This window comes from Melanotaenia boesemani, chromosome 18 (genome assembly GCF_017639745.1).
Source record: "Melanotaenia boesemani isolate fMelBoe1 chromosome 18, fMelBoe1.pri, whole genome shotgun sequence".
Lineage (NCBI taxonomy): Eukaryota > Metazoa > Chordata > Actinopteri > Atheriniformes > Melanotaeniidae > Melanotaenia > Melanotaenia boesemani.
The window spans coordinates 17,189,880-17,478,237 of NC_055699.1; the positions used below are offsets into that span (position 1 = coordinate 17,189,880).

Here is a 288,358-nt window from a genome sequence, read left to right on the forward strand (position 1 = left end):
CTGAAAGGGAAGAAAGTTTAGCTGATTTCCAAAATGTTTACATTAAAAACAATTACACTGAATTCTTTTTGTTAGTTATAAACTATTATGCAATGACAGAGATGCGTGAGTTTGGTGTATACTGGGTATGGATGATGTGAATGAAATAAACACTGAAAACTTATATTTTTTTGCCATCCCAGCACCAAAAAAGATGGACGATGTCAGTTTTAAAGGGTAATAACTACAAGTAATTCTGAAGCGATGGTCTATAACTTATGGAGACAGATGAAAAACAGCCAACAATCACAGAGCAAGTGATCCTGTTTGAACATTAAAACTGTGGAAATAATGAGGCGAAAAATAACCATAATCTAAACACACAAAGCCACGGGTAAAGCTGTGATACAACATTGTCTGGAATTTTGAGAGCACAATTTCACGGTCCTTACTCCTCATGGCGACTGCAGCTAAAGTGCTTTCCAAGAGTGTGTGTCTAATATGCATGGTGATGAGTTGCTAAGGGGTTACAAGGGCTCTGCACAACCAAATGGTTTCTTCAAATAAACTTCACTGACTTCAGAGTGGCAGGGTGCTTAGACACTGCCTGAAGGAAACCATCTGAATGTGACAAAAGAAGAGAAGACTGCACATTTATTTGAATATATATATATGTATATACATATATAGTTATATATTGTGCAGGATGTGTACAAGTTAATTGGAGGTATCCAGGTTTTACTGACCATGAATAAAAACTATATTAATTTGCAGCTAACTTGTGTGTCATTTTACTGTCAGTAAGATTGTTTTCAGTTTTACTTTCACTACATCAGAATGCACTTAATAAACTGCATGATTATGTTGTTTGAGTCAAGGAGTGAAACAAAAACCTATTTGCCCCTGAATGCATCAGATGATATTTAGGTCATTGTGGCTCAAACAACTGTTGGCTTAGATTGCAACTTGGGATTATGAAGCTCCACAGGCTTGGTCAGCTTTTCCCAGATCCCCCCTTCCCCCTCCCCACCCATCGACCCAGATCTCTCACAGAAATTTAGAAGTAGCCAAATAAACAAGGTGCCATGCGCTGATAGTGTGTCAGCTATTACATCATGGTGCGATGCCACAAGCTGGAATTGACCCGATTATACTGTAGATCAGCTTTGACGGAGTGCTTATGTCAAACCCTAAACCTGAGAGGGAATCCTAAACTGGGGCCCTCTGCTGGTCAGTTTTGGTAAAACATGCAACACTTTCAATTGAATGGCAATAACTCTTGTATTCTTGTCAACTTTAGTCCTGATTTATCTGTCCAGCAATGTCAAGAAACTTGATTACTGTAAATAAAACAATCACAAAGAACAATATTGTATATAGTAGAAGCTTTAAAACTCATATTAAATAACTGTAACTCTTTTAACTAAACATGTTTGTCAAATGAAAATAATTGAGGGTAAAATAAAAAAGATCTTCATCCATTTTTTTAGATACACAACTACCACTGATAAAAAAAAAAAAACGAGTAATAATAATTCAACTTTATATCCTGTATAATTGAATATGTCAAATTTAATATAAGTGACTGAATTAATTTAATTATGCCTGAGACATTTTCATTTATCCCACAGGCCACACATCATAATAAATAATAGAGGGTTAATTACATTATCCTTAAGGTCACAATTTCACAACTAAGCTATATAATTACAATTATGGGGTTGCAATCAAAGACAAAAATCGGTCTGTCTCAATGATCTCCAGTGTGCATAAAATGATCAGGTGTCTTTTTTTAAGTTATGGTGGCCTTAATCATAAAAGTGAACAGCACTAAAGAAAATCTTCTCCTGGGAGTTTCACATAACATTTCCAACACAACTTCTTGTTTATGTACTGATCCATGCAGACCAAAGATAGTGGCCGTGTGATGATGGGAAAATAAGGAATTTAATAAAGATTTAGGAGTCAAAATGTGACTGTAACTTTGTCACTTTAGCCCAACTGTCTTATCAAACTGACCAGAGTGTTTTTCCCTGTACTGCTGCCAGCTGACTGAGTAAACCAAAGCATCTGGAGAGTTTCCAGGCAGTTTGGTCGTAGATATGACCAGCTTCAACTAGCTGAAGCCAGTTTGAGTGTTCTTAACTGGTGATGTATACTCTGGACTAAAGAAACAAAGTGTAATCATTCTTTTACTTGTAAAAGAATGATTACACTTGTAGTTATTGTATGAATAATATGATTAATTGCCATATGTATTTAAAATTACTTCCACAGCTGCAAGTTAAAAATCAACATTATTACCATATTACATGTTATTTTATCTCAAATTGTTCCAATTTACAGCCTCTATTCCCCAACTCTATAGTTAGATTCCAGAGATGGCAAGCAGGGAAACTTTTAGGTACCGTCTCACTCTCATTTTGTTCTTCAGCATGGTGTAAATAAGGCATGGCAGGGAAAGGGAGTCCAGGAGATTGTGTCTTCTTTAATTGGGGAGTTTCAGCTTGCTGACCGAAGCTCGATACCAACTAAGCTTGCACCGGCTGCTTTATTGGACTAACATAAACTGACAGAACACCTGGCCGCAGATGCTTGTGTAACGATGGATTACATACACCAACACCTGATTCACACTGCGCTCAAGTGTCTGTGTATGTTGAAGGAAAAACAGAGGACAGCTCCAGGAGAGATGCTTCTGTTTCATTTCGGAGTGCCACCTGAGCTCTAATCCTGCAGCGTGAAGTGCTAATTCACAGTGGGATGCTCAGAAGGTTGAGGTAAGAAATTGGAGACAATCCATCAAGTAGGACTAGTTGTACTAAATATTTCATCTTCCTTGTTGCCTACGTTGAAATCTTTATTCTCTTAAACTACACAGGTTTTCTGTAAAATAAAGACAAGCCGAAGATGATAATCAACATCTTTATTTATTATGACAATTACAGCTAATACTCAAGTCCACTTCATGACTAAAAACTTAGAATTTCAACGATTTAATCAAGAAAAAGAAAAGAAAGAACAAAAATGAAACCCTCATCAAATGAATGACTAACACAGGAAACAGTTCATTCTTGGTAAGACCTTTCCTTCTCTCCTGGATAACTTGATCATTAGTGTTACAGCTGAGTTGGGCGTAAGGAAACGGGTGATTAAGGAAAAGGGTGCTGTGTGTATTCTGTATGTAATTTCTAAGGTGAGATCTGGAGTTTGGGGCTCCGTACAGATTCATGACATGCTACAAACCGTATCTGGCAGCACAAGTAAACGTGTTGCACTTTGGTTGACGTCTTTATGTTGTATGGAATGTTGTGCTGTTGTCCACACTTTACCTTCATTGGAGAGTTAATCGCCTCCCACTTTCTTTAATGTTTGCACTAATGTGAATGCAAACACACACAAAAAATCCTACAGCTGCTTCCCAGAAAGAGGTTTTCATGATGTCTTTGGCTGAACTTTCACGGTGTAGCAAAAAAAAAAAAAAAAAAAAAAAAAAAAAAAAGAAATTAAAAATTGGAAGGAGCTGACTCAGTCAAAAAATGTTAGGATTAAAGCAGCGAGACACAACTAGTCAACGGAACTGTGAGAGAAGGTGGTTTCCAGTAAAAGTGGTCACTGTTTCCAGGAACGGGTATTTATTACAATCAAGGCAAACAATGGTAAGACTATCTTGAATAAACCAGTAACTGTAGTAAACTGGGTAACCTGGGTAAAAGCTGCATGAGCTTCAACTTGATATTTTCATACATCAGCTCAAAAATTTCTTGTCCGGTGGAATACATTTAACAATGTATAATAATTTCTTCTGGTGTTAAAAGGAATGCTTTTGGAAATCTCTACACATCTCTAATGACTGGTAAACTGGCTTGTTAAACGTCTATGATTCATAAAAAAACTGATGATATAACGACAGGAGGAAGGGTGGAGGCAGGGCTCATCCCTGCATGTGATTGGCTGAATGGGGTTTAAGCTCCCCTAACAGAACCTGATCAGTGACGAGTTTCTCTGCTTACGTTTATCGTTTGAAAAAGAACCATTTTAAAAGGCTTGACCCGTTTATGCCAACTTAATACTTATACAACTGCCAAACAATTCCTATAATAAGGACAGTGCAGAACTAGAAGTTCAGCAGCAATGAGGCAGGGTGTCAACAGTGAGACTTCTACAAAAAGATTGTGTCGGCATTTAGTATCTGTTGCTGATATTTCTTGAACATGAAAAGCAAGAAGCGAACAAAAATTACTGATATTTAGCGTAGATCTGTGCCTGGTGGGGAACCATCTTCATTCTATGTATTCCATTGGAAAGGCCGGCTGGTGGAGTTAGCATAGCCACTGGAGCCTGCTGGCTGGCTGGCTTGCTCACTTGCGGGGCTGGTGGATGTGCTGGTTAATGTGCTGGGTAGGGGGCAGCTTGGGGACACCTGGCTGGGGCTTATGGTGGGCCACCTGGGCAGCTGCTGGTGTGAAGTCCTTATCACCCTGAACAGAGCAAAGTAAGTCAATATCATCAGCATCGAAGCCAAAGCAACAAAATCTTGCATAATGATGCATTTATAACACTGAAAAGGCTGGCTGGGAGGGGGCAGGAATAATAGTGTTGACAGGGATTCCCTCTTCTCAATACCTAACACCAAACGATTAAATATCACAAAACAACATTTTCATTTTTTCAGTTCATAATCTCATAAAAACAAAAAAAAATTCTACAGTACTCTAAAGTTTGTGAATCCCTTTGAAGTTATATTTAACTACAAATTACCTAAAACGTCAGCTTTTTATACATAACAAAGTACTATAACTGGATGTGCATTTGAGACCATTGTCTTCCTCCCAAAGAGAGGCTGATCAACGTACCATGTCAGTCCAAGATCAAGGTCTGTAATACAATAACTAAATTCTTCTGGCATAATGGTTTGGGCCTGTTTTGTCCCATCAGGACCAGGACAGCTTCATTCATGGAACATTTTTTTTTATTATACAGGTGAACTCCAAGACATCCATCTGTGAGCTGAATCTCAAGAAAAACTGGGAATGCAACAAATTAACACAAATTATTTTACCATTTAATTTACTGGAGTCTATCTCCGCATGTGCAACTGCACAGAATAAATGTGGGTGGTGAGTTTGATTAAAGTGTTAAAGTGGGAAATGAAACACTTAAGACTGTATGAAAGCACACTTTGCATTTCTGTATGCATGACTGAGTGGATTACTAATCATTTGTAATTCTTACAAAGTGAAATTCTAGATGCCACTATTTAGTAAAGTTGTTAATTTTAATTTTCCCCTAAAGATGTCTCACCATTTGTGAGTTATTTTACCATATTTTTATTTTTTTTAGACGTCAACATGTGCGAAGCTATACAGGCACTAACAAACACAGATATATACAATCTCTCAGAGCCTCTAGCTGAACTTTACTCGCCCACCCCATCTTTGCTTGACCCTAATCCTTTCTGTAAGTGTGTTGGTTTTATACTGTGTGTGCTGCTATGCAATACTTTTCCAGCCTGTGCATGTGTGTGTGTAGGTGGGCACATAACATTTGCAGTATGTGCGCGTCTCTCTCTTTAATTTAAAGCCAATTCCACAGCTAACTGCAAAAGATGTGGACTGAATTAACCCCCTGTTCCCCCTTTTATTTCCCCTCTTCTGAAGCTCAAAGCTTCTCCTTCAACAAGCTCTGTCCTACCAATGCACATCTGTGGGTGGTAACGCAACAAAGTAACACAAATTCTTTTACCATTTAATTTACTGGAGTCTATATTAGAATTCTTAAAGAAGATATTAATAGAAAAAATAGCTCAAACGTTTCAGAATCACATTATCCCAGTTAAGGAGAACCAGAAAGTACCATCCAAGAGATGTTTTTACTAATATCTAATAAAAAAATAAAATAAAAAAAAAACTCCTAGCATGCAAAACACTCAACACAGAGGCACCTTCCCACACATACACACTCTAAAGTGTTTCACTCAGCTCCTAAAAGGCTTTTCTGAGGCTTTCCGCACTGCTAGCCTGTGGGTTTGATGCCAGTGATAGGAGGGGTGAATTGGAAGGCGAGAGGAGGATCGAAGCATAAATGGGATGCCTCTACCTTCTGATATCATTTCAATCTTTTGAAAACAATCTGCCAGGTCCGTGGCATGCAGAAAGCAGGGAATGAAGCCATCTGGACAACTGAAGACACTTTCACACAAAAAATTAAGTAATTATCTAAAACCTTCTTTTATTGTGTAAGCTTACCTTAGTAACTACTCCAGAAACAATCACAGGGGCCTTTGGTGGGCTGAAATTAAAAAAGAAGAGAGAAAAAAGATAATTTTAATAATAAATAAATAAATCATAGAATTTAAAGTGTGTGTCCAGTGTCAAAGTTGCAGGTACATCTTATTTAAACTTGTGTTGACCGATCTAGAAAACCCCATAGTGACACTGTCCCAAAATACAGAAATCCCAAGCTGTCAAAACACCCACAGTCAACTCTCTCTGGCAGCACACACATGCACATACACACACTCACACACACATGCACACTGGATGGACCTGCCAACAGCTTTAATAGCTCCCATTTATTCTGCCCAAACACTGATTCCTACAGCCTCTGGATGGAGAGCATGAGAAGAAAAAGGAAAGAAGGGGGGAAACTACAGCTATTGGAGAAAAGGACAATGATGAAGAAGGAAAATGTTTAAAGTGGAGAGTAAAACAAATGCAAACAGGGGAGAAAGATAGGACATGAGAGGTAGAAGCAGGTCTGGGCATGTAGTGGAGGTAGAGGAGGGAATGGGGGAGGTGGGCAGGCAGAGAGAACAAAGCAAATACCTCAATAACAGACAGAGGAAAAAGAATGAAGGAGAGATGGAAGTAAGCACTCACTCCCACACTGAAGAAAGGGATGGGAAAGCAGCAAGAAAAGGAAAAAAAGGAGGAGAGAGAACGCAGAACCTGAAGTGAGTATCGACCTTGGTGTGACAAACGAGTGCTGTCTAATTTTACGGCATCGCCACCCCCGGCAAAAGAGTACAGTTAGCCACCTTCAAAACTCCACTCAAAGACATTAGCTATAGTAAGAAGAACGTTCAACTTACAGCTTACCTCATTAAATGGCCTAAACATGTTAAAAGACTTAAAGTTTATCACAGACTGAAATCTCAGTGGCAAGCATCTAACCACCCCTGAATCTCCAGAATATCTGAAGCATCTGCTACTTACTTTCAGATATTTGACCATCCATGCACAACTTATCTGCATCACAGTCCATTTCCAGCCAGGGCTTTCCTGCACATCTGTCTAAACTCAATCTCTGCAATCAAAACCTTGGCACCACATAGCCTCCTGCTACTCATTTTAATAATATTTACATTTCTCAGTGCTTGGATAAGTTAAATTTTATATGTCAGGCACTTATGAAAAATGTAGGGTTGAGAGCTTCTATTAGCGATTAGGCTAAAACATGCAATATTAGTGGTGAATGTGCTGGGTGTGAATGGGATTTTAAATATGTTAAGCTAAGGGGAAAAAAATGGACCAGTGCAAGCAAACAATGAAAGAACTGATAAATATGTTAAAAAGTAGTTTCATCTTTTTAATTATACAGCTAAACTGTAAACTGCAGCATAAAAAGTAAAATCTGCTAACAATACATTCATGACTAAAATAAAAGATGCATGCAATACAAAATGCTTTATTTATTCTAACAGGCCTTTCTAGCTCTTCATTCAGTAACATTCAGTAAAAGAAATAAAAGACAAACAATCAATGAGCCTCTGAGACTAAGTGTCTTCATAAGAGGTTCATTTACATATCAACTGTGTATGTTGCACAGACATGCAGCACATGAAGTGTTGCTTTATTTTCATTTCTATCTGAAGCTACAGTGAGGTGCAAAATAGAGGGATGAAGATGCTTGGTGAGATGCAAGTCCACATACTGAGACAGCATGGGCCGTTATGTCCCTCATGCTGGGCTGTCACATGTCTCCGTTCTGCTGAATGTCTGTCTCCACTGTGTGGTCTGTGGCACATTGAAAATGAACTTGGAAAGAAGATGAGGTGTTACAGAGTAAACTTGGAGAAACATTTTAGCATCAAACTTTGATCCCTGTTACTTTGACTGGGCATGAAAGGACACAAGGACAGGATATATCACCACAGAGAGGCAGGTGGTTTTAAAAAGTTCCTGATTTCGATACAACGCAGAAGTGTTCTGTCTATATGTATGGTAAGTGTAAAGGAGATAAATAAAGGAGGGGTGGTAAAAGCTGAAGAGAGCTCTAGTGGAGCGTAGCAGTGGACGTCTGCAGGGGGCAGCAGTGAGCTATGCAACATCCAGGAGAGTTGTCGCTTTGTGCCAGGAGGACAAGACTTACATGAAAGACAGAGAAAATGCTTAGAAAAAGAATTAGGAAGATAGAAAGAAAAAGTCTAAATTAATGAGACAAAGGGTGAAGTGAGAATCAGTCCTTCTGCTCTGCCTTTTCCTCTTTGTCAAAAGCTTTAAAGCCACAGCTTCTGCTACCCCACCCATCTCTCATTGCTTCAGCAGAGCAGGAAGTTTGTTGCCGTGGGCGAGGTGGTGGTTGCCGTGGAAACAGATGCCTGTTGCCTGTCTCCCTCCTCGCAACTTTTCCACCATGAGCTGTCAGCTTACTGCACATTTAACTATAGTTTCTGCTTAAAGCGTATACATGGCGCTACCTCATTTTAACACATTTAATCATCAGTCTCATCCATGTGAGCAGATTACAAACTATTAATGTTCTTAAACCTCTTTTTCTAAACCAAATATTGCAATTTTACACAGACTTTACCTGAATGTTCAGCAGATTTAAACATTTTTGTGACAGTAGGTTGGCACAATACCTCTGCTAGCTTGTGTTTCCTTTTGCCTCACACTTCTCCTGCCCGTTTCCTTGTCTCCATATTGCCATGACACCCATCCACAATAATCCTCTCCCTCCCACCATAATCCCCCTATCTTCCCCTCTTTGCCTTATCTGTCCATCTCAGCTAGATTGGCTACGGCAGGTGTTCCCCTGACTACAACGCTTCGCTGGCTGTTACTAATGCAGAATTTACCCAGCAGCCACCTGCTAGACGTCCATCAGTGTGACACTGAGGGGGACAGACAGGAGTGTGTGTGTGAGTAAGTGAGTGAGTGATTTTTCTCTTGACTGTATTTTCGGATGGAGTGCCGTGTTTTTGGAAATTCAAGAGGCTGGAATAGCAGCCATGTCCTCATTGCCCAGGCTACTTTTGATATTAAAGGTAAAAGCCAAGCCTCCATGTTGTTTCTGTACTTTTATCATCCACTTGACCTCACACTTCTTTGTGATGTCTGATTACTTCCTGCCCAAAAGGGAAAATTAAACAAAAAGATGTGATTTATTGGCACTGACAGGCTTGCTACTATTCCTGCTCAAAATTACAGAAAAGTACTCAAAAGAAGGAGAAAGGTGAATGAGGAACGTGCAATATATAATCAGTAAGGCCAGCTGTATAAAGTACAGGCACAGAAAATTTCCTGACACATGGAAATGTTCTTGAACTCTGCTCACTGCTGTGTAGTGCTTGTCGCTTTTCATTTATCACCTCTTATTAACACACACGCGCACGCACATAGACAAACTGATCTGTGGTGTGAATATAGCACCTGTACCAATATGCACATAGCTGACGGGTGCTCATGAATATTGAGCCGGCACACATACAAATATTAACATATACACACAATTACTCACCAACTGCTGACACCCCCACTACAGCACAGAGCGACCACACAACAAATGACTTATTCAAAGCAACAAAAGCTGAAACATGCTAATGCAGGAACACAACAAGTAGCTGTAGATGGAGAACAGCGTCAGTGTTAAGTTTGATGTAAAACATGCTAACCAAGGATGCTTGTGAACACTGACGGCTGAATGGGCTGTTCAAGTTAATGCTCAAATTATGCAGTAATTATGCTGTTTACTGAAATAGCTGACACACACACAAACAAACAAAAAACTTAACAGTATACTGCCTACAATGCAGCCTTATAGAAATGTGAAATTGCTTGGTTGCAATGAGCGGATTGTCTGATTATCAGCGAAAACAAAGAAAAACAAAAAAACAAACAAAAAAATAAAAAAATAAAAAAAAAACAAAAAAAAAATAAAACAGTTTTATATTGTACTAAATAGCAATGTTTGCTCATAGACTCAAAAACTCTTCAGGACGATTTGCCTTCTGGAGGTTTTGCATTTTTACTTTTCATATGTCGTCCCTGTGGTTTTCTTCCATATATCTCCTGTTAAGTCCCTCTTTCTTCACTCCTTAAGTCGGGGATCTCAAAATCTGGTCATTGAGAGCTACTGGCTAACCCTAACCCCAGGAAATATCTAAAAACCTACAGGACAATGGCGCTCAAGGACCTTAAGTAGAGGCTTCAGTATAAAGGACTGCTTGGTTTTTTTCCTTCCAATGAAAACTTGACTTTGTGGGAGGGTCCTCGAGATGCACATTGTGAAGTTGCATGGTAAACAATGTTGACACAAAGAAGACAGAGACATGGAGAAACAAAATTCCTTTCGGGGGGGGGGGGGACAAAACAAAAAAAAAGGCTTTTGCCTTTTACGAAAGAACAGTTGATGCACTTAAGGGCAAATAGAAAAGCCTCATGTTCTGATGTAGTGAACACGTCACTCACATGACAGGTCACATGGACCATCAGTTGAATTTGTTTCTCAAAAATAAACACAGCTAATACTCACTGACATTCAATGAATAAGAACATATTCTTCTTTCCTCTATATGACCTAGGTACCTGCTTTTGTTTGTGTCTTTTCAACTCATAGTTTTGTATTTACCCATTTATTACGGCCATAAAACTCCCTGGTTATGGTTGGATTAATGTGGATATACTGCATTTACCATCTCAGTTTATGAGCCTGACATTTCTCTTTTGCACAGCCAACAACATCACCCTTCAGTTCACTTCACGGTTACCAGATTAACAACATCATCATCCATTTCTGACTTTGGAGACTCCTTTGATGACTATTTTTTTAGAGTGCCTAGCCATGCATCAATAGACTTCTTGAACAAGCAGTGGCCATTGTTCAATAAAAATGCTCTCCAACCACATGCACATGTTTCTGCTTTTCCTCTGTTCAGCCAGAAGTTAAAAAAAAGAGCAAACAGCACCCCCCTTAAATGAACTGTTTGGACATGCAGTGTTATTCAAACAGACAGTGTGTTGCCTTAAAGAAACAATAAGTAGGGCTGTTTGTGACTTCTTCTCTGACACACAACTATTATCTTTACCTTTCATGTACTGAGCTCTAAAAATGCTTTACGGTACAGCCTTGGAGTGTTACCTGCTGCTGACATACTCCTCTTCATCCTCTTTCTGCGGTGGTTCAGGGGTAGCAGATGGCTGGTGTTTCTGCACTATTCTCATACCTCCTGCTTTCACTGGAACACACAGAGGTACACACACATTCATGTGATTTCCAAACCTGTTTCTTCAACACCTCACAAACACATTCAAGCTCTTCTGGAACGCTAGCAACAGGATAATACTTTGAGACTTGAGCTGAATGATCAGGGACATCAGTGCATTTGATTTGGATGAAATCACGGTGGAATGGCTTCCTTTATAAGAAACACCAAGGTTCAAATGACTTAACCCTACATTCTGCAGGGCTGCTGGTGTGGCTTTGAACTTAACTAACGAGTTTCTGTTCATAGAGAGAAGCACGGTACAGTAACATTAACACAACTGGATATTTGTAAAAGGCTGACATAGTGCTGCTTGCATGTGCAATTATTCTCCCAAAGATCACAGGTTGGGTGCGAGGGGCATTTGTTATCTCACTGTGCTATCAGTCCTGCAGCTGCTGTGGCCCAGTGACCTGCCACACTGCTCTTGTCCACGTACACCTTATCGTGTTTTTCTTCAGCCCCTGTCCTCCACGTCAACGCCACCCTGCAGCCATTAACTGCATCTAAATCTTTTTTTTATCGGAATGTAAAGACTACCACTGGCTACATCTGACCACTTTAAAGTATGACGATGATCTCAGGGCAATCAGGAAGTAAGGAAATGTGCAAAACGAGGAAATTGGCAGATTGTATCAAACGCAGTCTGGATCGCTTGGAGGTGTTATACATGCTGCAATCTGCCAGTTTCAGGATTGTATGAGTAATAATCATTAGTATGTGTTTTTTGGTTGACAGCAGTTCAGAAACAAAGGCCCTCGGATTTGTGTGAAGCATTCCAAATCAACATAGCAGCACAGGGAGCTTTTACCTGCAGGTAGATGTCCACCTTTGGTTTCGATTTTCTCCTTCGGCGGGGACGACATGTCTGCTGTCCGGAGGAACCGAGACGTAAAAAAATCTAATCTCTGCTATATTCTGCCTCAAACTATGGACTTCTCTTCAGTCTGGATCGTCAACGTGGCTTTTTCCTGAGCATTGTTTAGAAATGGTGCGTAATGACGACAGACTCCACCGTAAATAGCGTGGTGACGTCAGACGCACGGATTTGTTATCTTTTTTCTGACGTTGAAGTGGAAATATTTTGACAATAATAATAATAATAATAATAATAATAATAATAATAATAATAATTCATTAGCCTTTTAACTCCTTGTTATTCAAATTTTGAAAATAAAAGTATGTTCAAGCAACAAATTCCTGCAATAACAACACATGACTTGAACAGTTGTTCAAATTTCCTGAGAGAGAAAAAAGAGAATGAGAAGCAGAGTGCAGACCTCCGCCAAGCCATTGTATTGTTTGTTTTTTGTTTTTTTTTAGCAAGTATTGTTGGCATTATTTTTTAGTTAAAAGCTCTAGAGGCAATAAATAAATAAATAAATAAATGATATCCCTATTTCCCCATAGTACAGAATCTTTTAAAAGATTCCTGGATCCAGCCGCCGATCTGGATCACCCCCAAAATCCAATCACTTTTCTCCTTATTGGATTTCTGAGATTTCCTGAAATGTATTTAAAATCTCTCCATAATATTCTGAGTTATGTTGCTAACAGACAGACGAACAAACCAACACCGCCTAATACATGACATCAGCCTTGGTGGAGGTAATACTCTTCATATGAGGATTGTAGATCTCAGGAAGATAGGAACATTTGATAGCACTGTTCGATTTCAGACATTTATATCTTTGTGACACAAAATGACAAAAAGATGTAACTGAGCTTATGAGCTGATGTTTAACTTAATTACTGTGTAAATGTTAATTGTTGAAATAAACATTGAAGCTTTCGGACTCATAAATTGTTTAGAAATCACTAAAAACACAGACAACATGAAACATGTCTATAGAAGCTTTACACCTACACAACCACTAAAACAACAATTTATTTAGAAATGAACTCTTCTAATAAAGCAGCCTGTTTCTATCTCTCACCAGTAAAATACAATAAAATCTCTGCCAAAGCAAGAGCAGCAAGATGAGCAGTAAAAGGCAAAATGGAAACTGTACTGTGTGTGTGTGTGTGTGTGTAAGAGAGACAACGGCACTGACCCCAGTGACCACACTTTTTCTGTTTTCACATCGTTACACCACACTTGCTCATTAACTGGCTGTCATGACAAGTTTGTAGGCAAAGCTGGTGTTACATTTAATTGAGAAAAGAAATTGTAATTCATTTAGGACAGTATTTTAATCTCTGCCAGATTCTGTTCATACTTAGAAAAGAGGACATACACTATATGCATGGACAAATTTGCAAATTTGGCTAATAAACAGTTACAAAGTAATAGGCTGTGTGTATATATGTGGTAAGCCGACTGTCAATTTATTGTTGGAAGCAAGAAGAATAAATAGAAATTCATAAACACTGCAATATGTCAGAGGAACAGTTTTTTCTACTAAATGTGCATAAATTTACATGCATTGTCATATGATTGCGTGGTCACAGTGATACAACTAAATACGTTTTTAGCTCAGTAATAACACAATTGGTGTGTGAAGTGCCAGCTGCATGCTTCAATGTACACCACTACACTCCACACACACACACACACACACACACACACACACATGAATTTGAATTACTCATTGAAAGACACAGAAAACAAATTAAGAATACAAATGGAGTCACATAATACACATTTCAGGTTGCTCCTGATATCACATCACAAGTTTCACTACACACACTGCTAATTAGCAATGGATTTTGGCAGTGGAGAGGTGGCCTACATGACATTTGTCCGCACAGAGGAAGAATCTGTTGCCAGGACACCAGTCTCTGGGGGAGGGAGGGTGGGTGTTGACAGCCAATCAAAAGGCCAGAAGTTCACTCGCAGGTCACAATGTATTGTGCTGATTAAAAGATTAAATGTCTTGTGAGATTCAATGTAATTTGAATTTTTTTCTTACTTAAAAAAAGGAAAATGGTTGTGATGACATTTTTGTTGACATCATCAGCCTTGAAGACAATTTCTTAGTTTCTCAATTTCTCTTATTTGTGATGACATCTTAATGACATCTACTGACAAAACAAACTTCATGATACAATACTTTCATATGGATTTGTATGTAGTAATTGAATTTAGTGTATTATAAAGTCAGGTTAAAAAAAAAAAAAAAAAAAAAGAATTATTCTGCATTACCCCTAAACTGTATTTCAGTGATCTTAATAGTGATGACAGGCCCATGCTGTGTTATCATTTTTCAATGTTTTGAATGATATTTATATGCAACTAAGCTCAATTGCTTAGTACAATCCAGGACAAGCCAGACCGTTGTGTTTCTACATTACTACATGAGTGTGTGCACACATTTGGCCACTAGATGGAAGGATGCAGCGTCATTACATCAGAATTGAATGTGTGGGAGTATGTGTCCTGCAGGATTCATCCTTGCTGTTGCTCAGAGTGTGACGTCTCAAAAAAAATGAGGAGTCACAGAAAGAAACTGCACATCAGTAAAACAAAAGAGCAAATAACAGCACTCCAAATCCAGCTCATTTTCTATCCTTCTCACACTTTCATGACTCCCTCCCTCCATCCTACTTTCTGTTCCTTGCATTTTCCACACTCTGGTGTACACGCTCACACACTTGCAAGACTGAGAGTGACAGGGAGCGTTTATTACCATGCCATGAAAAAAGATGGCACACGTTCAAACAGCCATAGTTGAAATCCTCTTCAGAAGTCAGTGATCTCAACACCTGCCCATGGCTGATATGAAGGTGTGTGTGTGTGCTGTTTGAGCCTGTGAGAGGAGCACTCTCAGTGACGGCTTACAGAGAGACAGAATGAGGACGTCACAGGTGACTGAATTTGTTCAAACTGACAGGTGTGCACACACATATTCTCTCTGATACACATGCAGTTAAGTCTTTGACATACAAACTGTATTCTCCACCTCTCTTTCCCACACACACACACACATACTGATGTGGTTCAGTGGGAGCTAGCAGGGTCCTCTGTAGTTGCACTATCACACATGAATAACCAAGGCCTTTGCTCTGCAGCATTTGCTTTTCAGTACCCAACAGGGTGCCTTATGGGGTGTGTGTGTGTATGTTGGTGCATGTGTCTATGAGCTTACACTTGCAAGTGTCCATATCAGTCACTGTCCGAATAAAAACAGGTATAAATTCAGGAAAGGAAGGAGAGTAGAGCCAAGCCAACATGGAGACTCATCAGCACATGCACATGACACCAACTTTATCCAAGGAGGAGGAGCAGTTAAGTGAACGATACTTACCCATCTGTGTGTAGGAGATAACGATGGACTCTTACGTCCCACAACAAAATCCACACTCAATGAAAAGCTGTGCTTTGTTCTGCTTACTGGATTTAATCAAAGATTTGCAGAGTTTATAAATTAAAATATTACTACCGTGTGTGAACAGGTCAATGTTGACACTTATTAAGCCATGATCAGAAGAAGCATGTAAGCTACATGCTTCTCTGTGAAATGGACACCGCCTATCTAAGTTATTGATTTTTAGCCAGTGGTAATCTGCAGACAGATCAGTTCAACACTTCCGAGCAGACCCAACCAATATTGGGTGGATTACTGTACAATTTGCTGCAGACATTCAGGAAACTGTGGGATATTTTCAAAGAACCTCTCCTAAGTGTTTGAATGCTAACAAGGGTCATTTCTGTGAACAGTACTAACCAGTCAAAGCAGGTTTGTGTGGTTGACCCTTTACTTGAAGACTTTTCACTGCTACCTTTGTATGCAAGTACACACTGGTCACATGCTCTTTTAAATTTAGCTGCATTCGGAAAAAGGAGCAGATAGCCATAGACAGCAGTCCTGGATCAATCCTTCTTGATAATGTATATTTATCTTTGGAAAAGACACAATAATATCCATTTATCACATTTCTTTTCTAGACCATAAAGGTTTACCACAGATCGCTGGCTCAGATTTTCCTGGCATGACTGCATGCTGACCTTAACAAATGCTTATAACAAATAATAATAATATATCATACCCATTTCTGATACTTTCTTAATCACATAACCAAACCATCTGTGTTTATCACTTTCACACATTCTCAGTCTTACATGCAGACGCTGTTCACAGATATTTCTGCACGGCAGCTTTGAAATTCAATTAGCAAGCTCAGTAAATTTGGCTTAATCCATCAATATGAGGCAGTTGGCAGCAATTTTTGCAACGCCACAAGTGATGATAAATTTGAAAAGTGATAAACAAGCATAAAATGTGTATGTCAGAAGGGTTTGCTGCACTGCATTTTAGCTGCTTGTAGTTCTCATGAATACAGAAGGCCACGTAGGTCTTCACTTGGGAGAGATATGGATGCAATGAAAATTAGCACATGTGCATTGGTCCATAGGGAAGCTCTTACCTAATGAAGGTTATACAACTGAGATCACCATTTAAAACAATCACAAATTAAATATTTAACCCCTTCATTCAGTTTTGTTTTCTTTGCCTTATCAAACCCTGCCATCTTCAATCAGCCCAGATTATCTAAAGCACCCTGGGAAAACATTCTTGGCAAGGATCAAATTGAAACATCTTGCCACTTCTCACAGGTGTAAATGAACCATGATAACAACCATGTCAAACGGTAGAGAGCATCTTGCTGTGAAGAGGCTTCTGGACATTTTTTTTCTTTCTTCGGCTCAGCTGGTGGATGCAACAGTTTATGACAACAGGGAAAATAAAAAATGAGAGCTACACACTTTTGATTCAAATAAGAGGGGATTTTGGAATATCCTCATTTGAGCTTGTTTTTCTGTTTTCTCCTCTATTCTGCCAGATTCAGTGCATTCAGTCATATATTTTTAATAAAAAGCATATTACATACAATAAACAGCAAAATAAAACAAAGCCAGTATTTCACCAGTCTGAGTACCCATGTGGTGTTAGCGACAATGTAGTTTATGCTATTTCAGTAAAAGCTTTTTCTAGTTCACTTTAACTTTTATTCAGTGTTGCACACTTGTTCGGAGCATGACTTAAGTTTCTCAGTGCTTAATGTTGAAGCTTGACCTTGCAGTAGAGGAGGTTGTGACTAATAACTTTCCGAAAAGGATACCAAGCTGGAAAACGAGTGACCCAGTAGAAAATGTAGTCTTAAATAGATGCGCCAACAGCTGTTCACTATTTAGAAATTTTGTATTTTTTTGGAGATAACAGGATGATTATGGAAGATTACATATCTGACACTTCACAGATTCTTGATGTGATTCATATCTAGAAAGACTACTTCTTTGTTAGCTATTGTAGCTTTTTCTGATCATTGTCTTGTTTGAAGGTCCAGTGCTACCCAAACAGTTTTTCTGCAGACTGACATGTTTTTTTCTGCAGAATTATAATGCAGCCCTCCTTTCTTGTAATTCCCATCAGCAAAAAAATAAATAAATAAAGAAAAAAAAAAAGAAAAAAAAAGAAAAAACTGTACTTGAATGCTTCCCACACACCCCTGTGTTCAAAAACACCTCAATTTCAATCTTATCTGTTGATCACATTAATAAACATGAGATGTATTCTTTGTAAAATGTCCTTATTAATTGTTGCATTGACTTTGGAAGCATTTCTGTGACTGGGTTGGTGAAGTAGAAAAATGCTTGCTAATCTTCCATGCAGTCGCTGCTTAAGTGTTTGCCATGGGATGTTTGTACCAGAATGCCTTAGATTCATCAGGATTATCTTGAAGGTGATCCCTACATGATCCTCAGATTACAATAAGATTCTAAGGGACAACATTAGGCAGTATGCAAAAAAGCTTGATCTTGATCAACACTGGATTGTGCAACAAGACAGTGTCCTTAAATGTTAAACCAATGTGGTCAAGAAATGGTTATTATAGGAAAAAAAAAAAAAAACTCCAGCTGGAGTCCAGAACTGAAGACACTGGCAAAGACGGTAGCAAAGAAAGGTTTGATCATAAGATCCAAAATGTGGAGATTATTGCAAAAAAGGACAGAAATAAAGGTTATGTATAAGTTAGAAGTAAAAACCACACAAAAATGAATCAAATGTAGACATCCAAAACATTAACTGTCAGAGCAGATGAAAGCAGCCAAATAAAAATACACTAAGAAAATAAAATTGGCTGTATTTCCTTTGAGAAATTAAATGAAAAATTCCTTAATAACCCAGAGGGAAATTGTAATGTAGTAGTAGTTTTTTTCTTAAATAAAGAAAATAATTAATTAAAAGAAGATAATGACTTGTTCCTGAGGGCGATGGCTGTTGGTAGGAATGCTCTCTGGTACATTCCTGTCTGGCGTTGGACTTGACAAAGCCTCTCATTGAACACACTGTTTGTGTATTGTGTAGAAGAAGTGAAGGATCATCCATTCTTTTCAGCAGCTTTTGCAGTATTCTTCTTTGGACAATCCAGCAGCTCCAGAGTTATCTCCTCAACAGAACCTGCCTTCTTGATCAGTTTGTTCAGTCTCTTTAAGTCTGACTCTGATGCTGCTGCTTTCAACTTGTTATAATAACTCAACCTATTGCACCAGCATGTTTCTCTGGAAGTGATTCATCTCTTTTGATCTCCTGATTTTCCCACTTTATGCATTTAATTGGTAGACCCTGGCATGCCTGCAATATGCAAATAGAAAGCTTTTAAATGAGCTTACTGACTGATTTATATGACTTCAACTTCAGTTTGTAGACATGGGCATTATTTTAAAAACCTTCTCAGACTGCAGGCACCTCTAACATACTGTATAATGCCTGTAATTTGTTCATTGTTTCCATTTCATCTTTCTGTCATCATCCTAACACTTTCTATCTCCTTGAGGCTCCACCCATCCTTATCCTTTAGATGAGGACATTCATTTGTCAAGGTCTATCTGTGGCAAACAGGGGCTTAGTGTAGCCTCACTTTTCCTTAAACACAAATTGATTTCATGCTTCCTCAAAGTATAAATCACAGCCCATCCACCTGCTCCCCACTATGTGTCTGATTCCTTCCTTTTCCCTTACATCTCACTTAGTGTCTAACCTCCTACCCCCTTCATGTCCTCCCTGGCTCTCTGCTGACATGCACCTGCTTGTGTAGACACACATCCACACACCCTAGACTTGGAATTTTGCCACGACTGAATGGGCATGGATGCTCTGAGTAGGAAGAGAAGCTGGCAAAGATAAAGTAAAACAGTGAAGGCCGGAGGCATCTGCAGGGAGGAACAGGGCAGTTTCTAGAAAGGCTGTGCGTTGGAAAATTGAAGAGCTATTTTCACGCCACATTAAGTTACACCAGCCTTCCACTATGGGACTACGCTCAGACAGAGGAGCAGTGCCTCTATTGTGAAGGCTAATAATCAACGCAATGGACTTATTACCAAGCACTACATTTCACAGGCTTGAGCTAGACAGCATCAAAGAAGTGAAAAAGGGAGGAGAGGCAGACATGAATACCAATGGATTGTAACAAATGCAGCTACTCCCAGTTCAGCTTCATTCGTTTTATTTGCTTCAACTTTAATTCAATCTGAATGGATATTTGGTTGAATGGGATCAAAGCTGTAGGGGCACTACAGAAAAGGAACTAAATGAATGGAAAAATGGGAATTTCCATTACTGCATCTTTATTGTCTGTCCATTTTCAATATTGTGACAGTGGAGGCTAGTGTTTGAGCCTCTGTATCTTCATCTTTACATCTTAACACTCCAACCACTTTCCAGTGCTGTCACTCGGGGCTACATCATAGTAAAATATAAAGCTTCCTGTCAAGCCTGTCACTTCTACGATGGGTAAGTACATTAATTATACAGCATCTGGAAGGGACTGTTATCAGCACAAGTGTGAACAAGACTGATATCCAAAGCATAATCAAACAACATGCTCCCATATGCCTGCAGTCAGGCATCCATCCAATATATTTTATGAATTGATGATTTTATCAATATATTAACATCGTTAATACACTGATAGTGAAATTAGTTAAATTTTAACATATCCTGTCATAAATCCAACACTTCCCTCTTACAGTTAAATAAACATGACTATCTCCCTTAAATTTTTTACATTATTGAATAATGTTAGCACATCTGTAATATTGCATTAAAGATGGGAAAAAAGCCTCCCTTACACATTTAAGCCAAAAAGTTTGCTAATGTCACCGTTAACTAATTCATTCACAAATTTTATTTCTTCAGAAAGCCGTAAAGAGCTGCTTTTGCAAACACACACTGCTTTTCTTCACTTGTCTCTTAAACAGAAGGGACAAGTTGAAGGTTAGCACAACCCACAGAAGTCATTATAACCCTGTCTGGAAAATAAAACAGGTTGAAATTTTCTGGATTTGCTTTAAAACTTCAGTTTTTTAACACATCCACTTTTACCTTTAGAAATTTGCAGTATTATCTTCTCTTTACAAAGTCTCCATGGTGATTTTAAATCTGCTGATACCTCAAGTATATTAAATAGTTTACTTATGTATGTAATACCTGCCAATGTACACAATATAAAACCAGCTGTTTTCTCCTATAGAAAATCCTTTCTGAACCACCTTTTTTATGGTTTTTGCTTCCCTCACTCGTTTACATCAGCTTTGTTGAGCATCAACGTCATGAATGAAAGCACAAAGGTGGGCAAAGGGGGGGTGGGGTGATTTGCTGGTGATAAGCCAGTGACAGCAAGGCAGGGAGAGACAGAGGTGAAACATTCAGTGTTATAGAGCTGAACAAACCATTCTAGCCAGGGATATGTCATCACCAAGCTGATTCCACATTACTGCTATTTGTGTTTAGCCATTTCCTTTTGGGATGTGCAAATTGCCAAAGAAGGAGAAAAGACAGGTTAGTGAGGATGGATTTTATATGCCGATAAGGAACAACCTTTTAGTCTTGAATACCTGACACGTTCTTCAGCATTTTTGTTCATATGATCAATCACTGCCTTGTGGACAGCTGTAATAAAGTGTTTCAGACAGTTTTAAAACATTCAAATTTGTAAGCATCAGGTGTATGTAATATTTACCCAGCTTGACTACTTATTGACTATATTTCAGAAGCATCTTTAACCTTCTCAAACCTGTGGTCCCCAATTGGGAGTTTTTGGGACCAGATGGTGCCAAACTGTGCCAAAAATAGCCAATTGTGGAAACCTTGCCTGAACTGTGTTTACTGAAGCCTCTCTAATTTTGTTCTGCTTCACTTTATCAGAGTTGGCCTTTGCAGAGATAAAGTTCACATACTATACCATGACTTGAGCACAGAGCACAAATAAATCATTTTTCATATGTGCTCTGTGCCATCTTTGTTTATTTTTCATCAGTAACCCATATGATGATAATTACACATCTTAACAAATCTCAATAAAGAATCTTCTTTTAATTAATCCAAAAACATTCAGAGACCTTGTGGGTGCAGAGATTTTCTTATTCTCAATTCATTATGAATATGCAGTTTTCAAGAAAATGCCTAAATAAATAGGCACACAGTTAAAAAAAAAAAAAAAAGAAGAAGAAGACAGGCTCAGAAGCTGCAGTAAATGATAGCTGTGGGGGGAAAAAAAAGAAAAAAATGCTTCAACATTTTATGTTTAGTTGCTTTAGCTCTTCAAAGGTTTTTGAAGCCCATTTGAGCAAATTTGAGCAGTGCAGACTAGAAAAGAGATCAAAGGTGTGAATCAATCTAAAACAAATCAAGGTGTATTAAATTAACCATTTATAACACCAGACATTGCATAATCAGTTTAAGAAAAGACTTAGACGTCTAAATGAAAATGATCAAGTGAAAGAACATAAAGTTTGATTGCAAAGAGTTTTTTATTTTTTTTTCTTGTGTTCAAGTACGGTCCTCTCTCAGCAGGGTCATCTAAGAAGCATGGACACACAATAACACACAACTCGCACCAGAGCCTGAGCATTTTCAGGTGGGACTTCTGTTTTGTCTTGATTGTGGTGGTGGTGAGGGGGGGGGGGATCCCAATCAACAGTTTCAATGTTTGAATCAAGTGAACAAGAGTCCTGTTATACACCACATAATCATTTTTTTTTCTCTGAAACATTTGTTGCATTTAGTGACACTGACATCAGCACATAAAAATTATATATGTATATATTTATATATATAATTATATATTCATATTTATATTAATGTATTTATAATTTGTTGCTCTATATCAACAATTCATTCTAGTTATTTTTACTTACGTACTTATTTATTTTCATGTTGTAAAACCGGACAAACTGTCAGTAGGAATGCCTTTTTTGGACATTGATTTAGCAGTCACGCACATACACGCAACAGAGGCATACACACAAATACTCACATGCATGCAAAGATACACTCACTCAAATTTATGCGCACACACACAGGCCACACATTCTATCACATACATGCACATACACGCAAACACACGTCCACACACACACATCCACAAATGCTCGGCCAACACAGAGAGGCAGGTCTGTACATCTATATGGGGGGTAGGGAGGGTACCAGTGATCCCCAGCATTACATACGGCTTCACCTGATTAAAACACAATAAAATAAACATTACAAACAGCAGAGGGAGTCATCAGGTCATTGTCTGTAAACTTCGACAAAAAGTTCCCCTTAAAGTCCTCTAGGACTGGTCCTTGATGTGTCAAAGTTTGGCACAATGTCTTTGTCTTTATCTCTACTGTACAATGTACAATATTCATGGTGGATTTTGCTGAATAGACAAGTTACGATGCAAAAGTAATCATGGCAAACCACTGAATGTTGACACTGTCAAACACATCAGATCCCCAGAAGTATCTTGATAACCCTTTCCAAAGACAGAGAGTGTGCTTTAAACATACATGTATATCCTTTAGGCAGTGAAAAAGCACTTTCCTTGACTTGGGGCTCAGGAGTGATGCTGCTCTGGCAACCTGATGCTCTTGCAGCTTTATGCTACTCTTGGCATCTGATTTATAACAACCCCGAAATTCACTTGATGGACAAGGAAAAAACACAAATATTGTCGGGCTTCCTCTCTGGCTGGGAAAGGGGGCAAAAACAAAAGTGTCCACTGACATCTAGTCAGTCTGATTATGTCTGTGTTTTTTTTCTGACTTTTATATTCATGTTTGACTTTTTTATGGTTTTGTTTTTTCCATCAGTAGTCAGTAATGAAAAATAAATCAGGGTTTTTATAAGCAGCCCATCAAAAACGTGTAATATACACACTATATCACCCTTTAACTAGATACAGAAAAAAAAAGGTTTAAAAGTGAACATTTAGAAAAAGTACAAATAAAAAAATGGTAAAGAATGACTTAAAGAAGTCTCTTGAAGATGACATTCCTTGAAAACAAATTCGGAAGCCTCTTGAGGCAGCAAAGTCGTTGCAACAAAAAAATGTGGGATAAAAGCAGTGCTACGTTTGTCACTTTGGTGAAATGGTAAACATCCACTTCTAGCCTTGTGCCTGGTGTGCTTTCATCTTTCTCTGTGCTTCTTTTCTTCCTGACCTCCTCAAGAACTTTAATGCCATCTTGATCTCTCATCTCTTCTTCTCTCTGTCTGCAACATAAGGTCAGGCCACTTTCTGCTTTTACAAAGTGAGGGCTTTCCCTCATCTGCTCCCCATTATTTTATTTTGGCCCTTTTTCTTTTCTCCACTCAAGGCATCTGCATACACTCCCTCCTTAAAATTGCCTTTCCCACTCCTTGAGCACCCTGTCAAAGAAATTTCCAAGTATCTACTCCCACAAGCTCCACTTAGAAATGAAATGGAGCTAACTTTAAAGAAATAAGGTGGTCTTTAAAAAAAGGGAAAGTTCGCATGCACATGCACAGTCTCTGTCACTCTACCTGACATCACTTCTTCACCCCATCTGGCTCCGCCCCCAATTTCCTTGAAGAACACAAATCTTAAGCTCCCTTTTCTAAATGCCACTTACAGTCACAGTTTATCTGCTATTAATCTCTTGCAAAAAATAATCCCTTTCACACAAGCACACACAGACCCGCTTTTGGCCCCTCCCCCCATCAGTATAGTCAGGCTAGACCCAGGAATCAGGTGAGGCTGGGTAGTGGCTGGTCTCGTAGTTTAGTTCGCTATATGGCCGAGAGGCTGAGTAGAAGTCTACGTAGTTGCCAGTGGACTTGAGGCCCAGATGCATTCGTAGGTCTTCCCGTGGATCCCTAGGTGGTCCGGTAGAGCTAGGAGGCTGCTGGGGTTGGGCCTGAGGCTGGGACTGCACCTGGACCTGTGGCTGGGACTGGGATGATGGAGGCTGTGGTCCCTGGTCCTCGTAGTATACTTCATCGAAGCTCCGGCTCTGGCTATGAGGTGGAGGCTGTGGCGGCTGAGGCTGGGGGAAGGAAGGAGGGGGAGGGTAGAGGTCGTAGTCTTTTAGCACGGCTGCTGATGGGCTGTCCTGCTGGGGCTGAGGGGGCACAATGCAGGGCTGGGCTGGATTCTGCTGGGAAGAGTGATGGGTTGGGCAGAGTGGAGAAAGGTGTGCAGCAAGCAAGGACAAGAAATGTGGGTAGTTGGTGCAAAAGAGAAAAAGAGGATGAAAATGAAGATGGACAGATGGAAAGAAAAAGCAGCAAGTAAAGAGTGAACATCACAGGAAAAAGGGCTTGAAAGGAAGGCAGTGTGAAAAAAAGAACTCAGATAGGAATCAGTTGGGCAGGAGGAGGAACTCATGCTGTGAATTCTCTATTACATGCAGGCATTGAGGGACCAATTTGTATCAAACACCATCACTTACACAGGCTACTTATGAGTGTGTGTAAGTACGCAGATGCAAGGTGGAATCATATGAGTAAAAACCCTTTGTCTACGCTCTCATTCCAGCTGAGTTCAACTGCTGGCAGTGAAAGTTGAATGAACTCAGACTTTAATTAGAATAAAGCAGTTTAACAGATCCAACTAAATTCTCACTTCTAATCTTTCAAGTCAAAGGCTGTGATGCTTTTTGTTGTTTCTCCCTCTTCACCAGCACAGACATTAAACAGAGGCAAATAATTAGTGCAATCATCCAGGGTAACAGTTTTAATTGCTAGTGGAGTGTGGTTCCAGGTTGCAGTGGTTTGATGATGCCTGAGCTGAGGGTGTGCTTTTAGTACACACTGTGCCTATGCATCTCTTATCACAGCGAGGCACCTTTTGTTTGCGTCTGGTGTGCCTCTTCCATCCTGCTGCTATCTTTCCTAATAACCACCTTGTTATGACAGCATATTCCAATTTATAATAGCCATACTGACACACATGCATTCCTACAACATTGTTGGTGTGTGAATATATGTACACAAGTAAAAGTGTGGATCACTAACCCACCTGGTTTTGCTTGATATCATCGCTGGCGGTCAGGTAAGAGTTTCGAAACAACGTAGAGGTCCCGCATGACACTTGAACTTAATGGATGAAATAAAAGATGAGAATTACATTTTTTTTGTGGTTGACAGATAACTACTCAGCCCCACTGCTAATCATTTAAAAATTAACAGCAAAGTAAGAAACTCATTTATTGAACAAATCTGTTAAAAATCGACCATGTTTTCACACAGCTGGTCTTAAGTCGTGCATTTATTCAATGTAAGAGAGACAAGAAAGAATAGAGCAACTGTGAAAAGTAAGAAAATAGAGCAATATATTATAACTAGTATTATAGATAATGGAGGAAAAGAAAGATGAGAGGGGTTAGTTAAAAGGTAAATGCAGATACTGAAGAAAAAAACTTGTCAAGATAGAGAAAAATCAAAGTGTGAGCAAGAAGTACAGTGACATGGGATTGAAAAAAAAGTTGACTGATAAGTAAAAGTAACAATAGAATGAAAAGAGTAGAAAGATGAAAAACTAGGTAAAATAGAATAAATAAAAATTTAACCCCCCCAAATCAAACCACCCACCCACCCACACTAACACACACACACACACGCAACACACACCTGCCATGCCGTCTTTCCGGGATGTATGCTCTCCCTTGTTGCTATGGAAACCTGGGTTCGTTGCCGTGGAATCATAGTCCATCTTGCGTTCCTTCAGACTCATCATCTCTCTGGGGGAGGCTGGAGCGCTTGCTACACGTGAATGCATGCACGCATGCAGGCACACACACACACGCACGCATGCACACACACACACACACACACACACACACACACACACACACACACACACACACACACACACACACACACACGCACACAATAATGAGTAATAAAACCCAGAACAGCATGAGCCTTCACACTCTGCCTGCTTATGTTTGTGTGTCTGCATCTTGGTCTTTCAAGGTGCACAGTCATTATTCATCATTTAGCTTGTCAGCAGAAAGGGTCACCTCCAGCATGTTAAAGAACGTCTGGGAATTCAAGCACATGCACACGCACACAAGCACATACCCTGTTTGACACATTATTTGAATATCAAATTTTACATCTGGTGTATGTTTCCTCAGTTCACAAGTGTTTCCCGATTTTTTCTTTATGTATTTCAAGCTGATGTCGGATGTCCAGATATGAATCTGGCAAGCTACAGATAAAAAACAAAACAAACAAACCAAAAAAAAAAAAAAAAAAACCCACAGACATAAAAAGAGTCAACTGAACTTTTGAACTGTACAGCAGCAACAATAAATGTTTTAGTAAAAGCGACTTTTTTCGTCAATATTACAACAGGATACAAACAGGCTGCCAGAGCTTTCAGGCAACAACATACAACTAAAACACACATGGATCATTTAGGGAGGGCAAAGTAACTTTTGAAACTGGAGTGAAAGCTCAGTGCAACACATATCAATGCACTTCTGTGACCAGAAGTTAGATGCTTCAGTATATTTTTAACTACATTAAAAGGTGTCAAAGTAGATATTTTTCTACCAATGCAACCTACCAACTGTATCATTGTACACTTCACGTCTGTTTTTTCCTTCTTCAGGAGTTTTCTTTCAATCTTAGCTGTGTTAAAATGTTATGTATATTTAAAAACCTAATCTTAATTAACGTCTGTTTAGCATCTTCACTCTTGATACTGACAGTTATGCCTAATGCAGTCCTACATAAACTCATATGCACTGTACATACTGTACATACAGTATAGTGCACACTTCCTAATCTCCCTGTTTCCCCACACATACACACTTTAAGTATATCGTAATGTAATCCCCTTATAGCATACTTTCAGTGCTTACTCAGGGCCTCTTATCTTGACACAGTGAATTGCCAGAATCCCACGTACCTTTCTATCAGCCCCTTTAGTCTGCTTAGCTAAACATTCCTGTAACTAACCACTGCAAGTATAGCATATATTGTACATACAATACATTAAGTACATAATCTGTATTCTTAAAAGTGAAGGGAATTTTAAATGTGTTCAAACTAAACTTATGGGAACTTTGGATATTAGGGAGTTACTCAATATAATTGGGATAAATGCAAATAATGTGCTAAGTTTCCCAAATTTTGTGGAAAAAAACAATTACATATTTGAATAGTTAATTTTTCTACTGGAGTACTGGAAGTTCAGGTTTATGTGTTTGAATACCAAAGGATTTTTAATCTTTTTATTTTACTCTTTAATATCAGATATTAAAATAAAAAAAAGCATTTTAACTTCTTTTCTATGGAGCATTCAAAATTTCTGTTGATACTTGAAAAATGTATTGAGACTTAAGAAAGTTGCACTGAAAGACTAAAATACGTTAAACAGCCTCTGACAGTGGTGTCAGAACAGTGACAAAGAGCTGAAACTCAGAAGCATATACAAAAATAAAGTGTAAATAAAACAGAACAAAACATGTTATTTACATATAAATACACTGTCACCATGAACTATTAAAATTTTGCAGTAAGTGGTTTTTTCTTAAAATGCACTTCAGGACTTTTGCAGATTTTCTAAGTGACGTGCCTCGTTTGATGACTAATTCAGGATCCATCTTGCATCCTACCTGTACTGGGAGCTCTCTCCAGACAATAAAAGACAGTTTTATCTTGATTCTGGTCTTATCTTTTGCTCTGTCCCTGTCTCTCTCTTTTTTTTTTCTTTTTTCCCCAAATAATAAATTATTACTGAATCCACCATGGTGTGCGTTAAAAATGGCTGATGTGTTTATATCTACTTGCAAGCATGTGACAGTGCATAAAGCAAAACTCAGCTGCAACTTCATGTGGCGTCCCATAAAAAAAGTTGTTTTCTCATCCTTGGACACCGCTGGGCAGCGGCGGCTCCAGACGTGTGCATCATAAATGTCACTTTGCCATCAAAAGAGTCAGGGATACAGAGTTTTAAGATTGGAGAGTTATGTAATGTGCCTGTTTCAATTTTTCAGTGGAACTTTTTTAGTCTCAATACATTTTTTCAGTGTCAATGAAAATTTTCAATACTAATTATTCAATAAAATTTCTTTTTTTAAGATGAAGTTTGATTATTTCAGAGCCAAATCTTAGCCCTTCAATTTCCCAGTCTTTTCAGTATTTAACAAGACATTATAATACACAAATGCCTGTAAAAATAAACACACACACAGACACACACACATACGATTATGGATTATTTTGTAGTGGTAAGCGAGTCTTTTCTGATGTTACTTTTTTCGATTCAATTCTATTATTTCACACTCCTGCAGCAGATTTAATAAAAGTGGAATTTCAAACATGCCACATTCCTCTAGAGTCAAGGCTATCACCACTGGTTACGGTTACCGGGGGGACCTGGCTTGTAGCTGCTGGGTTTGACAGCCTGGGAGACTCTTTCTATCAGTGCAAAACACTGCCGGACCCCTGGAGGCCATGCTGGTTGCAAAGGTCTCTCTTTCTTGCTCTCTCCCTCTAAATTTCTCTCTGTATTCTCTTTTAACCACTGAACTCAGCTTCTCTTACACAGTTTTATCATTCTCTCCTCACCAACTCTTTCACTCCTTCCCTCCCAATGTGCTTACACGCCATCATTACTCCTTGTGCTTTGATCCATCTCTAAGGAGTCGGATTGCAGTCTGGAGCATATGCAGAGAGGAGATAGAAATGCATGTGGGTGTGTGCATGTGTTAGAGTGAGTGTGTGCACTAGGGTGGTCTGTAAAGAGTGAGAGATCAGAGGCAGAGGTGAGAAAGAAGTAGGATTACTGCAAACAGGAGGAGGTGGAGGAAAATGAGACGAGTAAGTGGGAAGCGCAAAGGCAAAGGAGAGAGTGAGTGCATCGAAGAGATGAAGCAGGTGACGGAGTCATTTTCAGTCATTTCCCATCTTACCTCCACCCCTCCAGTGTACTACGTACACACACATATTTCTCTACACACTATGGTCTCCAAACTACTTATTTTCAATGTCGCTTGCCAAAGTCAAATCCTTGGCCTTCACGTCCTCCTCCCTGCATTAAGCATCCCTCAATCCCTAATTCTTCGTGCCTCCTTGCTTTTACTCTTTATCTCCCTCCCTGTTTATCTCATCCCTCCCTCTGTCTGCTTTTCTTCACACACACACACGTACACACACGCACACACACAAACACACTCTTTTTCTCCCCTCACTTAACTCTGTCTCTTTCTTAGCAGGGTCCTTGAAGACCTCTCTAAGCTGGGAGGAAGGAAAAGTACTTTTCTGCCTCATCAGCTTGCTAAGCCCAGTGTGGAGAAAGAATAGCTAAAAGCTCTTCAGCTAGAGATGCTAACAGCTAATGCTAATGCATCTTTTGCAAAGCATGAAGGCCAGTGGGCTCAGGCTAAAGGCTAATGATAATCATACTTTACGGCATGAAAGCCAGTGGGTGCCAAGCACTCATGCTAAGAGTCATTTAGCCCCAGTGTAAAGACTGATGGACTGGTAAATGTTGATGCTTATGGCTAAACTGGGAATCTATTCATCTTGTGGCTACTCACTGTACATAAGCCAGCTTTAGATATTTGTAGGGGACCTTTGTATCACAGGTAAAATGAGAGGGATTCATTTGTGAAACAATTGTAGAAATGAATAAAACCTTTCACTTGAATATAAATGATATGCATTACAAACCAGCTTCTGTCTTATATTGAAAATAATCCTCCTACTTAATGGGATATTTAGACAATTTGGAAAATATGCTTATTGCTTTCTTACCAAGAGATTTGCTTGTTTAATTCTAAGCTGGAGCCAGGAGCCTTTAGCGTAAAAACAGTAAGCAGGGGTAAACAAACAAAGCATATTAAAAAGTCCTAATATACAATTACCATTTGCTCCAACTTTAAACAATCTTAATATTATTTATCCAGACCTTCAAATACCCAGCTCACTTCTGATCTTTCCCTTATCTAAGTTTAACAACAATTCACCATTTCTCTGCTTTTAAAGTCAATTTTTGAATATCTTGGGAGCTTAATAAAGCAGTCTTTGGCCAACATGCCGAAATTTAGCCAAAATGATCTAAAGAATTACAATCTGACAATGACCACATTTTTTTCCATGTTTTTGTCCATGTTTTTGTATGCATGAACAGTAGGCACCATGTGTTTCTCACCAGAGCGGTTATTTGGAGATGTCCTGACAGGAGAAACAGAGGGAGTTCGTGAGGATGAGTAGGGCCTCTGTCTGTCTCTCTCTATTGTCGAGGCAGAACCCACAAAGTGATACTGGGAGTAACCATCCTGCAAAACAAACACATAAAAACAAAATGATGAAGTAAGAGTGCACACACAAATAATTCAATATCAATTAGACAAAATTATAATTAGATATTTAAAAAAAAACAACTGACAGCATGACAGGGTAATATTTACGAGAGGAATGGTGGACTACAATTACTCACCTTTGTATTTAAATCAAAATAAAGAGTCACACACACATATGATGAATGATGAGTTGTCATCATGCATGTTAGCTTTGAAACACTCAAGTAGATTTGTAACTGCCACTGGACAGAAAAACAAACTATTCTTAACTAGTTCAAACACCACTTTGATTTGCATGAAGTAGGAGGCGGCACTTCAACAATGACTTCAGCACTGATTCAGTAATGATGATTCACAGATTTTTATATTTATAGTGCAGTGCTGCAGATATAAAGTCATCAATCCCCCTGTCACTGCACCACAAAAGTGGAAGTAATTTAGATTTAAGTGCTGGATGGTGCACACTTTTAGGAAGCACACAAATTTTGCAAACATAAAATGAAATGATTGGACTTCAGAGACATCTCAAGTAGATCAAAATTGAGTTCTTTCATATTTATTCTCTGTCAAATGTCAAATAAAACTTGTTTTGAATGAAATAATTGGCTAGAAACGTATTGGAGAACATTAACAAATATACAATGCTGGCATATGCCTACAAAGCACCATAAATTCCCACACATCAAATCTGAGCTTAGTAAACATCCCATAATCTTTGCAAAAAAAAAAAACAAAACAAAAAAAAAAAAACTCTACAAGCATAATTACTGCCAAGCCAATGACTTTGTATTGGTTTAGCTGTGATTGGAGCAAAGCCCTTTTCATAAAAATGGATTATGAGAGTCAACAACAATCACAGTGCTGGAACCAAATTCAATTTAGCATTACGATAATTGGGTACCTCAGAAAGCAAAGCACAAGCAGATGATAAAAGATAATAGGGAAATATTCCATCACAGCTTTACTGTCTAGAGGCCTCAGCTGAGCAGTGGGAAAGTGGTGAATGTGAGAACATCGGAGAGGCGAATCACTTCAGTATGATGAGGCTGGAGAGCAGGATGCAGAGAGGAGGAGAATGATACGATAAAGCGATGGAGGAGATGAGGCAGAAAGAATGAGGGGTGGAGGTAGAGTAGTAGCTCAGAAAGACAAAAAAAGTACACAGTAATGAGAAGGAGAACATAAGGAGGAGAACAGATATATGGAGAGAAAGTAAGGATAGGTGAGAAGAATATAGCTAGCAAGAGGGTAAGAGTTGATAAGAAGATGTGATGCAGAATGAGTGTCAGAGAAAGATTCAGGAGTGGGCTGGAGTGAGAACAGCCCAGTGACATAGCACTGACAACTTATTGAAAATTAGATCCTCTGACATACAGTAGTCTTCACCATTTTCCCCTCATTTTCACCTGTTCTATTTATCCAGCTCTCCTCCAGTTTTCTCACTCACCTCGTTTCACTACCTGGTTCTCCTTTTCACCCCCAACAAATCTCATTACAGTATAACCTCCTGATGGTACACTGAACTGCTGTGGATTTGGACATTGTTAAACTGTCATGCTGCAAAAACGAATGTAGCCACTGAGTACTGAATGACAAATGTATTTTGCAGTTATACACGTTGTGCCTACAGATGTAGCTCAGAAATGAGTCCCATGAATGAGCCACAAGGTCCCTGAAAGGCCTCCCCGAGCAAACTGAGCAAGAGCTGAACTTGAACTCAACAATTGCATTCTTTAGAATATTCATAACCAGGTCAACGTAAACAGAAACGATTAAATTGAAAATAATCTACAAAAATATATTTTGTGAAAAATTAACTTTCTCATACATTGTGTCAACTAAATTGGACACTCATTTAAAAGCTGTTTATATATATATATATATATATATATATATATATATATATATATATATATATATATATATAGCCCAGTGTAGTATATAGGCCATATACATACATACATAGGCCTGTCACGATAACAAATTTAGCTGTACGATAAATTTTCTCAGAAATTATCGCGATAAACGATAATATTGCGCAGAGCGCTAATGTGTCATTTTGAGACCATTCTCAACTAATATAGTGACATATGCCGTAATAATGCAAGTACACATTTTCAAAGGTCAATAAACTAAATAAATAAAAGCGCCTTTTTCACTGTTGCATCTTCAAATAAACTCCAGACAAGTAGACAAGCATGCCGGTTTTAATGACGAACCAAACTTCAGCACTTTACATCGAACAAAAACCCGTGTTCTTCTTCTGCTCTTCAAAATCTACTGCTTGTGAAACAAAGTCATTCTGCCCTCTGTTGGCCTTATAAGTAACTACAACCCAGCAGTTAGCTGGGATACCACATTCACATACGCCGGGACACCGGCCCAAAAGTTATGCGGCCCACTGGGAATCCTCCCAAACCTCTCGATTAGCCGGCATTGCTCTTAATGTGTATTTTGTCATATACGCTAGTATATAGGCTGATTCTATTTGCGTAATGTGCCTGCGGATTACAGGGGTTATTACGGTAGACCAGGAAGTGGGGGCTTTGTACTGACGTCGTAAGCTAGAATGTGTGTGTTCTGCTTACATGTGGGAAGCAGCGAAACAATAAAAGAGGAGATGCTTGCATCTATTATTTACATATTTCAGCATGAGAATCGGAGGTTTAGCGCGAGAGCGTGAGAAGCCACTTAAATACGCAAGTCTCACGGCCATTGCGTGTTGGCAGCCGTGCAAAACAAATGCGGCTTACCGGCTCGTGCTGCAACATGCTGCAGTCAAGTGTGACACTAGAGAGATCACTCCGCAAGAAACCAGAGCGTTTAGTCGAAATACTCCATAGTGAAACCTATTGTCATACACAGTCTATGGTAAAGGGGGGACGAAAAAAAATTATCGCGGCCGGCAAACTTATCGTGCTCTTATTTTCTTATCGTTCAATTAATTGACTTATTGCTTATCGCGACAGGCCTATACATACATACATACATACATACATACAGACATACATACATACATACATATAGCATTATGCACTAGCACAACATGACAGCACCTAGAATTTGAAGTTACTTCACTTTATTCTGTACAGTATCAATCTAACTCAAATATAAGATAATATATAAGATACCTATAGTTTGAGCAGTTTACGCCTCCAAATGGACTGATTTAAAATGTATGGAAGTAAAACTAAAACTAAGTTATATGTTGATGACAAATAACGTTATTTAAAACAAAGTAAAGAAAAAAAGTTTAATATTGAATATTTTGATCACTACAAAACTATGTTAAAGGCGAGAAACATTCTACATGATTATAGTCAATAGTTGGATCTGAGCATAGTGAAATTGTTATGTTCCACAACATCTGACAGAATGACAGCATGTCATTGATTGTATGATGTCATCTGTGAGCAAAATTGAAACATACAATTTTCCTCATGTCAGCCTGTCAAACTCTTTTTTGGAAAGTGGGAGACAAATCAGTTTCTGTCAGTTAAAAACTGTGCACGGATATAGATCTGCAATGAGTTAAACACATATTACATACTTTGTGCATCAACCTTCCACATGAGAAAATGATTAAATATCTTTGAAAGCTTTGAAACCTTCCACTGTACGCAAACAACATCCCAGTTCTCACCATGCCCTGACATCTACTGGCCCAAACTGCAGCTCATTCTAAGGTATGCATGACTCACTGATTGTCATCATTTTTTTCCTCTCTTTTCACCCACCTCCTCTTGGTGCTTTCACATCCTGCTGTAAGAATGAGAGGACACAAAGAGAGGGGTCTCTAGGCAACCAGTTTGGTTGTTGCTCTCACCGTCACTAAATAGTTAGTTGAAGGTCAGGACTCAGAGGTAAAAAAGAAACTACCGCTCCAACAAATGAAGTGTGCATATGTGTGTGTTTGTGTGAGTTTGGCAGCACTCAAGCCAGAAAGCAATTATAGCACAAATTATAAAAGGTTACAAACTCTGAGTGGTGGGTCCCCTCTGGGTCTCACTGACCACTGAACATCATCATTGTTCACTCCTTCAGTTCACGTGTTTTTCTCTCCCATTTCCCATTCACAATTTGAGATTTACAGTTGTGAGCACTTCACTCACATACTGTACGATCCATTTGTCTCCACAAGGTTTATGTGCCTCTAATCTTTACATCCTTCATTTTTGTAGCTTGTGGTTTAGCTGATTACTGCTGTTTATTTTTTTTACTTTTTATAAGGAGACCTGAATACTTTGTGCTGCAGCTGTGCCCTTCTCTCTAACCTAAAACAACTGGTTTTAGCCTGTACCCTGACAGAGGCCATCTCAACAAACCTCCATCTCCCCTGACTGTCTCGTTGGCTGATGCAGGATGAACATCAGAGAGAAACCAAGCGAAACAGAAAGCTAGCTTCAGAGAACTGAGGCTGGTTTAATGTCTGCAGAGGATTTCATTGTGCCTCTCCTAGATGTATTTTCCATTTTATAGTGCCTAGCAGTAAGTGATAGACTTATTTTAGCTAACACAAAGAAAATCCCACAATTTTTCTGCAGCAAGGAAGCAAATCTTAAAGACGTGTGTGCTTAAGCTCAACTTTGGTGCAAAGTTTGTGTCTATGCACAAAAAAAAACAAATAAAACAAAACAAAACAAAAAAAAAACAAACACCTGTGATTATGACATTGGAAGCACAGACTTGAACTGCTTTGTCTGTCCCAAATAATCACATCTGCAACTAAACTTTACAGCACCACTCTTTTTAAATAGATTATTTGCAGGAACATCCTGGGAGAAATAATCCTGCCAAGGAGTAGGCAGTGCAATCCATGACCTCACACACAGACATCAAACACAAATTTGTCACTCACATCACATTGCACAAACACACCCACATGGTGAATTACAAATCCCTTGAACATATTGTAAATCTGTCACATGTGTGACAAACACAGCATCTCTCTGACCCTGAACCCCATCTGTCATATGTGTGTATCTGATTTGTGTTTGTGATGTATATGTGTGAGGTTTGTACATGTATTTGTGTTTGTGCTTGTGTGTATATGAGAGAGGGAATGTGTCTGATTAAGTGCAAAAGACACATCATTTATCAAGAAATGAGGCAGAGCAGCTCGACAGAAGTTATACACTGAACAGGAACATGACAAAGTGTAATCGTGGGAATATGAAATTTAGTGCTCTGCTTGTATTTGTACAAGAAAGGGAGGGTGCATATGTTTGTTTTACAAGCGAGTCAAAGAACTTGGTCATTCTGGTCCTATTAAGAATAGATTTATTTACAAAGTAACCATGCTTCAGTTCCTTGTTTTAGGTAGAAATCCCCAGTTGAGCAGCATTGCCCATTTGTTGTTTATTTAAAAGATGACCGATGGCAACACTCCTCTGAGCTGGAAATAAAATACTACATCCACAGCCACACAAACACACACTGACTCAGGATGCATCCTGCCAAGGAGACCAAATTAACTCTAGTAAAAGCTTAATTTTAATGCACTCAAGAGACTGTTAGACATGATTCATCCTAAAGTCAGTGCTGGTGTTGGTACAAACAGATTTTGGCTTTGGTTTATTAATGATTCCTACATCACGGATCTTTTAAGTCATCTGAGGTGCTACTTTCTCACAGAGTTAGTCTTTATTCATGTGGTTGAAACTTTTCCTTTTAGTTTGCTCAGCAGCGATTTTATTAATTCACATGCTTTTTTTCTCCATTTTCTTTCTCTTCTGTTGCCATTGCACCCTCTTTCTCTCCCCCCTTCATACTTTTGCTTAGAAACCCTTTGCAGAGACACCACACTCCAGTCTTGTCTAAACTGCACGCTAATCCATGTTTGGATTGGAGGCTAACAGGATTTTTGCTGAAGCTAACACCCATGACCTAATATGTCATGCAGGGACCCTGGCAGTAAAGTCACTAATTTTAAGCTCTGGACTCTGGTGATACAAGTCAAAAAGTGAATCCTCTTGCACAATTTCCACAGTTAGAAAATGAGACTGCTCTGTCCAATAACGGTGTAGTTTAGGCAGTAAATAGTAGCAGTAGTAGTAGTAAATGGATTAACTTTTGCATATGCCAATATGATAAATACATACATAAATGAAGAATACCCCTCAGTTAACAAGGAATCTGTGCAGGCCATGGCTGCTGTAAAAAGTTAGTGTCCTTCATGTCAGATTATTAAAGTGTTATGCCATCCAGTCAACTGTAATGCTATCCAGTGGCAATGATTAGAGGAGTGTGAAGCAGATGAGGCTCAGATGGACCACATGGGGAAACTGCTCTAAGTAATGGTGGGTGATGAGAAGGTGACGAATGACAAGAGCAATCCAGTCTTCAGGATGAGGTCACACTGATGCCTTGAGGAAGCCTGTTCTGAAGTGGCTGCAGCAACAATCAGACATGTTGGATTTAAACGTTCAAGAAAATCTGTGGGTTTATACCAAATTAAACATCCTCTGCTCTTAAAAATGTCCTCACACCTTTCAATTAACTTAAGCTGCTTTAAAAACAACATCTTGGACTTATGTCAGGGTTTGCTTAAAGAACAAAAAACAAACATCTTTGAACACAGATGTTGAGGTACTTGAAATTGAAAAAAGAATTATGGTGCAACGCTCAATCTTTTTTGATGAGTTGTAAAAAGGATTTTTATTAAAGATCTCAAAATTAAATCTGAAGGAACTGATCATAAATAATTGCCTATAAAACTGAATAAATGGGTGAGACGCTAAACCTAAAGGTTATATTTGCTGCAGGGCTGTTACATGTGGCCATATACTGCTCTTTCTGTTGTTATGGAAATAAACTGTAAAGCCAACACAGTGTAGAGTTTTTTTATTCCTACAAAAGATCTACTGCTGACATTGCCTACAATACCTCATCTGTAGTCTTTGCTTTGCTCCACTTGCTTGTCTACACCACCATGTGACACATCGGTATAAAGCCTGCCTTGTAGGTAGTTCGGCACACCCAAAACAAAGAATTAGCAGCTGGCTTGAACTCTTTCGACCAGAATGGTAATCATTGGAGCAAACTCGCCCTCTGGAAAGTGGGACTTTAAAGATATATGAGAAAAATGTGTATTTTAATCATTAACGCATGCAAGATTATAATTGTGGATTTCCAAAATGAAATGATAAAAATGAGCACAATATGAGCTCTTTGGTGCGTCCATGTCTAGTACATTCACTCTCTCTGTAGCAAATGAGTCATCGACTTGTTTTGTCTTAAATGTGAAAACCGGCATTCAAAGCCAAGGACACATCCTTGATTGTATACTTCACCTTTGTGATCATACCTCTAACGTTTTAATGAATTTAAGGGTGGAAAACCTTCATTCAGAAAGTGAACACCACCTAATCTCTGCTTTTCCTTTTACTCGAGTAGTAAATGTTTGTAGCAATTAGCTGTCTGAAAAGAAACAAAGATTCACACATCCAGATAGGAAAATGTATTTGTGTGTACATGTATTTGTTACAAAAAGAAATAAGTGCTGTCTCAAGAAAAATGCAAATATATAACATCATTATGCTGGACAGCATTTATTTAGTTCACTTTTTGTTTGTCTGGATTATTCTTTATACGTTCCAGTTTACATACTGTGTTTATGAGCCAGCAGTTTCTTCTTTCCATTCGAACCACATAACGGGCTGAAAAACCATCAGCACTGATGTTGCATATATGTGTATAAGTGAGGGCGTATGCATGTGTGTGTAGACTGAAAGAAAAAGCAGAAAAAAAACCAAACAACACAAAAACACACATAGCCTAAAGAGACTAACACAGCTATTGATCTTCTTGCCTCTGTAGCCACAGCTGCTCGGTTGTAATGGTGCCCAGCAGAGGTCTATTATTCTTTTGTTTCCATGTGGGCATGACTGACCTCAAGGCAAAGGCGTGCATACAGGTGAACATACACACACTTAGCACAGATATATGCAATCAACACAATAAAAGTCCAATAGCAAAAGACCATGGATAGAATTGTACATCACATCTATTTGATTCTGCTGGCTTCTTCTTCCCCGACAGTCCAAATGATATAATGGACAATCTGACTAATCAGACCAAGTAGCCTTCTGTTTGTGCTATAGGCTGTGGAGTCAGCACTGGCAAATTTATTCTCAGCAAGCTGTGATGCAAGGTGTGTTCTGTCACCTTTCCATCATAGCCAGCATTAAAGCCCTTCCTACTAGCCACTGCCTCCCAAATAACACCTGCTATTCAGCAGATGTATCACAACTGATTCCACCAATGCAAATGCCTCCAATCTATGACCTTCAGAGTAATAAAAAAAAGAAAAAAAAAAAAGGCTGTTCACTTACTTCCTATGGAACAAGTTAATCGATGTCAATTCACATGTCAGCAGTTCTAATAATTTGGCTGATTGGTGTGTATTTATGAAGACACAGCTGCATGTATCACAGTGGACAGTCTCCAATATGTTATGAATAAAATAACCTTGAGTTTTAAAATATATTTATAAAAAAATAAAATAAATGAAGAATATAATCATTTATTTTTTTAATTATGAAAAAACTGAACAAGATATTAATTTAATACTTTTATTTGTATTTCCCACTATGTAGTGCCAACCTTCAGAAGGCTCATATAATTGAGAAAATGCAACTACGATGACTTTTATACCCAATAACAAAATACTTTTTAATTACCTTTAAATATCACAATAAAACCAGTTATTACAAAAAAAAATTATATATTGAATGTTTAACATTTTAACTGATAATGATGACTTTAAGAAAGGATGGGGCCACTAAAGCTTAGCAAGCACAGAACCAAAGATTGGTCTTGACCAGAAGACAATTCATCCACAAGTTCATCTTTTACCAAAATCTTTAGCAGCCTATGTACAAAATACAAGTTTTTTTTTTTTTTTTTGCTTCATTTAAAGTGTCTCCATAGAAAATCAGCTTCCCCCATCTGCTCCAGTGAAAGCAAAAACCCCTCATCCTAACACAGTTCAAGGCCATCTTACTAAAAATAGCAATGACCTGTCTAATTATGCTGTTTCACAAAACCTAATATAATTATTACAAGTGCTGCCTCCACCTAATTAGATATCTGGCACGTTCTTCTCTCTGCTTGTTAGTTTTCTTGCTCTTTCATGACACAGTCTCTGTGGGCTGGGGTGTAAGAGTCCTTTGAGAGATTGGTGTCTGGCGAGATTTTAAATTTTATATGAACTATCACATAATTTCCTGCTTTTTGTAAACAGGGTGCAAATTGTGCAGCATTCACTAAAAGCAGCAGTACGTGTTTTTGTACACTTACCTTCTTATAGAGCGAGCGCAGGTCTCTGTACTGCCACATACTGCTGAGGACCTGCGATGCTGCCTTTACCACTTTTGCCGAATGTCTGGAGAGAGATGGAGAAAAAGATGGAGAGTTATTTTTCCTGCACTCCATTTATTTTCATGTTGCCATATTACTCTGCCTCCTGTCCTTACCAGCTGCACAAGATATGTGCAGGCCAGTGAAACATGTAATGGCTTTAAGAATAAGATGGCCAACGCTCTTTTCAGAAGAGAAAAATTTTTGTTGAGCAAAAGCAGTGTTTCAGATGAGTTTGAAATGACCCACTCTGCCATGTTAATGGTTCCCTCTCTGCTACTCAGATGAAAAACGATTCTGGCAGGAGTCACTTCATGAGCTCTGCCCTTCTAACATTTACAACTGTAGCATAGGGGGATTTCTCTTTTTCTACTAGTCCAGAGCAAAAACACTTCTTAAAATCTTGCTTTGCAGTAAAGTTGACAATTTGAATGCTTGAAAGTTTGAAAAATGAAAAATGGCGACAAAAGTAAATTACTATATAAACTTATATCATAACAAGAGTAGCACAGGTCTACTGACTGCTGAAATCCAACTCAAATCAGGACTTGTTGTTGTGCATGTTCTTTCACTGGATGGCTGAGTAGGACTGAGCTGTTAATGTCATTAATTCCACCTGGAAATTTTTCTGCTTTAGCAAATGCAAATGACTCTCTTTGACAGCAGTATGCATTTCAGTCAGACTGTAAGACACAAATTTTATGTGCTGCCTAAACTATGCTCATGTTTGTGTAGTTGTGATAGGGATACAACTCAAAAAGTGCTCATCTTTTATCCTTTTTTTTTTATAATTCATTATATGGCTGTAACATAACTGGATAGGCTCTATCTAAAAGTGTGTTATTGTCTGAACAATCCATTTGTCTACAGCAAAGGTGTCAATCTCTGGTCCTTGAGGGCCACTATCCTGCAGGTTTTTGTTTTTTTACTTTACCAGTGTCTTTCCAAAGAAAATTAAGATGTGTGGGTTTTTGGCTGATGACTTCAGTCTCTGAAATTTGCATTTATGGAGGTTTCTTTCGCCACCTCATCTCTCTCTGTAATGGTGCCCTTGAGCGCACTTCCCTAAATAGGCCGAGTCTCACTCCATAACAATAAATCAACATTTGACCTCCATCTGATAACATTCTGGTGTCATGGCAACCCCTGACCTGCTGGTTGCCATGGCAGCTAGGCAGAACACCCTGCTCAGTCTCCCATGGTGACAGGAGTTACATTTTGTCTGCGTTTTCCTTGTTGTTCTCTGGCTGTCTTTGGCAGATGAATGGTCACCAGGAACGCAGATGCCGCTATGGATGATGGATGTGAGGCTGCATGAAGGCATGGTTCACTACTGACCATGTGGGATGGGGTGGGTTTAATCATGATGTGAGAGGCAGCATGGAATAAAGAAACTAAAATATCCTTAGCCATGTGCAAGGACTTGGGACTGATGCAAGCACATTTCAAGATAAGAAGTGGTCAGTTGATCTCTGTGATGCTAATGAATGACGCAAATATTGCAAGTGTTGTGATTTGTTAAAATTTAATGTATAGTTTGATAATAAATGGAAAAGCACTTTATATAACCCAAGATTTTTACAGACTTCTGCAGAGCCTGATGGCTGCTAGTTTAGAATCTTCTTCAGGTTATTCATTGGACTAAATTATGTATTTTGCACCAGAATTCAACCTAAAATCAAACCTTTCTGATATGCAAAAAGAACTTATTTAAAAAAAAAAAAACTTATTTAGAAGTTAGTATTTCATACATCAAAAGTACTCTGTTCTTTTAAGGAATGTGTTGCATAAGTTGCAAAAGCAGCATAAAAATCTTTGGAACTCCATTTTAATGGTGCCGATCTTACAGTCTGGTTAAATTAGTTTTTTCTTTTCTATCTCTTTCTTCTTCTTTTTGCATAACTTCAATTGCAGAAATAAGTTTTCATTTTGAAACACTAAAGAAAAATAGAGCTAATTTACACTACTCACTTGTCTCCTTTGCTGCGGGCAATGCCGATTAGCTTTTCTATGCCACCAGCATCACGTAGAGCTTTTGCATTCTCCATATTCTTGGTGATTACTTCATGTAGCGCACAGCAGATGGCAGTTACTGTATCATCTGACATGGCCTTGCTAGGAGGGCCTGCAGTGCCAGAAGTCCCAGTACTGGTGGTATTGTTGTTGCTGCTGCTACTACTGCCTGGTAGCCGGTGAATCAGATCTCTCATGGCATATTTACCTGCATTTTGTAGAGAGAAGAAAGAAATCAATAACAAAATCTTCTCATTCTTTAGTTGCATACATCCTAAGAGAGTTGTGATAACTCATATACCTATTCAAAGAGATGATCACAGTTGTTTTTACTGAGTATGACAGTGAATGACAGGTGAAATCTATAACAGTCTAAGAGTAATAAATGCCTCAGCAGTCCATAAAGATGTGGTTTTTGAGGGTACACTGCAAATCAGCTGATGTACATATGGAGATATCCAATTCGACTCTGACTATTTTAGTGAGAAGGAATTAATCTCTGAAAAAAATAAAAGAGGAAAAGAGAACGATATCTTTTACAGAAAGGTAAGTTGAAGAGATCTAGATGAAAATGAAATAGGGCTAATTAAGAGTGAAATAGGATAATTTTAAACATGAAAGGCTGTGAATCTTGCTGCAAAATGACCAAATAATATCTAAAGTTGAGAGGAGCATTGTATTACAAAGGAAAATGTTAAAAGGCCCAGGACAAAACCACTTGATGCATGAACAACATGCTGCTTTTAGATTATAAACAGGTTAAAAATGTCCCTCAAATTGTGTTCCTCTTAGTTAACATGAGTGGTTTGCTGACATACATTCAGATGATAATGCATGTGTATTCAGAAGAAAATAAATCCCACAGTGTCACACCAAATCATCAAATTAGCAAGTACATATGGACTAATGCAACAAGTGACTGCTATTTCCTAAGGTGTCTGATTCATCAACAAGCTACTCACTGAGGAGTTTCCCAGCGGAAGGGGTCAGACTGATCTGAGCAAATAGGTAGCAAGAACAGAAGAGAGCCTAAGAACTGAAAGGATAAAAGATTGTGCTGACTAAGGTGATGAGCAGAGATGAATCAAACATGAGCTGCAGCCAAAGGATAAGAAATGTCTTGACCATCATAAAGCCTGCCAATTACACTTGTGACAAAACCCACAAGTCATGTTTCAGGTACAGAACAATCAATTATGACAGAGAGGTGAATGTTAAATAATGAACCATAGCTGTGCATGGAACCATTCCAAGCACATGAAAGGCTGCACGTCCAACAGTTATCGCCACAAGAACGAATCATCCCGCCTGCAACATGTGTTGCTGGAAGTGACAAAGGAAGCTATGCAAAACAGTGCTGTGCCAGTTTTGTGTATATGCAACACAGAAAAGCTTCTCAGTGCGAGTCATTTTTCTCACTAACCCTTATAAAAATGCATGGAGCAAAATCGGATGAAAAATAAGACCTTTCCTGTTTTATATCATCTTCAAGCAGACTATTACTTCTCCTCCTGAAGCAGAAAAAACTAAAGCAAAAACAACCAGTTTAGAATAAAAGGCTTTAGGATTCACTGAGTGTTGTTTTTTTTCCCATTGGATGTGAAATAACACCTTCAAACAACTCTTTTAACACAGTACAAAACTACCACTTGTTTATTTAACTGCCACTTTGCATAATATGACCAATCTTCCGCAGCTCATCGTGCTACTTTAAATATATGAAATCTTGAAGAAAGTACAAGTTAGAACAAAAGCAGCTTTGCAGCATTGAGATTTGTTCCTTTGCAAGTAGAATACAGAATATCCTTATCCCATCTTCCCTACTGCCTTTACTTATGATTTAAAACAGAATTTCCTTTTCTACATTATACTGGATGTTTCTCCCAAACCAAATTCATATTTGTTATATCAAAGGTCTTATAACCTAGAAGTAAATCCCCAACTCATCATGATGACTCTAATTAGTCTATGTGTAAACAGCGGTAAGATGCCCTTGTTCCATTGCTTGTTAACACAACACAGCTAATCAACCAGCCAATGGCAGCAACTCAGTGCATTTAGGCACGTAGATATAGTCAGGTTGCTGAAGTTCAAACCAAGCATAAAAATGAGTAGAAAAGAGGGTTTAAGTAACTTTGAATGTGGCATGGTTGGTGGTACCAGGCGGGCTGGTCTGAGTATTTCAAAAACTGATGATCTGCTGGGATTTTAATGCATAAACAGGTTGCAGATCATGAAACCCTGGGGTTTCATGCAACTTAGGGTTCACCAAGGATGGTCTGGATCAAAATACCTTGTTGATGTCAGAGGTCAGAGGAGAATGTCTAAATGACAGAACAGTAACTCAAATAAAAACTGGTTTTAGCTTAAGCATGCAGAATATCTCTGTATGCACAACATGGGGAACCTTGAGGCAGATGGGCTACAAAAGGAGAAGGTCATACCAGGTCCCACTCCTGTCAACTAAGAAGAGAAAAATGAGGCTACAATTCACACAGGATCACCAAAATTGAATAACAGAAGATTGGAAAAATGTTGTCTGGTCTGTTGAGTCTCCATTTTAGCTGTTACATTCATAGGGTAGGGTCAGAATTTGGCACAAAAAACAGAAAAACATGGTTCCATCCTGCCTTGCATCAAAGGTTCAGGTTGTTGGTTGAGGTGGTAATGATGTTATGGATATTTTCTTGGCACTCTTTGGTCTCTTTGTACCAACTGAGCATAATTTAAAAGCAACCTGACTATTGTTGCTGACCACATCCATCCTTTTATGACCACAGCCCTTTATGAGCTTTTATATCACAAAGCTCACATTGTCTCCAACTGGTTTGGCGAACATGAGAATAAGTTTACTGTACTCCAATGGCCTCCACAATCACAAGATCGCTATCCAATAGAGCACCTTTGGGATGTGGTGGAAGGGTAGATTCTCATCATGGTGTCAAGTCAATACGGAGCAAAATCTTTGAGGAATGTTTCTAACACCTCACTGAATTTATGTCAGGAAGAATTAAGCCAGTTCTGAAAGCAAAGAGGGGTGTACCGATGCCAGTAAGGTGTACCTAGTACATACATACTTAACAAATACATATACATATATATATATATATATATATATATATATATATATATATATATATATATATATATATATATATATATACATATATACATACATATACACACATATATATATATATATATATATATATATATATATATATATATATATATATATATATATGTATATACAGACACACATATATATGTATATATATATATATATATATATATATAGTAAATGTCCTTAAATAATTTTGTCATATTCTTTAAAACTCACTTGTGAATACTCACAAAGACATATGCTAATGCTTCAAATACACACCCACAAGAAACCAACTGCATGCACACATTCAACCTCCATCCATAAAACGCAGTTAATTGGCCAAGTGTTATCAGAGGGCGGCAGGCTGAATAGAGGTTAAGCAACCATTGTCTTTTGGCTGCGAAGAGACAAAGTTAAGCTGAATCCTAAGAGGAAGCCTCATTATTTGACTGACTTGAATTAAGTGACTAATTTCCTGACTGATTTGTTGGCTGAAGGCTAACTCATTTACTTGCTTTCTTTAAAGATCTGACCAATTTCTGAGTGAGTGACTGAATTATTTACCGACTGAGAGCACAAATGATTTACTGACTTGTTAATTTACAGACAGACTGACAGATCATTTTCTCAAAGAATGACTGACTTACTGATAAAGTTACTGATAATTTATCAGCCAATCCACTGCAGGTAACAGCAATAACAAATATACAGAGACGTCTTGAAAAATGATTAGAGCCATAAATATTTTCTGCTTATCGACAGAATTCGCTGATAAGTTGCCGTCAGCATATCCAATAAATATGCTTGCACAAATGTGTGGGTACACCTCTATGTCCAGGCATATCTCTGAGCCACTGTAACATCACCACATTTATGCCACAGTGGGCAAGTTTGGAAAGGAAAGAATGATATGAAGAGAGACGGGAAGATTCAGCACTGTAGTCACCAATGAGAGAGGAAAGAAGATGAATGGGAAACTCTGGAAAGAAAGCATTTAGCCAGCACAGACATTAGCATATGCTGAGGCGAATGCAATGTGAAATGCTTTCCTAGCTGCAAAATCAAACGGAGCGGCCCTCGATTTTTTTCTAATCCCTTTAATAACAATCTTGTTAGAAGACGCTGTCTTCTCAAAGTTTTTCCACACATGCACTTTACCTTAATGATCCACACACATAAAGCTGTGCATGTGCACCAATACGTATCACACCTCAACAGAGACGTTGCTCATTATCTGCCTCTGTATTCGGTTGCCTCAGTTTTCACTTGTTTGCTCTGTTTTTCAGGGTAAATTTCACAACTTGTTTTGATGTGAAAGGCATATTTTCTTTTAACCCAGTTTCAGAATGTTGTTGTTTGCTTCTATATATTCACAGCATTACTGATAAATATGAGCAAATATCAAAACTGACATGGAAATAAAAGACAAAATAAATAAATAAGGTAAATAAAATCTGACCTCTCCAATAAAACATTGAAAGCCTGCATGAATCTCACTGAACAATTATAAATCATTGTTAACCAGAGGAAGATGCTGCCCTTTTACTAATATGGGTGCAAAACTCAAGATACTTTACAGCTTCATTTTCCAGCTGAAAATATTATCTACTCAAATACAACCAAATACAGCCGCTCTCTCTTTGAGACATTAGTTATTTAGTTAAAGCTAGAAATGTGGAAGCCAGAAACTTTATGTAACAATTATTCTTGCACAGCAGTCAAAAGTAGTTACACACAGAGGAAAAAAATAAAAGAGTTAGGGACTGAATTGAAACAGATTTTTATAAGTGGGAGGCGCCTCATTCTGTTTTAAGTCTCACTGTGACACAGACAATACCTCTACATGCTTAGTTGGACCCCCCATTTCTTCTAACAGCTACTTTCTCTGTCGCTGAAATGTGAACTACACCTGGAACATGTCCTAGAGGAGAGAAACAAGCCCTGTGCTGATCACTGCACAGCCTAATAAACCTGTATTACACAACTCCTCCAATATAGCTATCCTCACCTGCGGGGCAGAGCCGGTTAATGTATTCCTGTGCTGCATTCCCTCATGTTTCACAAACTCGCGCTGAGCGGGCTGTGCTTCATCACGGCCATAATGGCTGATTTGATTTAAAGAGATCCAATTACCCTCAACAATGGAGAGATTTGATTGTTTACTGATGGAGAATGGAGAGCATTATTGAAGTAAAATTGGCGGTAATTGTCTCAGGGATGTGGGAAAAGATGAAACAGCTTGATTGGTTGTGGCGTCTGACTGTCTGAGAATAAAAAAATGGTTAATGTGCAGTTATCATTAATCGCAATGGGGTCCCTGAGGTGGGCTACTGTATGCATCAAAATTCCTTTTTTATTTATTTTTCTTCAGGTTTTTTAAGAATTGTTCTGTCATATTTTGGGTTTAATCAAAGCCCAGGAACTTTAACATCTGAAAAAAAAAAAAAAAAAAAAAAAATGACTAATATTAGTTAAGATGTTCTAATTAAAGATTAAGATAAGATATTTACAGAATTCAGTATTTAAATGAAGTTCTTTTGCTTTATTATCCTGCAATCTAAACTGGAGAGGCTCTGTTCATTTTGATACAACCGATGTGTTCATTTGAAGGCAGACAGCCAATAAGAATTTGATCTATATTTTAAAGGTGGTATCATTTATTCTGTGACAGAACAAATGCTTCCGAGCCTGAATCAGTTCCTCCCTCCGGTGATTCAATCTGCAGATCATCACATCACTGACAGGTGGCGCCAGATTCAAAGCAACAGGGTGTCATTCCTTCACGTCCAACATGAAAGTGATGTGGGTGACATCCTCAAATGTCAGTCAATAAGATCTCAAAGTGAATATGACTTTACCAAGACACGCAAAACCTGAATACATTCTCAAATATTCTGTCATTCATAAAAGGAAAAACATGCGCCAAAGGTATTTATTTCCTACATATTTATATAATGAGCTCATTATATGAAACAAACACACAGACCGACATATCCAGAGTCAATGATAAACATCTTCATCATGCCAAAGTATATATTAATAACTTCAAAAGACAGTCTGACTCCCCACCAAGAAGTTAAAGTAATTCCCTTTGGTTTTCAAATAAATAAATAAGATGGAGGGGAGACATGAAACACAGCCAGTCTAAAGAGGTCAGAATCAGAAGAAAATTGGAAAGTGGCATGCTATTGCTTCCCACTTAGAAAATATTCTGCCCTCCTGAGTTTGGTCTTTTTTCACACTGGTTATATCCCACACTCTGTCTTTGATGTCTGCAGGTGATGGGTTTACAGCAGAAACTGCATGGCAGGGATGGAACAGAGGGAGGGAAGGCAGGGATGTTTATTCACTTGTAAAGAACCTGTGGCTTCATTAAAGTCGCTCTCAATGAAAGTGCCTGCTTAGGGAGATGTATGCACACATAAACATATTTGAATAGACAATGACAGAAACAGAAAATAAAGAATTCACTTTCATGGTGGGTGGAAAAGGTTTTTGCTGTTAAGATACACAGCAATAATCAGCAGGCTTAAAAAAAGAAAATCATAAATGCCAAACTATGAAAATCCCATTCAAAAATGTTGATCAAACTGTGTCCATGTACCTTCAAAGACAACCTGAAAATGAGTCAGATCCTGGAGGAACAGCTGCAAGAAAAATCTCATAATCGCACGACAGCACTTTCTGTCCTTTTCTCCATTTCACTTTATTGTTCACTATTCTTATTTCTCTCTGCCTGTCGTGCTCCCTGTCTGGCAGGGAGGCACAGTGGATGAGGAATGCCAGGGAGAACAAAGTGTGCTGATAAAAGACGTGCCAAACCCTCACACACACAAAACAATTTATCCCAAAGGGGACGGAGAAATTTCATAAAGTACTACTGCAAAAGGGGCAGAGAATTGTGTGTCAACTTTGTGCAAGTCGATAGATGTGGACATACTGTCTTTCAGCCTGCTTGCAAAGTTGTTTATGCCTACAATCATGCAGCCTTTTGACAGAAGGGATTGCAAAATATGTGGAAACTGCGATGGGTAAGGACAGCACAAAATGGACCTTGTTTGGTGTTCTAAAAATATTTGCTTGAGTTGGGAATGCACAAAGTGGACAGCAGCTTGTAAAGCAGATTTCTGCCAAGATTAGTCCGGTGTTGCAACAATACAAGGCTGAGAATGAGAGTAGATGGTTCAGATCAAAAGCGTGAAAAAGATGAGTTTTCTTCACCTTCTTCTATATTTGAGCATTATGGTAACTGACCTCTAACAGAAACACACTGTGACGCACAATCACACACTTAATCATGCAATTAGTGACATCCCCGTGGCGCACTGCTTTGGTTTCCACAGTAACACTCCTCGGCACTGATGTCATCAACGCGAGACACAAAGAAAGAGAGAAGGCAATGGGTGGAAGGTGAGCCGCTATGAGCTCATGTCTGAGAGAACACTGGAGGGAGACGGAGATGGAGGGAGGTGTGGGAGTGGGACAGACAAATGAAAGGAGATTCAAGAAGGAGCAAACTGAGGTGGAGGGAAAGCTCTAATATTCATGTCAAAAGGCAAAAAGGTGGACATCATAATATTATAATGAAGATGAATGAAGGAGAATAGAGGTAAAGCTAATAAGAGATGAATAAGAAGAGGCAAAAAAACAACACATTTTTTGTGACCTCTGCATAGTTTTCTTTATTTATATCTTTTTTCCTCTGTTGCTTTTATTGAAGAGCTGCTTTGAGTTTTTAATATTTGACATTTGAATTTCTGCAAGAAAGTGTTATTTATTAATCAATTCAGAGACGACGAGCACTGATTCTGTTTCTGCAATCAGTCAGGTATAACATATCCCCTGCAAACTTTTTCTCTAAGCAATCAGAAAAATGAGTAATGAGTGTTCTGAAGGTGTTTTTAAAGTGATTCAAACAGATGTGAGGGGCTTCACCACCTATCATGAAAAAGTTCATACTGATTAAGCCAGGATGTGCAACAGAATGAGCACGCCGCTTGACTTGCATGAAAGAGATGGTCTTGAGCCACTTTTAAGTGGAAAGTTTTGTTTGATGTTGACGGATAATTAATGTAGCCCTGTAACAGGATGTTTAGCAGCAAATCTGGTATCTAAGAGCCTTAAAAAATCTGTATTAAATGTTGGTATATTTTGGGGCCATCTGTGCTTTCTGTGAATTGTTTAAAGCACAAGCGATGCTTTATGTTTTACACAAAACCTTTCACATCCAATTCTCTACTTTCATAAGTCACAAACTGTATTGTGATTCCAGTAATGGGACATTATATTAAGAATTCATGTTTGGTATTAAATTGAATTAACCCTGATGCACACGCATAAATAAATATACACCCACATAATTGAGGGACTCAATTAAATTTAGCAGTTGGAGCAAGTCACGTTGTACGAAAACACATTATCTCATTAAATGCCTTAAATTAATACAAATTTCTGCATTAATCACTTTTTCATTAAACACTAACCTTAGTATGGATTTGAGTGCAAGCACAGCATGAACAAGTAAATGGCTCCATTTGAAAACAAACAAAAAACAAACAAAAAAAAAAACAACAAACAACGACAACAAAAAACAAAAAGCTGTGTGTTTTGGCATTCAGGTGCTTTTTCCAATTCATGTGTGTCAAATTACCATCTGTGAGTAAATGGGGAAGAATTTTACTGACAGACAGTGTAGCTGTGAATGGGACTCATTTATTGCTACATGGCCACGAAGTATATTATGCAAATCAAAACTGTGAAGGAGGTGAAATCAGGAGGTAGACAAAGCATTGACAGATGAGAAGAATGATTCTTAGAGACATCAATATGGCAGTAAATCACATTACATAGACTGGAGTGTAAGCATATATACGCAGTTAAGTCTTAGCCATCAAAGCTCTCCCCATCTTTTTCATCTTCCATCGTTCTGTGTTCAGGTTTCTTAGCCTGACTCAGTCTTTTTTTTTTTCTTGTTTTGTGCCTCTCCTTGTGCAATTCCTCTTGTTTCTCTCGCTGTGATCCAATCACACCGGGCTTTCCAAAAGATTTGACACAAAGGTTGTTACGTGCAAAAGATGATTCTCAATGCAATCTGCAGAGCTCTCATCCAAGCTACAATTCTTCCACGGTAATGATGCCAAGCCTGTACTTGAGTTTTAATGGATAAAGGTTTGTTTTTTTAATTTTTCTGGAAAGAGGTGATTTTCTGCACATTAACTATGCAAAATGATATTACAATCAGGTGAAACGTTGATCCTACAACACACCAAATGCTCTGTAAAATCATTTTGTGGTTTGGGGGGTTAAACCATTTTTTTGTGTGGTGTAAAGATGAATGGTATTAGAGTCAGAGTTTAGATTCACAGTGTTGAATAAAGTTTATGAAGATGGGCCAAATGGGGCTTATCTCTCAGGAGTGCTTGGCTTCTGTCTCTTCTGTCGACATAGATCAGCACACAGCTTGTCAGGAGCAAAGGCTCAACCCTGACTGATCCCCTCTCACCTCTTTCTTCCTTCCTATGTATTTTCTCTGTGTAGTTTGGACATTTTCTTTCTGTGTGCCACTGAGTCCCATCGTTTGTAGCTGTCACTTTCTACCTAAAATACAATTTTGGTGTTAAAAGGACTTAAAACATATTAATAAAAACACTAGTTGATGAACTTTGAGTAATCACCTTTATATGATTTTAAATGTTGATAATTAAATATTTAAAGCTGTCTTTTCGTGAGTAGAAGAAAGTATCTAATTAAGATCCTAGATTAATTGTTTCATTTGACAGCCTATAAATCAAAATATTAGTTTTTCTTCTTTTAAGCCAAAACTTTAAGTATCTGATACACTTTAAACCTTAAAGCAGCAGCCTCCACTCTCATTGTCTCCTCTGAGAAACTTAAGTTAAAAGGTGGAAAATTGAACACAACTCTTACTAAAATTTTACTTATATTTATTTTAATTTATTTTTTGTTGTGAATCCTTTGCAAGCACTTATTGTCTGAAGTCTGGAACCCAGAGACCTGGGAAAAATGCAATTATAGTTTGGAAATTTGTGTTTGGTTGATTATTTAACAATACCATTTTATTTCTATTATGCATTATTGGAAAGCCTGATGAAGTTAGCTTTCCAACAAGGTATATAACGTGTAAGGATCATGCTTTTGTGGAATTGAGCTATATAGCTAAATGTGTCGGTAGTGCCACCCTCCCCCCCAAAAAGTGTGGCAAAATTCCTGGCAGTATTCACTCTTTTTGTTGTGATTCAAGTGCTTCCAGGTATGTGCACCTGATTGACAGACAGACATATTGGAATGGGATTTTGAAGCCAGAGGCGATCCCATATCTGCAGAATCTGGTAGCTAACAGGATGACAATGCTCTCCTCCACAGAGCCAGGATCATCACAGAGAACCTCCAGAATTTGGAGTGGAGAACATGAAATGGCCATGAGTCCAGACCTTAAAGGCAAAATAAGTAGCATTGACACCTAGTGTTTCAAATCAGAACTGCAGTCGAAAGAGAAAAACATGGAGAGCGTTCTTACCCCCTCCCCCCTTCCCCCTCGGAGAGTTTCACGTAGGTTTTTGAGAGGACGGTTCTTTTATACGGTCTATGGAGGGCGGAGAACATAGCGCCAGCAAACATGAAGATGATTCACACACACAGTAAGTTGCTATGCTTTGCAATGCTAGCGCTAATTTCACGCGCTAATTTACATTAGCATAAAATAGAGTGTAACGCTATATTAATCAACAAATGCCACGCAGCGGCAGTTTTCCAGTTTTCCCTTAGTCTCACTCAATAAATTAATTTGATAGTAATTTCATACATTTATAAGGACAAACACAGTATTCACTTGGCCCAAACATCATTACATTTGTTGTTGTAAACTAACGGACCACCAATTTACTCCACTAATACATCCATACAGTCACACATTAATTGAATGAGTGCCGAGAAATAAATTAGACTAAAATCTTTGTAAATTAAGATAAACTTTTCGGTTAATTTAAGCAAAATTCCTGTGCTTACCTGCCAAGGACAAACTTTGCCAGCTCAGACTTCTCCACCTTGCAAAAGATTCTCTAATATTGATCCTCGTTTTATTCCGTTTTTGGTCGTTTGCTTTTTTAGCAGGATGCAGAGGCTTTTTATGTTTTTCTGAATCTATTTCTGGTCTGCTTCTTTTACAAGCTTCAATAACTGCACGCTGCTGCTCTTTTGCCGACATAAAATACCAAACGCTGCCTTGTTGTTGTTAGGCAACCGTGGGGAGTCGCATATGATTGGATAAGGAACCAGGAAGTAGGAAAGAGCAACACAGTGGACCGAAGTTATTCCTGCACGGAACTCTTATTTTGAAGGAGAAAAACTTGACAAAGATATTGTTGATGTAGGAGACAGATTGTTTATAGGGAAGCTTCCTTTTGTCCCTCGCAGCAAATGAGAACATTTAACATTATTTTTAAGGAAAAAAATCCTATTTATTCAGCCTTTAACCCAGTTGAGCAGCTGTGGAATCAGTTTAGGCATACTGGTCATGCTAAAGTGACCACGATTTCTGACCATTAACAACTCCTGGTGGAGGAATGGGATGGCAACCCACAGCAACATGTAACCAGGCTGGTCACCAGCATGAAGAGGTGGTGCCAAGCTCTTGTGGCTTCGTATGGACCTTCCACCATCTACTGAAGTCCCTGACTGCAATGACAAAAAGTATAAAATGGCTAAAATGCGTTGCTTTTTCCTTATTAATGTGAGAGAGTGATCATCCAGTCCACGAAGCAACACAAAGCAAGACTGAATACCAATAGGAATATTGCAGTACTTGTTTTGTGGGCACTACTTTTGTTTAGATGTGTTGCACATTCAACAAAAGCACAGGCCTCACAATTACGCATGTAAGGGTCCGGAGTTGGTTTGCAGGTTTAATATGTGCATTTAAGAGCTGTTGCTATAAGCTCACAACATAAAAGGAGCTCTCGGTACAAAACAGGCTGCGAGAACAACTTTTGTACAATCAGAGAAAAATAAGAACCTATTGTTGAACTGAGCAACATAAAAAGGCTTGTACAGTACAACACATAGAAGATATATTGGTGGTTAATTTCAGAATCGTTTTCTATAGTAACAATGATTTGTTTATTTATTTTTGTTCTTTTTAACAACAACCATCACAATGAGGAACATTCTTCAGGATGTAGTTATATTTTTATCCAGGTACCATAAATAGAAGACTTCACAAAAGCAAAGAATAATGGATCATTACAAGGTCCAAAGCATTGTTGTTTAAAAAAAATAATTTGAAAAAGAAATATTCTATGTGGTGCCAACATCAACCTAAAGCAGAATCAAAAGAAGGAAAAGACTACAGCATGGAGAAGGTATGTCTCACATAAGCTGAAAAGATGTGCAAATATGGAAATTAAGATTCTAAATACAAAAAGCTTTTAGTATATATTAATGATCTGACAGAAGAACAGAAGCAGTTTGGGGAATTGTGACATGTACAGGGATACACTGTCTGTGCAGATAAAGTAAAGAAGTTAGTTATTCTGCATTGATCAGGCACTTGAATTGCTGAACACAACATTGACAGTGAAGGCCTGGAAAAGCATCACAGAGCAAAAGCACATGTCCATGGGTTCCTGACTTCAGGAAGTTACTGCCTGTTGAAAATCCTTATAAATGTGTTAGAATTTAAAATGCAATTACACCAAGCTCTAGAATAGTTTCTACATCTAAATTAGACTACTGGTCAAAAGTCTGGACACAGGTTCACATTACATGTAATAGGAAAGTATGTTGAAACCTTTGATAGTTAGTGTATGCATCTATGTTTTTGTAAACAGCTTAAATTAACACTGTATCACTAGGTAGACTTTTATAAGTTGTCTGTTGTGCTCTTAGATCATAAGATTTAATGTGAGGTTATAATAAAATTATGAGCAGATGTGCAGCTGCTCCATATGTCATATTCAATTGACGGTATAATATGATGGCACAGAAGCAACTGTGGTTCATTTTCTTAAATATCTCATGCCTCGACTATTTTCCTCTCTCTTCTTGCTTTCCCCCACTCACGTCTCAGGTGGAAGGGAATGAAGCGAGAACAGAGGAAGCAAGGAAAAGAATGCACGATGAGCAAATTAGAAGAGGACGTGATATACCTGCAAATGTTTTCCAGCAACAGCTGTTAAGAAATGAGGGACCTCTCCATGTAAGTGTTGGGTTTGTACTTCAAACTTTCTTTGACCAAGGTATCGGTTAAGTGCTGGTTCCCAGGTGCACATAGTGGCTGAGCAATACTCTAATTGTTTAGAATTGATAAATGCAAGGGATAGATTTCCCTTAGAGGATCAATATACGATAGTATCATTATAACTGCTGTAGCATCCCAGCTATCCTGGTTGGGAAGTTTTGCAGCAGTAAAGTGACTGACTTCAGCTAAAATGCTATGCAACGTCTTTCATAACAAGTTACATTTGTACAAATTTGTTTACAGTTCATTTGCTCATACTGTGCTTTATTTACTTTTATGGAAGATTAGAGAAGCTGTGACACCGTGACTGCAGCAGGTTTCCAGTTTGATGACAATCCCTGTGTTTGCACAAATACAAGTTTTGGTGTGATGCTCTGCTTGTTCTTAATATAAACAGCTCTGGCTGTCACACTGATTTCTATCAAGGATGAGACACTGCTCTCAACTGTGTTAGCAGCATAATGCATTATCTTTAACTGGAAAAACCACTGTGGATCTTACTAAGACTAGCTCTCTTCTGCAGATAAGTGTATAAAGGACACCAGTATTAAAAGCTGATGGTAACAGTCTTTAAATGATTAGAAGATGCTTTAATATACTCATATTGGAAGATGTGAAACAGAATGATTAAATAAAGTGTTGACCTAACGGTACTCCATTAGCATTTACTTTTCTCAATAATGACTTTTTTAAATTAATTTTTATTTATAAGGGATCATGTATAATTTAGAACATAAATGTTTATTCGATGCATTGTATCAGCGATAGCCTTAGGCTAATTTACCTCTGCAGTCCTCTGGCAGGGCACACTAAAAACCACACAAATACCAAATATGGTTCAGCTGAGATTTAAAACAGTTTATATAGCTGCAGCTTTTTATATTGTCACTTAGTGCATTTTACTGTATGGTGGCTTTTAAAGAAAAGGCAGATTGTCCAAGTTGTGTGGCAGAAAAGAACATTACTGTTGAAGGTGGAAGTTATTCTGTTGGATCTTACAGAAGTAGTAGGGCAATAACAGACAAAATCCAGTAAACATGCAGGGGCCAGGCCATTCAGGATCGTAAATTCTAGACTCAAGTTTGAAAATAGTCCATAATTTTCAAAACTCAGGAGGTTATATTTCTGAAGAATCTTTTAATGATGGTACTGGGATGGCTTTTAACTAACTCAATGGATTGCTTTGTTTTAAATGTCTTATTTTTGACTAATATGAACATGTCATCCCTGATAGCTAAATAAGTAAAGCTACAGTTAAAATCAAAATCCTAAACAAATGCAAATCTAGTTTCTCAATGCATTTACAGGTAATCCAATTACAGTCTATGTAAAAAACTAAACATATGCTGTGGAAAATAACAATAATAATTAAGAGGGAAACAAAGTTTACTAAACAAAATCTTATTTATTTATGTCTTGCAAATTTATTTAAGATTTCACATTTACTTTTAAAATGTAAGAGGAACTGCCTCATTTAGACAGAATGAAAGTCTTGTGAATTGTTATCCTAAACTAATAATATTTCACATTTTTTAAACTTTGTTTGTCTGTTGGACAAGACTGTCATATGTCTATGCAAAGTTTTTGGAAAATATTGGTTTTATAAAATAACCAAACTCCATTCATTCTTCTGTATGTTTGCATATTTTATCTAATAGCTGTACATGTTCTAAAAGTCATCTTGCCATTATTATTATCCTGACATATATTTTACATATTCTTTATGAAGAATGTAGTAGCCTGTTTTGGTCTGGCCAAAGCATCTGCATGCATATTGAATAACAACAACAAAACATAAAACAAATATCATTCAGAGCTAATGAAGTGCTTGCGCAAAAAAACACTAATTAGCCCTTTAATTCTCCGCTGTGCACCAGCCAGACCAACGTAGGGGGTGTGTTGAGCTTTGGATGCAGAATTGCTTGTTGTTCCACAAGGAACAACAACAAGAACTCTCTGCGAAACCCAGATATGCTCCAAAAACCCTTAGCCTGAAACAGAGGGTTCCAGAGTTGCTATGGAAACCACTGAGCCCACAAAGAAGCTGTAATTATCAGAGATTTTGGAGATAGAGTTGCTCTTACACACAGAAACACACAGTGATTTGTGCATGTGTTGTGTATTTAGAAAGATAAAAAATATCCCTGTTAATTATTTGACCCATCAGTGCTGCATTGTGATGCAGCAACAATGAGGGGACAAAAAAGAAAAAGATAAAAAAAAAGGATGAAAAGGGTGCCTCTTACAACACTCAGGTTAACTAATGATTCCTAGTCCCTGGATGAGTTGATGCTACCAGACTGACTGAGGCTCACTCATTACCGAGTATCTTTCTCAAAGCCCAATGCAAGCCTTTGATGTGCTACTCCCTCTCCTAGTTTCCTGCTCCATTCAGCCTTTCTATAATTACACATTATCTGCTAAGTTATTTCCTTAACTCACAGCCAGCACCGTACTGTCTTTATTAATCCAATTCCCTCACACAGCAACAAACAAACCTTAGCTTCAGTTAAATAAGTAATTATGTAAATTGATCACACTCCATCGCTGAAATTGAAAACAACAATAACAACAACGTCAGCAACAAAAAAGGACAAAAGCAACCAGACTAATGTACGCTTCACAGCTTGGAGTCTTGCTCATGACTGTTTTGATCAATATATGATGGCTAGAAAACACTATAATTTCAAATCTCATAAAACTCAATAAAAATGATCACCAATTAATTGTTTTAGTTGATAAAAGTATTTAACAGGTTAAAATATAGCAGCAGACCCAAATTTCTCTACTCGGCTATAATGATCCAAACAAGATTAGTCAGAAGTGATTACATGTTTGCATAAGTTGTAAATTACATCTAATTGAAGGGAAGACAGCACAGTGGAAGAGCAATGAGTGAATGTAATTAGAGGTGGCATGATTGAAGGGCTTTCAGTAAAAAAAAAAAAAAAAAAAAAACAGAGACCAAAACTAAGAATTAGACCACAGGTATCCAAAATCCATTTTGCTGGACAGAAATGTTAATGATTGATGACAGGTAAAGAGATATTACCTCTCAAGAAAGTCATTATCACTACTCACCAATAAGCTCCTTGTTCCTGATGTCCAGGGCCATATTTCTGAGAGCAGTGGCAACAGCACACACCACTTTGTCGTTGTCTATCCTCAGCAACTCTACCAGGATAGGAAGACCTTTCTCCTTACGTACAGCGACCCGAATGTACACCGACCACTGACAAGAAGGAAATTGTTTTACATACAACTGATTACAGACATAATTGTGCAGTTATATTGTCAATCAAGCTGCTACACATGAAAATTTAAATGGGTGTGTAGCCAAAATTCAATAAAACACAAATAAATAAATTACTTTAATTAATATTTAATTAATAAATAAAATTAAAAAAAGAAGAAAATCCAAGCTTTCATAATAAGGTTATGGGAGCTTTATAGGACAATTAACATAGACTGTAACCTATGATAGTACTCATCACATAATTCACCCTGTGTGGTTATTTGCACTTGATTTTCTTTCCAGGGACTTTCTGTTAGTTGTAAAAAACAGGTATAGGGAAAAGGCTGACAAAGTTCAATCTGTGAGGTTGATTGGAAGATGGTGCAATAAGGGGCAATATGAGAACAGCTAAGGGATTACAGTGATTTGTCCATATGAACTAAAGTGAGGAGCTTTCAGCTTGGAGACCACTCTGCACTCCCTCAGTAACTATCAAGGTAAAGCATAAGTGGACCACTCGACCCAGGATGGCTCAAATGGTGCTTGCCTTATGTGTGAGCTGAAGATGGTAGGAGAAATAAGTGCTTTACTGTAACCAAGAAAGAAAATTAGCGTGGTGCTGATGATTTGTGACATATGAAACATTTACTTTTGCAGGCTGTGAAGCTTTGTTAGATTCACACTATTGTTTATCTTTCAGGCCAAAAATGGGAAAATTATGTTTCATATCATCATTTAAGGAAATCATTCATCCTTGGAGAGAAATTATCCTGCATCTTAGCCAAGATTTAAATGTGCAGACTGCAGAGTCTGCCAACATTGTTAGCAACTCTGCTCATAAAGCAGACAGAGGGAGCTGGCTTAGAGAAGACATGTTGAGTGACACCAAAATAGAAAATGCGATATCCTTAAGACCACTTGCCCCCACAGTTTCCTCCTCTTCCATTGATTTTTCTAGAACATTCCTCTTTCTCGCTCTGGCTCTCTGTCTACTTTCCCATCAATAGAAATATTATCAAATCAAAATCAGCCACACACACATCCCATAAACATCTATGTTTTTAAGGTCATCTTGAGGTGATACCATCACACTCTGCCTTTTACCCTTATATAAACCTCCCTCAAGGCAAAAGCTGTCTTCACAATCCATTATCTTGACCGCTTATTCCATTTCGGGTCGCGGGTGAGCTGGAGCCTATCCCAGCATTTTAACAGGTGAGAGGCAGGGTACACCCTGGACAGGTCACCAGTCTGTCGCAGGGCCAACACAGATAGAGACAAACAACCATTCACACACACACTCACTCCTACGGAGAATTTAGAGTGTCCAATTGACCTAACATGCATGTCTTTGTCTAATAAAACCGCATGAGTCATACATTATTACTACCTAGCTGCCTCCATCAGTCAGCGGCTGTTGAACCGTATCTGCTCCCTTGAGTATTGAGTTTTAGAGCATTTAAATCATAAGTAATTGCATTGCTTAAGTATATTCTGTATTACAAATAAAACAGGACTAAGCTGAAATGTAAGCCAGGAAGTCATTGTCAGCAAATGCAATGTTGCTTCATCTGACTGCATCTTAAGTGAGACTGAATAGAATTTAGTCAAACTAAATAAGCCACCGAATTATAATCAAGAACACATCCAAACTTCTCTAATGTCCATGTCTACTTGACCACTTTGAAACAGTTTAATGGATACAAGCCCGCCATAAAAAATAGATTCAATTTACAGCATCCCAATTCTATTCCCACATTATGTTTAATACTAAATTAAATTTTGGGGATTGATAATGACTTATACTGGTATGGAAGCAGAAGGCTGCACAAGTATTGCTTGATTTGACAGAGCTCTTGGCTACAGGCACACATAATCACACACTTGGTTAGACACATTCACTCAGACAAACACACTTAAATCATTTGCGCTACATGTGCAGAAACAGCATACCTGCTCAAAATATATGTGTATATATACTCTGTTACAGACAGATTTTATGTGCCATGTTAGCCACTAATAAACTGTTCTAAACACATAAATAGAAAGTAAAAATGTAAATTTTTTGGGTGATATCTTTAAACCTTATAGTTACCTTCCAGCTGCCTGCAGCCAGGTTCTGCAGAGCCCCAGCTGCCCCCTCCAGAGTGTCGGGATTTGAGCATTCTGAAAGCAGGGTAAGGTAAGGCTTGACAATGGTGGGATGCCACAACATCTGAACCCCTTTTGGAGGCTCTGCCGTCTCTGGAAAGGGGCCCACCCCATCCCACTGTAAAACAGGACACAGATTAGAAGACATTTTTTATACTATAAAGAGATAACTGAGGCACTCAAGATGATAGGGAATAAAAAGTCTTTATTGAATCATGGCTTATCTAATTAAAAATATATATACATGCCTACGTGTTTCAGCCAACAGGGCCTTTGTCAGGGCAAATGACAAAATGTTTTTATGTCAAATTCTGTTTGTGAAGATACAGCTGATCCAACAATTTCATTTTTTTAAGCATTAACAGAACTTGTTTTGATTACAAGATGCATGTGCAGGGTCCTGTGTTGGGCATACAGATATATGTAACTCTCAATGCTTGGAAACATTCATGTATATGCTGTCCACACATAACCTGGGATGGACTGGAAATGTGGCATACAGGGCTGACACAATTTATTTATTGGTCTGACTGATCCATAAAACTCAATTTACACTGGGCTGGCCCACTCAATTTTTTTAAAACAGCATGCCCTTTTGCTGTGGTCCCTGTACCTGACTAATTCATTTGTTCAAATACTCAGTATAGAACTTTCTTTCCTGACCAATACCCCATGAAACACGTTGATCTGAGACCCATTGGGTCTCTTCTTAACTGACATCAGTCTGATCCAGACCAAAACTGAGAGGAGGCAAAATAATATAATATAATATAATATAATATAATATAATATAATATAATATAATATAATATAATATAATATAATATAATATAATATAATATAATATTAAATAATAGTAAATAATAGTTAATATTAAATAATAGTAAATAATAGTTAATAATATAATAAAAGTAAATAAAGCTGGCAAATTTCCCAAAATAACTGACAGCTCAGCAGGACCTTCATCAGCTGCCATGGAACATGATGATGATGATGATGATGATGATAGAAGTTGTGGTAAGTTCTTTTACATCACTAAGTTTCTGTTCTGAATAAAGAGACCACCCCTGAGGAGAACTAAGGTGGTCACTAAAACATGAAGGTTATTAAATGTCCGCTGCTGGTGTTTTCTTTAGTCTGTTCTGGGTAGATGCATGGCAGTTCAACGTTGTACACTACAACAAAGAAGATCAAATTGAAAATATAAATAGCTTTTTTGAAAAAAAAAACAAAACAAAAGAAAGCTTATTAATAATATATTTTACTCTTGGTGATAAATTTTGCCAAATGCTACACAATGAAATTTTAAAGAATCATTCAGCAACAGCCAAGAAAACTGTTCTCTAATGGCTTCCCTGCAGGGTCTTAGAGTACATCTGCATATTGCTGCAGAAAGGTAAGGGTGGTGGTACTAGGCTACTTGAACATACCATTCATTTACTGTCCCTATGTTTCCTAGGTATTCTAAAATCCTGTTTCATCCTTTGTAACATTTCTTTTCCCAGTTTGTTAATGTATAGATTGCAGTCAAACTACATACATGAAATTAATTACTTTATATTATCGTATGCATGTGCAACAGTTTGTTTTCTAAAGTAAAGAAGAAAAAAAAAAAAACACAGAAAAATGTTTTTATGTAATTTCTTGTCTAACTGTAGAGAGGAATGAGGGAAGGCAAAATACAAAAAAATAAATAAATAAAAAAAAGATGTGACGGTAAATAAACACACAAGTTGAGGGAAGCATTGTCATTTTTCTCCAATATTCTCTACTACAATACAAAAGATGCACGGATCTCTGTGTCAGAAGGCATGTCCATATCGTTTCAGTTTTGACAAAAACTCACAAATATCTCTTTCTGTCTCCTCTTTAACTTATATTCTTTCCTTTTTCTTGTCCCTCTTGTTCCTTTTTCTCTACTTGCATCCTGTTTTTGCCCCATCTTTTTTCTATGCTTAGCTGTCTCTCTTTCCCAGCTTTCTCGTTCTATTTCCATCCCTTTCTCAAGCCAGGTCTGTTTCTCCATCTCTTTATCGACCCTCTCGGCTTCGCTCTGCTGATTCCCCTTCTCCCCTTGTCTCAAGACAAACTGGGCTGTTGCTGTAGAGTATGTAAGACAGAATTTTCATGGTTTTCATCTATACATAGATTCTCTGATCATAAAAATCAAAAGCATTTTACAGTTCTGAAGTGTGGAGAAGCATTAAAACAAGAAGCATCTACTTCTGTTCACAGTCTTGAACAAACAATACAAATAGAATCTGAATAAAGTTAATTTGTATATCTAAAATTCTGTAAAGTCATCAACTATATTAAACTATTAAAAACACATTCCACTCGTTCTATTTATTAATTTAAAGGTCACATGCACATTTGAGTAGCAAGAAAAGGAAATGCTTGGTTGTTTTTACTGTAGTTCTACAGGAACAATAAATCAGAGCTTCCAGAATTATAACTTCCTCTATTATCTGATTAACATCAAAATTTTTTAGAAAATTTCAAATAGTAAGAAACCCAGTGCAGAGTGCTTCCAGTAGTCCATTAAGAATGTTTAGATCCATTCCAGGCTTCTACACTGATCCCTAGCCTTGCTGTCCTAACCTCCAATGAATGATTAAAGAGACTACATTACAGTCTGTCTCCCAAGACCACTCTTTCTCTCCCCTTGCCTGGTGTCTCTTTCTCAGATCAGATTCAGTCTCTTGGTTCCTTTTCCTCACGTTCAGCATCTCTCCCCTATGTGTCTGTCACTACTAATCCTCATGAAGCAAATGTATTCCCCTGAGTTCTGTTCAGGAGCAATTTGTCTGGATCTATGATAATATATCATCCACTGTGTCAAAAAAAAAAAAAAAAAATGGGGGGAAAAAAGGTTAACATGCGTTCACTAAAAGCAATCAATATACTGTTAAATCTCTATAACACAGAGCCACAGTGTTGACAACGTGTTATATTCTAATGGGTTGTGCGTTTATCTTTAACCAAATATCCTAAAAGTATGATCATATTTTGACTTTCTGCAAACATATTTAATCTGGAAAACTTTGCCAAGAGATCCATAAACAGGACCAAAAAAATCTAAGAAAAAAGCACCAAAGGAGGGGTCTCTCTTCCAGTTATAGATTATCAACAAGTTATTATGATATAACAAATATCTCTTCTTTTGCACATCCCTGTTAAAACAAGGCTGCTTCAGTCATACGAAGGTTATTCCTCATTCAGCGCCTTTATTATACTCTAAATTTAGAACTTTATTACATTTAAAATTTAAAATAAATGAATGTTCTCTTATATTATATGTGGTTTTCTTACAGTGCTTTGTTAAAGCTCTGCTCAAAACATAGCAGGTCAAATAAAAAAACCTACAAAAAAACCCTAAAGTTCCCACTCTTGAAATTCAGTTAAAACTAACCAGCCGCAGTTGAGTATTGTGTGAGGTAAAGTTAAGACTTTTGCCAGAGTTTGAACAATCCTTTATAATATAAGGTCTTGTAGTTGTAATTAAAATAAAGATTTATTTATTGAATAGCATATCTTTTGCTCCAGACTGGTCTATCCCTGAGGACAAGCGCCTCTCTTCTCAGCCTGTAGACACCATGCGTTGCAGCAATTCTCCTCGTCAAGGCGTCTTCCTCTTCACTCCTCTTACAGATAAATGGGCCTGGACTAAATGATCATGCAAATGTTCAAGAGTTTCACAAATTTTGTTAAATTTAATCAATCAAATTTTCATAATAAAGCCATTAAGCTGCTTTGTTTGTATTGCTCCAAAACTTAACTTTCCAATTTGTCAGTGATTATGTAGCCTTTAGGTTAAAAATGGCTTTTTGGATTAATGTGCATCATAATATCATATGATAGATAGTAGAAACATAGACTGGCCACAACTATGAAACTACCGCAAAGCCCTAAATGTTCCTGGGGCCTGAGTTCATTATCTATTGATGATTCTGTATTAATAATGATTTCTGTCTCCAGACTTAAGACTGAACATGGAGAGCCTGCTTTAAATTTTTATGAGTCATATAAGAGAACTGCAAGTCTGAAGCAACTCTTGCTTGTTTTAAATAAAGAAGTTTCTGTTTATCACTGCGTTTAATTTACTAAATTAATTTCTGGGTCTTGATTAAAAGCCCTCACTGCACTAAACCTTTTACCCTGTTTAATTTCTTTCATATATTTTTATTTATTTAATTATTTTTTTTTAACAGTTTTATTGTTTCATTTTGACGTTTTATGCAAATACCAAATTTACAAATAGTTTCTTCCTATTAGCGGTAATCTCTCCGAACAAAGATAATTCTCCGTGCAGTTTTAACTACTTTTTATTAATTTTTTCTTTTACATTTCATTCACTGCATCCTTCTTTTTCATGCATTATTTTATTCATACTTTTTCTTGTGTATTGTACTTTTTGTTTTTATAAATGTTTATAGTATGTTATGTTGAAATGTATTCACCATGCAGGAGCTATGCGCTAATCTTGTTGCTTGCCTTGATTTTCCAGGTATTCTATAATGTGGCATTAGTCTGTAGTAAGTCAGATCATGCATTTTTTTTTTAAGGCAACCGAACGTCAACACAATTTTAGAGGCTGTGCTGCTCAAGTGTTTTCTACACATCTCTAAAGATTTGTATAATGTGTATCCATGGCAAAGGAAAAGCTGTTAAACAGCAGTATCAACAGCTTAAGCTCATCAAAACCAAATTAATAAGTGAAATAACATCAAATCCTACATAAACTGAAGAGGAAATGAAGAGGATGTAAGGTAAGAGCAAGGCAGAGAGAAAAGCGCAGGAAATTTAAACCCTTTTCCACTTTAATAACAGGAACATTGAACTATTAGCAGTGAGTTTCCATCAATGTTATCTGCTCAGAGAGTTTGTATGTGTTACTCTGGTAGGAGTGTAAAACAACAATGTGTTCAGTTAGAGCAGCCATTGCCCTCCAGAATAAGACTTAACTGTAAACGAACTATCAATCATTTCTATTATAAAAACAAAAAAAAATGTCAACATTATAATTTCCCTCAGGGGATAAATCTTTTTTCATTTAATTTCATTTTAGCATTACCCAGCACCATGAACTAGACATTAAATGAAGGAATATCACCTTTGAAGTGAATTGTATTGTGCTAGATTGGATTAGATAAAATGGCTTGCATGTAATTGAACTTTCTTTGCTAAGTACTTTGAGATGACATCTGTTTTTTAATATGGTGCCACTATAAATAAAACTGAACTGAAATGAAATGAATTAAAGAGTGCACTTAAAACATTTAACAGATTTATGCAATCCATGCCAATGTAGACCAAATGTCAAAGATATTTTAATGGAATGACTGTGAGCACAGTTTTTTTTTTATTTATTATACATCCTTTCATTAAACTACCTGCTCAGCTCCCTTCTTTTTCTTCTTCTTCTTGCCCCAGCAGCCAGAGCTCTCTCCCTCATGGCCGTTGGCATCACAAAGTAGGCCGTCAAGCTCTTCCAAACCCCCTTGTTGGCCTTGGGATGTCTCGGCAGCCAGTCGGTATGACAGGTTCCTCAGGATACAAACACAGTTCTCCACAGTCTAGAGATGAAGGGAGATGAAGAGAGAGGGGCGAGGGTGGGGAAAAGGGAGATGAGATAAAAAAAAAAAAAAAAGAATAGGAAAAGTGAGGAAGTTGAGATGAAAGATTTGTGTTTGATGTCACCTAATGAAAAAGCTTTTTTTCAAAAGAAAGAGGTAACTCAAAGTCATAGCATTCTAAATAAAAACAACCCACTTTTAAACTTTTATACCACGCACAGGCCTCCTGGTGGTACCCATGAGCAAGACTCAAAACAACCATATTCTCACAGATAACATACACCTGCATTTTTTCTAGCTTTGACTTTGAAATAAGATTAAAATAAACTAAATGAGAAACATTATTCATTATCTCACACCTCATTAAACATCCATTTAGAGACAAACCTCTGAACATGAGCAATCCATGTCTTCCTATGTATATTGTCTATTCTTTGGTGTGTACTACTTCTGAATTTGATAAATCACATTCATATGTTTGCATGTGTGTGTTTGTATTACTGAGAAATGGAAGCCTACAAGTTAACAGACTGGAAATTAAAGACAAATCATCAATCTTCTCTTAGTCTGACCGTTGGTTTACACAAAAAACAACAAAGGAGTGTAATTGAACACCCTCTAGAGAGGCACCAAACAAAACAATGTCTCACTCCAATGAGCCGGAGTCATATCTGAATTTCTATTCACATTCTATTATGGAATCATGTTGGAGAAGTTATGTTTGATTTACAATTTACCATGACATTTTGCATTTCGATCGGTTACTTCACATTTATCCACAGTCCTATTACCAGCTCCATGATTAAGGGTATAAAATCCCACTTGCTCTTGTTTGTGTGTTATGCGCAGGACTTCTAGTCAGCTCTGCAAGGTCAGAGGTCAAGACGAGATAGAGAGCAGCCATTTAATAGTTCCTCCTGAACAGAAGAGCTAATGCAAGGTTACAGCCATTGCTGCTCCTATTTTATCTGTTTGACCCAGTGCTGGTTTCCGGTTTTCCTCTGGGACACAGCTTTACATACAGTACATTAATGGGCTGGTAATAAAATTCCTGTGGAGTAGTACCACTCTTAATACAAGCTGTAAAATATCAATACCACATAATTAATGTAATGTTAGCTTTCACTTGGCTGTGTATGTAAAATGATGTGCATAACCTTTTGAGAATTTCAAGCATGTCCTTGCATCTGTACACCCCCCAAAATAACCATTACAATTTGGAGATTATGTTTTCTTGTATTATGCTCCAGGCTTGCTGCTGGTGTACAACCTCAGATGACCTCTGCCCTCCTCCCTCCTCTGGTGCAAACATGGGGAAGATTTTTGTGTATTTCTAACATGATTTTTGTAAGGGAGCGACAAGGTCAGTGGAGTTTATAAGGATGCTGAAACAAATAGATTAAAAGTATAAAACACCACACAACAAATATTTGTAGATATTTTTTCTCCCCATTTTGTTGCACACTGTTTAATTCTGGGACATTTCATTTGAATCTTTCTGAGAGCAATGAGGGCTACACATATATTTACACATTTGTGAATTGTCCATAACATAGAACAACATCTAGATTATTAATTTTTTCATTAAAAAAAGCCAACCCAAACATGACCTGAAGGCACTGAGAGGTTGATATACTCACAACTTTTTGACTAATTGAGTTAAACAAACCTTGGTTTGAAAAGGTGAAGCCAATGACCACCTTACTCTCATGTGCCCCTTAATTCTAAATAAAAACATACAGGAACTAGGTCTGAAGAAGCTCTGGAAAGCTGCTATATTACAGACATGAATTCTTTTTCTGTAATGGTTTGTGCACAGAAGGGGAATAACTATACTCTCTTGACACACATCCTAAAGAGGTCAAAAGATTTAATAGTGAGGGTGAAATTTTGCTTACAACACTAACAAAGAAATGATTGATTCTGGAAGTTCAGTATACAATTATCAGCAAATCTTTAACAAAAATCTTCAAAACTTTAGCCAGTTCATGAGAAAACGTGTTGGGACCTTATGTTATAAAAAAAATAATAAAACACTATATTCATCATCTTTCAATGTTGACATTATTTTCTTACATTATTACATACCTATCATGTTATTTTAAAAACCTTTCAAGTTTTTAGTGTATGATTTTCATCTTTATATTATGTAATAATATATATTTCAAACACAAAACATCTTGCATTAAAATGTGATCAGTTGTACTGTTAAAATATATAAACATGAAACTTAAATTTTCAATTTTTAAATGTGATCATTTTTGAATGAGAAAACAAGAGAGAAGACCCCCAGACCGTCTTAACAATGTCTCATTCCAAGTATAAAGTAGAGCTCAAGTTTTGTTAACCAGCCATTTCACAGATCTGACAGCTATGTGCATTTTTATCTTTTTTTATTATTGATATTATTTTAGCTTGGTGTACAAACAATATTGGTGAATGTGTGTGCTAGATGTTTATTGTACAGTTTATATTTAAATGAAAAACTTGGTGTTGACACACGTCATAATGTTTGGATGGTTATGCATGTGGGTGGCACCATATGTTGCTAAAGAACCTGCATGTCCTTTAGTATAAATGTTGACTATAAATAAGGATTTGATTCATGTCATGGTATTTTCTGGAATTGTTAAAATACTTGTTGCTATCTATACATGATCATGTCGTAACTACACATAGTGACAATCTGGAATCTGAGTAAGTTGCTGATAACCTTAAAGTGTTCATTCCCCCCCCAAAAAATAAATAAAAAAAATATTAAACAAATAAATAAATGATTTCTGAATTTTAAAATTTAAGAATGTAATGTTTCTTCATTTCCTTTTTGATTATTGGAGTGTTACAATTACAAGTATTCTAAGAAGAAGAAGAAAAAAAAAAGACAATTATGCAGCCAAATGTGCTGAAAGTGAGAGAAAAGGTTCAAAGTGAGAAGCAAAACCAAGGAAAAGGAATGCATAGAGCCGAATGAGCACCGAGCTAATGCGCATCACTTTTGCAACAGCGACCGTTTGGTGGATTATTTGCTAATCAATCTTTGTTACTGGTGTGACAACAGGCCTCTGGTGACTACAGTCAAATAGTGATGAGGAGAGGATGGTTAAACAGTGATTAAGGACGGCCCTTTTTTAGAAAGCCTGGCAGACAGAGAGACCTTGAGAAGTCAGCCATCCACAACACTGTTTATGTAGTATTGACTATTCCACACATACTGTGACAAGAGCCCACTTACCACTTGCACACCAACGTGAACATGTTCTCATACAGAAAAATGCACAGTGTGCACAAACCCACTCGACTTGGACTACTAGGGAAGCTGAATTAGATGCAAGAAATGATGAAATCCTTGAGTGTGAGTTTGAAATTAAACATGTTGATGAGCTGAGTGCTCCAACCGTATGGTTTGCAGTGAAAGGAGGTTCAGCCATTTTTGTCTCCCATTTTTGTTTGTGTGTTAAGAGAGAGAGTAGAAGTTCCACGTTTCAACTTTATGTTTAGACTGGTTTAAAAATATACATTTAATGGATAAACACAAGCAAAGATATTGGGAGTGACAGGGGTGCACACCTTGCTGTCGATCTCGCTGCTGCCCAGAGAGGTCTGGATAACGTAGAGAAGAGCATCTGTCAGGCCGTCACACTCCCTCATCCTTCGTCTCGCCTCCTCACCTGCTGAGCTTACATTCCTGCAACACAGAGAAAACAAATGTTGTGTGAGTGTCTCTATGTGTTTGCCAAACAGAAATAGCAGAACAAATTGGAAAAGAAAGAAAACCGGCTGAAGATAAGACATGAAGACAGATGAGAGATTGAAGAAAGCTGGTTATAAAAGGTGTAGAAAGACCAAAAAGGGGAGAGGAAAAGTGGCATTAAAATTCCTGAAACATCTCAATCTATGCCCTGAAGGCTCACTTTATATTTGACACACTTGATGCAAGTCCAAAACAACTTTAGACTTGACAGCCAACACTTACACCAGTGCTGCTTGGATAGGCAGCTCTACCATTTTTGCAGTCATAATGAATTATATTCAGCCTGAATTGGAGGTACAGGTGGGTGGCGTTGGGGTTGGATTTGTTTGGGTTCTAGCATAATGCTGCTTGTGAAACAGATATGCTCAGTACCAGACAGTGACTCATTTGACTGTGTTAAAAATATATTTGAAACTGAGGTGTTAAGCATATGCCAGAATAAATACCACACTGTTTTCCAAACATTAAATAATGTCTGTAGATTATGAAAAACACAAAAATCAAAAGAATTTAGCTATTGTACAGTATGTGATCATAGACTGGCTTACTTGGTGGGACTTTAACACATTAATGATTAATAATAAATTTTAAAAACACATTTAAAGTGTAACTACACACCCTACTTTCATTTTTGAAAAATGCCTGAAACTGCAAGGCTTGGAGGTTGAGGTGTGGGGTGATCAGGGAGCGGAGAGTGGGCGGGTCGGGATGCACAGGGCAAATATTTTTATGCGATTAATCAAGATTCATTAATTAAAAAGCCTGTAATTAAATAGATTTTTTTTAATCCCACCACTCTATATATATATATATATATATATATATATATATATATATATATATATATATATATATGGGCCCTGTGGACTTTTGTTGTGATTTTTTTTTTATTTCATTAGTCTTCATTTATGTATTCTTAATATTTTGTGATGTGTGTAATATATGTGCAAAAGCATGCAATAGGTACAGGGGTATGATTGTGTGTATAATGTGTATAGAGAAAGCTCTATTCACTTCTAGTTGTTTAGTTGACTGACTGTTGTTGTATTATGAAGGCATTAATGCAGTAAAAAGAACAAAAAATACTTCTAAACTTTGACCTTGGCCAGATTTAATGGTCCATTTTGAGAACAAAGTGTAACACACAGCAGGTTAAAAGGCATATAATAACTGCACTGTAAAAATAATTGAGCTGAATCCATTATTTTATGATTCATGTAAATCTATCTTATACATTATTTCCAACACAATGAAAATGATGGTTAACAGTGACTATGCTAATAATGTTAAACTAAATTATACAAAAATGTACAAATTAACTGAAATATCAAAGTCAGAAATGTATCTGAGTGAGTATATTGTATGTGTGATTCCAAGTGTGTGTTGCTGTGCATCATGCTCCACAAAACCTTTAGGGAAATCGATATTAAAGCCTTAATAAGCATATTGTACCGTGTGCGGTTGTCTGTGTACAATTCCCCAAGAGACAAATGTCTCTGTGAAGTATTAAAACTTCATGGCCACAGCAGCTCAATAAACTTCCTCAGTATAGTCATATGCAGCACAGTCAATTTGTCAATTTAGCTGAAGCATCAGTGGAGTAGGACATTGTTGTCTTCTAAAATGAAAATAAATGGACAGGCACAACAACACTGCATCCTCACAGCTTTTTTTTCTGGGGTGCTTTTGCCAGAAAATTGTTCAAAATTGTAGCTAAAATATGTGTAAATGTATTGTTCTTTATGTTTTTCTTTATTCTTCAGCCATTTGTTTACATGGTAAAGTTTCATTTGAAAGTATTACCCCCATAAACTTCCATTTATGCTGCCGCACTGAAAAAAAATTGTGTGGGCGCAAACGACTGGCAGAGAGCAAGCAATGAAAAGAATGAACAAAGCAATTATTAAAGTTTTGTAGCATGAGTTTAAATGTCATTCTTCAAAAGTACAATTGCAAGAACAGATGAGGCAGACTATTGTGGTGTGAACAAGGAGCCAAATCCATCACATTGGTGTAATAAAGAAACCACAGCTGTTTTCAACAGTCTATGAGAGGAGGTTATCCATAAATTGTAGTGATGAGAAGGAGAGCGAAAGAACTCAATTAAAACTTCATGTTCATGGTACCAAGCATCCAAAAGAAGGTCAAGTAATTTTCAACCACTTTGAATGCTAATGGGCAAACAAGAGTTTGATGGAAATGCCGCTTAGCAGAGACACAAGTCTCCGTCAAGTCCGTATTAAACAACAGAAGAGTGCCAACATTTCACCTTGACTAATGTTTAAGCACAGAATACAGGATGTGGGTGGGTGAAAGAGAGAGAAGGTGAATTATTTACAGCATAAATGTGGCCTTGAAAATGCTGACTCCTGTTGACATTTTCACCAAGTTGTTTATCTGATGCCTTATTATAGATAGAGGGGAGAGAACTCTGCTATGCAACATAAATGTTTAACTGTGAGAACATTCACAAGGATATTTACTAACAAAAAGTATACTATGAAGCACAAAAACAGCCTTAAAGTTAAAGGGAACCAGTGGGATAAAGTGTTGCAAATTTAATGTGAATTGGTGTTTTACACCTTCACTAAAAACAACTATCTGCCCCGTATATAAAACTGTTTTTTTTTTTACTGCTGGACCAAAAGTTCAAATTCCACCTCTTTTAAAAACTTTCCTTCAAACTATTGCATAGATTGGCAGAATTAAGAGGCAAGAAGAAGAAGAAGAAGAAGAAGAAGAAGAAGAAGAAGAATGTGGGAATATTTTCAGGTTTCTGTTTCAGCAAGAAATTCTTAAAGATCCTTAATTTAAAATCCACTAAAGAGTTTCCTTCATGTGACGGCAGCTATGAGAATTGTAATGCCTATAACAACCTCTTTTCACAGAAGATAACTCAGCATCAGTGTGACGTCCCACTCAAATTTGCTTTTTTTTTGTCAACACAAATCCAAACTCAGCACCAAGTTCATGTGGATCCATCTTTATGATCAGTTTATTCTTTACTGTTCTGTCTATATAGTATGTATAATTAGTGTTACTATGTTGATGTTATTTTATTCTATGTAATTTTGATTAACTTAAACTGTTGTAGCTGATCAAAAAAATAAATAAATAAATAAAAAGAAGAAAGTTTCATCATGATTTTTATTTCACTCTATGATTGAATAATCTTCTTACACCAACAGCTTTCACCAGACTATGATGCTTCTAGCTCCACTTGGCTAATTAATTAGCATACGCAATACAGAGCACAAGGTTCATTAACATATTATATTTGCACATTAAGCAGTTATTTTCCATTTCTCTGGCATAGATTCCGTTTTTGTTTGTGTTGCGATTTCAGTTTACTTGTGCAACTTCCCCCTAACCTGCAGCTGAATATTGCTACTGTATGCATGTTCAGTCGCCTGCATTTGAGTGTAGGATATTTGTGGATACTGTATGCACTTGTTAGTTTTATGGTTCTGTACAGACATAACATATTGTGTCCATCTACAACACACCTTCTACACAGTCAGTAACAAATATGAGGCCAGCATATTTTGTGCAGAAAAAAGGAAAAAGATTGCTGACATTTATTTCCCAGTTCTAGCATGTCCCCCACACCTTGCTGTGATACTTAGATAATGCATGATTGTTTGTTTGAGAATTCAGTAAATCTTGATCATATAATCTTTGCATAAGGATGTCATTTAAGATTAGGTACATGTATCCACAGATTTGTAAATATAGCCTTTGTTATATATATTTTATCATCCACAAGGGTCCACAAGGGTCCACAGGGCCCATTTGTGAGCAGCCCAAAATGTATAGTATACATGCATCTGGATGTTTGTCAAACACTGGGCACAGGTGATGGTGAGCAAAAGCATAAAAATGACATGCATGCTTGCTCAGAGAAGAGAGCCTGCAATGCGTTGTGCAATTATTTATGTCTCCACAATTCTTCATTAAAAAGTAAAACACAGATGGCATTAAATTTTTGGTGAGAAATGACATGTTTTGCAAACCAGCTTGCTGACACATTACCACCATTTACTCTACTTAGTTGTAAAATGGTACATCTATTATTTCACATGCATGAAAAGCTTTGGGGTATGTGACACAGATTGTGGTTTGAGTAGAGTCGCGTTTGAATTTGCATAGTGCCAATTAGTTTGCCCCCATGAATGCAGAAACCACCAACTGGCCTTGAGAGAGCTCTTTGGTTGGATATTTCAAAGTCGGAGGATCAGTGTGGAGGTGAAAACTTAAAGAAATGTGAACACTTGAGCTAAAAAAAATAAATAAAACACTGCTCAGAGATGGCAAATGAGGGCTTTTGACTGATTTGCGTATGCGTGTGAGATTGATAATGTCTGTGAATGTCCTTAAGTTTAATTGGTAATCATTAGTACCTAAGAAGGCTGTTAACATTAGGCTAACATTTCATCCCATCTGATGTCACTTTTCAGTAATTTAAATTCACACTCATAAGTCTGTATGGTTTTAAAAAAAAAAGCCTACTGAATGAAAGGACACAGAGCTTCTTGAAATTCTAGGGATCACAACGTCAGCACTCTGGGAATAGAGACATCACTGGTCAATAGGGAGCAATAAGATTATGAATATAAGATTGGGCTAAACTGTTAAGGGGTTTGTAAGTAATAAGAAAAAATAAACCACAATCTACCTTTAATTTTACTGAGAGCTTGAAGGGAGGTCATTTATATTTCCTGCAAAGTAATATCCACAATTATGGGAGAAAAAGTTTACAAACAAACTTCATGTGTCTGAGAGGCTGGGTTGGTAGCCATTAAATATCGCACCAGGTTATACATTTTTCATTTGGTATTGATTTTTCTTTCCGGGTTGCAACATTAAGTCAGGAAATGAACCCAGAGCCTTTGCACAAATTAAAATTTATTTGTTTTTCTATAGTTTTAGTTTTCATAAGAGTTCTGCAAGATTCAAGGAAAAATGTCAGGAGTGACTCTCAGACAGATGGCTCTCAGACAATGTTGCAAAAGGAACAAATGACTACTGAGTGACTTTGTCTCAAACAGCTGGTATATGATGGCCCTTCACAAACGTCCATGTGTATTTCTGTGTGTGTGAATAAGGGCACAGGCAGCAGAGGGTAATCACCAGATGGCACCCACATGCTTAAAACCCTATCATTATCAGTAAAATAAATATGGAATCTAAACTGTTCCTGACTGAACTCTGGTCTAAAACATTCAGAAATTATTTCTAATGTTCACTTGCATGTGGGTTTCTACAGTAAATACAATCATAGTTTTCATGAGTGTGAGATTGCTTATAGAAACAGACATAAAGTTTAAGCAGTGTGTGCAAGTTTTGACAACAGGTAGGGATTTCTCTCATTTAGCTACAAACCAACTCACTGCAGTGAGTTAAACAGCTTTTTTTTTAAACAGGTGATATGAAAACCCCTGAGTAGAAGACCTTGTGCTTGCCCCCACAAAACTAAAGGTGATGTCTTACCCTCTGATTGGTCAGTTTCTAGCCTCTTTCTCTCAGTCTCTCGCACCATCTTTCTAATAGCTTTGAGCTTATTTTGGTAGAAAACTTGTTTTTGGAGAAAACAGAGGTAAATTAAGACATAGCTTCTTCTAATGGTATCTTCATGATGTATCATGCAATACAGCAACGATTATAGAAAAACATAATTCTCATAATAATGGCAAAAAAAGCATAATAATGATTCTCGTGAAAAATGCCTAAGTCTAGGTCAGTGCTAGCGTTTGTAACTGACCAATGTAGGCAAGAGAAGGTTTCTTTGCTCCCAATATTGTTTTGTTTGTTAATTGTGCAGAAATTCCTCCTTGCAATGCTTACACATTCTGCTACATGTGTGGTGAAGTACATGCACAGCAAACAGATTTGGTGGTGCAACAGTGGAAAATAAAAACAGCAAGGGGCAAGATCAAAGAAATATGAGAAATGTCTAAATTTGGAACATTTTCAAACAAAATTCCTAAGAAGTTTGTCCACATTGTAAAAATACATTGTTTTACTACAATAGCACAATGTCAGTGATTCATCATCTCTGCAGAAAGCAGCAATGCCTGCATCCAGCCCAACACAAGGAAATGTTTCATTTTAGTATTTTAAGAAGAATCACTACAGTGGTAATGCTAGATTGATGCTAGTATAGAAGGTACAATAATAGATCTTTTTTTTCATCAAATTAGCAAGAAAACTTCACACTGTTAATTTCCCTGCAAAGCTCATCCTCAGAACATTTTCTCTTCATCTACAGTGCAACCCCAGCTCTGCACTTACTGACAATGTCCTTGCAACACTGCCAACTACTTATTGAAAGAAACAATGAGTGTGTGTTGCACACAATTGTGGGTAAATTCACTCAAGCATCACCACAATTGCTCTGTGACCACAACCACTTTCTTCTCCCCATGTCTTTCTTCCCAGCAGAGCAGCTTTAGCCTGTAAGCTATGTATGTAAACAAACATTGTCAGAGACACTTTTATATGAAAGTAGAGCTGAAATCAAAACAGGAATTTTCATCACATTTGTAAAATCCATTGCTACTAATTAAAGCGTAGTCCTAATATTTATGACACATTGTCATTCTGCTCTGAAGAAAAACAGAAAGGTAAATAAAAGGCTTTATTAGGAATTCAGCTGGCATAAAAAATGTGTTTAACCAGAGAAAGTAGGATCTGTAGTGAGTAAGTAAAAGTAGAGAACCTTGGCTGCTTAGTATTCTATAGTACTGTTATAAATATTACAATAGAAAATACTCAGAAAGTACAGATGTTACTTTATATCACTTTCATTTTTGAAAATATGGCACTCAAATACACTAATGGCTTTTGTTGTTTCTGCAGTTTTTTAAGTTCTTTATTGTTCAACTGCAGATTTATACAGTTTAACAATTAAACTAGTTGCTTTTTGGAAAAGGGAAATAAGTTAAAAGATTCATCTTAAAAGAGTTCAGATCCACTAATGAATAAATATGTCCATTTTTGTCCCAACACACATAAATCTACTTTTTAAATCACATGGTAACTATTACTACTTTAGCACTGATTTATTCTTGCATCCGTCATGTGAGTATAATCACATATGTGTGGAAAAAAATAGTGCAGTACATGCACAGAATTTTATTTAATTACATTTAGATCCATCTGCCATATTCAAAATAATGCATAAACTAAGACAAAAAAAAACAAAACAAAAAAAAAAAAAACAAGAAAATGTACATTTTTCACACATACAGTAACATACACCCATGTTACTAATTAATTCCAAATATCAAACACTCCCATATCCCAGCTGTTATTTTTGAGAATGATTTGGTTTAATCTTTACTTTTGTCTTGAGATCTAGCATATGTGCACAAACCGACAATAATATTAAGACAAATTTTAAGTAAAGACAAGCTCAAACACTCAGACACATGAGCACAGAAGCATGAAGAAAGAAGCTGACACTCTTTCATGCAATACAAAGCCACACAAACACACACAGCAAAGACATAATGAGAGGTGAGAGGTCTGAAATTGAGCTGAGGTACACAGAGACCTGAACATTGTGGCCTTGTGTCACTTTAACCCTCAGAAAGGCAGAGAGATGAGAGAAAAAAATGCTGGAGAACAAAAGAAACATCTTCATCACTCCATGTTAGTCTCTCCTTCTCAGTGTTTACCACTTCTACATTCTCACTCTTCTAATCTTCCCAACTTCTCCTCCTCTGCTCCCTGTCCGCCCTCTTCTTTCCCAGTTTCTACAATTTGATCTGTAACTTCAGAGTGCTGAACAGTGCCGTGACAGCATCATCTATCTTCCCCCGCATCTTTCAGTTCCTACACACACATGCACTATACTCCTATAAACAGTTTTGTGAGTCACCAAAATATAAACTTGACAAAAAAAAGTAAAAGATGTCACAAAAAGCTAATGACGACTTAGCCTTTAAAGTTGATGGCGATAAATCTTTTTGTTTTCTCCACAAACAAAAACATAAAGGAATAGACCAAGCACCAGTAATGAGATGATTCCTGAGTTAAATAAAAAATATTGGGACGACTAACAAACACACACACAAAAAAGAAAAAAAAAGCACATGCCCTTAAACTCCAAATGGTATAATGTCAAGCAGAAGTCAGACTGACTTACTCTATGCTGACTGCTGGTAAAAGTCTGCAAATTAGTTGCTCGTTTTAAGTGGCATTTGTCTCCTTTTCTGCTCTCAGTGTGTTACAGCTTTCTCAAACTGTTTCTCATTAAGAAACAGCCACAGTAAGCAATCTAAACACTAACAGTTAAATGTTTTGATAAAGATTTAGATTAAGCAATGGGCCAATAAGCCTTAAAGCAATAAGGCTGCTTAGTTCTGTCCATATAACAATGACAATGGGAAAATTTTCTCACCGTTTGCAGTCTAACATTTACAGAATGTTCAGCTGCACATTTTCTTTAACTTCAACTATAACAAGATCCCCTCTGACCATATTTTGCAGGAACTGTCTTGATGCATTCTGAACTTCTATTAAACAACACTGTACAACTCATTATGGCTTTCCCTCGCTTTGTTTACACTTAAAGAGAGACAGAACTTACATTCATTTACATTCACAAGTGAGGAGTACAGAGGGGTTACAGTACTAAATGAGTTTGTTACTGACTTTTACTTCAAAGGAATTTGAATTTGTATTCGGAGTGATGGGAACGACTGAGTGCTGAAAAGCGCCGGTCTGTCAGCAGAATAAACAAAACTTGATCTGTAAATCCAAACTTGTGGTCAATAAACATGCTCATGTTTTCCTTTGTTTTACACAGTATGCAATATTCGTAAGTTATGATGTGAATTCTCCATCAAACTTTCAAATAACTTCATGCAACAAAGATGTGTGTTGGTGTGTGTGGAGTCGTAGAGAGGTGCTCACACTCACAGGTGATGACTCTCTGACCAATCAATGCTCTGTAGTGTTTAAACATCATTATATGGTATTGATTTGGCATGCTTAGAATCATTACTGAAGTAATTAAAAAAAAAAAAGAAAAGCATGGCAAAGGGTTTCATGGTACTATGTACAAAGGAAAACCAAAATTCAAAAATCTTTGGATATTGTGCTGTTTGGATATAATGTTATGGGAAAGCACCATTTGTGCCTTTTAAGGCAGTTGTGATTGCTTTAAAGAATTTTAAAGAACATCTCCTTTTTAACAATAGTGTTAATTCTTTTTAATCATAATTTGAGCTCATCAATAGGTTGACATAGCAGGTACACTTCCTGTTTCAAATGTAAAGACAATCTTTAAAATTTACTGAATACCTAAAAGTACTTGTTATATAAGCAACATGCTTGGTATGTAATGAAAAATTATTTAAGATCATCTGACCTTAGACTCACCTCAAGAAAATTTTAATTATTGTGCCTATTTTAGATGTTTCCCAGCTGTAGCCTAGGGAACAAGGCTCATTATCTGGGTATGCATCATCTGCAAGCTACATAGATATTATATATTATTATATACTGTAGAATGACCTCAAATTTATAAAAAACCTACAGCCTGTATCCCTGCAAGACATTGTTGCTTTGGTAGAAGTTCCCTTTAAACATTACATAATATTAACAAAACTGGCTGTAATATTGTTATGTTCTTCTGTTTACATGCAAATAAATAAAAGCGTGCAAACATAAAAGTGTGCAAACCACAATACAGGCGTAATGATGCCACAGTCAACCCATTAAGGCCTGATTCAACCTCAGCTTCCTGTGCACATATCACAGATTACACCCAAAAATATGTTTCCTCATTATTTCTACTGCAAATACAAACTACCTCACACATGCTCATAGCAGAACTGATGTGATTACAAAGCTGCAAAGGACAGCAGAGGTGTGTAAACTGTATTTTACCTTGAGCATGTTCATGCTACCCTGACTCTGTGTTGTAGCGACACGCAGACTCTGGGGTAAGGGGGGAAAGTAGCAAGAGATGAAGTTATATACCACTTTATTTGACTAAATTGCTGCCTTATTTTGACAATTTGCAGAGGTTCAACAGCTGGGAGTTGGACCTCAGTGGTGTGCCCCTCAACTCCAAGGTTACCTGTGTGCCAATTATGGTGCACTTGTTACATGTGATATATTTTACAAATGACATCTGACACTTCAAGATATTTGGCATCATATCCTGAGAGCCAGGAATCAGGCTGGGCTTAGTTAATGCCTGATCAGTGACAAATAAGACTTTTATTTTTAATGATTTATTCTCCTCTTGTGGTCTGAATTTTCTCTGCCTGACTGATGTCCCTCAGTGAGTCAAGTGCGTTTTCCGAACTGTTGCTGGGCAACTGTGCATATTTTAATTCCTTGAGGTCTAGCTATTGTTTATTGATCACACCTTAACTGTAAGCAGCTTGCCCCGCCGGTCCACTACACCAGTTTTGAGTTCTGTTCTTTTGGGCTGGGTTACTCTCCTCTGCACGGTGGTGTGGTGGTTAGCACCGCAGCCATAGCAAGAAGGTCAAGCCTTGGCTGGGGGGAGGTTTGAACTTGGGGGTGGTGGCCTCTCTGTGTGGAGTTTGCATGTTCTCCCCGTGTATGCGTCTGTTCTCTCCGGGTTCTCCGGCTTCCTCCCACTGTCCAAAGATATGCATGTTAGGTAAATTGGTTATTCTAAATTCTCCCTAGGAGTAAGTGTGTGTGTGTGTGAATGGTTGTTTGTCCATATCTGTGTTGGCCCTGCGACAGATTGGTGACCTGTCCAGGGTGTACCCTGCCTCTCACCTGCTAAAATGCTGGGATAGGCTCCAGTTTACTACGACCCAAAATGGACTAAGTGGTTAAGATAATGAATGAATGAATGAATACTCTCCTCTGCTCCTCTGTGCAGTGAGTTACTAGCCTCTAAAGTACAGTAAGACCATTTTAACTGATTTTTTAAGCTGATTTTACATCAAGATATGACCAGGTTTTATTGGTGGGGATTTTAATATTCATGTCTATTGTCCCGAGAGGCTGCTGGTCAAGGACTTTTCGGATCTAGTAGAGTCTTTTACTTTTATTCAATCTGTTCTGAGTAAAATACTGGAAAAGATTGTTTACACTCAACTGAAGGACTTCCTGGATGAGCATAAAGTATTTTCAGAAAATATTTCAGTCTAGTTTTATAGCATTTCACAGCACTGAATCAGCTCTTTAAAGTATTTTTAATTACGTTTTTTTAGGAACTGACTTTGGAAGCTATGTACTCCTTTTACTTTTAGATCTTACAGCTGCTTTTGACACAGTAGACTATGATATTTTGATTTCTCGACTGAAGCAATGGGTGGGAATTATGGGCTCAGCTTTCCAGTGAATGAAGTCTTACCTCTCTGACAGGAGCTTTTGTGTGAAGATTGGTGCCTCTACCTCCTCCAGTGCTGACTTGCCATGGGGGGGTGCCACAAGACTCTGTTCATGGGCCTCTTTTGTTTTCACTGTAACCTTTGCCACTGGGAGCTATTTTATGCAAACACAGAATTTCGTTCCATTTATACGCTGATGACTGGCAGATCTATTTCTCCCTTAAGCAGTCAGATGGTCACTCTATTCAACCCTTTCTTGACTGTCTTAATAATATTAAGTCATGGATAGATCTGAACTTTTTGAATTTTAATGAATGTAAAACTGAAGTGGCTTTATTTGGTCCCAGCTGCTCCACCAGTGCCCATTGTGCTGATCTTTCAGTTCTGACTCCACACTTGAAGTCTGTTGTCACCAACTTAAGTGTAAAAATAGTTTGATAACCATGTTAATGGGGTGGTTAAATCATCCTTTTTTCACCTTTAGCAGCTTGATAGCTAAGGTGGCAGAGCATCCGTCTCCTATGCAGGACATCAGAGTTTGATTCCCCCAGGGGAAGTATATTAAGACCTTCCAGTTGGGTCCTGAGGCAAGACCCTTACTGCTACTGCCTACAACGTAAGTCGCTTTGGATAAAAGCGTCTGTTAAAATGATTGTAATGTAATCTTAGATGTCTTTCAAAGGTCAAACCCTTTTTTTCAGAAATCCATGCTTTTATAACCTCCCTCTAACTCTCTTTTTCTGGAATTAACCGGGGCACTCTATCATGCCTTCAGTTGATGCAAAATGCGGCAGCACGATTTTTAACAAGTACAAGGAAACAAGAGCAGATCACTCCAATATTGGCTTCATTGCATTGGCTTCTTATTCATTTTAGGGTCAATTTTAAGGTTCTTTTACTTATTTTTAGGTCTCTAAATGGTCTTGCGCCAGCTTATTTGTCCAACTTGCTTCACCCCTATGCCCCTTCTTGATCCCTCTGGTCAGCTGACCAGGTGATGATGGTGGTTCCTAAATCACAAAAGAAAATGAGAGGTGATTGAGCTTTTTCTGTTGTGGCCCTGAAGCTCCCTCAGTTGATGTTTTTAAATCTTCTTTGAAAACTTTTATTCTTTGGCTTTTAACCCAGTGTGAGTTAGCTTTTATTGTCTTCTGATTACATTGTTTCCTCTTTGTTTTCAGTGTTTATACTAATTATTTCTGTCCTGTGTTTTATTTGTTGTGCAGCACTTTGGTCAATCATGTGTTGTATTTTTAAAGTGCTATATAGATAAATGTGGTATGGTATGGTATGGTATGGTATCGTGTGGTATTTATTCCCCATCACAAATCCAGCAGATGTGAATCTGAGTTACTCAGATTGATATTCTAAAAAATGCAATAGTAAGAAAAACAAAACAAAATTATTTGTCCTTCATATTCCACAGCTTTAGCTGAAAGGGATTTTATCAGCAGTGCATAAAAAAGTCATAACACAAAAGGCTTGTACAAGTGAAAAAGTTGTTTCTATGGTAACCAGCACAAAAAGTTATAAATAAAAAATAAATAAAATAAAAAGAGTATGCATATCATTGTTTATGTTTGGAAATATATGCAGTACATCCACCATATGATAAAGCAATGCAGGTTCAGCAAAGACAACATCCACTTTCACACACTGACTGTCTCATTACTTTCATATGAGAGGTAATCAAAAAACAAATTAAGCTTTATAAATATTCATTTACACACTCACGTGCACAAAAATGTTAATGGAACAAAATTGGATGATGCGAATAACTCCAGTAAACATTGATTTTCTGAAGAATAAAACAAGTATGTGGAAACATTTACAGTATAATAAGTATAAATAGTGTTTTGTTTTCAGACCAGAAGATGAGTGAGGTGAAGAAAAATTATGCAAATGCCTTAACAGGATGGTCTATTATAAGACCCTGTGTCTCAAATGTAAATGCTGCTTTTACCTGAGACATCCTGTAGCGTTGCGCAACACCTGGGAGGTGTGGAGGTGGAGCTTGCGGTCATCGTGGTGATTGGGAGAGGAGTCCCAGTTAGAGTGGGGTATGATGACGCTGTTAGTCAGAACAGCCAGGGCATCCTGGATTATCGGCATCTTTAGTGCATCGCATGATGACAGGTTCCAAAGCACACCTGCAAGTGAAAATCAGAAAAAGTTCATCACTTTATCATTTTGTAATGAATCAATTATTTTTTACAAAAGTAACAAAGTCAAACATTTTCCAAACAGAGCTCATTTCTATTGAGCATGTAAAACATGGAAAAGTCTGCAGTGCACTACATTACACGGCCAAGAAGGTTTCACTGTGTAGCACATAGAATTATTGAGTGTATCATATACGAATAATAATTATTAATGTCATTATTAAAGCTGTACTCCTTTAACGAGTCAGTGTGTCTGAGAAGAAAAAATCTATAATGATGCATTTCTAATTACAAAGAGACTTCACATGATGTGTGCATGCAGAAATGATGTGTTTATAGATTATCCTTATGACTTAAATGGTTTGTATTCTTAAAATAAATGATTTATTAGAGTAAATTACTGGGTTAAAATCCCAAATAAACATTTATCTCTTCAAGATTTCTTGTAGTGATCAGCGTTATTCATTTGTTTTTTAGTGAAAATCAAAGCACATGCTGATTGCTTAGTGAAGATAGAAAAACAAAACAGCCCACAACAGAGAGAAAAAAAAATCAGTTTACAATGTTCACAAATTCTCTTAGATTTTCCTCATGTTTATGAGTCCAAAACTGAGAAATAATATAATATAATATAATATAATATAATATAATATAATATAATATAATATAATATAATATAATATAATACAATATAATATAATATAATATAATATAATATAATATAATATAATATAATGTAAATATAAAATATTTTTGGATGTGTTTAGGTTAATGTTAAAACTTGAATCACATGGCCCCCTCCACCAGTTGAGTATACCTCAAATCCTTTGATAGATAGATGTAGTGGCTAAATTGCATTTAGCGATTTACAACACTCAATGGTAAAAAGTCTAAGATGAGTCTAAAAAGTGCTAGAAATTTAATTTTGCAAATCTATGCGATTTCATGCCATGATCATCGTGAACACAAAGCAGCATAATATTGGTTACAAAAGGCAGATTTAAATAAATTTCTCTAGTGTTATAAGATTAATATAATCCAGAATCTATAAAAATCTGTCAATGATGATTTTATTATAGCTTTCTTAGGATTCCTTTGGACAAAGCCAGTGCTTATAATTAATCACGTCGACCTACATTGAATACATTTGCTCTGGGCGAAAATGTCAGAATCTGGGAAGGTGAAATTCCTATTCACAATCAGAAATAAACTACACTGCAGAACATGTTCAGCAGTATCTAGAATTAAAAACTTCCCATCACCGTACTAAGTACAGTACTAATCTAAAGAGTGCCGGCCCTCCTTATTGGATCTGGGGATTGTTGCTGAGAGCAAAGTGACAAAGCTCTCCACCCTTGGTCTGAGTAACACACTGGGGAACTGGGTCCTGGACTTTCTGACCAACAGACCTCAGACTGTCAGGATCCATAACTCCACCTCCTCCTCCATCACCCTCAGCACTGGCTCTCCTCAGGGCTGTGTGCTGAGCCCCCTCCTGTTCACTCTGCTGACATATGACTGCTCGGCGAGACATCCCAGCTGTCATATAGTGAAGTTTGCAGATGATACAGCGGTTGTGGGACGCATCAACAACAACGATGAGTCGGAATACAGAGAGGAGGTGGAACACCTGGTGCAGTGGTGCAGAGAAAACAACCTCTGCATCAATGTGAAGAAGACCAAGGAGATGGTGGTGGACTTCAGGAAGGATAAGCGCCCTACTCCTCCCCTGCACATCGGAGGAGTAGCTGTGGAGGTGGTCTCCAGCTACAGGTACCTGGGTGTGCACATAACCGAGGACCTCACCTGGAACACCAACACTTCCCAGCTGGTCAGGAAAGCACACCAGCGCCTCTACTTCCTTAGGAAGCTGCGGCGAGCCGGACTAGGGAGCGCTGTCCTGAGGAGCTTCTACCGCTGCGCGGTGGAGAGCGTCCTCTGCACCTGCATCACTGTGTGGCACGGCAACTGCACCGCCGCTGAGAGGAGGGCTCTGCAGAGGGTGGTAAAGGCTGCACAGAGGACTATGGGGAGCAGCCTTCCCACCACCTCAGACCTCTACACAGCACGATGCAGGGGGAGGGCCCTCCGCATCATGAAGGACTCCACCCATCCAGCACATGGACTTTTCCAACCCCTCCCCTCAGGCAGGCGGCTGAGATGCATAAGGAGCAAGACCACCAGGTTCAGGAACAGCTTCTTCCCTGAAGCTGTCAGACTGCTGAACTCTTGCCATGCCCTGTAGACCCCACCCTACTTCCCCACCTCTGAACACCAGCCCAAACCCTGCTGCCCTGCCCCCACCCCCCCATCCCCACCCCAACTGAATCCACCCCCCCCCCCCCCCACCCCACCCCCCCTCCGACAAACAGACCTGCACTGCAAACACTTTACTCCCCCCAGGGGAGTTCCTGTCCACATGTTTACATGTTTACCTGCTGTCCATATAAGTGCAATATCATTAATATTAATATCAGAAATGTTATACTTTGGACTATCACTACCTCATGCACATACATACTTGCACATATTTATCTAGGCTGCACATGCAAACTGGGCTCTTTAGTGTTTACTGTTATTTTTATTTAAAAAATTTTGCTGTTTATATTCTATTGTATTTAGCTTATATTCTATTTATATTTAGCCTATATTTCTATTTTTCTTCATGTCTTATTTTATTTCACTTATTGCCCTCCTTCTTATGGCTCAAACCGGGACCTCAGTTCTAATTTCGTACCATAAACATGTAAATGTGAGCTGGTATGACAATAAAGTTCCTTGAATCCTTGAATCCTTGAATCCTTGAAGAGTTGGGAGTTGTACACACCCCCTGCATTCGTCAAGGACATGGTTTGTTTTAGACCATGAACAGAGATTTCACACTCTCCAATACTGTTGTTTTCAACCAGTGTTGGCTGCATTTATGGAGTCAGTGGAGGTCAAGTCTGCTTTATAAGACTAAACTCTTCCTATTTTCTTTAATGTAATGCTTAATATTACTGATACCAGTCTCATCTTTTAAAACACCAGAGAATCACAGCTATGGCTCTGAGCTAATTCAGGTCTTGGTCCTGACCGAAAGCTAATTTACTAAAGTACACCCATACATTCAAATACCTCTTCCAAAATACATGTTGTATATGCATACGTGAGTTGGAAGGAAACTTGCAAGCTTGTAGGTACAACAGCACTGCAAGAGAACACAAGTTCCCAAAACAGTCATGCATGCTTTTGTAACATTTAATCACACACAGTATGGGTACACACGTGTGCAGACTCACACACATTTTCTCATCCATTTGTCAGATGGAATACCAGATGTCTCTCCTCAGACGGGTGACAGAACTGAGCCTTGTCGGTCATTTGTGACGCACTCATACACATGCGAACCACAAGCACATGAAGGTTTCTTCAGCATTTTTGCATTCTAAATATGTTAGTCAGTCCCTGCTGCCTGCACTGATTGTTCCTGCACAGGAAGCAAGCTGCAAGAGATACAAAAATAAACATAGGAACAAAGTAAAACATGTGAAACAGAGTGGCAGCGATAAAAGAAAAAATAATATGATATGGAGGGTTGAGTTCTGGAGGAGCTGATTGATGGTAAAGAAACAGAAAGATCGGGAGAACAAAGACCTAGAACACGTTTTATAACAAAGAACACTATAAATAGCTGTGGAGCTGAAGGTCACCATCATCACGCATTTGATGTAAGACTCCAGATGCTGCCGGGGCCAGTGTGACAGATATCACTCAGCTGTACAGTTAGCACACAAATAATTCATGAGCACAACTCCTACAGTGCTGTGCTCCATACTCAACAAGGCACAGCACTTGCATGTTTCCATGAAAGGGTCTGATACATGTGCTCATTTAGTGATTCATTAATCCAGTATTCTATTAGGTTCCATCAAACTGAATTTAAAGTAAAACATAATGTTATAGAAACTGTCTGAAATCCGAAATGCCAAAAAAGATTAAAAAGGTCCATGTAGGCTTCGCTGTAGTTAGATCTCTGACCTCTCTGTGCTGAAGGACAAACATAGACAAACAATAAAATCCCAAGCCCTTCACTCTAATGAGTTTGATCAAGGTATGTTAGGAATATATAAGGTCTAAAAGGAGTCATTTTTCTAAAACGATGGATATGGTAAAAAGGGTCAGCAGAGACTGTCAGTAATGGAGATAAATTAAATTTCACTTTCTGAAAAATTGCTTTGGAGGCTTGGGCTGTTGACTAGCAGCCAGTTTTGCAATGCCAGATGTGATGCCTTACACCGTTATTGGGCTAGTGTCAGTCATGATGATGATTTAAGACAAAGGAATGAGAAGAAAATCAGGCCAAGAAAAAAAGGAAAGGACAGACTGAATAAATTTCAGGGACAGTAGAAAACATTATCCACAAAGAGTTTTCTGAAGTTTTCAACACCATCACTGGTTTCAGACCAATTAAAAACATAGACTTAATTCCCTTTTTTCTTCATTAGTCCAGTTCTCTAAGATACAAAGAGATGCAAACATCAAATTTAAATAAATCTCCAGACTCTTTGATATGATTATTACAACTGAGCTCTGGTGTATCCTACTTTTACAAGTGGTCCTTCGGATGCCTCTTCCACTTGAATGTGGGCCATCTGTATCTAACTGAATTCACACACCTGTCCCTATCAGGTCTCACAGTTGATAGTGTAAGTCAGAGTACAAAAAAGTACCTATCCACGAGCCATGAATCATCCTAAAATGGAAATTTGGCTGCTTCACTGAGTAAGTGGAGACGATTTTCTGTGACAGGAGCTGTGAGAAAAGTCGGGGTAGAGGAGAGGTGGATGCAGGAAAATATAGAGCAATCTGAATGGAAACCCCCTCCTCTGAGTGCTCAGACTCGGGTGAATTTATACATTTCAACAAGACATTAACCCAAAAGAAAACTGCCAGGAAAACACAAGAGGTGCCTCTGTGAAATTCCTGCACTGACCTAGTCAGAACCCAAACCCAAACTCTGTAAAGCGTAAGAGGAGAGGGGCACATTTGCGTGCCCTGGCACTTCTCATCCAAGCTTTATTGTTTCTGCCCACAAAAACAAGAGAGGGAAGAAAAAAAAAAAAAAAAAAAAAGAAGAAGCTGTGCCAAGCTGGTCTGATCATTCCCAGGAAGAGTTATGACTCATTGCTACCAAAGGTGCTTAAATCAACTAACTGAATGTTCTGAATACTAAATACTGAGATCCTTTTTTCTCTCTTCTTTCACCCTAAAATTATTACTAACAATTATTATTAACACTTGTTTTTGCTCAGTTATTACTTGTTGATTGAAGAGAAAAAGAATTATGCAGTGGGACAAGTCACAAAATAAAACTATGCTTATGTGGAAAAAAAAGTACATAAACCTGCAAGAAAGGAGAAAGATGAAAATTTGAGTGTGAGAAATCGAAAAAGATGAAAGCCAGATAGAGAGACTGAAAGTGGATGTGTGTGTGAGATAGACAGCTTGAGAAGACAAGAAGAGGAGGGTGATAATAACTCAGTGACCTTGTCTGCTGTTTGGCAGCAATCAAGTACTTGTACTGAGGCTGTATCTGCATTAGATGAGTGTGGCAACATTTGCCTTTATCTAATCAGCCTGTTGTTTCACAACGTGTCTCTCTCTCTCTCCTCTCGTCTCCCTGCAACAACACGCTCTTTTTAAACAAAGGCACAGCATAGAAGCACACACACATCCACACATATTTGGCAATGCTTCACTTATAAACGTCAGTGCTTTTTATTTCTCTCTGTCCATCCTCTACTTCTCTGTTGCTTTCCTGTCTGTCAAGTGCTGCTTGTTGTCAGCGTATGATTGCAATCAAGTTAAAACTGTGTGGTCTCTGATGAGCCAACGAGAACCTGTCTGCTGGCTGGTAGTAAGCAAAAAGGCTTAAACCTTTCTTTCCATACCCGAGCTGGCAAGCAAAAATTAACAAAACCTAATATATTTAGTTATGATGTCATTTTTTAAGACTGAAAAGAAGAAAAGAAAGAAAGATAAACTGTTCAGTTTTCTTTTACGGGCAAGGACGATGTGTCTGCCACTGTCCAATATTCAACACACTCTAGGCTGACATGTATACACACCCACACTCACACTTGTCTGCTCTATATATATAGAGATCTGTAATGCTTCACTAAACCCAGTATCCTTAAGGGTTTCAAATCTGGTGACCAGAAGACAATGACATCATACTGAAGCCTCTGTCTGTGTGCCTGCCTGTATTTCCCTCCTCTTTCCCTTTGTCTTCATCTTTTTCTCCCCGCCTCCTCTTAACGGTTCTCTTCAGAAGCCTGACCGACAGTTTCCTATGAGCTGGGTGGTTTGGGGGAAAGAGGAGATGATTGCATGAATTCATGAATAAATGAAAGTGTGACTTGTAAAGGGAGAGTGAGACCTGTTAGGCCTCAAGTGGCGATGTTTTATTAAACAGTTTTCATCTTTGCAGCTCAGTGTGAATTAGTTAGCTGTCGGGTCAGAACCTGGTGATGAGTAAAGCCAGAGAAGATGAATTACAGAGCCAATGTATCTATAAAAACCTGTGAATTGAAAAAAAAGAAAACTAATATTTTAGAAAATTTTAGGTGACGACAGGTTACCAATTGCCGACTTAACCTCAAGATTATACAGTTTTTATTTCGGGAGCAGGTTGGTGAAAAAAACCTGTCGGCATGATGACTGTTGCTGCCAGGTAGTGGTCCTATCAGGGACCAACTTCTGCAGGAAGCTATTATACACCAGAGTATGGAGCATGGACATTTGCTGGCATTCCTGCTATCTTGCTGAAACACCCAAAACATCCTGACCATGACCCACTACCAAAGAGTTTAGAGAGATGATTTTCATTCTTTAAAGATACTCAAAAATGATATTTTCTATGTTTAATTTGTTTTGTGAAAGGCTGGAAGTGTGATTGACATCTGTACAGAATCATTGTGAAGTTCTTGTGAAATGCTTTAAGATTTGATCCTCTGCTCACAATTTACAGTAATTCAGTCAACTCTTCAAGTATGAAATTAATTTTGGTAGCTTTGGTTGAATCTTGCCAACAGACAAACCGCGATTATCACATACCTCCACCTTTATCATATTGCCTTTAACTAATATTATGTGATTATTACCATTCAGGATTATGGGTTTGAGTTCTACCTAAGAAGAAGAAGAAAAAGAAAACAACAATAATAATAATAATAATAATAATAATAATAATAATAATAATAATAATAATAAAAGTATTATTGCTGTTCCATCTGCCTGGAATAAACTGCGAAATCTAAATATCAAGGAACTGGTTTCACTTCTGTAAATGAATTTAAACTAATTTTAGAAATATTAGAAGCAGCTATATCCATTCTGGGGGTCTAGACTAGCGATCTGGGTACCTCCTGATAGACCCACCTCTCTTGGGTCTGCATGGGCCGCGGCAGTGAATAGAAGGAGACGAGGTTCCAAATGGCCTTGCCTCAATATTGCCTCCAACTCCACGGCCCACATCCCCAGTGTCGCCTCCAGCTTCATGGTCCACGTCCCCAGTATCACCTCTAGCTCCACGGTCCACGTCCCCAGTGTCGCAGTCCACATCTCCAGTGTTGCCTTTAGCTCCACGGTCCCTGTCCCCAGTATCATCTTCAGCTATCATCTTCAGCTCCATGGTCCATGTCCCCAGTGTTACCACCAGCTCTGCAGCATCCCACGCCAGCACCCAGGTCCTGCCCAGCGCTTCAGCATCCAATGCCAGCACCCTGGTCCTGGCTGTTTCATGAGGGGGTCCTAGGATTGGACACTCCTCATCCAGCTCGAGTCCACATTTCTGAGCGGGTCCCGGGTCGGGGCGCTCTTCAGTTTTCTTTACCAGAGGTCAAGCTTCTGTCGTCGCAGCCTCCTGGCCGCCCTCCAGAGATTAGTCTCCTGTCATCGTGTCTTCCCAGCCATCCTCCAGAGCCAAGTCTGCTATTGGCATAGCCTCTGGGACGCCCTCCTGAACTCGGTCTGAAGTCAGCACGGCCTCCTGGACATCCTCTGGAGCCTGATCTTCTGTTTACGCAGCCTCCCAATCGTCCTTCAGAACCCTGTTGCCTGGACTATTTCCTTGGACTTGGGTCCTCACCACCACCGCATCATTACAATATCTTCTTACATAATTTTTTTTTTTTTTTTTTTTTTTTTTTTTAGATTAGGATGTTTTAGCCTTTTAATGTCTTTTAACTTATTTGACCTTTTTGTGTTTCCTGTATATGGCTTGTTGTACTTATTACTGCTGACCTAAACTACTACTCACATCAGCCAGGGATTATTAATTATAAAAACTGAGAAAGCTTTTTAGATGGAGGAAAGTCTCTCTTTGGCAGATGGTTCGCTGCACAAAAAAAAAAAATAAAAAAAAAAAAATCAGAGTATACAACTGCAGCAACTGCTGCCATGGTCCACTGCATCAAGGTAAGTCCATGAGTAAGGATAGCATCTCATATTGACACTCAAAGCCTCTCAAAGTCATCAAGCAGACTTTGACTGACAGGCCCGGAAGCCTTGGCTTCATGCTATCTATTTTATGCTGAGACCTGGGAAGCCAATAAAGCTTGTCTAAATTTAAACTTAAAGAGAAGATAAAGAGATACAGCAAATTGTTGAGTGGTTTTTCCAGTCACCAAAGGAAAAAAGACATGAGCCCTGTCTCAGATTCTTAAGGACAGAGAAAAATAGTCTGAAGAGGGAAATAGTCTGATGTTGTTGAGAAAGCTGATATGTTTGATTCAAGTACAACCACTTATAAGAGTCCTGCAGTTAATGACCATGTTTGTTGGAGCCAATGAACCTCTTAGAGCAAGGGTGTCAAACTCTGGTCCTTGAGGGCTGCCATCCTGCATGGTTTTTGTTGTTTCCCTGCTCCAACAAACCTGATTCAAATCAAATGGATCAAACACACTGTTGTCAAGCTCTTCACAATGATCCAATCTTTTTAGCCAGGTGTGGTGGAGCAGGGAAGCAACAGGGAAGCAACAAAAACCTGCAGTCAATGCAATTGCTTCCTTTTAGATAATTTTACTAACAATTAGTATTGAAGGTCAGGGGATTAAGTAGAATATAATTGGGCAGAGCAATAAATCCCCTACTTTCCTGCTATACCATTACAAAGAAAGAAACACAAGCCATTATTTATTGCATTCATGATGTTTTTTGTCACTTTTGAGTCAGATAAGAGGTTTGCACATCAACTAAAATTACCTACCTTATAGTACATAATGTAGGTTTTGTTGTGTGGCACTGCAAATAATTACATTTCCTTTAACCAGTTGGATGCAGCATAAAGCATTACTTTATGAAATTACAATACTTCTTTTCTTAATCTGTGCCAGAAAATACTTAAAAACTAAATATGGTTTTAGTTACTAATTACACAACAGTTTTGAGTTGTGAAGTGCAACACCAGCAGGGTGTTTCATATAGCAAATGAAAGCAGATTTTATGTTGGCATGAAAGCATTTAAAATGTGGAGTTCAATGCGAGGCACCAGAAAAAACAAAACAAAACAGATAACATGGCAGACTCGTGCATGAGACTAATTCACCCTGCCCAAAGCAGGGGAGAGCCAGACAGATAAGGACAAAGACAGGAAGAGCCAGGAAAGGGGAGAGGGGAAGATCAAATTTCACAGTGTGTGTTTGTTTATGCACGATGACTATTTATAATAAAGTCAATGCACAAAATAAGACTTGCGGTGCATTTAATTCCTTTGGTAATTTGCTTTCCAACCACAATACACATACACTCCATCTCCGAGTGCTCATTATCTACTTGTCTGTTCACTTGATATTCTGCAAAATCCTATATTTTCGCTTCCTTATTTTTTTCTTATTTTATTTTAAGCCTCACTTTAGGGATCAACGTGGATGAATGAAAAGCCAAAACTTCATTAAACCCAGTGGGGAGTCATAGCATAGTATAGAGCAGACATAGATTATGGGAATTATTTAGTAAACAGAATAGCTAACACACAAACAAACATTTGTCTGCATTATAACGTTTTCTCATCCATTAAAATAGAACAGATTCATTTTTATTTTCCAACATGCTTGTGGAAGCACAGAAATGTGACCTCTGCATTTAACCCATCTGAACACATCACAGGCACTGAGCAATTTAAGCACAGAATAGAAAGTGAACACACCCAGAGCTATTTGAAGTTATATTACAGCACCCAGGGGAGCTATAGGGGTGGGCTGGTGCCTTGCTTAAGGGCACCTCAGCCCCAACTGAGAATGGAACCTGACTACATTGATCAGTCACTGCCCTAGCCTACATTTTCCTTACAGTTAGGGAGGCAAACCAGTAACCTTCAGGTCTCAAACTGCCTCTTTAAACCCAAAGCTGTCTATGTTATGATATTTGACACACACTGTGGCCAGACTTACCCCAGGGGATCAGCCAGTGGAGCACCTTGTGTTGTTTAGTGATGAATTACTGGACACAAAACTCTCTTAGTCTCTGATGGCAGAGGCAAAGGTTCAGCAGAAAAAGCAGCAGTGACAGACACTACTTTTGTAACATTGGAGAAAAATGTCAAGGAAGAAGTTAACATAACAGAAAAGTCTATTTTCTCTTCACTATGTGATTATTTTGCCATATTTGAGTCCTTGATAAAGTTTTAGTCATATTTAGAATAATGCTTTAATGATGGTAAGCATTTCCATTTTGTAAATGTTTGGAAACAAAACTTTTCCTTTCATCCTCTTTCCTTCTTCCATGTCTTCAAAAGAGTAAAAGTCAAATCAAAATAGAAGAGCAGTATATTGTTGACTTTATTTTTGTATTACCTGTGAAGATGTTCATTTGCTTTATTTGTACCAGTGTGTTTGAATCTTTGACTGAATATGCTTTTTCTTTCCCTGTATATGCTCCTGTAGGAGAAACACATCCCTTTAATGTCACTGGGCCACAAAGAGAAACAAATCAGGCAAAAAAGAGAAACAACTGTGGTACAAACACAGAAACTGCCATGCTTGCTAAGGAGGCATGACCACCAGCACACCTGTTGAGGAGGACCACCTGAGTCTCATCGTCATCATCCCCCAGCAGCTGCTATTTAAGGATTAGGCCTCCTCCTACACAGCGCCAGATTGTTGTGTAGCCAACTGTGGTAATTCACTCAGGCCAAGTTTGCATATTCCTGAATCTGTTTGGCCAAGTTATTAATCTACCTACCTGACCTGGATTTCCTGGACCTGCTTACCTGTCTGATCTGTTTCACCTGCAGACCTTACCAATAAAGGCCTTTCTGTTCCTTCAGCTGCTCAGTCTCGGAATCCTCCTAGCCTGGTGTGTGACAGAAACACTGAAAAACTATCTTCATCCATGCTTTTTCGCCCTTATTATAGTCTCACTTTTGTTTTAATCCAACATTTTGCTTTTTAGAGACAAAATCTGTTCTAACACTCTATCCAAATTTGTGAAAAAAGCATTCTGTTTTGTTGAATACAAGGATGCAGTACTAGGTTAGCATTTGCTACTTCTATGAAGTATTTCTTATTTGTAAGGATTACAAATAAATAAATATATTTTTAGGAGATGGAAGATGTGGAGATCAAATTATGAGCTCATATGAATGGGTGTGTGTGCAAGCTTCTGTGGGTGTTTGAATTCATCTATGCATATTTGTATAGACATATTTGTGTTTGAATGTGTGTAAGTCTGTGGTGCATCTAGAAGTTTGTGTGTGTGGGTGGGTACACTGTGGATGTTGCACTACAGTGTGTGTAGTTGGACCATCCTGAATAGCTGTTACTTTTCATGCCCTCAAGATTAAAACTAAATTGACCAGCAGATGTAAAATATCACACTCGCTGGTACAGACATAAACATGAAGCTGCATTCCCTGGTTTAAAAAAGAAAAAGGAGAAATAATAATAATAAAACCTTGTAGTACAAGTTAACTATCAAAAGAGAAGAGAAGAAGAACGCTTTGGAGAATCTGAGTTCAAAACATTTTTTTATAGTTGCTGGCTTTGCTGCATTCTTGCTGGAAGTCATAATTCAGCATCTCCTGGACAACTGACTGATTTAAATAGAAAGTAGATGGAATGTTAAATTGTTTGGCAGATGAATGAGCTTAACACGAACAACCTTGGAGATTTTTTAATCAATTGTACATATTTCAAAAGAAAAAAAAAAATATCTGTAAAAGTTGAGTGTACAAATTCCATGAGAAGTGAAGTCACTCAGCTCAAACAGCTACAAAAGAAGAACGGCCGAGGCCAAACATGACAATAAACTGTGCTTATTTACGTTTGATAACAGTATAGACTAGTCATGTGGCTGGATTACCTCTCCTAATAAAGAAATGGTGCACAGGGTTTGCACACAGGTTGTCAGATTTTTGTGCACATGCAAAAGCATCACGTATTACCTGGATTATTAAAGGCTCCTACCTGACATTACTGTTTCAGACAGAGGTGGGTCGGTTCATAGAGCGTTTTTGTGTTTTACTGAATTGCAGGAAATAAATGAGTTCTTAAAAGAACACATCTACAACTCTACAAACAGCCCAATAACCTGTTTTCGATTAAAACAGCACACCTTGAGGGCAAATTCACTTCTCACAATAAGACTAAAACGCAGATGCAGGTGCTTCAAACGACCTGCTACACAAGGACACTCTATTCCAAATCTAATGCAGAGCTGAAAAAAATGTTGAACAGGAAAATTATAAAAATTGTCAACAGCAGATCAAACAGCTTGGTGACACCGGGTGTGCATCTTTATGCAGAGATTTAGACGTCTAAACATGCTTCAGGAGGAAACTCAGTCTTTATCAATGTTGAGGTTTTAAACTTTTAACTTCAAAATTCAGTTTTGAAGATAAGCTCAACATTAAGCTGAATCAGTATCAGAAAAATATGTCTGTGAAAACATAAAAAAAAAGGTGAAGAGGTGAAGCTGTTGCACTCAAGCTGGCCAAACATGTAGTTTCGGGTTATTTAGGTAATTCTTCCACTCAACACCATGTTTCTGTCAAATAGCCTTCAGCACCTTGTAAGAAAAGACTGTATCAGGCTGTCATAAACACAACTCCTGACATGCTCCCAATTATGAGGCCATTAGTTTTCCATAAAAGGAAAAATGCAACTGATGTTTTGGAGAGCCTCTTACACAATTAAAATAAAATAAAATGAAAGTGTAATACAGTATATGGCACAGTAAACTGGAAAAAATTAAGACTATTTAACACTACATACTGGTACCAGAGGGCTATAATCCTCTTTGAAGCCTGCTACTGATCTGACCAATGATAAGCCACACACATACATATCACACACAGTATTACATTCTCTCCTCAGGCCAGGGGTTATGAGGGTGAAAACATAACATTTGTGATAGGCAGTGTACCTGTGACCAGCTCTCTGATTTCCACATCTCCAGTCTTCCTCAGCAGGCGGACCAAAGCAGGAATCCCACCACAGTTCTTCAGGGTCACCTTGTTTTCATCGTTGGCCTTGCCATAAACCAGATTTCTCAGGGCTCCACAGGCACTACGATGAACTTCACTCATCCTGTGGTCCAGCAGATCAACCAGCAGCTGGATGCCTCCCTGTCTGCGGATCTGAGTATCAAAGAGCATAAGTCAATTAAACATAGCATGACAAAGGTAATGTCTGGTTTTGCAAAAATAAGACTCAACTGCAATAAAAAGGTAAAGAAAATAGTTTAAAATAAAATATGAAAATATCTTTTTGCAGGCTCTGTAGTTAAAACTACAGATGATCAGTTTGCAATCTTTGTGTTGTCGTCAAGAACAAATGAAAAAATATTATTAAAATATTTAGTATTGGATGGTTGTCATGACTATTCAGAAAGCCACAAAGGTGGTGGGGTGTTAATGTTCTGTATGGTTGCAACTTTAGTGACTGTTGACTCTTACATGAGGTGTCCTCTGACATGTTTATAGTATGTTAAATGCTGTACAACCATTTTATTCAAAAAGTTGAGCCACTACTTACATACAACCCTAGCTCATCTTTTTCCACCTGCATGAGACAGTTGCTGTAGCAGCCACTAATCTTAACCAGTGAGCTACTAATCCTTAACACTGGGTCTGTCGCATTTATGGCCGGGGTGACCTGGCAGCGAGCCGGTTGGGAGGAGTTTTCACTCTATTTAAACCAGGCGATCAGCTGGGGTATCAGCCGGTTGTCCCGCTCTGATCAGACAGCTTGTTCAGTGAGAACACCCCTTTTAAGCACTTGGGTGGATCAAACAAATCGGAAATGGTTTTCCAATAAACTTGTTGAAACTTAAATGTTCGAAGCTGATAAATAGAGTTGATGTGTGGGCTTCATTTCTTCAGTAGATAACTTTACATTAATGTGGTTCCTCAAGCAACTTCTGCCGATTTTACTATTCTTTTCAACTGCTTGAGGCAGCAAAGTTATGTTCCAATCCAACTAATTGTCCTTATATATTAAGAGACTTCCAATGGACACTGTTGCACTTTGCAGACTACAACCTGAAATTAAAATGATGGCTTTATTATTAACTTATTATTTTAATTATCAATTTCTCCTTGAAAAATCCATGTCTCTTTTGTTTTGATCAAGCCTCTTTCCACCAGCAAAAGCTTTCCTCTTCATTTAAATGGCAAACTCCTCCTCTGACACTCATCATCCCTTCTTCCTGGGTCATTGCCTGGTTGACGGTAAAGGAGCGGACTGACTTCAGCTTATAATTAAATAATTCCACACCTAAATGAGCACAATGTTCTTGAGATGTATAAATCCAGTTTTAAAGCAATGCACAGCTGCCCCTGGACTCAATTCTCGGGAGACATGGCATCTCCTTTCATTGTTATGCAGATGACTGTCGGATCTATCTTTCACTTGAAAAGAAGGACTGCTTTTTATGAACAAATATTTTTTTTAATGACATTAAATCTTGGATGGAACTGAACTTTCTTTTTTTTTAAATGATTCCAAAACTGAGGTGATGGTGTTTGGACTGCTGGTGTTCCTTGTATCATTTTAAATAATTTTGCAAGCTAGAGATTATAAACCTGGTTTTAAAAATGGATTCTGAACTAAAGCTCAAAAGACAGATTTAGTCATTGTTAGATCCAATTTCTTTGACCTGAGGCAGCTGGCCAAAATTAAGCACTTTTTAGTACCACAGCACATTGACACAGTAATCCATGCCTTTGTAACCACCCGGCCGGATTACTTCATGCATTTTATTTTGGGATAAGTTATTCCTTTATTTCTTGACTGCAGCTTGTACAAAATGCAGCTACACGTCTTTTAACTGGCACACGTAAGAACTGGCACATCACCCCAGTTTTGCCTTCTATTCACTGGCTGCCCGTGTACTTCAGGATCCATTTTAAATTGCTTTTATTTGTTTTTAAGTGTTTGAATGATGCTGCCCCATTACACCTCTCTGAGCTCTGCTGTCCCTATACACCTTCTCGGGATATCAGGTTAGCTGACCAATTCTGACCAGGACTTGCCAAAAGCTCAGCGGGCTAAACTGGGGGATGTGCTGCCTTTATACATTAGACAGGCCTCCACTTTATCTGTTTTTAAATCTCTTCTTAAAATGTGTTATAAATAATTTTTTTTTGCTTTTTTTTTTGCTTTTTTTTCTAACCTGTCCTGTCCAGCCTCATAGCAAGCAGAATGATAGTCTGGTTGCTGTACCGTACTGAACAAATTTGCTTTGCCAAGGGGAGGCTTATGGGTATAAGGCTCCTCTTGATAATCTGACTCATTTATTTATTTATTTACTTTGAATCATGGAATCTATGTAATCTTGTTGGACCTGACTGGAGGGGAAAGAAAAAGAAGGAAGACAGCAAAAAGAAGAAAGGAGACAAACACACGATAAACAGAAGGCAATGACCCTTCAATTCACACCATCACCAGACAACAAACTGTTACACCTGTACATGAACACACCAGAAAATTTCCTACGGCTTTTCAGAAAAACAGAGCTGCTAGTCATTATGAGTTCTTAAATAATAACCAAATCAAAAAGACATATCACAAAAGTAGCACAACAACAACCAGATACAAACTCACAGGAAAAAAAGAAAAATGATCTCTTAGTGTATAAACCCACTGGATAACTCAGTGACTGTGTCAGCATGTGGAGGATGAGGAATAAGGAGGGATCAGTGATGAAGAGTGGTGAGTGAGATCGTGCAAATGCGACCACACCTCTACAGAGGCTAGAGGCAGACCGGGGCAGCCCAGAGACTTGGGCCCTCAGCAGCAACCCCTGAGCACTAACCCAAGCTACCCCACTCCGAAGACAACGCCAGCCCACACCATGCCTAGGAGATACCCATCGACCCCCCTCCCCCACCCTCCACCTACTCCAATCTCCACCCCATGTAACCCCACACTCACACCCTCCCCTGCGAGGTACCAATATGTTATAAATAAAGTTGCAGTTCAGCTCCACCCATCTGAACTACAGTCAAGGATCGATCACACCAGAATCTGCAGCAGGTGGGAAACTATTGCCTGTGTTGCCATGGTAAAGCTGCAGAACAGAACAAGGTCTATTGCCAAATGGAGTCCAAGAAGGTGGAGCTCCAGCCTATCAGCCAGATGAGTGAATGATGTCAAGGGCTAAAACTATTGCAATTAGGCCTCTCCGAGTGTTCTGAAACACAAAACAGGATAGTTTGCCGGTTAGCAAAAACTGAAGTTTTTAAGTAAAAAACAAAGTGTAGACTTTCCACCAAAAAGTAGGCACACTTACCAAAGCTAAAAAAAAAAAAAACAAAAAAAAGTTTTCCTCCAATTTTCAGAATTGCATGTCTGTCCTATGTCATAGCTGCATTTGCTTAGTATATACACACAAAGACATGCATGCTCTAAATGAGAAAAAAGATAAACAAGGAAATTGGTGTAAATATATGATAGTGTCTTAATTTTGTATGAGGACGAAACAAGACTATTAGCCCTGCAGGGATCACAATGAAGGCAATCTGGCATTACAGATTATGTCCTCCACCCATGGTGTTTCACATTTTGGCTTCTCCCTATGCTGGTGGTTTTTAAACCCTCCCAGATCCCTTTTCCACTGCAGGGATCTTCATCAGCCTTGGGGAGCCAGCTAGCTTAAATCAGCCTGTGTTTGGTTCAGCTGACAGGGGTGCAGTACTAATCACTGGAAACAGGCCGCTGTGATCACCAGGGGACCAGAAGGAACATGGATAGAGCAACTAGTGCATGGAACACAAAGAGAGCATGAAAATGAGCTTTCACACCTCCTCTTTAATCTCTCTGGAGGACTGCAACAGGTAGTCTTTACTTAGTCAGAAAACACCAAAGTTTTGCCCAGTTAACTAAAATAATCAGACTCCTTCAGTTGTATTTCTCTCCCTGTCATGACAAAGTAGACTGCCATACTTGACCATGCAGACAAATTGACAAGAGCAATAATGTACTATAAATGGAGTGACGTCTGCGAGCTAATTACGGTAGTCGACTCGAGTTGTTTTGGTGCATCTCATGTGATCTGCTTCACATTTTGCATTCGACGTGTTAAATGTACCTCTCCAATCTGGCTGGTCAATTTAAGCCTTCAAAGTCTGTACTCACCTGGTTCATTTTTGCTATTGTTGTTGCATCTTACCCCCAGATCATGCCCTTTTCGGCCCCTCAACTACCTCGGCATCCACTTGTATGCTCTGGGCAATAATTCACTATAACAAGTTGAGAAAATCTGTTTACAGGGAGTGAGTTAGCTATAGCCAGGACACCAAATTTCAACCATATTCTTTAGATTTATAAACTTTTACACATGAGTTGTCTGACTGAAATGTGTTTCTTCTTTTAATGTCTCTGCCACTGATTGTTTGATGGTCCGTGGAATCCCTTCAGGCATGACTAACATTTTACAGATCACTTTTGCAATTGCAAAGTAAATGTGATTTATTGTTAAATACTTAAATGGTGCATGAAGAAGATATAGAGAGAATGACTGCAAAAGAAAATGTTAGGATCAACAGAAAGTACTGAAAAGCCATGAGTACAGGGGCGGAATGGACGTGTTTCATGACACAGCAGGAGTTTATCGAGCAAAATTACTTCTTATCTATTTAATTTAAATAGATTAGGAAATGCAGTAAATAGTAGAGTAACCTTTTGGTTTGGCCACGCAATTTTCTCAACCTGATTAGCTGTCCATCTTTTGCCCTCTACTTCTCACTTTTGCTCCTCCTCTCCTCCTCCTATCACTTCCCATTCCCTCCCCTGTGCTAATCTCTGCACCTCTTCATCTTCATGTTTGTGTCACAGTTAATCTACTATTGCTTGAAAACCATAGTGCCGTTACTTCGTATTGCAGACTTAAAAGGCTTGTCAATACCTCTGTGCCTGTTCCTCTGTTCCATGTCAAGAAGATAAGAAGTGTGGATTGATTTATCTTTGTATCCTGCTGTTCAGCAGTGGCCACAGCTACTGGTAACCCATAGCGACAGTATTGCCTGGTAACAGTTAGCTGCGCTGACAGCTGGGATTGTGAAAATCAGAGGGGCTGCCGGCATAAAATGTGGCAACAAGACACACATGAGGCACCTGGGATTGTGGCATGTGAAGTTTAACAAGCCTGTTTGAGTCACCACATATGGAACACCAACACAAATCAGTGGCCCACTGGAGATGGTTAACTGCCTTCATGTGGGGAGACAGAGAAAACATATGTCACACCTTTTAACAATTTTATATATTCTATGCCACCAAATGACTGCTTTTAAAGTTTATTTTCCTTTTTAGTGCTGACGAGAAGAGTATCAGAAATGCTTCTATCGCAAAAATACCAATTTCGGGGGTTACATGTTATTCACCAAATATATTTAAGTTAAGGTTTAAATGATTGTCAAGAGGGTTAGAAATGTAAACACCTTCCGGAGGAGAAACTCAGAAAAAAGACAGGTAAGTTTGAGGCCCAACCAGTAATGCACCTGACAGTAAAAATGATAAGCTGTCAGTCTCTAATAAAAGCTTGAAATATCAGCCCATGTCCACAGTTTTTAAAGACATGTATGTGTATCTGTTAAGGTTTTGTGAACAACTCTGAACTCTTTTTGAACTTTGGAAGCAATATGAGATGGGAAAAAAAATTCTATGTTACTGCTATAAAAGGTGAACACTGCTTATCTATGGACAAGAAATGTTAAAAGATCCGTACAGCCAACAAACATTAGACAATCTATTTATTGTCGTTAAAGAGGAACTTAAGGGTGAGATCTGACACAACCACATACATATTTCATTAAAGAAAAATGGTATATATACCAAGCCTCACTGAATTACTGTATTTGTTTAATTTCCAATCAACTTGGAGAATTGCACCTTCTACCTCACTGTCTTCTTGTTTCGCTGTGTTTTAGATTTCAATGCATATTGTAGCACTTTGTTCAGCTTTGTTGTTTTTAAAGTGCATTATAAATAAAGTTGCTGTTGCTTCTTTGAGTGGAGTTTTTCACCAACTCCAATTAAATTCTACCTGACACCTTATTTCATGCTCAGAATCAGGTAGGACTCAATCGGCAAAGGCCACAAGTAAAACCACAAGATAAGTTCCCTTCTTCGTAGGATAATGTTCACAGAAGAAATCAAATTCAAGTTAAAACCACAATGGAGGCTCAGTCATGACATGGAGCTACTATGCAGCCCCCGGGTGCGTTTGATTGAATGAATCAAGAGGATTGATAAAATCATAACGTAACCAGGACATGACAACTCTTTGAGAAGGATCTAAGTAATTACATCTAGGATAAAGACTGTGACTGTATTCTTTACTTCAACTCTTTTTTTTATTTAATTTGTTTGGTCAGTTGCTTTGAACATTTAATTAAAATCATTTATTTCATGGCATGGGGCAATTTGGACTTATTTCTTAAAGAACCAGGAAAAAAAATCTAAAAGAAAACACACTCCAGGATGCTACTAATTCTTACCACCTCTGTAGTCACACAGTTTCACATCCACACAGGCATTAACTTTTGTTTTTCCTTGACATTCTGGGGCTAACTGCATTTTACAGCTTTTCAACCATCGGCTAATTGGGTTTATGGCCCTTGGCTATCATTTCCTCTTGGGTATTCTAAAATTGTCAGAAAAAGGCATTAACCTATGGCTACCTAATAATGTTCTCAAGTAGGGACATAGCTAAGTCTCAGATTTATCAAAAGTAAAATTCACAGCTCTGAAAAGCTACACCAGAGGCTTCCCTTTGTTGGAGGGAAATTACGGAAACAGGAAAAAAATCCAATTTTCTTCTCAGTGACTTATTAACAGTTTAACCCTAAGAACGTTTTCGTATTGGTTCTGTTAATAGATAGTTTATAATAGTTCAATTAAAAATTTTAAATAAAAATTGAAAACTACTTTAATAATCAGAGGGAGGTATTGTAATTTAGATATTTATATTGTATGAAAATAGTAACATATTTAGATTAATTGTAAAGGATATTTCTCATTTCGTCATATGGCTATGTTTTTTAAACCTTTTCGATCACAAACCATCTCAGCAGCCCTCTAAGTACCACATTTAGGACTGACTTTAAGATACACCTGCTCGCCCAAAATAAAAGTGTCCCCCTGGATTTAACTAATCAAATAGCTACGAGCCTCCTATTGGATAATTAAGGCATCAGCATTTATCTTATGGCTGGGAACAAGTTATTGAACCCAACTGTTGCAGTGAAGAGCTTCTCATTTCTTAAACAACCAACAACCACATGCTGTGGTCATGGAAAAGATGTTATTTTTTTTTCCAACTGGAGACAAAGGCTTCCGTTTGCTAGGATGCATGAAGATTGGACTCTGGAGCAATGGAATAAGGTCTTGTGGTCTGATGAGTCCAGATTTACCCTGTTCCAAGAAAGAAAAAAAAAAAAAAAAATAGGAAGCATCGATGTAAGAAGAGATGCAGATGAAGTGATACAGCCATCATGCCTAGTGCCTGCTTTTCAAGCCTGTGGGGGGAGTTTATGATCTGGGGTTTGGTTCAGCACCATTATGTGCTCAAAGAATGAAGTCAGCTCCGTGCATGAATATACTGAATGAGCAGATTATTTCATCAATGGATTTCTTCTTCCCTAATGGCACGGCATATTCCAGAAAGACAATGCTAAGATTCATCGGGTTCATATCCTCTTGAGACCCAGGGAAAAAAAGTTTTAATTTTTATTATTTTTCTTTGATAAATAAGGTGTTGGTATTGTAAAAAAGAAAGAAAAAAGCCCACTGGAGTGGACTGGAGTGGGATTTCCTTGTTCTCAAATACAAAACATTTAGTGAATGAATAAATGATCCCAAAAAAATCTGATAAAACATCTAGTTAAATACAAAAAAATCAAACAGTTCATTAAAACTTGAATATTTAAAGTTCAATATGAACCTTTTGATATTCTATAACTATACATATCACAGTAGCTGCTATTTCTTGAAGCAATCAGGTTTTTTTATAGATTCAGATTTATCCTCTTTAAGGATCAACAGGACTTGATGAAGTTACATGGGAAGTGTCAGAGAAAGGAGCAAAATTTCAATGACCTTTAAAGTGGACAAATATCAATTGCTGGGTCTTAGGAAGATATAAAATTATAAAATCTGAATTAAAAAAAATGACTATTTATTGTAATAAAAACCCACAAATGCTACTTTTTCCATTTTGTAAAAAAAAAAAAAATCACCTGATCTATTATCTGTTATCTGGAAAGTTTAGCTTTGAAACTTACTTCTACTTTTGTTTGAAACTGATAGACCATCTGAAGCAAGAGGTATGAATGTTTTATTTGATAATATAATAATATTTATCTGCAATTTACAGATTACGCTGTGAATTGGTTGATATCTGAAAATTCACTAAAGGGAGCCCAAGTGGTACATGTGCCACAGTTTGAGAACTATGAAACTAAATCACTAGCAGAAAAAGCAAGTACCTGGGTCCTCATGTATAAAAGAGTGTGCGGAGGGAGGCTCCCTGCTATTTTACAAGTACAAAGTGTAATTCATGCATACAAAGCAGACTGTAAACACTAAAAAGACTGAAATACTGAAAACCTTTTCTTCCAGAACTCACAAACATCTCTCTCCCTGACAGTCACACTCATTGACAAACTCTCATCAATATCTGACTACTCTATTAACTGGTCTAAGATCACACTTCTGCCCATTAACTGTGACTTACAAAACATACCCAATACCACAAAACTGTCTGGAAACATTAAATATTTAGGCATAAACATTATCAGAACTAACAAGGTTAAATTATGTTCAGCCATTAAAAACAAGGAGATGATCTCTCACAGTGGAGGTGCTTACCCATTTCACTAATGAGGAGGGTTGCCACCATTAAAATGATGGTTTTATTTAAAGTTAACTATTTATTTTCAGTGATACCCACCAAACCATCTTTCAGTTGGTTTAAGTCACTAAACTCACACCTAATTTTCTATGGAAAAACAAGCCATCACATATCAGTTTAAAAACTTTATAACAGCCTAAAGATAGAGGTGGATTGGACCTACCCAACTTCAACCACTATTTCTTAGCTAACAAGCTGCAATATATCTCCAAATGGATTGAATCTAGTGGTCTAGATGAGCCATGGCTAGATGTAGAACAAGCGTTGTGTCAGGATTTAGTCGTCTCTGACCTGCCATTCATCAGCTCAACCATCAAAACTTCATTATTTTTTTAGAAACATTAATATCAGTTCCTCTTTGATGGCTTTGTGGGAATTTCTAAAAATAACTATGTCTTCACCTATTCTATGTAAGCTTACACCCATCTGGAACAACCCTGACATCCTGCAGCAAAAAAAGAAAAATAGATAAACTTCTCTCAATGAAATAATTAAGAAATAAACCAGAACATATAAAGAAAAATGGAAACTTCTTGTCATTTGATACACTTGCATCACAATATGGAATCACCAGCACTAATCTTTTAGAATATCACCATAAATATATTATAAGTAAAAAAAAGAAAAAAAAAAAAAAACTCTGCCAATTAAACTTGCAGCTTCCAATCAGTGTAGGAGAATTCTTGAATCTTCATCCCCCAAAGCTGCTATCAAAATATAAACTGTTATCGAAGTTAGATGATTCTATATTGCTTTCAACTTCAAAATGGAAAGCTAACTTATCTGGTAACTTTAATTAAAATGAATGGTCACAAATTTGTTTAAACAACTTTAAAATGACTTACAATTCAAATGTGCAACTAATACAATTCAAAATTCCTCATTGAACTCATACAGGACAAGGGATGTTCAGGATGGGTCTGGTACAATTAAATACCGGTCAACATGGCTTGGATGTAATATTTCCACACTGTGCCTATACGTGGTAATTAACTCTTATTACTGTCTTATGTATCACAAAGAAAACTATTAAGTTAAGTGTCTTTTGGGGGATGACCTGGGTGGGCCCGGGGGTGGTGGACATTAGGTTTGCCCCCTATGGAGTTCATTCCTCATTCTGCATGCTGACACAGTCACTGTGCTAGATGCTCCTGATGGTTGTCAGCTTCAATTTCCTGCAAAGGCCGTAAGATGTTCTCTGTTGTTTTTCTGTACAGATGTAGCATTTAGTTGTCAGTGTTTCTGTTTTCATTGAAGAGCTGTTGCTTTCTCCCTTTATCTGTATCTTTATCCCCTCTTTCTTCTGTTCACTCTGCTTTTCTTTTTTGTTCACTCTTTGTCCTTTTTTGCACCCTTCTGTCAGGTCCAGCATTATTATTATGTAAATTTAGTAATAAAAAAAACAAAACAAAACCAAAAAGAACAAAATCTGTTTATCAAGAGGAGCTGTATACCCATAAAGCTTCCCTTGGCAAAACAAATTTCTTGGCACAACACAGCAGCCAGCTCATCATTCTGTTTGCAACGATGCTGGACAGGACAACTAGAGAAAAAAAAACAAAAAACAAAAAAAATAACACTGAAATGAATATATCCATAGATTATGAAATGGAAACTCAGGGAGCAAAGAGACCCACGAGTCCCTCTGAGTCAAGCAGACTTGGAGAGGAGAAGGTCATAGTGTGTGTTCATTGTGTCCATGGCTACTGGGTATTAGATGCTGCACGTACCAGCAGAGCCCCAAAACCTGACTGTGGACTGGAGTCATACAAAATGAGCAAGACAAAAAAAAAAGACATTTGCAGTCATAAAGGAATCGTGCATTTTAATGCATGAACTTCTCATTAAAGTTACTGGTTAAGAAAACAAGGCAAGATTAGGCCAAAATCTTTTTGATTTTCTTTAGCATTTTTTAAAACTCTTTCCGCAGCATCTTCCCGGTGTATGACATTTGCATTAGCATGTAAAGGGGTTTCCTCTTACAAATGCAAAGACAAAGTTATGCATTTTTACTCAATCATGGCTCTGTACCTCAGCAGTCATGAACACATTGACATAACACTGCATGTTCACAAGGACAAAAAAGCTATCCATTTTATTGCTGATAGAGATTGTGGCATAGTGAAAAGGCAGCAGAGCTGTGGGGAATTGTATTAAGCAGGTTACAGAAATTTTAGGTAGAAACTGACAAGTGTAACTTTAAGCTGAAAAAAAATTATGCTAGATGGGTATTAACTTTCTGATGATAAACTAAACCTTCATAGATTATCAAACTAATTGTACATTATTATATACATAATAAAGATTTTTTACAGACATGTCACAGGAACTGGAGTGGAAATATATTGAGGACTTCTGTTAAAGAAAACTGATGTAATTTGCTGCTTTAAGCCGAAAGGAGCCTCCCAGGAGTTTGCAGGATGGACAGCCTGAGATTTTGTAGCTTATGACTGCACACATTCTCCTGCCACATTCATTTCTATACATAGCAAGCTGTGCATGGAAACAGGTATATGCAGTGTAAGAAAAATGGCAGGGCTGTGACTCCTACAGAGTGAATAGAGCTAAAAACCATGTTGCATAGGATGAACATAACGCATTCCTCCCTATCTTTAGATCTGTACATACTAGTGCCATTTAAAGTTAAACATAGCCATCTGAAAAAAAAAAAAAAAAAACATAAGCAAAGTCAGCAAGAACAAGGTTATCTTTAAAAAATAAGCAAAGACCACAGTTTTTGCTGCTGTTTTCTGTTGATTTACTTGTTGATGAAGAGAAGAAAGAACTAAATAATTGGCAAACTAAGTCAAGTCTAATTTCCCCATTTAAATCATCATCATTCAAGCAGATAATTTAGAAGACTGTGTGTATAACCATATCAAACTGTGGCTAATCAAGAAACATTTGCAGGTCTTCCTCTATGGCTCAATTGATTCATTCATTTTTTTTTTTTTTTTTTTTTTTTTGCCTGGTGATAATAAAGACAAACTTCAGTATCTCTAAAAAGTGTATTTTTTGCAATGGAAGAAAGCCATACAGACTTTTTTTTTCCATTTAGAAGCTTGAAAAGAACTTTGACAATGAGCCAAGACAATTATGTAGGAGTTACGTTACACAGTCTTCTGAAACTACTAAACATTCATTTTCATCTATTTTTATTTAGTATGCCTGAAATTTAATGAATGCTGCCACATGTCAAGAAAATCTAAAAAAAGAAACATAAAAGTGCATATCAATATGTTCCAACATGTACAGAATATATCATATGGTGGGTCTCCAGGAGAATTTTTACATCAACTTACAAGCTTTGAGGGTGATCAAAAGAAAAAGACTTCAAACACATGAGCACTGGAAATGCTGTTATTACTTAATGCTACCAGAGCAATGTAAACATGATCCTCCCTGAATAGTACTATAATTATGATAATAAAAAAGAAAACTCTACATGAACCCTTAATTGTTATAAAGCTAAGAGTAAAGGATTCACAATCCATTTTAGAATAAATGATATATTCATCAGCCCCACGAAAAGAAAGCTATTTATCTCTTAAAAGCAGAGTTTAATAGATATCTTCTCTTCAGTTTTTATCAGTAAGGTGTATGTGTGTTTTTAATTTTTTATATTTTTATTGACTGAATACAGTTTAACATTTGTGGTATCATGTCCAACCACAGCATATGTTTTTGTCTGTTAGTGTTTTTAATGTAAACAGTGTTTTGCAGATCCTTTGGCTGTAAGTAAGATAATAAGACAGTATCATGAGGGGAGGCAAGTGCATCCATTGTCAATGGACAGATGTTTTTCTTTCTATTGTTGAACACCTCCATTCAAGCTGTATATAAACCATAAAACAGGAAACAAACATGTTTTTTTTGTTTTTAAATAGGGATGGATGAGGGAGTGGGAGTGAAATAAAATGTAATTCATTGAATGCCAGAGTGACAGTGTTTTGTATTTGTATATGCATGTCTGTGTGTGGGAGGGTGTGAAAATTAGAAATGTCTTCATATTAACATACGGTATTTAAATGCATTTCATTGTGCAAACAGCTATATTAATTTAATATCTGTTTTAAATTCATGCATCATTGCACATTTATATGTGTGTTTGAACTGATGTTTAAGCAGTGAGGCACCCCTTGTAAATAAGATAGTAGAAGCAGCTATTCACTGTCTGATCTGAAATTAATTTCACATAGACAAAGAAAGTTAATACTCTGTACTAGTAAATTGATTCTCTAGTAATGTGAGAAGAGAAAAAGGAAAAAAAGGATATGGGGATCTACAAGTTTGAGCATGAATGCATCTGCACATACCACTGTCATTGTTTTAGAGTGCTACCACCTTTATTAAAGAGTTTATTCAAGTGTTTCAAAGGGGCTTAACAGCAAAATTGCTTTTGAGAGACAAACTTGCTGCTTTGGGACTAATAGAACTTTACTGCCTTCGTAGATCCCACATATTAGGACGGACAGTTTCAACATGAACTGCTGCAAGCTTTATCAGCCAGAACATCAGTACGAAACTACTTACTTCTTGTCCTGTTTCTCAAAATCTTTCCCTCGCTTAGTTTTGTCAGACAGTATTCACTACGTTCCTTATACCCGCATTTAAGTGGTTTTTATCTGATGATGCAATTGTTCCCATCTCTGCAACACTGGTTTTAATCAAATAATGAAACAAATTGAGCATACAGACTAACAAACCTCAGCTTTGATCTTGTTGTCTCCGAAGCAAAGATGCTGTAGGTAGGCTGCAGCATTGGATTGCACCGACGGGAACTGGTGCTGTAACATCTGGATCACCTCTGGCAGCTCCGGATCTCTCCACCCAAACTCTCTGCAGATAAACAGACAGACAGAATCACTTTGATTTCTTCAGCACGTTAACAAAGCACCTAACTGAAACACAGGAGATTACCTGAGAGAAGTCCAATAAATCACAGACTCTCTTCCCAACATCCCAAAAGCTAAAGATAGTCAACCACTCAGTTCCATGACAGAGAAATGCACAGAGTAAGGCAGATTGATAAAAATGTGTAAATAAATTTAAAAAAGAGATTTAAGTGACAAAATCAAATTTTTTAGCCACATAAAGAGCACTCTTAAGAGACATGGCTCGACAAACTAAGCAACACAGTGGGACAGAAATTATGCAAATATCTTGCTGAATGCCCAATTTGCCAAAACATACTAATTTTCATCCATTACAGGCACAGGAAATGAGAAGAGATAAAGATGAGCCGAGCAAGTAATGCAGGTGGCATCCATGAACACTTACAAGAATCATGTGGAAAAGAAAGTCTAGCTTCTTTCAATTCTAAGGTTTACATATAAGACATAATCAAATCTGATTCTTAGGAGGTCTCAAAACAAAGTAAAGACAACCTTTAGATGAACTACAACCCATGAAATTGCACTGTTTCATACCAAAATAAGCCGAAACACAGAAGCAGTATGTGAAAATACTACATACTCTGGGAATTAAGCACCTTTAGCAGCAATGATTTGAAGTTATTGTTATTTATATGGCATTCTCAGTGTCTCCCATTGTTGTGGAGGAATTTTAAGGCAGCTGGGGTAGTTCTAGCATCTGTCTGACTCACAGCTCTCCTTTTGCTGCCTAAGGTGTTTTGTACATAGCCAACTAGCAGGAAGTCTCAGCATCTTTTTTCAACCTCCATAAAAAAACAGAAGGGGCATGAATAAACAGCCGCCACTAAAACTAAATACAGTTTTTTTCTGTTTAAATCAAAAGCAACAACAATGATCTGCCTCACATCTATGTTATGAGCAGAATGCTACAGTCCCTGCTGCAGACCACAAGTCAGCAAAGGTTCAGCTTATAGTGCCAGAAGTGTCAGTAATCCTACGTTCATGTTACCCTACAAGCTAAATGGCAGCAGCTTAATTGAACATGTAAACCCATAAATGTAAAATTGACAAGGTAAAAACATGATGCAGGTAAATAAAACTAAAAAAAAAGGCCTTTGGTTAATGTTAGTTCTGGTGAAATGAAAGACTGTTTTCAACAACTGCAGAGTAAATTTACTGCCAGCATGCAGTCTGCAGAGTGAGCTGTGCGAGTTATGATCCATATTTTCAAGCATTAGAAGTTTACACTTTTATGAACACAGTGTACAAAGTGAAATAAATGTTTTGTCCCCTGGTAATACCCAGGAAATGGTCTCCTTTATTGTATTATTTGATGCTGATAATTGTTTTGCTACAGTTTCCCAAATGAGGAAATTATGAGTGTGCCAGAAAGTGTTGACTGTGTGGATAAGTGTGCTGCTGAAAACTAATATTTTCTCAACATTATTTCCTCTGCACCTCTCTCTCCCTTTCTCTGTGCTTTCAAAAGAAAGAAAAAAAACTGTCAAGTTTCAAAGTGATCTGATGAAAAACCATGTTGGAAATTTTGCGGCTCCCATTGATTACGGTGTTAGAGGATTGATTTTGTTGTTTCTGCCTTCGTGGTTACAGTTCTGTGGCAAAATGCAGCTCACTATAATCCCCATCAAGCTATCATGATTTATTTTGCCTCCAAGCTCATTCAACCCAAACATGAAAATGTGGCAAATATGGGACAAGTGACCCGCCTAGGGAGAGAAAATTGATGGGGTAGTGGATGGTGTGTATGTGTGTGCATCCAAAGTTTTTTGCAGTGGAAAATGAAGCCTCAACACTGCGCTCTCATCTCTGTCGGATCAAGTGCGGTCTATGAAACATCTGTGAAAAGCGGCACATTCACAGGGAGTAAACATGGCTCTCAAAGATAAAGCAAGCTCCAGCGTGGACGGCTCTTTATCTGCCAAATGATAAGTGTTCATTCAGGCAGAAAGCAGGAGGAGGGAGGTAGCAGAGAGATAGAGAGAGAGAGGGATTCCCAAGGCATTCAAGGGATTTAGGAGGAGAGACCCTCAAAGAGTGTTCCTTAAATCACACAGTCAGATACCATCAGGGAGGTTTGTTTATGTGTGTTTGTATGGGTGTGTGGAAAGATTAAGATAGGATCATGATGTGTGTTTATATGGACACAATTGCCTCTGTGCCTTTTGGTACCTGTTATTGGGTGTGTTGTCAAGTGTGTGGACTCACACTTGTAATTTCAACTGTACCCATATTAAACTAATTCTATACTTAAGTGCATGCATGAATTTCATCACGTGCTGATGTGCATGACTGTGCACGTGTGTTTGAATATATGTGTGTGTAATCCATCCCCTACAGCCTTCCAACTCTGTCAGTGTAGTTAATAGAAAGCAGAGTGATCTGTTGATAAGATAAGCATCGCAGCTCGCCATTAATTAAAAACCCCTGGTAGGGATAGAGACAGAGTGAGAGCAGGGGAGCAGAAGAGAAAGAGAGAGCGAAGGGGAGACTGTGAACAGAGGGAGAATGAGGAAGGGGAGTTGATGTGAGAAACAGAGCATTCAGGGGTTCAACAGGCAAGAGGAAGCTGACAGGGGAATAGAAATAACGAAGGAATGGAGAAAGAGGAAAACAACCCTCAGATGAGATGCCAGTCATGTCAGTACAGGTACTAATGAGAGCTATAGCCCTGGTAGATGAACCACCAGGCGACATGCCACTGATGTGAAACAGCAGGATGCAAACAGCTTGCAAAGGGGAAAACTGATCAAAGAGGCAGTGCCAGCAAAACACTAAATACCTAAACAGCTTCAGAGGAATCTGTATCACAATGTACTGCTGCTCATATAGCACAATATTTATGTTAACTTTATCATTTCATGCCCTGTCTTTTGCTTTTTTAATATGTACGTTTTATCTTCAGGATACAACACACCGGTGAATATGAGAATAAATAAAGAGTCACTGTTGCAGACAGAGTCCAATGTTCCTGGTTAGATGGGCTAGTTTGCAGCTTTTTGAGGTGTGTGGAGGCGTTCAGCATCTCACAATACCTTAGTGGAAATACAGGGTGTGGCAGGAGTGCAGTCTAACGGAGTGGGAAGAAAAGGTAGGCAGCAGGGGGTTGGTGGAGGAGAAAAGGTGGAGTGATATAACTGGGACAGAGAAGACTGTTGTGTGATGCTAGGGCTTTGATGCAAATATACAGCTTGCGACTTTTATGTACAATAATTTCTTGCAGACCTTATCCATGAATACTACTTACTTATTTAAAGGCTTATTTTACATTAGGTTATAGCTTCAAATTATGACGGTTTAAACATGTTACAGTTCCTGCAACATGAGTAATATGTAGATAGCAAACACATTCATAAGATGTGGGGAAAATTATATTCACTAGCAAGGTCCAAGAGTCAACCATGTAGGTTTACTTTAACAGCATGTAAGTGATCCTAGCAGACTTATAACCAATGAGGTAAAGAAGAGATAAAGAAGATGATGATAGCATGGATGAGGGAAAGAATAAGATGGATGAATAGATACATGAATGAGGGAAAGGGGAATGAGAGTGAATGGGGTGATGGAAATTAGGGAACATGGAAGGATAAATGAATGTAGGTGGGTGAAGACGGATGGATGAAGGAGGAAAGGAATAATGGATCGGTGAGAGAAGGGGGAAATTAAATTGATGAGGGAAGAGAAATGATGACAGGGATAGGGAGGGCGGGGTTGAGAGCATAAGACAAATAGAGATAAAAGGGTGATGTAAGAAGGCTCAACAGGTGGATTAGAGGTGTGGTTGAGACATGATCTTGCTTCTGAACCTAAGTTTACAGGTTCACTTCAGTTGTAATACCTAAAGTGGAATGTTTAAAGTTACACTGCCAGTCAAAAGTTTGGACACAATTGTCCATTAAATCTAATGGGAAAGGGTGTCTAAACTTTTCACTTGTACTATATACTCAAAACCCTATCACAGCTAATAATAAATGCACACAGATGTTTGTGCATATTGCCCAAAATATCTAAACCCACGACAAGGAAAAACGATTGGATAGAACTCTGTGATGACAGCAATATTTAACTAACATAACTAAGTTTGTTAATACTATTACTGAAAGCTTTCAGTGTTACACATTTTGATGCTGTGGGCTTTAAGTCTAAGCAAAAAATAACACAATACAATACAATCGCTTTCACTGTTTTAAGACCTTTTTCATATGCATTATTAATGTGGTTATACAATCACAATTATACATAATGCACATATGCATGCTTCATTTAATGTCAATCTTTGTCAAATTATTCCTTTTTCTGCATTGGTGTTGTTGCCTAACATTTTCATCACTCACTCACAATAATACTGATAACTAATTATTTTGTTCGCTATTATAGAGATACTATATTTTTATAGAGTTTCATCCGTAGACCACACACACACACACACACACACACACACACACACACACACACACACACACACACACACACACACGTTTAATTATGTTTCTACAGAGGTTCATTGATTGTCGCTGTGAATAACTCCATTTCCTCTCCAGGAAAAAGATTAAAAATGAAGGGAGACACATGGGTGACAGCAAATTTAAGTGTTGAAAACAGGTCCAGAATTTGTAACACTTTTGATGATTGAAATACATTCATATATTCATAACACCAGTTACCAGAGGTAGTGTGGACTGAGAATGTGTATGGCTCTAATGGGATTAATAAGATTTCACATATTAAACGCTTGGATTCAACAGCTTCTATTTTACAACCTAATTTAGAGTTGAATCTGATCTCATTCTCTTTTATCACCTGAATATGAAGCATAACAGTAAAAAGATTTTTTAAAATTAATGATTTGGTTCTCTTGGTCCAAATTATATCCATCATCTTTGCCCACCGAGCATGCGAGTGACAGCTCCATACAAGAAGCCTGTACTGCTATTCTTAATCTGATTGGACAAGGCCTGTCATGTCTGTTAACTGATTGGAGGGTCAGGAATGGGCAGACTGACAGTGTGCATGCCAAAGCAGATGCTAATTAAGACTTGAACATCAATCTTCATCAGTGTTTCAGAGAGAAGGCAGAGACAGCACAGAGTGTGAAGAAAGAAAAAGTGGAGAAAAGAAAGTACAGTTTTTTCTCTAAAGCTGCCATTTCTCTTTCACCATATATATAAAATTTCCATCTTATCTTACTTTTAAATTATCCTTCCATACCTACACACCATGGCTGTCAATGACTTGTGAGTGGGAATGGAAAAAATAACCCATAAAAACAACGCCTAACAGCATGTATACAATGCATACTGTGGGAGTAAAATCTTGTGTTTGTCAATGCAGAACTGTGCCACAAAAGGTGCTACTGTTTTCCCCACAGCAGGTTCGTTGTGCTTCTGGTCAGTGTCTGCTTATGTGTGCAAATGTGCCTCTATGCATCCTCAGGTAAAGTGCATTAGTGAAGGTTAAGTCAATAAGAAAACATTTCAGCTATTCAACAGATAAACAGCAGCAAGAAAAGGAAGCAGGTGAAGATGCACTAAAAGTAATTCCAAGTGTATTGCCAGGTCTATTTAATTAAAAGTGCAACTTAATTAAGATGCTATCCAGGGAAGATGGCCAGCTCTGCTGATGTGCCCTACAAGCAAATGCTTGAAAGTTCAGCTGCCAAATTTCTGCTTGGCACAAAACAAGAAGAGGAATTTATCTCAAGTGCACAAAGTGGTGCTAATTGACATGGACAAGATTTGCATAGACCTGTTAACCTAATCTTTTCTCTTTTTTTCCCCATTGGCCTTACCTCTAACAATATAAGAGAATGGCATTAGAGTGTCAGTTTTATACAAAATCTAGCTAAGAGTATTGAACTGATGACAAGTCAGCTGAATATTAACAATAGAAGCACAACAGGTAGAACATAAGCCTCCTACACACATTATTTCCAAGTGGAGTTAAATAATAGTGGTCAATTATATTTAGTTTGAAATATCATGTAGCGAAGACTTCTTTCACTTACAATGTTAAAGTGCATATGAAAACATGAAAAGCACTTAAGTTCGTTCATGATCTCCACTCCAATTATTCTTTATTCAATATCTACCCATGACAGAGATCTACCCTTAGGTGATTCTTCTGAGTTGCCCAAGCATAAATAAAATAGCATTTTCCGTTCTCTAGTGACAGTGAATGCATGAAAAAAGACAGACTATCCTTAAATCAGTCTTTAACAAGAGATAATTGAATGAGAAATATTTCATTGTCCACAAATATTAACATGTAGAACTGTGAAGTTTTGTTTGCTGTGATCATGACATGGAGGCTGTCAGTTACCTGAAAGGAGGGGGGGGGGGGGGGGGGGGGGGGGGGGGGGGGGGGGGGCACAGGACATTATTCAGTCATAATAAAGGCCTTTGTTGTCCATGCAAACTTTAATAATGGATGCATGTGATGGAGAATGTTGCACAGAGATCACAGACTTCTTGAATACTGGTAACATCCGACTATTTAAAGAAAGTATCATCCAGAAGCTCACAGTAGGTTTTGGGAATTAATTTTAAATCCATCTTCATGCTGAAAAGGTAATTATACCTCTTAATACTGGTCTTGTAATGATGGTGTTAGAGTTTTTTGTTTGGTGCATGGACTTTACTGACTGTACCTGTGGAGTTGTGTGTAAAGCATTCCTGGTGAAACTTTCAGGGGATTAGTGGTTGTTTTCATGGCTTCTTGTCTAGAATTTAACTTTAATTAGTTGTTTGAGGATAGATCCCTATTTTTACTAAAGTCTTTAGTCACTCTCCATTTATTTATTAGGCGAGTAAGCTACATTATCACAAGGTCCAAATAGCTTAGCGTTAGTCATTAGCACATGACTTCACCTCTCCTCTACCTTGCTGGAGTCTGGCTCATTAAGATGATCTATAATGCCACCTAATATTTTTTCACTACTTTATTATGTGATTTTAATCACTTTTTTTGGCCACAAATGGCTAATTGTCACCTGAAACTGAATAAAATAGTCAGTCTAAAAAAGAATAATATCCTCAAAAACAATGAATGATTACAGAAAATGATTACAAAAGAAAAATACGAGCAAACCACTGTGGCTTTAGGAGGTGAATATTTGACAAAAACTTGAGAAATTACTTCACTATCAGCAGTATTGGATTTTGTGTGTTGTTGGAGCCCTTATGGCCTTTAGAAATATTACATGTTTTGCCAGTTCTCCTCTTCTACTAAAAAATTCTGAGTGGTGCTCTACTGCATTTGAAAGCCACAAGCAGCACAGCCACAGTAAAGGGGGATCAATGAAAGCTGGGGGAAGAGAGGGGGTGATGTTCGTAGTAGCAGGCCAGACAAATTGATAGACCTAGATGGGTGGATGGAGCCTGGGATGAATCCCATCCAGAAATATACAGGGGGGGAAAAAAAACTATGGTGAGTCAGCTGCAATGAAAACCCTTCATCTTCTGCCAACAGCCCCTTACAGTAAGTCTTACCTACTGCTTCTCTGTTACTGATGGGCAAATGGAAATGACTCTGGTGATTACAGATCATCTCTTTGGGGAAGGTAAATCATAAAAAAACAAAAGAAGAAAAGCAGATATAAGAAAAGACAATGTGAGGGTATGAAAAACAGATATATGATGAAAAAAAGATGGATGGGGTACGTGGATAGAAGAAGAGTGGATCACCTCTACTCTCTACCTCATCACTTCAGTATGACTTTCTCCTCCCTCTTTTCTTGCTTTTGTCTGCACATACCAACCACTATCCTGGTTTTTCTCTCTTTCTCTGTCTCTCTTTCTCTCTCTCTCTGTCTAAATTTTCATCGTTCCATACTTCATCCAACAGACAAAGAGAAAAATCAATACATGTTCTCTCTGGCATCATCCAGGTAGGAATATGAGGCCCAGGAGGTTGAATAAAAGTGAACAAAGGATTTAGTGAGAACAATGAGAGGTGGTGAATGAGACTAACACAAAATGAAACAGAGGGACGGATGATGGCGACAAAGGAGTGACGGACTGAACTTAAGCAGTTTTTAATATATGTCGGCTTTATGTTTTTAGGGTTAACATTTCATAGACTGAGCAGCATAAGAGCTCAGGGCTGAAATCTGTCTGTGTGGAGCATAACGCAGAATGGATGGTTGGGCTAATATGGATTATGCTTCATAGATTTATCTAAAAACTGCTTGGTTTATTTCAGTGTCATGTGAGTTAAGGGTCAAGAGACACCCAGGGCTTCTTGCTCACAGCTACTCCTGCAGATCAAGCCCTTCCCAGAGGGGACCCAGCTGTGCAGGTCAGCTGGGAGATATCCTCCCTATATAGTGCTAGGTACACTTCAAGGCCTCCACCTCCTTGGCCATGTGTTGTAAACCTATTTTCAAAGTAAATGATGCAGTGAGAATTCAGCAATATAAAGAGATCTGAAGCATCAGATCATAGTTTAGTTTATTCCAGCCAGGAGGCCAGTGTATCATGCAGAGAGTCAGTCTGTCTACTCCTCCAGACAGCTTGCTTATTTGCCTCTGCATGCTGAGCTGACCTCTTTGCAAAAATATACTCATAAAGACAATTGTGTTTGGCACTTCATATCTCTCAGTATGGAGATTCTCATCTCATTTGTAAATTTCTTACTGCAACAAGCAATGGATCAACTCTGTGATTCTCATCTAAGAACACACTGAACTATTACTATATGCAAAAAGTATCATATTAGAAGGAGAATTTAATTAGGAAGAATAAAGTATTTTCACATTTGACTGCAACACTGTCCAGTTAATTTCCCTTCTGGCAAAATAAGTCATCTACTTGCAGCAATTTATAAAAGTATACTTTATCAACTCTGCTCTCTTTTGATATTCTGGAGTGGAATATATTATCCTGTGATAGGGAGCAAGTTTCTGTGTGTACATGTATGTGTTTTAGATGCTGGTTAGGATGGGGCTGGCCAAGGGGAACATTAGTGTGCATGGCCATGGAGCAATGTGCTAAGGTAAGGAAAATATAAGTGCCAGCCCAGGTCCTTGCAATTAGCTGAACACACAGAATCGGAGGCCTAATCGAATAAGACATTAAGCAGACAGAGAGGTGTTCATTTAAATACACACCCAGACAAGGTTGCGTACACATTGCGTACACACACATGCATACACAGTTTATTGTATGTGTACACAAACTGGAGTTGATCAAAGGTATGCACTCCCATGTACCTAAACCATCAGTAGCACACAGAAATCTAAACACTCCTGTGTACTGTATAGCATATGCTCTGAAAACACACAAGCATACATTCTTAGACTTGCAAATACACATGCATTCACAGAGTTATTATCTTGCAATTGCTGATCAGTCATTTTTTTTTAGCTCAGTGGCACTCGTGCCCCATTGCACAGTGCAATTACTGGTTGTTTACACAGCCAAACAATGGGCCAGCAGAACATACTCTCAAGTCAAACATTCATTAGATGGCCCAATTGAAGCTGAGGTGACCCAAACCATTACACTGTATCACACACCACTGATTAAAAACTGAGATATGTACAATATAGCACAATGCATTTCCAACAATTAGCCATCTAAACATTAAAACATGTGCAGAAGGTCATTGCAAGTAAGTGCACTGTCATTAATTAGTATTTGTATAACTGGTGCTAATTAAATAATCTCAAAAGGGAAATTATTTCTCTGTTGATCTTCAAAAGTATGTGTTGTGTCTTGAAGAGAATACCATTAAATGGGGGTGTCCAGTTCCGGCCCTCGAGGACCACAATCCTGCAGGTTTTTGATGTGTTCCTGCTCCAAAACCACCTGACTCAAACTAATGAGTCATTGTGCAAAACATAATAGGTTGTTGGATCTATTTAATTTGAGCCATGTGTGTTGAAGCAGGAAACATTGAAACCCTGCAGGACAAGGGCCCTCGAGGACCGACTTTGGACACCCCTGCCATTAAACATCATTAAGGCCAGGCTTCGTCACATCAAGAGTAAGGTGCAATGAAAATTTGAATAGTTTTACTTGCTTTTAATAGTTGTTTCACTTATTCCAGTATTCTTGCAAATCACTGAAGATGCAAAAAGGAGAACGTAACGTAGGACAGCTGATTATATTTTCAGATTGTCAGTGTCATGCACTACCATTAGGACAGTTTCACAATATTAATAATTCTGATTAAAGATTCAATGTGATCAACACATATTGTCCCTCAGTCCAAGGTGACTTAATCAACCCTCCTTTAAACCAAGATGAGCATTTTAAATGATCCCATTTCAGCGAACAACTATCACAAAATTGGCCAATCAAATCCATACTATCTCCACTCAGTCAATCAAAACTGAGAAGCGAGCGTGAGCTGGCAGATGAACAAGAGCTTGGTGAAAAATTACCGCTCCATTGTGTCTTGATTTGCAAACTTGTACAATCATGTCAATGTGTCTCCTCTGGCCTCTGAATAACAAACACAAAAGGTGAGCTATTTTTACTGTGGTGATGCTAATAAGTATGCTGGCCTATGAAGATATAGGTGGAGAAGGGGGGGGCTGTAGGTGTGTGTGAAGCTACTAAATGTAGCCTAAGGCTTCATCCCTAATGAAGGTGCCACACTGTCAATGTGTGTTTCTGTGTATCATGCAAGCACAAATTATCCAGAATTATTCTGTCATATGAATATCACCGTGATAAGGTCAAGCATGATATTTCATTTTTCATTTTTCATTTGCATGGTTGTTCACATTAATGTCTGCATGTGACCTCCATCAGACTTGATGTTGCATGCATTACGTTGTGTTTACACAAGTAAATATGGATGCTAGACATGTCAGTGTGTGTGTATCAATTTTTAATTTATATAACTATAATTATAAAATAATATTTTGTCTTTTGTTTACATTTTGCCACATCCCTCCTCCTCTGGTGCAGAATTGTGATGTCTGTCTCACTTCGGATGAAATGTGACACTTTAAAAAACATTGGACCTGACTTAGGACCACATATTAAAGTGGTCTTGTTCTAATTTGACAAAATCAGATTTGTGCTGTTCAGATTATAATAAAAAATAAATAAAAAATTAGATATGGGTAACGTATAGACAAAAAGGTTGGAACTGTTTGCAGGGTGGATGTAGCTTAAATGTCTTCCCTGAATATCAGGTCTAAAGTTGATTATTTTGTATTATATTATCACATATGCAATGCTTAGCAATATGAAGATCAGACTTTAATTAGGTTCTTTATACAAACAGCATCACAAAACATCAAATAAAAAACAGGGATGCTGCTACACACTATCACATTAAACTATTTTGAGCCCTGTGTTTGATGATTCTCTGCTAGCTTTTTCAATGCAGGTTATTAAAAAGCCACCGTGCACCATCACCTCCACGTAATTATGGTACTGATTTTGTGAGCTTTGTGGACTTGTCTAAACAGGGGATGGCAAGCAACTAAAAGCCAGGATTTGAACCTGAGCCAGTTCAGCTGAGAAACTGTAGCCTCCTTAGTATACATAGCCCTGCTATGGCAGCACTTGATTACATATCTGACTGAATTCCGATGAGTGCACCACAGCTAATCTATGTACACGCTAAAACGCCCCAATCTTAACATGTAGTATACAAAAAACACCAGAAGAAACTCAGCCAAAAGTCTCTAAAGTCAGTTTTACCTTGTCTGTTTTGTGGTCAAAACTTGTATTCCAGTTGGAACAAGTACTGCTAAGGTCTACTTCTTTGACTGTGAATTAGTTGGAAATGACTAAAAAGTTTTTTCAGGATCATGTGTGCCCTCCCTTTATAATAAGCTACCCTCGTGTCTACTTCCCTCTGGATCTTCTCTGGTATTTCAACGGTAAATATGGGTGTTAGCCCTTGTTACTCATGACTCTGGCTGATGTGGTGTCAAATGATGTAACATTGGATGTATTCAGGAAAATAAATAGGTTGGCAAGAGGTAAGAGGCCAATAACCAATCATTGTAGTCACATGCAAAAAAACATGCAAAAGAAAAGGTAGTAGGTGTCAAGATTAAATATCCTTTTCATTTTGCCTTTATGAGCCAATATAGAAAGTTTCTTTTTCAGATTTTCAGAGTTTGTGATATTGATGACTGATGTTGATGCTATATCTATTACACTTATTGTGTAGACAAGCTTTAAAATGAAATTTAAATTTGTTCAATCTGCATCCACTTATTTTCTTGATTGTAGTGTAAATTATTGACAGGCACAAAAACATCTACAATCAAGCCCATGCTGAGCAAGAACAATTTGACCAGCAATGGTAAATGGCTGCAATTTAAAAACATGGGTCAATCACACACAGCTAAGTACAAGTGCATGTATTCCTAAAAATAAACAGGCTCAGATTTTTACTGTAAGTTCGGTTATGAAATCTCAAGGGAGGTGAGTTCTTGCAGGAAGTGTAAAGTGTGAAAGTGAGTGAGAGTTGAGAGTTGCCCCGTGTAAAGTGTGTGTTGCAGAATTAGAGTACATGAAGAGTATTTTTCTAAAAACAGTGGTTTGTACTTTTCCATATACATCTCTCTCACTCTCCCCTCAACTTCTTTTCACCATAAAGAGTCATTTTTGTTCACTCCTACTAAAACAAATGGACTTTCATTACTGGACAACAGGTGCTAAAATAAATCCGCATGGTTAATAAGAATTAGTCACTTCTAATTTTGTAAACTTCACATAGACCTGCAAATCACACTGCAAATGAGACGGCTGATTCAAGTAAAACAAACAAAACTGACTGCATCTATAGAGATAATGTTGTCAGGTGCAGATACAAACAGCATTGGCTCAAATTATTGCACTGCAGAATGTTTGATTTTTTTTTTCTTTCTTTTCAATTCTGACTTCAAATGCAAGGCAGAGCAGAATTTTGTCCTGGAGCTCTTTTGAAAAATACAGACAATTCACAACCTTAAAATGCCTTCTTCCTCTGGATTCTTTAATACCTTTTCTAAGAAGTTATGTTTCTTATGACTGCGATGTAAGTATCCAGCAGTTTTTATTGCATTGTCAAACATCATAGCTCTAAAAAGACTGTTACTGCAAAAGATTTTTTTTCTTCTGCTCTAAAGAGTAGGCAGTTAGGAAGCACCATAATCCCTTTTGGTTTCCTCCATACCACGCATTACAGGCTAATTGTAAATTTGGCTTACAGTTCACCTTGAGGTGATTAAACTCTCCTTGGGCACTGTAAGAGTTTGGATGTGGGTGTTTTAATATTTCAGTATTGCTTTGTGTACAGTGTGTCTGTGTATGTGTGTCCAATCAGAAAAGAGAAAAAAAAAATAGATAAAACTGATAAAGCAGTTAGCTCATACACCTACTGTTCCTGTATGCTAACAAAATAGCAGCAACACTGTTAGGGTGGTACTAATTCATGATTTGCTGAAAGCTGTTGGAAAACATTGATAATGATGTTGACTATGAAGTAAAAATTGTGCAATAACGTAACAGTGAAATAAAAAAAATGTATCTTTTTTCAAGCTGTACATCATGATGTATATAGGTATTAATTATAAATGAGAGAGGATGTAAGGTAGTTATGGTGATAAGATAAATTGGATCAATTCAAATGAAGCCTTTGTAGTAGTGATATTGACATCCCTAATAGAAAAAATACAGATATGCTACAGTATCCAACAGATTGTATTAGGTACAGTTTATCGTTATTCATGTAAGGCCCTGCATCTGAGAGCTCTATAACTGCCTCAGGACTCAGTGACATAAAAACGCCTGCACAAACACAACCTCTTAAAGTGGATTAAGTAAGACTGAAAGCAGTCATTAACTTCAAATAACAGGGTCTGGAAGAAAACAAGAGGAGCAATGCAAAGCAACAGATATATTACATGCTCCAACATGGTAGGGGTCGCATAATATGAGTGACTGCATACTACTGTACTGTATATTTATACTGGCTCTCTGAACAGAACTGAACAAATGTCTTAGTAGAATGCCCTCAACAGTACCACCTCCTCTTCAGAAACCTTGATAACGGCCAAGATATTTTATTTTCCCCCTCCTTGATTTATAATATCAGAGTTTTGGGTTTATTTGTCAGCTAGGAAAGCCTATGCTTGTTTGACAATCCTGACAGCTTGTTTGACTTTTTATGAAACATTCAAACAAAAACTCGGACATAAAATTTCCTCTCTGTGGTTTTTAAGACTAGTTTTTATTCTTACTGTCCTGCCACAGTGCATTTACAGAGAGAACATAACTAAAGCAACTGAAGTCTCCAAGCAATGTTCTCCTCACAGGGAAAGTTATATCAGAGTAAATGAAATGCAACATGGTGTTCAGTTGTTTCCCTGTTTTATTGATTTACTCTGATGTATATAAAGATACTATTTGTAAAACTTGGGCCTTAGGCTTGACAAATGGCACATCAGCAGTGCAAAATCAGCTACATAATGCAGGCAAATACAGAAAAAGGTACAAAATGCATGCTGGAGAAAAGCAAACACTATTATGCATGACTTCCCTTACATATTAAAGCATGACTCAATGCCCATGGTAACACTCGCAAACACTTGATACACACTCATACATACACACCTTCACTAAACAGGTAAAGCAGCACTAGCAACAGTGTGCGTTGACTTAAAAGATGAGGCTACGTCTCAATTCACCATTCATTTAAAATGTTTCTACTCTTTAAGTTTTACTCTCCCTTCGCAATCATTCTACTACAAAATGAGTGTTTGGCTTGAGACACACTAAAGTGTGAGTCTGGCTGAAAAAAAAAAACAGGCTGTGTTACTGTGTTTATTTAATGTGTGGAAACACAGCACTCACAGAAGCAAAAAACAATAAAACAAAAAAAAAAAAAGAAAACAGGACAAACACTAAGATCCAGACATACCGGACTGTTGTTGGCAGGATCACCTCACGTTGTGATGTGAAAAGGAAGGTGAGAAGATTGATAAAGACAAAGAGCAGGATTGAGGTGAGAAGAATAAAAAAAAAAAGAGAGACCTGCCACTTGAATAGACACGGAGGACAGCAGAAAGGAGTGTAGACTATTGTGTCTAGTGAGAAAGCAAAGGGAGAAAACACTTTAGATGTTGGATGAATGCCTGCACCTCCCTATCGTTATCGTTTTGGAACAACCTCTACCTGCAGAGTGTGTGATGGAGAGGTAGAGTGATAGATGCATGGTCGAGGAGATATTTCTAAATCAAATCAGCACTCCTGGGATGCATCAATGTTATTTTATTGTGAGAGAAAAATTGGATGGACTCTACAGCTCAGGAATGATCAAAATTTCTTGAATGAAAATAAATAATAAAAAAAAGCCTAACTCCAATCTCTGTGTAGTAAATAGTTGTGTTCCTTCACAGTCTAAATAACTGCTTTGGTAATTCTAGGCAATGGCATAGAATCAGCTATCAACTTTTGTGCAGCTCCACCGGTACAACTCAGAGCTTCAGGGATTTACTCAAGTGCACCACAGTTGTGGGTGGTAAGGAAAAAGGTTCAAATGATGCTGTTTCATCTCTCTATCCAGACTGAACCAGATAGTCTGGGGAGCAAAACTTCCACTGGAAAGCTGCTCTTTGGCATCCTACAGCAAGGCACATTTGTATAAACTGAATTTAGTTTAATGCTCCTGTGATCTTGCAAGTTTGAGATTATTTATAAGATTGGCAAGTTTTGCTCAAAAACATTTCCTCTCCTTCCAAGTACTACATTGAGGACAACTCTAATTTTTAAAATGACACAGGAGCGATTGAGAATTAAACATCATGTCAAAAAGTTATTTGAGGTATCTTACTTGAAGGAAAAAAGATATTAAACCATTACTTCTGATGTAGACTAAGTAAACAGGTTGTCTGTTATTATTATTATTAATATTATGTCAGTATTATTATGTTAACATTTTTCCATCAAGTTACCTGTGTTTGTAGAGTTTTAAGCAACATAGCCTCAAGTCTCCTTTAATAAACATGCCAAAAATAAATTTAATTCAAAAAGTACATTGGTTTGGTTTTCTGTGGGTTTTCTGTGTGTGTTAGCATGAGTGGGCAATAAGTGATAAGCACACATCCACAGGGATGTATTATGAGATGATGAGGTGCTTTTGTACCTTTGCAGCTGGGAAAAACAGACACAGCTGCAAGGCTAACCAACAACCTACAACTGGGAAATATTGACATAAGATTATCAAATCAAGAACAACCAAAACAAACCGTTGCCTTATATTCTACCTCTTTTTTTCAGTTTTATTATTTATTCAGCAAACTTGATATTCCCTTAATAGCTCTAGATTTTCTTATATCAAATTTCTGTACTTCTTCAAAACTGAGCTTTAGTCTAGTTTTCTGGTCATTACAAAGTCACACAGAGTCTGAGAACAAAGGCTCCGGGTTTGATTCCCTGCAAGCAACTATAAAAAGGTCAAGATGCCCATTCTGCACAAGAGAAATACAACTCACTGACCTTAACAACTGCACCCCATGAAAGAATGAGTCTTGTACAAAGAGAGCAACAGCTACTTGACATTATTGTTTGGATTAGGGGTTCATAAAAAGAAAGTTAATGAAAAGTTACATTTCTTTGAGACAAAAGATAACAGAGCATTGAAAGTGCTATGCTAAGGCTGTGAGAAAATATCAAATTGTTGGACCAGTGTCTCAAAGGGGAAGTTATAGCATTTTTAAAATCTGTTAGTGTAACATCTAAAGGTATTTGCAAATATAATTGTATTATATTTAAAGCCAAAAATAGCATACATTACATGTAAATCTGCAGGCTGTGAGGTTCTCAATTCTGAGCTTGAGAAGAGGTGACGTGAAGTGAGGTGTGGTGAAGGGGAGAAGATATACAGTAATTCTGCTGCTGTGACATTTTCCCATAATCCTCCCCAAATACCATCACTGCCAAGAGACAGAGCAGCACAGAAATGGTGGGAGGAGGGGGAGTGGAAAGCATCTATTCCCCTACATTTGTTGAGTATGAAATAGCTGAAAAAGCTCTATTAACATTTTTTTTCTCCTTTGAGCTTGCTGTGTGCTTGCATGTGTTTGTAAAGGGTATGAATCTAGAACAAATTAACTGAAGTCTCCGAATTTAATGAACACAACAACTTTGTTACCAACGACAACCATCACACAAACACATCACAAGTAATCAGAAAAGGTCCATTAACCACTGTGTCAGTCACCACAACAAATCCCATTCTTCTTGACAGCATTTACAAATGTGTAAGGTCATTTATGTGAATGTTAATGTGTGTAGAAGAGGGCCTCCATTTATCAGCCTATCTTCCTGTGGTCATCCTTCTACATCCCAGGCCTCAGTTTCAGGATGAAGCTCCTCGTTACAAAAAAGGAGGAAGACACACAGTGTTGTTATTGTCCCAAGGTCACACACAAACACACACACGGAGAAACAGGCCACCTCAGAAAAGGAAAATAACTACAATGGGCAATTTACCCAGAACAGGCAGGGATGACGGCCAGGACACAGATGCATGCGCACACACACACTAACAAGCACATACACACAGCTGTGCCTCAGGGCCAAGGTTCTGGCAATGCATCATTACCCTCCCTTGGAGGTGATTTTATATCCCAGCATGCATTTCTCATGTGGAGAGGAAATTACCCCTGGGCCGTGCTGAGAGCCAACAGAGTGTGTCCTCTTTCCTCTAACCATCTCCCTCTCTTCCTTCCTTTTTCTTTCTTCAAATCCCTTGTTCACCCCGTGACTGTGACTGTCACACCCTTACATCCCTCCCCTCCATGCTCTCTCTGCCTGAGTCACCCCGTTACCAACCTATCCTTTTATCTTTCTCTCATTGCCACTTTATTTTTCTCTCCTTCCAATGTTTTTCTATGTCTGATATGGAACATAGATTGATGTCAAAGGGCAACAAGGTAGTGATGGCCTCTCTAACTGCAACAGTCCTTTAAACGATGAAAAATGTTTACAGATGACTGTAACTGTTCTCTGAAAAATATCTTAAGAAACCCTTAGTCAGCATTCTTTTTGCTATTATCCTGTGACAGTTTTAGGACCCAATTTGCAAACTTTATAAATAATTATTTTAAGGTTAATTAGATTAATATGAGTAAATAATAATAATTTCTTCATTTTAAAAAGCTGAAGAGTTATATAGTTATAGCACAGTTGCTTTGGTGGAAGATATAGCAGGTGCTGCTACATTTGCAGAGTTTTTGTATGTCTCTGTCCGTGGTGCTGAAACAGTTTTGAGAACCCAGTTTACAAGCCGATCATTTCTCTGTCCACTGTGCTGAAATTTTAACTCACTTCTGCCATTATTTATTTTTATTTATTTAATTATTTTTTGGGGTATATAAATAAAAGCATTTAATTATGAGCATGTGAACGGTGTGAGAAATTTAAAATGAAACCCTTTGAGAAGTAAACTGACACTGGCATTATTTTGCATGTGTGTTTTATCAGATCTAAGTGGGATTTGAATTTACCAACACAGACTGCACCAATGTCAGAACCAGCTACTTCCTTCCCATGTTCAGTCTGATCTAAGATTTTCTGAAGGTCTTTGTTCTTGTTACATATGCATCTTTCTGCATGATCTTTAATAGATTTAGATGTAGATATTTGTCTGAAAAATCAATCATGTGAAATCTGAACTGTTGCTGCAGCAAAACTGTGATTTTAGCCAGAATTCTGTTTAACTTATACAGTAAGAAAGAAGTGCATGTCTTATGCTGCATTCTAACATAGGACAGGACACAATCCATTTTGGTGTCTAGACCAGTAGAAGCACATAATGGCATCCATACCGCCACTTTTAAATACTATTTGATAGCAAATATATCTGATATTATACATTGTATACCAAAAGATATTACGATGCTATTGAACTATCAACATGTTACATGTTTCAGTGTAAGTGTTGATTAAAGAGATGAGTTTTCAGCAAACAAATAAACAAAAAACAAACCTAAGAATGTGATGATAAAGGAGAAGGTTAGAATGATTTGATTCTATCACTTAAATGAACAAAGAAAGTACAAAAATCAATGATATAATTCACTTTTCTTAGTAAACACTAAGGATTGCTTCTAGTTTAAACAATACAAATCTCCTGGTTCTTCTCAAAGTTAACAGGGCCCTCTGGATGTGAGTGGATTTCATTTGCAGTATTTCCACCTGTCAAGTGACCAAGACATACGACACAGGTGCACATGCACATACATACACCTCCACTCTGCTTTAGCATCTATTTCCATCTATAGCAGGTTTCCCACTGGAAGAGTCACACATGAACTATTTATAACAAACACAGCAATGCACTTAAACAAACAGACAGTAGTCACTAGAAGAGAATAGACACAAGTATCCCCTCAAATATGTGCAGACACATAAACCCCAGTGACAACTAAACCCATCAATGCCTAATAACACTACCTCTCTGTTTCTCAAGGACAAGAATACACAATTATATGTCATTGACCTTTAGAATAGGCAACTTGTTGCACTAAATTAGTCACATGTGATCACATGCAAATATCACACATACACACAGAGAGATGTGCACATAGTCACCACTGACCATTTCCTATAAATAGAGTGATGTGTTTCGGCTCTGAGCCAACAGACCCTCACAATACATAGCAAGCAGTGACAATGACATGTCATACCAGATCACATCATATCAGGGTACTGTAAATAGCAATTTCATCTCAGCAGTGCACTTACCTCTAGCAAATATTGGGGGAACATGGGATATTTCTCATTTGTGTTCTACTTTTGTTATTTCAGCACCTAGAATTTAATAATCCTACTGATTGTTTGAAATGTATGAATCTTTAAACTTTGTTTTCTTTTAGAATAAATAGTACTTTAACACCAAATATGACTGACAGCACAGTCCTGGTTGCTTGATGGATAGATTTATGATTTTAGGGGAAAATTTAAATGTAATAAATGAGGGGAGTTTAATTCATATTATGTTGATTTGTTTTCTTTATGTTTTGGGCATACTAATAATGTAAGTCACTCATCTTATGACATTTTTTTTCTTGTTTTCGGCTCAACAAAGTGCAACAAAGTGAATGACCCAGTGTCTACCATAACTCCCTTTACGATGTTTCTGGAGTGTCTATTAATGCCTTCTAAGCTTGCGAGCTTTGAAACAATAACAATAGTCCCCACCGTCTTGGTCCTTAACTCCCATCTTCCCTGAGACAATGTTCACGTCTTTCTCCCGCGCTACCTTATATCATTCTTTTCCTCTCTTCCTTCTTCATTTTCAGTCTCTCACGGTATATGCTATTCCCTAAACAAATGTCTATTTGTGCTTCCTTTCTCATTTAACTTTCTCCAGTTCTCTTTCATCATTCCCTTCTCTTTTTCTCCATTAGCTTCTGTCTTATTTTCTGCATTTATTGGTTCTGTATGTCTGTGCTCATCATTAAACTCCCTACATTGTTTTTAATATTCATTTTTGCAAGGAAACCCAGTGGGGGTGACTCTCTTATCACAGTGAGTGATTAAAGTGGAACACACAAACAAAGCATCAAGGTAGATAATTATCTGCATTAGAGCTTCTCCTCCATCATTCTTGTATTCATCCAACTTGCTCCATTTTAGCTGCCATCTCTCTACTTGCCTCCATTTTTCTGTTTCCAAAAAATCAAATTCCCCTCCCAATTTCCAGCTCTCTCCTCCTCATGCGTCTACTCCCTTTCCTTCCCCCCCTCCTGCTGAGCTTCCCTTCCTCTGGCTTCATCCTCACTAATTCCTTTTTCCCTTCCTCTCTCCCTTCACCCATCTTAACTCCCTCTTCTCTTCACTCACATCCATTAGCGATTATTGAGTTTTCTCTTTGTGTCACTGTCATCACCTCTGCCCTATATCATACTCCGTCTTTTGCAAAGTACTGACCTCAGTCTGTTACTGATGCATGCAATAAATTTAGAATATAAATAGACTATGCTTTAAAATTATATTAAAATACACATTCCCCTCCTAAATACACATCATACACACACTAAGACAAACACACATAACCCCTGCCCTGTCTGGGAGTGTTCCTTGTCTTTAATAGCTGCTAACTCATTTAGCACTTCATGTTAGCTCAGCTATATCCAATTACAGCAAGAGAGAGAGTGAAGTTTGAGTAGGAGGCTATTTAACCTCCTGACAAAGAGAAATGTAACACACAGCTCTAATTCAATGACATTAAAACTTAGGTGATTGTACAGTGAAATATAAAAGCCACATTTTTGTAAATGGTAAGAAAACAATTAAATGATTACAAAAAGATTAAACATTAAAAATGAAAGATGAGTCTTTTAAACACCTTTAAACATTCATTTCAAAATTTCATATATAAACTGACTCTTTTAAACCAAATCTAACAATCAGTAGTCATAGGCTCCACTAAGTAGCTACAACTCGGATGTTTTCCTGAAAAGCAGGAGAAGAGGGCTATAAGAAGATTTTCAAGTTGCTGTTTCATCAGTTCATAATGCATTTAAGAAACACGGGGGAGGGGAAAAAAAAAGAGCAGAGGTCAAGTTGAGGGCTGGAACATGAAGGAAACTTTCAACAGGATTATTATAAAAGCAAATCACACCTCCAAAGACCTTCAAGAAGATTCTGCAGCTTTAGAATTATGGCATTATTCTATTATGCAGAGAAACATACACAAAGAAAAGCTTAATGAATGATGCATCACCAAATCTGTCATAATCAAGACAATGTTTTTGGTGCAATGAGTAAATGCATCTTTGGGGATAACATTTGAAGAAAGGGCGTCTTTTCAGCAGTTAAGCCCAGTGTTGCACCAATCAAGTTTTGGAGAACTTTTCACTTGTCAATTGAAGAATGGATTGAATTAGCAACCAATATTAGAAGCCAACGTAAAGTCGTCCAAAAAGCTAGAGATGAAAGGATGGCTTTGACCTAGCTTCTACAGCTAGGTCATGATCCTAAACAGTATTGTATGGCAGCAAACAAATGTTTGAGAAGTAGTTTCCAGCTGTAAGGCTTTTCTCCTATATTTTATTTGCAGAAATGTGTTTCTTTGTTTTTATGTTTTAAACCGTGTATCCTTGTGCACCATGTGCCGATCACACTCACCACACAACGTATTAGCTTAAGCTAATTTGCAATGTGTCCCTAGATGGGCATGCAAAATATGCAGAGCTCAAAAGCAAATACATGAGGGACAAGACAAAGACAAATATTATACACATAGGTACATTACAAAAACCTTTGAACAAGCAAAATTAAACAAAATAAAACAATGCAGGATGACACAATTGCATAAAAATAGCCTTAATAGTAATAGAAATTTACCCCCCACTCAAAAAATTTTTTTTTTGGATTTTACCAATGTTTCTTTTATAAGACAGCTAAATAAAATATTAACTTGTGGAATTCTGTTTTTGTGAAGGAGTGTGTTGAGAAGTCAGTCGCAGTGCATCAGTAATAAACTTTTATGGCCTTGTTATGAATGAAGCATATTTTCAGAAGACTGTAGAATCTTTTGGGAGGAATTCGAAGTTCATGTCATTTAAGAATTTTTTCCCCATTTTTAACATTCTTTTTTTAATAATTCTCAACCACCTCTAATATCCTCTCATTCCTTTCACAGTTTCTCTTCATCTTGTCTCTTCCTGTTATTGACAGCTTCTGTTGAGACTTGATCACACATCTCAGTTTCTGTCTGTAAGTAAAGGAATTATACATAGGCCTGTAATATATATATATATATATATATATATATATATATTAATATATAAATTAGGAAGGGAGAGGGAGTTTTGCCCAATTGCAAAGAAAAGAGAATGGTAGCAATCACAGCTTAGTATGACTGTTTTTACAATATGCATGACACTAACAGAGGTGAAGAGTTTCTAATGTATCTGGTTTGTGGCTAAAGTAATACTGTGTTATATATATATAACATATATACATATCTATGCATGAAGACATAGTAGTACAACTTTGTTCTAATCATGTCAAAATCTCATGTCCTCTCACATAGAAACGTATAAGACCAAAGTCAACCTTTTACTGCTTTTCCAGACACAAACACATTATGACACTACTAAGAGCTTGCTTTCTTGTTTTGTTTTGTTCTATAACTGAAGCTGCAGTTGCAACTACTTTATAACACTAAAGTCTTCAAAAACTTAAACAAAAAATAAAATCATCAAGTGGATGTGAAGTCACAGAAGGGATGGAGACCTGGTCCTTGGCTACAGCAAACCAAGATCACAGAACTAATCCTGCAGGTTGAATGTTGGACTATTTCAACACACCACAAACTTATGTATTCCCCTTTGCACATCAGTGCATCACTTGATTGTCCCACTTGTCTTTTCAAAGTGCCTGTAAGCATCCTGTGCTCTATGATTGTGTGCATATTATGGTTCAATAAACCCCTGAAACTACAAGTACACTAATTTAGGTGCACACAACACACTCAAAACCGCCTCTTTAATCCTACCTTGGGTCTTTTTGAATAGAGTCGATGGAAGGTGAACGCTGCAAGGTGCCTTCAGGCGGCAAGGCCGGTCCAGACTTGCTGTAGGGAGATTCCACCACAGATGGACAGTATTGCAGGGTACGGTAGGGATCCGCCACGTAAGGATCTGAGCCATATACATCTCCACCACCTCCGCTTGAGGTGTATCCGGGCCCCACTGTAGCATAGTTGTTGGTTCCGCCACGGCTGTAGCTTCCTGACCCTGTGCCGTGACTTCCTGTGCGCTGCAAAGGGGCGGAGTCGACACCAGGGGAGGAGGGTGCTATGGTGGGAAAGTAGGGACAGAGGACATAACTTAGGTCACGGACCTGGTTATGGACACGCATGATCAGGTCTACAGAGGACAGTCAAGGAAGGAAAAGAAGGAGAGGGAGAAAGGGCATGAAGACAAGCACAAGAGAGAAGAAATGCAGACGCAAAGAAGTTGTAAAAAAAATACAGCAGCTCCGTATGGATAAATATCAATTGTAATTGGTGAAACCATGTCATGCCAACAAAATTCTTTCTCCAATGTTAAACTTTTTAGCACCATGAGACCAAAAGAAAAAATATGAAGCAAAAAGCTCCCATAACTTTCTATAGAACTTGTATATCAAGTAGGCGTTTGCTTGGGGATGTGAGCAGTCTGCATGGGGACACTAGCTGTCACCTAATCCTCTGTTGCAATAGGTCGGTAATACATCAACGTGCTAATGTGGGTCTGGGGACCTTGTTTATCTGGCTGTAAAAACACTACTACACATGGCTTGAAGGGGGTAAATTTAAGACCAAGTTGTATGTAAACTGAAACACATACATGCAAAAACACTATAAACCTGTTCTACAGGAAGTAGGCAATAATTCCTGGCTGTAAAATCGATTTGTGGCCATGTGATTGACTAGTGCTTTAACACAGGCCAATGGGTCTCCAGTCACCAGCAGAATCAACCTTTAAAACATACCTGCCAGGGAAAATGCACCTCCATTGAGAGCACACACAGTCCATATATACATACACACTGCCCATATAAACACAAGATAAATCAAATAAGCTTCTTAATAAAATGAAATAAAATAAACAAATAAATAAATGAATAAAAATCGGAAACCCAAATTGTGTGAATGTGAGTGTGAACTGATGCAGAGTGTCTCATCATTATGTGAATGACAAACTTGCTCTTTAGCACTGTCTCGAGTGCTAGCATTTACTTGACCTTCACAACCCTCTTATCCCCGTCTTTTCTGCCTCTCTCACTCTCTCTCCCTTTCTCTCTCTCTCTCTCTCTCGCTCTCTCTCTCGCACACACACACACACACACACACACACACACACACACATCTGGCTTGCTTCGTCTATATGGCAAATGAGGGAGATTAAACCATCCTTTAAAAATCATCTACCAAAGATCCTCTCGTAATTCTTATTATTTGGCCCAGTGGTAATGGCACAAGGAACCTTTTGAATGATTAAACTACATTAGCATATTTTTCTTTCCTGACTTTAAAATCAGGTTAACAAAAATCCTTTGCCAACCAGACAGCATAAAGATAGAATCAAAAGAAAAAATTCCGACTCTGACATGGAATGCCCAAGAGGATGAAGGGTGCATGTGCTTTTCCACTGATATCTCAAATATATAAAGATACAAGGAAATGTAAAAGAGAAACTGTTGACAGAAGTGGGACAAGGCAGCAGTTTGGAGAAAAAAATCCAGCCAATAGGGGGGTGGGGGAAGACGGGTAAAGGAAGGTAATGAAGCAGAGTTACTCCCATCAGAAGCAAATCTCTGTCTTATCTATAGTCTTTAAATTGTGTCTGTGGTGAGTCTGTCCTTCTGAATGTCTCATTAGTAGCTGGGGCTTCAGGCTAACACTACCAGTGTCAGTGTGCGCTCACCGAGAGACTTAACACCCACATTGAACGAACCTCCGAGCCAAATAGAGGGTGGAAGAAGAGCAAAAAAGAAAAAAAACAGAGAAGAAAAAAACCTTCTCACACACACACACAAATGGTATGTCAAACTATTTTATAGCTTGTGCTGTGACCAGTGAACAGCAGTAATCTTGGTTACAAGCTGAAAGAGGAAAGGGAGAAGGGAAAAAAATAGAGATGATATGGAGAGATGAAGACATCTCTAAAAGCATCATGCCAGCTTTTTATTTTGTTTTTAATCATCTCTTTATATTTAACTTTTTAATAACTCTTTATTATATTAATTAAGCTATTCATTAAGTCTCTGACTGCTATGAAAATTCTGTTCCCATTTTCCTCTGGTACTTTCAATAGATTAACTGTTGCTTTGGTAATTGCGTGAACATAACTTTTAGTCATTGTATTTGCATATTTCTGTGAAATCAAATGGAAATTAAATTACATGAAAAAAATGTTTCATTAAAGTAAGTCAGCAAATAAATAAAACTGTTGTAAATTAGATACACGGGATTTAAAATAAGCATCTAAATGCAACAAATTCAAAATCAAGTATTACTCAAAGGAACACTAATACCAACAAAAAAATAAAACATGCAATTCTCTGGAAGCTTTCTGTCCTTGACCGGGGTGTCACTTGGTAGAGCTGTATTCAGGAAAATGTGCAAGAAACCCGTTTTTATTTATATGTCTCGTTGTGTACTCCTATACTTCTTCAATTTGTATTGAAGTCAAACTGGGGTTCAGTCTTTGGGAGTAATCACATTTTGGAGTAGTCCTTGAGAATTTGCTAAAAGAATCAACATGAGACAAATTCACTCTGCTTCTTCATAAAATCATGAAATTTGGCGTGTGAGTGAGTGCATCTACCAAGAGACAGAGACACATGTGTGTTGCATTAACACCTCTCACACCAAATGCTGTGGCACCATGAAATTGTGTTTGAGAGGAAATAAAAAGGCGGGTGTGTCTTTGTATTCCCTTGCTTCGGCACAGAGTAAACAAATCGCGGCTGCGCTCCTGCCGGCAGATTAGCGACGAAGGGAAACTCTATTAGTCATTTGACACAGTGATACCTCTGCAATTAGCCAGTCAGTTGAGGGGCCGCCTTGCTTAGAGCAGGGCCGATTTTTCTGTGGGCTGCTGCAACTAGGAAGCGCTTGCTGAATGTGTAACAGACAGAGAGGGAGAACAGACAGGAAAAAAAAATTGAAAGGGGATCAAGCCAACCCTTCAAGCTTTAATTTCTCTAATCTCTCCTTTACTTGTTGTCCAATTGTCATTCTGTTTTTGTCCATCACTCCCTTCACTTGCCCTTTTATCTTTCTTTACCTCTGTATGTCTTCCCTGTTTTTACATCCATCCATCTTTCTTTCCCCATGTATCTCTTTGGCAACCTCTTCTTTGAAATACTGCCCTCTGTCTTTTACTGTGACTTCTCTCTGCTCTCTCTCTTTTTTCATCTGACATTCTCTCCATCACCAATTCATTTCATGTCTTTCTCTGCCTTTCTTCCCTTACACCCCTCTGTCTGTCTGTCTGTCTCTTTCCCTCTCTCTGTGTCTCTCTGTGTATTGTGGCAGCAGTAGACTATGTGATCAGAGCCGAGGACATGTCCTCTCTCTCTCGACACGCTTCACTGCTCAGCACGATTACACAAAGCCCCTCAGTACAGTCTACATCTCACTCATACACACACTCATAAACACCACAAGCACACAAACACGGATTTCCAAATGTGCAAGTGATTGACATGTACAGAGTATGCATGTTTGTAACACATATCTTTCTAATGCTTGGAGGTAATTTGACAACACACACATAAAACCTTTCCTGGAGTAGCCATGGATGAAGTACTGAGCACTTGCCAAGGCTAACACACGCAGTTTGGATGTGTAGGGGAGTAAGGATTAGTTTCTCCTTCTGTTTATCCCTGGGAGAGCCTCCTGGCCAACACACAGCGCTTGATGTCCCTGAGCTGGAAACTCTGGAAGATCCACATGCAAATACACGTGCACACACTGACAATGTTCTCTCTTGCAAGTTTCAGAATCAGGTGTTCAACACTTTATAGAGTGGAGGCTAGGATGCTTGTTCCTATAAGTCAAAGTGCCATGTCTTTCGCAGAGCATGCCACTTAGACACAGTTAGGACTCCAGGCCAGTGGCTGCTGCCAAATGTTCAGGCTGTGCAGTGAGAATCACAGAGAAATGGGGTTTATTTGTTTCCCTTTTTTTTTTTTTTTACAACTTGGGGTTCTCCTAACCAGGAATGCCCTGACAAATACAATGATGCAAATTAGTCTAGAGTGTCTAAGTTCAGTGAACAGAGAAAAATACATCTGGATGCAACTGGACACAGCTACAAACAATCTGGGTAGTGAAACCTGAAACACGGCTGTATTCATTCTATAAATGGTTTGTACAATTTAGTTTGTAAAATATCTGTTTTGAAATAACTCATAAATTATCTTCAAAATTGTTGATTTATCAAACAGTTAGATGAAAAAAGAAGAAAATCATCTATAACTGGCACTCTGTCACGTAACTTGAGTTACTTACTGATGTTGAAATTGGACAAAAAATGTATGAATGATGACATAAAACCTAATGTGCCATATCTGATGCCTTTAAATTTCTTATATAAAGCTTTCTGGGATTTTTATCATATAGCTGGTGCATGTTAAAGGTCTGCAGCGTTACAAAGCATCCACTATCATATAAGAGTTAGCCTCTCTTGAACTGCAATGGATGCTTCTTTAGTGCTTCGTTGTCTACAGACATCATTAAACATATTTGCATAATGGATATTTGGCACACCCAAAACAGATACTATGTTTTCAACTTTGCTATTTCTAACTTAGAGTTAACCAGTAAAACAGAGACTCTTGCAGCTTGTAACTGAAACAGTATATACAAGCTTATTCTAGTAGACCATAACTTAGGAATTAAGACATGAAGTGTCCTTTTTTTAACCGCTGAGCAGCAATTTCAATGTATTAAAGTTGAAAACAACAATGAGAAGACAACTGGGATACATAGACATAATATGCAAAATATGGAACAATGACAAGTAGATGTTCAATCTGTAATATATAAAACACTTTTTAAAACAATAAATTTCAAAAACCCCTTGATTAAATTTGGAAACAGTCAATGCTTCTTTTGTGCTGACTAAAAATCTGCATGATCTCTGAGGACAAAAATAAATTAATAATTCTTTCAACTGTTATGAATACATTACAGAGACTATGATAATTATGTAAACCAAGATAGGAGAAGTGTGTGTACGTGCATGTCTCTCTTCATGCTTTGTGCTCATATTTGTGGTTACTGGTGTGTGCATGTGCTTATATGTTTTAGTCAGTCTTTACAGGGGGGTGTAGGGTGACTTAAAATTATATTTGGGAAGTGCCATATGCTTTCCCAAAGGAGGAAAAAGTGCAGATCTGTCGAGTAAGTCAGATGTGATGAGCTGGTAATTAGGCTTTTGGAGGTCTCAGCAAAACCTCACTGTAAAGATTGTATGTAGGTTTAAGCCACAGTGTTAAGTCATGTGGATTCAATGTGAACCTCAATACTGTTTAAGTGCAAAAGTTCTGTATGTTAACATAACTCTGAAAACAGACTGCTGCAGAATTTTTTTCTTTGATATTGCTGAAATACACTGCCTGGCCAAAAAAAAAAAAAAAAAAAAAAAAAAACATTGCCACCTGGATATAACTAAGCAAAGGTATTAACCCCCTTTTGGATAATTACTGCATTGGTAATTATCTTTCATTTGGCAACCATTCATATTCATTTTAACCTCAACTGATTCAATGAGTAGCTTTTCATTTCTTAAACAACCATGTGGAAAGACAAATCCTGTGGTCGTGGGAAAGATGTTTGTCTGTTTAAGAACATCTAAGGAGATTGCAAAAACAACTAAAATTGGGTTAAGAACTGTCCAACACATTATAAAAAACTGGAAGGATAATAGAGAACCATTTTCTTCTTCAAGGAAAAATTGTGGTTGGAAAAAAATCCTGAATGACGGTGATCGGCAATCACTTTGATGTTTGGTGAAATCAAATCGAAGAACAACAACAGTAGAACTCAGGACTAAGTTTAATAGTGAAAGTAAGAGCATTTCCACACACACTATGTGAAGAAACTCGTGGGATTAGGACTGAACAGCTGCGTGGACATAAGAAAACAGTGAGGCCAACTGAAGAAAAAGTCTTCAATTTGCTAGGGAACAAAATTGGACTCTAGGCCAATAGAAGAAGGTCATGTGGTCTGATGAGTCCAGATTTACCCTGTTCCAGAGTGATGTGAGAATCAGGGTAAGAAGAGAGGCAGATGAAGCGATGCTGCCATCATGTCTAGTGCCTATTGTACAAGTCTGTAGGGGCAGTCTATGATCTGGGGTTTTTCCGCAGTAATATTATGCAACCAAAGAACGAGGTCAGCTGATACCTGAATATAAACCAATCTCATGTTTCGTCACTGATCACATGACTTGGAAATAAATCTTGTGACATTGCAGAAGCTTATCAAAACAATGCCACAGAGAATGCTGCCATAATCAAAACCAAAGGCAGTCCAATGAACAATTACTGTGTGTGACCTTTATTTTATTTATTTTTTTTATTTTTTTGGTAGCAACTTTTTTTTTTGGCCAAGCAGTGTAGCAGTTTTAACTTACATTTTTTTCCTACAGCTATAATTGGTTTCTTTTTAAGCCCTAGCTTTATTAAACTTATACAAAAACAAGACTTTCAGTGGGGAGTTGGTAGCAGTAGGACAGGATACACCCTGGACAGGTCGTCAGTCTATTAAAGAGCCAACACAGAGGGACAAACAACCATTTACAACCACAGCCATCATCATAATTTACTATATATTTTGTGAAACTTGTACAAACTCACTCTCACATGTATCTGTCATTTTAAGTAGCGCAGCAACAACAGAAGCCTGATGTAGAGTAAGTATGCCTGAACTGCCTCAAATGTCTTCTCCAGTGATGAGCCCTAAAAACACTTATTCTGATTGTGATGACGCATCTTTAAATCAGTTCAGTATGAGTGGGGAAAAACTTTCTTTTGTGTGTGTGTCCATTTATGTGATTTTAAAATGTTGAAATTAATTTCTCTCTTACATGCATATCATTTCATCCACTTTAAAGAAATCAATATGCAAAATAGTATTTAAGAACTGCAAAGAATAACTATGTCCTTATTTTTAAATCCAAAAAAAGCAATAATAGTTATAATAGTCACAATAATAAAATAAAAAGACAAAGAACAGCAAAAACAAAAACAAAAAGTGGGAGAAAACAAAGAGCAGCTGCCACTATATGTTTAGTTTTTGTTTGGATGCACACAAATGTACAAAGCTCAAGTGGCTGCCATTTGTATAACCACATTTATACACAGTAGCATGTGTATCAGATGAAAATGAGTCTTTTCTTCCACTTTTTTCATTTCAGGGATCTGTTGCTCTTTCTATTTAGGTAAAGCCCTGAACTTTTCATGCCTTCTGGACAGAAGATGTATGGTGGAACACACACTCCTACTCTGGGGTCCTTTATGTGTCACTCCTGTCTTTGCCTCTTTCATCTCTTTTCTCCTTTCCCCTCTTTGTTCTGCCTCCCTCTCCCTTATTAGGATGTCAGATTTCATTGCAAAATTAAAGCAGATGATTTTAAAAGGGAGACCAGATTTATTGCTATACTGCAAAACATTCCTAATTTTTCTTTCTTTTTCTCATGTGTGCACAAACACTCTGGTGGGGAGAACCAGCACCATGGGGCTGCTGTAAATTTAAGCAAAAAATAATCCTGCTTTGGAGAAACATCGCAACACACACACACACATATATCCTTGCACTTATGTAAGAGAGCTGATCCCTTGTCCTGGGAACTGCATTTACTTAGTCCAGAAATCTAATGAGGAAGTGGGGGATATTTGTGTAAGAATGTTTTGTTACTTTTAAAATAAAAAGCCCATGTCTATTATTTACAGTGTTTCAGAGCTGAAATGTTGACATATAAATAGACATAAAGGGGACATAAAAGGGAAAACCATGCTCTACATACATCCTCGATTCATTAACCCTGTATTTAAAATCTTCTAAAAGCATATTATCTGTTAAAAAAAACATAGCTATGTTTTTTTAATCTGGTTCGTCTATGTTTCATTATGAACTAATGGTTACTGACTGTTGAAGATTTGGTCCCTGGCTCTTCTGGAGAGAAAGTTAAAAATATATAAACATCCCTTATCAATACCAGTTGCTCAAGCTTGTTAGTAAAGGCACCTGACAGATAACAGTATCACTGAAACCACCCATTTTTACTGTTGCTGCCTGAGCTATTGCAGGTCTAATGTGAAGCTATTAAAGAGAAAAGGAGCCACATCCATTCAGGGATGCTGTTATTCCCAGTGGTCAGAGTCATTAATAGCTTCCATGACATGAGGAGAGGATGTACAAAGGCAATGAAAGAGCGAACAAAGAGGGAGGAAGAAAAAGATGGAAAACAACAATGGGGGGTAAAAATACGTTTGAAATAAGAATGAGAGCATGGGAGAAGAAAATCATCAGAAGCAGTAACAAAAAAAAAAAAAAAAGACAAAAAAAAGACAAAAAAAATGAAAGCAAAGCACAGAAAGTGTTACTGAAAAAAAAAAAAAAGAAAAACATCACTTGCACTGTAATGCATGCAAATCATTTGAATGAATGTGTGCATTAGAGACACTGTGGCCAAGCAGGAATTATCGCTCAAAATAGGCCATATTAACCTGCAGTCCTCTGGGGCCCTGGCCTGGTTTCATCTAAGAAAAAAATACACGCGTTACTGCCTACACACATGCATGGTACAGAATCACAGTGAGACACGATGATGCTACAGTTTGTATGTGCAGGGAATTAATAACTGTGTATGTGCTGTGTAGTTATGGGAAAAAAAAAATAGAAACATCCAACAAGAAGGGTGTATGCACATGAGAGATGTTTTGGGGGGTTACAAACACTGACAGAGCAGATATTCTACAGCAACTTTTCCTTTGGCTCTTTCTCAAATGTATTTGGATTGCAGTGGCAGCAGAATTTATAAAATTACAAGTACAGACAACTGAAGAGAAGGTGAATGATGCTAATGGGACCCGTGATACCTTAACATATAAATAACATAACTATTTTTTAAGCTTAGCCTGAATTGTTAAGAGTGTTGTCTTCTTCAGACAATAATAATGTTTGTTTATTAGTGTGGCTAGATGGAAGAAGGCGAAACGCTGCAGTGATGCAATAAAAAATCTTTGACCAAAAGCACAACCGTGAAAATCTGATTTTTTACAAAATTATGAAACAGTATGCACATTTTGCCTCAATAAAATTCAATAGAATTAAAGAAAAGATTGAGCACAGTAGAAAAACACTGCATAAAAACATCAATTAGAAGGGGGTGGGGACCACAATATACGTGAATTGTTATAAGTTATAACTAACTATTAATAATTAGTTACCAGATAACTGGCAGGACATAGCTGTAGATCAGTTCCTTGTGCAATTAGAAGTGATGGAATAGAGTATCTAGTGGAACGTGAACTGCCACAAAAGACCCCTGACCAAACATCCTTTTTGAAAGAGTTAGACATAGTGTTAGTCTTTAGGCTGGTAAACATTCTTTTCTGTGATGATGTGCATTAAAGACTTGCCTGTTGAAGCTAAGAGGCATATTAATTCCAATTCTTGCATTTTACTGCCCATGTTTAAACATTACATCTAAACTGAATCATGATGGTTTCTTAAGCCTGGTACACACACAACGACATTTAGGCTGTTTTTGTCCCGATTTTGCCTCTTCCCGACCTCAGACGGCAAACGCCCGATCATCGTGAGATTTCCCTGTCCAACCATCATTTGGTCTGTTGTGTGTTACAAGCCAATTTGTCCCGATAATCTGCTCTGAAACGGGTCGTAGCCGACAATTGGGAACATTGAACATGTTTAATATTTCAGTGCCGATTTCTGAAGAACGCCGACAACTCGTGCATTGTGACTGCGTGGGTGGTGACGTGGCAAGGAATGTAGCCAATCAGAGAGCGAGCTGGCTGGGGAGCAAGGAAGTAAATAAAGTCTGTGTTCACGCCGTCTCCAGTCTGTTATTTTTTTCAGTTCTGGCTTTTTCTATTAACAATAGTCCCAAGACCACCATCATTCCCTCGTCCCTCATCCTTTATATCCCCTTCCATGCTGTGTGTTGTGTTTTTCGATTGTTATTATGTTTCTTCTTCTTGTTTTTTGCCGGCTGTTGCTATGGTTCTTCTTCTACGTTTCAATGTTTGTCCGGCACGGAGGATTAGAGTTAGAGTTAGAGTGTGAGGTCTTGACCAGATAAAAAATCTCACAAGATTAAAAAAAATTATAGTTATGTGTGTACCAGGCTTTAAGTTCAGCACTATATCAAATTAATCTGGTTTTTGAGTCCAAGTTTTAGTGTAGTCTAGGGGTTTTGAGCTATGAATGATTTCACGAATGGTCAACTCTCAGCAATTTAAACACCAAAAGGTGGCATCATGGTGGTTCTGCAGTCTATGCACCTTATGATTTCTATAACCCTGGCCCCACCCGTATCTGTTAAACTTGCTTCTTCTTTGGCTTCTTATTTACTATGTGTTCCTATTTTTTCACCTGTCTCTCTGTCCTAAACTGGGTCAGCAAACAGTGAGAATGAAAAAATAAAAGAGCATGTACAATTAGGTGTCACTTAAATAGCGACTCTTGTATCATGCAGCTAATCATAGTTAAGTGTTCAGCTAAGTAACGTGATGCCCTGTGCTCTAAATTAAGACTGCAAGCTTCATTTGACTGCCTAGTTTAAACTGGTCTTAAATTAGACCAACACTGTGCACCACATAAAGACACACTGACTTCAACTTGGCAATTTTTGATGTTTAATACCCACACAAACGTCTCCCTTCTCTTTCCAGCAAAGGAATGACTTATAGCATTAATTACATTGATCCATGCCAGCTTAATGAACCAATAATGTGAGCTTGTCATTGCCAAGAAAAGGCACTATGACATAATTAATGACTTACCGCTCACTATGTCAGCACAGCCCTTATCAGTTCATTATGTACCATCACTCAGTGCATTATGAATCCTTATTAGACAACCCTTTTATTCACTGCACACTCTATTCACATGACTTTTAAACATGCTGCTTTAAGGCCAGTTCAATGGCACAGTGAGTCCAAGGTGCTGCTTGTTTCTGGTCAGTTGATTTCCCACTGCACACAAAGCAAAAACCGCATAAAACATGGAGAAAGTTCAAGCTGATACACTCTGAGAGGGAATATAGTTTCAACAACACGAGGCAATCAATTTAAACGCTATCATGGAAGTGTGCTGAAACCTCAAGTGTTACAATTAAATGCACACAGTCTAATCTGCAGTCTATAGATTTTTGTAGCTACAGTACAAAATGTCTTTGTGAGTTTTCTTACTCCAATCTATTGAAACTGCAAACACAAGCTGCAATAAATTATAGATAATACTGGATCCTTTTTGTACACTTCTAGAGCCCATTTGTTTAATTCATTCCTGCCTGCAAAGAAAATGATATTGCTGAACAGTATGAAATGCTCTGAATTTTACAGATAGTACTTAAAGCAATAGCCTACAAGACCATGAGCAAGCTCAATGACCTAACTCTGAGATGTGCTTCGAAAAGCTATGCTCTGAGCTTAATAGCAAATCTCACATTACCTTTAACTAAGTCAACCTGATCAACTCAAACACTGGTGTAGGGTGGTATATTTACTTCTATGATTTTGACCCAAATGCTAATGATCGCTATTAAAGCTTAGGCTGGTTAATGACACAGAGGAAGCTGCGAATGTGGCGTGACCAACTTGGGTGTTTTTATACGAGTATGATACCATAATGGGATTAACATGCCGTACCTAAACCCACATTGAGATAAGCTCATTGAGTCCCTATTAAAAATACACAGCTGGCAACAATGGAGTTGCAGAGGGGGCTTCTTCACTGTAAATAAAATAAATAAATACACATAGAATGTGTATTTCTAAATAACAAAAGATTAGTTAATTATATTTTAAACAGTCTTTATTCCTTATTGTGTCCTTTCTTAAATTCAGTGTTGGCTGGAGTTCATAGAAAAGTAGAGGAAATGTATCTGAAACAGTAATAAAAACCTTTAATATTCATTCATTCATCCTCTGTACCGCTTGTTCCATTATGGGTCGCGGGTAAGCTGGAGCCTATCCTAGCATTAACATGTGAGAGGCAGGGTACACCCTGGACAGGTCACCAGTCCATCGCAGGGCCAACACATAGGGGACAAACAACCATTCACTCGCATATACTCATAGGGAGAATTTAGAGTAATCAATTAACCTAACATGCATGTCTTTGGACAGTGGGAGGAAGCCGGAGTACCCGGACAGAACCCACGCATACACGGGGAGAACATGCAAACTCCTTTAATATTCAACTTCCAGAAAAGAATACAGTCCTGATGATGTCCTGCTTCATACTTTGTTGCATGTATTGGACAAAGAACGTAGGTAGTGTCAGTTAAGATGAAGTGAGTGTGTTTTAGGCTAATATGGGAGGCTGTTGTCAATCTGACTTAGAAACATCTGTTTAAAGTGTTACCATCAATAATTAATCACAACACATTCACCACAATCAGTTTCTGAAAGTAACCAGCGCCATTTTTATAACTAATAAAAACTAACAAACAAACATGTGAATCCAAGACCAGTGGTCTTAACAAAACTGTTGAATTTTATTCAAAAAGTATTAGATAAAATGACAATAGCGTGTTCAGGTTTAGAACACATCCTGTGTCTTCTCATCCATCAGCTCCAGTGTTGTTTGCATACAGGCAGATGTTAATCTGCTGTATATTATTCTGTCAGTAGGAAAAGTAAGTCTCACACTGAACTTTCACATCTTAAAATGCAAAAGCTGCAAAAGCCTTTGAATGCAGGTAGTATAATGTTATTTACATGATACTAAAATGAAGCCGCATTGCTTCTGTCTGATTTGCAATGAGTGATTTACCTGTGTTGTTACGATAGGGGCCTGTGTCTGGTCCCTGGCTCTGACTAAGGCTCCTCATGGGGCCCTTGTTGTGGTAGACACGCTCCTCATAGATGGGATCTATGTGGCGCTCTGGGGACCCCAAGGGTCGAAGGGGTTCTTGACTGTGCTGACTACTGTAGGAGCCACGGGAACCTGGGCAAAAAAGAGGAAAAAAGGGGGAGATGTAACAGAGGATTAATGACAGAAGACAAAGAACAGCGGTAGAAGCATCAAAGATTTAAATCACAGAGGAAGATAAAAGAAATAACCACAAATTAATCAAAAAATGTAAGAACATAATTTCAAATTCTGAGGATCAAATGTGGAAATGATGAGTAAGAAGTGATAATAAAAAAATGATAATGATAAATTATAATAAATAACAGTAACTAGAGAAAAACGTGAAACCAACAACCCATTTGTCCATTTTTACCCTGCTCCTTTGTTTTGCTGATGTACAGTGAAAAGTTAAGGAAGATGTGGTGTGTGTCTGTGTGGTTGGTGGGTAACAGAGTTAGAGCTTCACTAAATCAAAAGCTCATAAAATAAATGAACAGAAACAGAGACATACAGCAGCAAATGTGATAGGAAGGAATCCACAGAGATTGAGAGAGACAGAAATAAAGCGAACGATGTCTCTGTTTTTCATTTTTTAATCTCCATGGAGCACATTGCTATTCGTCAGCTGTAAGATAATGAGATGCAGTGTCCCCCTGCTTGCTGCATGTTTGGCACGAATCCCACAGACATGGGGTTAGGAAAAAATTGACAGCAGACATTTGTTCACAACACAGTAGAACAAATGTAAGGCAGGGGCCTCCCTCTGAGAGCACAAAAATTAAAATCAAGAAAGGGTAAAAAAAGGGGGTCACTCAGGGAATATATAAACAAGTCAGAAGGGCATCACTGAGGGGATAGAAGATAAAGTAAGAACACACACACACACACAAATATATATATTTGCAGAATTAGAAAGCTATGAATGACTGAGAGTGAGAGAGATGACCCAGTGGAACTAATGTCTTATCATATCAGATTAGGTCTCAGTGGACTGCAAATTGTGTGTCAAGAATTTTCCAGAGGATGAAGGGCCAGTACTCCAAGATCCAAATCTCCGTGTAAAGACACCATCAATTTAACACAGTCTAAACCACTCAACCTGTCATATCATTTCAGGAATCAATGCACAGGAGGCACACTGCCACCGCAGTAGAATGAAACACTGTACATACAATTGTAGCCATTCCATTTTCTTTTTGCCCAACAAAACAGACAAGTATTTTAAAGATGAATCCCTATGAACACTCAAACAGAAATATGTAGGGGGGATTATCCTGAATCCTCTTTTCTGAACTGAATGTGTAGTAAAATGGCACAGGACAAAAGCTTATGAGCACATTCTAGGCTACACTAAAGTAAAAGATAAACCAACAATTTTCTTTCATGGTGCCTCTTTTAGGTTAAGAAAACAACAAGGATGCTTTCAGCAAATTGAATTAAAGGGCCTGTAAACCTTAAAAGACAAAATAAAAGGTTACACTGCATCCATCACACTACCAGCCAGATGTAACTAGACAGGGATCACAAACAGAAAGTTAAAGATAGAGAGAGTAAAAAAGGGTTGCAGAAATGAAATGAATTCAGAGACAGATTAAAAAGAAGCAGGAAAGAGTCAGAGATGGTCAGAATATGCATGAAGGAGTACTAATTAGAGTCATGGACACACCCATTAATGGCATGAGTCATCCCAGCTCTTTCACTTCCTCTCATGCCTTTCATCTTTAAAGTCTTAGTGAGTTGGTTTTATTTCGTTATTCATTTATTTTTTGTCTCACAAGGGCCCGCTTGTGGAAGTACTGACCTCCTTCTTTCAAAGGGAAGGGAACTTAAAAAAGAGAAGATGAAATGATGCAGAGAGAGAGGGAAAAAAAAGAAAGATTCCCTCCCAGAACGTTTCACTCAGTAAAATATTTAAAAAGGATAACAACATATAAAAACCAGCTGTGCTCCCTTAATGCCTCGGGGCTCTGTTTATGTGGTTAAAAAGAAAGAAAACTATCACCAACAACCACAGTCAGTGAAAGTAAGATAAAGGTAATTATCGTATTTTATGTTTTTTATGAAACTGTTAAGGGCAGTGTCTAAGGCTTCAAGGTTGACCAGCAAATATCACACATTTAGTAAAATTATTTACTGATAACCTGTAATTATCTTTAATTGGTAAAATATCTTAGCCATTCACTTTCTTCAGGTAGATATTGCTTTCATGATATATTATGATAATATTTTATGCCATGACCAATGTTACTAAGGCCCTTTGTGCAAAGAGCACAAAGAATAATTATAATTTTTTTTCATTAGGTAAATTCTATTTTTATGCAGCTTAAAGCCACTGTAGAGCTGGTGCTGAAAAGCTGAGTGCCTCTCCAAACAAACTTCTCAGATGAACTCCGGTGTGATTTTTCAAAAAAAGATGTAACCCACTGGGAGTACACAATTCACTGCATACATTTTTGGCTTCTGGAATGCAAAGTAAATATCATTTTGTATTTTCAGTCTTAGATTACTTTTAATTGCCCTGATATCATCACTTGCACCATAATAGTCCAAGCACATGAACACAAAATCTGATAATGGTTGGTTCTATGTGTGCTAATTATAGGGACACAGTGTAATCTGTTTTCCTTTGGGATGGTTTCAGGCTCACTTTTCTTATTTTCTTTTTTTTAACCTTCACTTATGTATTCGGGAGAGATGAAACCTGATGTACTGCTTCAAGATCCCAATGATGTCAGACGGGTAAAGCTTGAATGTCATGATCTTCATCAATTTAGCTCCAGGTTTAAATCACTGATCAATTAAACAAACATTTCTCCAGACCTTCATTTCTGTTGCATGAAGGGGTTAAAAAAAGAAAATTGATAACACAGATACCAATGTGATCCATCAGTGCCATACAAAAAAGTGGAGCTCCTACCTACAGAAAACTCATATCCATTAATGAATTAGAAGGAAGTGGGGGGGGGGGGGGGGGGGGGGGGGGGGGGGGGGGACATGAAGAGCCCTTCCAGGGTTTCAAAAACCTTAAACAGTGATACTAATAATAAGAAAATATCAACTAAGATATTACACTACAACACTATTTTTGACTTGATGTTGACATTCAGCCAAATCAGTTCTTAAAAGCTCATACAATAGGCCACTGAGCAGTAAATCTAGAACTTTTTAATTAGCAGCAACTCAAATACAACTTACTTCTTTTTGCTTTAAAGCAGGCCATATAATCAAGCACCTGATGAAGCCCAAGTCAAAATGTTAAAGTGCAAAATTATTAATTCCACAGAGTCAATCAAGAAAACTACTCTGCATCTGAAACCTGGAAATAATTCTGATGTTATGTCACAATTTAATATGGTAGATTTAAAGTCCTACAAGAAATAGTTTAAGACATTTTTCCCAATTCACTAAAGATAGTTGCTATTAAGCCACTCCTAAAGAAAAGGACTCTAGACACCTCTATAATGAACAACTATAGACCTGTCTCTAACCTCTCTTTTATTTCCAAGATTATTGAGAAAGTTGTATTTCACCAGCTTAATGACTTTTTAAATGAAAGTGGAAATCTTGATAAATTTCAGTCCGGCTTCCGACCTCATCACAGCACTGAAACAGCTTTGGTTGAAGTGTTAAATGACATTAGGTTGAATACTGATTCTGGTCAAGTATCAGTTCTGGTTCTGTTGGATCTCAGTGCTGCGTTTGATACTGTAGATCACAGAATCCTGTTGCACAGGCTGGAAAACTGGGTTGGACTTTCTTGAGCGGTCCTTAACTGGTTCAGATCCTATTTAGAAGGCCAAAGTTATTTAGTTACGATCGGCAGCTATGAACCTGAGTGAGTGGCCATGACTTGTGGAGTCCCCCAGGGGTCAGTCCTTGGACCTCTTCTGTTCAACTGTTAATAATTTTAATGTAGTTTATGATTTAATTGTGATTTTTGCTATTTGTTGCTGCCTTTTACTACTTCTGAATGCTTTCTTTGCAACATCTGTAATGCTCTAAACGCTTTATTAAAAGCACTTTAAATTGTCTTGTACATGAAATGTGCTATACAAATTAAAAGTGTCTTGCTTTGCCTAAAGATGCACTCATTGACTTTGATAAAAACAGAGGGAAAAAAGCTGTTTGCAAGGTATACTTTGCCAAACTCCCCAATAAGTGTTTTCAGTTTTCAGTCTTCAATCTCCTCACATGCTGAATTGAGTGATGCAATGGAAATCAATAGATACATGGTAAAGGTCAGGGAACATTGCTTGTAAAGGTGTAAATATTAGTCAATACATGGTTACAGGTTGGCATCACATTGTGTAAATGTATTTTCAGAAAATAAAGATGTTTGAATATAAACTTGCATTGTTATGGCATCTACACCAATTAGTAAAATGACATTGCTCTATAGTCAGGGACATTCAAGATCAAACACAAGCCTCGCCTTCAAAATAATTAATGATGCATCGATTCATAGCAAAGCATGAAGAGACTGAGTTTCTAATATATCTTAGATTTCTTTCAGTTGATTAAGAATATCATGATTTGCCAGCCATTTGTAATAAAATTATCTTGTAGCTTTCCTTTACACACTCTCCCTTCCTGAATGTGTTACATCACACCTGTCGCATCAAAATTTAATGGCATAATGGGCAATGAACTGTAACACAAACCCTGCTTAGTAGATATGCATGAATTCATTTAAATACTCTTCTTCCCAAATTTTATGCTCTGAATAGCTTCCGTAAATAAATATGCAGCAGGGCAAGGCACGCTGTGTACACCTTTCACCTACTAACAATGCAACCCATTAGGAAATACTGACAAAAACAGAGCTGAGAGCAAAAACAGCAAATTTGCCCAATACTGTAAATAGTCCTAAAATATACACTATAACACACTGATGAACTTATTCCAAGACTGCCAAAATCAACAGCCTAAAATTCAAATTTGACATTTATCTGGATGACCAATTATATTATAATATTATAATAATTATAATAATTTGAATTTAAATTTAAATGGTAATTGCACAAAATAAGACACAACAACAATAAATGTAAATCTCCCACCTGCAAGACTTCCAGGCCTCTGCAATGTAGCGGTAGCGTAAAGCTCGTGGGAGATCTTGTACTGGTCAGAGGCGTGGTGAGCTGCCAGTCGTTTGGGAGACAGTGTGGCATAGCTCCCTATGCCTGAACTCATCTGCAAAAACAACCCATTTTGGTTAGCCATGTTTGAGACTTTGAATGGGATCAAGCAATAAATATGATTAAGTTCACATGCTGGTCTTTTTTTTTTTTTTATTAGTTTGAGTTGGCAGCTGAATATGTAAATGCTTCTATTCTCATTTGGGCATTTTAAATAAACAGCTTTTGTCCATTTCCATTGCATTCTTTTAAATATGCTTTTCTTGTAAATATCCCAATTATAACAGAATGGTCCAAATCACCATGGAAAACCAGTTGAAAAATACATGGTACATTAAGATAAATGTTATAGAATAATAAAGCAAATGTCTCAAGCAAAGTTTAAGTAATGTATAGAAAAATCTAAATTTGGACAGACTTTTTTTTTACAAGCATTCAATAATTATAAGTATTGCTTATTTGAAGAACTAAAAGAGACATGTATGGATTTTTTTTTTATAACAATAAATAGTATCTACTGTAGTCAGTCCATTTCTAAAGAATCTGTGTCAAGTTATGCTGAGAAATCCATAGTAGACAGGATGTCAGACACAGAAAGGTCAGTTTTAATAAAGAAATAACTCGCAGCACAACCCACATCATGATATCAAATATCATAACTGATGACATCTTCTCATTGTGATCATTTTTATTTTGGTGCTAAATGATGCTTAATTTCTCTAAATGATCAGAAAAGGTGTATTAACAAACTCAGGAAAAGAACACATGTTTCTGAAGTGTCCTGCAGACTTTACATCTGTGTGAAAAGGACTTTTGCATGGAGTAGCTTCCAGTACCTGGTGAAGAGGGGATGATGATGAACTGGCCCCTCCTCCTGTTGCCGTTGAGTTGGGTGGAGATGCTATCCTTAGGGGAGAACCACCCCCTCCTCCTGTTGTCACAGCAACGGTAGTACTGAAGAAAAAAAAAGGACCAAGGAACAGACTAACATTTAATTTTATCTATAAAAACTTTACATGCCTCCTGTGTCGCATATAGTGTACACTTGCATATTTTGTTCAGTGTATGTAGGCATAGATTAGAGGACTATAAACTGATAGAGATAAAGGTAATTGTCTCTTCCCATTATGTTCTGTTCTTTTTCTTTCTGTTGTAGCCTTTTATCATTTATTTATTTTACACAAGCCACCTGTTAGACCTGTAAGCGAACCCATTGTATTGTTTATCAGCATCAACATCAAAACAATCCAATATTTTTGTCACGAAAGCTGTGGTTTTCTACCTGTATGATTTTGCAAGTCGATTTGCAGGAGACTGTTTGCTGGGAGAGGAGGAGGAAGATGAAGGCAGGCGTTGAGTGGTAGAGTACCCTTGTGTGTCAGAGGCTGATCCCAAGCGTTGGTGTTTACTTGGGGAACCGGACCCTGAGCCTCCTCCTCCAGACAGAGGGGAACTGACACGTTGGGAGGGTAAGGTGGAGCTGGAGTAGTAGATACCTAAAAAAAATTAAGGGAAGGCTGTTTGCTCATGTCATTTCTTTGTCAATAAATTTGTAAAAAAAAAAACACACACAACTGCAGTAGAGACAAAGGTGGGCATTTACCTGACCCTGCCCCAGATTGTGATTGTTGCTGCTGGGCGGCACGACTGGATGTCACCTGAGGGAAGAAAGATAACATAGCACATTAGACAAGGAGAGCCAAAACAGGGGGAAAAAATAATCAGCTGAGCCAATAACTGGTTGGGAAAGTACAAGTTGGGAATATAATATGGAAAAGAAAAGATTTATGGCAAATAAGATAAAACACCAGTGTTCATCAAAAAGTTTTATACAGAGTGAGATCAGTTTTAAATCAAGCTTAAGGAGCTAGTAATGACATATCTACAGAAATTGGAGAGCTAATTCAAACAGACTTATAGAAGACGACCACTATCTGATCTCAAATGACTGAAATCATTCCTTATAAAGCTTTTGTTGCACCAGTTACTCAAAAATGTAGGTCATAGAGTTTGAGAGTATTAATACTTATCATCTGTTATACCATGAATACCAATATTCTTTTGTTAAGTTACTCAAATTTAATTTGTCTGCAGGAAATAATCAAAACCCCCACTTTGTGAGACACTAGTCTTGTCTTGAACCAAGCAAAATTTGAGGTGAGACAGTGAAAGGATGTGCATCTTTTTTTGAATTATTATAAACATATATATATATATATATATATATATATATATATAAATAAAATAAAATAAAAAACATATGTAAGCTTTCTACTGAGTCTCATATAGTTTGAAGTTGATGTTTGATCTGCGGGATTAGTTCAAATATACACTATAGCCTATTCAGTACATTGCCACATTATGCAAATACAGAGTTACGGAGTCACCTTGTAGCACTGTCATTACTGAAACATTATCCTGCTAAACTTAGATAAATCAATGTCTGCCTATTATAGCTTATTTCATGAGAGACACCAATTCAAAGAGCCATATGTATATTACTTTGCAAATACATATGATACCCAGTAATGAGTGGATCTGATATTAAACCATTGTATCATGTATGCATACACTCTGGGTTTGTGTTACAAAGCCATGTTTGTGACTGCTTTCAGGTGTTAATATCTGCAGCTGCTCTATTGTGCAGACACCCTTTGGTAGGAAAAAAAGCATGCCTGCTCAGCAGATCTTCCTGAGATAAATATAGCAGCATGCATATGCACACAGGCTCCCATTATGTTTCCAGTGGATGCTTCTGGTTAAATTTCCTGCAATGAGCCAGAATGTGTCTTAAAAAGACAACAAACCATTGGTTCCAGAACTGCCTTTTTTGGAGTTGGGTCATGGAAACTGATTTATATGAAGCTGTGTGAAACTATTCTTTCTAAAAAATGTCTAATTTATGGAAGCAAACAAGCAAAGACGAGACATAAAAACTGAAAGACAGGTAAACTGCTAGAAGCTATGAAGACTGCAACCTTTTAACTGCTCTTGAATAATATTGTGCCCATTCTGTTAATTAGGATACAAAAATATGCCTTTTCTTTGCTAATACAATTTAGTGAAATTGCAAATTTTCATTTTAAGTTGTGCACGTGTAAATAAGTTTAAAAGATATATTTATTGGAATCCATCCTCTCATTTTTTCTGACGTCAGTTAATAAGTCATTATTTATATAACAACCCTTTTCAATCTAACACAAGCATTTAAGTCTTACGTGATGGAAAAGATTAATTGAATTCAGCAACACCTCAGCCATTTGACTGCAGGCTTTTGATAGCTCAGATTTGTAAAAGATGTTTAGTACAGTCTGTTAGTATAGATCGATATAAGTGAATGGTTTGCCAAATGTGTCAAAGAGCCAGAAAAAGATCTCAATGGGGATGTGAATCTATATCCAGAGAAGTGTAAAAGCAGCTTGATAAGTCTCCCGAGTCAGTTAACAAACAGGGAGATCTATGGCTAATTAAATAAAGAATCCTATTAATGATTTATGTCATCTTGTTTGTGTTTGAAACTGCTTAAAACTACAGATTTGATCAAGAAGCATAGTGACTCATGGAGTCAGAACTAATAGGTGAATGGATATATAAGTAAATTGACATGTAAATAAATAATAAGTAGAAGATGAATTGTTGGCACTGGTAGCTAAGTCTGACACACTCAGAGGGAGAGTACTTTTCCCAGCACTGTATGTCATCCTGCAGTGCTGCTTCTTTTCTCCTCCAGTAAAACACTGAGATCTTTGAGGTGCCATGTATCCATGCATTATTAAAGCATGGCCTCTCAGGGTTATAAATATCCTACAAAAGAGCACCAACATACCAGACCTTTTGCCTTCTCTCTCCCTGCTATTGAACAAGTAATTTGTACAAAGTTTAAATAAATGCATCCATGCGCACACGTGGCTGGAACAGTGCATGCAAAAACGGACCACCCTATGCACACCAAGGTGCACAAGCCTGCCAGTACACCAACAATGCATGTACAGCACATACATGCAAGTTAGACCTGCCTATCTCTCAGTGCTGGCATGCATAAAGCTATTCATGAGCAACAAGCCCTGCTGACAGCAGTAGCCCCATTACACTGACAAGCAAAAACATCAAAGAGTAGAATACACACACACACACACACACTCCCATGGAAAGAGATGGTGAGCAGAAAGGACAGGGATGGAAGATGGGAAGTGGAAAAGAAGGACAGGAGCACTGAAAAAAAAAAAAAAAAAAAAAAAAAGTGAACATTTCTCTTATTTGCCCATTCATGAATCTTTACCTTGCAATTCCTATTCTTTAAGGGAAGTAATCTAGGCTTTACCTATAACTAGCTCGACCGGTTCTTCAATTTTACTGAATAGGAAAATACAAAATATACTTAAAAAGATAGTTAATAATTTATTTTTGTTTCTCTTTCACATGAATCTGAGCATGCAAAAACAAAGCAATGGATTAGGCAAAACTCATTCACCTAATAAACAAAATCTGACAAGAAAAACACAGCAAGACTTGTGAGGATGAAAAAAATAAATAAAAAAAAAAATTCTAATCATTGATCTACAAAATTTCCTCAAATTTTTAATACATAATCATCTATCCCAAATGGAACATTTGTTCCAGACACTGGAAATATTTTTAATGAAGGACTGTAGCTGTTCTCTGATTAGGTGGGTGTGTGGGTGTCTGCAAGTTCATGTGTGTGCACGCATGTCTGTCTGGGGTATGTGTATTACCACTAATATGTTGGGGGACATGAAAATTAGAAATAATTGGCTGCTGTAGGCTGTAAAGTAATTTGGTGGGGTTTCTGTTTTGCAACACACTGCTGGGATTAAAATGTGACTGCATCTAGGTTTATTTCACAAGTCCTTAAAAACAAGACACTTACTGGGCTTTCTCTGTGTGTATTTATTTATTTACTTTTTTTTGGTCTATGAGCGTCTGATCACTGGTCTTCCTCTGAAGATCTGTAATTAGTCTCTCTGTTTTTCATCTTATTAAAAATAGAGACAAAATTTAATGGATTAGAAAGCCAGTTGCCGTGACTGGACTGTAACAGGACTAATAAAATGGGTTTCTCTATAAACGTGTACTTAGATGGTGATCAAATAGACTCAGCAACTATGATGTCAAACAAATCCACATGCAGAGAACACACTGAGACTTAGATTTACATGCAGCTGGAGGAGTGCTATGCAAAAAAAAAGTCTGTTTGCTAAATAAAAGATAATAAACGATGCTTGGCGAGAGACAAAAGGAGCAACAAGAAACCCCAAAACCATCATGCACACCATACATCAACACAGCAGGATTTCTTAAGTTTAAAAAAGCAATAGAGCACAAAAAGGTGGCGAACCTATTTCAGGTGAGTTATCTTCACATGCAAAAGCATCTTATGCCAGTTACTAATATTTTCTGTTCAGCAGCCTACTACACAGACTCAAAGTTCTTAGTGCACTGTTAAGTTTACACAAAATGGCTACAGTTAAAAATTCTGCCTGATTTTTTTTTTTTTCAGCACTATCCACATTTGCATCTTCATCCCTGTTTTTTAATGTGCAGCAGCATTTCCTACCTGATTGTAGCTGTGCACGGCTCCTCCAACCTGCCCGCTGCGCTGAGGAGTTGCTGCAGAGATGCTGTCGCTAAGGGCGAGGGTCTGGTTGCTATGGTAGCTGGCAGAGTACTGGAGCGAAGCCTCCGGGGTGGAGTTGAGCTGCAAGGAACTCTGGGAAAGAAGAGCTGGTCCTACCAATTGAGACAGGAGTTGTGTATGGTTTGGGTGGGAGGGAGGTTGAGTTGAGTTTGTGTGTGAGAAAGTAAGAGTGAGAGATTAAGAGTGAGAGAGAGGGAGAAAGGGAGAGAGAGAGGGGATGTGGAGGGGAGAGATTGAGAGGCAAAGAGTGAAATGGGAAAGAGAGAGAGCAGCAATTTAGAGCAGATAGTGCAGCAGTGCAGCACTCTGTGCGTTGGAGATGGCATGCATAATTTATTAGCAGGGGAAGGGAGAAACAGAGGAACACAGAGAATAGGAGGAGGACTAGCAGGGAGATGTAGAGGATGGGAGGAAGTGGACTGAGAAGAATAAAGTTGTGGGTTGACAGTCCAAAAACTTAAATCCCAAACATGGTCATTTTTACCTGATAATGTTAGCTCAATTTGGCCACATGGGGCAGGTACAATCATGTTAGGATATTTAGCTTTATTAATGGGCAAAATATCACATGAATTGGACTACTAGATAAAGAAACACTAAAATTTTAAATAAAAAAATAAACCAAAACTGCCACAGTCAATGATAAGTATAATTTAAATATATTGAACTCAGTTCTTATAACATGAGGCAGGTTCATCATCCTGTGTCATCAAGGAAAAATACACATACATGCTAATTCCTAAAATGATCTTGTAAAATTGTCCTGATCAGGAATAACATCACAACGCAGTTTTTAATATTTAGCCTTCTGTCTGTAGTTATGTCTTGAATCAACAGGAATTATTTTGAAAACTTTTTCTTTAACTATTAGACATAATTGATTCCCTAGGCTAAAGATGTTAAACTGGGATCACTTCCTTTCTCTGAAAGTACTACTTTTAAATTTCTTGTCTTTCTTTGTATTCACTAGCTAGTCATTTTTTTCACTCAAAAAAGACAAAAAGATAAAACCATTGCCATTTCTTATTATCCCCTTATATCTCTCTACTTGCTCACTATCATTCTTCCTCTCTACCGCCACAGAATCTTATTTTTTTTCTTTGAGTCTGTGAGCTGTGAGCCTGGATCAACTTCTCAGCTTCTTGCCATCACAAAAGACTTGTCTTCTTTCATCTTGCTTCATCCCTTGCTTTTTATGAATTATTAAATAGCGCTTTGTGTTACGCAGGCAGAGGAGGAGCTCCCGAACTCATCATCACTCAAGCTTAGTGTTTGTGTGTTGTATGATACTGTGTGTTGGCTTCTGTCCTTAAACAGGTTTTGTGAAGTTTGTTTGAGCTGGACTGAAAAGTAATTAGGTTGGTATATTGTAAAATTAAGTGTCATGAGATAAAAGGTTGATGCCGTTAAACATATCAAATAGGAAATTAACAATAAAACCTGACATTTGGAGGAAAACTGATTTAGAAATTATGCAAAATAGAATTATCAGCTCAAGTAAATGTGATCAGGCAACAATGCGATGATGTGACAGGTCTGGCAGGTTAGAAGTCTTTTTTTTTTCTGCATAAAAATGAGTCAGTATTATACCTGATCACTTATTCATCAAGGTAAATGTTCCAATATTGCATTTTTGTAAGATTTTTATTCTCTTTTTTCTGTGTTGACATTCTGGCAATTGTTGATCATTCCTCCACATCTGCTTGGGTGAGTTTTGAATAATTTCTCTCTAACATCCTCACTTCTAGAGTTTTGGTGAGTTTCCTCCCATGAACTGCTCACCACAAGAAAAGCTTCCACATCTGGATTGGATGCATAATTTATTGTTGGATTAATGACTACAAGCAGCCATTGTCCTCATGCATTAAAATGTGCCCTATCCTTAACACTACCATATGTTTCATCCATATACAAAGTTCAAATTGTGTAATTGAATGTTTACATTGTACTTTTAATTTCAATCTAACTTGTTTGTTTGGGTCATCAATTATTTTTGCAAAGAGCCTTCAGGCATGTTCACATGGGGGGGGATATCATTCTCGCAAGCCTGCTTATTAACCAACGGGATTAATAATAATCTTTGTAAACACATTAGACAGTATGAAGCAGATATGTTACATGTTGGATCCTGTGTTATCATATACACCTTGTTCAGAAATTATATTTATTGGAGGAGTAAAGTCAGATTTGCAACCCTCTACTCTTGTGCATAAATACAAGCACTCGATCTGTGTGTACATTGTAAAAACAGACTCTTTAAAGCAGGACTTTTAAAGCAGTACACATACATGATATACACAAAGGTTTTGCCTTGCAAGACGGTTGCAGCTGAGATAGTGATTGACTTGACATATACATTCCATTTAATGGCACATGTTTTTAAGAATTTATGTGTTTCCATTTTATTTATGTGTTGCAGCATTACTCTGTTGGCTCAAAGCAAAACATTCCTAGTTCTGGGCAAACTTCCACTGAAGAAACCAGCATGTAACTAACTGCTTAGCTGTTTGTAGTGCTTTTATATCAGGGCTACTCAGTTTGGTCCTACAAGGGATATAGGTTTTCCCCACTTCCCTGCTCCAACAAACCTGACTCTAATTAAATGGATCCAACAGCCTATGAAGTACTGCACAATGACTCATTAATTTGCGTGCAAATAATGAGTCATTCAGTCGCATTTGTCAAGTGTGTTTTGGAGCAGGAAGAAATTTAAAACCTGAGCCCTCATAGAACCAAATTGAGTAGCACTGTTCTATACTAATCACACACAATCACACAAAGAGAAAAAGCTACAGTGATTTTTCTGGATTTACACATTAAGATTTATAAAACGAGAGAAACAGCCGGGTGCAGAACCTGCAATATAATTCCTTACAATCTGGTTGCCTTCTAAGAGCAAGAGAGATGCAGAGATTTTCTGCAAATGAGATACAAATCTAATTAATCTGACATGTCTTCCAACTGTACAGCCTGCATTTGAACAGGTAACATCTGTCCTAATAGTGAAAGCAGCTACAGCAAATGGAGGTACATAGTCCAAAAACCTGTTCTCAAAGATCTATGCACTCTGACTTTTTGCTGTCATACAAACTGTATTTGTGTGCATACTCAATGGCTACATATGTGAAAGCAACCCCATTCTAAAAGTACAAGAAATTACAAGCTTATCATGTAATGTGTAAGTGCTCACATAGAAATGTGCAGAGCATCACACAGAGTGTGAGCTCTTAAAATGCCATCCATTACAGCAATATCAACCATCAAAAAGGTCAGCAGACAATAAGTGAAATGGGAATGCAGTGTTCCAAAACCAATGACCTGAATGGAAAATGCCAAGCACATTTGGCAAGACCTTAAGCAGCACACAGGCTGCCTCTCAATCATTGTTTGAATATGTTTATCAGCCAAAGTCCACAGTATAGAAAAGTTAGCCACAACAAACCCTAGGAGCTCTGCTGGCAATGTATATTGTCAGTCTGTCTCAACAAATAAAGATTAAGCATCAAAGTAGGCTTAAAAGTTCTTGATTTTGAGGTAAGTTATACAGCTTAATCAATTGTGCACAGCTGCTGGTACAGCATTAGAAAACACATTTTTAAAGCTGTGCAATATTTAGTTCCGTTCAAAGGCAGTTTTAAATGATCATATAGTTAACGTGCTGCCTTATCTGGTACAAAATCAATTTTCCTTCTGTGATTAAATTAAGTACTGCCTACCATCCCCACATACTTAAAGTTAGCGTTTTAGTGTCTAATCAAGATTATTTTATTTTGAGGAAGAAACGTGTGTATGCCAAAGTTAAGAAAATCATAAATTTGGTTTGTTTTCTCTAAAATTTCTAAATAAATAAATAAATCAACACACAAAACATTTTCTCCTGTTAAATCAAAATTTTCTATGTCAAATGTCAATAAAGAAAACACATTTTGAAAACTCAAATGGCATTTGGTCAGTATATAGCACTCTTGCTAAAGTTGCTCAAGTTCCTTTGGGCATTAATTTTGCTCTATGTTAGATCAACAGCACAAAATAGGCTGAAACAATTGGAGATAAATCACTGAAGACATCTAGGACGGGAGCTTTCATGCACATATGTTGCATTATTCTATTCTATTCTATTCTATTCTATTCTATTCTATTCTATTCTATTCTACAGTCATTTAGCAGACACTTTTATCCAAAGTGACATTAGGACCAAAGATTCTCCAAACACAAACACACTGATGCTTATAAGTATGCTTACGGTCTCCGCTGTCAAGAATTCCTGATTCCTGAAGGGAGCGAATGCAGGAATCAACCAACTCCAAACCTGTGGTCAGCTCATCTTCAATATCCTTTTGTCCATCTGCTGTGGAGGACAAGAGAATATAAACCAAACTTAGTTGCATAGACAGGGAGAAATGGGAAAGAAGGAATGAAAGGCAGTGATGACTCAAATCTCTCAAGACTCCAAACTCAGTCTTCTGCTGTAACAGTCTGTAAAGTTTTACACACTATAACTTGGTTATGAGATGTAGGAGATTTTGATGTGTTAGAAGAGCAAAAATGTAAGAGATCTATGTATGAAGTAGATGAATGACAAAAATATACAAAGAATATAGCTCGTTGTTTTCACACATGCAGATTAATTCTGACAATGTGACAAAGCTCTTGTGTGAGTGAGTGTGTAACTTTGTGGGGCTCTAATAATCTTTTAATCCATCGGATATGAAGGTTGGTGCCTCTGCCCAGACATTACTGGTCCACAGGCATAAATTCTAAATGTCTGTTAAAATAAGATTAAAATACGATAAATCTTTCATCTTAAGATTTCTTGGAAATATGGCAGAAACCAAGTCTTGTTGCAAACACATTCACAAGATTTTGAGCTTCCTTATTTAAACAGAAGGAAAAAACATCTTTAAAAGTAAAGAAAGGGTCCAAGTGGAGACACAGTAGAACAGTGGATTGGTATGTGTGCCTGAGTGAGGTGCATGTATGTGTTATAGTGCACACATTTAGGGTGATTTTTACCTTGGGAGTTCCAGCGAAACTGCTCATCTGTTGAACTGCAAAAGAAGGATATGGTTAATAAAAGGAAAACTACAAAGAAAAGCAACAAAATGTTAACTTAGACTAATAGTACTTTTAAATAAAAGGTACATTACAATAAAGCTTTCAAAATGCATTAAGAAAAATCTGAAGTTAAGCAAAATGTAATTCAATTTTACACTCATATTTACTAAAAGTGACTAGGTCTTTTTTGCACCAACGTCAGTATCGCTACAAACGTACATTCATCATGTTTAGTGTCAATACAGTTTGTGAAAGGTAGTTTTGTGTCATGTAGATTAAAATAACAAAGAGGAAAAGGAGAAATCTTCATACAGGGAATAGGTTAAAATCCATTACCAAATGGATGTGACCTTTGGGCTTTTAGTCAGCAGTATCTTGTGAACACACAAGATTCTGAGGCAAAAATATTTGACTGAGCTCACAGAAAGTCCTGAAACCATCAGAGAACACCCATCATCAATGTACCATCAAATCCAAGTTAAACCTCCGCAATGAAAAAAGCTTAAAATGTTGCCACCTCTTTTGGGCCCAAGCTTACCCAGAACTGTAATATGCTCCGAGGGATCAATTTCCTTTTAAAAGAAATTTTCTGCAAGTCCTCCAGGCTAGAGAGGACCACCCAGCTTGTTATCAGCATAAAGTTTAAATGTCAGCTTCTTTGATATGGTTTTAAAGCAAAAGGTATGTGTTACATTAATTTCAGTGAAAATGCCATTAATGCTTAAAGGTTTATGAGCGATATACGCAGTCATAGACATCGTTTTCAAGGAGGACCTTGCTCATTTCAGCAAGACAATACCTAACCAGATTCTGCTTGAAATCACTAAATTCGATACATTATCAAACAAGCAAACGTACAAAAAAAGAATAAATAGTGAGGCCCTGGCCTGATAAGCAGCTAGAATCAATATCTACATCTGCAATGAAAGGAAATGATTTCAGGATCAATACTGACCCTGAACTTTTAAAGAAACATACCTGATGGATATATCAAAACATCATATTACAGCTTATCTATTGTTACTGAAGTTTTAAAATTACAATGACTGGTTTTTCTCAAAGAGCAATAATGTTAAAATATGTACAGTTCTGAAACACACTTCCAAATAAAAGTAAAACTTACTAAAAACAAAATGTCATCCCACTTTTTTATGCAGCCCAGTAAGCATGGTTTCCCATGCAATTACATATCAGTCATCCTAGTTTAAAACAGACTGTGCACATACAAAACACTTGTATAATCATATGCAACACACATACAAGCAAACATTCTTCAGATGGCCGTCAATTGATCACTGACTGATGGGGAGCTGAAGAGAAAGAAAACACAAAGCGAGGAAGAGGGAAACAGACAGGCGGAAAGAGAAAGCAAGAGACGAGTATTGAGCCGCCTGCTGAGTAATCAATGCAGACATGGACAGACTAACTATATAGATTCTTTCATCTGACTTCATCTACACCATTAGTCTGTCTGGGATAGTTGGTCTGCATTTGTCCCCGTTTAGACTCTTTGGTATTCTACCTTGCAAAACTGTAACTAATGTAGGTGTGAATGTGTACTCTTGGCATAACTGTACAATTGCATAGGATGTCTATTGTCTACAGTGTTTATCATGTGAATTCAATCCGAGTTATTTAGATCTCTTAAGTAAAAATGACCATGAAAGAGAAAGGGTAGCTTGTTAACTTTGTAACTTCGACCATCCATCTAGTCACGGATGAATAATCCATCTCTCATTTCATCACTTTTAATCCTAGCTTCATCCCATCCAGGCTTGAGGGGAACCTGGAGCCCATCCCAGTTGTAATTTGGGAAGAGGGGAAATACATTCTGGAAAATTCCCTAAACATAAATGATCAAGAGATCTAAATATCAGAGTTGGGGTGGTTGCAACAGTTGAACATTTCATTAGTCCTTACATGAAAAGCTGGACAATAAGCAAAAGAATATCACAATAGTATTTCCCATATTGACTGAGCTCTGTCCTGATCACCAATTAATATTTTTGCGTGCCAAAGTACTTTTAGGTTATATTAATATGTATTTAAAATTACAGAATGCATACTCTCACTCTTAACACTTTTGTCAGCTAAACACACTTTAGAAAATGCAACATGCACCTGGGACATGTTAGCTGTACCTTGGCTGCCCACATATTTGGATGCAGCCAATTAGCTAAGCTCATCCTGTAATACGAACGGGCAGCCAGAAGTTGCTATATTTTTCACTGGATACTTTCTTGTAAAAAAAAAATCTTTCTTAAAAAGTTTAGAAGGCTTAAATGCTTTGCTGTTTTAAACAGCATAATTCAAGAAACTTTGCTTTCATAAATATTGATTTGGTGTGCCTGTACATGTGGAGGGAAGGGGCTCATGTAGTGTATGTGTGTCTGTGAATCGGTCACCAAAGACACTGAAAGAAGGACTAAAGAGATTTGCTGGGAAGAGATCTATAATAAAAGAAAAAAATGACAAAACAAATCATTTGTTCAATTTGTTGTGGAATTGGCAAAATTCCTTGCCCATGTGGTTCTATATCAGCTATCGAGGAACAATGGTCCAAAATGCAGTCAGATCAGTGACCAGAAGAAATAGGTATCCTGCTTTTGTTTGTAACCTTGTCCTTAATGCATTGAAATCCTCCACATTCCTTGAACAATTTAGTCATATGATGTACAGCAAAGGGACAAATATGCAAACCCTTTCATTTTTTTCTTGAAATATGACTATGTTGAAACATGTCAGGGATTTTCTCACACATTTACTAAAAACGGGATATCCTCTGCATATCTTTATTCCTCATAGTCTTTGATAGATTTTGCACTGAATCACAACAACAAGCACCTGTTTAAAATAACTTTTTTCTATTAAATTTAAATAGCCTCTTGTGTTGCAGGCCTAAGGTGTAAACATGCGAAAATATGCATCTGGTTAATTCTGCCTGCAATTGAATAAAAGAGAAAAAGTAAATGTCGTAAACCCTGCCTTTTTCAAACCACCCCAGCTTTTACTGGTTTAGTTTGTTGCATATGGTATATAAAAAAAAGGAACTAAAAACAGAAAATATTTTTTATCCAAAATTATCATATGATTAAAGCAACCATATGTTCATTTTTGTTTTTTAACGTCTTTTGTAACCTGTAAGACAAGGTTTTGGAAGCATTATTATTATGACTACAAGGTTAAAATGATGCATTTACATGCCATGCAGCAGAAATTAAAATATGTTGAGTAGCAGCTGAAGCCCAAATACACTTTGCAAGACCTTCAAGGCAGTCGAAGTGATAATATTTGCAATATCTATTGTGTGCTGACTGATGTACGTCCAGCCTTAATGAGTGGACTCAACAAGCATGTTTCTTAAAAAATAAAATATAATAGTTGGTTCTTGAAATCCCAACTTTTGCTATATAGTTATTGCAACTGTTTTGTAATCAAATTTCAAATCTAGGTGACATATGGAAAGCATGCTGTGTAGGACTGGCAGTGAGTGACACAAACACACCACTTATGGAAACTCATAATCAGGGTTGCTCCTATGCATCTGGGGCATGTTTTATTGGTTACAGAAACAGAGAAAAAAAGAAGAGAGTTAAAGAAAACTGCATGAGATACTCATAGATCTGATACACAAAAGAGAGATTTAATAACTGCAGCAATATTCCACAACACTGCACACTCTTCGCTGCAGTGGCATAACAGCACACCCCGCGAGGCAGTGGCTCACTTTTAGCAGAAAGCAAGTATTAATGAGACATTCAAAATTTGCTCGACTATTCTAAACCACCACACATCTTAGATCAACAGACAGCGTCCTCTACCGATTCAGGATATATTCACATGCATGCATATAAGCAGGCTTTATGAGGCATTCACAAATATAAAATCTGAACATAAAGTATATACAATTTTTATCATTTTGCATGCTAGTGTTTAAAATTTTAGGATAAATAAAAAACTGATAGCAGGTTGATGATGGATGGGTCTCGAGGCCTTTCTGTGTCAAGTTTGCATTTCCGAACACATGCCGATTAGGTTGACTGGCATCTCTAGGTAGTGTGACTGTTTCTTTGTCTCTCTATGTGTAACCTGTCCAGGGTGTATCCTTCCTAGTAAGTGCTGGGATAGGCCCCAGCTCTCCCGCACCCTGAATTGGAATAACTGGGTACAGAAAATGGATGGCTGGATGGATCACAGTAGTAGATGCCTCCATAATACTTTCATTTAATTTAAAATCCTGAAGATTTAAAAAAAGATATGGGATTGCATATGCTGTCATTGTTCCCTGAAATGATCTCTGGTACAACTGGTGAATTTTTTGCTAAAAGATGGTGCAAAAGTACAAAAAAGAACAAGTTGTAGATGTTTTTGTGGTAAAACTATGTAGGAACATTGGCCCTCAGCTTGTGTTTCTCAACAGCAACATGACTTAGAACAAGTGCCACACAAGGTTCTTCTCAAATCCTCCAGCTGCCTCTATTCACAGATAGCAGCTCTTAAGAACACTTCTCTGTTGTGATAAGACTGTTAGTGTGGATGTGTGTGTGCATATATGCTCAACAAGCAAACACACACCCACAGTTTGATTTTACATGACTATACAAGTATACATTAAGCACTCCAACAGTGAAATTATTCAGCTACTGTTTCTAATATACATTTAATCACAATGTGGTATATTTTGTGTGAAAATCTATTCTGACATATGTACATACATACCAAAATGGAAAAACACAAACTAAAATACCAAGCAAGTTCAAATTTGCTCCAAGATTAAAGTAAATGTGCACTACATTGCTGCTTATTTCCACCCCGCTGAGTGGAAGAAAGAAATAAACGGTCAGCTAGACTCAACAAAAAAAATCAACAAAAACTGTCTCTTAGCATACAACTGCTTGTCTAATTAATTACTGTACACACTCTATAAACACACTGCTGAGCAAAGGAAAACAAACAGGTCTTTTCTAAATTAGAGAGGCCTCTTTTAGTTTTTAGTTTGAAATTGACCAAACTTTTGAAGAAAATTAAATAAAAAAAAAAGCCTAACTGCTCCACTTTCATTGTGAAGTGCAATTTTTATTTGCAATAATTCCATCAGTACATTGATATCATATAACCACATTTAAAAATCTATTTATGACTCAAAAGTTTAACTTTGGACAGATGTTACTAGCACTGGGTATTGTTCAGAATTCAAAAAGCTGGCACTAAGGAATGGCAATGAGTTATTGCTCCTTGAGCTCCATGACAATATGCAAAAGGGTCAAATGTCAAATTCTGTGGCAGCACTGCTGAGAGTTTAGAAGGAATCTATGTCACTTTTAAGGAACATTTCATTTGTCTACTGAAACAGCAAGGCATGTTGTCATCTTGCGTAGAATTACAAAGATTTTCCTTTTTTTCTTTTATTTTCATTTAATTAAATTTTTTTTTTTTTTGCTTGTAAATATCTTTGAGATCAGACAACAGGTTCTCTCAAGTAAGGCAAGGACAGTGCATCAACTGGGAGGGAGTTAAAAAGAGGCAATTTTTTTCAAAGGAGTTGTGGACTATGGAAGCGAATCAAATCAGATTATTCTTATAAGCCAAATAATATGTCCTTGTATCTCCCTCTAACCAATGGTACTGAGAAGATCCAATGTGCTTCGTTTGACCACAAATCTGGTCAGATGCAAGACTGGCCTAATACAAGGTAGCTACACTTGACTGCATACCAGGAGTGAAGGAGCCCTTCAGACATGCAGAAGATCAAATGGACTCATATCAATGCCTCATCTCCCACATCACCCTATACTGTACCTGCAAAAGAATCCATCCATGAAATTGGACAGGAAACACTTTGGATAGATGGGGTGGGAAGGAGATTGGAGATTATCGACAGGTTTGACTCAGAGATTCAGCTGTCCATCTGATATTGTCACCATTAATCTCAGACTAGATCTTGTGCTTTGGTCATCTTCAATCCACACTGCCAACCTGATTAAACTCACAGTGCCCTGAAAGGGTGCAGTGGAGAAGACCTATGAGCACAAGGGCCTAAAGTATACCAACACCTGAAGATGAGCAATGCTGATGAAAACACTAAGGTTTTCCCAGTAGATGTTGGTTGCAGATGCTTACCAGACTGTTCAAAGACATGGGAATCCAAGGCCAAGTCATTAGGCCTCTCTTGAGTACAGTCGAACAAGAAAGGCAGCGGTTCTGGAAAAGTAGGAGAGATAGCTCCTGGGCCCCAGGTTGACATCATTTGCCTTTCGGTGTTAAAAGCAGAAGACAACACACCTGGGGCACCAAGTGTTGCTGGTAACCACTCTGGTGTTCAGGGCAAACATTGAACATAAAGGAGGGTACCAATCTAATGACCCCAATGAATCACAATGGCTTCCACTTCACTCTAACCAGATTATTTCTACTTATATAACATTATATCTCTAGTAAGTGTTTCATACAAGGTAACACACCACCTCATCCCGAAACCAAACAAATTATACTCTTTATAATGTGAATGGACGGCCATTACTTTTCCCCATTCCTGACCTGTCAGTTTAACTGCATGAAAAGACATATACATAAAAAGTTCAAATTACAAATAACTGACTGTACAACAGCAAGAAAGATATTTCTCAAATGGAAAACATTCAAGATGGCTGCCAGTCTTCCTAGGGCTGGAGACCCCAGAAAGTTCACTCCAAGGTCAGATTATGCAATACTAGGAAAATTTGCAAAGACCCCAGAGCTACATCTCAGACTTTACAGGCAGAGGCAATTAGCATAATAAGTGTGGAATGTCATGACAGTCAATGAAACACAGACACAACTATGGGTTGTTTGGAAAGGCTGTCTAGAAAAAACAACTTCTCACGAAAAAGACTATGGCAATGCAGTTTAGATTTGCACTGTTTGACAACAATAAAACACCATGTTTGGTGAAAAACAAAAGTGTCAGATCTGGTGAAAAGAACATAATTTGTACTTATTTAGAAGTTGCATGACCTGGACACCTTGTAAACATTGAGTCAGCCATATTTGGGCCAAACATTTTCTGCTGTCTGGGTGGTGCTTAAGTTAAACCTTCAATTAATTACTGAGAAGCTTTGATCTTCTTCCAGGGAATCAGCTTAGCTTATTCAGGACTAAGGAAAGTTTTATGCACCATGATGAAGAAATATGTAAGTCTATGTTTAAGCCCTTAACTCCCTATAGTGGAGGGTGCAGGTGCAAGAGGTTAAGCTATATAAATATATATATACATATATATATATATATATTACGAACAACATTTAGCCAGGGAGAAAATTTACAGCAATAAGGCTATTTGACCAGAACTTCTTTTAAAGGTGTCCATTATTACTTCTTAATGGACACCCTACAGCTAATCAGAATCGAGTATTCACCCAGACCATGGTATAACACTAAATATTTGTCAGCATAGGCTTGTGCTATTGATACATAGCAGACAAAGTCATGGATAGTGATTAATCATGATTAATTTGTAAGTTGTGATTAATCATGATCAATTCGAAAGCTGTGATTAATTATAATCATTTGTCAGGCCATATATATATATATATATATATATATATATATATATATATATATATATATATATATATATACATATATGATGACAGAAGATGGGTCATATGTATTCATCCACATAAAATCAGATTTTGCTTTTTTACACTGTAATTTCATTGTTTCATTTCAATGTCATTTCACCCACTCCTATCACAAAGGCATTTTTATATATCTCCTCTTCCCTTTGTCTTCCCCCACCCTTTTCTCTCTCTCTTTCACAAACACACACACACCCACACAAACTTCTGTGCGTCACATAAAAGCTTTTTCCTCTGAGTGACAGATTGCCGTTGCATTGTCACACAGTTAACCTGACAATGATGAGGTGCAACAATGTGGTTACAGTATGACAACCATCAGTCGGTAGATTCACATATATATTTACACAACAAACACAAAAAATGTTTTTTGTTCCCCAGCAAACTCCATATGTAAAAGTGAGCGGGCAGATTTTTGTCCATCATTTTCTCCATAAAAATAATCAACTACATCTCATAAAGCCTTTACACAATGTCTTTTTATGATTCTGCACAACCCAAAACTACAAATTTTTGCTGGGCAGAGACCTTTATTCTTCAGTAGATTTGGAGTTATCTCAACTCACTTAAATCCTGATGTGCTCAATGGCTGGGAATTTAAATTTTTCATGAGAGCAGGAGTGTCACAGTTCAACACTATTTTTATTGATTGCTGAACACTCGGCTTAACTGAGTTTACAAAGATAAATTATTGCATAGTGTGTTTTGGATTGGGGGCTAAAGATGATCTACCACTGACAAAGCTAAAAAGGAAAACGGCATCTTTGAACACGCTGCTGCAACCAAAAACGCTGTTTCTATGATGCAGACTTGTAAGTAGACAAGCAACACTGAGCTACTTATGTTTTGAAGATTTATTTCAGTTGAATGTGTGAATTATCAACAAGTCATACTGACGAATAACATTTCTTTTGTGCTTATAAGGTAAGACTTATGAATGAACAAGGTGGACATGTACTGGTGTTGTTTCCCAGACAGAGATCCAGGCTAATTCTAAATTTAAATGGTCTTTAACATCCAGTTGTACAGGTGTAACATCAGGTCTGTAAATGTAACTATAAACATGTGTGGTATCCACAGAATATCCAGAATCTCAGCTGATATCTCAGTAAAACCATTTGTATGACCAAAAAACAACAAACAATTAAAAGACTAGGTACAAAAAGTCAGAAAAAATATATAAACACAAATTATGGCTCACTGTGTCCCTGTGCATGAACACAGACAAACTCCACCACAACTGAAAGCACACATCTTACAGATTCCAAAACTTTAGGTTTCATCCCACAATGACCAAGATTTACTGAACAAGAAGGCCCAGTTTATGCTTCACGTTTGTAAAACATTTGAAGTCTTACCTAAAAACTTATATCCACCAGTATAAAATGGCATTTAGTTTATATACACACACATATATATATATATATATATATATGCGTGCGTGTGTGTGTGTGTGTGTGTGTGAGTGTGTGCAAGCTCTCTGATACTCTATTCAAAAGCAGCCTATTGTGCTCCCAACAAGGCTGAAGACAAACTTTTTGTGGACATGACAGCTGACTGACAGTTCAACAGTTGGGCTGGAAGACAATTCTCTTGTCAAAGTGTGCTGAAATAACTTCTAATGCCTGAATTCTGACAGTTGCAACAAAACCCCTATTTCTACAAAAACAATGATGACAATGTATCATGTTATTGACAACTCTAATAAAGATACTTTAAGTCTTTTCAACTTTTCCTCTACCATTCAGACTCTTTCAAACTGTACATTCATATGCAAATGCTTGACCTGAAAGGGAGCGAGTCTGGTATAGAAATAAAAAAAAAAAACTTCTCTGTTGTTATGCAGCCTTTTTCTCATCTTACCTTGCATAAATGCACATAAATGACACAAGTGCAAGTACAATCAAAAAGAAATATAAACTAATAAAACAGGTAGCATGGGCAATAAAAATGCAATCACACACCCCTGTTCTATACACTCACAAATGCATGTCTGCAACTTTTTAAAACTACTGTCAAAGGATAGCATAGCAATATACTTACTTATACTTACATCACAAACTGCAATCTGAACTGCACAGTGTGCATACTGGTAATATGCATGCTGAATTGTTCCTTATACAACATGTGTGTTTTTATGAATGTACATGCACAAAAAGTAGGTTTAAATGTTACAACTCAGGAACATCTGCTGTGTGAGATTAAATCACCAAGCTATTATAATTAAAAATGATAGGTGGACCTTTGGTGTTTAGCACCAGCAGAGTTAATGACGACATACCCACATGCATAATTCACCAGGGATAGGTGGCCTGACTCCAGAGTGTGCCCTATGTTATTGTGCTACACACTCAGGGATTGCCTAAATGTTTTCCTAACAAGGTTCATTATAGCAGGTTATGACATTTAATGTAACTAGGTATTCACAGTTTTGCTGCAGATAACATGAAATACACATTTACCTTTGGATAAATTGTTCAACAGTATAACAACAGCAGTAAAATGAACACATAAGCTACAGACACACTGTAAAAAAAATGCAGTTATATCAAGTCACTGAAGGATAATAAGACATTTTTTTCCCATCGGCATTGTTAAACTGAAGTGTTTTAAAAATTTCTTTACAAGTCATAATTAAGTTCTTATTATCATTAAGTTTTATATAAAAAGTTGAGAGTTCATCCTAATTTCCAATACATTTTCTACTGTAGGCCATGTGGAGATCTAGGATCTTGTTTAAACAGAGCTTTTAAAATGCAGCTGCACTGGCTACATTAAGCCCTTTAAATACTTTCATATTCCCTCTAGTAGTGTTTATATCATCAGTTCTCTGAGAGGTACACTGTATTCAGATCCTGACCAGTAACTACCAGCATCTCCCAGGGGACAATACAAAGTGATGGCATCATTAGTATTGCAAGGGCTGTTACTAACACAATTTCTGATAAGGATGACAATGAGATAATTAAATGAGTTTATTTTTATTTTATCATTCACATTGTATTTCTCACTTTCAGAGCCTCCACATGAGACATTGTAGTCAGTTAACACATGTTTGAGTGAAGAAAAACTGAGCTGTTCCTTTTTTAGCCTAAGTGCAGCACTCTAAGTGAAAATGAATGTGTTGGCAGGGGTTCATGAGGGTGTTCATTTTTGTTTATTTTTGTATTTCTTTAAAAGTTTGCTTTTACTCTTTTTACATTCACAAATACACTTCATATCTTAACAGCTATTCTTCCTATTCATATTCATCGTACATTAAGACAGGGCTCTAAATTAACACCAGCCAACCTGTCAAATGTGGGTTAAAATTCAATTTCTGGTGAATTAGTGATGTGTCTTTGTGAGCTGCAGACTCTCTTGAGGAGAGCCAAACAATCCACACAAGCAGGACTGGGGATTTCATTTTGATGGACACATGTAACCAATCACATGTGAAGGCAGGCTTGGATTTTTCAATCATGTGTAAAAACTGAAAAGGTGGGGTTGCATAAAAACGAGGCTTTTATAAAAACACAGAACAAAAGAGTCCTTACCAACACATAAACCATTCATAATTGCTAAATTAGAAAATGTGAAAATAGAAGCTCCAAGAGATATCAAATGAAGTGCCATTTGGGAGCCATAAGAACCGGCTGTTTTCAAAGATTTGGCTCCCTTAGAAGAGGCAAATCTTTGAAAACAGCTGGACCTACCATTACTATGATAAATAAAGCAAATCACTACGTTTCCCATGACCATCATTCCATGACAAATCATTCGTCAGCGGACTGTGTGATTACTTTAGCGTGTGTGGTATTGTTTACTGTCTGAACAAACGGCAGCTAAATGAAAATTTAAATTTAAACAAAGAAACTGATGTAAAAAATGTAACAGTAGTTGGACAGTGTAAAGCAAAAGGCTTCTTTGCAAAAGAATGTTGAGAGAATGTTCAGCATTTTCATTAGGAATCTACCAAACACATTTGCTGGTGATAAAAGTTCATTTAGAGCCCTATATTATGGATCAAGTTTTCTTTCCTTTGTCTCATTCAGGAGATGTCAAATTTATAATTTATAACTACAAACATTAATTGTGCTTAAAATTATTTTTTACCTAGTGACTATAATATAAATTACAAGTATACTTACAGCATTTTTAATAATGCTTTTAAATAGCTAAATTTCTAATGTTTGTTCAAAATACCAAACAAATCTCTTTGCACTGTCAATTTCAATCAGAATACCCACATAATGATTATATGGTATACCTCATGGGACTGGAGGTAAAATATGAAAACATCTGGCTGGAACAGCAGTCATAATTTGTCAACTCTGTTGCTGGCTCACATTCAAAAAAGGTTTGACCTCATCCAGTTCAAGCCACTTGGGATTGATGGCATATGTAAAAACTGTTGATGACAATGTGTGTGGCCATGTGGAATCAATCATTTGGATGTTATTAAAATGAAAACTGATTTTAGAAGTAGAGTGAAATGAATTTCCAACTCCAATTGTAAAATCTCTTAAATTTCCGGATTTGTGAACGTTGCAAGTTATTTCTCATTTCTGTTTGACATGTTGTTTTTGCAATATCTTCACACAATTTTAATATATTTATTTATAATAAATTTTGTTAGATATTTAAATATTTTTGCTATTCACACCCTTAAAGATGTTCCTTGAGTTAAATGGAAGGAGCTACAGCACGTTCTTGTGGTTTATTCAATCCCAACTGATGACATGTAAATGCAATAGTTCATTTCAAAGATGTCCAATTCCAGTCTTAGCCAGAACTTCCCCACTTATCTCCTGCAGATAATTAGTTCATTTAAAATGCATTATTACCCATGATATGACACAAACAACACAGACACACTCAAGGTCAACAGTGTGATTTAATGGTTGGATAAAAATCCTAAGAAATGTGGGAGATTATTTATATTATAAAAAAGAAAAGAAAAAACTCTGATGTGTTTTTTCTTTTTAAATCCAAGAACTACACTCAAAGAAGAAAACATTTCTAGGAGACTAAGAGTAAACGAATCACAATGCAACTGATTTTTATTTTATTTTTTTGGGGGGTTTTTAAACCATTCTTATTTCATCTAAATCTCCATGAACACTCAATGTATATAAACTGTAATATATTACTCATCTGTTTCACATCCCTCTAATTTAATTAATAGCCTTCTATAGACAGCTAATGTTCTGCAGGAGAATGACATGACCCCTTTAAAGTGAAAATGAACAACATCCAAGCTCTATTACACAAAGAACGAAGTGCTGATGTGTGTGTGGTTGCGTAAGGTGACATGAACCTTCATATATCCCACATGAATGCATACATTCATTTTGAGGGAAGGGATGCATGCATGCATGTGACTGATTGATGAAAATGATGCAATGTGACACATAGTGGCTCCCTGGAGTTGAGGTTTTAATTAACCAGTGGGAAAAGAGCTGGCTGGACCAGCTATCACAATATATCACCAGATTAGGATGGTAAATGGCTCTCTCTCTCTCTCTCTCTCTCTTTCACACACACACACACACAAAGACCATCTGGTTGTAACGGAGTGTAGTTCACTTGCAAGTATATTTACTGTTTAAGTTTCTAAACTCATAATTTTGCAGCATGCTGTAAATATTTACGGACAACATTAAGCCAGCACAGAAAAGTAAACAGCTACTGTTTTGGTCATACTTTTAAAAGTTTTTGTCTCTTCATTTTCTCTCCACAAACATACAAAAAAATAAAGGAAGACTCAACTCACTTTACATTCATTCTGCAACAGGAATCTTTTCTTATTTAAAAATCACACAAGCATTTAATGGCAAAACATTAAACAAGGATTGTTTTCTCAATGCATGGAAGAAAAAAAAATGCATTTTTAAGTAAAGAAAATTGCTTCCAGTGTATTAATACTAATGCCTACAGACTTTACCTTACCAGCCTTAGTCATTCTCTATACTACAAATTCCTGACATTGCAAAAATTATAAAATAACAAAGGATGCTGTGCTAGTGGTGCCTGAGAACAATCAAAACGACTTAACTTGCAGGGCAGTGAAAGATAAGAGAGTGGTGGGTGGAAACTGGAAATCCCATTAAATGATGCTGGTATGCCAAGTTTGGTCCCTCCCACTGAACATCTCCATGCTTTAAAGTTATCATAATTTTCTGATTTGATCTGTTTGATCAAGCATACTGCAGTATTTACTGTATGCGTGCTTGATATGAAAAGTATTATGCTCTTTTAAAATGTATCTTAAAACCCACTTTTACTCTTTGGCTTTTGACCCAGCATGAGACATTGATTTTTATTTATTTCATGTTTTTTGTAGGACTTCTGTATTTCTATTTATGTCTTTTATGTCTCATATTTTACACTTTATTTATTACTGATGGAATACTTTGTTTCAGCTGTTATTGCCTATTTTAAATTAATCAGAATATGCGTATATAAACTGTGGACCCCAAACAAGTCTTTAAACCCCCTGGGTTCTGTAACAAGGCAGCCTACTGCTCCTGGTATAACTAACATGGGTTAATGCAGAGGAATATTTTTCCACTTGTCAATATCATCATCATGTTGTTATCATTATTAAATTGAATTGATAATGACATTATGTAATGAAAAATATGTACCTATTAAAATGATTAAATGTAAACTCGTCATCCTCCTCATGTTAACATGTAGATTGCATGTTGTATTATACACTTGAGTCTTCCACAGAACCTGTTGCTTTACATTGTTCAACAAGCTCAAAAATAAAAACTGAGTCCCCTTAAGAATCCGTCTGGGTTATGACAGCTTTGTGTGCATAAAATGATTCTCACCATGCAGGACATTATCTGACTCATTGGATTACAATGCAAAGAAAAATTGATGTAGGAGCGTCCAGAGGAGGTGATAAAAGTTGCAATGAAAAGGGCAATCATGGCATTCTGTTATGGGTCTTGGAAAAACTGTTCCAGATCCAACCACTGGCCTAATGGAAATAAAACGGCTTGTTTTATCATCTTCATCTAAATCCTCTATGAAGTCTTTGTGGGAATATGATGCTTTGTGAGGCACAGCACTGTACTGTGCATGCACCACTTCATGTTTCGATGAATGAATCCAATCACTTGTCCTTTGTTCCTGTTTGCTTTAAGACTCCAAAAGCTTTTGTTATTCACATAAAGCACTAGAGATAATGATACAGAATGAAGCCTTGGAGTCTGAGGAGATGGTCCTTTGATCGCTAATGAATAATACTGGGAGTCTGTAGGTTAAGTTACATATTTTTTGTAATTTGTAAGAAGAAAACTGGAGATCAATGCATAAAAACATTTGTCCCTGATGAGATATTCAGTAAACACATGCACAGAACCAAGTGCCTACAAAGTTCTCACTCCACAAGTATGAAATCTACTCTTTATATTGCTCCAGGCATTTATTTTATTGGCCTCAGGGTATGATCCCTCAAGAGTAAAAATCTTACTCAAATCCTCTCTCTTTCTTGTCTCCTTATTTCTTTTAGTTTTCTTTTCTTTTGCACACATACACACATCCACACAGATATGAAACTCAGAACTCTGAGGCACTAATTCTTTTAAGAACACATCTAAAAAGAAAAACAATGATAGTTTCTGTAACCTGCATGTTAGTAATTATGTACACATACATTCTGATATCTTCATTATTTTTCATAATTTTCCCCTAGAGTGCCTATATTAGTTTTCTTTCAGTCCTGAAATGATGCTCGTTCAACCTCTTACAAGTTCCCATTCATTCAATCAGTTTTTCCAAATCTGTTTTTAGTACCATTATAATAACCTGTTTTATTAAATTAAATTAAATTATATCAAGCAAAAGAAAAAAAAATTGATTACCTTTATAATTGTGGAAATTCTCTGAAATTGTATTAAAACCAACAATTTTTTGGCAAAAATGACTTAGCCAAAAGTATATTTAAATCCTTTTGATTATACTTTAATTCATTATCAACAATTTGTTTTTAAGGTACCTGCATGTCAATCAAGGTGTATTTTATCACTGATGTTTAATCCTGTTAAATGGAAACATTTTCTCCATGACATGGATCAAAAACATACACATTCTCATTAAAACAATGAATACCATATATATAAGACAGCAAACATACTGGCACAAACACACATCACAAATAGTACAAGTATGAAGTAACTATAAGACTATTTAGGTCTTTAAGTGAGACAAAAAGCAAGTCATCCCTTTCTTAGCCAATAACAGTCGTGTATCCCTTGTGTTTTCACATCCATTATATTCCCTTCTTTTCTCTCTGCTTGTAGGTGTGTGTGTGTTTGTGTTTGTGTTTGTGTGTGTGTGTGTGTGTGTATTGTAAGTATGTCATTTCCTACATCTTCCCTGTGTCATGATTATTCATCAGCCCACACACCTGTCTCCAATTTACTTAGTAACCCAACAATATTTCAAGCCATTTGTTCCTTCCTCTGCTCGCTGGATCATTCAGTTTGCCTGCATAAAAGCTAAAAGCCTTTTACACAAGGCTAAGCATTTGATCTCATGTTGATTTTTGTACTTTTTGACTAATCCTTTTCTCCTTCCGGTCCAGGCACCCCTTGGTTATTTATCATGTAAAATTTGTTTGGCTTTTTCTGAATTTTTAAATCACCATTTGTTTATTCCTACATAATAATAAAACAATAATAAAGTGATTTCTTTTAAACATCAGTCCCAAGAAAAATAACCTTCTCTCCCTGTTATTTAAGCAAATCTCACCAAGGAAGTGTTTGTTGACCAATGGTTGTTTGTAAAAACAAAACAGCATTGAAAATATCCCAATTTTTCTGAGATGAAACTGCAGTTAGCAGAGGTTTGCAGCTGGCTCAGTAATTGTGTTAGCTTAAGCTTTATATGTTATGAGTTTAAACTGGACACGCTCAGTAGAGTGAAGGCTTATTTTCATTTTTATTTATTTATGTATTTTTTCCATTGTAACTTATTAGACCTTCAGTTTATCAAATATTTCTGCTGTTTCACATTTGGTTCTTCCACTTTCTACATTGTCGAGCTATACAGTGACAAATGTTATTTGTAAGTGTGGCTGTGACATCTGAGTGTGTCCCTGTGTGTGCAGCCTAAACCATCCTGCAGCTTGTATCTGACCAGTACAGAGTTGGATATATCTGAGAGCAGTCGCTGCATCATTGGTCATGGCTGATCAAGCCGACAACTGTCACAGCCAGAGGTGGATCAGCTCCTCAGGCTGTTGCCTGCTTCACAACCCACCAGTTCACCAGCCGCACAGTCATAATCACAACCTAAACGCCCCACTAAGACCTGCCTCATTAGCCTCCATTTTGCATTCCACTCACTAAACACCTTCTCAGCCTTCCTCCATCTTCCCTCAGCTTTCCTGCCTTCACTTGTCATTATTCTGATCCACAATCACCTCCAGTTTTCCCTAGCAATGATCTGCAGTCAATCACTGGAATTCTGTGCCTGTGTCAAGACTTTGGGTTGTTTATTACAACAGTGTAGATGAAGGACTCTTTTTATTTTTCAACCATTCTTTTTGAGCTGGCAGCTAAGCTGTAAGCATAAAGGATCATACATTAAAATGTACAGTATATAACTGCATTCAGTGACAGACACCATCTCTCCGAATAATAAACACTAAAGCTGAGGGGAGAGAGGACCACATCAAATGATGCACACAGAGGAAAAAGTTTCATGTAATGAGTTTTGGGTAACTTCAGTACAGACTGAAGACCCTTAAGCACTGATCACAAATAAACAACAGCACTGAGGGCATGGACAAGCATGAAAACAAATCATCTCTGGCTAACTAGGCTACAGTAAGCACATCAGCAAATGAGAATGAGACTAAATCCCCCACAGCCAGTCAGTAGAAAATTCATCACATTGTTTTGACTTGTAGTTACACTGCTCCTCTTGACAATAATTCTCATTCAAAAAAGGCTAAAGCAGCAGAGAGGAGAACATGCTTTCAATTTACACTTCAGGACACTGTGATCAGAGCTGTGTGATGAATAAGCAACAAGTAAAAAAAGTACAAAGAAAACATAACCATAAGGGGGCTTTCATGGCTCTCTGGAAAAAAAGAACATTAAGCAAAAAAAAAAACATGTTAAAAGAAATATGCTTTTCTATTATAAGGTCCCTGGGGAGACATTACCTTCCACATTATCTGTTATTAACACTGTTTTTTCTCCACACTTCTCTTCCCAACTGCCGTTTTAGTTGTCTCTTTGTGTGCTATGTCTTAGTGTCTCCTTTTTTCCACAACACACTTTGCTTCTCTAACTGTCTGCCTTTCTGGCACGGTTTGGTTGGTTCTTATCTATTCTCACCACTATCTGGTGCTGGAGGAAGATAAGCTTGCATTTGCATGTTTAATGAACCAAACACCCCAAATTCCCCTCAGCATGAGGAGACACACATAGACACGGGTGCTCGCTCATCACACAGCTGATGCTGGCCCTGAAGGCCTCTGTCTCCTTGCTGTTGACATGGAGTCACCAGCTGCTGACACCTTCAGGAGCAAATACAAATAACAAATGACGAGAGCCATTGTTAGGCAAAAACATCATTTCATAGCAAAAAGAAAATTATTTGTAATATTGTTTCTATTTTTTAGAAACAATGCTTAAAGGTTTCTAGATTTGGGAAATTGTATCTATTTGAAGAATATGGATTATATCTTTAATATTTGTCAACATTTTTTTAAATTTTTAATGTATTTCTGCATAAATATATCACAAACATTAGTCATAAATGCACTGAATATCAGTAGAATCCAAACAATTTTAAAGAAACAACAGACAAAAATGATTGGAAACCAGCTACAGGACATAGGCATGTAAAATTATATGTGGACTGTACCCTTGTAGCATGAACTGCAGGTAAATGTTTCAAAATATGAGCATTTTGGTCATTCACATTTATAACCAGAAGCAGTCAGAGAGCACAGACCTCCACAATGCCATTGTAAATATTTTTTTTTTGTTAATGATTGTGTTCATTATATTTTGAGCTAGAAGCCTAATGGCAAAATTATAATAATTTCCCCAAATTAAAGAATCCTTTTAAAAAATCTTGGATTCAGGCGTTGATCTACATCACCCCAAAATCGAATCACTTGTCTCTGAGATTTCCTGAAAATTTTATCAAAATCCATCCATAACTGTCTAGTTATGTTGCTGAGAGAACACGCTTAATCTCTCTTAGGTGGAATGATTTGTGTGCTTTAGAGTTATTGATTTAACGTATGACCACTCTCTCTTCAGATTCACCTCACAGACAGGGGATCTGACATTTGCCTTTAAAAATTATCGGTGCAGTCTATTGAGCTATCAAAGCTGGCCTAGCCAGGATGGGAAGCAAAGCAGGCCCAAATTATGATACTACCTCTGCTATGTTTCATATAGATTTTTTCCATAAACATCAGCTCCCAGTCAAACAGCCGGACACTTAAGTCAAGCCAAGGACTTGATTTTATAACTATCCAATTTATGACTATTTACAGTATCTTTCAGGTAAAAAAAAAAAATGTTCACAATAACAAAATAAGATGAAAAAAAATTGCTCCTCTTTCTATCCGTCATGCCCCACAGACTCTATATTAAAGTGCCTGAGCTCTCTGAGGTGGTATCCTGCTGAGAGTAATGACTCTTTATTGTTTCAGTGGTGATGATCTTAAAGTTGACGTCTGTAGCTATAAGCTCAGTGTCTGTCTGTGCAATTAATTACAAAACCCACTTAAAGTGCTGGTACGTACAAGCTTATCCAGTCATCTTACAGCACTAAATCCCCCTGTAAAAGGGCTAATTTGAAATGTAGCATACCCTTGTTTCCCTGATGTACAGTGAATCATTTTGTACTTAGAGTGCAATTTCAAGTCTGCAGCTCAGCACTAAGTAATGGCATCTCACCCCTACAGTAGTCTCACAGAGCTCAGAGACACATATTTACTCATTCCTTTAGCAATACTATTCTAATTAAAACAAACACTATATAAAATGTTCAGTGTCTGATGGTAGATTCTTGAAAACTGATATTAGTCAGTGTTGCCTTGTAGCTACACCTTTCACATGTTCCAGTCTGTCTTGTTGGCCTGTGCTCTATTTGGTCACTTCCCTACCCTTTCTGTTGAGAGCAGTTAGCCAGTAATTAACCAAACCAGTTTCACCTCTTTTATTTGAATCTGTATTATCTGATTCTGTCTGCTCTGGCTAAGTTTAAACAGAATAACAATCTGGAACTTGTCTTGGATTTTGACCTTCTGTTCTTTAATACTGTTGGCTCTTTTACTCTATTACCCCTACATCAATCATTACTTTGTTTAATCTCTGCATGTTCAGTCAGAGAGAACCAAGGGATACAAAAAAAACAAAACTTGCATACACTGAATATCTCCTCTTCATCTGTTGTCTCTCTTCCCTCCATGTTTGCAGTTTACTAACTGCAGCTGTGCCACCCTACTTTCCGTATGTTTTTTTAGAAAAAATAGTGATGACGCGTTTAAGGCACCTCAAACTCAGAAGCAGAGTAGATAAACTATGTAGTTGATGTAACCATGGGTTTTACTGATGTAAACATGCTAAAAAATAATAATAATAATGATAAAAAATACATTGCACATTTAGCCAGCAGCTGTATCCGATGCACATTAAAGCTGCCAGTGTAGTCGCCTGTCTCAGACCACCGATTTAAATTGATGAACCTCTCCATTTACAGTAAATCCACCCTAAAGATAAAATAAAAATAAACCACATACAATTTCCAGTGTCAGGCCTTCAAAGTCAACTAAAACTGACTACCAATTGATTACCTAAAGCCACAGCAAACAATTTACACCAATTTTATACTAGTCAAACTATTCTTTCAGACGTTCTGTAATGTAGAATGTGCAACTGGTTTTTCTCCACACATCTTAATCTGGTTTTAACTTTCATATGAGCTGGACTGGACCACTTTAAATCCAGAGAACCTTTAGTGTCAAAAGTGAGATCCACTGTCTGTCCCCTCTACTGACACCGTGATAAAGTTGTACGGTTAAAGGTGAGTAATAAAAAAATCTGCATATGGTGCCTTTTAATCTTACGCAGGTTCTGCAAAATACAATGTGTTTTTCATTCACACACTCAAAAAAAAAAAAAAAAGACTCCGCTCTCAGCACTTTCTATTTTATTCTATGATCCTGATATCAGTATCAGCATTGCAGCCTGTACAGAAGGCATGGTAATGTGTTTTTCAGAAGCAGAGGCATCACCATGTCCCTTTGAACGTCTGGGTGAAAGGAAGAAACAAGTTGATCACTAGGTCCCACATCTCACTACCAAAGATAGCAAATAAACAAACAAACAAATAAATAAATAGATATAATAAGACTTATTAATAAGGCAAATATAAGACTTCATTTGGTTTCAGTTGTTTTGTTTCCTAAAGCTTCAGGCTTAAGAAGAATACTGACTACTGTTCAAGAGATCAGTCATCAAGTGGACAAGCAAGATTTAAGCTTCTGGTATACTCTGTATACATTAGTTGCTCTTCAATGTCCCTGAGCAATAATCAATTCCTAATCCTAAATCCCAGAGTGTGAATTCTCAGCTGACTGTGACCTCTGACTACCCTGTTCACATTGCGTGAGATTAAACGGTCATTTTCAGTCAGTTTAAAGCATCAATGAAACACCAGATCTTTTTTTATATTGCGTTTCCATTGCTTCAACTGAACAATGCTCACTGAAATGGCAACTAACCCAGCTACAAGTAATTCAGAAAACAGCAGACTTTCTCTATATACAGAAAAGTGGGAAAACCCTAGACATAATTTAGGGGTAAAAGACAAATAGATGTGGGAAGAGTTGAAACAACACAGAAGGAGGCAGAGAGAAAGATAGACAGTGAAGGCGACAGGGCTGTGAGATATGTTTCACCTGCCATCATTTTTCTCTCCTCTTGGAAATGCATCATCAGTCATTGGGGGATGGGGGTGCATGACTTGCAGTATCATCATCACTCACACAGACACACACAAGCCCAAACACAAGGCGTATTTTAAGGTATAATGCAGCAGCCTATAATTTGAGTTCCCGCTATGCAGCATTTTGCTGAGCTTATAAAACCGCCTGAAGCTAATGGTGTGATGGATCCCTCTATTATCACCCAACGCAGGAGAAGAGAGTGAGGTATGGTGAGATAAAGGAATGTAATTGGATAGTATTTTAGCCGTGGCAAAAACAGAAGGGTGGCCAGAGACAGAAAAAGAGCAGGAAAAAAAATATATAAAACCATAATCACAGAACGAAGTTTAAAAGCTGCCCGTATGTGACAGGCCTAAATTTAATCAAACCTGATTTTAAAACTATTCCGACTGTGATACAATGAAGTTCTGAAATGACTGGAATATACTGTGGTCATACAATGTGCAGCACAGGACAAACTTCCTATATAAACCTAAAGAAGGTACATCCTAATTCTCAGGAGTAGCAAATTAATTGACACCTGCAAGAATTGTTCAATTGCTCAGTTCACCACTCTAGTGCAGAGGGAAAATTTTCAGTCTGTTGTAACTCAGTCACATACTGTGCACACATTCAAAGCACCAGCTACAATTAGCCTGAAATGTAATCATTTTTTACATAAATGTCTCAGACAGATTAAAACAATGAACTATAATTACTTTAGCATTCCTCCACCTTTTGATTGTGGCATGTACAAAAAAAAGGATCAAGTCATTCCCATAATTTTAATATGAGCCATCTATTTAGTGCAAATTATAAAATTACTTTATATAAACAACCTAACCAAATACAGCTTATTTAGGTGTATGCATATTGGGTTGCTGGTTAGATGTTAAAATCTCTTAAAATACTACTAGGATGTAAGACTAACTAAAATCCCCCAAGCTTGACAATAAGCGACCATAATTATCTAAACACTTCTGACATTGTTATATTTTATCCCTAAATCCTAACCTTAGTTCCCATCTTTATCAGTTAAATATTACTTCAATTTTGCCATAGGTCTTGAATCAAATTTTGTGAATGTTTTAAAAGTGACAATTACCTGCATCGGGGAACAAGGGAACACTTTGTTTAGTTAAATTCAATTCATAAATTCATTTTAATTTTTTGGGGGACATAGCATGTAATAAATTCACAAAAGAGGGAAGCTATATCCACAATATCTCACCGGTTAAATTGTAACTCTGTAGGGGAAAAATGCTCTGTAAGATATAAAGAAAAAATAAGTAAAACCATACAGTTATGAACGGGCTGATTGATACAGCCAATGTGTCCATCATGTGTTAGTGGGTGTGATGAACTCAATAAGAGATGAATATGAAGTCCTAAGTGTCTAAATATCTCCAAGGGGAGAGCAACATTAGAATGATTATTACCTGAGAAAAAGTATTAAAAAGTGAGTAAGGAAATGTGTGCATATGTGTTTGAGTGTGTTCATATGTACAAAAAAAACACACACACACACAAAAAAAACAGTGAAGCTAGTCCCTGCTGGTGAGAAACGAAATGTCACAGCTTTATTAGAATAAATAGTTTTATTCATGCTCTGGGACTGGGTACTATTACAGTGTAAGGCAAGCATGTATGTGTGTTCCTGTGGTGACTCAGACTTTTTGTTCGGTTTCTCTCTTTTCTCCTTTTTGCCTGACTCTCTCACACACACATGAACACACTCTTGGACAATTTGACTTTACCTTTTTCTGACCTGTTCAATGGGTCTTTTGGCAGATGTGTAAGTCTGAACAACACAATCAGAAAGCTGTTACTACCTCCGGGTATGAACTTTACACCTCACTCTCCTCCCTCTTGCTCTGTTTGTCATTCGCACACACAAACACTTTTTTCCCTTCTCCATTTGTCTCTTTGTATTACTTCAACGTGTCTGATACATACCAACTCATCAACAATACATCAGAGCTTGTAAACAGCCGAGAACAAGCAACAACAATATTATCTGTGTACATGTAATGATAGTTTACTTTTCAGGTATTTGAGCTGTTTAGGTTTAGAGATTGTGAAATGAACAGAAATCAGACAGCAGTATATGTTGTCCATCACCACAAGATCAAGTCTATTGAGATTTCACATACCATCCTCTGATGGATAGTGTGGCAGTCATCCAGTGCAGAAGAAAGTTGATGACATGCAGCTGATATAGTTGTCTTACAGCAACTTTTCAGACCAAGCAAATACCTCTATTTACTGTAGGGGAAATGAGGCCCAAGTGCAACAGACACCCATAGACCTGGGAAGACTCTGCACTATAGTCCTAGAAAAATAGAAGGTGGGCAACATGAGGGAGGAGGTCAGTACACAACCATCTCCATTATGTGCCACAGGTCCAGTTGGGAGAAATCCTCTGTATGATACAATATTGTAAAAGTGTAATGTCTTTAGCCTGACTTTCTTGTAATCTTTTAGTATTCAGCAATAGTTCACCAAGATTTTAAAGTCTTTTAAACTTTTTCTTTTCATATTGGCTGCTGTTTTACTTCAGTCCCTTTACTTTATCACTTGATGTCATGTAAGAAGGGTTAATCCCGAATCATAAAAAAAGTTGCTTGACATCCCCCAACACCACTTTCAACAGCATGAGAAACTGAAACCAGAAGCATGGATCTGTCTGCTTACTAAATAGGCTCAATCTATATGCTTCAACCCATGATCATTATAAACTGGCAACATGACACCATCATGAATACATGTCAACAGAACACATACTGTGGCAAGCATCTGTCAGTTTATGAAAAAGACTTAATCTTCATGCTTCAACCCATAAGCCCCATAAGTACATGACAGCAGGATGAATGGCCAAAGGGAACATCTGGTCAACAGAGACTAAGATTAACATGACATAAAAATTTCAAACAAATATACACACAAAGTCCTGTTACTGATATTCTGCTTAAAAAGTATTTAATAAACATAAAGATGAAAACAAGTGAACAGAGATAAAAGTGTAGATCACGAGAAAGATGAAAGTAAGATAAAATGAGACAATGGGAACGAGAAAGACAGAGAAACAGGGAAAAATGAAAACCATAAATCGATTAGCCTTTTACATGGCCACAACGGTGTAATGAAACGTATCTATCAGCCATTTCTCCTTCTCCTCCCTTTGTTCCTCTGCAGTTCTTTCTTCCATCTCTCCTGGCCTCAGTCTTTCTGCACTCCTTTTCCATTGCTCAGTTTGAAATCCTGCAACATGACATGCCACTTTTTCTTTTAAATAACTGGCTAATTATCAGAGACCTTTAATACTTTCCCTTTATCTGTAATAACAAAGCATTACAACAACTATACTTGATCTCTGTCACACTATGACTTATTTTTTTCTTAAAGATATCCCATTGCTAAAACATTCCAAGCTCAGTGTGTATCATATCATGTTCACATAAATACTCCATATTATCAGCCAATAGGCAACAAGCAGGTACTATTTCTACTTATAGCCAGTGGAATATGACAGCAAAATAATCTAGTTTAGCCAGTGAATGAATAAACTTACATGACATTCCATGAATAGCCTTAGTAAACTGCAGCCCCAAGTTACAATTAGCTGAATGCCCAGTTTCATCGTGAACAGGATTTTTAATGAACCAATAATGTCTCCCAGAATGCCCTGCAATGTCACTGCAAGGCACACAGGAGCTGGGGGACCTTTAATGATCTGAATATGTCAAGAAATTGTACATTGGCCTTATTGCTCATTCAGCTGCAAAGCACACCAGTGAGGCAGGTGAAGAATACGTACTGTAAAAGTACTTTGTTTAAGAGGTGTGTGTGTTGATGCTTAAACTATTTAAATGACTTACAGCTCCAATTTCAACCATCCACCTAAGAGTCTGGTAAGTAATATTTAAATTTAAAGTAGGAATCAAGATGTGTAAATATGTGCATGCCTATGTGTGCTTATGAGTATGTGTTGCATATAACATAATAACAACCATATGGTTGCTCAATAGTGTTGTAAACTCCACCACACACAAGATATTTTGAATGATGACTGCGTGCATGTGTGCAAAAGAGAGAAAAAAGTGTGTGTAGAAGTGAGAGTGTTTGCTGGTTTGATTGGTTTTCTCAAAGCCATTTCGAAGCTCTGAATGAGCTGATCCCCCAGTCGCTATCTCAAGCCTCCAAACTCAATCCCATCTCCTCCCCAACACGACAGCACAATGCAACTCATCTCCCCTCTTTTCCGCTCCCCTTTTTCATGCATGCTTCCAGCAACAGCTTACTTATAAATATGCACTTCTTTTCCCCTTTTCCTAGTGTTCCACCAAAGCTTAGAGTTACAATATAGCCAAAAGTAGCCCCAGAAGTTCAGTGTACATTCTATGCAGTACCAGTAGAAGCAGTTCAGTAAGTTACAACAGGAGATTCCTTTTTCCAAAGAATAACCCAATAAAGAATGGTATTTAATCTCACTGGTAATCTGCTCACATGCTGCAAGATCACACAGAACTTAATTAATATGAACATCTTGTACAGTTACCACTAGCCAGCCACCTTCCTTTCAATCACATTTCTCTGTTTCTTTTTCTCATTTTCCCTCATTCATCACTTCAGTTCATGCTAGATTTTGCACTGAAACGCAAAAAGATAAGTCTCACACATGTAAACAACAAAGTAGTAGGTGCAGCCATTCCTATGATTTGTAAAGCGAGGCAACACTGAGAATTTCAGCAGGCTCTATTAAACCCTCCGGACGCGTAATTCTAAATTGCGGCTTTGTTTTACAGCAAAGTGCCTCACTTCAAGCTCTGCTCTGCTTCTCATAGCAGACTGCTTTGTCATCTTGTTTGCCACAGCTACAAATGGTTTATATAATCAAGGTGTAAAAATGCAAATCCAAGCACCTACAGCCGCATTATGCAAATTGATAAATACTAACTAAATGGCAAAGTATCATAAATGTCTGCTAAGGTTGCATGGTAATGTCTTAATGCTGAAACCCATGGGACACATGGGAAACCTGTTAGGCAAGTTGTGTATTAGGTTGAAAGTTGTTAAATTATGCATAGACCCCTTTTTTTGTCAGGTCTTATTTATTCAGAACCCTTGGCCAAACAAACTATTTCTTGCTAATATGTCATGATTATTAAGGATGAATTGGAACTAAAAAAGACTGTAACAATTGTGAAATGGCCAAGGAACAGTACATGTCTCCCAAGATTGTGTTTATTTGACTAACTTCAAACTACACAGTAAACCTTGTGCATTGAGTGGGGATATAGCAACTGATGCAGTTATTAAGTGTATTTTATCACAGATCCAATAATTCAATGTGATAAGAAATGTCATTCTTAAAAGCAACCTAAGTAAAAAGCAATAATAACTATTCAAAAGTGGAAAAAAGTCAGGTTTCTTAAAATTAATTAATCATTGTTTTCCCTTTTCAGCAAATGCAGCAAATTCAATTAAAGTATATGATTTAGTAATTTTTTTTATCTCTATTATAATGTGAAATATATAGCCTTGGCCTTGTTTTTCCACAAATGTCTCAGACTGACAGATTAATTTCTGTTAATAGATGAAATGAGAACACATAATTCCAAGCATCCTATGCTAACAAAAATCAATCAAAGGGCAAATCTTTTAGTTCTGCATTGCAGAACAGCAAATCTAAAATAACTCATCCTGGTGGGATTCTTCTAATAATTCCCAAAGGAAAATGCTTTCCCTTTCATCAAACAGTTATACCAGCAGGGCTTTTTACCCATTTCCCTTATGCAGGGCTCCATCCCTTTAATCATCAGGAACAAAAAGCCTCCTGAATGTCACTCCCCTGTCCAAAACCATTTCTGTCAATGTAACAAAAACCAGCCACAAGGCCCTTTGCTCATCAAGTAGAATCTATTGTACTTTCTATTAATCAGAAAATAAGACAGGGTTCATCAGAAAATGGCTCTTCTTACTAAGATGTAAAAGCCTTTTCCATCATCTACACTCTACCCTTTCCTTCTGACTTGGAAATATACATTTCACAAGTTGCCAAGAAAAGGCCTTTAATAAAGTGAAATGGCCTCATCCATTTTCTACCTTATTTTTGTTTACTTTCAGGAGAACATTTCTTTCTTGGATCTGACTGCTCTATTTCTTTCCTTGAGCAATGGCGTAAAGAAACCCTGTCTAATCAATACTCTCTTCCTTCCCTTCTAGAATGTTCCAGGGATGTTTATGTCCCTTGCTTATTATTTTTTATATCTACTGAGTCATTTTCAGTGTAATTGAGGGTACAGACATGAGGTAGACACATTTTGGTATTTTGCACTGAGAAAGAGACATTTACTTGGGTACTTGTTTGAGCTATAAATCAATTAGATTGTTTTTTTTTTAATGACTGCTTCTCTATTAATCAACTTGCTCTCGAACTATCCATCCATCGTCTTTACCTACTTATTTCAGTGCAGGGGTCTGCAGACTATCCCAGCAGCTACTAGACAAGTCAGGGTATGCCCTGGAAAGGTCGCCAGTTCATTGCAAGGCCAATACAGAGACAAAAAACTGCTCACTCACTCCAAGAAACAACCAATTAACCCAACAAGCATATTTTTAGACTGTGGGAGGAAGATGGCGGACCCAAAGAGAATCCACAAGCATAGAGAGATCATGCAAACAGAAAGGTCTCAGCTGGAGTTCGAACCAGGAAAGTTCTTGCTGTGAGAAGACAGTACTAGCCAACTCTACCCCAGCTCTCAAAATGAACATTTAATTATCTGGTTATCTTTATTTTATAATCCATACATTCACTACAAGAACAGAATAGTTTCAGAATAGTTTTAGTAGTAGTTTTAGAACAGATGTTTCAGGTGTTGCCACTTATATATATATATATGCACATGCATGACTTGCAAAGTTATGGATTCCTCAAAAGAACTTGTGTGATTTGAGCACTGGTCTTGTGTTATTTTGTATTGTAAAGCAGCTTGTAATTTGTATCAGTCAGAGGCACTATGTAAATAAACTTTACTTACTAATACTACCATGATAACTATATTACCCAGTTTATCCTTATTTTACTCAGACCTTCCTTCAAGCAAACATATTCTTTATTTTTACAATAATATGGGCTGGTAACAACCTCAGGATAAGTAAATCTTCACTATAATTGAGCAGAATGTCAAGCAAACTAAGCCAACTTAACCTCATTAATTATTACTGGGCTACAAACATTGGCAATCATATCCTTTCCTTTACTTTCCAACAGAACAGTTAGAGCCAAGTTTAGATCAACTTGAGCATCTCCTCCTCACTGCAAACTTTAATGTGAGACATGGAGACTCTCTCTTCTTCATAATATTTAATCAGCACCCTTGTTTTTCATATCTTGAACATATGGGCATTTGCACTCATTTTTGTAGTTGTGCACATCGTGGAAAACATTACATGGGTCTATCTACAATGTGTGGGTGCCTACTCTCTGCCTGTCAAATATATACACATGCATACGTTTTATATCCATGAACCCAGGTATATGCAACTGTCTGTTAGTTATGTTCTGTTAAAGGCTCTATTGTGCTGAAGTGCAGTTAACTGGCCTCTGCTTGTGTTTGTCTTTCTTTATTTTCCATCTGATCTGGACTTTTTCATAAAAATTCCCAGTGTTATTGTGCCTATCTGAATATTATGGCCTTTGCAATCACCCTATATTAATTTGATATGACATCAATGGAAAACTTGTAAGGCAGTTTAGTTTCCACTACCATCATCAAAAAGGACATTCGCATTGGAAAATTGGTGTTCCACCCACCACCAGCATGGTTAGAAAAAGCCAGAACAAACCAAGCTCGGAGCTTATGATGGTCTTACACCAAATATTCTTATTTTGTCTTTTATTTGTTACCATTATAGTGCTTGCAATTCAAAACATTATTTGTTCATCTGTCTGTCACACATCAAGAGATTTGATGACCAGCTTGTTCTTAAATTATATTGATTTGATGACAACATAAATTGTTGAAGCAAAAGAACTGCCGTAAGCATTTACATGCACAGACAGAAGACCATTTTAAGCATGGCTATAATGACTATACAAGTCTTTAAAAATTAATAATCTGCATTTGAAAATCAGCATTTCTATGGTATGTTTTCTTTTTGGAAAGAAAAAAATCTTGTTTAAATACTGATTTTGGTACAGCATACATCTTCCATCCATCTTTCATACATAAAATTAACTCCATGAAAGCCTCTCACCTAATAATATAAACCATGGAAATTATGACTGGCAATAATTATAAATTGACACAAGCATAAAATCCACAGATGGAGGAGAGTAAAATTTAATATTGCGGTGAAAACAGTTTCTAACAACATTCTAGGTTTAGTGTTTTTTGTGATAGAGTAAGTTCCACTCATATTTTAAAAATAAGTCTCTACAAGTTTAATTGTATTAAACTTGTAGAGTTTCATACTAACCCCCCCCCCCCCCCCCCATCATGCAGATACCACCAGTAATTTTGTTATAAATGAAGAATAGATTACCTTGATGCATGCATAACTCAGTTCAACAGATCCAAAACTGACGAGGTCGGCATTTCAGTCTCTCATTCTGCATCACTTAAGTATTTCAAAAACATATAAAATGTCAAATTCCACTATGTTACACATATATTTTATGCTGCTTCTGGCTCAAATAACAGAAATGAGGCAGCAGCCGCAGCGAGCCACAAAGGTCTCTATGGTAACTGTATAACAAGATCCACCCCCCAGCATTATAAAAACTGGGATGTGACTCCTCCCACATGATCCCTGCCCTTTTACGTACCTGAACCGCTCTCACCAAAGCATTAATTCTGCTGATGTATAGTGGGGTCTGAGGACAATCATACACCTATGGTGTTAAAAAATCTGTATAGTGCCAAATTATGGTGTTTTCAATATGGATTCTTCTACTGAATATTGACAGAATGGCACTTTTAACAGTCACTTCAGTTCATTTGTTCCTTTATATAAATATATGCACAAAATGCATTTTGCAGCAGTCTCTGTAGACCTTTGGTATTTTTCTCTCAAGTATCATCAAGTGCTTTAACTGCATGTTGACAGGTTGGTCACATAATGTTCACTAAGAACTAAATTAAAACAAAAAGAGAAAGATTTTACTGAGAAACTGTTGTAAAGACGTTCTTTTTAAAATTACTTTTTTTAAACTATATTACATAACAGTTTCACTTGAGCTTCTATTAATTAATATCTTAAAAAAAAAGAAAGAAAACTCATGATTAGCTCTGCAGTAGCATTAGATAAAAAAATCACTTGCATTTTGAAAAATTGGGGGGGGGGGGGGGGGTAAGAATAGAATAAACAATATGTTTCCAATAAGAATAAACATATGTTGGTTCACTAATACGACATACGATCCCATTGTAAATGTGACAAGCCTAATGTGTTCATTTGTTTGAACCATTGTTTAATAGACAAGTAGAAAGAATATGATTGTCAGGTCCTTCCCAAGCCAACTCTGTTCTATTAAGTATCTGCAAACAAATCTAGAAGGAGCAACTTCTAAATACCAAACATGAAATAAACCACCCAGGCTGTTTAGTAAAAGCTACATAAACCTGAAATGGTTTTGGAAAACACCAGCGCACATGGCATTGACTTGAAGGCTCCATGTATGCCGAGGTCAATATTGAAGTTTTGGTGAGGAATAGGTTACCATCAAGGGGGCATCTTTTCCCTGGAGGTTTGTTTTTTTTTTTTTTCTGCACGACTTCATACACAGAGTGTGTGTTTGATTATCGTGTGTGCAGTCCATCTGCTGTTGGAAATGTCTGAAATAACATCAAAAGGAAAATCACACAACAACAAAAACAACAATGAACTGTTGAGAGACTAAAACCTCTTAACCTTTCTGGAAACAGAGTTTACATACTGGCTGTAATTTTACATATTACATGCATTTATTATGCATGCTTATGAATAAATCCAATTCACTCCAAGGAATTAAATTCTAATAGCTTCAGAAGCATAAAGGCACATATAGATCCAAAGAGCATAATGTTATCTGACAGCAAATCCACTAAAGCCTTTCTTTAATTAAAAGAATGTAAAATAAAATTATATATATAAAAAAAAAATCTATCATCATTAACATGCCAACTCTGAATATTGTGTTCAGACTGACAAGATGCCATGCTTTATAACTTTATAACTTTTATCTGTGAAAGACATGCTGGTATATATATATATATATATATATATATATATATATATATATATACATTGTTTAATCTTATTAGATTTTGTTTGAAGAAGTATTTATACTAAGCAGCAGTATATTTCTGTCTCAATTTAACAATTTCCCCATAAAAATACTGTGCTATCTATGTGTGATTATCTTGTGATAAGGTCCCATCACAACAAGGAGACTGTGGGTAGATAAAAACACTGCTCTTTTTGAATGGAAGCCAAAAGGTGATTAAATAGAGATATGACCTTCCACTACAAGAACTAAAAAAAAAAAAAAAACTGAGTAGAAAAGACATTAATAAATTGGAGTTGGTAAAAAGGTCACTCACCACTCCTCTGTCAAAACATGGCATATTCAAAAAATTATAAATCAAAACCTGCTATAAAAGCAATGTCATGGAAAAATATTTCAATTATCTAAATAATTCCATATTAAAATAATTCATCATACCTCTTAAACTCACTGCTACAATTGATGTAGCCTAGACGTGTTTCAGATTTAGCTCGAGCTTTCTTTCTTCCTCCATCTCCCTTTCTCTGCTTCTGTTGTCTGTCAATTTAATGAGTGTAAAATAAAAACTCAAGTCTGGAGAATAGCTCAGAGCAATGAGCATGGACTAGAGGAGAGATAGAGAGTAGCAGGAGAGACAGTGGAAGAAAGACAAGAAGACTCAAATGACTGCTGATGAACGCTACATGAGATGATGCCCAAGGGATGTACACCTGATCCACTCCCATCGAATGCACAAGTATGTGCAAAACAGAGGAGCCAGTCAAAATCTCTCCAGAAGGGTTTACCGTTACCTGCTGTGGGGCATTCATATATACAATATGTTCCTGAACTTCTGTCTTTGTAAGAAGAAACACCAGGTTGTAGGTTTGTGAGTCAAGAATATGTTCTCTTTTCCTTAGCTAAGTGAGGCTGTGTTGCGCAGAACAGATTGTTCTTTAAGAAGAACTGCTATCAACTATGACATGTGGCATTTTGTAGCTTTGTATCAATAAGGGACTTGCATGTGTCTGTGTTTGCATGCTTGCCAAGTGCACATCTGCGTGTAGGTGTGTACACAGGGGCATTAGCCATCTGGCAAAGACTGTAAATATCTGACAAAAAATAAGCACAGAAAAGTTATAATAGTGCAGTTCAGTCTTCTTTTATTGTGCATTACCTTGGTTATTGACAACTATCCTTCTTCCACAACCTACAATTTATGATTGCTGGTGTACAGCAGAGACACAACTCTCCTCTGGCAGTAGTGATTTGCCTTTTCTGCATCAGCTTTTAGCAAAAATCCAGTTTACATTAGAGGCAACACCAAATGTGTGTTCTTTAATGTGATTATAGGCACAGCAGTAACGCAATGGACAGTGCATCTGTACTGATAACAGTAAGATTCTCCCTGGAGGGGATTATGCCTCATATATGCAAACACACAAGTAAATGAACGAGGAAGATGTGGACGAAGAAGAAGAAGAGGGAAGAAAAGAAATGGAAAGATAATTAAAGTGGGATTCTACAAGATTAGTCAAATAATTAACTAAATAAGAAAAATAAAGTTGAGTTCTGATGAATATTTCCATGACTACTCAAAAGTAAACAGAAACAAAAAAAGAAAATAAGACAGAAAGAATGGGCATCACATTGTGCTATGTATGTGTTTGCCTTCTTTTTTGCTCCATTTTGTTTGTGGTGCACTTTTTCAAGTTAGCCTCAGCTACATGTTAAGAAAACTTGCAGGTAATCAGCTGAAGACGCCTTTTTTACTGTAATTTACCTAAAGCTTGAATAAAGAAAACATGACTTGTTTATCTTGGTTCTTGGCTGTGTTTCAACTCTTATCCAGAAGGCTCTTTCAATTAGAACTGAATAAATCCAGTTGTCTTTATTCAAACTGTTAGGATTGTCCTGCTCTGAATGCTTTCCTTTACATCTAGCCAAATTTTCATTGTGCCCTTAAAGCAATTATTCAAAGGCAGTTGTGGCTCAGGAATAGAAGCTGTTATCTACCCACAATCTATCTATTTACTCCACAAGTTGACATGTTTTAGGCATATTAAAGATATACATTGTCACACTGATCATGTTGTCCCGAATGTAATTTGCATGAGGATGTCTATATGACAGCAAAAATCAGTGCATGTTTTAGCTAAAAGTTACTGTATGGCGGGATGAATGGAGCTTGTACAATAAAGTCCTTTGAGTGGTCAACCGGAGTTTTGAGACTTCTGCTGTCCTGACTTTTAAGATAAGATTGAGAGTTTATGCACCAAGCTTCCAGTGAAAGGCACTCAAAGATTTCTCCAACAATTTTTTTATAGAATATGGAACAGTAATAAATAAGGGTGCTCCTGCCTTTATTGCTCAGTCACTATGAAGTGATTTTAAAGTAACACTACATAACTTTCCATCTTTAAAACTCATTTACACAGTGAAATTATGCACAATTCTGGACCTGTTGTTGCCCAGCAGCGTCCCAAGACTGAGAAACTGCACTTCACAACTATTTTTTTTCAGACAGGCTTCATGGTGACAGCTACATTTTGGATTACGGCCCCATGTCATACGCAAGCAACTGGATATCACAGGTATATATATATATATATATATATATATATATATATATATATATATATGTGTGTGTGTGTGTGTGTGTGTGTGTGTGTGTGTGTGTGTGTGTGTGTGTATTTTTTCTTTTGAAAGCAGCAGTCTCACCCCACACTGACAACAAATCTGTTAGTTTGTCAGAAGAGTCAAGGGAGGCGCAAATCAGGGAGCATTTGAATGAATTGCATGTCATTTAAAATTTTTCATGTCATCGTAGTTATACTGTTATAATTTCTTAACCATGACATATTTTAATGAAGGGAGGTGTGTATCATCAAACATTTTTTTTTTTTTCAAATAAAGAAGAATTCATCTTTTCCTGGGGATAGACGTGATTCTGTAAATATAGCATAAATCTCCTTCTGACACTAAATTGCTAATTTATTCATGTGGTTTTTACAGCTGTGCTAATTGGACATGAACGGAAACATCTCAGATATTCAGGGTATGTTGATGAATGACCAAATGACTGAAGCTCGTCTTTCTTTTTAGATAAAGCAACAAACTTGAACTGGAAATCTCACAACTTGTTTTAAAAACAATGCTACTTATGTTTCCAAACTTAAAACTCAAACTTCAGTCTTCTTTTGATGACACACTAACTTGCACATTCCTGGAACTGTTGTTACCATGCAGTGTCCAAAAGATGAGAAAAAGCACTTTTTTTCTTTTCTTTTTTCCATACAGGGCACATGACAGCTGTGTTTTGGTTTACGACCCCACATCACATACAAAAAACTGGATATCAACACAGTGGCCATGTTGAATGCACACCATGGCAGATTCCTCAAAGAAACCCAAGAGGTCAGTGTCAAAGTAAAGAGAAGAAAGAAAGCAACAGAGCAAGAGATAAGAAAAAATTCAATATCTGACTAACTTTTAGTGGCTAGAGAGAGCTCAGAGAAGAGACAGGATGCAAGACAGATGCTGAAAGAGCCTTTGTTATGGAAGTGTGAAAATGCATCAAAGTCATTGTTTTTCTTTCTTTTTCTTTCTTTTATTTTCTTTCTTTCTGTTCAATATAGACATTTTAGGGGTTTTAGTGCAGAAAAGATGAAGGGTATCTTATTTCTTTTCTAAGAACTGGAGATAGTTATTGATAAATAACAGGACATTTCTGCTGATTGTTTAGCCAATAGTGATGAGGATGTTTTCAAAAAAGATCTTACAATCTCCACTTTAGTTTTGGTTAGAGGTATATGCAGTTTTTCAGTCATGGCAGTCTTGGTTTTTCATTATTGAAACTGTGTCTGGCCTGGACAGCTTTGAAATTTATTGCAATTATCTCAGTTTTATGTCTTCCTGGTAGTACATTTTACAACAGAAGCAGCTGTAATATTCATAAGAAACTTATTATAATTATTATTTTTTTATGTGTTCCCTTAATTCACATTTTTTTTTTTTGTATTTATCCTTTAAATGGGTGAAATTTAGAGTAAAATAAAAGGACGAAGCAGGAACAAACATGCATTATCAAGTCCATTATACATTTTCGAAATCTGGTTTATTTACATAGATCTTTTAATCCTCCTTCAAAGCGGTATAGAAAATAAAACTCTCTGTTCTCTGCTCACTGTTCTCTTCTTTAGCACGAGTATTTCTAGTTCTTCTTAAACTTTCACTGTGAGTCCTTGGAGGGATTCAATGTTGTTTGATAAGTGGAGGCAAAGAGGAAATAGGAAAACAGCTTCAAAGACAGGCAAGTCAAACAACACACAACACAGCTAAAAAAATAATTCATCAGGCCAAGCCCAGGTTGCCAGTTTGTCACTGGATAAAAAGAAATATTATCTAAACTCCAGTCAAGGCATTGTTGAAGTAAACAAGTGACGCTCAGAAGAAGCAGCAGTATGCATTTGGATACTGAATTCTGGAGTTCATATAAAAAAAAATAAATAAATAAAAGTGCACAGACGTGACTGCGAACAGCTGGGCCATAACAGTTTTATATGATGGATTATAAATATGCAACACACAAACACTGCAATACTTTCACAGATCTTTCCCTCATTAAATTATTTAAGGGCTCTAAGGGCAAAATAAAATCAACTTTCTTTCTGTCACAATGTTTAGTGCTTGTTCCAGTATGTCTGTCTTTTTTGTAAGTTTGGACATAAACTGTATTAGAAATGTAAGACTTGATTTACATATAGAAGCAGTCATAATCAAAAATTCACCACATTGCTATCTGTTCTAATGATAGCTATATATTAGCATTGCTTTGGTCTGTCAAAGTTACATAAGACCTTAATAACATGAAATGTGAAAAGAAGAGGATGAGAGGACATAGTCTAAAGAAAAAAGTATAGGCACACTGTACCGTTTTTATGTTTGTTTGTTTGTTTTTTTTGTTTGTTTTTTGTTTGTTTGTTTTTTTAATAAACACAGATTGAGCTCAAAGATGCAATTTTATGCTTGCATTTGTTATATAAGTCAACATAAACTGTAGCAATTAAGACCAAATTTAACCTTAAGTGTCTTACATACAGAGACAAAAAAAAACAAACAAAAAGAAAACAAAAACAAAAACAAATGAGATTAGAACTTTATTGTCGTTGCAACAAAGTACAACAAAACTGTGAAGCCTTCCAGTCAGTGCAAAACAGAATAATATAATAAAATAGAATAATTACAACAACATAAATAAGATAAACTATAACATAGCTACAACATAATTACAAAAAGACACAAATAAGTTGTAAAAATAAAAGAATGAAAAAGTAGCAAGACTGACTCACTGGCTAAATAATTTTCCAAGTGTCAAATTGGTCTAAAAAGATTGATGATAAATGATCATTGACACACCAAAAAAGAAATACTATTAAATGGTTGTTTCTAAAAAAAATAAATAAATAAATAAAACTTTTGTTGTAACCTTTGTAAATATGATTTGGATGCGTCCATTTCATCCAAGTATTGAAAATTTGTCCAAATTTGACAATGACATTGATTTCGTAGGTGGTACAAAATGAGATTTGACCTTCTTCTCAGACCCTGTGGTGAAAACACACTTTCTTGCTAGTAGTACTCATCTCAAAACCTGCAGTACTGCTCAGCCTTAAAGGTTTGAACGATATAATTTGTAGATCACCACAAGAGGGCAGAGTTATACGAGATGACGTAAATCTTTTCTGTCCTATTGGACAGTTTTTGGTTGTTTTGTTTTGTTGTTCCTTTTCAACCTTTTGAAAGTAAAAGGCAGAATAAAAACGCAGATTTTGTTGCCTGTTTATTCACTAAGCTGAACTAGTATCCACAGGACTTTGCTATATTTCTGTTAGGAGTTAATAGACGACTTCCTCCTTCCATAATGTGGTTTTTTGTTACATTTCTAGGAGCAGCAGCAAACTGTGTTGTATCACATGGTTACATCCAGATACTTCTTGAATAAAATGCAAGTTTTTGTTTGTTTGTTTGTTTTTGTTTGTTTTTTGTTTTGTTTTTTTTACATTTAATACACACAATTAAGTTGGTCACTGAAGATATTCTGTTTGAATATTTTTGTATTTGTATAACTTTTGTATTGAAATGTAATAATAGTTCACACAGTACAATAAATTCTGTAAGTTTTCAATCTCTCTAGAAACAGAGTTTGTATAACCTGATGAAACTGCTGGGTCTCGTAGTGGAGCTGCAGACAAAGACAAAACTTAAGTTAAATCCCTTCAGTAGTTGTTGGGTTTTCTATCTCCACTAAATCAGAGCAAAGTGGACTCTGCTATTATCCCGTGCTAAGTGGAAGGTTTTTTAGCTGTCCACTCCACACTTTCTGCCTTCGAATCACAAGCAATGCGGTAGTCCTGGCTTGACTCGTTAACGCAACAGAGTGGCTTGGATTACAACACAAAGAGAGATAGTTGCTCCCTGATAATGACTGCATGTTACTATTTACATAACAAATGGCTGATTTTAAAAGATCATCACCTAAACACCGAATGCATATTTAGTATGATGGCATGCATCTGTATTTTGTAAAATCACTATTATTTTGTTGCTAATGTTATGCTAATGTTGATCACATTGTGAATGCATCCATTTTTCCCATGGTGAGCTTATCTATGTAGCCAACTTTCACTTCATTCCATAAGGTTTAAAGCTGTTGAAAACAGATGTATAGACCAGGCTCATTTTAAAATATAATTAAGTTTAATTTGTCATATCAGAACAAGACCATTTTTTCTCTTCAGCAATGGCATTTTCTGCCTTGGTTTATAGGCATAAAATTTATTATCATTTTGCTCTCTTATAGAACCCTAAATGAGTAAATGTAGATGTAACATAAAGACAAATAAATGGCCAGTGACATTTTACATAGGGTCGATAGAAGGAAAAAAGATTGTTCGAAAGAAGTGATCAAGGCATCTTGAAGGCTAGGAAATTAACTCTAAAGGTCGCCACTTTATATCCCTGATTAGAAAGTCTATTAAAGAGAATCAGCTGGATCATATATGCAATGCCACATGTAAGTGTTAGCTAGTGGCTGGAAATGTAGAAGACAGCATGACTGGGTTCATGCTCAGTGCGTGTGATTTTAGCCACAGACAAAATGCCATTTGGAAAATGTCACTGCCTAAATGCCAATGCAGCTTTCATTGCCTCTGTGTGTGTGTGTGTGTGTGTGTGAGTGAGAGACTGTGTTTATGTTTACACATACCGTCATAGCACACCAAGTAACTATATAAACTATCTACAAACTTGATTTTGCTTAACTGGCAGCATAACCTTGTCTGGGGATGTATCGATGCACCAGTGGTGAAGGTTTTATTAATTCAAAGATGAACCTGCACTGCTTTTTGAGTTAATTTATATTTTGACATGCATTTTTTAAAGATACGCTCAGAAAGACTTGTTAATCTGGTGTCAATCTTTTCTGAGTTTTTTGATTTGAGATTCTTGTTGTAGCTTATGCTGTTTGGAAAGCTGGCTTGAGAAATAGGCTATTTAAGTACGTAATTATGAAAAAGACATTAGAGAAAGGACAGAAACTGTTTAGGGATGTAAGATAAATATATTCCATTTAATATTCGGCAGACAGGATTTATTCATTTAACTAGAGGTGGTGGAAGCCTTAAGATTTTAAAATGGCTTTGACCAGAAGGCAGTGATTTTGAATTTCTCACTCCAGCTTGGAGCAAATAAAACGAATGCATCAACAGTCATCTCAACACTTACTGGCACAGAGCCCTTGAGCAGGGCACTGACTGTTTTAGTACCACTGGAGCTGCTTATTGATGTAAAATATAGCAGTAGACTTTGGCTGCTAAGTGAGACTGAGACTCTGTGCAAGTGCAAGAAAATGAAGGAGGGTGATTCTGAAAGAGAGCAAGCACGCTCAGCAAAAGTACTCCACGGACACCGGACCAAAAAAAAAAAGAAAAACAGCTATTCAACCAGCAAGAGTCTCTAAATTCTTTGTCAGCTTTTTTTTTTTTTTTTTTTTTTTCTATGAGCACCTTCAATTTCCACTATTTGATGCGACAGGAGACTTCAGAATTGCCCCAAAGGTCATCCATCCACTAGAAATCACAAACACTTGTTTTGATAGATTAGCCTGTGCAAGCACATGCAAACCTTTGCAGTCCCTTGTATGCTCACACAGACCCATCCAGTCAGAAATATGCAGACACACCATGTCCTAAGTTAACTTTATGACTCACTGGGCACAGAAATGATGAAAACAAATACACTATGTTTAAAAAAAAAGCAAGATAAAGATTTAAGCTAATAAGAATGCACAAGAGAAGAAAATAAACTAAATAATAGGGTTTGTGTCCAGGTACACTTTAGTTTTAATGATGCTTGCATAAGAAGATACAGTATACAACTCCTAAAACATAAACTAGGGTGACAAGCATGAAAATTATCAAATCACAGACCCCCCAGCACAGTTTGAAGATAGATAGTCGGCTATAAAAATCCATTCTGCCAGCTTCTTTATTTGGAGTTGATTCACATTATTAAAATCAAAATTTCTCAATGACAAGAAAAAAAAAACTGTAGTGACGCTCATTTATTTGTGAAAGGGAATCAGCATTGACATAATGCTACATGCAAACACAGACATTCAGCATGATGAAGAAAAAAAGAGAAAAGAAAGGTCTAATAGAATCCATGTGAGTGACAAGTGATATAGCAAGCTCTCTTAAAAAACTTCATTTGCTTGGTAAAATGAGCCTTCATACAGCCACCTCCCCTCCCCACTTTATGTCTGGATAACAAGATGACTCCAAGCGTTACTGTTTGTCATAGTAAAACATGCTTTCATTATGGGGAGCAGTCATGAGGACAGTAGTTGTTTCTCTGTTGACATAAATGCCACTTACAGCTTTAATCCTCCTGAGGCTCCTTTTGACCGGTCATCTCTTTGTCATCGCATGTGATCATAGCCTGTTATTTTTCATTGTCATACATATTAGCTTCAACTTATCTGCATTAAGCTCTTGTCTGAATATGTGACATATATGATGTTGCTTTATCATACAGTACTGTGTCATCTGATATTTATGTAGAATTTCTAAATATCACTCTATTGTATTCAGTCTTTATATATATGTATATATATATATATATATATATATATATATAAACTGAAATGTAAATCAGAATAACAGCTTGTTGTTGGAAGCAAAGGTTGTTTTTTTTTTTTTACTAATTGGGAAACAACACTGAACAGTACTAAGATTTTACTCCCAGCATATTCCCATTTTAATGCCATTATCTTTGCAATAAAAAAAAAAAATCTGCAACTTAATCTCTCTCTTCCTCATTCTCAACAGACTATACAACAAGGAAAATAACTAAAGCTATATACTGATTATCCATTTTAAAATTTGCTACAACATAATAAGCTCATTCATAATAGAAACCTTTTGGAGAATTAGCATTGTAAGGTCCTGGAGGATGTAGGTCTTCCTTTGACATGGCTAGAGGGTTTTTCTTTTTTTTTTTCTTTTTTTTTTTTTTTACATGATAGCTTTGTCAACATTATGTTCACAGCTTTGCAAAATTTCCCATAGCTCACTTTAGCTTTAGCAATTTTGGCTTTGCCTGAATTTCAGAATGGCCGGTATGAAAATATTGCTTCAAATCTGTTGTGTTTTCACCAATGACAGTTATTCCATACAGTTTATAATCAAATGCAAAATGTGTACATATATTGGTGCAATAATGTAACTTATCTTCATGGGGGTTATAACAATTGTGCGAGCCTTCTAAACATGGAGAGGCATTATTAGTAGACAAAATTAACACTGGCTGGCAGTGTTAATGTGTCTTAAGCATATCTTTAACTGAAAGTGCAGTATAAGGTTTTGTTGTTATAAACAAGTTGACAAAAGACAAGTAATTTTCAGCTCAACCACATTTAGAAGTACAATCCCAATGTTCACAGCTTTAACTTTAATAAACTGAATTAAATTTGCATTGTCACACTTTCAGGATTATGTGAACAATTTACTCTAACGTCATCATTTGCTACAAACAAAAGCTATGATCAACTTAAACAAGTGACTATATGCGCCAGTTAAAAGTTTTGACACATACAGGTTTGTTTTTTGTATTTTTTTTTTTATAGTTTTCCACGCACACATTTGTTGACTAAATCTTTGGCCTTTAAGCATACCGTCTCATTTGTGAGTTGTACACACAAACAGAGATGCAATCTCTTAGCTGCTGACTCCACCACTAATTGGCAACAGAGATGCTGTCACTGAGTGGGAGAGGAACGCTGTAGCCATGTCATCTCATTAGAAAGAGAGAGAAGGGGATGAAAAACTGAGGATTGTGGCGAGGAGGGGAAAACAAAAAGAGAGCAGAGAAAGAAGGGTGTTGGAAATGTGCATGCAAATAGGAGACCCCTTAATACAAGAACAAGTGTGTAAACACATGCATGCACACACATGCATAAAAGTCTTACATATGAATATAAAATTCCAAATCATTAAGTAAATTTGCATGTGCTTGAGTCAATCAAAGCTTCAGTTATGTGTAAACAACTATAAGTGTGTACTCAATTTGAACCTCTCTATGCTGCCTTTAATCCAAGTTCATTATTGCACAGACAAAATTTGTGATCCTTGTCTTTATGTTGCTTTGTATATAATAATATGTTATGCATAATAAGGATGGCGTTAAATTGTTTAAAAAAATTTTTTTGCAGCTATAATTTGGGAACTGGGAATAAACACAAAATTAGTTTAGGGTTAAAGAGGCATTGTGTAATTGGGCTTCAACTAATGACTATTCCCATGGTCGATTAGTCCACTATTAAAACAACTAGTCGACCAATCGAATTATGTATCTTATAATTATTAATTGGATCTTATTTCAGCTTTGAAATCTTGCAGCTTTGAAATCTTGCATAAGGTTGTTATGTAAGTCCGACGTGCCTCCTTTTTAAGTAGTAAGTCTTTTTTGTTCGAGCATTGCAGACGTACTTCTGTGGTAAGCAAGGTCCGCTTTACAAATCTCACATGTATTTATTTTATTAAAGGTCCCATATTATGCAAAATTAACTTTTTAATGGTTTTGGAACAGTCATACTGGTCCCCCCGCATGTGTAGGAGACCCGTAAGTGTGAAACTCTTTCAGGCGCTCTCTCTCCCCCCTGCTCCACCTCTAGGGAAGTAAGCGCTGAAATGAGCTTGTTTGAAAGCGTGTACGTTATGACGTCATAAGGGACAATAACCACTCCCCACAGAGCGATGGACCCGCTTACCGGCTCTCAAAGCCCGCCCTCTAAAAATCACCTAGCGCCCAGTGTTTATCCTTTTCGGCAACCCTCGTTAGCGGACATGGCTAAGCGACAGAAGCACTGTTCTGTTTGTGGCTGCATAAATGAACACGAAAACGTTTTTTTTACTTCCATCCACTGAACCCACGAGGACTGAGTGGATTAATTTTATTTTTGGAGGAAATGTACCCGGAAAACTTCCAAAGGTTTTGCATGTCTGTGGCCAGCATTTCAAAGAGGACTGTTTCCACAACATGGGGGCATGGAAAGCAGGCTTCGCCAACCGTTTGAAGCTGAAGCCAGGTTCAATACCAACTGTCCATGACACAGCTGGAGAGGTAAGAGCTGGCAGTTATTTTATCGTTTCGGCCTTATTAGTCTGATAGCTTGAAAATATATTAGCACTGTTGTAAATGTAGCCAAGTCACTGTTTCTACTGTTTGTATCCGGTGCCATTGTGCATCAGATTGATGAGCGTAGCTAGCTGTGTTCTCCGTGCGTCGCGGTTTGGGTCGGTAATGGGGGCTTCAGGAATGGGTTCCGGTGTTCCGGCGTTTGTTTATCCTTCACTACGCTGTAATCAGCGTCTAGTAACCGCTAAGGCCTAACCTGTCAATCACCTCATGACGGGCGATGCGATGGGCGGAGCCAACAGCTGAGCTGCTCCACCAGGGTTCCGCCCACCATAAACGGCACATTTCTGAAGCTGCTAAAAAGAGGGAGGTGAAGAGAAGCCGCTGCACTCAAACTGAGGGTCGATTTGTCCATACCATGGCGGAAATATTTCATTTAGATATTAATGAATGGTCTCAGATTGGGAATAAAGTGTATAATATGGGACCTTTAAATACATGTGAGTTTACTCTGAAGTTATCCCAGACTTTTGACTACCTCTGCTGCCATTTTGTTCCCTGGTCGTTCACCATATTTTAGCACATGTTAAAAGACATAATACAAAGATTATTTATATAAAAAACAGTACAAGTGCAGGGAGAGGCAGAAAACCCATACGGGCTTATTTTAAAGCCTCCACCTCAAAGTTACTATACAGAAGAATTACATTTTTGTTAATTTACAATTTATACAATATATGTTACAGTTCCACAGATCAATGAGATTTAATTGGAACTTTTTTCAAACATTTCTTATAAGATTTAAATAATCTATTACTTTCCGTCAGATGTGAAAATTGTTTCCATAATATGCAGCCTCTGTATCTTAAAGAAAACTGAGCTCTGGTTGTGACATATTTCGGTACATGAAAGTGTTGTAATTGACGAGTATTGTACCTGTGAACCTCTGCATTAGTTTTAAAATAAAATATAAAATGTTCGGGAATAGTACTTGGATGGAATTGCATTTTATACATGTATACACCTCCACTAATGATCTGGCACATTCTCGTAAGTGAACAACTTTTTTTTATTTTTTCACACATTTAACAGGTAAGCTGGTAGGGAAGCTCAATGACGGTCTGTCATCTTGAAACTACAGCCACTGGCAAGGGACCAATAACATCAACAAGGAATCCCTGATAGCCAGAGCACAGTAAGACATGGCAGTAGAAGATAAAAAAGAGCGGCTTACCATGATACAAGTTGGAAAATCAGCTAAACTGTTATTCACAAAAGTGCAGGATCATGCATATACAACAGAAGCACAGGAGCTGTTTTCACCATCACCAAGAAAGAGAAAAAGGAAAATTAAAAGGCAGCGTGACCAGGCAAAACAAAAAAGGAGTATCGACATCAGGTTATTCTTCCCCTGGTGGAAGGAGCTCAATAAGAAAAAAGAATTTTAAAAGGGATGCTGAAGTTGACAGCTTTGTCCACGACAAGTCAACAGTATGGCCTAAATTAGCTGAAAACAAATTTTTTGCTTTGTTGGACAATGTTGCTCGTCACCATGGGCAGCATAGCAGTAGATCCTGCTAAAATACACCAGCCTTGCTGGTTCAGAAGTGTATGTTTACATGGTTTCAGTTGCTTTCATAGTCACAGTAAATGCCAGATTTCAGTCGCGGTAAAGCCGGACAAAAAGCCGGTGGGAAGGCTTTATTAGCTGACTTTTACTGTGACAAAAAGCCGGTGCTGTCGAGGCCATCCATCGAGGCCAATTTCCCAGTAGAGATCCATTCCTCCTGTGAGAACCATTCTTCCCTCTAAACACAGAGGCACAATATCTGACAGTTTGATGGGAAGCAGTTTGCAATATTTATAAAATCATGAACCTCTTCAACTGAGAGAACACTCCATGAACTATAGGATGACATGTTTTCATTGGTTTTGTCGAGGCTTTCCGACACACCGCGGCTATCATTGTTGCAATACGTGTTTGAGAATATGAGGCGTCAGAATGCACTACATGTTAGAAAGCGATAAATGATTCCAACGTTAAGTTGAAGAAATTCTTACACAATGTTCCTTTAAGGTTTTGTATTCAGTTTTGATTGTTAAGGTTAAGGTGGAATACAATGATGTCAGTAACACCCACACAGATTCACATGTGTGTGTGTGTGTGTGTGTGTGTGTGTGTGTGTTTGTGTGTGTGTGTGTGTGTGTGTGTGTCTGCATGTTTTTGCAGACAATAACTGTCAAATTTTCCGTCCTCTTGGCAATGCATCATTAGATAGAAACATGGCTCCCAGCCCCCCTCTGAGAAAAATGAAGGCTAGAGGGGAGTTACAGGAGGAGGGGTGGAAGATGATAAAGAATGATTAAAAAAGAAGAGAATAAAAGGGAGGAAAAACTCTAGTGGATGACAGCAGGAGGGTTATGTACACAGATGATGTGCATGAATGCAAAATACAAAACATGATTTAGGCCGCGAGTCAGGAAAAGACACCTCAGGAGCAAAGAAATGCTACACAAGCTGAGAGAAAGAAACAACTTTCATATGATTAATTTCTGTTTTCAATCTTTTTGTTTTTATGAAGCAACACTTGAGATCGGTGAAGTATAAAACTGTCTTGTCTGACTTGTTTTGATGTTTCGCACATTCCCAGGCCTGAAACTTCCCTGGACTGCGGGAGATACTGCATTTCACAACTTTTGGTTTCCAGCCCAGTGACTATCCTTGAGTGTTGTATTTTGCTTTACAGTACCACACTGCAGAATAACAAGACACTCACACAATAAAATGGTATCTTCAATAAAGATTTAGGAAAAACAACAATGCTTTTATTATGATGGACACACAGCCCAGCAGATAGGGCAAAGAGATCCAAGACAGCCCTATGGAAGAAAGCAGGGAAAAGAAAGAGAGAAAGAGCAAAACATCCGGCTGAATTTTACTTGCTGGAGAGCTCAGAGAAAATCAAAATCGCATGCAAGATGCATGACATCAAATGTTCAATAATCCCGTTGGTAAAAAAGTGATGAGCTTCCATGTTGTGTGTTGTGTCATGTTTTCCTGACTGTAAGTCAACAGGTGGCTTTATGAAAAAAGTATTGCCATTTTGGCAATATTTTAGCAGCATTTATAAATACTGTAAGCAATGTTGATTAATTGGATTCCAAAGTGTGCTTGCCAATAAGTACAAGAGCCTATCATCGACAAGACGCTGCATACACCCTGGACAGATTGACAGGCCATCAGAGGGACTCACTCATATCATAATTTAGAAACATCAATTAATCTAACATGCATGGTTTTGGACTGAAAAAACAAAACAAAAACTAGCTAGAGTACTGTTACGGCCCGTGCTGTCATAGACAGCTGTGGTCGTTTGTGTTGTGATTAGGGGCGGCAGAGCGCTGTCCGGAGCGGCTAAGGCCAGCGCCTTTGTCCCCGCCCCTGTGTGACTGGCAGTCCTCTGGGCCAGTCAGGCTGCAGCCTACGGGGAAGCTCCGGCTGAAAAGGCTGCAGCCGAGGCAGGTCTGGAGGGGGAGAAGCCAGAATGGCTCCGGCCGCTCTCCCCCTCATGTTGTGCACCTGGTGTGTGTGTGTGTGTCGCGACTACCTCCTTTACCACAGTGGGTGCTTTAAGTGTTTAGTTGAGTTAAGTTTACTTTGTGGTTGTTTTAGTGCTGGGCTAGGTTAGTGTTTTATTGTGTTGTGACGACGGTCACTTTAGTTTATGGGCCTGCTGCTTTTGTTTGGTTATAGTTCCCTCACCGAGTTGCGGTTGTGTCTTTGTGTGCACTCGGTGAGTGTTTGGTATAGGTTTTGGTTTGTTTCTTTCTGCAGGTCCGCTAACCCCAGCTCATCTTTATTTTGTTTTACAGGTTGTCCATCACTTTTCACGGGATTTGTAAATAAATGTGCTTTCATTGTAACTTACCACCTGTCCACACCGTATTCTTTGTTACGCCCTTCCATACCCCTGAGTCAGGTCGTAACAAGTACAAAGAGAGAACTCATATGTGCACAATACATGCATCCAACATTCAAACTTCAGACAGAAAGACACGAGGTGATGATCAATTTAAAAACCTTCTTGCTGTGAGGCGAAGGTGTTAACCACCATACCACTGTGCAATTGTTTGGTGACGTTTTTTGCAAACATTACACATAAATCTCCTAAATGTTGCCAGACTTTTAGGCTCTGCAAATTTGCAATACATGAAACACTGGAATACAATTCAAATTATGTTGTGCAGGTATTCATTTCAAAACATTTTTTCTTTTCACAATCTTCTTTAATAAGCCCTGATTGAAGCTCTTTTTTCAGATTATGTAATCACAAGACCATACATACTTATGCATGTATGCACATGCTTAAGTATGCATGTGAGTGTATGTATTTGTGAGTGTAAAATGTTTTGTAATGCTGTCACCCACTGAGAAATCTGTTGACGGTGGAAGCAACAACAGTGCAAATGCTCTGTCGAGGGGTTGATGACTCACTGTCAACTCTATGATGTATAGCATCACATTACTTCTGTCTTTCCACCACTCTAAGAAGAAATGGGATGAATAAACAAGGAGAGAAAAGAAAAGAAACAGTAGAATACAATAAGAATCCTGTCTATTTCACTGTGTATGACAAATAATGGGGACAACAGTAGGATTTGAGAAACAAATAGAAGAGGAGATAGAGTGAAGGACGGTGAGAGAGCCTGAGGGGGTGAAGGACGGACTATAAAGAATGTCTGCTTTAGAAGCAGTTTGTCCCTTAGATTTGTCATCTGACACCATCCCTCATACTCAGCACTTTTAGCAGAGAGGGACTGCTGAGTGCTTCCATCCAAGCAGAGTGGGGAGAGCTCACACACCCACACAAATATACAAACAGAGAAAGCATTGCTGCAATGCCAAACAAAAGTTTCCAGTCAGCTTGTTAAAATAGATACAGAATTTCGTCTTGATGAATGCAATTAAATCACAAAACAGCAGGACATTTTTTTTAACACCCAAAAGATCAAAGAAGCACAAACAGCAAAAATAATAAACATATTAGATTTAGCATGTTAGGAGTGACAAAATATTTATTATATTTGATGTGATACACTGATAAATTTAAAGGATAGAAATGTGAATCTTAAATACTCATTGCTTATTTGGGCCTTTCACATTTTGGAGACCCAGAAAGCTGCAAGGAACACATCAAACTGTCAACAAATCTCATGCATAATCACTAGATCTGCGTGGAATGGGTGTTATAACATTATTGATCTAAACTGTCAAAGTCAAATGCTTACAAGAAAATTTGATTTTGAACACTTCTTCAACCACCACCTTCTTGTGGGAAAGTAAGCCGAAAACCACTTCATATGCTTTGGTTCTTTAGCAGTCTCTTTGCAATCTAATTTGTTCAAACAGTTCAGCCTGTGAGGAGAGGGGATGTAATTTCATAAATCCGCTCTAAATTAAAAGTTGAAGGAGTGGGTATTGATGGAAACGAGTTAATCCTGCTGTGAATGGGGACAGGTGTGGGCTGTGGAAAGTACAAATAATATATCAGAATTAAGACAGTCCATTGTACTCGCAGTTAGCTAAAAGCTATTTTGTTGACACTCAGAAATACAAAATGACACTAATACACCTACATAGACACCAATTAAGAAAGTGTGAAGAGATATAAAATATGTGGAATTGTTTTGGAACATACAGGTATGCTAGCAGAGGCAGACTGATAAAAACAAACATTTGGGTATAAATCTGCTATAAAAAGTGGTTACAACATCACAAAAAGACAGAATGTAAAACGTACAATTCAAATCGAATATGGCTTTCACTTGGTACTTTTTCCCCATCATTCCTTATTCTTTTTAAAATGTCATTTCCTTAAGCTCTATAAATCCAGTATAACACTCATGAACCAGTAAATGACCTTCAAGTATACTGCAGCACAAGAAAATAACATAAACAAAAGGCAATGTAATAAATCTGTTAGATTTTGAGTGGATGGTTGACTTCAGGTTATTGCTTTGCAAAACCATGCAAGTGATATATGGAGATAGTTGGAGTGAGGTTGTTGATAGGTTTATTGAAATGTCACTGTGAGTTGTGCGTATGTGGACACTCAAGCCTGAAGTGGCCTGTAAGATGACTCAGCTTCAATGTGCATGCACTTGTGTGTGCTATATAGCGATTTTGTGTAAATGTCAGACGTGGATGAAAGCAAATTTGCACAGAATTATGGGGATTCACCATAAGAAAAGCAAACTAAGTACACCTAATTTTGGTCTGCCCATGGGTTCAGGTTTAAAACAATGCAGAATTGTTTATGTTGCCCTACAGAAAAGAAGCTCTATAGTCTCTTAAAACCTTTTATCATATAGTAGCTGTAGAGTCAGAAAAGCTCCTGGCTGAAATGTACTGAGACAGTTTGTTTCCTACTATGGACACCCTCATATTTGGCCTGTTATCTTTTCTGTTTTCCTCAAAGCTTTGCAGTTTTGTAGATAGCAAATTGTTAAAACAAGTCTGCTTGGTAAAGTTGGCCAGTCATTTGCTTTAAAACCAAAAGACAAACAAGAAGCAAACAAAACCGGTCTTATGGTGCATGAAAAATCCTATCATGAAGTCGTACAAATATGCTTGAACATTAGATTATCTAAAAGTTATGGACCACAATAATTATAGATTCAGTTACACTGCGCCTCAGTTTGTTATGTTAAATGAAGCCATAAAAATGTGAGTCTTTCTTGGGTGCATGTCAATGCATTAAGCTATGATTCAAAAGTGAGAAAAATTTGATTGAATAAACAGTTTCTTCCTCTATGCTACTCAATTCAACTAAGTGTGAACTATGTTGTTCAAAGTCACATTATTGCGAAGAAATGATGTGTTAATATTGACATATTTGCTGTCTTCAGATACAAAACAAAAAAGAAATAAATTACTGCAAAATTGTCATTTGATATGTGCCTTGCATTTCAGAAGATATATTTAGAGGCCTCATCACTTTGTTTTTTATCTTACATTATCTTAACAATTAGATACATTTCCACTTATAATTTGATAATGATAATATAGCACTTATAATGTGATAATTTTAGATCAACACCAGCAAATAAGTGTCAATGTTGCAAGTCCCAGACAGATATGGGACACTTGTTGAAGAGCATAAACTGATTTAGGATTCACTGATGTGATTATCCTTAATCACACCAGCCTCCTTTCTTGCTAGGTGCTTAACTTCATGTTAGGTGGTGTCAGGTGCAAAGAGTAGCTTTTTATGGCTTTTGCTATCTAATAAAGAAAATGGGGAGAAAAGCACTTAAGCTTGCTCTACAATGGAAAGAGGAAAGAGAGAAAACAATAAGCTTTGGTAAAGCATCTGAGAGCAATTGCAGGTACACATACAGTGTATGCTTGTCTCTGCAGACAAAATCTACTTCACAATTATTTTAATCTTTTTTTATTATTATTATTATTATTATAATTTGCACAACCCCCGTTTTGCTCGTATTCTTTTCTTTCCAGTACTGTTCTGTTTGCCATTTTTCTCTTCTTTAAACTTCATCCTATTCCCCTCTTAAGTCCTGAGCTCATTTCTCTAATATTTTGTGCTACTTATCCTTCTGATCACATTTATTTCCTCCCATCTATAGACAGGTTTTTTCTTGATTCCTAACTTTTCCTTTTTTTATTTTTGTTCTTGTCTTTCCACAGCGGGATCCAGTTAGACAGTTTGCCTTTTGTTTCTTCAAACAATAAGCTGCTACAGTTTTCTGAGGCCAATTACAGCACATTAAAATGTGCCTGGGTCCAGATGCTGTTCTCCTGCAGTAGATGAGCAACAGTCCCCAGAAGGGTTGTCTCCCGCAGTCTGTGCTGCAAATTATCCATATGTAAACAATGGGACTAAACCTTCTAGAGAGAGGGAGGGAATGAATGCATAGGTGTATATAGATGTGCTTGTTAGGGAAAAAGCCAGGACCACAATGTATAAGCTAATAAGTTATGAGCTTCATAAAGCCTGTACGTTCGTATTCCATTCTGATAAAAGCTTTTGCTCTTGCCCCTCTTGTATTTCTAAAGGAATAGGAGGAAGGAACACATTTCCCCCAAACACATGAATATCAGCAGATCTTTGAACACAAATACAAACACACAAATACACAGCACGTCCAACACTGCAGATTAAAAGACAGAAAGAAATGTCAACCATGTCTTCTGGGAAACACTGATGTATTTAAAACAGGGCATTGTGGAAAGCAAAGTGCAGCTTTGCACTCTTGGCTAACATACACAAGCACATTCAACAGAAAGAAAATAAACCTGAGCTACTGGGGTTGGAAGTCACTTCCTCCAGAAATAACTTACTATGTTGTTGACCAAAATGCAGAGTGACACAGTGTGCTGTCTGCTAGCTTACCTTTGACTAGCCAAGCCCACAGGGCAAACATTAAGTCTGCACCTCAATTCCATCTTTCTGTCTCTACTTCTGAGTCAATTCCATCATTCCTCTCCTACTTTTCACCCACTTCATGAGCTCTTTTACTTTCATCTTCTTCAACCCTCTACTCTGCTCTTGCCATCTCGCCTTACATCAGAGCTATCACAACTTATCTCTACACATTCTCATGTCCTCATTTCATATTCTATTTAATTCAGTTCTATTCTAACTCCTTTGTCTCATGTTTTTCTTGTCTTCCATTCTGATAAGGGCTTTTACTTTTGCCCATCTTGCATCCCTCTAATTATTCACAGCACATTCTTTATTTGTGCAATGATCTGGTTGTAATAAAAAAACTACGGCTTCATTTGTTCTTATAACATAACCGCATGATGCATGATGAGCAGAGAGAAAAGAAAGAAAAATGCAGATGGGTTGAAGAAGGTAAGGAGGAGAAGAAGAGTAGACCAGAGACCAGTGTAGCATCAACTGTGAAAATAAAAAAAATGAATAGGACAAAAAGTTTGGGGACAGGTGAGAAAAAGGGCAAAATAGTGCTGACACCTAGCTCAGGTGTTACAGTGCTATTTATACAGACCAAACTGGTAAAAAAAAAAATAAATAAAAAATTCAGCTCATTTTAGAATCAACAGATCTTGCTGTGAAGTTGTCCATGCAGGTAACATTTCTGGATTCTTATGCACATTTATATCCATGTGTATGAGTTTGGAGACAGCGCTACTGTTTGAATACCTGTGTTTGTAAAAATTGAAGCTTGGCTAAATTATTATGATCTGATCAGTGAAAAAAATGCTCCTTTATCTTGCATGATATGCAAGATAAAGGAGCCTTTTGCATGAATTGCAGGATAACAATGCCTGAAACATACGACCTTGCCCATAACCTGAAGTGTCCAAACTTATATGTAACTGGGGAAAGAAAATGAGGGGTAAGATATGGAAAACAACAACTATAAATAAATAACAGTGTAAACTAAAGACTGTTAAAATGTGGATGGGTAAATATATATATATATTAGGGCTGGGTGATTAATCGATAAAATCGATAAATCGAATTTTCCATTTCTGGAGATTAATTTTTTTTAAAATCGGGATTTTTTTCCATAGTTAGTTAGCAGCAGACTTGGCCCTCCCTCCACACCAGAACGGTGTTTGACAGATTTTCAGTAAAGTGACCTTTCACTCATGCCTGGGATTTAGCTGTGCGTATAACTGCAGTGAGAAATGCTGCTCTCTACCAGATGCAGAAATCAACTTAACCCACAAACACTAGTTAAGAGACAACCTTCATCAGGGGAATTATTTCTGCAGTGGATCCTGTATGATAAGGATCCAGATGGAAAGAGATCACGGATGCATTGTGTCGCATATTTCTATGTAAGATATGAAGTCGTTTATATGGTGGAAGAGCTATGACATTATATGCTTTATTTTTGCTTGCATTCATCTATATAAACAAATGAATGTTTTAATAAGTTTATTTATGTTTTGTAAAAGAAAAGGAAAAAAAATCGATTAAAATCGGAAATCGGATTTGGTTATAAAAAATCAGAGATATGGCCTATATATATATATATATATATATACATATTTTTATATATGACCTCACCCTAAACAGCCTAAACAGATAGTTGTTAGAGGTCACTCCATCAATTACAGGAATCTTTAGGAGAGAAATTACATTTTATCATTATCATGACATTTATATATTTTATTTACCTTTCTGAAATGTTCATTCTAAGCATACAATAAACTAAAATTGAACACTATAGCAATGGCCAAAATGTTTGTGACCCAACTGTTTTATTTTTCACTTATTTATTTATTTAGTTTTATTTTGAGATTACATTTAGCGTTATTTGCTTTGTTCTTCTTTGTTGTTGTTGTTGTTTTGTTTTGTTATTTTTTGTTTAGTTTTTTATCTTATTTTGTTATCATTCATTCAATTTATTTCTTTGAAATTAAGTTATAATGTAACAGATTCTGGCAGGAGGGCACACTGAGCTGCTTCTATTTAGCACATCAGTGTAATTAACACATTTGTCAACATACTGACAGGATTTTCAATATGAGGTAAAATGCCTCCATATTTCAGTATTGTTTTGGCTGAACATTGATGCACGAGGCATACTGTAAAAGAGCACTATAATAACCATTGCAGTAGTATGTCAGGCAATTGGATTATGCTTATTGGCAACAACCGTCAGATCTTTTTATCTGTTTGCTCCATTTCTACTAATTGTGGTTTCATATGTTGTACCTCCATGCAGCTAAATTCCAAAGCATTTAAAATTATTCTAGGCAGATCTGGATGAGCAACAGGTGCATCTGAATTCGGTGTGCATCAAATTCTGTTATGTTTCCCTACAAATGTTGATTATCCGGTTGAGAACTGCACAATAACGTAGTGTTTCATCACTATGCTCACTGATGTGATGAGCAACACATTGTCCTTTTGGTCATCCTTAGTGGATTATGATACAATGTTTGCTGATATCATAACTGAATGATGCCTTTCCATTAAATTTCAGGTTATATTTTATGTAGAGAAAATCAACACAATATCATTGTGTATGTGCAATACATGGTTTGTAAACCGTGTAAACCCTTTCGTGCGTTATGTCGGGGTACTTGCAAATACAAGTTCAAATGCACACTCAAAAATCCAGAAAATTATGCATACAAAATAAATTAAAACATGCACAAATTACAAAAATGCACAAACATTATCAATCTACACACAATTTTTTTTTTTTATTTTTACCTCCAACCTCACAAATCTAATACTGTCATTTTTTAAAAGGCTCCTACCAGATAAATCGTTGAAAACATGTGTACGAATCCCCCAGTTGGCACAGAAAAAACAGCATTTATGCTCAGATCAGTTTACAAGTTTACAAGTGCATAAGGGGGTTTGAAATTCTTTTATTGCTTACGGGAGCCTCACAGCTTCATGCATACATGGAGCAATAAGTGATGGTTGAAAGCTGGGGTCATTTGGATTTTCAATGGATTTTCTTCTCCATATATTTCAAAGTGGGAAAGAAGTTTTCTATGACTGAATATTTTGCCCTTCTAGATAGTATAAATCCATAACATTTGCTTACGATGTTTTGTCAAGCTAATTTATTTTACATGAAGATATTTTATTGGTGTTGTAGCTGTACATATGTAAATATTATTCGAAGACCAAATATTCTATTTGATGAAAGTCGGGCTGACAGTAAAAATGCAAATTAAATATTCAGCAGCAAGGTAGACACTGTTTGGGAGCTCTATTGTTATCATTGTTTTTTTTTTCTTTTTGCTTGTTTTGTTTTGTTTTTTTTTTCTTTGTCTATTTTCTTTATATGCTTTCCAAACTGGTTGATTTTTATAACCTTGGGTGACAATGAATAACGCACGTGTAAATGTTGCAACAGAGCTGCAGCGTTGGCAGCTGTTAGGAAAAAATTCTGAACGACAGACACTCAGATCAGTAAGAAGACACAGCTGTTTTACTTGCAAGGAGTTTCAAACACAATCAGAAGACAAGCTGAGCATAGGTCAGCTGACAATGTTGAACTGACACTCAGTTCAGGACACTTTTTTTATATACCCCGCCACCATATGGGAACTGTTATCTCTCAGCCCCTGGTGCAGGACCCCCAGAGTGATGGTTTACGTTGACCGACCCCAGCAGGAGGGTAATAAGGTCCTTTAATGTGTTTTTCCAACTGTACTCACTTCCAGAGGCACACTTAAAATAACACAGAGTCTTGTGAAAACAGTTCTGGTCACAACATATTCTCACTAGTTCCTCAGAGAGAGTCACAATATCATCAATACAATCAATACAAGATTTTTCCATTAGCAGCATTGAGTAAGATTTTGCTCACAGTTGTTAAGGAAGAGTAGAGGGGTTGCATTGAGGGTAAGTACAAAGTAGAAATATATGGATATAAATGGCATTAACTTTTTTTTTTTTTATTGGAAAAAGAAAAATAAACCAGATGTACTTTAAATCTTCAATACATCATTCAGCCCTCTACTGCCCTGTTGGGTCACTTATTGATTAGCCACCATCTTTACAGTCTTTTGATCTTTTTCCAGGTAAACCAAGAAGATACTCTCTACAACATCTAGCAAAAGAACTATGTCTGGAGTGCATTTTTTGTTGAGAAATTCACACTCTTGTCATATAAGATAAAAACAAAGGTAGAATATGCAGTTACAACTGTCTAAAACATGTTGGCTTGGAGGGTTTTGCTGATGCTCCACACACTCTACAGCTACTGAGCCCTATGACTTGCTGTCTCAGAGAAAATGACAGGAAGATATTTTTTTCCTCATTTGCTATTTATCAGCATCCCCTGACAGTTTCCCTTTATCACTGATTCTCTCTACCCATTGTCAAATTCCCTCTGTGGTTTCCAAAGGCTGCTAGCTCCATTGCTATATGCGCAGAGAATTTTTTTTTTTTTTTTTTTTTGTCTGTTTTTAATGTTTAATGCTGTGTTGACAGACACAGTCCCCAGCTAGTCTCCATGGAGGGCCAATGAGGGCTGCTGTGGGGCGAATACCTCACCTTTCAGAGGCAGATGAACGCAGACACTGATCCAGAGCTCTAGAAGGTGAAGGAATAAATCTTCCTTGACAGGAAGGTTGTGTTAGCCTTAACACCCTATATTGCAGTGGAGGTGAAGGGGCAAAGCCGGGCTGAGTCATGCCACCCGAGGGGAAGAAATGCAAAGCCACAAGAAAAAAAATGACATAAAAGCATTTTGGAGACAGAAATAGCACATAGGGTGGGGGGGGGGGAGTAAGACACTAAGAATGGTAACAAAAGAAGCCTCAAAGAGATAACTGGCTGAGACAGAGGGAAGTGAAATTGAGAGGGTGTATGTGGCAAATAAGAGAAGAAGTGAAAAAGTAATGGAGTATAATGAGGAAAGCATGATCTGAAACTCTTTCCCACAGTATGGTGCAAAATCCAGTGAGTAAAGCTAAAGAAATTCGGTTAATTTAAAAAATAGGAAACAAAAGCAACATGATAGACAAGCTATTGGCTCCACCCCCCAAGCAAAGGTGTTCCACAGAGACAGAAGACAGATGGAGAACAGTAAGGGGAGGGACAGCAGACAGGGAGGTGTAGATGAAACACAGATAACCATACAGAGGTTAAAGAAGAGGCCAGTGGGATATGAATACATAAAGGAAGCAAGAAAAAAAAGAGGACAAATACTATAGATTGATGGAGAGTGAATATGTATAGGGAATAGAACAAGATGGAAGAAAGAAAAACTGATGGGAGAGGAAAAATGTGAAATAATCAGAGAGGAAGGAGAAAAATAAAAAAAGACAGAAAATGAAGAGAGAGACAGAAAAGGAACATTTTTAGAACATCTCTAGTGACAGTTACATTTAGGCCAGACTGGGTAGAGCTGCTACCATGGGCATATCCCACTGACAATATGACATTTCCACCTTAAATTGGTTGGAAAGAAGATACAGCAAATGATATTTCAACCCCTTCTGCCTCTAAAATATTCAAGTCCCGAGTTCAAATGGAATTCCTGCATGATGGCATGGCTTGTCAAGATCAAGTTGATCATTCACAAAAGGGAGGAAAACACCAATCTTGGTGCAGATCCACTACCACCAGAGAAAGAATCAAGTTTCTGTTTTTTTATCTTAATGTAACAGAAGCAAAAGTGTCACCCAATATCCATTTTAGGATTAATATTATGAATCAAATTGTATTTGCCTTTCTGCCTTCAAATCATTGGCAATGTTGGATTTAAGCACAAAGTAATGATAGTCACATTTCAGCTGAGAGACTTTCTTCAGAAAACACAAATTATTTAACCATAAACAACCACAACAGCTACAAACCCTTGCAAGTTCATTAGAGATGGTTAGATGCACATCTCCAAACTGCAGCAAAGCACCATGGGTATGTATCTGTGTGTGAGTGTGAAGGGGTATGATGCATTTGCAACACCAAAATCTCATTTATTCCTTACACACATAAGGCAATAGGAGATTGCAACACAGAATGAATGATGTGTGTACAAGCAATGGAGCAGTAAGGATGTACAGAAAGACAGATTTAGAAAAGAACAGAGAATAAAAAGAAAGAGAGGAAGAGGGATGGATCCGCCTTATTTCTGAGACAATTTCAATGATAGAGGCATTTCTCATTAAACAGAGTCTTTACCGTGTATATGTCAACCCTAGCGACCAGACAACTGAAGAAGTGTGATCATAATTTATCTATTTAGAATGCTGAGGGGAGAAGGCCACCATGTCTGCATGGCTGTTAGCTTAGCTTTCCTGCTGGGCTGTGCAGCATAAGGAAACATATCATACTGTATGTAAATCTAGACGTAACTGAATTCAAGAATTCCCAGAGCAGCATATGGAGATGTAATGCTGTGTATAGTATACGCAAAGCTATACATTATGCACTGGGGAAATAATGTTACATTATATGTTAAAATTGTCTGCACAAGAACACCTAAAAACAGCCACTAAAAGTACAATAGAAATAGAACTGCTATTAGTTAAGAAAAGCAGGTAAGAAAATGTTTGCTTTAAAGATTTTAATATAAAACATGATTTACCATGTAAAAGTTATACGATGTAGAACTTGTAGAATAGAATATGCATTCGGCATATTCCAGTATGGTGTTCAGCAGTGGCCGACCAGGCTAAACAGCAGCAGCACCTTCTGCACATGACCACGGGGTGAATTATACAGTAGGGTTACAGGATTCAATTAAAATGGCTTGCCTATAAAATATGAGTACAGATGCCCTGGCAGGATCATACATTCAATGAAGTTTCAATCCAAAGTACAGGCAGATGGTTTAACAGCCATAATATCAGTCTGAAAATGGTTTATAAAACCAGGCTTGACACTCATCCCCCATCAACAATTATCAGGCTCCTTTAAGCAAGGCACTTGAACCCCATCTACCCATTAGACCTACAGTCAATTTCCAGTAGTGAAAGACTGTGCTGTAGTACTCCCAGGTGTGACCATGTGTCCCCATTCAGAGGATGGATTTATTCAAGGATATTTACTCAGTTTCTACACAGAGCCTTAAGGCAAAGTTAGAGTGGATGGGATGTCCTCTACTTGCAAGATGTTTCATACACAAAAATAACTATCCATTCTGTGCAACCCTGCAAATTAAGTTAATTTTGACATATTTGGTATTTAGAACTGCATGATCCAACCACTGTTTAAAAAGTACAACAGAACACCATTTAAAAAAGGCTTCAGTATAAGCAAATATCCCCTAGAAAAATAAGGTAAGAAAAACTAGTGAATTGACAAATACTTTTACCACCCTTGCTCTTTAATGGACCTTTCCATCACAGAGTAATCTTTCCATTTTCTCACTTTCAGATCAATAGGGACTCAAGGAGAATTAAAGACCTATTTCCTCTCAAATAGGTATAAAGCTTAACACATAGGGTTGTTTCATGTTTTCTAATCATCTCAGCCATACTACAGGATCAGATGACGTGGCACCAAGAGTAAAGTACAAGTAAATCTTTGAACACCAGAACAGAGATTAAAATGAAAATGGTTCCACAATTCTAAAAAAAGGAAGAGAAATGTTTGTTTAAGGGTTATAAATAACACTGGATCATTAGCACAGTGCAGTTTTAAACGCGTGGGAGAGAGAGTGTCGATGGAGGGGGAGCAGGTTCATGAAAACAATGGTGCTATCAAAATGAAAGCAGCGTGGAGACTATGTGGGAATAGTCACTCTTCGGAAATCCTTTCAGCAGCATGTGCTCTGTATGTTGTGGTTTGGTGTAATAGAGAGAACAATGAAGTAACTGAAAGTCTTAAGAGCAATGTTTTTCCACTTCTATACCACATTATCTTCTTTGTTGTCTGACCCTAGAGCTAAGCTTCCTCTGTAATCAGACGGTCCTGACAGACACATTGAATTAATCAATCCTTTTCTAACAAATCACTGTGCAATCTCAAGTCTCATAGTCCCAGAGTGGTGCTAGCTCACTTGGAATTACTGGTGCACAACTGTACTGCTTTAAAATAGGAAAGCCCTTGAGATGTCTAAAACCATATACAGGTAGCATGATAGGATGATTGGTAATGTTGTCAGTCTCACTTTGTGCTAGCTTATGGAATCATCCAAAAGAAGTCTAGGTCATTTCTGCATTCAAGCAACTAACCAACAGACCATTATAGCCCAACAAATTAGACAAATGCTACTTGCAAAATGTTGACATTAGCATTAAAGCTCCAGTAGTACTTTTAATCCAATTCAGCCCACCATTAGCATTCAGGATCCACATTTTTACTTTGGTCACTGCCTTATTAGCATTCAAGACACCCATTACAAGTTCATCAAGAAGGATGCAAATCTGAACCTGAGCGAGATTTGAGGCTTAGGTAACATTTGCATGCAGCTGGTTGTGGGACTTTGTGGTAAAGGTGCAGGAAGCACACAAACTGATTAGCAGAAAGCACTTTTACTTCACATGTAGGATCAGCAGTGGGTTTTGTTGCAGTGTTAAAGGCTAATGAAACAGAAACTGTAAGATAGAGGGAATAGACACAGGGGAGGAGGTAAAGGAGGCGTGAGGACTGGGTTATTGTGATCCATACAGCTGAGCCATGGACGCATGCTTTATAATCAGCATTTCACCATCCCAGTCGGCAGCACAATGCACAGCTCTGTTTTTGTTTCATGCAGGTGTGGGCATTTGGACGCACAGTTTAATTCAATTATGTTAAAAGTAATCACAGATACAACACACACGCACACACACACACACCTCAGGGGGTTGTTGTATTTTGGCAGGAAAAAAAGCCTGTTTACGAGTGGATATTCCAAGGTCCCTGTGATTAAAACAGCTTCAAAGCGCTCCTGACACTCCATTACCCAGCATGCCCTGGGTGAGGCAAGATCATACATATTGATTTCACGCCTCATTAGACTTTCTGTCTAACAATGTCATAGTTCTTCCTGGTTCTACAGGATTCCACATTGCTCAGAAATGGCCACGTAAAACTCTGGGAGGGCACAGTGGGCACATAACAAATGAACACATTAATATCTAGTTTGGGTGGTTGAAAGCAATGTGGTCAAAAAAATAAAAGGTAAAAAACTTGGTAAATTATAGAGCTTTGACCTAGTTTAGAGGTGAAACTGCTACTGAAAAATGTTTCTCCCAACCTAGAAGATTCTGAACATTATCTACCAAGCACAATGCCCGAAATATAAAATTTCTTTGATTCTGTGTCCCAGCTTTTCTGATCTTCATGGTCATACTTTCCTCAATACTACTTTCAGTTCTGTACAAAGCCGTAATATTACCCTTTTCTTCGATAACATAAAAAAAAATACAGGAACATTCAAAATTTAAACAAGTTCATTTTTATTACATCTATCGTTGTAGAACTGTTGGGTGATTTCTCGACTGCTTTTAAATTTGGTTTTGTGGTTGCATAGGAAGGAAACATGACTTAGTTTCAAAGAAGCCCTTGTATTCCTGTAATTGATTAACTGCAATTATTACTCCCACAAATGTGGGAACATTTCCTCATCTAGCATTGCTTTTCATGTGGCATTGGGGAGATGAATGCACACAATGCCGTTTAAAGTGTGAAGCCACACAGAAGAACTATAGACCTTTCACAGCATTCTGTTAATCACTGAAGTACAAACCGTGCAGAGTGCAGAGGCACTCCCATTTTGGTTAGCAATCGCTCACCTGAAGAGCAGGGAGACTAGCGCATAGAAAGGAGATGGATCTTAACGCTCTCACAGCAACTAAAGTAAAGTTAGACCCACCAGAAAAAATTTGTTTAATGGTAAACTGGTTGCACCTTACAAGACCATATGATCGTACATGTTTAAATAAAATCCACACTAAGCTGCCTACTCATATTAATTGAAGGAGGAGTTTCCATTGAGAGTTTCCTTTATTTTTATTGCTGATAGAAGCAGCACATGTAGGCAGCGAACACAAAGGCAAAAAGCGTTCTAGCTTTAAGTCAAGCGGCACTACTATGTTTCCAGAATGGATTATAAGCTTGTCTTCATTTAGGCAAAGCATTATCATTCCTTCGTTAGTTTCCCTTAAGAAACTCTATTAATTTTTTTTGCATGTGGACTTTTGTTTAGATTGTGGCTTTTCTTTGTTTTAACTGTTTGTTTTGAATTATTTAGCAATGCCACAGAAAATCTTCAAATACAATGTACTGTGATTTCACTTTCACTAATTGACTTTCAAACAGTAAATGGCAAATATACTTTGGATTTGTTGTTGGTTTTGTTGCAGGGTGTTAGTTATAATTGCCACTGAAAGTTTTGTTTTTTTTGTAACTCTCTCTTATGCCAGTTCTTACTGCTGTCTTAAAATATCAAATCAATATTATCTCCGACTGGAGGAAATTAAACAAACACCTCTATGTTCACATAAGAGTCTTCTTTTCCTTCTGTGGTGCCCATCATGGCTTAGATACCAATAGGACTGAACTTTCCATGAGCTTTGAAATATTGTAATTCAGCCCTTTAAAGTAGCACTGAAGTCTGGGCATTATTGCTTTAGGCTTTCTCTACAGTTGTGAGATTTAACATCACGGTTGTAAAAACAAATCTCCATCTGAGCCCTGTGCATGCATGGTCACATGAAGCCAGCAAAACTGTCAAGCAACAATGTAGGGAAATATAGGGCTTAAAAATAAGACAGCAAATGTTTTATTTAAGTGATATTGGTGGTAAACACACAAAACAAAACACTTAAAATGCTCACATTTTTCTATTGCACTGTTTGTTTCTTCTGATTAACAGTTGTGAGAATTCAAACGTGGCTTTTGTGTGAAATCAAAACATGTCCAATACATTTCACATTGTATCACAGTGGCATGTATTGCAAGTTAGTAGATAGGCTTCAGAAAGAAATTTTTAAGACTGTGAATATATTTTTTTCATGCAAGTCAGAAGAAGGAATGATAAGACAAGGTTTCAACTGTGACAAAGGGATAATATAACTTACATCTCAATCACCTGTTAATACAGAGCATTGACGTAAATGTCTGGTTATCAGTCATGTGCATATAAAGTCTGCATCCGTCCTCTGATTTTTCTTGGTGCTTTCTCCAGCAAAGTCAATCAGATTTTTATTTTTGGTGACTCCTTTTGCCTCATTCCCCCAGCAGCAAAGTCTCTTGAATGCATTTGTGTGCTTTTTTTTTATTTATTTTTTTCTATCTTGGTAAAATTCTCTCTTTTTTCACGTAGTTGTTGGTGCATAATGTGGTACTGTAGAGCAAAACACTGTGGTGACATCCTTTAAACCAAACTTGTAAGCTGTGGTTTAACAGCCCCAGGCACTCCAGAGCAATTTCAGTCCCGAGGATGTTCATTATAATACTTCAAAGGAGTTAGAAGAACATATTTGGAAGGTTTATACACGTCTGTTGTGTTAAAGCCAAGTGATCATTTTCTCCAAACCTCTGCATTATCCACCAGTGTCCACTGTATATCTTCTCTCTTTTCATAGCCTGTATGTTACTTCTTCTCATCCACTTTTTCCCTCCCTCATACTGCAACCAAAACTAAGTGTACTCTTTATGTTTTATCTAATCTTTCTTGCTATTTCTCTTTGCTTGTTGCTCTGTCCGTCTTTGGCCCAAAATACAGCAGATGTTGTAGCACACAATCTGGCAGCCAGTTTTGACGATGGTAGTAGAAGCATCTAATTGCTGGCAAGGTGACGTTATCTAAATGGAACATTGCACCACCGGAAGAGACAGAGAACAAGCCACACACACACACACATGCAACACACACATTAACAGCGGCAAAGAGCAAAACAGCCTTTGGGTCGACTAATAATTCTTCCCCAGCTGCACTATTTCAGAGCCAGAGTGAAGCAACTGAATACCACCCTTGTTCTGCCCCAGTCTCCCACAAATGCTCTTTCACTTAGTAAATGGCAAGAGAATACTGCTACTGTGATTCACCTCCTACTCAAGCTTGCATAAAAAATCATTACAAGTCACCTTGGCAGCTTTTAGCTTCGTATAAAAGCCAGAAGTCATCATCAAGAATGAGTCTCTCACTTTAAAACTACACCTGGTATTTGTGAGTGAATTGTGTCTATTGAAAACTTCAGAAAGACGCAGAAAAGACAAGGTATCACACAGTACGGAATGAATGACTGAGTAGGCAACTGCTGGAAAACTGCCTCTCTGCAGCTCAGACAGGTTTGGCTTCGGAGTCTAACAGGATTTCTGTTACTGTGTGTGCACGTGTGTGTGTACAAAGCATGTGTGTCTCTCACTCTTCCCTTCTGAGTATATTTACGGGCAGAAGTGGGACAATTTCTTATCCACCTAACAAACAACCCACTTAGATCACACTGCATTTATCTGCAAGGATTATACTATTTTACATACATATAGAGGAAGGAAAGGAAATATGCACAGCCACGGTATATGTAGAAATGGGCTTGTATTGTACGTGTAAAATTATGCGCAATTAATCAGTCACACGCTCAGTATACACCCACTGAATGTATGCCTGCCAGCTAAATGGCCCATTCCCATACTGGCACAGTGAACGGGACAAATGCTGAAGGACAATGAGGACATGCATTAAGCAGCAGAGGAACCAAACCCAGATTTTGGACTAAAACCGCTGGCAGCAAAGCTGGTAGACTGGTTGTAAGCCCGAAGTGGACAGAGTCTTTGATTAAACAGGTCAGATACCATAAGTGTCAGCTGCTTTCATTGGAGGTTTGCATGTTCTTTACATACGTCAGGTTTTACACATGAATTCTACATTCCAAATATTTTCAATGGACAAGATTTTTCCTTTTCTGTTTGTGACATGTAACAGTTTTATTCATCACTTGCTTTATTTGTGCAGGGGCTCATTTATTTCTTTCCTTTTACTCTGCATGTTAACCTATACCAGTTGCAAATTACAGCCATACACAGATTGCACACGTACACAGATGTCCTTTAGAGACAGCAGGACATGGCACAGACAAGTTATTGAAAGCAACTTTCATACATGTCTGTAACTGTCAGCGTGTAAAGAAAATGCGCATTTAATGAGCAGGAGATAAGTCAAACTTAGTGAGAGCTTATTAGCAGGCATAAAGTTTGCAGTTACGCAGTAAAGACCAGTGACATGCACTCAAAAGAATAGATCACAGTCTAAGGACAGAATCCATTACCCATCTGCTATAAAAGCAGCCCTGCTTCTTTTAAATAGACAAACTGCTTCTATCAGATGTAACCTTTGATATCATGAGTGGTTTACAGATACTTTGACCTCAGATTCATCCTCACTGCCATTTGAATGCCAATAGAATAGTAGTTAATGGTGTTTTTGTTGTTGTTTTTTGATTATTATTATTATTATTAAGAAAAACTATATGACATAATACTGGTGATAATGATGACCACATCTACTACAAAACTAAACTAGAGTTTTCTGTGACAGATATTAAATCTAATGTAGACCTATATATATGAATAGCTACCCTGCACTAATAGATTAGTTGAGTTTACTAGAAATTTGCATGAGACCCGTTGCAGACCACTTTAGTTTTTACGAATGCTAAAACTAAACATGTCAAGTTGTATCAACATGGGTAACCATTAGACTTTACTCAAACCCATTAGTTCACTTAACTAGTTTTCTTTATACCCTCTAGTTGCTTGAACTAACTCTCTTAAATGAGATTTATGCAAATTGTTTAGTTCTTTCAAATAAAGACTAAATCATACTGATTCAGTTTCATGCAAAGAAAACTTAAAAGAGTCCACTTGTTCTAAACTAAATGTCTGGTTAATCTAATTGTCCCTTCAGAATTACAATGAACTTTGTCACACACGTTCTTATGATACTAATGTATAAGCATCCTACCTTCCCATAAGTAGCCCCGCCCCCTATGACAGAAACATAACATGCACTGCTAGGAGTGTGATTTCTGCACAAATATTCTTATTTTCTCAAATAAATCTAAAAAAGCAACTTAATCCAAGACTTTTCTTTAATACTCAGCATTATAAAGAACCAGGTCAGTGTGTACAGGAACAATGCATAAAAAGCTGATGATATAATTACTGAAAACCATTTGTGCACGCTAAGACCTACATATGAGATAATATTTTTGTGTGTTATAAATGATGTGACAGAGAGAAAAGAAAGATTCTTAGAGTGTATAGAGTCTGTTTTTTTCTCCCTGATTGACCAGCTTAATGAATCTTAGACAATTTTGGGGGGTCATGAGTCATTCACAATATGACTAATTTGGTTACAACACATATTTTCCTACACAAGTTTATTATTTAACACAACATGCATATCTGATTCTTGCTGACACATTTTAAGGATGTACAGGTATTATTGCAGCTTGTATCCATCATTTTAAGACAACAATGAAGACGTTATTTGTTGCCTTAAATTAATAAAAACTCACACAACTACAACCAAACCGCAACACAAATACAGCATTATCTATTAATAATAGGATGTAATTTGAAAACAATAAATTGGCCAGAGTTTAAAATGTGGAAATAGAAAATGTGAAATGTGACTGCGATAAATCCAGAGTCTTTTTCTTTTGGAAGATCAACTGGCTACTGGGAGTTTAAGAACAACAAATGCCATCAAAACTAATTATTTTAGTAATGATTAAATGCAAGCAACTATCAGTGAGGGATAAAGCCAAACATTAAAAAAAAAAACATGTTGATAACAATTTAGCAAGAAACAAGGTTAAATTGGCAGAGCTTATTCCAGAAGCATGAACAGGACCTTAACTCCAGCTGAATTAAAATATGCAAAACAGTGATATATTGTAGAGCAAAACAGCACTGGTTAAATTGGTCTCTGTGGAACTCTCCTGAGGCAAGTTGAGACATGATGCAACGGAGTGCAAAACTTCTGGAGAAACTCAGAAGGCTCCACTTGTAGCAGTAAGGGAGTGGTTAAATAAAAAAATATGAGAAATGATGACTTGCTCATCAGCAGATGTGTAGATTTTGTATGAAGGAGATTTCGTGACTCATGTAGAGTCATACCTTTTTATTAAACTGAAAAGGGCCATTTAAAAAGGAATAATGTGGAACTCCAATTCATTCTTTAAGTGAGAAGAATAACAATTCAGAAACAATCCCAAGGCACATATATGAGTATGGATAATGCATTTTCCAGCCTTATTAACACATTTAGTTCCATAATGATTAAATTCCAAATATAAAATATCTGAAGAAATACTGTGAATTTCTGTGTGTCCATCTACTTCATGTTATTCATTCTCTGTGACCAGAACAAAGGGGCTCCTTGTAAAGTGCAACTATAAAAGGACGTTTTATACATATCTTGTACATTTTGTGTTGTTTTTGTTTTTGGGGGGGGGGTTGTAAATACATCAGCACTTTGCACACAGTTATCTCTGAAGATAAAGGTAAATTCATTACCTAATAGAAATACAATCAGAACCTACTATCAAATAGCACCAAACTGCTTTAAATTCGCTGTAATTTTGAGTGTGAAGTAAAGTGACTGAAGCACATCTTTGAGGGAGGAAAATGAATCACTTTATACCAAAAGAACACAACACAAACAACCCCAGGACCTAAGGCCTTTTAAAAAAGAGGAAAAAAGAGCAGTACAGTTTATGAAAAGTACCCGTTTTATGGTTTAGTTGGACAGTACAAGTCAACAGCTCTCAGCCCAAGTGTGTCATCTGTTGGCAGAAGTTGGCTAGTGCCAACATGCCGCTAGGGAAGTTGGATGAAGAAACCGAACCTTCCACCCATATTATAAATAAGTCAATCTCATCGAGACGTTATTTTTAGCCAAATGTTAAACTTTACAGGCGTCTAGGTAGTGCGTTGTATATTTTTTGGTTGGAGTGTCGTATGGGAAGGTGGGTTGTTTGTCTTGTGCAACTTGGATCTTGAATTTTGCCTTCTGCAAAAATGGTATTTTACAAATATAATCTGATTTTAATTGATATGAGCTTTCCTCCCAGTGATGTCTGGTTGTCTGATCAATGAAACAGCAATATATAAAACTAAAAGGGAAAAAACAAAATCATTATCATACCTCTTTTTCATCATCATCATCCTGATCCTTGTCTTGTTTCCTTGTGGTGTCAACAGGTAGAGGAGTATATATGGCAGGCTACACGTATAATTCTGAAGCAGTAACATATGTTTACTACCTCAGCTACACTTCAGGGATGTGCAACACAAAAGCGGCAGGAAGAACTGATCATTTAGCACATCTTGATTCATGATATTATTCTTACCCTTATCTAACAGTGCATTCATTGATAGTCTATTTAAAACACCTCCATGGCCAATAGAGGTTTTAAAAAATTATTTGCCAACACGAACACAGTATATTTAATTTTTTCTTGACTGCCAAAAAATACAAATACATGCACACACATACACACACAAGCAGACAGATGGTGTCTAGAAAATGAATTCTAAGCCATGCATGTATTGCTCACACGTGCGCATCCTCAAAGGGACACCACATTGAAAGAGGTGTGTGTGAGGCATGATGATGTGCCGCACTGGGAGCAGGATTGCTGGGTTACTGGAGCAATATGTATCCAGAGAACACACACACAAACAGGCATACACACCTGGGCAGAATCTGTCAGAGACCATGAGTAAATTATATTTGGAAATAGCCTTCTATCATTTATATCATGTATCAGTTCTACATTTAAAAAAGCACATGGCAGATTTTTGTTGTTGTTGTTTTTGGTTTGTTTTATTTTGTTGTTTTTTATTGGTTGGTTTTGTTTTTGTTTTTTTCCAAAGTAGCTATAACTCAGGCTATTCTTTTTTTAATTACTATCCCAAGATAAGTTTATTTTCTCCTTATCTCAAGATAACGAGGACCCTTTTTTGTGATAACTGGATCATTTATCTTGTTATAATCAAAACAGACCCCATTCCAGCTGATGGAAGGGGCTACAATCATGTTGTGTATGTGTAATTATATGAATGAGTGATTGGTAAAACTTAACAGTCGGATACGTCCTGAAATCAGTTTGCGTCCGCTGCTGTGCTGTACTGTAGGCATCGCAGTACAGAACAACTCTGTACCGGTATGCCCCTTGGATTCACCAGTTGAGGTGTTGGGAGAGAGATAATTCATTGAATGTTTGTCTCTCTGTGTTGGTTCTGTGGTGAACCAGCACCTTCGCAACTCTGCATTTGAATAATCCGTTATCTCAAGACAACAAAGTTTGTTTTCTGGAGATAACAAGATAAATTATCCCATTATCACAAGAAAACAGTGTTAAAAAAAACAAAACAAAGAAAAACATACGAGCCCGGTCGCTCTCAACTTCCGTAGATTTTTGAACAATAATGATGAAATAATACTAACATGGTCAACCACTTTTCCATCAATCATCCTACAGACTTTATTACAATACACTGTAAAATCTGACCTGTTGGATCTGATTGCCTAAACAAATAAATTTTTTATTAACTTGAATGACTGAGTACAATTAACTAGAATTAATTGACTTTGTAGAACTTAAATTAACTTGATAAATCAGATTATGCTGAAAGTACATGAGGTTCTGATGTGATCAGTTCCACATAAATTAGAAGAAATACTTCACAAAATCATGATGATTTATCGTTAACCTTATGTAAAGTAATTTATGAACTCAAAACTGTTTTGCTTTAAAGGGGAAACTGGGTCGGATCATTATAACAAGTAAACTTTTTGTCTTTTTTTATACACTTAAACTATGGTGAAAGGTGGCATATTTCTCATATGAGGTCAATATCATGAATAAAACTGTTTTGGTGAGTCCTTTCCTGAACACTGGTTTTCTCACACAAGCAGCTTTGAAGGCAGATATTTTCACATTTTATTATTCCTTAATAAGTTATTGTTAATAATAATAAAAAATAAGAAAACTAAACAAGAAAAACCTCTGAGAAATTTTAGTTTGTATGACTTAAAATGGACATGATATTAAACTTTATTTAAACTTTTTAACATTTTATTGAAATTATTAGAAATTTTATGTTATTTTAATAATTGATAAACTGAATAAACAAAAACAAAACAAAGTAAAATAAAATACTTTAAAAAGTACTGGGTAATTTCAACAACTGCTAAGTTTCCAAAACAGAAGAAAAATTGCAAAGTTACATTCACAAATTACCCCTAAGTTGTTGTTAATTGAAGTGAACAGTACTGTACGAAAAAAATCACCACCATTACCATTTGTAATGTACATGGATTCAACTTGAGTACTTAAATTAATTAAACCTTTGCACTCCAACATTCATTTGACTTATTTTTTTAAGATTCAGTAACAGCTAGAATTAAATTAAGTTGTATCCACTAAATATATTTTCTATTGAAACCAATGTTACATTTTCAAGTACAGAGCAAGTATGACTCTACTGTATCGCTGGAGTGCAAGAAAATACATTAATGTCTAACTTGTGATATTAAATCTGAGTTATCACTGCATTGCTGGTGACCCTGCCTATCTTATCTTCCCTTGTTATTAAGCAGGAAGCATCAAAGAAACAAAGAAGGAACCAGGGATTAGGATCATTTAAGCGTTTGAAACAATAGTAAGCATGGACAGTGCAAGTCCAGAAGAACTTGTTTCTGAGTCTTTGAACTGGTCATGATATTGTTTATAATTGTATTGGCACTGATAAAAAATGCTGTTACACAAAACTGTCATTGTATTGAGAACTAAGCCTGGCAGATCTCTACTTTAGCTGAGCAACCCCATTTGTAGTTTGCTTGAAATTAAGATAAACAACAGTAATACCAACAACATCATATGTATTTTATAAGTAGTGAAATACATAAGGAATACTTTTATAAAATAATATTTTAATAGTATTTCATTAAAACCGCATTTAAAAAATAAAACTTATTTCTCCATATGTTGCTGATAAAAAGATGACAAAAATCATTAAAATTTAAACTTCTTTCGCTCTAAAAATGTCATTAATTTAATATTTTCTAAGCATTATTCTCTCATTAGGAGGAATTTTTAAGAGATGTCAAACAGCAGAAGGAAATCTGATTTCAACAATGAATGCCTCTCTGTGATGTATTTTTATGTGGGGAACTTCTGCTACATTTGCTCTCCCAGTGGGAGGGAAGAGATATACGTTCAAATCTGGTCTAGTGAATGGATAAACACTACATGCTTCAGTGATTCAGTTATCTGTGAGCACTGAGAGGGGTCTGTGGATGGAGAAAAAACAGAAATGAATGTCATTTACAAAGGAACAAAAATTTATTTAATCGATGTGAGCACTTGCCCTTGACTTGGTGAGGGTAAATGGACTATTTGGTGATATTAAATTAAGGAGAACTTTAGAGTCAAAGTACATAAGCAAAATGATAAATCTATGATGTATTACACTCGCTGATGAGCTAAATTCAAATGAAATAGCTTTTCATTACACAACAGAGTAACTCCAAAGCTAAACCCAAACCAAATGTAATTTATACAAACTTGAATTTCTTGTTTTCCAAAGGTCTCATGAAAGATTTTTCACTGTGGAAACAAAGATTTTATATTTGTAAACTTCTGTGTGCTTGTTTTAATACTCAAAAAAGTATTAAATTAACTGATGGGTCAACTATATCAGTTGCACCAGTTTATACAACATATGCCCAGTGGCAGCCAGATCTGTTGAACATATAAGGCCAATTTTCCACCAATAGCCCACTTTTCCATTCCGTGTGAGGTTTATTGTTGTTTGCACGTGCAAAATGTAATGATTTTGCATAAGCCCAATCGTGTTAACACATCAGAACATGCCCAATGGCTGTGTGCCATGCACATCTCAGCTGCAGCTTGAAGATTTTCAACATGGTCTCCATTTTTCAAGTATACGGTGAGCATCAAGAAAGCAGCTCTTATTAAAAACACTCAGCCAAAACATTTGTTGGTCATCACATTGTCCTCAAATCATTGCCCTTAAACAACACTCATCATGTATGCCACATGTTTATTTTTATTTCACATTAATTCACATAATTATTATTATTATTTTTATGCAAAAAGTGCATAATGTGTCTCTATTTAAAACTTGATTATTTAAACCTTTATGTTTATTTTAAGGTTTCTTATGGTGTGACTCACTTCTTTGTTAAATTAAGTATGTAAAAGGCTAAATGAACACAACACACTAAATTAACACTAAATTACACAATACAATTTAAGCCTTTTCCTGCAGGATACTAATTTTCCCCCACTTTGTTTCCTTTAATGTTACTGTGCATAGGCCAGGGGTCAACATTTGTTTGCACAAGCTGCAAGTGATCTTACAAAAAATAAAAAATGAATAAAACAAAAATAAAAAAGCTAATTATAAAGAAAATGTTTGGAAAAAATAAATATATATATATATATATATATATATACTAAATAGTAATGTCACTGGGACATGCTATTGGGTTGTTGTTGGCCATTATCCTTCAATGGTATCACGTCTCACTGATTCAGTGATGTAGAGGAATTGTAGCTAGTATAAACATGTAAAAAAAAAAAAGTACAGTGTGTTTATTGTCAATGACATGCACAAAATACAGTTATAGCAATAAAAAAAAAGCTTGAAGCAGTCAAATACAAGTACAGTTATTCTATGCTATTTACAAGCAAGTCAGTTGCCACAGAAATCCATCAGCTACCTTTTCTTGTAAGGCTCTCACCTGGATTTTTACTTGAGTGCAGAGTGCGATTGTAAATATTTTGTAAAATAAGTTTGCAATGGGAATTTTCTTTATGGGTCTTTGATTAAACGGTTTTTCATTCTATGATATAAAATTTGTCACAGAGTAGGTGGTTTTCTTTCCTCTATCCGAACAGAAAGTAGACAGGCATTCATCATTTCTGGGCTGACCATTCAGGCTGATTATGTTTCTAGAGGTTACAAACATAAAGTCAGCATGATTAAAACTAACATGTTTCCTTATGTTAATTATCACCACAGTATTTCATTTCTTTGTGGTTGTTTTAAGCACTGTGCATTTTATCTTGAACATGCTTTCAGGGGGATTAGTAAAAATCTAAGTCTAGATTTGCTATACGTTTTGCTTCCTCCACCATACTGCTGTAATGTTAACATAGTTTGGAGCTACATAATGCTGCTTCTTCCTCTAAGGACAACGATTTAGGAATGGAATTTTACCCTAAAACCAAAACTATGAAAGTCACCAGTTGACGATGGACTATAACTTGTGCTGGTCTATCAATGCTAATTCTTTGTCATGTTACTACTATCGTACATGCAGACTCATCCATATCTGCACTGCAATCCATCTCAGAACTGAGAAATTCCCACACTAATAATATTTTGCATCCATCTCTCACATCAAATCCATTCCATATGACTTAAATGTGTCTTTCTGTTTCTTCCCCACTTTTCCCCATCTCTCTTATTCTTTCTGCAAATCAGAGATCAGGCAACATTTGAGCTTGTCGTCTTCTGGCACAAAACTTCCTTACCGCCACAGATAAGCACGCAACTTGACTCCATCACGCTTGTGCCTACGTCTTCTACCAGGAATCTTGGTGTCATGGTAGACAACCAGCTGACCTTTAAGGACCATGTTGCCTCGGTTTCCCGGTCTTGCCGATTTGCTCTCTACAACATCCGGAGGATCAGACCCTACCTGACTGAACACACGGCACAGCTCCTGGTCCAGGCTCTGGTCATTTCACGCATTGACTACTGCAACTCCTTACTGGACAGTTACGCTCTGCCAGTGAAAAACGCCTAGTGCTCCCAACACAACGTGGCGCAAAATCAGTAGCTAGACTCTTCTCCTCTGTTGTTCCCCGCTGTTGTAACGATCTACCAAACTCCGTCCGATCCGCAGAGTCCTTATCCACTTTTAAAAGCAAGCTAAAGACTCAGTTGTTTAAGGAGCATTTCCACACTTAGCTTAACTAAGTTAGAAAGATTTGTCCAGCTTTTTGGCCCAACCAAGTACTGAATAAGCTGTGTGCACTTATGCCCACAATGTTATTGTGTTATGAAATCATGCACTTATGCCCAAGTTGATATTGTTTGATGAATTTGTGATCTTGTATTTAAACAAAATGACTTACAAAAAAAAAAATAAAAAAAAAGAATTAGAACTGCCTCTAGCACTACATGAAAGCACCTTGGTCCAACTGGACTCACAGCAGTCTGACTAACACTAAATTATGATGTCCCATCTTCTGCTAAATGACTGTAGAATAGAATAGAACAAAAGAAACCTTCCAGTATTCCCTTTAAAATAACTGCCCTGATTCAAACGTTTTTTTTTTCAATTTATGTCTGCACTGAAACCAGCTCTTGCTCCATAATCGCCATCATTTACTTTAATTACACTCACAGTCCCCTGTCACCAATAAATCTTTGGTTTCCTTTTATCACTTTAAAGCGGCAAACTGCTTGTTACTCTCTGTTACAGGCACAACCTCCTGTGCCTTATGGTACATTTTTCACTGGCTGTGAGGCAAGAGAAGAGAACCAGTAACTGAAAGTTGTCTCTAATCAAAGTTAGGCATAAAACAAACACATACAGAACACCAAAGAGTTGCTACCTGTTCTTTGACAGAGGCAAGAATGGAGGACGTTGTCTCTGCCTCAGGTCTGTCTCCATTGGAGGCTGGCATCACAGGGGGAACCATAGCCCCCTTCTCCTGCTCTGCTGGCTGGTCTGGCACCGGCATTGCTAATATGAAAGCACACACACACACAAAGAAACATAGGTGTTAAACTTTGTTAGGCAGTAAGCTGCCACCTCTCATCTCTGCACTGCTATCTAATAAACTCCACTTGATTTTGTAAGAGAAGCTGCACTGCACCGCCTCTGCGATTGTCTCCGTAAAGTATTACTGATTTACAAACTTGTATCAGTTCAGAATGAATCCAGGTCATATGAATTTTAATGTTTGTGCTGACCTTGAAAATTACCTGATTGTCTGAACAGTTTGTATCCATTTATAACGCTGTTTCTATTTATTCCTGCATTTAAATCAGGCTGTGCTGCCTGTTTCAGGTAAACCAAGCCTAAACTATCAACAATCTATCTAATACATTTTATTTAAAATGACAACAAAGTTTTTAAAGCACTTAACCAAACTTGAGTTTGACAGAAAGAGAGACTGAGCTGTAACTAGCCTCTTAAATATGTCATTCATTCAGGCGATAACTTAGTCAGTGTGCTCAACAACCCTGTGGTCACAGAAAGTGGTTGTGGTATGTGAATGGATACCGAAACATAAACTACTTGCAAACGTCAATTAGTCTGCAACACAAACACACCCACACACACAAACACCCAAACTTGTCAAGAGTGTCAGTTTATGTATAATACTTTACAAACTGAAGTCCTTGAAGACTTGTTAAAATGTCATGCCCCACTTATCACAATTTTAATTACTTTATTCAGAAAAAAAAGCAAATGATAAATGTCTGTTTATTTCAAAGTGATGAGTCTCTTTCTCGTGGTTATTGGGAATGGTTGATGTGGGGGGAGGGTGAGTGTGTGTGCACAACTTCCCAACTGTGACAAAATAATATCAGTCTTGCAAGGCCACATCTGTCACTTCATCATGAGGTCTGAGGCAGACTAGAAATGATAATGGATGTATAATTTGACACTTGGACAATGATATGGTTGGCTGCAGGCAGAAAGGGTGGGAAGTCAAAAGAAAAGTATGTACTTCTGTCATGTTAAGGTCTTGTGATTAGTTCCGTTTCTTGTTTTATTTTTGTAGTTCCTTCCTTTGTGTATTCTGTTTTGCTTTCTGTCTCCTGTTCATTAGTTCACCTGGTTTGATCTTTTTCATTCACCTCACCTGTTTGACATTAGTCCTCTGTGTGTGTGTGTGTGTGTGTGTGTGTGTGTGTGTGTATATATATATATATATATATATATATATATATATATACTAAATAGTAATGTCACGCTTTGTTCACTTTGTCACCTTTTGCCACGTTTTGTAGTTTATTTTTTTTGTTTGTTTTGTTTTGGGGTTTTCTTTTGTTGTTGTTGTTGTTTTGTAGTATTCATGCCAAGCTCAGTCCATGTATTCTAGTTTAGTTTTTTAAATTAATATTCTGCACCCGTCTGATCTGGAATAACTGGTTAAAGGAAAAATAACACACAAAAGTCTGGTAATGAAAATGTTTCCATTTCTAATTAACTGGAAGTGTTTTCAGTCATCATATGTACCTCTTTCTGATCTGAGCTGACACATATGGAGAGTCAAAGGGAGACAGAGAGTCATGAAAATGAGAGAATTGGTTTGCAAGCTTTAGAGAAAACAGCCAATAGGGACAGGATTTTGTCAATACAGAAATCCGACTTCAGTAATAGACTAAATAATGAACTGACTGAATCTTTTTACAATCTGCTGTTTGTCTCAATTCTTTCATTTTAATAACTGATGTGGAGATCAAAAGTTATCAGATAGTTTTTAATCACACCCACAGTCTGTTGATACATGTATACCCCTATAATCTAGCTTTTCTTGTTAATCCTTTTTCCATTTAAACTGTTTTTTAAGAGCAAATATTTATCAGAACGAATTAGCCAGAGCTTGAATGTGAGCCATTCACATCAAGCAAATCAGTCACATTACACAGACTGTAAGTCAGAGAGGATCTAAAGTGTCTGCAAATTAAACATCCAGTCAGTCTATCAGTGAACAAGCTAGCCGGCAGACAGCAGGCTAGACAGGGTGGTGTCGGTAAATAAAAGATGCTAGTGAGAAGGCCTGCAGATGGTAATTTTCACTCTCACTGACAAACACCACTTCTGCGTCTGGCATCTCCCCTCCCGAGCGAAGATGAGTCACCAGAGTTTGGCTTCTGAGTAACCAGAAACCCCAACAAAGACAATATCACATGTGCTGGCTAGTTGCCACATTTCTCTTCAATAATACTGCCAAATGTGCAAGTCATGTGTAGAGATAAGACTCACCTTACCTATTTTGCTGTCTCATGCAGCTGTTGTGTAGAATAAACACCTCTGGTAATAAAACCCAAAGTGCCACAGCAAAGATTAGCCTACATGAACCACTGCTCCTTTTGTCATGTCATATGTGTCTTTTTGTCAGTGTGCCATTTGATTTTTTATATACCCAACAACAATTGCATTTTAAAATAGACACAATAGTCGCCCTTCCCTCACAGCATGAAAATCATAGGTGTGACTAATAACATTAATCCTGTCTTCTTTCCATTTAGCTGTGCCAGTAAACCATGCCAGCATTAATTATACCAAGCTCTGGCAATGAAACACCAAAATGATATGTAGCTGTTCTTTGTCATAACTGTTTTGACATTTAATGTCTGTTCTCATTAAATGAGTGCTAAATTGTATGTTTTTGGTCAAATATACATATTTACACAGTTTAAGTCTGAATTGATACACCTGAAATAAATAGTACTTCACTGATGAATACAATATGATGTAGATTAAAAGAGAAGATCAAAAAGGCATTGTTTTTTTTTTGTTTTTTTCTTTTACAGACAGATATAAAATGTGCCTTAAGGCATAAGCTTAAAAGATAATCCCCATTATCTCATTGGTTGTTCACAAAATAGTCATAATATTAAGGAACCTTAATAAAAAAAATGACATGTATCTGAGTTTCAGGAGTTCTGTTTTTTAAGACAGATCAACCTCAAATCACTGGGGAGAAAAACAAGAAAACAACAACAACACCACTTGCAACAAAACATCAACAAACAACAATCGTTTACAGAGCAAGCAGAAAATATTTTAATAGTGTCCAGATGATGTTGTGTTCTGAAAGTTGGCTCACTGCACAAAGACCACTGCAGAGAAAATTCCAGCGCTACCACATTCGCCATCAGATGCCACATTACTCGACCACCCCTACATTCTCCACAGGCGTATTGTCAGCAGGCACAGTTGTGCTGCCATTGAATAGAGGTGTTACATCCTGCAGGGTACAATGAAACAGAAACCTCTGTTCAAATGGGCCTTTTTGCAGCTCTGGGGATGCATTTAATTGCAGCACATTCTGGCTAGTTTGTTTTGTGTACAGCTTCCCATTGAGCTATAGAGCAATGATGGCCTCGCATTTCATTGGGCTCAGTCCTATTAAAAGAAATGAAAAATTCAGATAAAATCTGCTCTTTTTGCCAGTATAGAAAAAGAAGCAGCCTTTAGCAGAATTCCTTGGGTAACAAAAAGTGAATGATAATATTGAAAACCCCTAACAGGGAAAATAAAATGTGCACTGGGCTGCACAATCTAAACAAAAGATTAGTCATCGAGATATTAAAATTGTTGAAGAACAATACTGCAAGAGACAGTTTGGACCAGGGCTCAAAATGAACACTTGTCAAATGTGGGTTAGAATTCATTTTGGCAGGCATAAATGAAAATTACTGGCCAATTTGGCAAATAATGAATGAAGCAAATCATTTTGGTTATTTGTCCTGGCATTGCTATCACTACATTTCCCATGAACACTATGCCATGACAAATCATACAACTACTGACTGCGTGCTTACTTCAGCATGTGTGGTGTCATGCCCGCCCAAACTAAATTCAGCTGAATGAGGTGTGAAATTTCAACAAAGTAAATGATGTGTATAACCAAAAGCAAATTGAGGCTGGACGGGGTCAAGAATGTGGGTAGTTATAAAAGAAACTACCCACATTCTTGACTATAATATAATATAATATAATATAATATAATATAATATAATATAATATAATATAATATAATATAATATAATATAATATAATATAATATAACATAATATGCAGTTTATATTATTTTACCTGATTGGTTGGTAACTTGAATGTACCAGTCACACTGGCTGGTGATTTAAAAAAAAAGTTCATTAATAGCCCTGGTTTGAACGTAAAAAGGGTAAGCTTAAAACCTTTTTCACAGCAGATATTTTTACTTGAAATGGTCGAACAACCAAAGGAGTATTTATGAGGGCAACTAATGCCGCCCTCACTAATACACCTGAGCTTTAGATGATATATTAAAGTATTTCTTCATCTATTGCAACATTCAGCAATTTTTGCATCTTGCAAGTTTTACTAATCCCATGAAATCTTACATGACAGTTCTAGTTCTAAGTTATGAGCCATGTGATTGTGATGTGAATTCTTACCAGAATACACTCAGATCTGCACTGTGCCTGTTGCAGCAATGCTTAATGCATTTTAACTCTACACAAAGCTGTTGCTAATACCTATTGACATTTACCCATTATTAACAGCTAATAGTCAATATCCAAATATATATTCTGAAATTTTGTAAAATATACTTAACAACAAACTTGATTGAAAAAAACTTGACTAAATAAGGTTAGATATATAAAACTGATAAATAAAAGAGACTACTGATTAAATCCACTAATACCAGACTGTTGTACTAAGATTTAACACAAAAAACATACAGTAAAAGTAAAAAAAAAAAAGGTTTGAATATGACTGCTTTTTTATTTTAGACTCAACCCTGCACTCACAATTTAAAAGAAAAACGTTTGCTGAATATCAAAATGCATGCATGAAAGTACAAAGGTACAAAGAGGTCACTCGCAATCTGAGTCAGGGGATTTTGAAGGACCGTCACCTCTGACCCATGCTCACAGTTGCTCCCTTCCTGCAAAACACACCTTGCATGAACATTTCCACAGCACACACCTTCGGATTCATGCGTTCATCATATACAAACACCTTTCCCTAAAAGGTCAGTGTGGTATATTTTCCCTTTAAAATACTGGATGCCTTAAAGGTTGATTTCATGACTTTAGTTCAGCTGCATTACTGAACCCTCTGACCTTCTCTCTTTTTACTATTCCCTTCTCAATGTGTTCTTTTTAAATGTTTTCATTCCAGAACATAATTAATATGATTATTAGATGAAAATAGGTATTAATATTTTTTGGCAATCCTCTTTATCATAATAGTGGTAGTGCAGTTTTGTAAAGTTCAGTCTATGCTCCATCTCTCATCAGGAACCCTCATGTGCGTTTGAGTGTCTTTTACCATGTGCATGTCAGAACAGAAAAGCCAGTACATTTCATATAGCATGAGTAATGAAGTCAAAAGCAGTAGTTACTGCTAAATTCCAAGTTAATTTCACTTACTTTGAAAAAAAAAATACACCACCTAAAGAGCAATGTTTATAAATGCAGTCATCTAAGAATCAAGGTAGACATTACTCGTGGCTAATCATCATCATTAGTTATGCAGCTAAATAAAAAAAATACAGCATCATGATTAATACAAAGGACTATAAAACCTTTAAAATTGTTAAATATCCTGGGAATAAAAGTCTGACACTCGTTCCTCAACACAAACGACATTCTTTGACATTCATACTATCTCACACCTGCAGGTGCTGATTGCTAATTAGCAAAGCGGCAGCAGATACTCAAGGTCCATTTTTTTGTAATGTTAATAAACAATGTTAAAAATGTAGCAACTAAAACTGCAGAAGTTCAGCTGGAAATAGTGATTGTGAATGTAGCTCTTTGCTGCATATTGTGCAGCTTTAAGATGCAACTGATGATATAAAACATTAAACAGCAGGAAAATGAGAGGAACCCTGAGCTCATGTTCTCCCTCTACTGCTTCTACTTTACATCCATGTTGTGGCTCAGTTTTTTATTAAGTATATTAAATGCTAAACTGACTGGATTTTTAATCACGGTGGTAAGAATATTTCAGGCCCGAAGATATAAGTGTTTCTTTGCAAAGAGTTGGATCCAGCATGACAGTAGTTTTTCAAGCCAGATCCTTGGCAGTTGAAACAGGAACAAAATGGCTCTAAGTTAAAAAAAAAAAAAATTAAGTGGACACTATCAGTGTGATGTCACGTACAAGTCTCCAACTTGGTATCTGAATATCATGTCCCTTATTGACAACACTGATGATGAGTAGGTTAAGTAAGCTTAAGGGAAAACCTTTACAATTCTTGTATTCCTAATGCTACAGAGTTGTCACCCCATTACCAAAACATCCTTGTTTGTTTGGCACCTCTAGATTCTCTCTAGGAGTGAGTGTGAGGGTGATTAGTTGTCTGTCTTTCTGTGTTGGCTCTGCAATGGACTGGCAACCTGTCAAGGGTATAACTTGCCTTTCCCCTAGTAGCTGTTGGAATAGGTTCCGACCCCCTGTCGGAGTAAGGTGGTGTTGACAATGGATGAAAAAAAAATATTGTGTTTGTGTTATTTTTAAGACCCCCTCTAGAAATAATTTAATTTCATCTATTAATTTTCATGTTAGTAATTACCCAATTGAACCCTTTGGTTCAATGGGAGTTGTTGAAAATAATGCTACAGTTAGGATTAATTCAAGCCTTAAAAAACTGCTATGTTTGAGGGCGTGACTAGCTTGATTGACTCGCCTTGACTGAGGTGACTGCTGAGCAAATTATGCTTTTGCAAAGTGGTTAAGAATTGCAGATTAATATTTATAACTTCAGTGTTACCTGATTGGCAGGTAAATTGGGAATGGGGAATGATTTCCACATCTGAAATTTGACTCCACTGCATGAACAGCCATGTCTGGATTCAAAAGGCTTGTGTTGTAGAATAAGAGGAAAGTGATGTGACAATTCAAGACAGTTTTGTCTAAAATGGGATCACAATATGCACACAGAACTCTAAAATAGTAAAAAAAAAAAAAAAAAAACACATTATCACACTCAGATAACGATGGTGCTTTTAGAATATTAGAATAACAATCTGCTTCATCTACTTTAGGTAAACATTCTCTATTCTCTATCAGATATTGTGTATACCTTTCAAAAATGTTCAGTCTGGCATTTTATATAATTAGTTGTTTGAATCTTTTGGGGAAACAGGATTTAAAGAAATGTTTTTTCATATATAATATATGGTTGTGCTAAAGAGTTGAGCAAGGAGGGCCTGCTGCTTTTCTGCCGTTTGCAATGGATTACTCCTGAGAGGCTGTTGCCAAAATGCCATGTTTCTTGCTAATGCATGAAAACATAGAATTTGAATGAAGTATGTATGAAGTGTTGTGACGGTTTTGCTCAGGTGTATCACAAACCAAATTTTATTCATTTATTTTTCCGGGATGCCAGCCAGGTCTTTCTCCTGACATTTATAATTTACCTGAGACCTAATAACCACTCCACAAAGGATGTTCATAAATAGTTCATACAAACACTCCGTTGGCAAAGATAAAGAAACATACCCAACACCAGTTCATAATGACACTATACATTTATACATATAGCAACCAAGCAAACAACAAAAAAATAATGCCATGGCAATCGTTCCGCTCAAAATAGTTTAATCAAAAAATGAACCCCCCCAAAAAACAAAAAAAAAAAAAAAAAAAAAATAATAGTTCAGTTCTGTTCAGTTCAGTTCAGTTCAAGCCATCAAAAATCAGAAAAACAAAAAAGAGGGGGAAACCCATCACTTCAATCCGGCCTCTGAATAAATCAGTTCCACCTTGTAAGTCCTAGTTCAATCCAGTTCCAAACCAATTTAACGAAAAGCACCGTAAACTCCACTCCGGGTTTTCCAATTAGTCCCGCGGCAGTGCACCAAAACAAGGAAATGACGGATGTCCGAGGGTTATTTCTCCTCGGCAACACCTAAGCAAGCAGACAGGGAAAGGATAATACCAGACTGGGACTCACGACACCGGTCTTCCACTCCAGTATCCAGGAAGAATAAAGATTAACTCCATCCGGCGAGTCTGTTGTCCGTTGTGCTGCCTAGGCGTAAGTCTCTAACCGCTTCCTCGTGCTGAACTCGTCTGCCCTCGATCACACCTGTTACTGCTCTCTCTCTCTTCTCTCTCACTCTCCGACTGTCCGACTCCTCCCCTTCAGGTAAATGCTGTCCCATTTTTATAACTTTTTGGTCCAGCCTCTCAAGGCTAAAAAAAAATTCTACTAGTTGATTTCAGGCAGGGTGGAGCAGTGAAGCAGGTGAGTTTAATCAGAGACACACATATGACATGGCAGACAATCAGGCTGTCACACTCCTCCCCCCTTGAAAGAATTTGCTATATACTGCAAAACCTGAATCAATTAGATGCAGAGCGAAGGGTCAGAAAAACCTCGGAAATCTTCTTCATCACTGTCCTCAAATATTTTTAAGAGTTGACTACGCTGTGCCCTATCCACTTCAGCCGCGGTAGGATAACAGGGCTTCAGTTGTGTCACATGAACTATCTGCAGGTCTTCACCAGTATTTTCCAAAACGACCTGGTAGTTGATTGGACCTACTTTCTGTGTGACCCTGTATGGACCCTTCCAATGGGGGGCAAGCTTGGCTGAATAGGACATGTCTGCTTTTGAAGTCGGGTGAGAACGTCTTTTGTCGTAATACTGTTTTTGTCTCTTACGTGCTCTTTCCAAGTTCTTGTTAACGATCTGTTTGAGTTCTGTTAACTGTACGGTCATAGGATAGGCAGGTGAATCTGGGTCGCATAAGAGTGGGGAGAACTCATTGTCCATGGGTCCACTTAGTGATCGCCCCAGATTTAGTTCTGCAGGGGTAACGCCTGTGGTTTCGTGCACAGCAGAATTGAGAGCAAATCTGAATTCCGGTAAATACTTATCCCAGTTCTTGTGGTTCTCCCCCACGTATGATGCAATCATAGCCTTGAGGTTGCGGTTTACTCGTTCAGTCAGGTTGGTTTGCGGGTGATATGGGGAGGTCCTTTTCCGTCTGAGATTCCATCGACTACAGACTTCCTCAAACACAGATGACACAAACTGGGGACCCTGGTCTGAAAGGATGTATGCCGGTGTACCCCATCGGGTGAAGATTTCACGAGTCAACGTGTGGGATACAGTTTCAGCGGTGGCCTTTCGTAGAGGAAATAACTCTGTCCAACGAGTATAATAATCCACAAAGACTAGCAGATACAAGTTTCCGTTGCTGCTACGTGGAAATGGTCCCATGAGGTCAACTCCCAGCGTCTCCCAAGGCCTGCTGACAAAAGTTTGTTGAAGCTTCCCTGGTGGTTTCCGGGTTTCTGGTTTATACTGCTGGCAAACCGGGCAACATCGCACATAATCCCTCACGCTTAGACTCATTCTGGGCCAATACATAAGAGCCTGTAATCGTTTATATGTTTTGTAACGCCCTAGGTGTCCAGATAAGGGGTTGTCATGGTAATGGCGAAGTACCTGCTGCCGGAGGGAAGATGGGATGAAGACTTGATACAGAGTTTTGTGAGGTAACTGGAGAATTCTGTACACCTTGTCCTCCACCACCGTAAATCTGATTGTGGGACTTTCAGCCACTTCCCCTGTTTCCATGATTTTTCATACAGGCTTTGGACCTCAGGATCCTCCTGTTGAGCTTTCCAAATGTCCTCGTCTGTGATCTGCAGGTTTCTAGAAGTATCGGTTGCAGAGCGCAGCACAACGGCACAAGTTAGAAGTTGGAGATCTGGTACTGGTGCTCTTGATAGGGCATCTGGAACAGTGTTGTAACGTCCTTGGCGATACTCCACGGTAAATGTAAATTCTTGGAGACGAAGGGCCCACCGGATTAATCTTGTGCTTGGTTTCTGGGTTTTGAACACCCAAATAAGGGAAGAATGATCAGTAACAACAGTGAAGTGCCTCCCCTCCAGGTAATACCGCCATTTCTCTAGGGCCCAAACAACGGCAAGACACTCTTGCTCTGTAGTGGAGTAATTCCTTTCAGCTTGATTTAGTGTACGGCTGGCAAAGGCCAGAACCTGTTCTGTCCCCAGACTGGTGGACTGTGCCAGTACAGCTCCCAGACCGACATCACTCGCATCCGTGTACACAATGAATGGGAGACTGAAGTCAGGATGGCCAAGTACGGGTGGAGAAACCAAATGTTGTTTGAGGGCCTCAAAGGCTGCCTGACACTGTGGGGTCCAGATGAATTTTGCTCCCTTGTGCTTCAGGGCATTGAATGGTTCAGTGAGCTGAGAAAATCGGAACACAAAACGATGGTACCATCCAGCCATTCCCAAAAATCGTTGGAGTTCTTTTATATTTTGAGGAACAGGGAATTCCTGAACAGCCTTAGTTTTTTCTGCATCGACTTCCACCCCAGCTGAAGAGACGATGTGACCCAAGAAGTTCAGTGATGTACGAAAGAATTGGCTTTTTCATGTTCACGGTGAGGTTTGCGGCTCGCAACTTGTCAAATACGGCTTGTATGTCCTGCATGTGCTGTTCCTGGGTGTTTGAATAAATGATGATGTCATCCAGGTAGACTAGACATACTGTTCCTCTCAGGTCACCCAAAACCAGCTCCATCAGCCGCTGGAAAGTGGCCGGGGCGTTTTTAAGTCCAAAAGGCATCACTTTAAATTGGTATAAGCCAAGTGGGCAGACAAAAGCAGTTTTTTCACGGCTTTCCTCATCCATTTGGACCTGCCAATAACCACTGTTAAGGTCCAAGGTTGTGAATATGGCAGCTCCAGCCAGAGATTCCAGGATTTCCTGGATGTTGGGTAAGGGATAAGCATCTGTATGGGTGACTGCATTTAGTTTCCTGTAATCCACACAGAATCGTGGTTTAGGATCCTGTTTTTTCGGCACTAGGACCACCGGGCCAGCATATGGAGAAGTAGACGGCTCTATAAGGTCCTTTTCCAACAATTCCTGTACATGTTCCTTAATTACCCCAAGTTTGGCTGGAGATGTCCGGTAAGGTTTTTGTTTTATAGGCACATTGTGTGAGAGGAAGATTTTATGTGTGAGAACACTTGTACAGCCCAAAGTGTTGGTGCAAACATCTGTGTTGTTTCTCAATTGACAAAATAATTGTTTTTTTCCAAAGTCATCCAGATGAGCACTATGAGTGGCAGCTTCCAGGGGATCATGGCATGGGGTGAGAGGAAGTAAATCTGCTGGAGCGACAGAAGAAAAAAAAGCAAGATGTGGAAGTGATCCAACATTGGGCATTAAAGCAGATGCTCCCAAGAACTGATACTGGTGTTCCTTTTTCGTTTTAAACCAATAACTGTTCTCAGAGACATCAAACTGTAATCCGGAAAAGAAAACAAAGTCAAGTCCTGCCACTGCAGGAAAAGCTAGGCTCAGTGCTGGCAGGATCACACAGGGTATTGTCACAGTCACAGACTGTAAGGTAAGAGGGGAACACCCTCTGACATCTGTAGGGCGTCCCAGATTACAGTCAACCTTCAGACCCGATCTTCCAGAGGACTCCACTGTGTCACCTGACAAATCAACACCGCAAAATGACTCTAGACACAGATCTGTGGGGAAAAGTCAAAGTCCCATAAAATCCAATCCTGGAGTGAATTCCACCAGCTTTTCTCTCTGAAGACTACGAGGATGAATTGGCTGAGCGGGTGCGCAACAGAGTCCAGGAAGAGAATGAAAGCATCAGAGACTTTACCTACATGTATCAATCCCTTTGTAAACGTTGGAAGCCAGACATCACTGAAGAAGAGACTATAAAACTGATTTTAAAGAACATTAACCCCCAACTGGCCAGTCAGCTGAGGAGCAGGGTTACCACCGTAGATGAACTTGTTCGCCTGGGTCAACAAATGGAGAAAGACTGACAGAACCAGCTGCGATATGAGCAGAGGAAAAATGTGTGGAAAAAAGCTCAGAAGGTGGTTACCTCTGAATCTGCTGACCAATCAAATGGAGACACCCCAAACCAGCCAAGCCAATCTACCTTCACTCGACCTTCTGCAGTGTACTGCTGGCGCTGTAAAGGTAGCCATGCGCCTGCTTCATGTCCACAGTGGAAGGCCGATAAAAACCGTACTCCCTCTTCAAATTCATCATCCCAGCAAGCTGCTAGAAAGTCCCAGCTCCCTGAAGGTCCAGCTACATTTAGCTCTCTCACACCCTCAGGTCACCTAGGAGGACTTCCTTCAAAAAAACTCTTTACAGTCCCCTGTTGACTGTCGCCTGCCCTGCCAGTTGGTGATTCCACTGAACATTGGGCCATGGAAAGGTACTGCAATCCTGGATACAGGCTCATCATATACTCTGTTAAATGAAAATATTTGGTCAGGAGTAAAAGGCCACCAGGATGTGTTGAAGCCCTGGACCAGAGGACCTCTGTATTTAGCAGATGGTGAAGGAAGACAGCCTTTAGGATGGACTGAACTGACTCTTACCTTACAGTCTGTGACTGTGACAATACCCTGTGTGATCCTGCCAGCACTGAGCCCTGCAGAACTAAATCTGGGGCGACCACTAAGTGGACCCATGGACAATGAGTTCTCCCCACTCTTATGCGACCCAGATTCACCTGCCTATCCTATGACCGTACAGTTAACAGAACTCAAACAGATCGTTAACAAGAACTTGGAAAGAGCATGTAAAAGACAGCATTTACCTGAAGGGGAGGAGTCGGACAGTCGGAGAGTGAGAGAGAAGAGAGAGAGAGCGGTAACAGGTGTGATCGAGGGCAGACGAGTTCAGCACGAGGAAGCGGTTAGAGACTTACGCCTAGGCAGCACAACGGATAACAGACTCGCCGGATGGAGTTAATCTTTATTCTTCCTGGATACTGGAGTGGAAGACCGGTGTCGTGAGTCCCAGTCTGGTATTATCCTTTCCCTGTCTGCTTGCTTAGGTGTTAGTCTCTAACCGCTTCCTCGTGCTGAACTCGTCTGCCCTCGATCACACCTGTTACCGCTCTCTCTCTCTTCTCTCTCACTCTCCGACTGTCCGACTCCTCCCCTTCAGGTAAATGCTGTCCCATTTTTATAACTTTTTGGTCCAGCCTCTCAAGGCTAAAAAAAAATTCTACTAGTTGATTTCAGGCAGGGTGGAGCAGTGAAGCAGGTGAGTTTAATCAGAGACACACATATGACATGGCAGACAATCAGGCTGTCACAGTGTTATTGAGATCAGTCATTATGACACAATGTTTTCTGGGCCTTTCGTTCTTTTTTTTTTTTTTTTTTTTTTTTAGGAGCTGTGATTCTTGTTCAGCAACTTCAGCTTATGCTAAGCAACACATTGCTACAATATAGCCTGTTTTCATTTCAGGGTGTTTTAAGTACTGACTTTACCTGTCATCATTTAAGCATTATATAGCCTATTTTTGTGTGCAGAAAGCAGCTTGATGAAATGTAGAAGTCAAAATTTATGATTCAGACATCAAAAGGTGAACAGCAATGAAACAGTTTGAATGAGTATCAGTTCAAACCCTTTTACTGTGCCCACCCCTTTGCTGGTAAATGCTGTATTGAGGAAGACAAACAAACAAACATAAAAAAAGAAGTGTTATTCTCAGCTTAGCTGTGAAACTAGGTATTCCTTTGAAATTCCTTTAAACTGGCCTAAAAGGAGCTAATATGGTGTGTGGTATTTCAAAGACAAACTCTTTTGAAACAGCTTAGTGAGACATGGTTATTTGTGCATATTAGGCCCCATTTCTGATGCTGGAAAGCTGTTCTTTGAAAATTATGGTTTCCTAATGGGAGTGTCTTGACCTGCCTAAGTATTTTGGAATTCAAAGAAAAAACACACATTTAAGTATATGCACACATACACAGGTTTACAGCTGCTAAAGACATATTCAGCTCGGTCAGCGTGCTCTCTTTTGTCTTGCATCTACTTCTTAAACTGGCTGACACCAATCTGTTCATTTCATTATAATTCCCGGCATGACAGCTATCAAACCTGCAGTGCCATATGAAATAATCTATTTATAGTTTTCAATTTCTTGTTTTTCAAAATTCAGAATGAGATATATGTCATTTCAACTTGAGATAAATGCTTGACTTTTGGAGTTTTAAATACATTGTAAATCATTAGCTGAATGTACCTTGTTACCATCATCAAGAACTAAAATAATAATCATCCCTAACATATGGCTAATAATGCTAATGTAATCACAATGAGGCAAATCTTGGGGAATGAAAAAATAATAATTATAATTTCCACACCCAATTTCCCCAGCCAATCATTCCCAACTTCCAAAGGCTGCTGTGCTATTCAAAGTCTTGCACATATGAATGTCTTGGGTGATTGATAGCTCTAATTTACCTCCATGTAACATCTAATATTAAACTTTGAATAATGCATAATTCACTTAGCAGAGCTGAGAGATGAAGAGGGCGCGTGGTACATGCCTAAGATAAATACACATGAAGTGAGGCACATGACTGCTAAAAATAGTAGGAGCATTTTCTTATGAACAATTTCATGAACTGAACTGATGCATATCAAAGCAACCCAAACAAGTACACTCTTGGACCACAATAGCTTTTTTCTTTCTTGCATAGTAGGTTATATATTAATAGCCAACTATTTAAGCAATCTAATGATGTCAGTTGCAGCCAACTGCAATACTGCTGAAATGTCTTTTGCAGGTGAACAAGTCAAATATGTTGATCCTGACTACTATATTGGTGGTCACATGTGGCTGGGGTAGGCAAGGTCGACTCTGACAGCTACAATAGCATTTTACCATAAAATCATAATTTCAGCATGATATGCAGTTTGTTAACCCTCTATGTTTCAGCCATTTACCAAAAGTGCAGCTTACTCAGTAAACACCAAATCTTTCTTTTATTATTTTTGATCTGTTGACAAGCATTGGTTGTTACAGTGGAAACAACAACAGAGAAAATTTTTTTAGAGATGTGACTTTTCACTTATGAGGTGCATCAAATTCAGAGTTGTGCCTTAAAAAGAACACAGGTGGTTTGTTCACCTGTGGCATTGCATTTTGAGAAAGGCTTTATGTTGTATTTATATCTCTGGATTGATCAAAGTGTTTTCATTTGAGAAGTGAATATTGCCCAGCTTGGGGCACAGTCATTACTTTCCTTTTGCAAGTCAGAAACAGAGCAATGCAAAAGACACACTGTGCTGCAGTTAATGTGCCTTGGACTGTCAAATCTTAGAATAAAGACAAAACTCTAAATCCTTTCATTTATCCCCTCCACATGGTTAATGCAAATAAGACCCGCCTCCAGCTTTGTTTTGTTTCTTTGCTATTATTATTACCACATCAGCACTTGTTTAGTGGAAGAAGAGTAAAAGAAAAGGAACATTTTTAATTTACAATTTAAGCTACATATTTTGAAAATTAAACACAATGTGGAGGTGCAGTCAAAAAAAGATAAGCTGTGTTACCTGATAGAAAATTCAGTAATATATGACATTTACTCTCCGAGTTAAAGATTAGAAATTCCAAGTTTCCATTTATCCCTGAATGCAGCCTTGACTTATCAGTCTGTTTCTGAGTCATTTCTCTGGTGAACAAGTAGCATAATTTATCATTTTATTTACACAAAAAACAGCTTCTCAGACTGTATTCTTCTTCCTGCATAATATTGCCAAAGTTAGGAATTATACAAAATTAAATTAGTCTTGTTTAAAACTGATGATATGATTTACCTATACAACGGTTTGTCAGTAACTGTGACAAAAATCAAGAAATTTTAACACATTTAAAATAACTTTACACAAGCACACATAAACTGCACAAAATTCTGGATTTTGCATCCAGATTTTCTTCAACTTCAAAGATGTGACCAATTTCAGTTTTGAAAAGCTTCTTGTCCATATAGAAATTGATGTGTGTGAATGCATGGCCTGATGTGCATGGATCAGATCAAAGTCAGATCATTGTATATTTACAAGCAGCTTCTGAGTGCATGTGGAATTTTAAGACTCCTTCCACACCCTCGCAACAGCTTACAGATCCATAAATACATGATGCATTAAAGTGCTGGCGGAAAGTTGGGTCATCTAGATTTTAATCAGATTCAAATGTTATTTCACATCCACCTATACATCCATTTTCTGTACTCTGTTCTATTCAGGGTTGCAAGGGGGATGGGGGCTGAAGACTATCCAGGCTGCTATCAGGAACGAGTACACCCCAGACACCCTTTTCTCTCAGACAGGGTATAATTTCATTCTATAGTTATTTAGAATCAAATATAATCGAATCTGAACACATCATGCCATATTTGTTCATAGCAACTGATACACACAGGAAGCTTCTCGAACATCAAAATTATTACATCTGTGGTTAAAGGTAAAAATCTGTATGCATAATATTGTTTGTGCAGTTTGTAATTTGTGCATGTGTGAAGTTATTTTGTGTTCAAATTGTTTGATATTTGTATGCGGATTTGAATTGTCATGCTGAAAACAAAACCATGCATTTGTTACTTCTAGGTGAGATTATTATAACACCTTATTATATGAGTGTTTCAATAGTTTTAAGAAACCTTGAGCTCATTCATTTGCAATGGACTGGTCATCTGTTCAGGGTGTACCGTGCCTCTTGCCTAGCAGCTGCGTTGGAATAAGGGAGTACAGAAAATGGATGGATGGATGGATGGATGGATGGATGGATGGATGGATGGATGGATGGATGGATGGATGGAGCTCATTCAAAATACTCTAGCTACAGTGTTAATAGGAATCCCTCTCCTGTAGAACAAGCTTCCAGTTTGGGTTTGGCAGGGAGACATTATCACTACATAGAACTTTCCTTTTTTTGGTGGCGAAAGCTGGAGCCTATACCTGCAACTAGCAGGCGAGAGGACAGGTTGCCAGTCCGTTGCAGGGCCAACACAGAGAGACAAACAACCATTCACGTTCACACTCAACGTAAATGGTTTGGACCACTCACTAGTGTCTTTGAACGGTAGGAGGACCCCAGAGAACCTACGCATAGAGAGAACAAACCCTGCACACTGAAGCCAGTGTTTGAAGCCAAGACTGGAACCAGTAATCTTCTTGCTGTGAGACCATAATGCTAACCACAACAACACTGTGCAGCCCAGAATGGCTCAACTGATTCCGATTATTCAGATTACACAGTCAGATATCCTGTTACACATCAGGGGCATCATTTATAAAGCTGTCGCACATACAAAAACCGGCATATGCCAAAATATAGTCAACTTTTGGGATTTATAAAAACCAAACTTGGTGGGAGAATGTTCCTACCTGCATGTAAACACTGACCATGGCATACACACAAAATCTGGGAAAATGGGAAACGATACAGAATAAAATCAAGGAAATGATGAGGTGGAGAGTTTGCTGCCAACATTTACCAGTCAGTAAAAGAAAATGAAAAAAGTAAACTTTGTTAATTTATTCTGAGATCCAGCAGAGTGGGACAGACTGGAGCTTCTAGAAGTGATGCAACGCTTATAATAAAAATAATAATAGATTAGATTTATATAGCACTTTATCAAGACACCCAAAGCACTTTACATTGTGTGTCCATTATTCATTCATACACACATTCACACACTGATGGCAGAAGCTGCTATGCAAGGCACTCAACCACGACCCATCAGGAGCAATTAGGGGTTCAGAGTCTTGCTCAGGGACACCTTAACATGAGCTCTCTAGCTGGGGATCAAACCAGCAACCCTTGGGCTGCAGGAAGACCACTCTTATTTATTTATTCTTACACAATCCTTTTGTAATTGTTGTCCTAATTTTCGTCAAGACAGTCTCCATTTCCTGCATCTCCTTGGCCACATTGTTAATAGCGGTGATTGTGTCCCTCTGCACCTGCAACCCTTCCTCTGAGAACATGGCGGTGCTGCGTGAAGTCTCTAGCTTAGTCTAGTCTCTAACTTATTTTATGCATTAAAGCAAAAGACTACATTACCAGCATCATCACTGTAATTTAGCAGAGGCTTTTCTCTAAAATGATTTAATGTGGGCTATAGTGTCTTGCCTAAGGCCCCAAGTGGAAGGTGTTACTGTTCACCCCTGGGGGAATCAAACTTCGATCTCCTGCATGGCAGATGGATGCTCTACCGACTGAGATATCCAACTGCGTGTTCTGATACCGTGTCTTCCCTTCTGACATGTTGATGACAGCATCTGCCACCTACTGCCACTGTTCTGACTTTCTGACACACATAATGCCCAAATTTGTCAACGTGGTCCATCAGGATCTCTGTCTTGCACCCCAAAAAATTCTGCATCTTCACTCTTTTTCCCTCCCAAGCCATCATGGAAATGATGTGATAAATATGTATCATAGGTGTCCACCTGACCATTTATAACCACCATGTGGGCATGGGAAGGCGTTCCCTCATGTGCGTCCGCTTTAGAGTTGATTCTGATTTATAAACGGAAACAGGCATAGGTCGTGCGTGCGAAGGCTTTTATAAATCTGAAAGTTGAACCGCGCCGCATTTCCGTTTTGCGCCACAGACGCCACCTCTAGTTTGTTTTGCTATGCACAGTTTTATGCATTTGGCCCCTGGTCAATACAAAAAATGTCTATATTGTTGGTCCCTTAAAAGCTATGAAAGTATCTATCATTTTCTTTTGTTTAAGCTATTATCCATTTTATTGCTTACATGTCATTTTAAAATGTTCGATCATGATAAAGTATTTTTTTATTGTTTGACATTGTTGCTAATAATTTAGTATTGAAATTCACATTCATGTAAAAGCACATGTGATTTTTGTGCATAGCTATAAATGTCCATATACTATACTGTATACATGTATGTATTTTTCTTCTATTTTCCTGTTGCTACCATTTGTGTTGTGAAACACTCGTTTCAAGAGTAAAATTTGCAAAAGTAAATTGCAGAGTCTTTAGATCCAGCCTTATTTTTAGATGTCAGAAAAACAAACAAAAAATCTCCTCTATGTCAGCCTGTAATTTAAAATCCATTTTAAACCACTGCATATATTTGGTTTGTTATTTGCCTCTATGTTCAAGAAATCCAGTCCTTATAATATGGGCAAGGAGGAATTAAAGTGTGAACTACCACATGTATTTCTCTTAAATGTGCCATTTGAAACTTATTCTTGAAAGAGAAGATTCTTGAAAATGCAAAGAAACCCATAAGAGGAAATATTAGAGCACAGAGTGAGACTGAGGTGGGTGTGGTTCATGCTTCTATCAGCCTCAATGATTCAGGAGGCTGGTCACAGACAACTGCGATCTGATGCCTTAGGCCTGTTTTGCTTGCTTTGAAAAGCCCCACAGCAAGCAGTCAACATAGACAGCAATATTGATTATTTCAATCAATACTCAAAGCTATTGCTACTTTAGCATGTCTATGATATACATAGCTGTATAACGAAAAGCACACCAATTATTTAAAAGTATTCTATAGAGACAAATAAATATGGCATTGATTCTCCTTAGAGAAGAAAAATACTTGAACATCTTTTGAATTTTTGTTGTTTATTTTAGCCTGGAGTGGTGTACATGTACACACACATGCACACAGTTCAGTCAGGCAGCTGGGAAGCAGTGCAATGGTTGACCTAGATTGGGTGTTGGGATTTGAAGGCAGGAAAAACCATCTGCATACAAAGTCAGAGAACCCTGAGCCAAGAGAAAGAAAAAAATGGTGAAGAGAAGCAGAAATAATTCTAACTTTTTTTTTTTTTCCTGATAGAAACTGTTCTATACAGTTAGTTATGTCTATGCATAGGCACGGTGTTTTAGTGACATTTGACACAGCAGCAGAAAATCCCTACATCATCTTTACATGTAGGGAATGGCATTATTTAAGCCTATTAAGAAAAAAAAGCTGCTCAACTTCCAAGGTGACTCTTAAAGGTGTTTTTACTTAAGCAGATTGCCATAAAGCATTTATCACAAATGCAACCAGATTTTATAGGCTAATATTAAAATGCATTATCTTCCACAAGCCTTATCACACTTGAGCAAACATTATCTGAGACATTATATTTTGACTTCCAAATGTCAAACTTAAATTAGGGCAGTCTTATTAGTCTACTGGAAATGTTTTCATCTCTTAAATGACTCAAATCCACTGATCGCTGGACTGTATATATAAACACAGACAAGCAAACAGAATGGAATGATGATACAAATGTTGGTAATTGCAAATGTAATCCTGTCTTCTGCCTGGAAACAAACTAGGACTTATGAGCTGATTTCATCACCTTGACTGGCAGATGATTATATTCTGTGGATCATTAACACGTCTGAAATAATACAGTCACCTCCCAAAGCTGGGGCTGTCAGCAGGAAGACAGCTTGCCACATATTCCAGCGTCACCTCTGAAACACAGGATGTGACACACACAGTAAGTCACGGAAATTCAAGCCTCACGGCAAAAAGATTAAGAATATGCAATATGAATAAAATAGTATATGGGCGGGAGAGCCCTCCAATTTGATGGCAACCTTTTCAGGGTGTACCCTGACTCTCACCCAATGTCAGTTGAAATAGTCTCCAGCCCCCTACAGGCCTCTCCAGGGAAAAGTGGGTGTAGCTAATGGATGAATGGATGGATGGGCAGGAGAGGCCAAGTGCTCAAGAGGATAAGAACTACAGTTTAACAGGATTTAGACATGGAGACAAGGGATGAGAGGGAGGTACAAAGACAAAGAAGAAACTAGAAGGTGGAAGAAAATCAGGCACCATAATCCCTGAGTCTCAATACTTTCTTTTGTCTCACACTTCCTCCTTTTCTCCTTCACCCATGTCAGAACAATGTGCACCTGATAATCTCTGCATAATCTTCAAACTGTCAACAACACACATGCTGCAACTAAGTCATCTGATACCATCCAGACAAACAAAGTTGGTATCTTAAGGAGACTTGGCTATAAGTCAAAGTTTGTGATGGGGTTGTGTTTGTAACAATGAGCAATGGGTTTAATATTTGTGAAACCTGTGGTACAATATAGTTTTTATCTATTTAGACTTAAGTAAGTGAGTAATCCATAAGACATGGTTCAGTGAAGGTGGTCAGTGGTTGTGAATGACTGTGTCTCAGTATAATTTTTCTCCAGTATTGGTTAGTCACTCAGCCAGTCTTAAAGATCTGCACCCACATACACACTCAAACACTGACACATTCACCTCTGCATTTATAAACACAAATAAGATCACTCCATTACCTCCACAACTGTGAAAAGAAAAGAATAACAATATCCTGGATTCCCAGTCCACTCATTCGTTGGCTTAAATACAATATATGTAAACTAAAACATATTCATACATGTCCTACATTGCCGCCATTTTCTCTTATGTAAAGACACAACAGGGAATACTACAAAATAGCATGAATCTATTTTGTATGGTAAGAATATCCTTTGCATTCCCTGAAGCATACAAAATTCATGTATGGAATGATGTACAATACCACCACATTCATAAAATAGTATAAAATATACTCTACCTTGTGTTGTAGGAAAGGCAGGGATAAATTTTAACAGATAGCCGCTGCTTAAGGTAAGGCTAATCATGACTCCTGCTGTTTCTTTGCAATTACAGAAAGGTTCCTTCAAGCATTGTCCTTGACTTACACTCCTCTAAAGAAGCAAAGAACAATTTGCATTTCACAGTGTTTGCAAACCTTTAAAAGTTTTCAAGAGCGTGGAGTCCATTGTAGCTGCCTTTAATGGACTGACTTTGGGAAATTTATAGGAAAACAGAATATCATGTTTTGTGTGTGTGTGTGTGTGTGTGTGTGTGTGTGTGTGTGTGTGTGTGTGTGTGTGTGTGTGTGTGTGTGTGTGTGTGTGTCTGTGTGTGTGTGTGTGTCTGTGTGTGTGTATGTGTGTTTCATCTAGTCCTGTAGTGGAACAGCTTTAGGTATTCTGCAATTATATTTTCAGATGTCCATAGTTAAAATTGTCATCAAAGTTTATGTTTCCTCTATGCTGTTATGTTGATCGTATAACTTTGCAAGCTGTGACGCTATCCCCTGTCCTTGCCAGCAATCCCTATAAATGATGCTAGAAGCTAAAGGGAACACAGTCATCACGGCCCTGTTGGAGTTGCTTCGTAGTATCCTGCTTATAGCAGGTATTGCAGCAGCGGAAAGCTTTTTAAAAGCTTAGCTTTGTAGTTGTCAAAGATTAAAAAAAAAAAATCCTATAAATAATTTATTTGTGCTATCCAGTGGTTGTTTCCAAGTTAAGGCTAGAAACAAAAATTTCAAATTTTTCATTTGATGTAATTAAAATGAGGAACTCAAATCATAAAACCTTCAACCCTAATAAGAGCCACAAGCTATTTGTTATGGTTTCTATATCCTGGGGAATACAGACATTTGGCAGACTGTAGGGGTGAGGTGTTTTAAGTATCCACATTTCAAATCATGACCGTGTCTTAAAGTAGGGTAGGAAAGGTACACAAGTCAGTATTCAAAATTACGTTGATACGTTTATCTCAATCTCCAAAATGGAGGCCTATGAAGATAAAGATGATGATCATGGGGTAACCCCGTTCTATTTTTCTTGTCAACTATATTTTGGGAGATTTGTTTTTGAAAATTTTGCTCTTTAAGGACAATTTTATGTATTATTAAAGAAAAAACAAATAAAAAACAAATACTGTTCATATAACATTGATAAACAGGTATTTAATGTCTGTATCCTTGGCAAAACGTTGTCCAGATAGAGGTTTAAAACAGGAATAATCACTATCCCATATACCTGTGTTTTGAAACTTATACTCTACAGATAATTAATTCCTTTATTCCCTTTTTCTTTACTTTTTAAAACGTGGATTGCAAAAACACATAGAAAGCCTACAAACATTAGAAAATAGCAGTTAATTATTTTTTTTTTTATTTTTATATGTGCGCTTGCCCATTTAAGGGTTAAATGGAAGCTAGAGCTGTCCATGGTGCTGAAAGAGCAGCTCTCTGTTTCCAGTGTTTCTCTCCCATGTGCTCAAGAAATTAGGACTGTCAATGGTGTATTACAGTAAGCCTAAGTTTTAATCTTAAATATGTTGAAAAAATAATATATACACTGGATTACAAGCTATACTGTAAAGCTCTTTACTACTAAACTTTGGCAGATTTTCCCATGAGGTGCGCATTAGCAAAAGGTTATTCAGAATCCAGCTTGCATCCTGTCTCTTCTCTGTGTTGTCTGGTCAGTAAGTTGGTACAATGTAGGGGGTGGGCACTGCAGGGCAATGACGGCAGCAGGTATATGTCTAATGAATTTCACTGTGCCATTTTAAGGTTTGGAAGTTATGCAGTGTTACTTTAGCTTCTGTTCAATTTTTCTCCTTTTCCTGTATACAAATGTGAACTCCTAGTTGAGCATTGTGTGGGCATATTAGCACCCCAAAGAGCTTAGAATTCTTGAAAAATGTCAGCGATCATAGTTCTTCAGTCATTACTTACTCATGTCGGCAAAATTATCATTTGAGCTGGTGACTTTTAGAGCACTAATCTGCTAATGCCAAAGATGGCAAGCATTCAAAGTAACTCTGACAGCTGGATGGATAGTGTGACTAAGCTAAGAGAAGGAATGGTAACAGCAGCACAGCCACATCCTATCATTAAACAAGTGGAGGCACAAAGAGGAAGAGGGAGAAAATGTATGAAAGAGAAGAACATATTACACAGACTGAAAGCAAGTGAGGTCCGGTGGGTTCATTGGATAACCTTGACCATGGTTGTCATCATGTGCTGTCCTTTATGTGTACATATGATTGGCATTCAAAGGGGATAAGAACCAACATTTACCTGGGTGTTATCTCTGAGACAGCAGACCTGAGTCATCCTGTGATCTAATGAAACAGTGCATTCCCCAGTGACAGGCCCAAAAGGAACTGAGATATAGCTACAAAGAAAAATGGGTGGTCATTTTATATCTGACTTTTTATTTGTATCAGTTTTCCACACTGTTGTAAACAGGATGAGAATGTTCAGATGCAAACAGGAACTGTGACACAAAAATGAAGAGCCTCAATACGCCTGCTGTCTTCACTCACTTCTGTCTTCTCTAGATACCCTTCATTATTTTTAGGGCAGCTATTTAAAGAGAGACAGATCAAAAATGACAGTTCGTTATTGTAAAAAAATGGATAAACTTGGAGAAAGAGAGGGAAAGGTAAAAAGGAGCTAAAGAGAAATGTCAAACAAAAAAAATAAAAGAGCCTGCTCAATATTATTATGGCGACTCATGAGTTTTAACCTCAATCTGCTCTCTTATACATGAAAAAATGCCTTACTGTATATTTAAGTTAGTTATACAGACAATAAAAATACAAAACCTCTCTGGGCTCAGTCCAGTTCATATGTTCGGAAGTCTGGGCAAGAAAGTAAATACGTCTATTTCCTCTTGATCAGAAATGTTGATGCTGCTTTTCTACATCATCGGTAAAATGTTAATAAAGACTGATTAAAAAAAACTCAGATGGAAAAGAAAAACGCACCAAACATATGTAAAAAATATCATAAAGACAAGGTTGCTTCAACTGTGACTCAGGAACAGGGTTCCATCTACTGTAGCAGTTTTCCCCATTACTGTGTTACTACGGCGTACAACAATATAAGACTGTATTTTTTCCTTTCCACAACAGAGGCCTCTGTTGGCTGTAGAGTTCACCACACTATAAAAGCAACTGTATAAAATCACTATGGGCTGTGCTGACTCTTCCATTGGGGGTTGGATAAGTGAGACCTGGAACATGGACATCAACACGTTCCATCTATTGCAGTCTTCAAATTTAGTATACATATAATTAACATGCGATCGCAGTGCTTCCATACACCTCGGTACTAATATGCTGAGACTTTTTAACTGACATAAGGCATTCACACACCTCTCAGGTGAATGCCTAACCCAAACATTTAGGCATTCCTAAATGAATGAAACTGTTTTTATTGCTGAAAGAGCCCTGATACCACATCCTGTGGACAAAAGTTTCAAATGAGGATTTCCTTGGGCACATCACTACCAGAAATTATAATATGGCAGAAAATGCATGTCTCAGTGTGGCTTAGTCTAATAACAAGTAGCATTAAAAAAATAAATAAATAAATAAAATAATTATAATAATAATAATAATATTAATAATAATAAGTAGCATACAGCAGGCAGGTTGTCAGTGATATGTTTTTTTTTCAAAACCAAAAACTCAATTACTTTAAACACAAAATTACTCGTTGATCTATCACTTGTAATAGTTATTAGGGTGCAGATTTATCATGTGATATATTTTTTTCCTTGAATCTTTGACTCATTGAGTCAAATAAGATTTAAAAATACACTAAAACAAAGTGAAAATCAACCTAAATTTCATATGAATGGAATTGAAATAAACAAAAAACTGACATCTGATCCATGATGTGGGCTTGTGAAGAGATGACACACAAGAAAAGGCTTGGATGTTATTTTCATGCTCTTCCAGCTGCTCTGAGCTGTGAGTCTGCCTGCTGGTTGTGTTTGATCCCACTGAGATGCCATACATCTGTTAGAGGCGGGGAGATCCCACTGGGACCCTGCTGCCTCACTCCTATCAGCATGATGTCATTCTACTGTTCACTCACCTCACACTCATCTTCCATGTTACTCCCACAGTATTCCCCTCAATTGCTTTCCCCCTCTCCTGTTATTACTTTTTGGGCACACTGTTGCCCTTGTTGTCTTGAGACACAATTACCTTCATTACATAGAATAGTTCTGCTGCATTTTATCATGTAAAGTAAATGTCATGCTTTGTTATTAAGCCACACCCTGTATGCAGTCTAATGATTAGGTTTCCTAGAAATAGTTAAAAAAATTGTCTAATTTCATTAAGATTTTTGGTATTCTTGCCTTGACTATAAATCTGACAAATTGCATCCTCCACAGTTATTAGGTTTTATATGTATACACTACCGTTCAAAGGTTTAGGGTCACTTTACCATGGCATTCAATAGGGAAGTGACCCCAAACTTTTGAACTGTAGTATATATATATATATATATATATATATATATATATATATATATATATATATATATATATATATATATATATATATATATATATATATTTTTTTTTTTTTTTTTGGCTTAGACCGAAATGTGCCTATGGTGACTCTGTACTCTTTGGCTGTAAGACTAAATCCGCTGCATTAATGTCAGAGCACATAAAAAGGAAGTCTGTCAAAAATTATGTGCCTCAAGATAAACAGTTATTGCTATTTAAACAACAGCAGAAAAGAAAGTTTAAAAGGAAGAAAACAACACAGAAGTAATGAAGGAAGCATGACATTTTCAAGTGATTAGCAACTGTACCACTGACGAGAATGTGTTTGCAAATGTGCATGCATTGTTACTGTATGTGTGGCCAGTATGTGTGTGTGTATTTATTTTAAGAAAATGCTGCTGTGCTGGCATTTCTGCTCCGATGTTGTTGTCATATTCTCCTCCTTATCAGCCACTAAACACATTCCTCAAAACTAATGCATGAGCAGTGTGTTTCTACGTGTATGTGAGCCGTATTCGACCATAATTGCAACTGTTTGTCTGGCAATGACTGACTAAATGCACAACATGTGTAAATATATGTGTGTATGTGTCAGAAAGATGGAGAATAGAGGGAGATAGGTCACAAGAGAAAGAAAGGAGAAAGTGAGAAAGATAAAGGCATTCAGTGCAGGCGCTCTCTCTGGGTCCAAAGCCCTTGGGTGGCAGAGAAGAGTTTCAGTGTTAATCTCTGTGTAATAACTGAATCACAGAGAAAACAATGGAGCTCAATGTCCCTATTCACAAGCCAAAAGGCCTTAGGGCAGCTGGTTGCTCTGTCTAACCATGTAAACGCACAAACTGTGTGCATGTGCATGTGTCTGCCTGAAAAATGAAAGCCATCCGTGAAGCCTGCTCTCTGATCTGAATAAAGTGAGCATGGGTAAGACATGATTTTCCCTGATTCCTGACTCAAACTTAGACTCACAAACATTGTTAGGACAGAATATTCAGAAATCCAGTGCATCAAGGTGGAAGAGTATTGTTTCAAGTATGGCTTTCCAAGATGCTGTGTCAAATCCAATCAATGCTTTTCTATTGTTGCTGCATCCTCGCTTTCCCTTTCTTTTCTTTTTTCTCCAGTGCTGTTATCAGCAGTACAGATGTGTGTGCGTAGGTGACAGTTGGATAGAAAAGAACTTGCATTTTTGAGAGTGATGGGTGAATTCACTTTACGTAGACGCTACTATATGCTACTGCCAAAAGGACTGTTTCAGGACTTTAACATCAAAACAGACTAAACATGATGCTCCCAGGCGATGAACCCAGTATACTGCAGATGGTGAGCACAGCGTCTCACTTAGTGAACAGTGGTTGCCGAGGAAACAGGCAATAAGCTACAAGTAAACAGGAATTAATGAGTTGCTGAGAGATATAAAAGGAAATGAGATGGCTGGTGAAAATATAAACAATAATAATTCTAACAAATAATTGGCAATTTGAGACTGAGGCATTAAATTAAAGAAATACTTTCACTTTTAGCCACTGCTGCTAATTTATAACTGCTGTCTTGTTGGATGTGAAGTCACACAAGTGCAGCCACTGTAAAAAAAAAAATCCACTATATGATAACATTCATAAAGTTTTAACTAAACAAAGAAAAATAAGTAAAAAAAAAAGGCTTTATATGAAAAAAAAAGATTCTCCAGTTACTTCCACCATCATTAGAGCCAGCGTCTGTAGCTGACTGGTTCACAGTGCACCCAACCTTGATTTTTCTCCCAGCTGATAGTAAGCCTGACCAAGTTCCAGATACCAATGCTCAACCATCGGACACTTTTAGGTGAGCTTTGCTCCCAGGTCTTGCACCAGAAAGAAGCCATTTTTTTCCTTCTTCTGGGTGAGGTACCTATAGCTTGGTTCTGATCTATCAAGGTCCTTGAAATGATGTGGCTCCACCAGGGAAGGCCCACCCAGGTTTGTTTTCCAGCCAAATAAAAAAAAACTGATAAAATGTAGCCAAAGTAATTAGCAAAACTTAACAGCATGATCAATTTGACACTTAGTCATCACAACCTCTGCTACATATACTTGATTTTTTTTTATTGCATATGGCGACTATAGTCACCATGCATTGTGTGTGATAAGGTAAAAGAAAAAAACATGACCGAAAAATGGAGGATAGAAAAGAAAGAGAGAATGAAAGAAAGAGAAAAGTTCAGAATCCCAGACAGAATCTAACAAATCTTAAGTGTTGATATTACTGTGCTACATATACTTAATGTTAGATTAATGCTGTGATAAATATCGATGCACCCATCTTGGTCTGGGATTGCCTCTGATTGGCTGTAGGCGCTTAATAAATTAGTTTTACATCCAGTATAGCTCGAAACCTTTGAATGAATACATTTGCTCGACTCACATCGAGAAGCAAATGGATTTTTTGTCAACCTTGTGCAGCATTCAAGCAACACGTAACTATCAATGCATCTCAGAGATAAATTCATCTGATTAACTTTCTTTACACTTGTAGCCTGCTGTTTAATGACATTATTGATTTTGCTTTGACCACAGACTTGCCTCAGAGATTTTCAGCAATCACAGGTCACTCCGTGATGTGCTTGAGCTGCTCTCATTCTCCCACAAGTATGCACAACTGGCTGCTGATATTAAAATCATGCAGAATTTCACATTTGCAGTTCCCCCCTGACATAACAAAATGACCCCCACTTTAGTGATTGATCAGTTCCCTTTACACGTATCTTGCTGGTGTTGGTATTCCCACATGAGTTCATCACATGAATAGACGAAAAGAATCAATATGAAAAAATTAGAACAAAAAATGCACGATGAAATCTACAAGACTGATAAATGTTATGTGCTAAAATAAAGGAAACATTAAATATTCATATAATTTGTTGTACCGTGTGAAAAATGGCAGGTTCTGTTGAGTTTATTACTAAACCAGTGCAAGACACTGCCACGGCATACCCCCTCAACAGTGATATTAGTCAATTATTGATCAAGCAGAATCTCTATTTCTTCTTGCTATACTTTGATGCGCATCTCATGGGATCCAGTCCCATTCCTCAACTGACCCATCTCAGCATATTATTTCATTCCTAGTCTGTTATATCAGTGCTGTCATAGTAACCAAAGGTACTGATGGAATAGTTACCATGGTTTCTGTACAACTGGACTCAATTTACCCTGTAGGGTACGTAACAAAGACACTGGGACTGTGTTTTCTCTGCTGAACACACTGGACACATTCATTTTTTGTTTATGTGTAAGAATGTGTATACACAATTATTTTGTGTATGAGGCAGACACATCATAGAGCCATATCAGCTCGGCCCACACCAGTCAGCTAAGTGGGCAGTGGGGGGGGTCTCTCCTGCAGAAGGTGGTGTAAACTTCTGCTCTCTCTCTGGTCTCCTGCTGTCTTGGTGAATGTGCCTTAATGGGAGAAAAAGTAACACTGCCTGGCTTCCCATGAGAAAATGGAAATTCAATTCACTGCGCAGTATGATACAGAATATCCCATGCTGTTAAAAAGAAAAAAAAATGCACTTCTGTGTGGTCACATTGTACGTGTGAGTATACTGCAATTGCATCCTCATGTCTCCTTCACAACCTTTCCTTCACTGACCCATCAAAAATCACACTATATGGAGGAAAAAGAAATCGATTCCTCTTAAAACAGGGGCTGTTGCAATACTCTCCTGGCGGTGGACATGGTAATGATGTAACCCTTTGAAACGCTTGACAAGATCTAAAAACTTCCACTCCTGGCTAAAACCCTCCCTTGCCACGTCACATCAGTTTAAGGTTTTTTATGCTGGCAGGCTGAGAACCTCCAAAAGATCAAAGTCAGATACCTAACTGTGCCTGTGGTTTTATTAGACCTTGTGATCCTTGATAATGCAACAGTTCAAAACACTTGTCACATCTAGAGGAGGTTGAGATCAGTCTTCCACTTTTTTTCCTTAACAGAATACATAAACATAACATAAACTACAGACTGTCTTCAGATTTTTGGTCAATGATGCAAAAGACAAAAAAGGTCAAGAAAAATAAGGGACAGATTAGCCAAGGAAATAAGATCAATGAGTGTAGTAAGGACAGCAAATTCTTTACAGCTCATAAAACACTTGGTCTTATTCACCAGTATCTCATGAATCTTACTAAATTTGTTCTTAAGATGTATTTAAGAATTTTTTTTTTTAAGGAAACCCAAACGTGCTTGTAGATGACAAAATTGCTCATATCTTTCCTCTTAGACTGGTGAATCTCTCATAGATTGAAAGGATGGCCCAGCTGGTTCTCCTCTGCCCAAAAAATGGCAATAAAAGGCCATGACTCATGGGCCGTGTGCAAACAAAGACAGAGGTAAAACAGTCAGGGAATAATAACATAATGCCAAAAGCATTAATGAAAAAATAAATTAATAAATATGTGCAATGAAGCCTGATTTTCCTCATTTTTTAAGTCTTAACGTTGTTAGAAATAATCACAGATTGAGTTTCAAATCATATAAAATGGCTTTATGTACAAACAGGTAATTAATTACTCCTGAACTTGGCCTGCAGTCTGATCCCATGTACGCGTCAGGACGCACATCCTCATGATGTTGTGGATAAAAGGGAAAGTGGTATACATAAAATAGATTTTCATTACATAGCCTACTGTATCTTCAACAGGGAGCGAATTTGGTTTGTCTGCACTTTATTGCACTAATTGTGTAAGTTAGAGCAGCAAAAGAATCAAATCCATCTAGACTATGACTTGTTCTTGAATTATTAAGATGGATAAAAAAAAAAGTTTAATTTTCCTCTGAAGGAAATTATAACATCAGGACACAATCTGCAATATCTTGCTATTAATCTTAAAATGAATTTTGAAAAAAGTTATTTAAAAATCTGACAAAAATATTACTGTAGTTTTATTATCATATTTTAATGAACTGAACAGCAGAAAAAATCCCAAAAGATGACTTTGTTTAAACATAAATATAAACAAACCCAAGATACAAAGATTTTGGTGATTCCAAGCTCATAAGTGGGAATTAAAAACTTTTTTTTTTTTTTTTGTAAGAACGGTTGATGAATGAGGCCCACTGTTCTTTGGTGAGGTCCGAACTTCTAGATGGCCAGTAGTCAAAATACTAAAAAGTCAACAAGTCTAAACTTAGAAGTTTTTTTCTGATCCACAACCAAAGAAAAATGGAAAATCTTAAACAGTAGAAAGGACTCCCCTTTAAAGTTGATCTTTCTGGAAACAATGCTCCCCATTTACAGTGAATAACAGTGAAGATTAGATACACTTCCTGCAATAAATGTAATCCCCAGCTTTGCTTGCAGTGTCTGTAAAATCAATATAATTTTTTCCCCAATCTAATGGAGAGAAATATATAGTCCACTTCAGAACAAAAACCTCTCTGCGCCATAAGTCCCACTGAAGAAACATCCTCCATCATCCAACCTTTGCAGTGCAGGTCAAATAATCAAAATTAATATCACATCATCAAACCAGCAGCAGTGATTTACTAACTTAGCTCTTCCACCTCCACACTTTTCTAACTCCCTCCTTCCTGCAGTCGGTGTGTCTGAACACAAGACAGTGCGTGCACACACACAATTTCTTGGCTGCAAAATGAATTTTTGTTGCAAATATGATCAATTGTTTTGCCTCTTGGTTTTGGAATGTGTATCAACTCATCCATCTGCAGCCACAAGGAAAAGAAACACAAAGGAGAAAAGAGGCATGGGAGTGACAGAAATGGTGTGTGTCTGGTGTCTGTGTGAGTATTGCAGTTTCTCACTATTTTTTTTTTTCTTCTTTCCCCAGAAATCAGCAAGCTCTTTTTTCTCAATCCTTTTCAAAGGGGTCTTTTTGACAGATAGTGACTTTCACTCTAAATTGCAGGCACAAGCCCAGGCCCAGCAGATTTTGAGCCTAATTGGCCTAAACAACAGCAAGGGGTATCTTGTCTTTGCAAATGACTGTAGCTTTACAAAGAACACACACAAGCAGATTTATTTGGTTTATTTTAAACAGTCCCAAAATAAAATATAAGACATGAAATGCAAGCCAACAAAATGTACCATTACTTTGTTTTATATATGCATTTCCAAATTACTGTTTTGAATATTTTCAATTGGTCCATCTTTTTGAGTTTTAAGCCAGTAGTAGCCAGCTTTAATTGATCTAACTTTCTCCACAGATCTATTCTTCTTTGGATCAGTGGATTTTCTGTCAAGTATATACCATCAAACAGTGAAGTCACAGACACGCCCCTGCAGCCCTTTTCTATTCTTAGTCTGCTGCCAAGACACCCAACAAATCTCAAACTCATCCACAGATTCCAACCACAGTTGGCATGCTCAGCGCTGTTTGTTAGCTTTTCATTACAAACATTTAACTGAAAGCCCACGAGCCTCTAATAATTTCTTTTTCTTTTCTTTTTTTTTTAAACCATTTGACGATTGAAAACATTCCAAAATAGTTTTCCCTCCATTTCTTGCAAGCAGGAGATGGCAGAGATGATGCATATCTGTGAAACTGCTGTGTACATATGTCATTAGAAATTCATGAGCTGCACAATATCTAAGTTAATTTATATGCGGATAATATCAACAGAGAGTTGCTTGATGAATTATACATAAGGAGATGCAACCCACAGAAGACAGATGAGTGAAATTAAAGTGCACTTGCAGCTCTAAACTCTGGCTATAGTCGAAACCTGCATGGCATACCCATGCAGGGTTAACACAGAGTTTAAAGTCGTAACATCAAGCATTTTTATTTGGCAGTTTTATGCCAAATGAATTGTAAAGGCATTCTTCTGCTGTGGTGATTGATGAAAACCTCTTCTCATTTATGTACAAAAATAAGTTCAGGTTGAATTTGAGAGCAGTCTGGTATAGGAAGTATTCACTAAAGGCTAAAGCCCACTTTTTTAGGTGCACCTAATGTTTAATTGCTTGTTAAATAATTGTCAACACAACTTTAATCAGCCAATCACATTGCAGCAGCTCAGTGCACTTTAACATGTGAGAATAGTCAAGACAACTTCTGTTGGGTGGGTCACGATTCTCAAAATGAGCATCAGAATGGGTAAGAAGGGGGATTTAAGTGACTATGAATGTGGCATGGTTGTTGTTGCTAGACGGGCTGGTCTTAGTCTTTCAAAAATTGATGATCTAATGAGAATTTTATACACAGCCATGTCTAGTGTTTACAGAGAAAATATTCAGTGATCAGCAACTGTCTGAAAGGAAATGACTTGTTGATTTCAGAGGAGAATGCGTAGGGTGGTTTGAGACGATAGATGAATGGATCTATCCTGTCTTTTATCATCAACTGTTCCAGGAGGGGGTGCTGAACACCACCACCGTCTCTTCCTTTATGACCACAGACATCTTCTGATGGCTACTTTTTGCAGGATAATGCATCATGTCACAAAGCTCAAATCATCTCAAACTCTCTCATATTCTCTTTGTCTATGATAATTTTAAGCAGCTGGGGGTGTTGCAGTCAAGCTCTTTTCATTTATTTAGTAATTGATTCCCTCAATTTACCTAATTTTTTCTTTAGCTCTATCATTTCTTGTTACTTAATAATATTATTAATTTGCCCTTGTACCCTACTCTAATTTGAGATTTTTTTCCATTTTTAAATCTTGAATTTAAACACTGGTTTACAGATGTACAACTCTAAATTGTGCTGCATTTGGTGCCACTTGGAGAGGACATATTGCTCTCCTTCTGCAGAACAAAAACTGGCAAATTAGGACAAATTGCAAAATATCTTAACTGGGACAGCAGAATAATTATAGATTTCATGAGTAACTCAAAGGGAATGATTTGTAATTTAGATGACTTTGAACGATTTTAACAGAAAAATGTCAGAACAAGAGGTTTCAGCATCTGGATTTTCACCGAACTGCTGTGCACCTTCTGTATTCCTTTGCTTATTTAGGGATCATCACATGAAATATTCCTTATTCTGAGATCTCTGTGATATATAATTCAGTGACCAACACCAGCGGCAAAACAAAAACATACCTTTTTTTATTGCCATGACTTATTATTCCTGAATAAGGTCATGTTTTTGTGATTCTGTAGTCCGTGGGAGATTCACTTATATTCTAATCTGTACTCATCCAAAAGAAAATACCTGCTCTCTTACTGTTGAGTTGAAAGACACCATTTTGTTGACAGGCGAGCAACTGTATATAACAAAAGATACCCCAGGAGGAGCTGGGAATAAATACAAATCCTGAATACCAGGACAGACTATATGAGGCATACAATAACACAAGCTTTACTCAGTACAAGCAAATTGTTTAGCAGAACAGGAAACATCCCTTTGTTAGCTCAGGGACTGTGAAATGAAATCGAATAATATGGACAGCAAGAGCTGAGGCTCAACTGCGGGCGCAGCTCTCCACTGTCAACACACATCAATAAACAACCTCATAAAACACCCCACGGTCTAAATATTTTTTAGCTGCTCTTCTTTCAGACTAGTGAAACTCTTAACAGCTAAATCCCCATTCACCTTCCTCAGGAGCTCTGGGTTCCACAAGTAGTTACTCTCAATGTCACTCACCGTTTTTATTTTTTTAAGAAAGTATCTCTTACCCTCTGTTTTATCTTTCTTTCATGTTGATTGCTTTCTTATTGTGCCTCTGATTACAAAAAAAGCCACTAATGAGACTCTCTGGATCCATACTGTACCTCCCTTTTTTATTGATTGAGGGAGACACAAATCCACACCCACAAAAACCCATCACACCAAGGCAATAAAATGAGGTGGGCTCAATCCATACAAAAAAAAAAAAAAAAAAAAAAACACCACAGCCCATATTGGTCTGATCTCTATCGTTTTCTGTCTCTGTCTTTCCCATCATTTCCATCACATCTGTATCTGGAGATGGAAGGAGCTTGAGTGACAGATGAAAGTAGCCACAGCAATGCACAGTTGATAAGCATCAGTGTGTGATGCTGATGGACTGTCTGCTGATTTAAGTGCAGAAATCTAATAGGGCATTTACACCACTTGGTCAGCCTGAAGCTTTTGAGATAAAAACATCCATTTTTGCAAGTGTGTATGTGTGTGTGAGAGAGAGAGTGAAACAATCTGAGTTTTATTCTCTTGAAGATATTATAGACTTATAATATAAAAGATCTTGGTATAAATAATATAGTAATGTTGGGGAAATTGATTGTATTTGGCCGTTTTAGAATGCAAGCGTTAAATCAACTCTAGCTCTGTTATATTCAACACAGGAAAAATGTCTGGTTGTCCACTGAATACTCTCAAGGTTAATGTAATCTCGTTTGGACAAGTAAAAATAAACAGAGCGGCCATTAACACCTTCAATGTTCAATGAAATGATTAAGTAGTTTTAATCACCACTATACATTAAAATCATGTTAACTTTCTGGATAATTTTAAAACGTGCTGCCAACTCCATATGTGGTGCTTGGTGTCAGTATATTTCACGAGATACAGCTTCTCCTTTTTGGTAGCTTTGCTGCCATTTCCATTGGTTCTTGTGTACAATTAAAAAAACTCCTCCATCTGGTGGTTTGAGTAAGACTCTGCCTGCAGGTCACAAGGTAAATACAATACAGACGCTAACCCAACTTTGAACAAATATTATACGCAAATTTTTAGAAACCATTTTTAATTACTTCTCAAAATAGAAATATATACTTTCACTGCTGGAGCATTAATATAAAGAATTTTAAGACCATGTTGGGTAAACAGGCATCCAAACTGAGTTTTGAACCAAGAATTTAGGTTCATAATAAGAGAAATTTCCTTTCCTTTAAGAAAATCTTACTAATCTTACATGCTATATGCAGATTACTAAGGATGTGCTTTTAATGTCAAGTGTAATTCAGTCAGCCTTTGATGCCTTGTCACTCCAAAAGAAAAATCATCCAACAATAAATAAATAAAACAAACAAATAAGGAATCTTCGACAGGAATTAAAGCTTTGTGTTCTGAGCTGGCAGCATCATGTTGTTGGGTGGTGTTGTGTTTTTCTGCAGGCTGGCTGAGTCTCCACAAACTGGATGATATTGGCTGGATTAAATTTCAACATTTTCTGTCCTCATTTAGACGTAGAAGGCAATGAAGTGTGAGTTTAAAGAACCGACATAAAAACAAACACATTTATTCTCACCCACACACTTGCTTACATTCAGGCACAGGTGCTCATATCTCATCAAACATATCATTATCCACTTGACCAGTTAGAGAGATAATACTACCCTGCTGCTGCTGAGACTATAGATGAAGCAAACAATAGACGACCCTTTCTTCTTGCCATGTAACATGTCATTATGCTAATTATTTCATTTCTCTCACTCATTTTTGCTTCAGCGCTAGTATTTTCTCTATTTGGGCAACACATATGGGCCTTACAGCTGCAGTAGTTGCTGACAACCATTTTTTATCATCTGTAAAAGTTGGCCCAACTGGTCATAATGAGAAACATCTCTAATTACTTCCTCACAGATTCCACCAAAAGGATCAGGGTGTATATTCATACAGAAAGAGAAGCATGATTTAGTGTTTTAAGCCCTGTTTCCACCAGCAGGTCCAGGTTGGTACAAGATGGTTTGGTGCAGTTTGGGTTTGGTAAATCCTGATCTCATTTGCATTTCCACAGCCAACTGTACCTTTACCCAGTAGGCAGTGTAGCGTGGTGGTATAGCAGCGCAACACCTTCCTTGAATTATAATGAAGAATGCGACATACACAAAGGAAGAGAATGGCAAACATCCAGCTGTTTGCGTTCTTTCCTCTTGTTTTGTGACTTTAAACAAAGAAAAATAACCATATATTTAAACAAGGCGCTGTTGCCGCTATGTTCTTAGTGCCGAGTCGCACAAGAAGTGATGACTCGATCAGCCACTGTTTAGAGCCAGATTGGTAAGACTGGGACCCCAACAGAAGGGCCCCAAAAAAATGGGATGGTTTTGGTCAGATATTCTGGTACCTTTCCCAGTTTTTGCCTGTGGAAATGCAATAAAAATGTGTACCAACCCGTTTGGTACCAAATTGGACCCGTTAATGTAAATGTTAGTTAGTTATCAGCAGCAGAAATGAACAGACAGCAGTGAGGAAGTCCCGAAGACAATCCGATAAATAAAATGTCAAAGAACTCAATGCAAAACCATGTATCAGATGAAGCCACACACACACATATCTATGCATGCAACCCCTAACTATAGGGACACATTTCAAATCTGATTACAAGCCTCCATACAAATTTTAAAGGTCACAATCCTGCACGTGCACACTATAAAAATGAACACGCTTCCATACCAGTCGTATGTGCACAGACTGACTCTAGACAACATATTTGCCCAGGGAAATCAAGGCGATCAGCACTCCACCTACGGCTTCTCTTTGATGCTCAATTAACTCTGGCAGACGTGGCTAGCTGAGCCAATTATTAATTCGGATTTGCAAGCGCAGTGTGGCAGGAACAAACAAGATGCCATGATGCCATGGTTAGGCAACCACTAACACACACATCTTACAGTAGTGCACTAAACACATGGTAAATAACCTTTCTGCAAGTTTTCATTCTCACTGCACTCTCCTCAGTCCGACTTCAGCTTTATACTCCACTTCCTACATCTTTTTAACAGTTCACACCTTCTTGAGAATCACCTGCACTCACCTGCAACCTACAGCTCCCCCAAGCTTTTTGTCACATCACTTATTCCTTTTACCCTGCATTGCCTCTTTCATTTATTCGTTTCATCTATTTGCCTCTCTCTTTGTCTTATCATCCTAAAAAGTGAGGGGGATGGAGGGTGGATAATGGCGTGGAGGGAGGAGGAGGACGGCAGTGGGCTGACAGAGGGAGTCCCATCTGCAGCAAGCTCATTAGAAGATGGGAGGAGAGTCGGCAGCAGAGACACCAGTAGGCATCCACACAGCCCCCTCTCTGTATCTGTCTCTCTCTCCAGAGCACATATTGCTGCGTTGTTGGACTCATTCCGACACATTACTACCTCCTCCATCTCTCTCTGTCTTTTTGCTGCCGCGCTCCTCAAAGTCCCACTCTCGTTAATCACTACAAAATGCAGCACAAAGCAATTGAGTGGTTTTACTTTTTACCACCGACCAGTACTAAAGGCTATATATTTTTACTACGTGGCATCAGTGAAGATCGAGACATAAATTCAAAGCATTGTTAACGCTGGACAACTCCTTTTCATTTTCTTCTACACTGCAAAAAAAGTATGATACATTACTGATAGGAAGATTAAATGCTCAACAAAACCCAAGTGGGCAAAGTGCCTGAGCTTGACTCAGCTTTTTTGAAAATACCTAATAGATAACTGAGGGATAAATTAGGTTTAACACCTGTTTTACAAAGTTTGAAGAATTTCCAAGAGTTGGCGAACTCTGCTTTCCACTTTACTAGTCTTTATCAAACTCTTTAATACATTGTGGAGCCATATGAAAGTGGTCATTTGCAGGTTTAAATAGGGTAAATTGGGCCACTGCAAGGTCCAATGTACAGAAAATGTGCACTTCATTCACCTTTTAATGGCAAATAGATCCACATCTTCTGGCTTTTATAGGAAGATCAGCAGACGCTGAAGACACATCAGTGGGGTCAGGCAAGGATGAAAAGAGGGTTGGTGTTGTACCAGCAAAAAAAAGCTTGCAAAAGTTAATTGTGCAAATGCTGTTCCTTCCAAAGACATGAAAGGATTGGTGATGAGATGACATCCTTGGAGCTGTGAGGAGTTTTTTTTTTGCCCAACTCGAGGCCATTTCATGTAAAAAAGAAAAAAAGCCTTAGATACCCCTCATAATTGTACCACAAGGTGCACAGCTACCAGCAGTCTTAACAGGGACTAACTTGTCTAATGGGCTACAACTCAACCTGAATGATGGATAGCAACTTCAGTTTTATTAAAAGTCAATGCAAATCAATATTATCATGCAAGGAAATGTTCCCAAATCTGATTAACATAATAAGTAGACATTATGATCAAAATGTTACATCTTAATTTATTTAGTAGTTGTGACAGTCAATGACACGTTACTTATACAATATTGAGTAACAAGTTACCATGCTGTTATTTCTGGAAATGGATTACAGTCATTCTAACCCATCTCACTCCAACATCAGCCTGTTCTCTCTGCTGCCCTGAGGCGAACGATAGCGCAGCCTGAGGAGCAGGTCAGAGCTTCTGTTCCACTGTGAATAGACATCTGAACAGTGAAAAATAAATATTTCCCAGGTAAAACATATTATTTTTTTCTATTTTATGTTTTTGTTGATATTTTAGGTCATGTTATTGATATTTTTATTAGGCTCCTTTTTTATTTCTTCTCAATCTGTTTCAACTGCCACAGGTTTTGGTTGCTGATGTTTTCATGTTTTTGTTTTTATATATTATTCATTGCATTGTAATTTAGTTCTTCACTGCATCTCCAGAGTGGTGCTTCACAAAAAGAATCTTGAAACATGAAAATTTTAAATTTAGGATGTTTGTCAAACAAGATCTTTTTAAAATTAAATAGATATATAATGTGTAAAAAACTATCTTTATATTTAATTAGATAAATGTTATATTCATTGACATGCTGTGCTTGAAATTACTGAAAACCTTTTGACACTATAGACCAGAAACATATATTGAGAAAGTTGTCACTGTGCAGTTTACTCTATGTTAAGAACAACTTTTAGGAAAATAATGTGTGTGAATGAATAGTTCAGTTTCAGTTTTTAGAAAAATCATATGTGGAGAACCTCAGGGATGAGTGATTGGGTCAGACCTAATCATTTTCTTTCAGTCATATTTATAATGTTGCAAATTCTTGCAGATATACAAATTTGCACTGCCTGGCCAAACAAGTTGCCACCTAAATTTAGCTAAGAAAATAGGTACAAGCCTCTTGTTGGATAATTAGTGTGTGAGAGATTATCTTTCAGCTGGCAACAAGTTATTTAACCCTGTGCATTACCTTGTATGAGTAGCTTATTTCTATGCTGTGGTCATGGAAAAGATGTTGGTCTGTTTAAGGGTCAAAATTATTGGCATCAAGCAGAGAAAACATCTAAGGAGATGCAGAAACTCTTAAAATTGGGTTAAGAACCGTCAAACGCATTATTTGAGGAAGAAATGTCTTCGGAAAAAAATCCTGAATGATCGTAATCTGAAATCAGAACTCGGCTATTTTTAATATTAAAAGTAAGAGCATTTCCACACTTAAAATTTGAAGGGAACTGAAGGGACTGAACAGCTGTGTAGCCATAAGAAAACTACTAATCAGTGAGGCTAACTGGAGAAAAAGCTTCAACTTGCTAGGATGCATTAAGATTGGACTCTGGAACAATGAAAGGCCATGTGGTTCAACAAGTCCAGACTTAACCTGTTCCAGAGTGATGGGTGCATCAGGGTAAGAAGAGAGGAAGATGAAGTGATGCAGCCATCATATTTAGTGCTACTTACTGTACAAGCCTGTGGGGGCAGTCTATGATCTGGGGTTGCTGCAGTTGGTCAGGTCTAGGTTCAGCAACATTATGTGCCCAAAGAATGAGGTCAGCTGATACCTGAATATGCTGAACGAGCAGGTTATTCCATCAATGGCTTTTTTTCTTCTCTAATGGCATGGCCAATATTCCAAGATGACAATGCTGGGATTCATTAGGGTCAGATTGTGGTTCAGGGAGCGTGAGACATCATTTTCATTCATGGATTGGCCACCACAGAGTCCAGGCCTGAACCCATTTGAGAATCTTTGGGTTGTGCTGGAGAAGGTTTTCCGCAGCAGTTGGACTTTCCCTTCATCAACACGAGATTTTGGTGAAAAATGAATGCAACACTGGCTTGAAACCTTTTTTAAGTTTTTTGTTTTTTGTTTGTTTGTTTGTTTGTTTGTTTGCTTTGTTTTGTTTTGTTTTGTTTGGGGTTTTTTTGCAGGGAGTGTATTTAGCTTGATCTAAAAAAAAAAAAAAAAAAAAAAAAAAGAGAGAAGTTAAATTATGTTTGAATGTTGTTGAGAAAGAGCTTGAAGTCCTGAAAATGAAGCTTGATATGAAGAAATCCTTAAAATACTGACAAAACTTGTATGATTAATGTAATAATACTAATAAAAGTCAGAAACTGAGAGAATTTATAAAACAGCTTCTCAGAGTTGTGATTGATTATAAATTACCAGAGAAACAACATGTAGATTATGTTAAATGTAAAATTGCACAAGTCAGTAGTAATCCTAGAATTATAAAGAAACAGATTATCATAAAGCTTCAAATGTCATTAATAGTTTCTGTATCCTACCCTATTAGAATATGCTGTAGCTCTTCTTACTCTGTTTATGGCCATGTGATTGACAAGTTGATCAAATTTATTATTATGGCATGTGTTTTCTTTTTAAACATGTTGCTATAAATCTACATCTACAGATCCTACCATGTGGAACTGTGGAAATCAAACATTGGAATTACAATTAACTAAATAGTTTTATAACAAAAACAAGCATAAAGCTGATTATCATAAACACACTAATCCACTGTTCCTAAAGTCTTATGTTAATAAATATAATTTGGTTTATTATATAAAAAAAAAAAGTTTCATTAATCTTTAAAGCAATTTTACTGTAATACAAAAAAGTAAGTATAAATTAAGAGATTCTGAATTTTGTCTGCATGTTGTATGTTGTTGTTGTTGTTGTACAAATTACTTTGTTGCTATTCCACAATTATCTCGAAAAAGTTTGAGTGGACTCACCAAACTACTCAATGCTGCAGCATCACAGTCAGAGGTCAATACGGTCCTGCCGGGGTAAGCGGCTAATGTATTTCATTACACCTCTAAGTAATGATGATGCAGAATAGACAATTAGGCTACTTCATGACTGACCCACAGGGGCAAACTAAAACACAAAGAATAATATCCAGAACATGTTAAGGGCACAACACAACTCCCTTGAGGAGAAAAAGAGTGATATTACGTTTAATGATGCGGAACTTGTATGTGATGTTGAAGCATTTCTGCTCTAATGGTAGCATTGTAAAACTGTCGATTAAGAGGGCTCATAAGCATCCTGCACTAACATAAGCATCAAGTTATTAGATTGATAGGCACATTGTGGCTGCCAATTAGCACCAAGCCTATTCCCATGAATATGCAATCAATGAAGCCTGCAAGTGTCAGAGAGTCGCCTGAAGCCAACAGGCATCACATAAAGTGAGCCCTTGAAAGAAAACACGAACAAGGAACAGATTGATAATTATCCAGCTTTTTTTTAAAAAAAGAAAGCTTTAGTTTTCTTAAATTTAGCAATATATGCATTATGTATATATATATATATATATATATATATATATATATATATATATATATATATATATATATATATATTATATCTTTTCTGTCAAACCTCCACGAGGAACCATATTTGCTCTCAGGCTTCATGCTTCTTACAAAGAAATCTTTTTCAATTTTTTATCTCATTACAATATTTAACTGCAGAAACATTTGCGAATCAAATAATATGTAAAAATGTCTTGTTAAAACGAATGTAACATAAATGTTAAAATAATAAAAGTACATTTTGACACTGAAGAGGATACTATTTGGTCTTGTCTCATTAAATAAAAATGTCAAAAGTTAGGTTTTAGAGAAGAACAAAGGTCCTGGACCTGGCAACGAGTCACTGGCAGGTGTTCTCTCTTCTAATAGTGCAGGACCAGCTGCCCATCATGTCACATAAATTATAAAACCTTCTTCTGAAAAAGATCTTGGCTTTAAGATAGTTTAAGATAGATGAGATTATAAACTTGATTTTCATTACTGATATCAAACTCTATAGTGTGCAATGTCAAGGCCAAATACCCTAACATCCTACAAAATGTTACTATTTTCATGTGTTAAAAATTGTTGTCAATCAGTTGTTCTGACTGACAAAAGCTCACAAGTCACAATACAGTATGCAATATGTTACACCATCAATGAACACTAAACACAACTTTCCCTTTCTGATGATTAAAAATATCTATTCAGAATGGTTACAGCATTTTTAAATCCCTTCTGACTTTGCTTGCCACAAGGAGAGAAACAATAATTCAATGTCTTCTCCTCACATCAGCATTGCTCGCTGTGTAAGGTTGGGCCAACTCATCGCAGTAGCTTGTTGGACTGTCGTCAGCACTCCATCCTGTGGACGCCTGCCAGTATCCCCTCCGTCCAATCAATAGGCACTGGCGGCTAGCTTTCCACCCCTTTGCTCTCTCCCTCTCTCAGCTTCCACAGTATAAAGGTTGCTCTGTTCTGCCAGCACAGCATAGTGATTAGGCATTAGGCCTGTGCTGCTGTGTGAATTAGCTTAATCTGTGTCCGTGATGAAGGACGAGGCTTTTCATGCCCACTGGAGATGTTCACTGGACATAAAAGAAGCTAATCTTTAGGAAATTTTAGAGAGAAGATGGTGGGTGTGTGTGTGAGTAAAGTAGGGTGATTGCACAAGAATTGTTGCAACAGTTCCCACATTGATAGGTCCTTTGTAATACTCTTTATCCTTTCAACAAAGGAAAAAAAAATTACTGAAGTTCTTGAAGAGGGGTAAAAAGAGTGGTATGCTGTCATCTTTTCAAGTACTGGAAAAGTGGATAACATGCAAGTTGAAACAGATTGAGCAGCTGTTGTCAGTGAGAGAAAAAAAAATCTGCCCTCATATTCCTCCACCAGAGGTCAGTTTGAGGAGAATTACATGTGATTGCACAGCTGCTTACCTGGCAGAGAGGAGGAACCTGCCGTATCTGCAATTTTCAAGTTTTCTGGTGTCAAAGCAACGTGAGCCAAAAGACAAACAGGTCTGGTGTGGTACACAGTAGAGCATGCACTTCAGCAACATAGTTTGTACATCACTTGTACATCACTGCCCCAGCTGTCCATCATCCACCTGCCCGGGTGCTGACATGCAGCAGACTGAACATGTACCCACAGCACACCTAACAGCAGCCAAGCTCCCCCCTCCCCTCCTTCACATCATCTTCTGGATATATTGTGTGCCCTTGACGAACTGCCACCGCTCAACTCCCCCTTCTGGAAGTGTCTACTGATCAAAGCACAAGTACGGCTGTGGGAACGGAACACTTTTGTCCACCTCCTGATGGACTTAGACTTACAGACAAATTACCTTTCAGTGAAACCTTGTGGACAGCAAATGAGAACTACATGGAAAATATTTAACTGTAACACCCCGTGTGCAGCATTATGCACATCAAAATCATATTTTATGTCAGAATATAATCTAAACAATGTAACAACTCTAGCAACTTTTAATTTTGAATGAGATTGTTTGACAACTTCAGTTATCTGACAAAGAGGTGCAAGCATACACTAAACCTTCTGTTTAGAAGGTGTCTTTTTCACCTTTGGAGCACTTTTACGCACAACCAAGGGTTGATTTAGGTCAGCTGTCATCTGGAGCCAAATATCCAGTTTCGCCTACTGAAAAATCTGAGCAAATTCAACATTTCTTTAACAATCTTTTTACCAAAGAGGAGTGCATTACATTCTAACTAGCAGTTTCTCAAAAGCATCCTTCATGGATAATCTAAAAGTCTTGCTTAGATTTCCTGCACATCTCCAAGCTGCAAAACGGGCTGACAGTACAGGCGTTTGAGAAACTGACACCTTCTTTCCCTCTGCCCGATAATATTAAGACTACAGCTGGGAGAACAAGGCAATGGCTTACCGAAACGAGATCCTGGCCACTGTCGGGCTTCTCCTTGTTTCTCTTCCTTCCGCCCCTTTCTCAAGTCAATCCGCAGTGGGCTCAGGTCAGATCAAAACGGAGCGGTGCGCCTTCTTGCTGCGTCCTGTGTCCAGAGTTGCTGCGGACTGAACGACCATTTGTCAGGATGCTGTAGCTGGAGATGCTGCGAGGCTTAAGCATCCAAGAAAAGGAGGAAAATTATGTTGAGGACGCGGGTAAGAAAGAAGAGAACAGGCGCGTGGTACGAAAGCGAGAAATTAAGAAAGAAAAAAAGAAAGAAAGAAAGAAAGAAGGGCAGCGAAGCACTGCAGCGACACGGAGGCACCGGAGAGGAGGCAGACAGCAGCCCTCTGTCTCGCTCTCGCCCTCACTCGCGCACATGTATGCGCACGCGTGGCATTGATTTGATAGGAGAACATGGAGCGACATCTTCAGGTGGTAAGTGATAAAATTTAGGTTGGTAGTAGACTCTAAAATACAATGTTCCATCTTTAAGATGTGTGTTGTGATTATACTACCATTTAAACTTCACGAGAGACAATGGCACAGGAAAAATCAAAAGTTTCCAAATCCACTTTCGTAATGATAGATGTGTCATTTTAAGTGTTGAGTCATCAATTTTTCCATGAGATCCACATCAACCGCCTGATCCAACTCTTACCTTAAACCAACTTTTAACAAAAATCAATTATTTATCTATAATGTGATTATGGATCCATGCCAGTGACGTTAATAGGAATCCTTTTCAGCGCCGCCCCCACCCCCACCTCCAAATTATGTTGTTGTAGGACTACACCCCCCCATCCCCCAATACCTTCCCACACACTCCATGGCAACCAGATCCCCTAGAGAGGTTAAGATGTTAATATCACCTGACCTGCACGCCATAATTTTCCCAGCCCCCATCTACCTCTACCTTGTTTTATTTCTCTGGATGTCACACACACCTGGCTTCTCAAGGCACAAAACTGCTGAGTATTTCAAATGTGTGCAGCTATATCATGTCACTGCTGCTGAGCCAGAAGAGCTGAGGTCCTTCCATATTCTTTCTTTCTTTCCAGCTGCTGGCTCAGACAAATTTTATACCCCTTCACTTTCTGAAGAGTTCAAATATGCAATAAAAAACCCCAATCCAAAAATGAACAGAAGCAAACGTGTTGTCACTGAAGCAAAAATAAGTGCATGTGTGATTTCTAGCTAGCATGACTGCATGAGTGTGCTCATTAAATAACAAGACTTTCATTTTTTGTCTGCATATCTTCATCATGGTTCCACAATTGAATACATTTCCATCTCAAAGATGGAAATAAAAAACCAGGAGATATGACCAATTAAAACTCACAGGAGCATACTTGCAGCAGAAATCAGGTGATATAAATCAAGCTATTGTACAGCTAATCAAAGCCATTGTGGCCATTCCCCTATAACACAATAACACGAACAGGTCACTTGCAAAATCTAGCTCTGAAAAATGAACTAGAAACTGCGTGAGACTTGGCATGGGGGTCATCAGCAGAAATCTGACAGCTTCTGTGACAGTCCAGTGAGTGTGAATGACACTGTATAATGTCTAAATTCCTTATTTGCTCTTCAGCACAAAGCTGCATAAGCTTTGTTGAGTAATATCAAAACAAGTTTCATGAATACTAGAAGCCCTTTGTTTAGAGAGATGCCACTGACTTTAATTTGTTCAACTGACACAAGGTCTTGCATGAATCTGTCCAGGACTAACACCGTGCATGTGTAGTCCAGATGATAAGTGCAGAGAGTAATGATGTGGAACTGGCCAAAGAAGAATATTGCTGCATCATAACTATTCAAATCCCCCCGAATTGAAAATACCAAAAACTATGTCCGGGCCAAGGATAACCCCTCCTCATAATCAAAATTATATATAAAAAAAGTAGAGAATATCATTTAAAAGGTATAGATGTAAATGTGTTTGTAAGAATAATGTGACCATGACCTTTAAATACAAGCCATGTTTCTGTCATTTTTCAGTGATTCCAGATTCTGATCAGATATTTTGTTTTGCAAAGTCAATGGTGCGATTAAATATGCATCAGCAGCCCATTTTTTACAAGAGAATGGCCTCCAAATTGAATAAAATTATTAATGAAAAGGGTAAAACAACTTTAGCAGTAACTGTCATTATAACAAGGACATTTCCAAACAGACTTATCGTACACTATCTTCAGTTTAGAGCTATGCCAAAAAGACAAAAACTGATCTTAAGATTATGGCTGTCAATGTTCTTCTAAATCTTGTGCGGCTATGTTGATGTGTCGATTTCTCATGTAGAGTTGCCTGAGGATTGAAGGTCATGCATATGCAACAGTAGTTCCCAGCCTTGGACTGACATGTTTCCTGCTTTCCTAAATCTTCTCACAATATGCTTTCAATATTGACAAAATCATGATCCATGGTGAAGGTGAAGACCCTTAGCTGGATTATGAGATCAGATGCAGGTGGACACTGGAACTAAGACTTTATTAAACAAAGAAAAGCTCAGCTGAAAACACTTGATGGGGGCAGACTGACTGAACCAGAAGACACTATAGTGATGAACAAAAACAGCAAACCAGTGGAGGCAAGCAATTAACTGGCAGAGATCAAAGGAAATTTTGCAAAAGATATACTGGGGGACTAATGATAAAAAAAAAAGAAGAATGTGTGGCAATCAGCAATGAAGAACCTGGGGGGCAGACAACAAAATGCATCAGTGAATAAATGCTACAAAAAAAGAAGAAAAAAAACAGGAAGCAAGATAAGAAAAAATAAAAAAAAAAATCTAACAAATTAAAATCAAACTTCACACTATGACATTCAATTTGTACTGAGAAATACTAAGTTTGTTTATTTGTTTTTAATAGAATACAAAAACTAAAGGCTGAAAACTAAATCTGTGTATTGGTCACTTTATTAAGTGAAGATTAGCTCTCTCTATTTAACATAGGCCTATGCCTTCGGTTCTGATTTTGTTTGCTGATGTTTTGATGTGATGTCTGTCCTATGTGTGTGTTTTGGCTGCGAAATCAATTTCCCTTTGGGGACAACAAAGAAATTGAATTGAATTGAATTGAATTGAATAGCTAGAGGCATCCTGAATCGCCTTCCTGACTTCAGGAGCTCAAACTAACAGGCAAAGGAATGATTGGCTTCTTGTCTTAGCTTTTCTTTTGATCCTTTCAGCATAAATATTAACAAGGTACAGTTGGGGTTTTCCCATAATTTTGTTTCACATTGCCACATTCCTGTTTGATTTGTTTTTGCACCAACAGCTTAAGTGGATTGTGTAATATGTGTAACGTGTACAATTTCTAAAACCAGATGACTGACATTTGAGAAGTTACTGTGAGCATTTCTCAAATAAGCGTTCTGTATTTTCAGAAAATCTTAGCTGCCAGTCAAGAAATGTACTAAGATATTTAAAAGCTCCACAGTTTCAACAAGTTGATCTTCAAGTGAACGTGACTCTACTGTCAAATCTGGCATAGTGTAAATAACTCCTCCTCTGTATGTAGTGATTTCTAGACAGTGCATGACAAGGTGTTGAACCACAATGTGTCAGTTTTGGAAAAATAATGCCATTGGCGGATCCTCTTTTTATACCCAATTGTGACACCATCTCCTATCGGCAGTTAATCTGCTGATTGTTGAATCTAGCAGAACGGTGTTACTTTGATAGTCTGTGACCCTTCATCTTATTCTTCTCTACATCTTCCCCCCCCCCTTTTTTTTACATAATGCTGGCATTACATTTTAGATTTCTTTGCATTTGCTAAATACAATGATGCTGGTCAGTTATGAAGTTTCCTTTCAGTTTGTATGTGTTAAAGATTGATATTACTTAGCAAATTAGAGTGGTGTATATAACCGATAGAATTCCAGACAACAGGGTACCATCAAGAATAGTAACTTCAACTTGGAGAAGTTGTTGGATTTTTATTGATTTGTTTATTAATTTAAGTTTTTGTCAAGGTTTACTGCTCATTGAACCTTTAGTCAATCTGAGTAGAAAGTTTCTGAACACTGGAAGTCAAAGTTTGCGTACATGTTATGTAAAAATGACCACTTCATGTTGCTTAAGCTGGTCTGGACATATAAAGATGAATTAAAAACTATAAAAAAGAAGTCCAAATTAAATGTAGTGTATAATATCTATTCTTCATTTAATTATTCTTTGTAATGTTATTGTTTTTGTGTGTGATTAGAGTGCATGTTGGGAAGATTTACCACTAGATGGTGTCAACGAGCTGAGATATGACTTGATATCCAAGCCTTCAAAGTGAAATGTGAAGAAAATTAGACTTTCACTCACAGAATGTCACAGAAAGTTAGAAATGTTGCAGCATACAACCTATAGCAGGAGTCCTCCCCTGTATTTATGTAACATTGTCAGGCTTTGTAGATAAAACAGTACACACATTTCCTGTAGAGTTTTCATTCTGTGACTCGGTATGATGGCTCTCCTTATGTATAAGATTTTTAATAAAACCCATAAGTGGATCCCTCTTATCAAGACTCTTATTTTCCTTCACACATTAACATACACACATTTTTGCACTCAAAGTACAAAGACCATGTAAGGACAGAAGTACAACGAGACCTTAACAGCTATTTGGTTCATGCTCAAACATTTGTTTCCCGTCAGATGTTTTCTTTAAACCATCACATCACTCTTTTTTGCAGTTTGCACAACTGTGCACAAACACACACTTACTTCCGCATACTTGTGATAATTGTCCTAAGTGTGTTAAAAGTCAACTCAAATTCAAACACATTTTTTCAAATATGAAACATTTAACCTTTCCTAAATCCTTTCTTGGGTTTGTAAAGAAAAAGACCACAATTGGTAACATTAGGATGTTTTGTTTATTAAAAAATCAGGTTAACCATCATGTAACAGCTGGTAATGAAAAATAAAAAATAAAAAAAGAAAGCCATGCTTTAGATAAAGTTTATTTATATATGCATGGATAGTTCACTGACTTCATTCACAGCAATCAGGGTACAAAGAAAGTTTTATACCAGTCAGGACAGTGTGCCTCCCTGCAACTAACCTTGAGAGAATGAAAAACAAAGACTGAGTTGAGTCATGGGAAAAACTGGTGCAAGTTTCACATGTCTGGTGGAATCCTTCTAAAAAAAACTCTTTAAAGGTGGATTTGATTTATTGGTTTATTGTACATTGATTAATTTAATGAATATAAAGCTCCAAACCACAGCAAGGTCATAAAAGGATGT

The 288,358-nt window shown here is 37.5% G+C and overlaps 2 protein-coding genes and 1 long non-coding RNA gene across 3 annotated transcripts; all 3 read right to left on the reverse strand.

Annotated features, from left to right (window-relative positions):
- Window positions 1-2,890: 2,890 nt before the first annotated feature.
- LOC121628793 (death-associated protein) lies at window positions 2,891-12,459 on the reverse strand. Its single transcript, XM_041968103.1, has 4 exons — window positions 12,279-12,459; window positions 11,344-11,440; window positions 6,228-6,270; window positions 2,891-4,460 (listed from the first exon to the last, which is right to left on the reverse strand). The coding sequence occupies exons 1-4, from the start codon at window positions 12,331-12,333 to the stop codon at window positions 4,341-4,343; spliced, it is 315 nt and encodes a 104-aa protein (XP_041824037.1). The 5' UTR covers window positions 12,334-12,459; the 3' UTR covers window positions 2,891-4,340.
- Window positions 12,460-22,196: 9,737 nt separating this feature from the next.
- ctnnd2a (catenin (cadherin-associated protein), delta 2a) lies at window positions 22,197-164,425 on the reverse strand. Its single transcript, XM_041968887.1, has 23 exons — window positions 164,412-164,425; window positions 163,626-163,660; window positions 162,856-162,957; window positions 158,532-158,704; window positions 154,560-154,614; window positions 154,239-154,452; window positions 153,793-153,910; window positions 152,879-153,011; window positions 147,738-147,911; window positions 134,709-135,009; window positions 111,057-111,189; window positions 97,360-97,573; window positions 83,757-83,943; window positions 70,280-70,397; window positions 66,530-66,712; window positions 61,081-61,254; window positions 58,832-58,982; window positions 42,348-42,597; window positions 40,317-40,401; window positions 30,866-30,992; window positions 26,329-26,460; window positions 25,718-25,794; window positions 22,197-24,854 (listed from the first exon to the last, which is right to left on the reverse strand). The coding sequence occupies exons 1-23, from the start codon at window positions 164,423-164,425 to the stop codon at window positions 24,432-24,434; spliced, it is 3,573 nt and encodes a 1,190-aa protein (XP_041824821.1). The 3' UTR covers window positions 22,197-24,431.
- A 59,122-nt stretch (window positions 164,426-223,547) lies between these two features.
- On the reverse strand, window positions 223,548-283,493 carry LOC121629037. The gene is made up of 5 exons (XR_006008321.1): window positions 283,091-283,493; window positions 238,259-238,389; window positions 238,130-238,135; window positions 228,900-228,905; window positions 223,548-223,574 (listed from the first exon to the last, which is right to left on the reverse strand). It is a non-coding gene; the product is annotated as an uncharacterized LOC121629037 (long non-coding RNA).
- Between the last annotated feature and the right edge of the window lie 4,865 nt (window positions 283,494-288,358).

Bases quoted from the DNA above. Each gene is read 5' to 3' on its own strand.
- LOC121628793 (XM_041968103.1), bottom strand. From the start codon at position 12,333: ATGTCGTCCCCGCCGAAGGAGAAAATCGAAACCAAAGGTGGACATCTA. The intron at 11,441-12,278 runs GTAAAAGCTCCC...TGTGTGTTCCAG, and splicing joins AGGTGGACATCTACCTGCAG to TGAAAGCAGGAGGTATGAGA. The intron at 6,271-11,343 runs GTAACACTCCAA...TTTTAATTTCAG, and splicing joins GAGGAGTATGTCAGCAGCAG to CCCACCAAAGGCCCCTGTGA.
- ctnnd2a (XM_041968887.1), bottom strand. The intron at 153,012-153,792 runs GTACTGGAAGCT...TTGTTTTTGCAG, and splicing joins CATCATCCCCTCTTCACCAG to ATGAGTTCAGGCATAGGGAG. The intron at 58,983-61,080 runs GTAACTATAAGG...CCTTCTTGTCAG, and splicing joins TGGCTGCAGGCAGCTGGAAG to TGGTCGGTGTACATTCGGGT.